The sequence below is a fragment of the Dendrobates tinctorius genome, unplaced genomic scaffold (assembly GCF_039654945.1).
Source record: "Dendrobates tinctorius isolate UK_male_01 unplaced genomic scaffold, ASM3965494v1 ptg000165l, whole genome shotgun sequence".
In the NCBI taxonomy this organism is placed as follows: domain Eukaryota; kingdom Metazoa; phylum Chordata; class Amphibia; order Anura; family Dendrobatidae; genus Dendrobates; species Dendrobates tinctorius.
The window spans coordinates 26,741,596-27,029,953 of NW_027361832.1; the positions used below are offsets into that span (position 1 = coordinate 26,741,596).

The 288,358-nt window shown below is 44.4% G+C and overlaps 1 protein-coding gene across 6 annotated transcripts; it reads left to right on the forward strand.

The window, feature by feature from the left end:
• Nucleotides 1-11,425: 11,425 nt before the first annotated feature.
• Nucleotides 11,426-235,675, forward strand: TPD52 (tumor protein D52). 6 transcript variants are annotated; one of them, XM_073550611.1, is made up of 7 exons: nucleotides 11,814-11,874; nucleotides 94,702-94,811; nucleotides 96,448-96,596; nucleotides 100,533-100,634; nucleotides 106,964-107,012; nucleotides 142,610-142,791; nucleotides 235,511-235,675. In XM_073550611.1, exons 1-7 carry the CDS (start codon nucleotides 11,829-11,831, stop codon nucleotides 235,635-235,637), a joined length of 765 nt encoding a protein of 254 aa, XP_073406712.1. In that variant the 5' UTR covers nucleotides 11,814-11,828; the 3' UTR covers nucleotides 235,638-235,675. The 6 variants fall into 6 exon arrangements, with proteins under 6 accessions (XP_073406709.1, XP_073406708.1, XP_073406712.1 ...); XM_073550610.1 differs by lacking the exons at nucleotides 11,814-11,874; nucleotides 142,610-142,791; nucleotides 235,511-235,675 and adding exons at nucleotides 87,627-87,927; nucleotides 104,693-104,734; nucleotides 108,267-108,799; XM_073550608.1 differs by lacking the exons at nucleotides 11,814-11,874; nucleotides 142,610-142,791; nucleotides 235,511-235,675 and adding exons at nucleotides 11,426-11,583; nucleotides 108,267-108,799.
• The last annotated feature ends 52,683 nt before the right edge of the window (nucleotides 235,676-288,358 follow it).

Here is a 288,358-nt window from a genome sequence, read left to right on the forward strand (position 1 = left end):
AGCCAAATTGGATATAATTCCACACCAAACATAACAAAGAGGGTGGACAAATGTATTGGCACTGTTCGAAAGATCATGTGATGCTTCTCTAATTTGTGTAATTAACAGCACCTATAACTTACCTGTGGCACCTAACAGGTGTTGGCAATAACTAAATCACACTTGCAGCCAGTTAACATGGATTAAAGTTGACTCAACCTCTGTCCTGTGTCCTTGTGTGTACCACATTGAGCATGGAGAAAAGAAAGAAGACCAAAGAACTGTCTGAAGACTTGAGAAACCAAATTGTGAGGAAGCATGAGCAATCTCAAGGCTACAAGTCCATCTCCAAAGACCTGAATGTTCCTGTGTCTACCGTGCGCAGTGTCATCAAGAAGTTTAAAGCCCATGGCACTGTGGCTAACCTCCCTAGATGTGGCCGGAAAAGAAAAATTGACAAGAGATTTCAACGCAAGATTGTGCGGATGTTGGATAAAGAACCTCCACTAACATCCAAACAAGTTCAAGCTGCCCTGCAGTCCGAGGGTACAACGGTGTCAACCCGTACTATCCGTCGGCATCTGAATGAAAGGGGACTGTATGGTAGGAGACCCAGGAAGACTCCACTTCTTACCCCGAGACATAAAAAAGCCAGGCTGGAGTTTGCCAAAACTTACCTGAAAAAGCCTAAAACATTTTGGAAGAATATTCTCTGGTCAGATGAGGCAAAAGTAGAGCTTTTAGGGCAAAAGCATCAACATAGAGTTTACAGGAGAAAAAAGAGGCATTCAAAGAAAAGTACACGGTCCCTACAGTCAAACATGGCGGAGGTTCCCTGATGTTTTGGGGTTGCTTTGCTGCCTCTGGCACTGGACTGCTTGACCGTGTGCATGGCATTATGAAGTCAGAAGACTACCAACAAATTTTGCAGCATAATTTAGAGCCCAGTGTGAGAAAGCTGGGTTTACCTCAGAGGTCATGGGCCTTCCAGCAGGACAATAACCCAAAACACACTTCAAAAAGCACTAGAAAATGGTTTGAGAGAAAGCACTGGAGACTTCTAAGGTGGCCAGCAATGAGTCCAGACCTGAATCCCATAGAACACCTGTGGAGAGATCTAAAAATGGCAGTTTGGAGAAGGCACCCTTCAAATATCAGGGACCTGGAGTAGTTTGCCAAAGAAGAATGGTCTAAAATTCCAGCAGAGCATTGTAAGAAACTCATTGATGGTTACCGAAAGCGGTTGGTCGCAGTTATTTTGGCTAAAGGTTGTGCAATCAAGTATTAGGCTGAGGGTGCCAATACTTTTGTCCGGCCCTTTTTTTGGAGTTTTGTGTGAAATGATCAATGTTTTGCTTTTTGCTTCATTCTCTTTTGTGTTTTTTTCATTTAAGACAAATTAAATGAAGATAATAATACCAAAGAATTTGTGTTTGCAATCATTTTCAGGAAGAAACTGAATATTATCTGACAGAATTGCAGGGGTGTCAATACTTTTGGCCATGACTGTACATACTACATACTACATATATACTACATACATACTACATACATACTACATACATGCTACATACATACTACATGCTACATACATACCACATGCTACATGCTACATACATACTACATGTATACTACATGCATGCTACATACATACTGCATGCATGCTACATACATACTACATACATACTACATACATACTACATACAATACATTCATACAATACATACATAGACATACAGTACATATAACAGAGTAACATACTTACCAATACTTGTCACATTGTTCCCCGAAGCCATTGTCTTTTACGGAATAAATATTAACATAACAAACCACAAAAATACTCACCCACGATCCGAAGCAGTCCACGAGTGTGTCCCACGATGCTGTTCTCTACCCAAGATCGTCATCAGCTGATGCTGCCGTTCTCTACGGGCTGCAGGAATCCAATGACGGAAGGTAGGTATCCTTCCGCACTGTATTCCTCCGCCACTTAAAAAAAAAAAAAAGTCCCTAGTCTCACTTTATGCCATTGCTGCGTGGGAAATTCCCACACAGCAATGGCATAAAGTGAGACTAGGGACTTTTTTTTTTTTAAGTGGCGGAGGAATACAGTGCGGAAGGATACCTACCTTCCGTCATTGGATTCCTGCAGCCCGTAGAGAACGGCAGCATCAGCTGATGCTGCAGTTCTCTACCCAAGATCGTCGTGGGACACACTCGTGGACTGCTTCGGATCGTGGGTGAGTATTTTTGTGGTTTGTTATGTTAATATTTATTCCGTAAAAGACAATGGCTTCGGGGAACAATGTGACAAGTATTGGTAAGTATGTTACTCTATGTTATATGTACTGTATGTCTATGTATGTATTGTATGAATGTATTGTATGTAGTATGTATGTAGTATATATGTGGTATGTATGTAGCATGTAGTATGTATGTAGTATGTATATAGCATGCATGTAGCATGCAGTATGTATGTAGCATGCATGTAGTATATATGTAGTATGTATGTAGCATGTAGTATGTATGTAGTATGTATGTGGTATGTATGTAGCATGTAGTATGTATGTAGCATGCATGTAGTATATATGTAGTATATATGTAGCATGTATGTAGCATGCATGTAGTATATATGTAGTATGTATGTAGCATGTAGTATGTATGTAGCATGCATGTAGTATGTATGTAGTATGTAGTATGTATGTGGTATGTATGTAGCATGTAGTATGTATGTAGCATGCATGTAGTATATATGTGTTATGTATGTAGCATGCATGTAGTATGTATGTAGTATGTATGTAGCATGCAGTATGTATGTAGCATGTATGTAGTATATATGTAGTATGTATGTAGCATGCATGTAGTATATATGTAGTATGTATGTAGCATGTAGTATGTATGTAGAATGCATGTAGTATATATGTAGTATGTATGTAGCATGTATGTAGCATGCATGTAGTATATATGTAGTATGTATGTAGCATGTAGTATGTATGTAGTATGTATGTAGTATATATGTAGTATGTATGTAGCATGTAGTATGTATGTAGCATGCATGTAGTATATATGTAGTATGTATGTAGCATGTAGTATGTATGTAGCATGCATGTAGTATGTATGTAGTATATATGTAGTATGTATGTAGCATGTAGTATGTATGTAGCATGCATGTAGTATGTATGTAGTATGTATGCAGTATATATGTAGTATGTATGTAGCATGTAGTATGTATGTAGCATGCATGTAGTATAGTGTTATGCATGTAGTATGTATGTAGTATGTATGTAGCATGCATGTAGTATGTATGTAGTATATATGTGGTATGTATGTAGTATGTATGTAGTATGTATGTAGCATGCATGTAGTATGTATGTAGTATATATGTGGTATGTATGTAGTATGTATGTAGCATGCAGTATGTATGTAGCATGCATGTAGTATATATGTAGTATGTATGTAGCATGCATGTAGTATATATGTAGTATGTATGTAGCATGTAGTATGTATGTAGCATGCATGTAGTATGTATGTAGTATGTAGTATGTATGTGGTATGTATGTAGCATGTAGTATGTATGTAGCATGCATGTAGTATATATGTGTTATGTATGTAGCATGCATGTAGTATGTATGTAGTATGTATGTAGCATGCAGTATGTATGTAGCATGTATGTAGTATATATGTAGTATGTATGTAGCATGTAGTATGTATGTAGCATGCATGTAGTATATATGTAGTATGTATGTAGCATGTAGTATGTATGTAGCATGCATGTAGTATATATGTAGTATGTATGTAGCATGTAGTATGTATGTAGCATGCATGTAGTACATATGTAGTATGTATGTAGCATGTAGTATGTATGTAGTATGTATGTAGTATATATGTAGTATGTATGTAGCATGTAGTATGTATGTAGCATGCATGTAGTATATATGTAGTATGTATGTAGCATGTAGTATGTATGTAGCATGCATGTAGTATGTATGTAGTATATATGTAGTATGTATGTAGCATGTATGTAGCATGCATGTAGTATGTATGTAGTATATATGTAGTATGTATGTAGCATGTAGTATGTATGTAGCATGTATGTAGTATATATGTGTTATGCATGTAGTATGTATGTAGTATGTATGTAGCATGCATGTAGTATATATGTGGTATGTATGTAGTATGTATGTAGTATGTATGTAGCATGCATGTAGTATGTATGTAGTATACTGTATATGTGGTATGTATGTAGTATGTATGTAGCATGCAGTATGTATGTAGCATGCATGTAGTATATATGTAGTATGTATGTAGCATGTAGTATGTATGTAGCATGCATGTAGTATATATGTAGTATGTATGTAGCATGTAGTATGTATGTAGCATGCATGTAGTATATATGTAGTATGTATGTAGCATGTAGTATGTATGTAGCATGCATGTAGTATGTATGTAGTATGTATGTAGTATTTTTTTTTTTTTTTTTTTTTTTAACATTTAACACATTAGCCGGATGATGGGACTACTACTGTCCCATCATTGGCTAATGTGTCAATCACTGTCATGGTAGCAGGCATCGCCAGATGGGACTTATAGTCCCATCGGACGATGCTTGCACAGACCCCCGGACATCAGCACAGCCCCCCGGCAGGCCGGCACAGCCCCCCGGCAGGCCGGTACAGACCCCCACAGGGTGCACAGACCACCGGCAGGCCAGCACAGACCCCCGGCAGGCCGGTACAGACCCCCACAGGGTGCACAGACCACCGGCAGGCCGGTACAGACCCCGGGCAGTCCACACAGCCCCCCGGCAGGCCGGCACAGCCCCCCGGCAGGCCGGCAGACACCCCCGGAAGGCCCGAAATGACGGCGCATCATGATGCGCACACACCGCGCATCATGATGACGTCATTTCGGCTGTCAATCAACTTTGAACTTCAACTTCCGATTCCGATGCTGACTTCCGATATTGAAAAAATATCGGAAGTCGGTATCGGAATTCCGATACAGCAAGTATCGGCCGATACCCGATACTTGCGGTATCGGAATGCTCAACACTACTGCTGAGTCACAAGTTTTGTGATGCAACAGCGCTCTCACCAGCGATATCGCTGTGTGTGACATCTATCAGCAACCGGCCCCCCTGCTGGGTATCGCTGATCGTGCTCGAAAGCCTTGGACTTTTTTTGGTCGTTGGTCTCCCGCTGGCCAGCACGCATCGCTGCGTGTGACAGCGAGAGAGCAACGATCAGCTAGCTCCCAGCTCATATCCAAGGTAAACAGAGGGTTTCTAAGCGCGGCGCGGCGCATAGAAACCCGCTGTGTACCGTGGATACCAGCGAGCTCGCGCTGGGAGCTGGTAACCAAGGTAAACAGCGGGTTTCTCAGCGCCGCGCGGCACTGAGAAACCTGCTGTTTACCTTGGTTACCAGCGCCAGCACGCTGGTAACTAAGGTACACTGCGGGTAATTAAGCGACGCGCACGCTTGTTACCCGCGTGTCGCTGGTCCTCATCGCTGGTGAGAGCTGCCTGCGATCCTGACAAGGTCATATCGTTGTCGGGATTGCTGGTGAGTCGCTATGTGTGACGGGACCCTAAAAAAATGGGCAAAACTGTCACTGAAAAAGACCTGGGTGTATGGGTAGACGACAAACTCATATTTAGCATCAGGCAGCTGGTGCAAAGGCAAATAAAATAATGGGATGCATTAAAAGAGGCATAGATGCTCATGAGGAGAACATAATTTTACCTCTATATAAGTCACTAGTGCGACCACACTTAGAATACTGTGTACAGTTCTGGTCTCCGGTGTATAAGAAAGACATAGCTGAACTGGAGCGGGTGCAGAGAAGAGCGACCAAGGTTATTAGGGAACTAGGGGGTCTGCAATACCCAGACAGGTTATTACACTTGGGGTTATTTAGTTTGGAGAATCGAAGGCTTAGGGGTGATCTTATTACAATGTATAAATATATGCGGGGACAATACAAAGACCTTTCTAATGATCTTTTTACTCTTAGGCCTCTTTCACACATCCGGTTTGTGCAGTCAGGCACAATCCGGCATGTGTGTAAAAAAAGGATCCGTTTTTTTTTTACCGCCGGATGCGTTTTTTTGTCATTGAGAAGCACATGCGCCGGATCGCACCGCATGTGCTTCCGTTTGTTCCGGTTTTTACCGGATCCGGCTGAATTCCTCTGTCCGGCGGCCGGACAGGACGGGTGCTGCAGCGTTTTTTTGTCCGGCGAAAAAAGCCGGACATGGCCGGATGCGGCCCTCCCGGCTCTGCGGGACAATGTTACGCTATGGCACATTCCGGCCGCCAGATCAGGCTTCTACCTGATCCGGCCACCGCATGCACGGTTTTACCCTGTGCGCATGCCCGGATATCTCTCTCTCTCTTTCATACCCCGTTCTCTCTCTCTCTCTTTCATACCCCGTTCTCTCTCTCTCTCTTTCATACCCCGTTCTCTCTCTCTCTCTTTCATACCCCGTTCTCTCTCTCTCTCTTTCATACCCCGTTCTCTCTCTCTTTCATACCCCGTTCTCTCTCTCTTTCATACCCTGTTCACTGGCTCGTGGATCCTTTTCTTCCCCGGCGACTCCGCAACATAGCTGTGTCAGGCGCCGTAAGATGCGCCGCATATACTTCCGGTCCCTCCATTCACGGCTGGATCCGGCACTCCATCTTTTTGCCGCACGGAGCCGGAATGCCACCGACGGACGTGTGAAAGTAGCCTTAGACCTGTGACGGGGACAAGGGGGCATCCTCTACCTATGGAGGAAAGAAGGTTTAAGCATACTCACAGACGCGGATTCTTTACTGTAAGAGCAGTGAGACTATGGAACTCTCTGCCATATGATGTTGTAATGAGTGATTCCCTACTAAAATTTAAGAGGGGACTGGATGCCTTTCTTGAAAAGTATAATATTACAGGGTATATACACTAGTTTCCTTAATATTGTGTTGATCCAGGGAGCTAGTCTGATTTCTGTATGTGGAGTCGGGAAGGAATTTTTTTCCCCAATGTGAAGCTTACTGTTTGCCACATGGGATTTTTTTTGCCTTCCTCTGGATCAACATGTTAGGGCAAATTAGGATAGGATATGGGTTGAACTAGATGGACTTAAAGTCTCCCTTCAACCTTAATAACTATGTTACTATGTTACTTCATCTTGCCCTATGTCTCGCCATCCTGCCCCATGTGACTCCATTCTGCCCCATGTCTCTCCATACTGTCCCCTAGTCTATCCGTTTTGACCCATGTCTCACTATACTGCCCTCATGTCTCTCCATTCTGCCCTATGTCTCTCCATACTGTCCCCATGTCTCACTATACTGCCCTCATGTCTCTCCATTCTGCCCCATGTCTCTCCATACTGTCCCCAAGTCTATCCGTTTTGACCCATGTCTCACTATACTGCCCTCATGTCTCTCCATTCTGCCCCATGTCTCTCCATACTGTCCCCATGTCTCACTATACTGCCCTCATGTCTCTCCATTCTGCCCCATGTGACTCAATCCTGCACCCATGTCTCTCCATACTTCCCGCGTGTCTCTCCATACTGCCCCCATGTTTCTCCATACTGTCCTCAAAATACGGCTTTACAAAACAAAAAAAAAGTTTATTTCTGCCTGGCCGCGGTCCGTTAACTATTGCCGCGCAGGAAATATAGATTTTAACTGATCGTCCATCATAGGATGAACGTTCAGTTAGGCCTATTTCACACATCAGTTTTTCTGTCAGTTGTAATCCGCCAAAATGGCGGAAAACGGATCCGCCTGCGAACGGACATCAATGTGTGCTACTGGACCGTTTTTTTGACGGATCTGGCTAAGGAGGAAATTTAAAGGAACCGCTGTCTGGGGAGGAGACAGAGAGAGAGGGAGAGGGAGAGAGAATTTTTCAGCCGCCAGAACAGAGTTTAGGGTTAAATTTGCGGCTGAGTCAAGTCCTCCGGGCATGTGCAATGTAAAATGCGGATCCGGCCGGCCAAAGAAACGTTGCATTGTCCGTCCAGGCATGTCGGCGGACGCGAAAATTTTGGCGGATCCGCAAAAAAACGGAACCAACGGATGGCCATCCGTCAAGATCCGCCGATAATGCAACTCAATGGGGAAAAAAAACGGATCCGCCAAGCAAAATGGCGGATCCGTTTTTTTTTGCAAAACGGCGGATTTTGACTGATGGTAACAGACGGATGTGTGAAACAGGCCTCACACTGCGCAACAAATTTCAGGGAAGCTTTTGTCCCCTGAGAAAATTTTATTGTATCTTATAGATTTTGATATGCTGAACATGACTATGTGCTCTAAAAGTCTATATCACATGAGGTTTTTAAGAAACAACAGTTTATAGTCTACATTATGACGTCCGAGACACTACATACATGTGCATCGATGTCAGTAGCAAAAGCAATTGTTCAAAAGTGTTTTGCAGATGACTTTTGTTTATAATCCATGTCAGATGCTTCTCGAATAAGATTCCAGCAATAGTCAGCCAGCAGTGATGTACTCCACTTTCACTGGTATCTTTTCTCCATCAGTGCAACGTCTTGGTGAAATCTTTCACTGAGTTCATCGGTAACGGCACCAAGATTGGCTGGAAAAAAATCCAATTGAGAATGTAGAAAATGCATTTTTAGAGACATATTGCATTTCATCAAATAATATGCTGTGGGCATGTTGTCCATGAGTTGTTCAAAGTTCGGTGCCCTGCTGTTGCCAAGGAAGTTGAAGGTCACATCTTTACAGGTTCTCCATGCCACTTGTTCAGCACCTTGCAAAAGACCATCAACGCTACTGTGTTGTGAGTTCATTTTCCCCTTCACCATTGAGGTCTGATGAACTCCCTCTTCTGGTGAAGGAAGGTAGTGAGGCTGATTACCAAGCACCTGGGCAGGATGATGACTGGGTGACGGGAATTGCTGACTGGATATAAGACAGCCGACGCCCTTCTGCCTTGCTGGTGATCTCTCTGAGGGATTCTAGGAGACCAGTCTGATTCCTGCTCCTCAAAAGCTAAGTTTTCTGCTCTTCTTTTTGCATTTGTGTTTTGGTTTTGTTCTGCCTTGTTTTTTCTGGAATTCTGCCATTCCCTGCTGGGGTGAGTTGAATTCCTTTTTGCTCTGTCTTCAGAAAATACCTGAGTACTGATATAGTCTTTTTGAAGCCTAGCGTCTTCAGGGCCTTTTTCCTATCAGCCTGTTGGCTCTTGTTTTGACAGGGCTTTGGTGGATCGCAGACAGCAGCTTTCCTATCCTGTCGTGTTTAGTTAGTTTGGGCCTCATCGTTTGCTCTACCTATCTTTCTATCTGTGTGAGTGTTTTTTCATCTTGCTTCACTGTCATTATATGTTGGGGGCTGCCTATTGCTTTGGGGTCTGCTCTGGGGCAGTTTAGTTTTCCCTGTCTGTCTTTAGGCTTATGTAGTTCTCCGGCTGTGATCAAGGGGTCTAGGGCACCGTAGGAACCCCCCACGGCTACTGCTAGTTGTTGTTGATAGGTTCAGGGGTCTGCAGTCCGATAGCTGCCAACTTCTCTGGTTTTCTGGACTTAGCTAGTATTTCTGTTTTTGCCTCCTACGGTGACTCATTCATAACACTACTGTCATTCATTATATCTCTGATCTGTGGGCCAATAAAAATACCTTCTTTAATCTTTGCATCACATTCTTGGAAATTTCTGTCGCAAGTAAGAAAAGGCTTCCGATTCTTTGTTCATTGCTTTGACAAAATTCTTCTTAAGCCCAAGTTTAATATGCAAAGGAAGGAGAAATATCTTTGCTGGATCAACAAGAGGATTATGTTTAACATTCTTCTGTGCAGCAACCAGGTTTTCGCGGAGTGGCCAGTCCTTTCTGAAATAGTGCATTTCTCACGCACGACTGTCCCACTCACAAATAAAAACAATTGGTATATCCAAGCTGCAGTCCAAGAAGAAGTGCAACAACTTTTAGATCACCACATATGTTACATATGTTCCAGTTATAATTTCTATAATTAATGTGGGTCAACAGTAACTCCATATTCTCATACGTTTCTTTCATGTGTACGGCATGTCCAATAGGTATAGAAGGATAGATATTTCCGTTGTGTAGTAAAACAGCCTTCAGACTTATAACTGACGAGTCAATGAACAGTCGCCATTCCTTCGGGTCATGTTCGCATCCAAGAGCACCAAACAACCCCAAGATGTCATTGCAAAAGGTTAAACTGTTGACATGGTTGAAAAATGGATTAAGGTCTTCTTGACGACTTTGAAAAACAGGAACTCTTGTTCCCGGTAGTAAGAGATTCTGTTCTTGTAGCCTTGATCCCAATAAATAATTCTGCCTGCCTCTTTGACAATTTAAAATCTCTGACTAAGTCATTCAGATTAGCTTGAGCTTGGCTGAACAGATGTGGATTAGATGTAGAAGGCTCAAAGTCTGGGTCTGCAGCAGTTTCATTTTCCACTGACATGGTTAGTTCATCTTTGTCGCCCACCATTGTCCATACTTTGGGCGGCTTTGGAACACGGAGACTTCCTTCGTGTGGCACTGGTCCTATGGCTGAAGGAAGATTAGGATATTCTATTGATTTCTTGTTCTTTGCTGAATATCCTATTACATTTGTAAGGCAGAAGTAGCAATCTGTTACATGATCTCTCTGCTCTCTCCATATCATTGGGACAGTGAACAGCATTGAAGGTTGTGCTCCATTCAGCTATGCTCTAAGTATGTCAGTATTGTCTTTTGATTCCTCCCCTGCCCAGGAGATGTGGTATGCTCCGTAAACGGTCAGCCGAATGATTCACTGCGCCTGCGCGGAATTCGCGTAATAAGTGCTTGTATATGTGAAGATCAGCGATTTATGTTATTTCAGTGGAAAATTCAGAATATACTGTTTCAGAAAAAGTTCATATATGAGTTTTTAGAATTATAACAGAATATTATAATGTTTTGTATCATTTCTCAAAAACCTTACGTGATAGGAAAAAACTGAAGTCATTTCTGAAATCAGCATGAAAAAATCAGGAACGCTCAAAACTGTCCGAGGGACAAAACCTTGGTAACACAGTGATATCGAAGCGGCAGAATCCTGACGCTGAGGTCCGGCGGGCAGAAGAGAGGAGCCCCCTCTGCTCACCGGGCCCCATATGCCAGTAAGGAGGGCGGCCCTGTTTATAATAATAATGATTTGTTATGGTCATCTAATGTGTCCGTAAAAACGTTATCTGTGATTTTCTGAGGAGCTGTCCAAAAAAAGGAAAGAAATCAAGTTGGCAGCTGCGGTTTCTTTATAATAGGAAACTAAAGTGTATTTAGTCTGGACACAGGATGAAACGCAGATTATTTTATATATATATATATGTTCGTGTGAACTGAGCCCACAGCGTGGGTCCGCGCTCCTACTCGGCGGGGAGTCTGGGACGCTGGTGCTGGCGGTTCAGCTGTTTAGTAAAGTTGACAAAAAAAAAAAAGTACATGGCAGTGAGCTCGGCTGTGAGAGGACGTGGGCGGGGAGGAAGGTGGGATGTCAGGCGGGGAGTGGACGGCAGAGCACTGACTGTGTGTGGAGTTACTGTCGGTGCCAGTCAGCGAGCAAACATGGAGAGCACGGACCGAGGTGAGCGCTGGTGGTCGGACAGTTCCCCTAATGAGCCGAGGGCTGAGCAGAGACTGCCTGCTGGGGGTAGGAGCACTGTGATGTGCAGATGGCGGCGGACCCTGCAGCTGTGCACTGCTTGCTCTTACATTGGGCTGTATAGTGACATATTGGTGCCTGCTTTACCTGCTTGTCCCACTACAGGGTCACGTGACCAGATTCCCACTCGCGGATTGTCTCTCTCACGTCGTGGAATATTTTGTATAATGTGGATGTGTCACTTGTGGTTCTGCGGCTTTTTATGTTCCAAAAGTGAGTTTATCCCTGACAAAGATGCCGGAGGCGGATGATTGCACGCATGCTCACTTTTTATGTTAACCCTTTACCTTCTGCACCTGTCTTCCATTCCCCCCAGCACGTTGCTGCCCGTGATGTGCTGACAGCTGTGGGTAGACTGGGCTGGGGCAGCCCCACAGTGTGTGGAGTGGGGGGCCGGCCGTGTTTCTGTGCAGGATTCTTGCAGTTCGGTTTATTTAGAAATCACATCTGGGATTTCTGGAATGAGATCGGGACGTCTTCACCGGGGGATTACATGAGGTCTGCGCGTTCTACCCAGTGTCGTGAATTATCGCTGGGGAACAGTGTGTAACGTTAGGGTATGTGCACACGTTGTGGATTCCGCTGTGGATTTGGCTAAATCCACAGGTAAAAAGACCTGCGTTTTACCTACGGATTAGCCTACGGATTTTCCCCTGCGTCTTCACACCTGCGGATTCCTATAATGGAGCAGGTGTCCAAACGCTGCGGATCCGCACAAAAAAACTGACATGCTGTGGATTTGAATCCACAGAAAATCCAGGTGGAAAAATCCACAGCATGTGCACAGCGTTTTTCAATTTTCATAGACTTTAATGGTACTGTACAACACAGCAGAATCCGCACGTGTGCACATAGCCTTAGGTGGTTTTATTAACTACAGCCCCAAAATATACAGCAAAGGTCCAGAATATGCCCCGCTCAACACTGAAGCCAACGCTCTCACATCAGTGTAACCAAAGGCCGCTACAATTGATAACAATCTGTCAATTTTAGGAGCAGAAACTATTATGAATCCATTCCTCCTGGTTTGGTGCTCGGGCAGGGCCGGCGTGTGCAGTGCGCGCAAGGGGGCAGGGCCGGCGTGTGCAGTGCGCGCAAGGGGGAAGGGCCGGCGTGTGCAGTGCGCGCAAGGGGGCAGGGCCGGCGTGTGCGCAGGAGAGACCACCCCTGAAAAATGTCCCCCCCCCGGTGGGTGGTGGCTCCTAGGGTTATTCTCACACACCCATTTTCGTCTTCACAGTCATCAAATACGGGATTGGTTTTCTCTCGCCTGTCACCCTGTCTTGCAGACATTTTTCTATCGTCACATTTTGAAAACTGATGGAGAAGACTTTTTTTTTTTTCTTTATCCATTGACTCCTAATGGATCAGTGAATAACAGATGGAATATTGCGGTACAGTTTGACTTCCGGTTTTAATGGATCTCTCTAAACTTTAATGACAGAGTCTGACCTGCAAAATGAGAATATTACAGGCTCCGAGTCTCCAGGATCGGACACATTTATCCAGTTTTAAAACTGTGTGTAAGAATCAATAAAACTATATAGAAACGAGTCTCTGACAGACGTATAACGGATGTGTGAATGCCGCCTTATCCTTCCTGACAGCCTTCTGGTGGTATATAGGTGAATGTTAGCACAGCCAGAGAAGGAGGTGCCAGTCAGTAGGTTCCCAAATATCAAATACTGGGCACACTCATGAGATTCTGATGTGAAAAAGTAATTTAATACATATAGTAGCCACTAGTTACATTGGGTGGTATATGCTGCCTGTTCTGGCTGCACTCAAAGTCCAGTTCCTCCATGGTGGCACATCCATACGTGACATCGCAAGGTTTACAGTTTCTTCCAGAACAGTGTCATGAGAAGGGCCAGACACCAGGACGTGGGCCATTATGAGGAACACCGGACAGAGCCGTAAAAGTGACTCGACCCAATATGTAGTAAGTGTGATAATACTAGAAAATACCTCCAATTAAGAATGTAGGATAGTTTTTCTGATTCGCTTTCTCTTTCCTCATGTGCAGGCATTGCAGGACCTCAGGTATCCATGGTAACAACCATTGGTCTAGTTCCTAGTGGTCTTAACCATGGAAACCTGAGGTCCTGCAATGCCTGCACATGAGGAAAGACATAGTGAGTCAGAAAAACTATACTACATTTCTAAGTGGAGGTATTTGCTATTATTATTTATTATTATTATTACTACACCTACTATATGATAGGATAGGATCTTGGCGATGGGAATACCTCTTTAAGAGGCGACGTGTGAGTTGAATGTTTGCTAATTATTTTTTTCCAGCAATGTACAATGGCTTTTTTGCCATCGGTCACCAGAATCTCTTGTGGAGTATAATTATTTGTGGACGCATAATAGGTGATCACTCGCTGATTGGGGTTCCAACCAGCTCTGATCTGCAAAATGGAACACTTTTATCTCCGTCCCAATAGAGCGCTAGGCTGTATCCTCCACTGCTGATCCATTCATTCTCTGTGAGTCTGCACTCGCCTCTTTCTTTCCTCCCCATAGAGAATGAATGGAGCGACAGTCGGCTCTGACCTTCTGCTCTATGTTGTAATGGGACTAACATTTCTCGGTTGGTTCTACTGATCTGTGAGGGTCCCAGCGGTCAGACACCCACCGATCAGCAAGTTAGAACCGATCATGGTTTTCGGCGTCCTGTCTTAAGTGTTTCTGCTGCTTCCAGCTGATGAACGCCTCACCTGTCCAATGCGATAATCACAGGTGGATAGCCCGTCATCGTTTGTCACTAAGCAGGTATAGACAAGTGTGCATACCACAGAGACCGCCCAGCCAGATGCTATGGGGCTCATGCTGTAGCCTTAGGCGCTTTCCGCCCTTTCCTGTGTGTGAACCTGCGCACTGCAGTAGTAGCAAACTATAGAGGGTGCGAATCTGAGATTACCGGGGGCGAAGAATTATACTTTGTGCCAAAGTTCTCGATGTATTTCAATAAAGGGACCCAGCATTGATAGCTCGGTGCCAGCCGGAGAGGTAATTTTTAGCATTTTTTCTTTTTAATTTTATTCTCCATGTAGGGTGATTCACAAGAGGTTTACTATCAGTAGCTCAGTTAGATGTGGATTGATATGTTTTTAAGTATCGTGGAAAAAGTTTTGTAGTATGGAAATTTGATAAGCGGAAGTGAACATATCTTAAAGGGAATCTGTCAGCAGAATTTCCCCCCACCCCAAAACTATGTATATGCACATGTAACAAGTCCACCAATACCGTTACAGGGCCAGTCTGTTCCTCCATTGCTGAGAAATCAGCATCTGGATTCATACGAGGCCTGTGTCACTCCAGCTCTATTCCCTGCCCAGCCCCGCCTCGTCGACTCACAGTTCCGTTGCCAGTAGTCTCAGACCATAGAGCCTCCTCAGTCCAGCAGGAGGAGGCCGCACTGGGTGGAGAATAGAGCTGGAGTGACATAGACATTAGATCTACTATAGCCCTTCAGTCTCATTTGTGTGTTAATTCAAACACTGATTTCTTAGTAACGGAGGACTGGCCGTGAAAAGGTATTTCCGAAAATGTTACAGGCGCAAATAAATTGTTAGGGGGCATGAAATCCTGCTGCCAGATTCAGCTGCACAGGGGCTAAGGAGGTCCACTGCTAGCAAAAAAGCAGACAGTAGCTTCTTAAAAAGATGACTATCAGGAAATTACGTTTTATTTAAATCAGGTTTTGTTACATGTAATTTTTTTTTTAACAATCTTAGCAATTTTTTTTTTTTTTCAGACTACAATTTTTTTAAATAAAAGTAATATTGCAATTTTCACAGGAGATTACTCGTACTACTTGTCCTTTCAGGAAGAGTCTTTATCAAGCTCAGTCAGGATCGCTGGTGCATTGCTAAGTGGTCGCTAGTGAGCTGCCACACAGGCAGATCTCACCAGCAACATAGCAGGGGTCGGGGATCGCTACTTACCTGTCAGACGAGGCGATCCTGACGTCCTCCCGCCCGCGTCCACGCGTCGCTCGTCGCCACAGCAGGAAACCCAGCAGGAAGCTGACGAGAAACGGCCCAGGACGTTCTCGCGCGATCAGCAATGAGCAGCGGGGGATCGGTCAGAGGTAAGTATCAGACATAGCGATATCGGTAGCAATATCGCTATAACGTCGCAATCGGTGACGTTATAGCGATATTGCTTAGTGTGACAGGCCCTTTAGAGGCAGGATTCCAATGACAGGCAACACCTCTGTACACAGCTGATGACACAGGATCCACCAATCACAATAGGTGATGTCACAGCTCACCTGCTCCTCCACCCTTCACAATGACCTTTGCACATGTTCATTAGATTCTTCAACACAAAAGATGGGGTCGGGGGTCTTGCCATTTTGGCTATGTACATGCATTCCCTGAAACAATAGGAAATGAGTCTAAAGTCCCCATGCACATTGGATCATTGTCAGCTGAACCTGCCTTATTGGCGGATTCAGTCGACTGTTTGTATATGGAGGCCCCAGATGGCTCCTTGTTGGCAAAGTAAGGGTATGTGCACACGCTGCGGATTCTGGTGCGTTGTACAGTACCTTTATTTCCTATGGAAATAAAAAAAACGCTGTGCACATGCGGGTTACAATCCGCAGCATGTCAATTCTTTGTGCGGATTCCGCTGCTGTTTCACACCTTATCCATTATGAGGTGTGAAACCGCAGGCTAATGCACAGATACCTGCGGATTTTTCAACAAAATCCACACAACCTAAAAACTACGTTTGCACTTACCCTAAAGGATCTGGCATGTCTTGTGGTGGCTCTCTAGTAGAGAACACATGTGCTCTCGTCTGAACAAGAATTCTGAGATGGTCACCAGCTGAGCTGTCGCCCGAAGTATCATTTAGCCATCTCTTGTGTATGGTGGTTATATTAATTGTTTTTAATACTGTAACACAAAAACCTGTTTTAGGCCGTGTGCCCACGTTGCATTTTTTAAGCGTTTTTGATGCGTTTGTGCCGGATCAGACGCTGCAGGAACACTTAAAAGAAGCTTCCCATTCAATTTAATGCATTTTTGGCTTTTTGTGCCAACGCATGCGTTTTTTTCCGCTCAGAAAACGCTTAGGCCTCTTTCACACTTCAGTTATTTGCATCAGTTAAAATCCGCCAAAAAGGCAGACAAGCGGATCTGTTCTCAACTGATGTGAATGGATGGCACAGGATCCGTTTTTAGACGGATCCTGAAAATGAGGAAATTTAAAGGAACCGCTGGCGAGAGAGAGAATTTTTTTTTGTCCGGCACCCAGACAGATTTTGGGGTTAATTCAGTGTCTGGAGGATCCGCCGGCCAAAAAAACGTTGCAAGCTCCGTTTGGAAATCTTTGAGGATGTTGTCGGATCCTCAAAAAACGGATGCAACGTACGGCAATCAGTAAGGATCCGCCAATAATGAAAGTCAATGGGAAAAAAAACGGATCCGCAAAGAAAAATGGCGGATCCGTTTTTTTTCAAAATTGGCGGATCTTGACTGAATGTGAAAAACGGAAGTGTGAAAGAGGCCTTAGCGGCTAAAACGCAGGATGCTCATTATTTTCCACATAGCTCCACGTTTTTAGCTATTTCCAATGTTCCCAGAAACCGCTCGGAAAAAAACGCGGAAATAAAACACGCGGTTTCTGGGAAGAAGTCCGGTTTTCTGAGCGTTTAAAAACGCTAACATGGGCACATAGCTTAAAACAATCAGTATTTTTCTGATTTCCCTTCAAAGGAATAGCCTAAAAGATTGGCCATCCATCTAATGTGTATAGAGGACTTCTGACTGCCGCTACCAGATGATGTCAGGAGACCTAGAGATCAGCCGGCAGATGATGTCAGGAGACCTAGAGATCAGCCGGCAGATGATGTCAGGAGGCCTAGAGATCAGCCGGCAGATGATGTCAGGAGGCCTAGAGATCAGCCGGCAGATGATGTCAGGAGGCCTAGAGATCAGCCGGCAGATGATGTCAGGAGGCCTAGAGATCAGCCGGCAGATGATGTCAGGAGGCCTAGAGATCAGCCGGCAGATGATGTCAGGAGGCCTAGAGATCAGCCGGCAGATGATGTCAGGAGGCCTAGAGATCAGCCGGCAGATGATGTCAGGAGGCCTAGAGATCAGCCGGCAGATGATGTCAGGAGGCCTAGAGATCAGCCACTATTAGATTGTATTTCAGCTGAGTGTGTCAAGCTATGTCTCCCTCTCCCTATCCTACTAATTACTGACATGAGCAAACCAATTGCAGACTAATTACAGACATGGTCCATAATCAGGCTGTACTCTAGCTGTTATCACAAAAATGCAAGAGTGCCCTCAATGTCTCTTTAGAGACTGTCTGAGCTCGCTCAACTACGGCACATGACAGCCAGACCACTTGCCTGGCCGTGGACGGCGCACTTGGCACTTGTGACCTAATTAGCATACGTATTACACATTTGTTTTCTTATTGGTTTGGGGGCTTGTAAAGACAAGTGTATAATCGGTCTGTGTTCTATGTACCGCACATGGAGAGCAAACAGACCCACTGCAGCTAATGTACCAGTGCACATGACATGTTCAATTTTCCTTACAAATCTATGGTCTGCATTGAAAAAGAGAAAATCACCACGTGCAACATAAAGGCTGCTCAAATACCTTTGGCATTGTGGATGAGTGCAAGGAACAAGTCAAGTCCTCAATTTTTGCCTTCTCTACTGGCCCAATTTCCAATATAGTCATCTGAACTTCGATTTATCAGGATCAGAAAAATCTGTGTGCAGACTCCCTTGGTGGGAGCTAAAGAATTTCACAGCGCATAGTTAGGCTGGGGATTCACAGCGATTTTGGTCCCGACGCAGGCTGCATGCCCCTTAATGGATTTACATTATGACCCACAAGGTACTGCAACTACTACAAGCAAGTTTAAAAAAAAATCCAACTGGTTACAACTTTTTGCGCCTTTTTTTGCTGTTGCAGAACCTCGTTGATTGCTGTGTGACTCATTGACCTGTGCTATGTTCGATAAAGAACAATTGTTGGCTGCAGGGCTAAACTTTCAGTGTAGTACCAGCCCAACCGTAGGATGGTGAGAGAGGCTTATCTGGGGGTCCTATGATGAGCTTTTGGGGTACAACAGGGCTCTCAACGCTGATGTAAGACTTGATATTTATAGTTCCAACCTATTCTGCAGCACGTCACAAATTGGATCATGTATTTATTTTTTCCCTTATCATTTACATCTATATTTTGTGGTTAATATCCCATCCATCTGATCTAATAGAAGCAGCAGAATTAGTCATGATACAGTTATCCTGATTTGATGGTCTACTCAATACTTGCAGCAGGAAATGGCAAAACTTAATTTACCATATGACTCAGCCGCCTGGAATTTCTTCCTTTATTGTTTAATCTTTCGTGAAGTCTGTGATATTATCTCTGGTATTGTCCGTCACTGTTTCCTCACCCAATCAATACCTGGACTTTAGGACATACAGCTCTGGCAAAAATTAGGAGACCACCACATCAAAACCCTGTCATGGGCAGCCCATTCTCCAGACCTGAACCCCATTGAAAACCTCTGGAATGTAATCAAGAGGATGATGGATAGTCACAAGCCATCAAACAAAGAAGAACTGCGCCAGAAGCAGTGTGATAGGTTGGTGGCAAGCATGCCAAGACGCATGAAAGCTGTGATTAAAAATCATGGTTATTCCACAAAATGTTGATTTCTGAACTCTTCCTGAGTTAAAACATTAGTATTGTTGTTTCTAAATGATTCTGAACTTGTCGTCTTTGCATTATTTGAGGTCTGAAAGCGCTATTTTTTTTTTTTTTTAAATTTTGACCATTTTTCTTTGTCAGGAAAAAAATACAATATTTATTGCTTGGAAATTCTGAGACATGTTAGAAGTTTATAGACTAAAAGAACAATTTACATTTTACTCAAAAATATACCTATAAAGAGAAAAATCAGACAAACTGAACATTTGAAAGTTGTCTCTTAATTTTTGAAAGAGCTGTAGTTTTGGCACTTGTTCTTCAGATGTATCCTCCATGAGTGGTATGATACCAGGGTATACAGTCCTAGTATATCACAGTCATATGATGTTGAAGTGAAAGATATAAGTAGCATCGGGATAAAATCCAAATATTTGATATCATTAAATGAGCTGTGCAATGCAATAGTAACATGGGCTCAGGCCTGAGCGTGGGGCAGCTACAGCTCGGGACCCCACCCAACTACGAGAGTGACAGTCGGGATGTTGAGATCATCGTAGTGTGGAATCGGAGGCATCCTATTTAAGATCTGTGTAATCTATATCCCAGATCAACTGCTTCCATGAGTCTTGAGGACTGGTACATGTTCTTTCAATTTCTTAATATCGTAGAAGGTGGTTGTCCCAGTTAGAGACGTTTTGACTTTTCTGAGATTGCCTAAAACTCCTTTGTCTTTGCCAAGGAGGTAACCTGTTCCTGTATCTTACACCAATACAAGAAGCCATTGTTTGATTTTATAATTAGGCCTGAAGGAAGGATAGTGGTATGTGGGGTATTTTACTGATAATGCTGAATTAACACTCCAAAAGTTGTTTTTTTTTTTTGTTTTTTTTTTGCAGTAAGAATTTTAAGACCCCAAAAATTTAGTGTACGCTGCTCAGTTATAGACTCCTTGGCCATGTGGCTTCTTATTTGTCCATTTCAGGTTTAGTAAATGTGCTGTTACATATCCTGTCTTTTTTTTAATGTATGATTTCGTAAAGCTAATCCACCAGCTTTGTAGTTTCCTTCAGATCAGCGGTGCTTAGTGGGTGGATCTAGAACCAAATATTTAACTTTCCTGCAGCTCCTTCGCAGGAGAAATGAAGCATTATGTGGCGCCTCTGAGGGTTCAGTTGCCACAGAGGTACTGCACCTCCTCCTGAGGTGTGGTACCCCACTATCCAGGTAAGGTGGAGACACCTGACCACACTCCAACACCTGCACCCCTCACCACAAAGTAGTGTAGCAATGCACCTTCGGCAGCTCCCTGCTTGGAGCGTAGCATAGCACCCCTTGGTGGCTCCCTGCTTGGAACACGAAACATGCTGGGAGGTGGGTGGAGTTTAGTTCACATAAAAGAGCGGGAAGAGTTGAGTCAGTCAGTCAGTCTTCATTCAGTCAGTGAGTGAGGATGTAGAAGGACAGAGTGTGAGACAGAGAAGATCCCCGGGAGAGGGATGGAAGAACGAAGTGCTGCAGCAGGCCACAGTGATCTGGGTCTGCTGGCACAGGAAAGAGACAAAGAAAGGAAGCTTGATTCTCCATTGGGAAGAAGGATTAGCACGGAACGTGAGGAGAATAGGAGGACAAGGACCAGGGTTAGAGGAGAACCCTTTTCAAGTTCTAAGCACAAGACCGGGGTCCGGTCCCCGGGGTTGTACGGATACTAATGGTCCTGCAGCAGACACCGGAGGAATAGAAGTAGTGACCACTTTATTCCCACACAAGACTTGGGGGCGCAACAGCAACATACTGTATTAGTGAGCTGGGACTTAATAGCAAGGAGTCCCCAAAGCAGGCTACAGCTGTCTGCCGTACAAGTAGAGTTCATAGGAACATCTGACAGGAGGAACTCCAGTGTAACTCAGTACTGTGAGTACTTCACTCAAAGGCGCTATAAGAGGAGACTTTCAGAAAAGGCACATATGTCGTCGGAATGTTGGAAAGGAGTACTTCATCTTGCCTGGAGGTTGGCTGAGCTCCTGACCCGGAGGACACGGCACGGATGCGGGCACCCGTACTTGCAAGAGACTGTGAGTAAAGCTTTGGAACTTCATGCCCTGGTGTCCTCCACTTATTCCTGCGCCAACCTGCCCAGCACGGCTGCATCCCTTGCGCCTGACTCTACACCATCTAAGTGTCACTTCACCTACACTGCCCTGGGACAACAGCCCTGCCTGTGGAGGGCTTTAACATCACTGCTGCACCACACCATCTGTCCCAGAGGATCTGTCTGCAGCGTCGGCTTACATCTCTATTGCCGAACACCACAGGTGGCGTCACGAATCACTCAAAATAAGCACACTGAACATTCCCCTTTTACAATGGGCGCCCAGGGCCACGGGCCGGGTCCCAGCTGCCGTGACATCTCCCATTGAAGCTCATCGGGCCCGGTACCGAGTACCCTCACAGCCCTGGGTGTGAGGGCGTCCCAATTACATGGAACAGTTAACAACCATTGTCTTATCCATGTATTGCATAGATGCACCAAGTCCTGTATAGCAAGAGGTGATCTTTGTAGTCACTGTTGATGATACGTAAGATGACAAAGACACGTGTTAACTGAAAAGTCCTTCACACGGTGTTTAAAATTAGTTTTCTAGATGGGACAACCCACATCTGTCTTCCTATGGATTCTTCTAACCCACTCTGCAGTCCATTTCTTTACTCATCTTGAAATTAGCAGAATATTAGTCAGACTTTTCCCGAATCAGTACATTCAAGAAAGTGATGCAGGTGGGCCGGTGTGTCGCATTCAGAGTGAAAGTGTCCTATTTACAGGGACTATCCCTTCACATGTCATTATCATTAAGGACTTCTCTCTTGTAAAATTATTTGCATAATATGAATTATAACATTTAAAGTAAAATAAAAAATGGGAGTATTTTTATATATAATTTTGCTGTTGGTCATGCTTTCTAATAGAAGAGCGTGCATCAGGGAAGCTAAATGTCCCCAGGATGCGTGGCTTTGTCATTGGTAAACTCCATCAGTGATGGTAAAGCTCTTATTTCAGTAGTGATTGCTTACTTGCATCTATAGATGCCCTGTGACAGCAGGTTGTATATATTGTATTTACTGTAACCTAATTGGGAAACCTCAGCCTCCAAATCCCAAACATACCCCAGTGACCAAGGATGATCGTTAATACTAAAGTCGGTATACGTGTGGCTCTCCAGGGGAAGGCGTGAAACGCGCTCCTGATGAAGGCTCGTACATGAATACCTCCACATGTCCCTTGAGTATAATTTTGCCTTCGATGCATTTTCAAATGTTGTCTTGGTAACTGGTTTGCGATTGTGTAACCAAGTTAGAAGAAATCTGTTCATATAAAGTCTTTCCTTTTTGCTGAATATCGAGAAATCTTTGTAGTCCTTGTACTCGCCACAGCTGCCAGACTTCATACAGATAATAAAGCATGAGCAGTGAGAACCCGCTCCCTCCCTGTACAGTAATGGCTGCAAGTTACGCTTCTCTTTAGGATTTGCTCTTCTGTGAATCCATTATGTCCATGGGTTTTTTTTTTTTGCTTGTGGATTTACATATAAAGTATACACAATATATGAAATGCATTCCAATATGTGGTGCTTGAACATTTCTACTTTCAACATGGATGAATATACAGCGTCTGCACATTCTACATTTAACTCGAGTATTTATTTCTGGGTCTAGTCCCCAAAGAACCAGCAAAACTCTCGTTTCTCGGGGAAAGTGAATTTTTAGGCTTGGCTAAAAATCGCCATCCTCGGCAGCATATCTTCCTGTATAAACCTAGGTTGTGCAAACATGAAAAGTGATGATCTAGCCTGGCCATCGTGTCTAAGCAGGCTATTAACTGACCACCAATCTCCTGCATAAATGCATAAGCTAAATTGCTTTACTCGGTTTTATAGTTTAGATCATTGGGATTTGATATTCCCGAAAATGAGGTTGTCCAGGACTTTTATATTGATGACCTATCCTTAGAATAGGTCATCAATATTTGGTGGGGTTGCGCTACACAGCACTCCCTGCTGATCTTGTTCAGATGTTCCTGATGATGCCGGCGGCCAGACGTGCTGAGCATACGTCATTGACTCTTTTTAAAGGAGTATTCCGATCTATTGCTACGATATGCAATCTAATTCAGGTGAGGGTTTACCATTAGCGTTGTGAGCTTCCCCCTCCCGCCCCCTTTAAATCTTTCTCTGCGCAGTCATTGAATGGGACAAAGAGCTAAACCCATTAGATGGCTGTTAGAAAAATTTTAAGAGATCTCCCGATGTAAGTCTATGGTATACAGTCCAGACTATACCTGGCATTAAAGTGGCTGAGGCTTCATTATACCCCAGGTACATTATGGCCTAGGCCAAATTTATTCTCCAGGCCATTTCATACCCCCTCATGACAGGGCCGAAGCATTCCCTTCAAAATGCGCATCGGGTGGGACTCTACCAAAGTCCTTGTAATGTCCTTTGCATTATATTGGGTAACTTATAGATATTGCTTTGCATAGTTCTGCTATGTCTTATTAATCATATTGCCTTTTGAATGTCTTGCTTTTTTGTATTTGTCTATCATTTTCTGTGTAGGAGGCTTACTTAGGCATAACATGTATTATATAACTTATATTTATTTAGTCTCCCATTTTGGTCATCCATATTTATTCCTTGAGACAAAAAAAACTTTTGGTAGTTGTCCCCCATTCATTACCTGTTATCATTTACAAGGGCTCCTAAAATAGAGGGGTATATTGTACACTGCTCAAAAAAATAAAGGGCACACTTAAACAGACTATAACTCAAGTAAATCAAACTGTCCACTTGCGAAGCAACACTGATTGACAATCAATTTCACGTGCTGTTGTGCAAATGGAATAGACAACAGATGGAAATTATTGGCAACTATCAAGACAGCCTGAGGCTATGTGCCCACGTAGCGTTTTAAAACGCACAGTGAAAACCGGACTCCTTCCCAGAAATCGCGCAGTTTTTTCCGTGCGATTTTACCGCGATTCTGTTTAAGATTTTTGCCGCGATTTTCTCAAGCACTTTCCAAGCGATTTGAAGCATCGCTTGGAAAGTGATTGACAGGTTGGTCACACTCGTCAAACATAGTGTTTGACAAGTGTGAGCAGCTTTTTACTATTGAGGCTGCCTATGCGGCTTCAATAGTAAAAGATAAAATGTTAAAAATGATAAAAAAAAATAAATAAACTGGGTATAGTTACTTTCCGACGTCCCGCGCTGCCATCCCGGGCCTCAGCGTTCCCAGCGATGCCTTGCGAGACCTGTGATGATGTTGGTCTCGCGTTACTATAGCAATCTCGCGAGACCACGTCATCACAGGACCTTGCCGCAAGGCATTACTGGGAACGCTGTGGCCCGGGAATGCAGCTCTGGACGTCGGAAGGTAAATATACCCCGATTTTTTTTTTTTTTTTCTTTTTTTTACAGGGGTATGGTACCCAGGGCCTGGAGGACAGTCTCCTCTCCTCCACACCGTGGGTACCAACCGCACATGAGACGCTTAACTTCCCGCATGGTGGACATAGCCACATGCGGGAAGTAAGCGATTCTCATGCATTCCTATGGGTGCGGAATCGTGGCAATTCTTTGCGATTCCGCACAAAAGAATGATCATGCTGCAATTTTTTTTTTTCCCGCGATGCGATTCCGCCGCGGAAAAAAGTGCAGCATTAGCACAGCATGTGCGGAATGCATGCGGGGCGTTCTGTACACGATTTTTAAACGTTTTCGCTCTGAAAATCGCGGCAAAAACGCTTAAAAATCGCATTCGTGGGCACACAGCCTCAATAAAGGAGTGGTTCTGCAGGTGGGGACCACAGACCACATCTCAGTACCAATGCTTTCTGGCTGATGTTTTGGTCACTTTTGAATGTTGGTTGTGCTTTCACACTCATGGTAGCATGAGAAGGACTCTACAACCCACACAAGTGGCTCAGGTAGTGCAGCTTACCTAGAATGGCACATCAATGCAAGCTGTGGCAAGACGTTTTGCTGCATCTGTCAGCGTAGTGTCTAGAGGCTGGAGGCGCTGCAAGGAGACAGGCCAGTACACCAGGAGACGTGGAGAGGGCCATAGGAGGGCAATAACCCAGCAGCAGGACCGCTACCTCCACCTTTGTGCAATGAGGAACAGGAGGAGTACTGCTGGAGCCCTGCAAAATGACCTCCAGCAAGCCACAAATGTGCATGTGTCTGCATAAACTGTTAGAAACTGACTCCATGAGGATGGTCTGAGGGCCCAACGTCCACAGATGGGGTTTGTGCTCACAGCCCAACACCGTGCAGGATGCTTAGCATTTGCCACAAAACACCAGGATTGGCAATTTCGCCACTGGCGCCCTGTGCCCTTCACAGATGAAAGCAGGTTCACACTGAGCACATGTGACAGTCTGGAGATGCCGTGGAGAGCAATCTGCTGCCTACAACATCCTTCAGTATGACTGGTTTGGCAGTGGGTCAGTAATGGTGTGGGGTGGCATTTCTTTGGAGGGCCGCACAACCCTCCATGGGCTCGCCAGAGGTAGCCTGACTGCCATTAGGTACCGAGATGAGATCCTCAGTCCCCTTGTGAGACCATATGCTGGTGCGGTTAGCCCTGGGTTCCTCCTAATGCAGGACAATGTGGCTGGAGTGTGTCAGCAGTTCCTGCAAGATGAAGGCATTGAAGCTATGGACTGGCCTGCCCGTTCCCCAGACCTATATCCGATTGAGCACATCTGGGACATCATGTCTCGCTTCATCCACCAACGTCACATTGCACGACAGACTGTCCAGGAGTTGGCGGATGCTTTAGTCCAGGTCTGGGAGGAGATCCCTCAGGAGACCATCCGCCGCCTCATCAGGAGCATGCCAAAGCATTGTACGGTAGGGAGGTCATACAGGCACGTGGAGGCCACACACAATACTGAGCATCTTTTCCTTGTCATGAGGCATTTCCACTGAAGTTGGATCAGCCTGTAATTTGATTTTCTACTTTGATTTTGTGTATCATTCCAAATCCAGACCTCTATGGGATCTTCACTTTTATTTAAATTTTATTTTTATTTTATTGATAATTATGCTTTATTGTTCTGAACACATTCCACTATGCAATGAATAAGATTTGCAACTGGAATATTTCATTTAGAGATATCTAGGATGTGGTATTTTAGTGTTCCCTTTATTTTTTTTTGAGCAGTGTAGTTTGGTTTAAGATATTTTACACCCCATGGTATAGTTTGACATAGAACAGTTTATCCCCAGGAGTATACCCAGGTTCAAAGTATACAGGGGTTAATTTGGCTTGTTACATCAGCTCCACCGTACACATGAGTTTGTCCAAGTTGTCTGGTGTTCTTCAACAGGGAGAGAAGAGCAAGCTGTTTCTAGACTCTTCTGGCAGCAATCATCCATTGGTATTCTAATGTTTTAGTGCTGTGGCCCTTTTTTTAAATTTTTTTTCTATTTTCACAGCTCATTGTTTATAAACTTCTGTGGAACACTTGGGGGTTCAAGGTGCTCACCATACATCTAAATAAGGTCCCTTAGAGGTCTAATTTCCAAAATGGTGTCACTTGTGGGCGATTTCCACTCTTTAGGCACATCAGGGGCTCTCCAAACACGACATGGCGTCGGCTAATTATTCCAGCAAATTTTGCATTCAAAAGTCAAATGGCGCTCCTTCCCTTCCGAGCCCTGTTGTGCTCCCAAACAGTAGTTTTCCCACACATATGGGATTTCTGCATGCTCAGGAGAAACTGAACAACAAACTTTGGGGTCCACTTTTTCCTGTTACCCTTGTGAAAAAAAAAAAAAAAAATTGGGTCTAATATAAAGTGTAATTTTTGGGGAAAAAAGTTCATTTAAAAAAACAAAAACAAAAAAGGTGAATTTTGTTGGAAAAAAATGAAATCACTGGACAACTTTTCACCCTTATAACTTCCTAACAAAAAAAATTGTGGTCATAAAACTTAAGTTTGAAAATTTAAACATTTTCACCAAATATCCTTTTTTCACAAATGAACAAAAGTCATATTGAATAAATTTTACCTCTGACATCAAGTACAATATGTCACGAAAAATCATTCTCCGAATCAGTGGGATCCGTTGAAGCGTTCCAGAGTTATTAACTCATAAAGTGACAGTGGTCAGATTTGTAAAATTTGGCTTGGTCAGGAAGTTGAAACAAGGCTTGAGGGTGACGGGGTTAATAATGTTTGCAGATTGTATTGAAAAATCTGGTGACACAGATCTGCTTTGGGACTAATTTTCAAGAAGACAATGAAAATATCTGTAAAGTTGCAGAGAGACCATATTTGGGAATTGTACTACTCTCTGTACAGTTCTCCTTAGCGGAGTGCTGTAAATCATACCTTGATGAGGCTGGCTTTCTATTGTTACAGCAGAATTAATAGCACACAACAGCAGAATTTATCACCCGTGTGATACAGACTCTCTTCAGTAGTCCACCACTCAGCTGCCTCTCATCTTGCTGCCAGGAGCGTGATGGGCTCCTGATTGACATTTTGTACCAGTGGCCCAAACTCTGTTCTCACCCATGCTACAAGCAGAGTCCTCTTTATCTCTGTAGCATCGGCGGAGCACCATGGCACTGTAGCTGGCCGAAATAAAGGATTGGACTAGCTTCAGAGCAGCGCTTTCAAGCTTTATATCAAAGAGCTTGAAAGCGTGCATTTATTGCCTGGGAAAACTGACCAAATCTGATAGACTTCAGCTATGGCCAGATACCTGGGCAATGAACATTACACTATCAAATTAAAAATCCCTTCGTTCTTGAGAATAGAGAGTATTTTTATTACGAGGTAAATTGCAAAATGTCGCTTTTTTACAAGTATTGTGCAGTTTTATCCATTGTGATGAGAACTTCTTTAAAGCGAACCTGTTATGACTGATCAAGCTTTTTACCTGCAGATTTAGGGTTAGTCTGCAGGTCAATAGTGTTATGAAGTTACAAAGCTTTTGTACTAAAAGTGCGGCTGTCAAGAGAAAGTGGACCTTATTGATCCCAGGAGCCACCAGCTTTCAGTCATACAGGCGTGCTTGGAGCAGCTATAGTCATTGATCACTATACTGTGAGCAGATAGTGTAGGACCGCCCCAGCTCTGACTGACAGCAGGCTCAGCAGTGCATCAGTGAAGAGCGGGCTGCCAGTCGGTGCCGGGAATGCCTGTATGACTGAAAGCTGGAAGGAATAAAGTTTCTTTTCTCCTGGGTGCTGCACTTTCAGTACGTTGGCTAAGTACTTTCATTTAGCTATTAACATGCAGATTAACCCTGTGTCTGCACGTTATTAGTGTTGTCAGATGTGACTGGTTCCCTGTAAGGGTATGTTCACAATTGGCGTAATTGAAGCGTTTTTGTGGTTTATTTTGTGCAGTGTATTTGGTGCTTAAAATACGCATTGTTTTACAGTTCCAGGAAAAAACAAATGAGATTTCTAAAATCTCAAGCACCCGCTTTTTTTTTTTTTTCTTTGCATGTTTTAGCCACCAATACAATTTTTCAAATCTGCAGCAGCATGTCTGTTCCATTTTTGCAGCATTTGTAATCCATCCAAATGAGTGTAAAAAAAAAAAAAAATATTGCATGTAAGCGGATTTATTGTACGCAGCGTTTGGGAACACTGTGACTTTTATGGCTCATCTGCAATTCTGCTCTTTTGTTGTAGTAAAAATAATTCCAGTGGTGACTTTTCAGCTTTATGGGAATGATTATTGTAATTTTGTTCTGACTTTTGTCACAATTACTTGTTATATTACAGCCAGTACTTAATTTGTGACTTTTCGAAATGTTGCAAAGTTCTTGTGTAGTTTGTACTGTAGTGGGTGCAAAATCTGCCTTTTTTTATGAACAATTCAAGACTAACATGCAACGGGAACATATCGTGTCAGATAATGCTATTGATCTGCGAGTTAATAGTGTTGGGAAGGCACCCGGCCACTGTACTGAAAGTCTGGCACCTTGGAGAAAATGAACTTTTTCTCCTGGGAGCCGCCAGTGCTCACATGCTGACTAGATGGGCATGGCCTCGCTCAAAGCAAGTGTACTGAGCGAGGCCAGAGACGTCTTGTCGTAATTTGGCGGGAAGAATGCAAAACGCGTACTTGTGGTCCTTTGACTGATTGCTCCTGGAGAATCCTCTTAGTGTGCGTGATGTGAGGATTCACAAGTCCGCTTGCACATAGGCTTCAAGTTTGCAGTTACTAAGGCTGAACAACCCCTTTAAAATGTACAAGACCACATTTCATTATACACGTAAAGGGGTTGTCCACTACTAGGACAGCCCCTTCTTAAACTGAATGTTCGGCCCAGATAAAATAATAGTCTATGCTCGCCTCCTGTGCCGACTCCGTTCCAGTGGTGTTGTCACTCACTCCCCCTGAGACACTGATGCCATGGAATGACACGTGATGCCCGGCGCCGTCTCCGCCTTTGGTCAAACTGAACATGAAGAGGAAGTCTGAGATCATTTGCAACCTGGATTGGGCGCCGGCGTTTTGTGTCACAATAGGGCATCACCGCTTCGGGGAAAGGGAGTGCCGACACTGAGGGAAAGGCACCGGCTTGGGAAGGGGAGGTGAGGATAGGCTTCATTATGTTATCGGGGCCAAACATTTAGTTTTAAGAAGGGGTTGTCCTAGTAGTGGGCAACCACTTTATATGCTCATGCAGCTCTCTGTGCAAATGAATTCGAGCACAGACTGGCCATGACTCTCCCAGGGAGAGCCCCGACCAGTCTGTCATTGTGGTCTGAGACAGGACTAGTTTGCGCACACGTCTGCTAGAGCCCTCACAGGCTCTTCATAACACAATGATTGAAGAGTACATTCCACTGCAGCTACAGAATAAGACTTCAATGACCACTACACCCTGCAGATACCTGGCAGGAAAACCTGGCAGGAAAGCTTAGGATATGAATGTGCAGATCCTTCTTCCTCTGACCATTGGGAGAATAACACACGGCGTTACTAAACATTCTGTGTCTGTGCCTGGGATGTTTGCTCTTGTGAGCCACCTCTCCTCAGGCAGTCATGTGAGAGCTGTGGGTTTAGTACACGTGTCTCTAGCTGGTAACATGGGTGGGTGGGGTTGGTATGAGCTTTTCTCTGTTGTATCCCGGCCTTTATTAGCCTCTCTTGCATGACTAGTCAAGTGTATCATTCTCATTAAAGTTCTCCCTTTTATAGTGAATGTTTCTTTGATCATCATTATTTCTTGTAGACACCACCATCCTTACAAAAAGTCTATTAGTTGCATAAAAATATTGAAAGGTTACTGTCCATTATTTATATTTGTGGGCCCCGTTATGCCGGGGCGCGGGCAGGGTGGGTCCTGCGATGCGGGGGTGCAGGCAGACTATAGTGACAAGGTGCATAACAAGTAAATATGTAGCACCAGCACAACTTTAAATTGTTGTCATAAAATACTATTTTTAAGCATCAGAAATTTTTCTCTAAAGGTATAATTGGGCAATAATGCACTCCCATTAAAAAAGTTATTGACTAAACCTTGTGTAAATATATTTTTGTGTAGGTGCATTAATCTCCATCTTCCCTGACTTCCAGTGATGGTCTGGCCCTTTTCTGGCTCGCATGATTGCTATTTGGACTAACTGGATCTTGCTGTACTCTGTATGAGCCAGAAGACGCCATTACAATGTGAGACTATGGAGCTGCAGAACGAAGCACCATAGGCGTACATTGTACGATCTGGAGAGGACCGGATTGACTCTGGAAACCAGGAAAGATGGTGATCGGTGAGGATATTCATACAGACACTATATTTACATTGACAGAAGTTTGGCCCATAGACATCTGTAATGGGACTGCTTCTTAGGCTGTGTGCACACTGTGCGTTTTTGATGTGTTTTTTCCACACGGAAATGGGCCAAAAATGCTATGGAGACTTTGTGCAAGTGAATTCCATGACTATCCTGAATTCTTGTGCACATGATCAGTAAATTTCCTTTGAGTATTTGGAGTGTTTTGTTGTTTTTTTTTTATTTCTACTGCATGTCAATTCTTTGTGCGTTTCTGCAGAGTCTACAAAAAGTAAAATAATTACATATTCAAATAAAATTAAAAAAATCATACTCGCCTAACACCAAATCCCCGATGCCTCGTCTCCTAGAAAAAATGTAAAATAATAAACCACAATATACTGACCTGTCTGTCATAGTCCACGTAATCCCGAGTGTACCACGGCAATCTCGCGTATAGATGTCTACCTGGCTGATGGCGATACACTGCAGGAGTGATTACCTCCTGTCAGTGTATCACTGAGCTGCCGTGAGAGAGTTTACCGGAGATCATCAGCTGATTAGCTCTGGGGCTTTCACGGCACCACTGCATGAGAACTTTCTCACGGCAGCTCAGTGATATATTGTGCGAGTGATTACCTCCTGTCAGTGTATCGCCGGCTGTCTGACTGCTCTCAAAGTCATCATGATTGTTGTGGGACGTTATGGATGATCTTTTCTGAAGGCAGGTGAGGAATATTGTGGGTTTTTTTTTATTTTTGTTGCAGGAGACGTTGGTGTCAAGGGATTAGGAGTGTGGTGAGTATGGTTTAAGATTCATTAAAGGAGTCTGTGTCATTCTTGCAAATAAAGGACTTTATTCTGGGTGTCTGTGTTTTTTATCTAATATCACTATGGGGTTACTAATGGATAGTTGTCTTATAGATGCTTCTACATTACCAACCTGTGGGCTTGATGTCATCTGACAATAGAAAGGTGACATCAACCCTACAAATATGAACCCCCACTTGGCACTGCTACAGGGCAAGTGGGAAGAGCAAGGCTAAGTGCCAGATTTGGCGCATCTTATAGATGCGCCTTTTCTGGAGTGGATGAGAGCTGATGTTTTTAGTCTGAAAGGGGGCCAATATCTATGGCCCCTTCCCAGGCTATTAATATCAGCCCGCAGCTGTCTGCCTAGCCTTTGCTGGTTAAATTTTTTTCTGGGGTCCCCCTGTAAACTAGCCAGTAAAAGCTAAGCAAAGAGATGTGAGTTGGTATTAATAGCCTGGGAACCTTTATGGCTATTGGCTACTTCCCAGAATGGTAACATCAGCCCTCAGCCGTTGGCTTTCCCTCTGCTGTTTATGAAAATTACACGGGAGCCCATTAAATGGAAAAAAAAATTGTTTTTTTCTTTAAAATTAACAGTTGCTGTTTGGTTACAGCCTAGTGTACATAAAAATCCCCTTAAAAAACACAATTTTATTAATGATCATAAAACACACCTTCCCAGTGACGTTGAAAAAATGTCAAAAATCAGACCTAGTATAAGGTGCTGCATAGCCCTACATTAAGGCCTGACTGATACCTTCCTATCCGTGGAGGTTGGCACCCTAATAGTACGATGTTGGCGCCCCCACTCAACGAGGACTATCCCTCGCTTCCCTAGTGATCCCTAATATCACAGAGGGGAAAACAATTTCCAGGATAGAGCAGTAATGAAGAAATCAGAATGCCCTAGGACTTATGCAGACCAAACAAATAATACAGCAATAAAAACATTTACCATATCATGATATCATGTGACCCACAAAGATAGAATGACCTCAAAAAAAGGCCAAATCAGCAGCTATTCTCACTTGGAGAGATAAACATCCTCAAATACAATAACCAAATGATAAAAAGGTCACTTATCATGTCTCATGGGGGACCCTCAACGCGTTTCCCCGCCGTAGCGGTTCATCAGGAGGAATAGTCCTATCAGAGATATTGTTGCTGCTTCATGCCTGATACCACAATAATGATGGCACCAGGAGTCTAGGAAACCGGATTTAAATAACCGGTATAATTGTATTGCATACCACCCACTATCCGGCAGTCCAATCGGTGTGAAGATGCAAATAACTGAAAGCCAGGTGTACAGCAAAAAAATGTCATATACCTGAAAGCCCGCCGCTGCATTCGATGTTCAGAACGGAAGGGGGTCCGATTGGACTGCCGGATAGTGGGTGGTATGCAATACAATTATACCGGTTATTTAAATCCGGTTTCCTAGACTCCTGGTGCCATCATTATTGTGGTATCAGGCATGAAGCAGCAACAATATCTCTGATAGGACTATTCCTCCTGATGAACCGCTACGGCGGGGAAACGCGTTGAGGGTCCCCCATGAGACATGATAAGTGACCTTTTTATCATTTGGTTATTGTATTTGAGGATGTTTATCTCTCCAAGTGAGAATAGCTGCTGATTTGGCCTTTTTTTGAGGTCATTCTATCTTTGTGGGTCACATGATATCATGATATGGTAAATGTTTTTATTGCTGTATTATTTGTTTGGTCTGCATAAGTCCTAGGGCATTCTGATTTCTTCATTACTGCTCTATCCTGGAAATTGTTTTCCCCTCTGTGATATTAGGGATCACTAGGGAAGCGAGGGATAGTCCTCGTTGAGTGGGGGTGCCAACATCGTACTATTAGGGTGCCAACCTCCACGGATAGGAAGGTATCAGTCAGGCCTTAATGTAGGGCTATGCAGCACCTTATACTAGGTCTGATTTTTGACATTTTTTCAACGTCACTGGGAAGGTGTGTTTTATGATCATTAATAAAATTGTGTTTTTTAAGGGGATTTTTATGTACACTAAGTTTTTTCCAATCTCCATGAATTAGTGATTTTTTCTGCTGTTTGGTTACAGCCTATGTACGTTCATTCTGTTAACGCTCCTACATAGGCTGGTGACTGTGTGTGTGTGTGTGTGTGTTTACTTTTCGGCTAAGTAATGTGGGTGTCGAGCTGACACCTTTTCATTACTAAGCCTAGGGCTAGGTGTCAATGACAGCTGCTGAAACCAAGTCCTTACCCCATTAGCCTGATGCTACTGCATCAGCATGGAAAAGATGGTGTTGAATCAAGAAATTACATCACAAAACTTTTTTAAATATCTTTATTTAGCTCAAAAAAAATCTTCATTGATATACAAAAACACTCAAAAATGTGCGTTTTTGCCGCAGCGGTTTTCCTGCCAAGAGATGCAGAAACCTTGCAGAAATTTCTGCAAGCATATACTCAACGTGCCTTAATTATCAATCCCAATATTAAAGTAACTTTAGTGTGTTAGGATTGAGCTACAATTCATTTGTAGAAAGTGCGGTATAATGAGCATTTTTCTCTGCAGACTGTGTCTTCTGTGCAGATATTTGTTTTGCTTTGTAGTCTTGATTGCTGTTTGCCCATTCTCTGGGGCGTCTTTTACTCCTTATTGCTTCATAGACAGGAAGTCTCGTAGCTGCAAGATATTAAACTTTGCTTCCTAGATCTGCGTTACTCGTGTTGGGTTTTTCCTTAGGAAATCACAAACCTGTTGATCAAGTTCACATAAAATGTAGCTGAAGATTCCTTTAACTGTGGAACATTGATTTCTTATCAAAACACCTTTCTAACTGTAAAAGGAGTGTATATGGGGGTAAAGCTAAAACTGGCCGTAGACGGTAGCTTTTTATGGCCTGGATCCCAAGAAAGTTCTGCGTCTGTCAGCCTTGTTTCTTCTAATGGTATTGTCACTGCATAAGCCTGAAACCCGTTTTGTACAGGGTTCGGATGCAAGACCCAACGGGACCACTGAACGTGGGCAAGAACGCAATGTGAAAGGGGCCTTTTGCACACTGGCAGGGTCTCCCTAAGGAGAAACCCCTCAAAAGTCCTTCAAACTACTTGCACAGCTTTGTGCTTGTAGGGCCCTATTCACACTTCTGTGCGCTTTTGAAGAAGTTTTCTTCTACAAAAAAACCCAAAACAATCTTGTAATTTTTTACTTACAATTTTCATCCATATGTTTTGTTTTTTGTTTTTTTTTTTCATATGTTTTGTTTTCACCATCAGTTTTGCATCCATTACTGAAATGTTCACAATTATAAAGTCAAACATTTTAAATCGGTAATAATAGAACAAAGGGAGTAAACTGGGTCCAAAAAAAAATATTTTTCATTCATGAAAAAAAATGGTCAGTGCTCGTATTATACATGAATGGTGTGTGTGTGTGTGTGTGTGTGTGTGTGTTTTATATATAATATATAATATATATATTATTATATTCTCATGAATTTTGTATATCACTACACTCTGGGTGGAAAACACTGTGAAATCACATGAAATGTACATAGGTTCATGCAGTAGCAAAATAACTTTTTTTTTAACTAATTTTTTTTTAAACATTTTCAACTATTTTAACAATAAAAAACAATGTAACATGTCATTTACACAAAATCCGGAATTAAAATAATTTAGTAGACCATGAATTCCTTCCTTGAATACCCACTAAAATGCTTTTGCTATTCCACATAAGTTTACAACTTCAATTTTAAAGGGAACATGTCACCACTTTTCTGTCCTACCAGCTACAAATATCGTTTTATTCAGTGTTAGCTATGCTTGCCACAATATTGTTGCGGAACAAAGTAATCTGAACATCGCCCGCTAGGAGATTCCACTGCTGTAGCTTGGTACCTAAGAGCTCAGCCTTAGGCCGGGATCACATCACACGCGGTTGTGTGATCCCGGCCTTACTCTTGGGCAGAGATCGTTCCGTTAACTTTGTGTTATAAGGTGTGGTTCAGTTGCTGACAGTCCGGGTCATGAGAGGAAGATGCTTCCTGACACCAAGTGCTTTCTTCTACACTTGACTCGACTGAAAATGTTTTGGACCCAGCAGTTTTTCTGTATGTGGTACTAGGCATATTGCAAATGGAAGGTTTGGCTACCGTAAAGTTCACTTCTTCCATGAAACTTTTTTCCTAATGGGGGGCGCGGTGCAAAAATAGCAATTTTTAGTGTGATTCTATGGCTCTTCTGATCATTGGGACTGGAAAGGCATAGATTGCCTCTTTCCATGCAACAGCTGCGTAAGGCTGGTTTCAAATTTGCGTTCAGGAGGGCTGCGGATGGCAGACTACTTCCTCCTTTCTTCCTCCGTGAAGCTCCGCCTACTGCCGCATGCATCCTGTGTTTCCCTGCGTACTTATATTTAACACTAGATGGTGGCCCGATTCTGACCAATCAGAAAAGTGTCGTTCAAATTCCGCGGCAACTCGCGGGCGGACTGCACCTGTCACTGATTGGTAGCGCCAGTTATCTCCCGGCTGCATCGCTGCTGACCTCAGTGCGGCAGGAGATGACCCACGGCTAGCGCCGCAGATCTCCCGATGGTAGGGGTGGCGTGCGTTGTTCGAATTCCGCGCCAATTCGCGGCCGGACTGAGCCTGTCGCTGATTTGTCGCGCATGTCCAGGCGCAACAAATCAGTGATGCGGGATTTCCGTTACAGAGAGACGGAATTAGACAATTATATAGTAGATATTTATGCAGACTTTAACATTTTTTATACAATTCTTGTTTTTGGCGACATTTTCTGGCTTATCTGTTTCCAGTGGCACCTGAGGGGTTGCTATGGATATGCTGGTTAGCTGTAATGATCTATTGCCTGTCCCTGTGTGAAACTATTTTCTGAGGTATTAAAACCTCTTTTTATTTACATTTCTCAGTTTTTATGTCATTTGTGAGAAACTCTCCTCTCACCTGAGGATATACCTGCATGGGATGTTGGTCGTCATGGTAACGCAGCTCCTACCTACAAATAGCGTTTTTTTTCATCTATGTAATTTTGCTTCAGGACGTCTACATACACCTTCTTTAAGGTTGCCCTGTGCCAACCGGGGGGGTGTTTTGCCCTTTTTTGTCTATGCTATCACTGGGCACATCACTGCTAAAGGTCCTGTCATTGAGCGCTGTGGGCGCCATCTTTTTTCCTATTGTTGACATCACCGCTACCCGGTGTTCAGGCGGTGTAGAAAATTGCTTTTGAAAGGCTTCTGGGATCGACTTTGGGATTGCCCCTTGCAGACCGGGGGGCTGGTCCCTCATCTGACCCTGTTTTCCCTAGGCACGCCGCTGGTGAAGGTTCCGTCTTTACCTGCTGTACGCGCCATCTTCCTCCTCTGTGGTGACGTCACCGCTACCCGGTGTTCGGGCGGTGTGAAGATTTCCTTCTGAACAGCATCTGCGTCCTGCTTTAGGCTTGCCCCTTGCCCCTGGCAGGGCACATTGTTGGTGAAGTTCCTGTGGAGGATTGCTGCGGCCGCCATCTTCCTCCACCTTCAGTGACGTCGGCGCTGCCAGCAGTATCCGGGTCGGTGCTCAAATTATCTTGGATCTTCCTCTGTCACCTTCCTTGGGGATGCCCCTCATGGCCTGAGGGGTCTGCAATCTATTTTGGACTTTTTTTCACCGGGCACACTGCCCTAGAAGGTCTTGCTGCAGACCGCTGTCTCCTCCTCCGGCCGGGCGCGATCAATCAGCGACATGGGATTTCCGTTACAAACAGAATTAGACGATTATATAGTAGATTGGGTATGCAGGGAGCGTAGGCGGTGCTTCACGGAGGAAGGAAGTAGGCTGCCATCCGCAGCCCTCCTGAACGCAAATCTGAAACTATCTATTTCAGTATATGTGTGGAGCCCAACTCTTGTCCTGATCTCCTCCTATTCTGCAGCGACAAGCCAGGTTGTAGGCTTTCCTTATCATGGTAGTCTAGTTTTGCATTTTGTGACTCAAAAGTGACTTCAGCGCATATGGAGCAAAAACTATCCGCTTTAATGCAAGAACAAGGCATATCTGAAGAAACCTATAGAAACATGTCAATGTGAAGAAATCCTAAAACTGTATAACTTAAACAAAGGACATTTATGAAAATAGGTGATTACGAATTACGATTACAGTGATTACGAAGAATTAGGATTACGTCACCGGAGCGGAGTTGATGTTTGATAATGACACCTTAAGATGATCACGAAACATGATCACGAAACAATCACTGACCTCAGGGAGACCAGTCAAAGAAAACACTGCGGCAGCCGGCAAAATCCTAGGTGGTTTCCAAAAGGAGCCACTCCTTGGCTGGGTCCTTCCCTGGAGGAAGATCTGGCTAGTCCCGTGTTTGAGACTCTTAAATGAGGCTCCGCAGACTTTATTTGCATATTCGCATTTCCCAGGGAGCAATGCATCTAGGATTTCATTGATTGAGCTCCTTTTCCGGCTGCCGCAGTGTTTTCTTTGACTGGTCTCCCTGAGGTCAGTGATTGTTTCGTGATGTTGGTCTGCTAGGCATTGCTCCCACCTAGCCAGAATCCTACTCCACACTGATGAGGGGCAACACCCCGAAACAGCTGTCTGTGGATGGATACATGGCCTTGGTATTTCCCTTGTCATATCTGTAAACTCGTAAAGAGCTGGATATTGACTTAAAGGGCCTCTTAATATGGTGGTTTCCGAAAGGAGCCACTCCTTGGCTGGGTCCTTTCCTGGAGGAAGATCTGGACAATCCCGTGTTTGAGACTCTTAAATGAGGCTCCATGGACTTTATTTACACCTTAAGATGATAGAATACTGAAGGCTCAATAGACAAAATAGATGACGTAATAGACCAGCTACTAACAGTGCAATAATGATGAAATAGACTCAATTTTTCTATTAGCCTACATGAAAGGTAATTGGTGCTAATCGGCAAATTTTAATCATATTTGTTTTCAGAACCGTAAAATTAGTTATTTTCATCTGTTTTAATCTCTGAACCAGTTTGGCTGTAGAACCTTTGGATTTCTGCTAGTGATAAGCGCGTATGCTAGTTACTCGAGATTTCCTGAGCATGCTTGGGTGATCTCCCGAGTATTTTGGATGTGCTCGGAGATTTACTTTGTGTCGCCTCAGCTGCATGATTTGCGGCTGCTAGACAGCCTGAATACATGCAGTGATTGCCTGTTTGTTAGGAAATCCCAACATGTATTAAGGCTGTCTAGCAGCTGCGGCGACCCAAACTAAATCTCCGAGCATGCCCAACCTACTTGGAGATGACCTGAGCATTCTCGGAAATCTCCAGTAACGAGCATACTTGATCATCACTAATTTCTACCACTAGAGCCTCTTATGGAACCAACTATTGCACTAAGCAAGTGTAGCACAGTTATTCCATGTACATATTGCACTGTTCTTTTTTTCCTAATTGCTTATTCATAGGATGCGGTTAGTTCAGGGCAGAAGACTAGTGATTGGGTAGGTAATTGTGGAAGTAACAGAGACCATAAAATACGGCCTCAATACTGTGTGAATAAGCCCAAGGCCACTATTTGTGGGGAACAGTCTGTCATAAGATTCACGTGTCCAGTTTTTTCACATGGCCTGATGATGGCCACTTCATTGTCTAATACAGTTACCTTGTAAAATAAATAATCTTTTGTCCTGGATGATGAGAAGTAATCCCCCACGTTTTTATATAACCCATGTCAGTCAGCACTAGATGTGAGACTTGTGTGCACAGCACCTGCCCAATCACCAGCTTCAGCTGTTATGCCTTTTGGACTCGGATCTATAAATCACATACTTCCATTTATAAGGCAGCACAAAATTCCTACTAAATTGTGGCCAAGCATGTTGCTGCGTGCTGATGCTATTTTTTTTTTTATCAGGATGGTTTATCAGACAGAATACTTTACATGTACTAGCTCGCTCAGGTATCTCGAAATCTAGGTGCCAAACTACAAAAAAGTTTCTAAATATTTAAGAGAACATCAACGTTCCAAATTGTAATACACAAGTCATATTCTTTAGCCAGGTTTGATCAAAAGCCCAATGGACTAGGATTCCCAAATTTATAACAAGGCATGCCCTGTGCACCCCAAGGATTTATGCCAGCTGATTGTGGACATACAGGTGCTTCTCACAAAATTAGAATATCTTCAAAAATGTAATTTATTTCAGTTCTTCAATACAAAAAGTGAAACTCATATATAGAGTCATTACATACAAAGTGATCTATTTCTATGCAGCACTTATCTGCTCGCCTCCCACTTACCCCTCTACCCTCTCCTTTCCAGACAAGTTGCAAAATCACTAGCTATGAGCATTGGCTTGTCCCATAGCAGGCCATATAGTAAATCCTCACTTCACCATACCGAGCTTTCTGCTTGTTCATATGCCGTAATATCTGTATGTCACTGTAGTGATGGCAGTATAGACAACAGAACAAACACTGACAGCTGAATGTGTTACAGCAGAACTTCTGCTGAGCTTTATAGTTCTACTAATACTACAGTATACGTCTTTCCAGACCTGTTATTCTTGGAGGAGTGCCTGCCCTATCAGGAATGAAGGAGAATGTATAGCCGTGAGCTTCTGAAGGGACAACTGAAAAATACCCTCTAAAAGTACACCTGAAAGTTGCAGTTGTCTTTTTCGGGTCTAACCATTCTCCAAGTCAAGGCTGTGGAGTTGGTATAAAATGGACAGACTCCGACTCCTAAAATATATAAGAACTTGGATACAGTAGTACAATGCAGCATGTGCTGTTAATTTTTCCATAAGAATTTGGAAAAGTGATGAAATGTCCTGTAAATGTCCGTTCTTGATCTAAGGGTCTCAGCGGTTAGTGAAGGTCAATCTGTGCTGCACTTTATGGACATGCTCAGTAGTGACCGGGGCTGTGGGGTCAGTCGAGGAGTCGGCGGTCTGGCTTACCGACTCCACAGCCCTGCTCCAAGTAAATGGTTTTTTTATTACTTTGTATGCAAAATGCACTAGCATCACGTTGTCTTTTAGATGAAAACTTTTCCAGATAAATACTCTTATAGAAAGTCAAACCCATTTGCGTATTTCAGTGACGTGATGACCAGGCAGTCATGCTCTCTCCTCTGGTATGTATAGGTGCTGGAAAATACAATCCGACTCACTGTGGATTATAAATACTGGACGTGTCTTCTCGACAGCGGAGTAGCTGTGATGTGTGTATACATTGTGACAGGCACATCTACTCTGTAGAAAGGGAGATGATGAAGTAACTGCTTTATGTACAGAAAACAGCAGCCTATTGTCTGATGTTTGCCTAACCTGCTCTATCGCGGTTCGTCTTGTGACAATATAGATCTTTTCTTTGGTGTTGTAGCAGAGACCCAGAGATCGGTGCCTGCTTGACTCTGTATATTGTCTGTCATACTGCTGTGTTCTTGCTGAGGAATGCTGCCTGCATACCAGGACACTCCTCTACATCTCCCACTTCTAGCTGCAGGGACAGATTTCATTGTGCGGCTAATTACAGCTCAGGCACTGTACACATCACATTTTTGCAGTACGAGTGATGAAAATGTTAAATGTACATGTTAGAAACCGTATAAATGTAATGTTTGTCTTATTTTTTTTAAGTATCCCTTTAAAGAGGTATTCTAAGGGTGTGTTCTCTCCCCCCCCCCCCCCCATAGAATCTGCATCAAGTCCACTGGACAAAGTATAGGAATCCGCAGGGAATACTGCATGCGTTTTACCCTACGGTTTCTGCCAAGTTATGCAGATTTTTCTGCAGAAAAAATCCGCAGCGTGTGCACACACCCTAAAACTTTCTCGTGAGCCACTAAGAGCCCGTGCAGTCTCCTTACTTCTTGATTTCTGGCATGGTGTACACACTCTTTCTTGAGTGACCGTTCTGCAGATCTGTAGCATTAGAACTATAAAGCTCAGCACAAGTTCTGCTGTAACACATTGCGCTATCAGTGGTTTGTGCTGGAGTGTACACCGCTACATGTACAGATGGAAAAGCATTTGAATAAGCCCACTGCTCAGCACAGTGAGGGCTGTGATTAGGAAACATGCTCTGGGAGTAGCTGATGCTGCACGCTGGTAATTTTTTGCAAGATTTAGGCTATGTGCCCACGTAAGCTTCAAAAACGCTTTTATCCCGGTCAAAACGCATACAAGAAGCATCCCATTCAATTTAAATGATTTCCGCACTTTTTGTGCATATTGATGCTTTTTTTTCCGTGAAAAAAACGCTTCACGGTAAACGCAGCATGCTCATTAATTTTGCGGAAAAGTCCGTGTTTTTAGCCATTTCCTATGAGTCAGAAGACGCGCGGAAAAAACGCATCAATAACGTGCATTTTTGAGCAAAGAACGCGCGGAAATAAAACACACGTTTTCTGGGAAGGAGTCCGGTTTTGAAGCATAAATTTTCTGCATACGTGGGCACATAGCCTTATAATAGCAGTTTGTCAGGAGTCTGAAAGGGAGGAAGTTAACCAGCTATCTGCTATGTAGAGGTCTACTTCCTGGAGAGAGGTTGCTAGTATGTTAGGAGTTAACCACTCTCCTGGAATGTAGCTACTGTGCACTCTCAGCCAGGGTCTGAGCAGGCAGTGGTGGCCAAGCTCCATGGAAACCAGCTGTTCACTATATATGAAAGCTAAAAGCTCTCATTGCGGGGGGGGGGGGGGAGCAATTCAATTGTAAATTTGCTTATTTTCATGCTGTCTAATTACGGTAAATCAATTCAACATCTTGTGAATACTCCTGTAATATATTGTACTATTCTTCGGGGGTTTGTTACTGTAGTATGCGTTTCTGTATGCCACCTCGATCTCCAAAAAGTTAATACTGTGTGAAATGTGATAGATATATAGATATATATATATATATATATATATATATATATATATATATATATATATATATATATATATATATATATATATATATATATATATATTATAATATAATATAATATATATATTAAAAAAAAAAAATCTTATATCCTTGTTTTATTCACAACAGAACATAGAACACCGATCAGGAATTGAACATTAAATATTTTTTCCATTTGGTTTAATTTAGAAATTGATGGAAGTATCTTAAAACTGGGATAGGGCCATGTTCACCGTTTAGCTGCCACTGCGCAGATGGCGTCATCTTGCTAGAGTAAAAAAAAAATTGCCTCCTCAAAGATGGCACCGATAGATGATTCTGTGCAGGTGCAGATGGCGCCTTAGTGGAGACAGTTGTTTTTTTTTTTTTTTTTTTTTCCCCTCAGTGCATGGGGTTGAGTTTGTCAGACAATTGACTTAGAGGTTGTCCACTACTTTTACATGGATGACCTATCCTTAGGATAGCTCATCAATGTCTGATCGTCCGAGGTCCGGCACACGACACTGCCGCAGATCAGCTGTTATCAGTGTCGCTGCCGGTCGGAAATGCTCTTGCCGAGCTGCTCCATCTTTTGGTAGTCGCTGCATGCTACTCCACATGTGCCTCTTATTGACTTGAATAAGGGATGGATGTGAAGTGTAAGGGTTAACTGCATTTTACTGCATTGCTGGAGATTTGTGATGTAATACAGTGCTGTGCAAATTAATTGGGACAAAGCATTTTTTTAAGTAAAATCGTAAGCTGGTTACCAGTCAGTGATTCAAACCAGTTTTAACTGCTTTGAACAGGTGTGGGGGCCTGTTCAAAGCAGTTAAAACTGGTTTGAATCACTGACTGGTAACCAGCTTACGATTTTACTTAAAAATATGATTTGTCCCAATTAATTTGCACAGCACTGTATGTGATATGGCCATTAGAGGCCAGTGGCGAGAGGCCGTAGTTGGAGCTTCAAGGGTTTTTGGCAGTGCAAAGAGAGTCCGGGTGGAAGTGAAGCTGCAGATCTTGGAGAAAGTCTGGATAGGGCAGTGTGACAGTGGATCTGTTGGTGACTCTGGGACACTTTGTTCGGCTGGACATGAGCCGACTCGGTGAGGACAACCTAGTACATAATGCCTTACATGGCCGAGCCCAAGATGCTATGGACTTGGGGAAGTCTTGTGTTGGAGAGATTGGCATTCCCTAAGAGCGTCAAGATGATTCTGGACTCCGCCCAGCAAGGACCCTTACATCTGAATATATATTTGCATATATAAATAGCCTTATAGAGGTCCAATTAGGAGAAAAGACGTTTTCTGTAAGAGACGCTTAAAAAACTGCTCTGATTAGGCAATTACTAAAGTACTGGCACAATACTGTCGTTTTATGCATAGGGTTAATTGCATTATATATATTTTGCTCGCATATAACTGATAATTCTGTTTAAGTGTACCTGTGTATACCCTTAGTCGGTGTTATTTAGAATAACTGCTGTCATCACATTTATTGCTTTATACATGGTTGACCTGCCATCCTTTCATTTGTTTTATAAACTGGTTAGTAAATATTTATATTTCATCTAATCTTTGTGCGTGTCTGCTGATTGCTGCTGTACCCTTCATCCTGTGGCTGTTCCTCATCCACGTTTTAGCAGTACCAATCCCCAGCCACTATCAGAAGACTAAGCAGCTCGGCGCGTGAGTACTTCCAGCCGGTGGTTTCCGTCACTGATAACAGCTGATCGTCAGGGGTGCCGGGTGTCGGATCCAGGCCAGTCACATTGATGACGTATCCTAACGATAGGTCATCAGTGTATAAGAGGTGGACAGCCTCTTTTAAGTGTTTGCTGTACAAAAACTAAAATGTGCCCAATTACCTGCTGACCATATATTTTTTTTCACTGGTTGTTTAGTAACATTTTTTTTATACATTCTGCAATTCCTGTAAGGCTATATTCATATGGTATATTTTGGTATTTCATGTCAATATTTGTTAGCCAAAACCAGGAGCGGAACAATCCAATCCGAGAAATTGTATAACCGAAATATGTGCACTACGTCTGTATTTTTTACCGACTCTTGGCTTAAAGGGAATCTGTCACCTAATTTTTCCCCTTTGAGATTGGGCTTATCTACAGCATTCTGTAATGCTGTAGATAAGCCCCCGATGTAACCCGAAAGATAACAAAAACTGCAGCGCCTCCCATCTTCTAGCAATGACGTCCTTCTTGCTTCTGTCGCGGTTTCTGCGCAGGCGTAATTCTCTGCCCTGTTGAGGGTAAAGTACTGCAGTGCGCAGGCGCCTGACCTCTCTGACCTTTCCCGGCGCATGTGCACTGCAGCAAGTAGGAGGACGTCATCGCTAGAAGATGGGAGGCGCTGGCCCGGACTGCGACACCCATCGGACCGCCCCCCCCCGGGTGTGTATAATATAACTTGTTTGTTTTCTTTCAGGTTACATCAGGGGGCTTATCTACAGCATTACAGAATGCTGTAGATAAGCCCCTGATGGCAGTGGCTGCATCTAATAGGGGAAAAATGAGGTGACAGATCCCCTTTAAAAATGCTTATGAAATGCTCACCAAAATACTGCTGTGTGACTGTAGCCTAACAGGAATCTGCTGTGTGAGCACGTGCTCCCTGCTGAGCCGGTGATGGACTTGTGTTTCTACACAGCAGCCAATCGGAGGAGGCGGAGCTGTAGTGAAGGGCAGAGGGCAGCAGCCTGAGCCATTTAAGTGCCGTATACATGAATAAACTGCAGCAGTGTATAGTAATATAAAAGTAGGTTCAACTGCTGCTGCACACCCACCTTGATGCCCACATCACAAGAGATTGAACAATATCTACCATGGCATATAATGACGCCCCCTGAGGAGGCTACCGTTGAGCGAAACATGTGTTGGGGTTGGCGCACAGGAATGCTAGCCTGCTTACAACTATGTTTAATGACCGCTACCTCTGAGACATATATGCATGTGTTTACCAACTCACTAGAGTGTCTATCATTGTCATTATATGCCATGGTAGATATTGTTCAATCTCTTGTGATGTGGGCATCAAGGTGAGTGTGCAGCAGCAGTTGAACCTACTTTTATATTACTATATACACTGCTGCAGTTTATTCATGAATACCGCACTTGAATTATATATTTACTATCAATATTGTCAGTCACTCGAATAATGTGAGAGATGGCTACTATATCCTAACTAGTGTGCATACATTACTCTATGGGCTCTCTATATAGATAGCACTGCCTATTTCACTTACCATATTTTGGTTCTGGTGTCACTGGTTTCACCTTCTGTTACTTTTTTGCTAAACCTATTATATGTATTTTTATGTGCTTATCTTGTGCTTTGATTTTAACGTTTTTTTTTTCTCTAATAAAATGTAATTAGTTTTATCGATATATTACGGACTCATTGTACTTCAGACCCCTGTAGGCACTGTAACTTTTATTACACATCACCGCTCTGTTCTAATGCAGCAGAGATAAAAAGTAGCCAAGGAGAAAGATCTGCGGAAAATATATAGCAGATGCGCATGACCCATAGGTACTGACTTGGGTATGGTTCTTGAGGTCATGACTGGGAGGTTACTTTAAAAATGTTAACAAAGTAAAGACAAAAAGGATAAGCTAAAAGGGACCTGGCTTTCATTTGTGTTGCCGTTTCCACATGTGCACCAACAATTCCAACCGATTTTCTGGGCAGTCTACTAAGAAGTAAGATCTTGTCCGAAACTAAACCTTCTTTACCGAGTTCACTTTTGTATGCAGGTGAAATGAAGACCAAGCAGGGTATGGTAGCAGCCAGGCATAGGTGCGGTTGGAGCGCCCCACAGGGCCGTGGGGTACTCGTACCGGGCCGGACGGTTCTTAAAGGGGATGTCACGACAGCAGAGAACCGGTCCGTGGCCCTGGTCGTCCAGTAACATTAATAAATGATGATGATGGGGTAGTTTATAGGGGATTTAGTCGTGACTCCACCTGTGGTATTCGGCAAGGGTAGCCAACGCTGCAATGCAGATCCTCTGGGATGGTGTTGGGGCAGCAACGATGGTTAAGCTCTCCACGGGTAGAGCTGTGTCCCAGGGCAGTTAGGATGTTGAAAGCGATGATAGTGGCTGTGGTGGTGAGAGCGGTGCAGGGCAGGTGAGACATGAATGACTCAGATGACACAGCAGTGTGCTGTTTCCAATGCTTTACTCACAGTTCACTTGTGCACAGATGCCCGCTTAGTGCCTCCAGGTGAGGGGTCCAGCAAACTCTCAGATAGATTGGGATACACCTTTCCAGGACTCCCTTCTGTGTGCTTCCCTCCTGGCTGTCTCACTGCGCTGGTTTCCACTCACCTGCCCAGCACCTTCACAAACAGTGTCCCTAAGCCGGCAGCCGCGGACCTTGTTGGGCGACGTCCTCTGAGTCCCCTTCTGTCCTCCCGGGAGCTTCCTTCAGGCTCCCCTCACAACTCTATCTCCAGCTCTTCCTACTGCACTCGTTCTCTCTGTCTCCTCAGTTCTTTCTAATTCTTCTCAGACTCTGTCAGCCCTCACTCCTCTTACTCCCCACTGACTGTTCTGGAAAGGGTCAGTCAGTCTTCTTACCACAGCACTAACTCCTCCCACCAACTGTCACTCCCTGAAGCTCCTCCCCTTTTTCCTACCTTCCCCACTCATTCCCCAACACCCTTTCCTAGCCAGCCTGGGATGAGGCCATCCTCCCTAAGGGTACACCAGATGCCCTGACTGAACTGGTGTGTGTTGGAGTCCTGGGTAGTGCTCCCTCCTTACCTGAGAGTGGGATACCACACCTCTGGATGAGGTGCAGTACCTCTGTGGCGACTGGACCCTCAGGAGTGCCACACACAGAGGTAGCAGTTGTACCTGGGCCTGGTGGTGCCTGAGTGGTCCTAAGGTCACCCTGTGTCATAAAAAGACCACTGTTATAAATGGCCACTTTTCTCTAGCAGCTATACTATGTGCCTCCAGTATATTTTCATATTTGCATTGCTGTGGGCTATACAGTAATTAGAGACAAGAATATGAACTAATTACACCACCTCCGCGCTGGATGTATAATCTCATTTACGTGTTCAGTCTGCTAACCCTCGGGTACCAGGGCTTTATTGCAGTTTGTGCTCCTGTAATAGAAAACGCCCACTATTATTGCTCTAATGAAATATTAATGACTTCTCTGCTAGTTAATGTAAAACTGAAAAGGGAACAAAAAAGTAATATATAATTTTGTTCCATAAGAAGATACAATGGCAGTACATGAAGGCTACAGGAGCTTGTACTAATGCTGATGTTGGGAATGTGAAGGAGAGGCGACCATGGAGTTTATATTGTCAGAGTTTTCATGCTAAGCAGTAATTTCACGGAGGTGAAATGTTGGTGAAAACTTTGTCCCTAATTCATTAAAACTTGCGTTTTGTTTACGGCAGAATTCTGGTGTAAACACTTTGTTGCCATTTTCTAGACCCGTATTTCTCTTTGTGCCGGATTGGCTAGTTTTTCCCAGTATCAAAGACTAAACCCGCTGATGCCCAACTGTATTTTGGGGTGACGGATACTACTTATGCGAACATCCGTATGTACCATCTAGAGAATGGATTGGGACCCTATCAGAGTATCCACCTTTAAAAAAAACCAAAGTGCTGTAATCCCCAAATAAACATGTGTATATATCCATAAGTTCTTATTTTCTGGCTGTATGACTAAAACCCCTCATTCTCCTGGTGTATTCCAGTAATGGATCTTATGGAAAGTAATCTAAAAAAAAGTGTTTGCTATCCTAATGTATTATTTGTTACCCATCTATAAATCACTTGTAAGAACATAGGATATTTGGAAATTAGTCAGTTTGAAGATAGGCAATTAAATTACCATATATACGCTTGTATAAGTCGACCCGACTATAAGCCGAGGTACCTAATTTTGCCAAGAAAAACTGGGAAAACGTATTGACTCGAGTATAAGCTGGGTATTCATTGTCCCCTCATCCCCCGTCCTGGTATGCGCTGTCCCCTCATTCCCTGTCCTGGTATGCGCGGCCCCCTCATCCCCATCCTGGTATGCACGACTCTCATGAGAAAAGCATTAAAAAAAAACTACTTGCCTTCCCTGTATATATAGATATTTAATTGTTTCTGGGTGCTTTCAATTGCAAGCAAATTGATGGGTTCTAAGACCCCCATCAATAGTTTAAATTTCCAACTCGCCCCCCCCCGAGAGGTGCATGTTAAAGTTGCAGCTCTGTGCTCCTGTCAATCTCCTAAGTGGTGCTCCTCGGGGGTGCAGATTGAGGGCTTGGAGCGCTGTGTGGAGGTCTCGGGAAATGGACACTCACTGATCTACTTGCAGATATACAAAAAAAAATTTATAAAAATTTGGTTACTCTTTTTAGGCTTTTTTTTTTTAAATGTAATGGTGATTTATTGTATTTGATCTGTGTCTTTATTCTCGGAGTCAGAGTGCCACAACCTAGTCTGTAATAATAGGGAACTTTCGAATGACCATTCTCTGTAACCTGTAATTTAGGAGTGGAGGAGGACACTGGTTCTCTCCCTACTGTCCCCCCAGGACACACACCATTGTAATAGGAGCATCCTATAGGAGTGTATTGTAAGAACAGAGTAAGTTGTAATACACATGGGGTCAAAATTGTTGGCACCCCTCGTTTAATGACAGAAAAACCCACAATAGTGAAAAGAATAACTTGAAGCTGACAAAAGTAATAATAAATCAACAATCTATGAAAATGAACAAATGAAAGTCAGACATTGCTTTTCAACCATGCTTCCATAGAATTAAAAAAAAAAATAATAAAAAAAATAAACTCATGAAATAGGCCTGGACAGAAATGATTGTACACCTAAAAATAATGTGACCAAAGGGACATGTTAAATCAAGGTATGTCCACTAATTAGCATCACAGGTGTCTACAATCTTGGAATCAGTGAGTGGCGTGTATAGAGGTCTACAGATACTCACTGTGCTGTTTGGTGCCATGGTGTGTATCACACTCAACATGGACCTGAGGAAGTGAAGGAAAGCGCTGTCTCAGGAGATTAGAAAGAAGATTATAGACAAACATGTTCAAGGTAAAAGTTATAAGACCCTCTCCAAGCAGCTTGATGTTCCTGTGACTATAGTAGCACATATTATTCAGAAATTTAAGATCCATGGGACTCTAGCCAACCTCCTTGGACGTGGCCGCAGAAGGAAAATTGATGACAAATCAAAGAGACGGATAATACAAATGGTAACAAAAGAGCCCAGAATAACTTCTAAACAGATTAAAGGTGAACTTCAAGCTCAAGGAACATCAGTGTCAGATGGCACATCTGTCGTTGTATGAGCCAAAGTGGACTTCATGGGAGATGACCAAGAAGGACACCATTGTTGGAAAAAAAAAAAATCATAAAAAAGCCAGACTGGAATTTGCCAAACTACATGTTGACAAGCTACAAAGCTTCTGGGAGAATGTCCTATGGACAGATGACGCAAAAATGGAATTTTTTGGCAAGGCACATCAGCTATATGTTCACTGAGGGAAAAATTAAGCATATCCAGAAAAGAACACTATCCCTACCGTGAAACATGGAGGAGGCTCTGTTATGTTCTGGGGCTGCTTTGCTGCATCTGGCACAGGGTGTCTAGAATCTGTGCAGGCTACAATGAAATCTATCAAGGGATTCTAGAGAGAAATGTGCTGCCCAGTGTCAGAAAGCTTGGTCTCAGTCGCAGGTCATGGGTCTTGCAACAGGATAATGACCCAAAACCCACAGCTAAAAACACCCAAGAATGGCTAAGAGGAAAACTTTGGACTATTCTTAAGTGGCCTTCTATGAGCCCTGACCTAAATCCTATTGAGCATCTTTGGAAAGAGCTGAAACATGCCATCTGGAAAAGGCAACCTTCAATCACGAGACAACTGGAGCAGTTTGCTCTTGAGGAGTGGGCCAAAATACCTGTCGAGAGGAGCAGAAATCTCATTGACAGTTACAGGAATCATTGATTGCCTCAAAAGGTTGTGCAACAAAATTAAATTAAGGGTACCATCATTTCTGTCCAGGCCTATTTCATGAGTTTTATTTTTTTTAATTTAATTCTGTGGAAGCATGGTTGAAAAGCAATGTCCGACTTTCATTTGTTCATTTTCATTGTTTTATTATTACTTTTGTCAGATTCAAGTTATTTCTGTGACCTTTGTGGGATTTTGTCATCAAACATGGCGTACCAACAATTTTGACCACGTGTATGTGAAATGTATGTGTGGCGCCCCTGAGGCTTCAGTCGCCACAGAGGTACTGCACCTTCTCCTAAGGTGTAGTGCCTCACCATCCAGGTAAGGTGGGAACTCCTGACCACGCTCCACACCTGCATTCCACACACAGGACAGTTCAGTGGGGCCACCTAACAGCTTCAGGCTGGGGGTTAGCAGAGCACCCCTCGTGGAACCCTGCTTCGTAACACGAGATGTGCTGGGAGGCGGGTGGAGTGTGATGATACAAAAGAGAGGGAAAGTGTAGGATTTCAGGTCTGTCTGGGGAGAGACCCAGAAGGGGTCAGTCTGACAAGGTCAGTCTGGGGAGAGACCCAGAGAGCAGGCTAACAGCAGGTCAGCCTGAGAGGAGCTCAAGGCGGAGGAAGGCAGTCATTCAGGAGAGGCTGAGGACTGGTCTTAGTGGAACGAGCGTCTCAGGGAAGGAAGAGAAGGAGAAAGAGACGTATACTGGAGACTACAGATTCCATAAGAGAGAGAGAGAACAGATCGGAACGAAGGAGAAGAGAAGGACGGTGGGAAGCTGGTTGAGAAAGAGAGAGAACCCTTCCAGTCCAGAGAGCGCAAAGGCCGGGGCCTGGTCCCTGAAGTTGATTGGATCTTTATATCCGGCAACAGACACCGGAGGAGTAGTGAGCCGCTAACGCCTTGCTCCCACCATAGACTTGGGACACAACAGCAAAACGGGTAGAGAGCCGGGACTCAGGAGAGGAGTCCCCGAAGTAGGCTACAGCTGTATGTCATACAAGTAGAGACTAGGAACACCTAGAGAGAGGCATTCCAGGGTAACTAAGTACTGGAGTGCTTCGCACCTAAAGGCGCATTTGAGGAGTCGTTCAGTGAAGGTACATATTGGCGGAGTGTGGAAGGGAAAATCCTATCCTGCCTGGAGTTTGGCTGGAGCCCTGACCTGGAGAACACAGTACGGAGGCAGACAGTTGTGTGAACTGCAAACAGTGAGTAAAGCTTTGGAACCGCATACTCTGGTGTCCTCCAGTTATTCCCGCACCGCTATACCTGGGTAACAACATCTACACCATCCTGCGCCTCTCCTCATCCATTGCACCTACACTGCCCTGGGACTACAGCTCCACCTGTGGGGAGCTACACCATCTCTGCTACACCACACCATCAGTCCCAGTGGATCTGTATGCAGCGTTGGCCTAACACCATACTTGCCAAATACCACGTGTGGCGTCACAAACTATTCTAATAAACTCTAAACACCATTAACATCACCGCCTTTGATATTGGGGCCCAGGGCCACGGACCGGGTCACCGCTGCTGTGACACATCATCCCCCTGACACCGGCCCGGTACCGAGTACCCCACTGCCCTGGGCGAGCCGCGGGGGCAACCCATATGTACCACATGGAAGCTTTTGTTTTCTAAAGGCACATTGTCTACGTGATTTGTGATGTGACAGACACTTGGGTGCCATCAGCAGTAGTAGTAATAATAATTATAATGAACCTTTTGTATTCCAAAAGCAATGGACAGAATAATGAAATCATAAATTATGAGTCCTCACTACAGTACTCTATATTCAGTGCCTGACACTCCGAAGAAAAGCGGAAAAAGCCAGAGCCATGAGATGAGGGCTGTGGTCAGCTGTTATAATGGTCGTAGCAGCCGGAAACGAGTGGAATTGAATTTAGTTGGTCAAAAGTAGGTCAGACAATATTCTGTGGCCCAGGGAGGCACGTTCTCGTACGTCTATCCTTTGTGCCTTATGCTGACTCTGTGCTATACAATAATTTACTGGGGACTTTCCAAGCAATTTACACTACATTGTCCTATGGGGGTATGCACTTGTACTATATATATATATACATATATATATATATATATATATATATATATATATATATATATATATATATTATATACAATATACACACATTTTATAGTGATATGGAGCTTTATTGACTGGGGACCATGTCTGATGACTTAGTCTCTTCATCTTGGTCATAGGTGCTATTGTTTTACCCTGGATGCTGTTCATCATTGGATACAGCTTGGAGCCCAACACAACCATTAATCCATAGTTTTAAAAACAAGACTATTTTATTTGTGTTTTTGGATCAGATTTTACCTGTATTTTCATGAGAGATTTTTCAGGTACTCCTCTTACTTATTGCCATGATACAAATGTCCTGCCATCCGTGTGTTCTGTGTTTTTTCACGGACCCATAGACTTGTTTGGGTGATTTTTGATCCACGAGTTTGATCAGAAATGGACATGTCTATTTTTTTTTTTTTTCTTGGTGATCACACGATCCACAAAGTTAATATAAATAAATATGTATAGCACCATAGACTAAAATGGGTACATTAGTGAAAATCCCCGCGAGAACAGGCGTGAAAAAAATGGTGTCTGAATGAGATCTTGGGCATATTGTGTGGTATAAATGAGGTGGTCTCGGCTTTAGAAAATCAGACTTAAAAAGGGTTGACCAGTCCAAATCAGTAAGTCTGCGGTCACTCTGTGTGACTGCAGACTTATGAATCCCCCCAGCGCACGTGTTGTGCACTGCAAGGATTTGCTGGTTTCTGGCCCAGTGTAACAGACCATAGTATACCCAGAGTCCAGGTTATACCCAGGGATGAAGCGGCCTAGGCTTAATTATATAACGGGTAAATTATGGCCTAGGCCATTTCATACCTCTCATGCCAGATTATAGCCTCCTTGATATCGGCAGCGTTGAGTGATATACACAAGAATTACTTAATTTTTCCGCATCTTATTGGGGGTTCCGGTATGGCAGGTAAGTTATGTGAGAAGATAACGGACTTGCATCTTAAAGTTCTAAACACACAGACTTTTATTTCTTGAACCAGAAAATATTAGACTTCCACAAAGATATGAGGTAAAGAATGCTGCCGCACTTCTCAGTAGTTAAAAGCTAAAATCCGCTGTTTCTGAGTATGGTTTGAAATGTGTGCAGATCTCTTTTTATCAATCAGAGATGGGATGAGAAAACCAGTGAAGTGATCAAGGTACAATTGCATTCTAAGGTAAAAGTACTTATCTTACTGGACAACAGTGTGATCCCAGGTAATGGCTGTTGTCTGTTACTGGTCACATTGTATTGTAAGATAAATCTTCATCGTGTGATTAACACAAATGCAGTACCTTCCTACTGCATGTAAAGGCCCTTTTACATTTAGCGATCCAACCAGCGATCCGACCCGGTCAGGATCGCTGGTGCATCGCTAAATGATCGCTAGTGAGCTTTCATACAGAAAGATCTCATAGCGATGCAGCAGCGATACAGCGCACAATACTCACCTTTCACACACAGCGATGAAGACGTCGTCACAGCAGGAAGCTGACGAGAAATGGAGCCGGACATTCTCGCGCGATCAGCAATAACCAGCGGGGGAGCCGGTCGGAGGCAAGTATCACACATAGCGATATCGCTATAATGTCACAAAATCGTTGATGTTATAGCGATATCGCTATGTGTAAAACCCCCTTTAGTCGATTTTATGTTCTAAGATTTTAGATGCCATTTTGTAGCTCATTTACGAGGGCTCCTAAAACAGAGGGGTGCATTGTAGCCTGGAGGGATATGGTTTGACCTAAGCTATTTTACACCCCCCCCACCCCTAGAAACTGGCGAATCCCTGGGGAAGATTCACAAGTCTGCTGTCACACAGAGTGACTGCAGACTTATTGATTTGGACTGGAAAACCCCTTTAATTAATTTGCTTTGCAATGTAATGCCTAGCCACTGCGTAATAAGAGACTGCACACCTATCCTGCGCCATGTATTCTATAACTGGAAGGAAAGACTGGAGCTCCCCCCTAAACTTCCCAACTAGGCTTCCTCTGCCTGACCTCTTCCTGTGCTGCTCTGCCTGGCCTCTACCTGTACTCCTCTGCCCGGCCTCTGCCTCTTCCTCTACTCCTCTGCCCGGCCTCTACCTGTACTCCTCTGCCCGGCCTCTACCTGTACTCCTCTGCCCGGCCTCTACCTGTACTCCTCTGCCCGGCCTCTACCTGTACTCCTCTGCCCGGCCTCTACCTGTACTCCTCTGCCCGGCCTCTACCTGTACTCCTCTGCCCGGCCTCTTCCTGTACTCCTCTGCCCGGCCTCTTCCTGTACTCCTCTGCCCGGCCTCTTCCTGTACTCCTCTGCCCGGCCTCTTCAGCAGTCATGGTCATGGATTTTTCAGCACCTTGATATCTTTCAACTTCAATTTTGGCATTTATGGATTATACATACATGTGATGTAAATCACCCTTTATAGGAATATTATTAGATAATAATAATTGCCCTAAGCAGCTTCCGGTTGTAACAACTTCCGTCCAGTTGTAACCGGTGACGTCACCGCACACCTCTTTCCATGTTGACCCTCAACACACACACTCCTCTCACCTTTCACCATCTCCACTCACTCTTTCATTCCACATACGACCCTTTCTCTCACTCCGTCTCTCATACTCACGCCGTCATCGCCGCTGATCCACGATCCCCGACATCTTCCGCCGGCGTCATCCTGGATCCAGACGTCCTCCACGCCAGCGACATGTTCTTGCAGCGATGCCATTTTGGATCGGCGAAATCCCGCGATAGTCAAGATGGCGTCGCCGCAAGAATATGTCGCCGGCGTGGAGGACGTTGGGATCCAAAATGGCGTCGGCGAAATCTCGCGAGATTTCGCCGACGCCATTTTGGATCCCGACGGCATCCACGCCAGCGACATGTTCCTGCGGCGACGCTATTTTGGATCGGCGAAATCTCGCGATATTCAAGATGGCGTCGCCGCAACAATATGTCGCCGGCGAGGACGACGTCGGGATCCAAAATGGCGTCGGCGAAAACTCGCGAGATTTCACCGACGCCATTTTGGATCCCGACGTCCTCCAAGCCGGCAACATGTTCTTGCGGCGACGCCATCTTGACTATCGCGGGATTTCACGATACTCAAGATGGCGTCGCCGCAAGAACATGTCGCCGGCGTGGACAACGTCTGGATCCAGGATGGCGCCGGCGGAAGAAAATGTCGGGGATCGTGGAGCAGCGGCGATGACGGCGTGAGTATGAGAGACGGAGTGAGAGAAGGGGTCGTATGTGGAGTGAAAGAGTGAGTGGAGATGGTGAAACGTGAGAGGAGTGTGTGTGTTGAGGGTTAACATGGCAAGAGGTGTGATGCTATCGCATCCTCCCGATGCGGTAGCATCGGGCCATAATCTAGTTATTAGATAATTGCCTCATCAGTTTCAAGACTCATTCAGACAACTGTATTTTCAGTCTGAGTGCTGCCCATGAAAAAAGTGGATGGCACGTGGACCAATGCTATTCAATGGGGAAGTGCAGGTGCCACAATATAACACACAGGTTTTACACATACATTGCAATTCTGTATTACGGGAAACTAAGTGGTCTTCTAAATGATTACTAGCTGCTGCTATTAAAAAAAAAAAAAAAAAAAAAAAGATTGTATACAGTCTCCACATTGAGCAGCGAGAAGAAAAATTGTCCCACTCCATGGATGAAAGTCTGCAATATTTTATTTCCTTTTTCTTTACGTCGTGTGAGCCTACCCTCCATTGGGGCTTGTGAAAAGGTTCTGGAGTCTCAGGTTGGGGAAGTATTATGGGGTCATGATTGAGAAAGCTTTACAATATAAAATTGTATTAGGAAATGGTTAGACTTTGTCTCATCCATTATTTATTTTCTAGAAGATATTCTTTACGATTATTCTGCTTCCCCTGTAGATCACCCGGCTTATATTCATGCATATCCCTCACCAGACCCGGTGACGACATAGAAAGCCTCATTTAGTGTTACGTGAAGTCCCAATAGTCCAGAATTGGTCACTTATCTTGTATTTTCAGGATAATAACCTTGCAGGGTATGTAGATGACTTGTGTAGGATTTCTGGCAAAGTTATGACCTCGACAGACTTATTGATTGAAGATCAAATGGCCTGAAGCTCCATTAGCCAGCGTGTCGCCAGTCCACTGCCATGTCAGATTTACAGGCTGCCACTGTATAATCCATCTTGTGCTATTGGAAAGAAGTCGTCTTTGGGCACTGGATCATTATTTATTGCGCATTGTCCTTATTCATCATCTCTTAGGACTATATAGTGTGTAACGTCTGGCAACGCGCATCACTGGCTCCTGGCACCATCTTCTCTTTAGCGGCTGAAGGTGACAGCTCCTTGACTGCTGTCTCTTAAAGGGCCTCTGTCCGCACAGGACGACTGTTGGAAGGGACCTCCTGGGCCATCTGGTCCAACCCCCTGCTCAAAGCAGGATTTGCTAAATCATCCCAGACAGATGTCTGTCCAGCCTCTGTTTGAAGACTTCTACTGAAGGAGAACTCACCACCTCTTGTGGCAGCCTGTTCCACTCATTGATCACTCTAACTGTCAAAAAGTTTTTTTCTAATATCTAATCTGTGTCTCCTCCCATTCAGTTTCATCCCATTGCTTCTAGTCTTTCCATGTGCAAATGAGAATAAAGATGATCCTTCTACAGTGTGACAGCCCTTCAGATATTTGTAGACCGCTATTAAGTCTCCTCTCAGTCTTCTCTTCTGCAAGCTAAACATTCCCAAATCCTGCAACCTTTCCTCATGAGACAGGGTTTGCAGACCGGTCACCATTCTGGTCGCTCTTCTCTGAACTTGCTCCAGTTTGTTGATGATTTCTTTAAAATGTGGCGCCCAAAACTGAACAGAGTATTCCAGATGAGGTCTGACCAAAGAGGAGTAGAGGGAAATAATGACTTCACGTGCTCTAGATTGTATGCTTCTGTTAATACATCCTAAAATTGCATTTGCCTTTTTTTCTGCTGAATTACACTGTTGACTCATATTCAGTCTGTGATCTATTAGTATACCCAAGTCTTGCCAAAGGGCGCCGGCGCATGCGCACTGCAGTGCTTTGCTCTGTCATCAGTAGTTCTATTTTACTTTTTTTTTTTAAAATTACCAGATTACTTTTTTAATAATAAAAAAAAATTGTATATATAAATTATATGCAATAAGGAACTTTAAAAGGTGGCAGTGATTAGATTCATTGTGCTCCAACCACCAGGAACATGAATCGGAATCTGGCGGAGTAATTGAAGCCTGGCATGTTTTACTCTTCAACTTTGCTGTATTTCAGATTAATACTGTTAAAAGCCGGCCAGAGACTATAGGGAGAGACCTGACTAGTCCAATGTGACCCCCTGGCCACCTACTCTTCTCCCAGCTACCAATTGATTTACAGGGGTCTTCCATATGTGTTACCTAGGGAGAGACCTGTCAATTACAGCAGGGCCGCGCTAGACTATTCTGGTCTCCCTCTATAACATCCAGGACCGCTTTTCCTTCCAGGGTTGGACTGGCCTTGTGCAAATTGCACAAATTATGCCAGAATTCTGATACATAGTTTACATAGTTTAATATTTGCCCCATTGTTCGTATGACTTATCTGACCAGTTTGCAAAAACTGACAATGGTCATTATCTGCTTTTTATAACTTGCTCATGTACATTTTTTGGTCACTGTGTTCTGTCTTTGTTCTGCCAGAAATAACTTAATTTTCTCAGTAATTGGTTATTTTCATTACATATAGAATATAAGCGCATTTCTTCGGCCTTATTAGGGTGTGTGCACACGCTGCGGATTCCGCTGCGGACCCGCAGCAGTTTTAGCTGCGGTGTACAGTACCATTCAAATGAATGGTAACCAAAAACCGCTGTGTAGACGGTGCGGATTAATCCGCACGGTTTTCCTGTGGTTTTGAAACCGCAGAAAGAATTGACATGTCAATTCTTTCTGCGGAATCCGCAGCGGGTTCCTATCTCCACCATTGTGGAGATGGTGAAACCGCAGGACCAAACCGCAGGCAAAACCGGAGATAATCCGCAGGTCTTTTGACCTGCGGTTTTATCTGCGGTTTTTGCTAAATCTGTGCGGATTAATCCGCAGCGGATTCCGCAGCGTCTGCACACACCCTTACAGATCCAAGTCTTGGAAGCACCAAGACTGAATTAAAAAAAGTGAGTTTGGATCCTTAGTTGTGGGACCGGTCTGAGACTTGCATCCATAATATAGGTTCAGAGTTTAGGGTTTCCAGGTGCTTTAAAGATAAAAAATGCATGTTTGAAGTGGCTGCAGTTTCAATAAAATCAGTGTTCTTTTAAGCAGGAGATTATCATCACTACAGGACTAGTGGTCTCGTGCCACGTAGTCCTCTTGCACTGTGTAATTCCTCCCACGCCAGTAACTGGCAGAAAGCTTCCAATCAGTGGTGGGGAGCGGGGTCATACAGAGCTCGGCATTAGAAAACTACGAGATCTGCAGCAGAGAAAACAGTGATTGTATTAAAATGACAGCAAACAGCACAGTAAGTGATACATCACTGGAATCGGGGTCTCTGCTCCTACATCATGCTGCTCTCAGATTGCATAATAAAAACCTAACGACGGTCCCTTTTTAAAATAACATCCCCCTTTTAAACACAGAATTGAAACTTACCCTTTATCAATACGATGTTTTGCTGCGGGTTTCTATGGCAGGATATTGCTCTAGAACTACGTTTTCTGTTCTCATTTTACGAGGATAATAGCTTGTAAATTAAGCAGTAACTCTCTGAGAACGAGCCAACTGGCCTTATATTGTTACGATGTCTCATGAAGTCAAGTGTTCAGAATGCACGATGTCGGACGCGCTGATTGACAGTTGTGGCCTTTGGTCAGGAAACCTGCGTCTTGCAATTTCCATGTGTTATTAATGAGGCCACACTAATAAAATCGCCTCTCCTGGCCACATCTCCTTCCTACAATGCATTGTACACGAAGACTCGGGTCCTCCATTTTTCATGAGCTGGGCTGAAGACAATATGGTTTATTTTGGGTGTTTAGTCCAGCTGTGACCGGCTTGGAGAATCTGAACGTGGAGCTGCACATATGAGGACGGCATTACTGATATGATCAAGGAAAAGCCTCATACTAAATTTATAACATTGCAAATGCAATTTAACAGGGGACCCCTAGGCCCTCGGGGGCCTCCTCCCACCCTTTTTGCCATCGCCTCCTTCCCGATAAAATCTCACAATGCAAAATTAAATATTAACATCTGTTTCCTGCCTCTGCAGTAGTGAGTGGTGGGGCATATGGCACGGAGAGATACCAGCCCTTGTGCTATATGGCGAGTGCCAAGGTCTCTGCTGCTAAGCTGCAGGGTAAGATGCGTTTAGGTTGGTTAAACAGAACAGTCCGTCTTAATTAGTCCTTATTGAGTAATCACAAGGAAAACACTGGATTTTCTAGTTTGTATGAAAGAAGCCCTCCTCTCAACACTATTATCCTTTTTATATATTGCAGTCATCCTATTGTATAGCACTCTGTACTTAGGGTCCCGTTACATTTGGCGATGCACCAGTGATCCCGACAACGATATGACCCGGTCAGGATCACTGGTGCATCGCTAAATGGTCGCTAGGGAGCTGCCAAACAGGCAGATCTCACCAGCGATGCAGCAGCGGTCGTTACTTACCTGTCAGACGCGGCGATGATAAAGTCCTCCGCCCGTGTCCACTCGTCGCTTGTCGGCACCAGCAGGAAGCCGCCGACGAGAAAAGGCCCAGGACGTTCTCACGCGATCAGCGATAGCCAGCAGGGGGAGCCGGTCGGAGGTAAGTGTCACATGTAGCGATATCGCTGCTGTGTCACAAAATCGGTGATGCTTTAGCGGTATTGCTATGTGTAAACGCCCCTTTACAATTGCTCTTTTTGCCTTTCTGCCCAGATAATTCATCTGTTTTTCCATAAGGTCTATGAAATCACATGATTAAAAACTGACTAGTTGAATCCCGCTAAACTCTTGTGTAGAAACAGGTGGTCAATTTTCCCTACATGAATCATGAGGCACTGCAAAAGTCCCTGGCAGGTGGTGGAGGGAGCAGCTTAGTCAGGAGTTGAAGAGGGGATGATAAAAGCAGGGACGAGAGACTTCCTCTTTTTACATAGAAAAGAGACGAATTGGCTAGGTAGAAAGACAAAATGAGCAATTGTAAGTGCACAGTGCTATATAATATGATGACTGCAATATAGTAAGAGGATACAAACTTTGATGGGAGGAGGAGTGTTCTTTAAAGGCATTGTTCAGGACTAAAATATTGATGACCCAGAATAAGTTATCAATATGAGATCAATGTCTGTCGGAAGTAAACGCTGCATGGAGCCAGAAGACTACAGCTCCCTACACTATCTAGTGGCCATTCTCTCTTAATGCAGTTCAGATTGCGTTCACTTCAATGGGAGCTGAGCTGCAGTACCCAAGAACAGCCACTACAGTGTGTGGCGCTGTGGTGTAACAACTCTGTAGCATCTTCTTGTAGAACTCTGCAGTGAATATTCCACATTTATGGCCCCCCATACTTGAGGTAAAAGTTGGCCAAACCTGCCAATTTTGGTGGGATGGGCCTAACCATCTGCGGATGAGGGTCTGTTAACGTCTCATTAAGGATGAGTGGACCCGTGGAAGTTTGGGTTCAACCGAATTTTAGTCCAAAGATCGGTCCAGGTAACAGAACTTGACCCAGGACCCAAACTCCATATAAATCAATGGGGATCCGAACTTTAGAGCTGGAAAATCTCTCTCTCTTCGAAGTTCAGCACCAGACTCCGAACTTTACAGTTTGGGTTCATTCCTGTCTACTCCTCATCAGTCAGGGAATGGTTGAATTTATATTGACGATACTTTAGTGCAAAAGATGATGATGATAATTTTACTGGTAAATGACTGAGTTGAACATGTCCGGAGTGGCGATAAGACTATTGCTCTTTGATGTGCCCGATTCTAATAGAGACATTTCATGAAGAGCCAGAACCGAGTGCTGCTGCTTGGTTGGAAGCCTGTCCATCCCTGTGCTACCTCGGCAGCCATCTTGTCCATTACCGCCATGTAATAACACATACTCTACTCTCTCAGAAATTCCTCCTTTCATTTATCTTTTTCTTTTTCCTCAATTTGTCTCATATTACATGTCCCCGTGATGACTATAGGACAAAATCTTCTGTCTGAGGCGCTCAGTCTTGTCCGTTGCCGTCCTCGCTGACAATGGAGTCCTTCCTCCCTGCACATTTGATAAATGTGATTTAAAAATGTCCTAAGTACATTTAATTAGTAAATCACAATGGTTTTGTCCAATCCTTATAGAACTAAAATGGCTGCTGCCTTGTTTCACTGAGAGAAACCTGTCCTAGAGTGTTAGGACAGATGCCGGAGAGCATCGTAATTTGTTGTGGCCCTGCCCTAAAACCACATATTTTTGTGAGTTATTTAATTTAAAATGGATTTGTGTTAAATGAGATTTGTATTCCTCCTTGTTCGATTTGGTTTAGATTGTAATAAACTACAACTCCCAGCATGCCCGATTTTTCATGACAGCTGGGGATGGCTAATGGCCTCTGCATTATGTAACTGTTCTCGTTCTGTAGTCAGTGCGTAATGGGTTGACATGAATTTTATTATCTGGAGAATTGTCATGGAAGCTGAATCAGGGTGTAAGGGCTGCAGAAAAACCGTACGAAGAAGGAACTTGTTAATTTTTCATGACAATTGTCTTGAATTCTTATATTGGAAATGTTTTGGATTCTAGATGCCAAATTACGGTAGTCTTCAGCGAGAGAGACGGGAAGATGAAATGCGGGAAGTGGGTCAAGATATTGAAACAATATAAATGGAGGAGAGACGCGTATGTCTTTGCTGTAACGCATTTAACCCCTTCATGACCCAGCCTATTTTTACCTTGATGACCTAGCCATTTTTTGCAATTCTGACCAATGTCCCTTTATGAAGTAATAACTCAAGAACGCTTCAACGCATCCTAGCGATTCCAAGAATGTTTTTTTAGTGACATATTGGGCTTCATGGTAGTGGTAAATTTAGGTCGATAATTTTTGCGTTTATATGGTCAAAAAAATGGAAATTTGGCAAAAATGTTGAAAATTTTTGCAATTTTCAAATTTTGAATTTTTATTCTGTTAAACCAGAGAGTTATGTGACACAAAATAGTTAATAAATAATATTTCCCACATGTCTACTTTACATCAGCACAGTTTTGGAAACAAAATTTTTTTTGTTAGGAAGTTATAAGGGTCAAAAGTTGACCAGCGATTTTTCATTTTGACAACAAAATTTACAAAACCATTTTTTTTAGGGACCACCTCACATTTGAAGTCACTTTGAGGGGTCTATATGGCACAAAATACCCAAAAGTGACACCATTCTAAAAAGTGCACCACTCAAGCTACTTAAAACTACATTCAAGAAGATTATTAACCCTTCAGGTGCTTCACAGGAACTAAAGCAACGTGGAAGGAAAAAAATGGACATTTTAATTTTTCCAACAAAAATTTTCTTTTAGCATTAGTTTTTTCATTTTCACATGGGTAACAAGATAAAATGGATCCTAAAATTTGTTGGGCAATTTCTCCTGAGTACATCGATACCTGATATGTGGTCATAAACCACTGTTTAGGCGCACGGCAGGGCCCAGAAGGGAAGGAGCGCCATTTGACTTTTTGATTGGAAAATTAGCTCCAATCGTTAGCGGACACCATGTCGCATTTGGTGAGACCCTGTGTGCCTAAACATTGGAGCTCACCCACAAGTGACCCCGTTTTGGAAGCAAGTTCCTTCGGGGGTCTAATCTAGATGTGTGGTGAGCACTTTGAACCCCCAAGTGCTTCACAGAAGTTTATAACGCAGAGCAGTGAAAATAAAAAAATCACTTTTTTTGCTCAAAAATGACTTTTTTAGCCCTCTATTTTTAATTTTCACAAGGCTAACAGGAGAAATTGAACCACAAAAGTTGTTGTGCAATTTGTCCTGAGTACACCGATACCCCATATGTGGGGGAACCACTATTTGGGAGCATGGGAGAGCTCATAAGGGAAGGAGCGCCATTTTGGAATGCAGACTTTGATGGAATATTCTGCGGGCGTCCTGTTGCGTTTGCAGAGCCCCTGATGTGCCTAAACAGTAGAAACCCCCACAAGTGACCCCATTTTGGAAACTAGAACCCCCAAGGAGCTTATCTAGATGTGTAGTAAGCACTATGAACCCCCAAGTGCTTCACAGTAGTTTATAAACGCAGAACCATGAAAATAAAAAATTATTTATTTTTCCTCAAAAAATAATTTTTTAGCCTACTATTTTTTATTTTTTCACAGTGGTAACAGGATAAATTGGACCCCAAAAGTTATTGTCCAGTTTGTCCTGAGTGCGCTGGTACCCCATATGTGGGGGGACCACTGTTTGGGCACACGTTGGGGCTCGGAAGGGAGGTAGTGACGCTTTGAAATGCCGACTTGATGGAATGGTCTGCGGGCGTGATGTTACGTTTGTAGAGCCCCTGATGTACCTAAACAGTGGAAACTCCTGACAAGTGACCCCATTTTGGAATCTAGACCACCCAAGGAACTAATCTAGATGTGAGGTGAGCACTTTGAACCCCCAAGTGCTTCATAGAAGTTTATAACGCAGAGCCGTGAAAATAAAAAATTTTTTTTCCTCAAAAAATGATTTTTAGCCCACTATTTTTTATTTTCACAAGGGTAACAGGATAAATTGGACCCCCAAACTTGTTGCACAAATCTTCCTGAGTACGCTGATATCCCATAAGTGGGGGCAAACCACTGTTTGGGCACACGTCGGGGCTCGAAATGGAGGGAGCAATGTTTGACTTTTTGAATGCAAAATTGGCTGGAATAAATGGTGGCGCCATGTCGCGTTTCGAGACCTTGTGATGTGCCTAAACAGTGGAAACCCCTCAATTCTATCTCCAACCCTAACCCCAACAAACTCCTAACCCTAATCATAACCCTAACCACAACCCTAATCCCAACTCTAACCGTAATCCCACCCCTAACCCTAATCCTAATTACAACCCTAACCCTAATTCCAACCCTAGCCCTAACCCTAATGGAAAAATAAAAAAAAATATTTTCTTTATTTTATTATTTGTCCCTTCCTATGGGGGTAATAAGGGGGGTGGTGACTTACTTTTTTTTATTTTGATCACTGTGAAAGTTTATCATAGTGATCAAAATAAATGAATGAATCTGCAGCGTTGCAGATTCGATTCAGCGCACTGCGCATGTGCCCGCCATCTTCCAAGATGGCGGCGCCCATGATGCGGGACGGCGGGACACCGGGACGACTAGCGGGACTTCGAAGGCACCATGGAGGGTGACAGGGGGTGGGCGGGGGGCAGATAATGACGGTGGCGGCAATCGATCAGTGCCATCAGTTGGTGTGGGGGGGTCGGGTCTCGGTCTCCAGCCATGTCCGATGCTATTTCAGCATCGGCCATGGCTGGATTGTAATATTTCACCAAATTTCATTGGTGAAATATTACAATCGCTCTGATTGGCTGTAAAAAGTGAAACTGCCAGTCAGAGCGATCGTAGACACGTGGGGACTAAGCCACGCCCCCTGGGGTGTTCTATGAAGGGTCCTTTGTGTGCGGGTTGGGTGACCTTTCAGTGACCCCGGTCACCCGACTCACAGGAGGGCAATCAATTCATGATGCCACATAGGAGTCATGGGTCGTATTGGCACGACTTTTCATGACGCCTACGTGGCGTCAAAGGTCGGGAAGGGGTTAACAAGCGTGCAAGACCAAAAGTCTTTATGAAACCTTTTGTGATCAGTGTTTTATGAGTAAAACTTGAATTTTTCTGGAAAATGTAGACAACCTGTACAGGACTATGGGCCGGACACTAAGGCCTGTTTCACACATCAGTTTTTTTTATCAGTCAAAATCCGCTAAAATGGCAGATAGCGGATCCGTTCCTGTACTGACGACAACGTTTATCACCGGACCATTATTTTAACGGATCTGTCAAAGGATGAATTTTAAAGGAACCGCTGCCGAGAGAGAGAGAGGGAGAGTTTTTCAGCCGCCAGAACAGAGTTTAGGGTTAAATTTCCGGCTCAGTGAAGTCTTTCGGGCATGCGCAGTGAGAAGTGCGGATCCTGCCGGCCAAAAAAAGTTGCATGGTCCGTTCGGGCATGTCGGCGGACGTCAAAATTTTGGCGGATCCGCAAAACAACGGATCCAACGGATGGCCATCCGTCAAGATCCACCGGTAATGCAACTCAATGGGAAAAAAAACTGATCCGCCAAGAAAAATGGCGGATCCGTTTTTTTTTTTTTTTTTTGCAAAACGGCGGATTTTGACTGATGGACACAAACGGATGTGTGAAACAGGCCTAATCTGCATGAGAATCGGCCTCCAGAGATTATTGCAAAGGAAAGGAGAGTTACCAATGTGAGACATGTAATGGCTTTCCTGATCTACATGTCTCACATTGGTAGCTCTTTCATTTAAAGATTAAAAAAAACCTGTATCTCTCTAAAATAAGACATGGGATTGTGGATATCAAGGTATCATTTTTATTCGGCTTCCTATGACCTACATTCCCATATAGGCGGCTTAGGAGGGCTGATCCTACTGACATATTTGCTGGAACGTTTACTGGAATCTGAGATGCTGATGGAAACCCTTCTTTTACAAATCTGTCACAGCAAAATACTATCTAGATATACTATGTATGTCACAACAATGCAACAAATGCTGCATCTCCTGATTTTACCACTTTGCAAAGCTCTTTTTCAATGCATCCTTGAAATCTGGTGCACTATTGATATGTTTAGCCAGGCCCTTAAACTAAAATGGGGGGTGGGAAAAGGCTTGCCAGACCAGGGGTGGACATTCCATTGGTGCAACTTATGCAGCTGCACAGAGGCCTAAGAGGTAAGAGGGGCCCACTACCACCTCCAAAGCTGGCGGTCTGTGCGTTATGATGAGCTGTTGGACTGCAAACTAGGCCTCATGTAATGTTTTTGCACAGGGGCCTCTTCTGTCCGTGTCCACTCCTGTGCCAGACACTACAAATATGGAGATCATGCTTGCAACGTTTTGAATCATTATGCATTTTTTTTATAGACCCACTACAGGTAACCTATAACCGTTACCGAAATTGTAACATCGGTGAGTGATGGCTATGTCAGTATTAACACTTACACAGTCAGATAGAACCTCCTCCTGGACCAAAAATACTGTGGAATCACATTGACAGAGCAGTGTCATGTCTTACGTGGACATCATGCTGATTTGTTGCTTTAACTGCAGGTTTGACGGAGCAGACCAGAAGAGAGGGTACTGCTCTGTTGACGTGGAGCAGCTGAATCGCTGGCAGGAGCGGTTGGTGACCACTCTGAGTCGTGCTAGGTAGGACGGGCAGTTTAGAATCTACTTGCCTGTTTAGTTTTTTGGCCCCTAGAGAAAATAAAATGAAAATAGTCCGAATAGTCCTGGGCAGCCCCCTTACGGACACTGTAGCTTGCTTGAATATTTGTAGTACCATCCCTCAGTGATGTACACGACCCCATGTGCATACAAGATGTATACTGCATCGTGCGAGATCACCTCTAGCTACCAGGATCTGTTTAGCCATACCTCGTATCCGGATACCACTCCTTCAGGCACCTTTAACCTCTGAAAGTGTTTGGATTCCTGTTTTTGCAAAGAGCCTATTCAAGGTTTGCCAACTTCAAGGTAGAAGGAATTTTCCATCCCCCTTCGGTGAAGAACCTAGAGTGCCCGGGGCTGGGTCCACACACAGGTGGAGGAGGCAGCGAGCTCGGGCGACTTAAGCACCTGGCCATATTTCACCACTGCCTTTTATACATGATGTTTTTTTGTGTTTTTTGTTTTTTTATTACACTTATTATTTTTTTTTAACCATGACTTTCATTTTATGATCTTAATGTTCCTTACCATTTTCTACTGTTTTCATGATTCCATGAAGACTAGATTCACACTTCCATCAGTTTTGTGGCTGCGACATCCCTCAAAATGTTAGCCATGTTATCACGTGTAAGGTTCACACTGAGGGTTTTTTTTATTTGAATTTATTCCAAAAGCCACATCAAGAACCTGTTCAAAAACTCTCAAGTACACTGCCTATTCGTGTCAATCCACTTGACTGTCCATATGGCATTTTTTATCTTTTTATTTTTTTTTTATTTTTTTTTTTTTTTAGAAATCCACTCCAAAAAAAAATCCACCGCTTCAATGAAAGGAAAAAAAGCCTAAAAAAACCCCTTGAAGTGGATTTTTCTTTAAAAACTCAATGAATTTTTCTTCCTTCAAAAAAGCTCTGTGTGAAGCAAGCCTAAGAAGTGAATACCCCTTTTATAAATTTGTTTGCAAATGGTAAATTTACCTTTTTTTTTTTTTTGTTTTGTTTTTTTAACCCCTACATTTAGGTAGCAGCCTAGCTTAGATCTGCAGAACAGCTGGCGTCTGACGGATCCGTGCGGCACAGGTGTAATGTGACTTCATGCTGCTGTGAGATAATGTAAGGACTGAGAACTAAAGCAAACACTGGCAACTATTAAGAGCAAAGGAGACGTTAATCAGCGCTCGGCCAACCCTTCTGCAGCTGCCCAGATCCTGCTGCGCTGCCAGACACATCCTGTAGATTTCCAGCCGTATTTACAGAACCTCATCCCGTCATTTGCAGGGAATTACATAATCGCATAATGGAAACGGATCAATGCTGTTTCTTTATTTTTTTTATTTTTTTTTTTTGTTTATGAGGGTAAGGCCAAACGGAGCAATTGTGTTGCAGTCAAAACCTCTGAAGCTGCTGCACTTCTTTAGTTGCTTGTAAAGCAATCCCTTGATTTTGCACGTTTATTGCCTTTTCATATGCTAAAACCATAATGCAATTAAAAGCAGGCCTTGTGGTTTTGCGGAGAAAGTGTCAGTTTCCAACAACATTAAAGTGATTTTTTTTTTTTTTTTTTTTTTTTTTTTTTATATAAGCGCTTACCAACTGCGGCTCATGACGTGGTGCTCCATTCAGCCTTGCCCTCAATGACGGCAATACTTTTTTCTCTAAGCATTGGCAGTGTTGCAATGCATTATTATTGTGGTCTACCTAGGTACATCTAAACGTCTTATGTTTTTAAAGTAAGAAAAAAAGCTGCATAAATCCATATGAAGTGGTGGCTATTAACCCTAAAATGATGTAATATAAAATATTGGCACTTAATTTGGATTAGATAATATTAAATAAGGACTCTTCTATTAGGACGCCTTTCACCAAACTTTTCATGTTGAGCTGGACACTATATAATAGCGGCTCCAGGGCAGAATTAAATTTTTTTGTTTCCTAGTAACTTAAAAGACTGAGATAAAAATACCTTATTGGGTGTCAAATACTGTAACTTTTTCTTAAAAAGGTTTTCTGGCCTTGTGGTACAAGTCTGCAGTCATTCTGACTGTCCTCTTTATGACTATAAGACAGCGTGAAGTGAGCGCTGTCGGGATTCTCCTGGGCCAGGTGCATAAATATGCGGTCAAGTGCCGACTAGACGTGCACAGCCTTGCTCAGTATGAGTAAATTGAGCAAGGCCGGACACATCTAGGCCAGCAGTATGCAAAGCTCTCACTTGAGGTCACGTGACCAGTGCCAGTGTCAGAGAATCCAGACAGCATATGATGTGGTCGGAATGAGGCACTTTCCTTTGCTCCAGTTTGTCATACCAGTTGTAAGCGCTCTCTACCTCAATGAGATCCATTGTTGGGAATTGGAAGCTTCAGATAAAGTAGAAGGCAGACGTCACTGTGTAAGGCTAGATTTACACATCCATTGCACAGAGTACAGACAATGATGCTCATGGTTTACAGTCTCCAAACTTGACAACCTCATACTTACCGTATATGTGTGAATCTGCCATTAAAGGGAACCTGTCACCGAGTTTGGCCGATACGAGTTACGGCCACTGCCTTTCAGGGCTGATATACAGCATTCTATAATGCTGTAGATAAGCCCCCGATGCGACCTGCAAGAGAAGAAAAGTATTAAGTTACGTACCGGTATTTTTCGGAAGCCCATGACAGCACCACGAGAGAGGGGATCTGCCCTTCGGGAACAGGAAACCTACAGATACAAAAGGGCGGCACCTCTCCCACGCATCAGTTGGATTACAGAGCTTGAGATGCTACCATGGTTAGTACACCGCATATATACAACCTATCTATCCTATTTACAATTCTTTAAACCATATCCCACATAAGGTGAACTTGCGAAAACAATCCTCTAAAGGGGTGCACCTTTATACGTGAACAAGGGAGGGAACTAAGGGTGCTGTCATGGGCTTCCGAAAAATACAGTTACCGGTACGTAACTTAATACTTTATTCGGACTCCCATGACAGCACCATGAGAGAATTACAGAGATGTAAACTAATTTAGGGAGGGACTACAGCCTGCAGCACCCTTAGCCCGAAGGTGAGATCTGAGGAGGCACCCATGTCTAACAGATAGTGGTTAAAAAAGGTGGAAGGAGATGACCAGGTGGCCGCCTTTCATATCTGGTCAATTGATACTCCCGATCTCTCTGCCCAGGATGATGCCATGGCACGAGTGGAATGCGCCCTCAGGTTCTGTGGAGCCGGACCGCCACCTGCAGTGTAGGCAAGAGAGAGCCTCCCTAATCCACCTCGCTAACGTGCGCTTTGACACTCTATACCCTTTCCTGGGACCTTGGAAGGATAAAAAATAATGCGTTCTCCTTCCTCCAAGGATCTCTGGCTGCTAAATATTTAAGTAGGCATCTCTTAACATCTAGAGCCGGAAGTTTTTGTTCTTTAGGATTGGTTGGATTAGGGAGGAAGGAAGGCAGAACTATTTCTTGTGTCCTATGAAAATGAGGTGCTACCTTGGGAAGGTATGTCGGGTCTGGCCTTAGGATTACTCTATCCTGTAAGAATTCTGTGTAAGGGGGCAATCTGGAAAGTGCCTGTATGTTGCCTATTCTACGTGCAGATGTTATTGCTACCAAAAAGGCTGTCTTAAGTGATATCATTTTTAGTGAAGTATCCAGAGGTTCAAACTGTTTCTCTGTCATGGCTGTCAGGACTAAATTTAAGTCCCAAGGTATACACCTATCTTTGAGTATGGGTCTCGATCTGGTAACTGCCTTAATGAATCTCGCCACCCAATGGTTACCGGCAATGTCGCATGCAAATAGGGCCCCTAAAGCTGAAACCTGTACTTTCAATGTACTAGTGGAAAGGCCCAACCCGAGACCCCTCTGGAGGAATTCTAGAATCTGTTTTACGGGTATTCCATCCCTGTTATTAAACTCACAGGTGGACAGGAATCGCCTCCAGGTTCTAGCATAGATACCTGTGGTGGTTTGTTTCCTACTTTTTAGGAGTGTATCGATTACACTTTTTGAGAAACCTCTATCCCTCAATAGTGTCCTCTCAAACACCATGCTGTCAAACGGAGTCCCGCTACTTGTGGGTGGTTGACTGTCCCCTGGTAGAGGAGATCTGGAAGGTTCGGCAGTACCCAGGGATCGCTTACTGACATGGTCCTCAACCATGCAAACCAGGTCCTTCTGGGCCAGAAGGGGGCAATCAATATGACTCTTGCCCCGTCTAACCTGATCTTCCTCACTACCAGAGGTAGAAGGTTCAAAGGCGGAAAAGCATAAGCCAGTGAGAAGTCCCATTTTATTAGGAGGGCGTCCACGGCCAGTGGATTTTCCCTGGGATTTAGGGAACAGAGTTTTTTTTTCCTTCCTGTTTTCTTTGGTGGCAAAGAGGTCCACCTCCGGTGGACCCCATTTGCGGACAATCTGGTTGTAGATGTCTGAGTTTAAAGCCCATTCTCCCTGCTTTAGGGCCCTGTGGCTTAGAAAGTCTGCCTTCATGTTGTCTTTTCCGCTGATGTGGAGCGCGGTTAAAGATAGAAAATTTTTCTCTGCTAACTGAAGGAGACGTTCCGTTATCCGCATCAGGGCGTTGGAGCGGGTTCCACCTTGGTGGTTGACATAGGCTACTGCTACCTGGTTGTCCGAGAGTATCCTCACATGATGGCCCTGTAGATACATAATGAGTTTTTTAATGGCCAATTCAATCGCCAGCAGCTCCCTCTGGTTAGATGAGGTCTCCGCATCGGAGTCCCACTGTCCCTGTACCACTATGTCCCCCATATGGGCCCCCCAACCCCAAGGACTAGCGTCTGTGGTTATTACGTGGGTTATCTGTATCACCCAGGGCACCCCCGAGGCTAAATTTCCGACATCGAGCCACCACCTAAGAGATGTAATAGTTGAGGGGCTTAGCAATACTTGACCCTGCAAGAAGCCCTCTAAGGTTCTGCTATTAACCAGGACGTCTTTCTGAAGGGCCCTAGTGTGGAATTGTGTCCACTTGACCGCTGGGATACATGAGGTTAGGGAGCCTAACAGGGACATGGCCTGCCTGAGGGTCATGGAGGGTCTATCGATTGCCCGAAGAACCTGCTGCTGTATCTGCTGTAATTTATCTACGGGTAACAGACACTGCTGAGCTTCTGAATTTAACAGCAAGCCTAGAAACTTCTGGACCTTTAAGGGCTGAAATCGGGACTTCTCGTAATTTATTATCCATCCGAAGTTCTCTAATCTGGACTTTTTTTTATCTGAGATAGACAATGGTCCACTGAATTTCCCACAATCAAAAAATCATCTAAGTATGGGATAATTAAGATGTCAACTTCCCATAAATGAGCCATAACTTCGGCCACTATTTTTGTAAATACCAGGGGCGCTGCTGAGAGACCAAAGGGAAGGGCTCTATATTGATAATGACGGATTATACCGTCTATTGATACCACCACTCTCAGGAACTGCTGGAAATCCGCGTGGATGGGCACATGAGAGTATGCGTCTTTCAAGTCCACGACCGCCATGAAACACCCTTCAAACCGCATCTTTATTGTAGAATTAATGGACTCCATTTTAAAGGTGTGTTTAACCAAAAATTCATTAAGGAAATGTAAATTAATAATCGTTCTGAATGTTTTATCCGGCTTTTGGATTAGGAATAAGGGAGAGTAGAACCCTCTTCCTCTCTCAGACTCTGGAACCTCTATCAGAACGTTTTTCAGACATAGGTTCAAGACCTCTGCTTCTAAAACCGCTTGCTCGAGGGGTGAAGACCTTAAGGGTGTTGGTTTAAAGGTATCCCGTGGGACTTGAGTGAACTCCAACCTGAGTCCGGTGGATATCACATTATCACATTCCGCACCCAGTTACTATTGGTGACCTGTAGCCATACTGGGAGGAAGGATGACAGTCTACCCCCCACAGGAATTGCTAGTCATTGGTTCTGTCTTTTTCGCTCTCTCGACGAGCGTCTGAACATGAAGCCCATACCTCTTCTCCTTCTATCCTCCCATCTGGGACGGTCTCTATTAGGTGAAGGGTTACGCCTTCTCCCTTGACCGAATCTCGGTAAGATGCGGATCAAAGATTTGGGAATTTTTTCTTATCATCCCCGGCCTTCTCCAGCAGTTCGTCCAGGACTGCTCCGAATAAATATTCCCCCTCACACGGGATAGTACAGAGTTTCGCCCTGGACTGAATATCTCCAAGCCAGCACTTTAGCCACAGGGCTCTCCGAGCCGCATTAGAGAGACCTGCTGCCCTGGCGGCCATTCTGACTGCATCAGCCGAGGCATCTGCTAGGAAGGCTGCGCCATCCTGGATTATTGGTAGGGCCCCAAGGATTGCCTGTCTAGATGTTCCTTGTTTTAACTGCGACTCTAACTGGTCCAACCAGACCATCATGGACCTGGCCGTGCAAGTTGATGCTACTGCTGGTCTTAAGGAACCGGCTGCCATCTCCCAGGTATTTTTAAGGGAGGTATCTGCCTTCCTGTCTAGAGGATCTTTAAGGGACCCCATGTCCTCAAAGGGTAGTGAGGATCTTTTCGATGCTTTCGCAATAGCTGCATCTAATTTGGGGGCCTTGTCCCAAGTATTCATTGCTGAATCGTCAAAGGGATATCTCCGCTTGAGGGCTGGTGGTAGCGACCCTCTTTTATCTGGCTTTTTCCACTCTCTGCGGATGAGATCCTGAATCTTTTCGTTTAGTGGGAAGACTCTACGCTTCCTCTGCTCCAGCCCCCCAAACATCACATCCTGCATGGATAATTGAGGCTTCGGCTCCTCCACCTCCATTGTCCCTCTGACTGCTTTAACCAATTTGTCTACTCGGTCGAGCGGCAGGCAAAACCGACCAGAGTCCTCTTCTTCTGAGGAGGACGAGGGAGATGAAATATGGGGGGTCCTTACTTCTCCTCCACTCTGTCGAGGAATCCGACTCCACCGGGTCCTCGCCCCTTAAACTCTCTGGTTGGGACAGGGATTTTAGGGTTTCCTTCATCTCTGCCCTTACTATATCCCTTAAACACGCTGCTACTGCGGGCGACTCCTCCGCCACTGTCTGCTGGATACAGGGGGGGGACACAATTTTTTGGGGCATGAGTCTGGTAATGGGCATGCACAGAGTGCGCATTCCCTGTGTTTGGTTTTACTCGTAGCTTTCTTCCCCTAGAATAAAACACAGAAGGAGGCCCCGTCACTGAGTGAACATTCACGAAGATCACTTACCAGTGCCACAATCAAGTAACGAAGAATGAGGAGGATTTTTCTCAGTCGATGCTCCTGTCCGCCTAGAGGAGCTTTTATGACTGGATTGGTCACTTCGTCCTGGACGCTCCTTACTGTCACTGGCCTCTTTCTTCTTCTGTTTGACCTGCCTAAGGTCATCCAGGGGCGGCAGTGAAGATTGTCGCTGTTGCCGCCGTTGCTGCTGCTGCTCCTGATCGCTCTCCATTACTGCTTGCAATAATGTGGCCAAGGCAAGGCACCCATCTAGGGTCCTGCCTATATACCCCTCCTCCGGACAGCAGATTTCCTCCTGCCACGCCTTCCCCCCCCCAATAGGGCCCCCCTCCCCAGCTGGCGCCGCTTTGGGCAGGGGAACCGGCGCTTACCGGCGTCCTCCCGATGGGCACCGCCATCTTGGGTCCCCGCGCCTGCGCAGTGGCGCCGCCGACCCGGAAGCACCCCCAGGCTCCGCCCCCTGACGTCACCGCGACTCCGACGTGACCGGAAGTCACGCGGGACGCCCAGGCGCTCCACCATGGAGCGCTCCCCGGCCCCAGCGCCCTGCAGCTGCGCCGGCCCCCCCCAACCTCCGCGATCGTGCCGCCGGAGCTGGGAGCCCCTGGGGGGCATACTTACCGGTGGCGGCCCACATATGGAGACGGACCTCCTACGGATGCCGCTCCCTGCTGTATCCACGACCGCCGTGCCACCCATCCTGGGCCACCGTGGCGTCCTCCAGGAGCTCCGCACCAGGCCGAGGTAGGAGACCCCCTCGCTACCTATACCGGCCGGCCTGGGATCCGGTCTGTAGGATCCCGTCCCCTCAGGAACAGGAAACCAACTGATGCGTGTAAGAGGTGCCGCCCTTTTGTATCTGTAGGTTTCCTGTTCCCGAAGGGCGGATCCCCTCTCTCGTGGTGCTGTCATGGGAGTCCGAATAAAATAACTTTTTATTATTCTCACCTGCGGGGCGGTCGAGTCCAATGGGTGTCGCAGGTCCGGGTCCGGCACCTCCCATCTTCTTGCGATGCCGCCCTCCTGCTTGCTTCATGGCCAACAGGTTCCCTTTTAAATTCTCTTACTTTACATATTTAAAGGTGTAAGCCCTATCCCCTAGGTCTTATGCTCATAGAGAAGCTATGCATAAAGAATTCTATTTCTATATTGGCATCATTGTTTTTATTGCTCCCTGTATGCAATAATCAAACATTAATGTGCAGATTAAAAAATTCAGTAATTTATTTGTTTTTTTTTAATCTAGAGCTCCTCTACAGATGTGAGTCCATGGTAACACAAAATTGTCCATGGTATAGACTATAATCGCTTACTGTCAATTTCCATCCATCTGTCTCCTAGTTCTTGATAGCCTTAATCTGTTTTGTAGTCTGAGTGTGGGGACCTATAGGGATATGTGCACACATCTTTTTCAGGCAGATTCCGCAACCAGGAAGCCACTCTCTAGCTATAGCTTAAATTATAGGGAAATAATGCCGCCAAAATTCAAAATTGCCAGTGAAGCCATTTCAGGAATAAGACTGGAGGCTTCTTCTGGGTATGTTCACACGGTCGGGAATGGCTCAGGATTTGAAGCAGGTGAAATCTGCACCAAATCTGCATCTGAGGTCACTGGCAGGTCACCTGCGTTTTTTTTATGCGTTTTTTCATTGCATATGTTTTTTTGTCACTTGAAATAAAGCTAATTGAAAGTTGGCGTCTGGGAAGGAAAAAAAATTGATTGCCTGCTTGCAGATACAGTGCCTTGCGTAAGTATTCGGCCCCCTGGAACTTTTCAACCTTTTCCCACATATCATGTTTCAAACATAGAGAGACCAAATGTAAATTTTTGGTGAAGAATCAGCAACAAGTGGGACACAATTGTGAAGTTGAACGAAATTTATTGGTTATTTTAAGTTTTTTTGGAAATTGAAAAACTGAAAAGTGGGCGTGCAATATTATTCGGCCCCTTTAACTTAATACTTTGTTGCGCCACCTTTTGCTGCGATTACAGCTGCAAGTCGCTTGGGGTATGTCTCTATCAGTTTTGTACAGCAAGAGACTGAAATTCTTGCCCATTCTTGTCCTTGGCAATCAGCTCGAGCTCAGTGAGGTTTGGTGGAGATCGTTTGTGAACAGCAGTTTTTAGCTCTTTTCACAGATTCTCGATTGGGTTCAGGTCTGGACTTTGACTTGGCCATTCTAACACCTGGATACGTTTATTTGTGAACCATTCCACGGTAGATTTTGCTTTATGGGATTATTGTCTTGTTGGAAGATAAATCTCCATCCCAGTCTCAGGTCTTTTGCAGACTCCAACAGGTTTTCTTCAATTTGCAGTGGTATGATACTCCTTTCATTTCAATATGATCGCTTGCACAGTGCTCCTTGGGATGTTTAAAGTTTTGGAAATCATTTTGTATCCAAATCCGGCTTTAAACTTCTCCACAACAGTATCACGGACCTGCATGTTGTGTTCCTTGGTCTTCATGATGCTCTCTGTGCTTCATACAGAACCCTGAGGCTATGTGCACACGCTGCGGATTGTCCTGCGGATTTTTCCGCACGGATTTGTCAAAAACAGCAGGTAAATCCGCAGGTCAAAAGACCTGCGGTTTATCTGCAGTTTTTCTGCGATTTAGCCTGCGGGTTTCCTCTGCGGTTTGACACCTGCCAAGGAGCAGGTGCCAAACCGCAGCGGAATCCGCACAAAGATTTGACATGCTGCGGTTTTGAAACCGCTGCAAATCCGCACGAAAAAATCCACATTGTCTGCACAGCGGTTTTCATTTTGCATTGATTTTAATCGTACTGCAGGACCAAAACCGCTGTGGATCCACAGCAGAATCCGCAGCGTGTGCACACACCCTGAGACTATAACAAAGCAGGTGCATTTATATGGAGACTTGATTACACACAGGTGGATTATATTTATCATCATTAGGCCTGTTTCACACATCCGTCTTTCAGATCAGTTGTTAACCGCCAAAATGGCAGAAAACTGATCCGTCGGCGGACTGACAGGAACGTGTGGCACCGGACCGTTGTTCAGACGGATCCGGCGAAGGATGAATTTTAAAGGAACCAGTGTTGAGAGAGAGAGAGAGAATTTTTTTTTTTTTCAGCCGCCAGAACTGGGTTTAGGGTTAAACTTCCGCCAAAGGCAATTCTTCCAGGCATGCACAGTGTACAAATGCGGATCCGGCCACCAAAAAAAAAGTTTCATTGTCCCTGTCAGCGGATGCCAAAATTTTGGCGGATCCGTAAAAAAACCATCCGTCAAGATCCGCCGATAATGCAAGTCAATGGGAAGAAAAAGGATCCGCCAAGAAAAATGGCGGATCCGTTTTTTTTTTTGCAAAACGGCGGATTTTGACTGATGGAGACAAACGGATGTGTGAAAGCGGCCTTAGTCATTTAGAGATCCACAGTGAACTTCTGGAGTGAGTTTGCTGCACTGAAAGTAAAGGGGCCGAATAATATTGCACGCCCCACTTTTCAGTTTTTTATTTTCCACAAAAATTTAAAATAACCAATAAATTTCGTTCAACTTCACAATGTGTTCCACGAAAATTTACATTTGGTATCTTTGTTTGATATGTGGTGTAAGGTAGCGCTGTCATTCGGGTAGGGGATACTTGCTTGGCAGCCAGTAAATCACATCCGGCACAGGTTTTCCATAAAACCATCACAGTCCAAGCGGTTTATTTAGGCATCATAAACCATGACCAGCAACCTAAAGTTCATATTAACTGCATAATGTCCATGACAGAGCTTCACTCTTGTTATCCCTGTGGTCACACAGGTTATGCCATACGCAGGCTATCTTAGCCTCACAGTTATATCCCGTTTCAGGGTTTACCTCATGGCCGCTTAACCATGCTGCAGACGTCCATTCCCTCCAGGGAACTATCAGGAACGTGCAGCCATTAAACACAGCGTTCACTTGCTGTCAGGAAGACAGCCCCATCTCTCTCAGACGGGCCCTTCCAAAATGGACCAACCAGGTCCCTGCATTCACTCCATGTGACCTACCCTGGCCACCTTATATGGTCCTTAGCCACGCCCACCGGGTCACATGGCTATGACCTCATCACAGGTCCTTCAACCACTCATACACACTTTACAATAGCGTTCTTAAACACACCCCCTTGGTGGGTTTGTAGGTAACCGGTTTTGCCCATCTCACCAGTTACCTGGAGATTTCCCAAACACATTGAAACAGCACCTCAGCAGTATCACTGCTCATCAACACACACACAAGTCTCCATCCCAAGGCCACCCACCTTGAGATACATAATGGTCATTCAGTATTTTGCCACTCATCCTCTCTCCTGGGACATCCACTCAGCGCCCCCTAGCGGACACAGTGGTCACTACACCACAGTGGGAAAAGGTTGAAAAGTTCCAGGGGGCCGAATACTTTCGCAAGGCACTGTATCTGCAAGCAGGCAGTCACTTTTTTTTCCTTCCCAGATGCCAACTTTCAATTGGCTTTATTTCAAGTGACAAAAAAAACGCATGCAATGAAAAAGCGCATAAAAAACGCAGGTGACCTCAAATGCAGATTTGGTGCACTGTATATTGGGGTATATTCCCACGGTCAGAAAATGCTGCAGGTAGGATGATGCATACATCCGCAGCATCAAACCCGCAGTGGCCAGATGTTATAGCATAGTGTATGGGATTTCAAGATATCCCATGCCCAACTGTGTGCACCAATGTCCGCGGCTCGCCTGCAGAGACGGACATGCAGCGCGTCTTTCCAGACCGCATCATGTCAATTTGTTATGTAATGTTATGTTACGTAAATTACCCATACACTTTCATTAGATGCGGTAAAACCACATTGTCTTTATAGTCACATGAGTATTAAGTGCAGGATCGCAGCTTACTATGCATGTGTACGAATTTAAATAATGGTGACTTGTGACACAGCCAGAAGTACACGACACAGGAAGTGGAGGAAAGCACAGAGAGAGGTCCCCTTCTTTTTAATAAATATAATTTTAAAAAAATAGCGTGGGGTCCCCCTATATTTGTTAACCAGCCAGAGTAAAGCAGACTACTGGGACTGGTATTTCAGGCTGGTGAGGATCCAATATTCATGAACCTTACCATCCTGATAATACCAGGCCGCAGCAGTCTTCTTACCTTGGATGGTTAACAAAAATAGTGGGATTCCCGCCAAAAATAGCCTGGGTTCCCCCTTATTTTTGTTAACCAGACAAGGGAAAAACAGACAGCTGTGGCCTGGTATTCTTAAGCTGGCGAGGCGTATGGATTTTGGCCTTCACCAGCCTAAAATTAGCAGCCTGCAGCCACCCCATAATTTGCGCATTCAAAGATGTGCCAATTGTGGCACTTTACCCGGCTCTTGCCACTTGCCCTGTAGCTGTGGCAAGTGGAGTAATATTTGTGGGGTTGATGTCACCTTTGTTTTGTCATGTGACATCAAGTCCACGAATTAGTAATGGAGAAGTGTCTATGACAACGATCCATTACTAATCCTATAGTTACATGGTAAATAAAGACACAGCCAGAATAAAGTCCTTTAATTGAAATAATGACAGACTCCTTTAAAAGTTCTAAATTAAACCATATTTACTGCATCGCCTAATTCCACCAAAGCACTCAATCTCCTGTAAGAGAATGAAAATAAAAAAGCAACAATATTTCATAACTCCGCCAAGAAGATATACATCCTGTCCCATGACGAGTCCAACTCTGCTACATCTGGATGTCAAGCTGAACGGTGGCATTATGCCACCACTCAGCCAGACATCCAGAACACAGCGGAGCTTGAAGCTGATCACTGGAGACAACTCGGTCTCCGGTCACTTGCACTGCAGTTCTCGTGATCAGCTGATTGTGAAAACTTGGCAAATGACCGGTGATAACCTCGTCCCCCAGTGGTCACGTGCACCGCAGTTCTCACGGTCAGCTCATCTCATTGCGAGAACAGCAGTGGACGCGAACTTCCGGCTCAAGGTACACCTTTATTTAAATTGGTACACATGCGTGGTAAGCTGCGTTCCCGCACTTAATACCCATGTGACTATAAAGATAATGCAGTTTCATTGCATCTAATTAAATCCTATGGGTAATTTACGCTGTGGAGACTGAGCTTCTCCGCAACATAAATAGACATGCTGCGGTATGGAAAGACGCGCCCCATGTCCGTTTACACAGGGAACCCGGAGGCATCTCAGGACGCATAATGGAGATGGGATTTCTTGAAATACAATCCACTATGCTGTAACATCAGGATGCTGCGGATGTACGCAGCGTCCAGCCCGCAGTGTTTACTAACCGTGGCAACATACCCTTATACATTTTTTTTATTTTTTTTTATTTTTTTTTGGAAGGGTGTCTGTTACTTTTGGAAAAAGAATGACTTTACAAAGCATGGATAAAATTGTAATGCAACGCTTATTACTGAGCCCTCCATTGTGCGTCATGGGCAGCATGGTGGCTCAGTGGTTAGCACTGTAGCTTTGCGCTGGGGTTTTGGGTTCAAATCCCACGGGGGACAACATCTGCAAGGAGTTTGTATGTTCTCCCTATGTTTGCGTGGGTTTCCTCTGGGGTACTCAAGTTTCTCCCATACTCCAAAGACATACTGATAGGGAATCTAGATTGTGAACCTCAATGGGGACAGTGGCGATAATGTCTGTAAAGCGCTGTGCAATCAAAGGCGCTATAAAACTGAGTAAAATAAATAAAATGCTTCTGTAGAAAGTACTTTGCAATTTCCATTGATTTCTTTAGTCTGACTATGCAATAGCAGCATCAGTCATGTAATAAAATCTTTCTGTGCTTCTTCCAAAGCTGTAAAATACACTAAAACCCTTTGTTCTCTGGGCACCTTGGCTCCTGAGTTCTCTTTATAATCTATAGCAGAGTCTTATTACGGTATTTTGGCAAATTCAGATTGTGAAACAATGCTTCCTCTTAACCCGGACCGGCATACTCCGTAACACTTACACAATATTTGGCCTTCATATCCTTGACGTTCAGTTAGCAGTGTGTACCTTAAAAGTTCCTTCCTGTTTGGTGACTTCGGAGGTTAGAAACCTTCTTGTATTCCTAGTGTTTTACAGGATCAGCTGAAAATTAGAGCAAATGATCACAGCGATTGTTTCCTAGAAGGAAATCAGCACGACAGATACAGGCAGCAACAAGCAAAACAAGGCACAGAACGTGATTGAAATTGGCGTATTCTCGAATACTAGAAAATGAATGCATCTCTTACTTTTATCCAGTCTTCCACCATGGCTTATTACTCCGTAAAAAAAAGACCATGAATGTTGCAGTGCAGTCTGCCATCGTTTTTACTTTTTGTTTTAATATTAAATTGTATCTGACTAAATCTGCCCACCAAAGTTGGCCACATATTAGAGAAGTCTTCTGAACCTGCTGATTTTAGGTGGCATCGGTGGGGGTGTTCCCTACCATCACCTGATGGCCGATGTCTGGTAAGAGGCGTCTGGCATGCCAATCCATACCCTTTGATTCCATGAGGAATGTTTCAGAAGAGTCTGGGAAAGACTGATCTGCTTCTCAAAGCTAAAATGAACACGAACATTTGACTAAGAAGAAGTCCAAGAGTTATTTTGGTCAATGGTATTACATGCACGAAGTTACAAATAAATGCAAAAATGGCACCATGTTTTCTGTTTTGGAAATTGAATTAGGTTTACTACCTTCAACTAGTCAAAGCTCCAATATTGCAGATTGCCAGGCTGCATTCCAGGTGGCCAAAAACTGTGGAAATTGTCAAAATTGCGCACCTAACCATCAATTATCATGTATTTGGTCATTTCACAACTTGGCTGTTGGACTAGAGTATTATTAGGTTATATAGTGAATACAGAGGTGTGATTCTGGCTGTGTTTCAGGCCTGAGTGCAGATTGTGATGAGTGGCCAAAGGTCTCCTGATTGAAACCCAACAGCTTTATAGTCCTATACGAGGCTGTGGAGTTCGGCTCGGGAGACACGTGCCCAGTCCATGCATCCTAGTTTGTGCTTGGTTTCATAAATCTGTGAATCTGGCCTTAATGTTAGCAGCTAATAGCACCACCGACTTAAAACAAAAAAAGGCAACTTCATCAAGTTTTTAAATCTGGATTTGTTCTGTTCATTGTGCTTGATTTCACTCATGTGATGGACGATTAATGCACTCGATGTCACAATGGCGAAGTGCATGCAAGTGACTTTTGGGTTATCCTAGATGGTGTCAATGTGAGTCTTCTCTTTGGGCCACAACAGGATAGATTTCTTTTTTGTATTCTGGTGTTTTAATAGATTTAAGTATAATTGAGTGACCAGATGAGAATTTACTATTTCAGCAGACACTACTCGGAGTAAGTTTATCCCTGATGAATCCTTAATCAAAGGTTGTGTATTATCCTTGATCTATAGAAAAATAACTGATATTTCCGAATCACCTTTTAAACTTTTAGCACTTATATTCTTAATCTCTTTTCGACTATTGTTTGTGTATTGTGTTTTTTTTTTTTTTTTATAATATAAGGGAATCTGTCACTCCCTAGTGTTTTGATCTACTATGGACATATAGGTAATAGGATGGTTAAACTAGTCTTACCTGTATGCCTCTTAGCTGCGATGTAGAGCTTCAGAAATTCATTTATAATGTTAGAAGCTAATGATTTCTTCCAGGCTCCAGGGCGTGCGGTTCCTGGAAGAAATCCCTGCCTCCTGATTTCATTATAATGGTACCCCCTTCCATCAGTGTCACACTGACCTGTTCTCATTATAATGGTTCCCCCTCTCATCAGCGTCTCACTGACCTGTTCTCATTATAATGGTACCCCCTCCCATCAGCGTCACACTGACCTGTTCTCATTATAATGGTTCCCCCTCCCATCAGTGTCACACTGACCTGTTCTCATTATAATGGTTCCCCCTCCCATCAGTGTCACACTGACCTGTTCTCATTATAATGGTTCCCCCTCCCATCAGCATCACACTGACCTGTTCTCATTATAATGGTTCCCCCTCCCATCAGTGTCACACTGACCTGTTCTCATTATAATGGTTCCCCCTCCCATCAGTGTCACACTGACCTGTTCTCATTATAATGGTCCCCCCCTCCCATCAGCGTCACACTGACCTGTTCTCATTATATTGGTTCCCCCCTCCCATCAGTATCACACTGACCTGTTCTCATTATATTGGTTCCCCCCTCCCATCAGTGTCACACTGACCTGTTCTCATTATAATGGTTCCCCCTCCCATCAGTGTCACACTGACCTGTTCTCATTATAATGGTCCCCCCCTCCCATCAGCGTCACACTGACCTGTTCTCATTATATTGGTTCCCCCCTCCCATCAGTATCACACTGACCTGTTCTCATTATAATGGTCCCCCCCTCCCATCAGCGTCTCACTGACCTGTTCTCATTATAATGGTACCCCCTCCCATCAGCGTCACACTGACCTGTTCTCATTATAATGGTTCCCCCTCCCATCAGTGTCACACTGACCTGTTCTCATTATAATGGTTCCCCCTCCCATCAGCATCACACTGACCTGTTCTCATTATAATGGTTCCCCTTCCCATCAGTGTCACACTGACCTGTTCTCATTATAATGGTTCCCCCTCCCATCAGTGTCACTCTGACCTGTTCTCATTATAATGGTCCCCCCCTCCCATCAGCGTCACACTGACCTGTTCTCATTATATTGGTTCCCCCCTCCCATCAGTATCACACTGACCTGTTCTCATTATATTGGTTCCCCCCTCCCATCAGTGTCACACTGACCTGTTCTCATTATAATGGTTCCCCCTCCCATCAGTGTCACACTGACCTGTTCTCATTATAATGGTCCCCCCCTCCCATCAGCGTCACACTGACCTGTTCTCATTATATTGGTTCCCCCCTCCCATCAGTATCACACTGACCTGTTCTCATTATATTGGTTCCCCCCTCCCATCAGTATCACACTGACCTGTTCTCATTATAATGGTCCCCCCCTCCCATCAGCGTCACACTGACCTGTTCTCATTATATTGGTTCCCCCCTCCCATCAGTATCACACTGACCTGTTCTCATTATAATGGTCCCCCCCTCCCATCAGTGTCACACTGACCTGTTCTCATTATAATGGTCCCCCCCTCCCATCAGTGTCACACTGACCTGTTCTCATTATATTGGTTCCCCCCTCCCATCAGTATCACACTGACCTGTTCTCATTATAATGGTCCCCCCCTCCCATCAGTATCACACTGACCTGTTCTCATTATAATGGTCCCCCCCTCCCATCAGTGTCACACTGACCTGTTGTCATTATATTGGTTCCCCCCTCCCATCAGTATCACACTGACCTGTTCTCATTATAATGGTTCCCCCTCCCATCAGTGTCACACTGACCTGTTCGGCGCTGTAATCCCTCGCCTGCTCATAAAATCAATGCAGACATTGCCCGTAGGAGGGCCCACAGGATTCATGTAACCGTGCGCATGTGTAGGGCCTCAAAAATACAAAGTTGTAGCAGGAACGTCAGACCAACAGTTGTGCCTAGATCAGACCGACAAGTCAGTTATGTTGTGGTCAATAAAAAGGCTAATAGTCCTGCATAGCAGCATCTGTGTATACTGGGAACCATGGTGGCTTCTTCTGTCTTATCTGTCACATTATTCATGTTAAAGTAGCGTAACGTCGTACAAGAAACTCCAGTGCTGTGTAAGTTCTCAACTATAACCAGAGTTGTGGTTACAGTGGGTGCAAAAGTGGGCCTGACATCTGGGCCCAATGGCCTCCCTGCCACATGAGAAGATAATACAAATGGCAGAAGAGGGACCAGGCGACAGATGCTGCATTGGAGTACAGGACTATCGCTTCTTCTTCCACCACCAGGACAAACTTGGTCTATGATCTAGCAGCCATGACGAAAAAGGCTGGCCACATTTCTTGGTTTATATACAGTAAATTGACCATGGTTATATTGGGCATTGAAATCTTGCTGAGGAAGCAGGGAAGAGCAGGCATAAGAAATAAAAAGTGAAGCTACCATGAGAATGCAACCTATTGTTTTTGTTTTTAATGTGTTTTACAAATATTTGGCAATTACTTATGTTTTCATATCTCTGTCTGAAAAAAATCACCTATATAGATTTTATTTCAGTGGTGGGAAAATTTCAGAAATTTAAAGAAAAACCTTTTTTTTTTTTTTCTTGAGTCCGCCATTTTCCAAAACTAATTTTTCAGTTGATGAAGCATTTTTTTTTTTTTCGTAGTGCCCTGATGTTTTTATTGATACTATTTTAGGGTGAAAATTATGTTTTGATCTATTATGCCTGGTTTCGTTTTTTGTCGCCTTTAAAAAAAAAAAAAAAAAAATTATCTTCACTTTCAGTGCCCTTAGGGGACTTGAACCTGTGCTCAATCTGATCACAGGTTCAATATACAGCAATACCACAGTATTGTGGAATATAGTAAAAATTACTGTCTCCTATGATTCACAACCACAGACTGGACGTCACAGAAGCAATCTTAGGAAAGGCACAGGGGTGTTCACTTGGCCATCGGCTGGCTTTATAGCCCACTGGCTCCCTGCAATTGCGTCACAGGTAAACCCATGGCCACCCGAACTAACGTCTGGGCTGGATCACGCATTTAAGAGGCTAACAGCAGTGATCAGTGGGCCTTCTGATCGTTGGTGAGGCAGATGTGAGCTATATAATATAGCTGGCATCTGCCATCTGTGGAGTGGGCCCAGAACGAAAGTCCCTGATATGATCCGTGTCGGTTATATCCATCAATGGGCATTAAGGGTTAAACACTAAAATTCAAAAGAGATGGTAGGGTTCTTGCTATTGGGACTCGGTACGTGTCTTGTTTCCTGAAACAATATACTGTTGTGACTTAGTACATGTATTGTTTCCTGAAACACTACAGTTGGTCTAAAATAAGGTCAGTGTGAACATTTTTATTTTTAATGCAGGTTTTTTTATTTTTAGATTTTTTTTTTTCTACATCTCCATGCCAAAAATATTTAAAGATGCTTTACATAAAATCCTAAGTAATTTTCTAATGATGATTTCCATTTTAATTTAACCTTTCCTGTTTTCTCGTGAGTGCTGAATTGTGATATTGGATGTAAAGCAGGCATATGTGAACATTATTTCTTCACCTGCTGGTTTTTCTTACTGGGTAAATGCACATGCCTAGAGGATTTATGGAGGGATAAAAAAAAAAAAACCTGTACTAATGTGATAATGATATTTATGAGCGTGCTGAAAGGTTATAGTGAAGAGTGAAGGTGCGGCGTATATATACACGTGTCCTTTCTTGTCTCCATATGTTGTACATGACTTCTGTTTACACTGATCATGGCCTGTACTGCAGCGCCTCCAAGTGGCCTGGAAAACCAGGTCACCAGCTAATGGCTGTCACCTAACCCCGCTGAGCATTATTATCTGCAGCGCTCCAGCAGAAGAGGCAGATCATTCCCAAGGCTCTGAGGTTTGGAGGCCAGGATGCATTAAGAAATGCATTGATTGAAGAGCACTTTGCTCCGGGGCCTCTGGTGTATGTCCGTGCTGGAGATGGCTTGCTATGAATATTCTAGTATTTGGAGGACAGTGCAGCCCACAGAGGGGTCCGCACATATCCTCAGCGAGCGCCTGTTACAGCACATATGGTGTGCGCCAAACAATATTGGCCAGTAATCTGTTTGTGCCCTAGAAGATTAACAAGGTCCCGGTTTTGCAGGAGCTGCTGATATTTTTACTAAATTAAATGTCTGCAGTGTTTTCTGCACCCGAGCCGTCGCTCCTCGTTGGTAGAAGATCCCATCTCACACTGCATCCCAAAAGTAAAAGAGAAACTTTTTTTTTTCCCTCTCCGCTGTATCAGGAATGCCAAAGCAATTGGGGCAGATTTTTACCTTCTGACAGTATAAGCCAAGCCCTGTGTAGGAAGTAACTGATTAAATTGCTGCAGTCATGTGAGCGGCCAGGGATCTTCGGGCACATCACAGAATGCATTGTGGCCTTGTTCAATAGACAAAAATCCATTTCTGCGTCATCGGATGAGAACGGACTCGCTGGAGGAGCTTTGAAGGAAAGGGTTGTATAGATTTTCTTTTTTGTACTTGGAACGCAATGATCCTCTAGGACAATCCACTCTAATGGATTCTAAGGACTTTGACCTCCAGGATGACTACAAGTCACCTTTCAATTTTGACTGCGGAGTCAATAGGAATTATCTCTTTCTTTCACCTCATCTGAGTAACACTCCTCCGGATTCACCAACGCGTTTTGGCACGGGTAACTTCTCATTCCTTCTCTTTGACTATAAAGGTGTCGGGAGCGATGTCTGGATGTGTGTGGTGTATTAGATCGCTTCAGGCGGTGACCTCTGCCATGTTCTTGGACCATATATGTAAAAATGGCCATAATTGAGCACTAAAGCTAGAGTTTCGTACCTGATTAGGATATCCTTTTCCATCCAGATGAACATTTTTCGACTTATTTGTAAGCAGCCATGCTTGACTTAATATGATCTAGAATGGGATTCCTGACAGGATATCCAGAAAAATGTCCCCACCTCCCATGATCACATTTAGATATCAATAGTTCTGGTTATGATATATGTACATGTTTCTGACTGTATGATTTGTTCTGAACTATAACAAATGCCTAAACTTTGGATTTCTAACTAGTATTTGGTATGGGTATTTGGTCTACCTTGAAACCCCAGGAACGGCTCATTACAGGCCTCCAGTAGAGATGCTGCATGGAACATCTACGGTACCTTCATATGTGTTTGATTTTCTACAAAGGTGTACGGAGTGGATTTTCTTTTAGCTGAGGAGCCATACTACCTCAGGCACGACCATACAGGCTCCATGTCACGGAACATAAATCCTTCTACTTTATATCAGATCATTTTGAACAATTGTGGCCTATGCACCAGGAAAGCTCTGGCACATATTTTACCCTTCATTCACCCAATAAAGGTAAAAAAGTGCCCTTTTGGCTTTCTCTACTGTGGTATGCAGTGACTCACTTTTTTTTTTTTTTTAATCGTGGCTAATAGGTGACAAACAAAGTGGCATATGCCAGCGTTGTTGGGGAATACTCTGTGTCAGCCCCTGACATATTGCCTTAGGCCGGGTTCACATGCCCAACTTTCATCTTTCAAGTATGGACTGTCATGTCTGGACTGGGCACTAGTCTACTGACCCATAGCCCAGTAGCCTCATATAGGCTTATGAGGCTGCTGAGTTCAGGTCAGGAGACCCCCGGCCAGGCGAGACATCATAGTCTGTTCTTAGACTGCGTAAATCAGATACATTAAACCAGACAGAGGTTGAAACTTAGAGGTTTTCCCACAAACAAAAGTTCACTTTAATCAATAGGTCTTGGAATAATAATAATATCCATAATTGGATGTGTTTTAAAAAAAATAAAATGTTCCTGTGCTGAGATAATCTTATAAATGTGTCCTTGCTGTGTACTGTGTAATGTCTGTGTCTGACCGTACAGGAACATGGTTTGAGCATACCCCAGCTCCAGGGCAGGGGGGGAAGCAAAAGAGAATATGTAGACATTACAGCATGGGATCACACCTGATACTTTTTATGAGGTAAAACATTTCCCTGCCTGTTTTTTACACAATGTTTTATGTCAAAGAATTATTTGTGATCCCGTGCTGTCCTATGTTTATACTGTCTTGTCCTCGACCCACCACCACCTGCCCAGGAGCTGTGGTATGATCAGACCATGTTCCTGTACGGCCAGACACAGCCATTACACAGTACACAGCAGGGACACATATATAAGATTATCTCAGCACAGGAACATTTTATTGAAACACATCCAATTGTGAAAATTATTATTATTCCAAGATCTATTGATTTAAAATAAACTTTTGTTTGTGGGAAAACCCCTTTAAGAAAGCAATTTAACAGCAGCCACAAATATTCATCTATTCAAACTTTAGGAGATTTACTTGATATGGTTTTATTCTTTCAATGTTTTGAAGTTTCTTGAATACACAATTTGATTTGTTTTAGGGTATGTGCATACGTTGCGGATTTGGCCCTGCATATCCGCAGCAGTTTTCCATGTGGTGTACAGTACCATGTAAACCTATGGAAAACCAAATCCTCTGTGCACATGCTGCAGAAAATTCCGTGCAGATTTGATGCGGTTCATTGCCGCAGCACGTCAATTCTTTGTGCGGAATCCGCAGCGTTTTTACACCTCTTCCATTATAGGAATCCGCAGGTGTAAAAACGCAGGCGAAATCCGCAGAAAATCTGTTCTAAATCCACAGGTAAAACGCAGGTCATTTTACCTGCGCAAATAATAATTCGGCCAAATCCGCACGGAAAATTTCTCCGCCAAATCCACAACGTGTGCACATACCTTTTTAGGCCTCATTCAGATCAGTGTTTTTTTTTTGTTGTTGTTTTTTTTTTTTTTTTTACATATCGTATTCAAAAAACAGACCAAGTTTCTTCTCTCAGTGAAAGTCATTAAAATCGCTGATGAATTTCTCCATCTGCTATCTCTGTGAAATACAGATAGCACATGGATGGCTACCGAATGATGTCAGATTTTTTTTTTCTCACCGACCAATTGACTTGCATTACCAATTTTAACCCCTTTCTGACATCGGGCGTACATTTACGCCAATGTCTGACCCCCTCCCTTTGATGTGAGCTCTGGCGGTGAGTTTTGAACAGCTGACATGTGCCCACAATAGCCGCAGGTGGAATCGCAATCCACCTAAGGCTATTAACCAGTTAAATGCCGCTGTCAAACACTGACTGCGGCATTTAACAAGCGCTTCCGGCAATCACCCCGGAAATGTGCACACCGGTGACCCCCGTCAAGTGATTGTGCTCCTGGAGACCTCTATGACTGTCAGTGCCAGCTTGCTGTGAGTAAATCTGCTATATAGAGGCGATCTGATCATCGCCTGTATGTAGCAGAGCCAATCGGGTAGTGGCAGCTTCTAGTCTCCTATGGAGACTATTGAAGCATGCGAACTGTAAAAAGAAAATGTTAAAAATATTAAAAAAAAAAATATATATATATATATATATAAAAGTTCAAATCGCCCTCCTTTTGCCCCATTCAAAATAAAGCAATAAAAATAAAATCAAGCATACACACATTTGGTATTTCCGCATTCAGAATTTCCTGATCTATGAATAAAAAAATGATTGACCTGATCGTTAAACGGCGTAACGAGAAAAAGTCAAAACGGCAGAATTACCTTTTTTTGGTTGCCATATCATTGCATTATAATGCAATAACAGGCGATCAAAAGATCGCATCTTCAGCAATATGGTATCATTAAAAACGTCAGCTTGGCATGCAAAAAATAAGCCCACACCCAACCCGAGATCACGAAAAATGGAGACGCTACGGGTTTTGGAAAATAGTGCAATTTTTTTTTTTTTTTTTCTTTAAACAAAGTTTTTTGAATTTTTTTTTCACCACTTAGAAAAAAAAAAGAGCCTAGACATGTTTGTTGTCTATGAACTTGTAATGACCTGGAGAATCATAATGGCAGGTCAGTTTTAGCATTTAGTGAACCTAGCAAAAAAGCCAAGCAAAAAAACAAGTGTGGGATTGCACTTTTTTTTTTTTTTATTTTTGCAATTTCACTGCGATTGGAATTTTTTCCCATTTTCTGTACAGGACATGGTAAAACCAATGGTGTCATTCAAAAGTACAAGTCGTCTTGCAAAAAAGAAGCCCTCACATGGCCATATTGATGGAAAAATAAAAAAAGTCATGGATCTGGGAAGAAGGGGGGCGAAAAATGAAACCGCAAAACCGAAAAACGCTTCAGACATGTGTCCGCAATATTGCAAGGACAATATTGCTCAGTCTGAGGAAAATATCTGACATGTGAGCAGTTCATTGACTATGATGGGTACGAGTGCTTGTCCATAAAAATGGATAGCACACATTTGTGAAAAGCTGACATGTGAATAAGGCCTTATGCTTATATTTTGTATTATTTGTTGATTTATTTTAAGTATATATTGCGAAGATCTAAATGTATTACTCAGGTACAAAGGATGGGTTAATCCTTGGTAATTCATCCTTATTTCTTCTTGCTATGGATTCTTGCTAAACGTTGCTACGTGATGAGATTATTCTGGGTCACTGCATTTGCATTTCTTAATTAAGTTGGCCTCAATTATAACATGGTTGGTCAATGAGTAACACAGAAAACCTGTTGGAGGAATAGATGTGCAATGAGGAGTCTGCCAACATAATGCAACATGGTGAATTCTGATCACTTACAGCTTTTGCTCCAGCCAAAGTATGAAAAGTGACCATTACTGTGTCTAAACGGTCCCTAGATTTCTGTATTCAATATTCTCACTCATCCTGGAAAATTTCAGAAACATTCACAGTAAGGGCCCCGTCACACACAGCGATCTCGCTAGCGAGATTGCTGCTGAGTCACAAGTTTTGTGACACAGCAGCGATCTCACCAGCGAGATCGCTGTGTGTGACAGCGATCAGCGACCGCCCCCCCTGCTGGTATCGCTGCAAGAAACCTCTGGACATTTTTTTTCGGCGCTGATCTCCCGCTGGCCCTCACGCATCACTGCGTGTGACAGGCGGGAGACCAGCGATCAGCTGGTAACTAACGTACACATCAGGTGTGTACGTTAGTTACCAGTGAGTTACAGGTGCCGCCGCCTCACGCTGGGGACCAGGAGCCCGCAGAGTGTGTACTTGCTGCCGCCGCCGCACGCTGGGGACCGGGAGGCAGCAGGACGCCGCCAGGAGAGGCCGGGGATGCAGGCGCGCCCTCTGCTGGTGGAGGACTGGAACAGCAGGCACACTTGTCTGCTGCTCCCGGGCTCACTCCTCACCTCGGCGTCGGCGTGCTGATCGCTGGTGAAGCTGTCTGTGTGACAGCTCACCAGCGATCACATAGCGACTTACCAGCGATCCTGACACGTTGATATCGTTGTCGGGATCGCTGGTAAGTCGCTATGTGTGACTCCAGCTTAAGGCCTCATTCAGACGTCAGTGATTCTTCTCTTATGCTAAAACCGGACTGATTTTTATTAGTTTTTTTTTTTTGATCAGACACCGTTTTTAACAGCAGGAAATTTTTTTTCACTTTTGCGCATTAGTTTTCTGTTATCAAACAAACCTAAAAATCTGACAGTTTTGAAATGGCATCAGTATTGCCCGACTTTTTTTTTTTTTTTTTCCCCAGACCCATAGACTTGCATAGGTGAATTTTTGACTTAGTGCACAAAAATACTCAGAAATTTCTAATTTTGCTTCAAGTGGTCTGCACCAAAATATGGACATGTGAATAGCCTCATAATTTATAATGGGTGCTAGTTCTATCCATGGAAAAACACAAAATTTGTACATTGAAAAACTAAGGTCTGAATGAGGCCTAAAGCCAGATTTACATATCTGTTTCGCAGTCAGAGTACGGACCATGATGCATGGAAAGGCTCCAGGTCTAACCCAAACTCAACAGCTCCAGGCTGCAGGTCTCCTAAAACAAACTCAACAGCTCCATATATAGTCTGAGACAGTTAGGGTCAGGAAACGTGGGGTCTAAGGGTAACTTTTTTCCCTTGTGGAGAGTGCCAAGCCTGACATGTCAGCACGAGGAGACTTATAGGCCATGCATGTGTAATAAGAAGGTGTGATATCTCTGAAGAACTCGTGCAGGATGTGCCATTAATGAGGAGAGATTGCCATCTGCTGGCCAGCCGAAATCAAGCGAAACAAAATTGTGCTGGACGAATTGCAGGGAGACGAACCTTGTGTTGGACGGGATCAGGTGACCCACAGGAAGGATGTCCCTATTATAAAAGCCCTTTGCACCAAACCACGAGGAGATTTCGCGCCTGGGAAGAGAATGGAGCAAATTTGCTCCAGAGACACTGTTGAGACCAGCGTGACGGGCCTCATTGGTAAGTCTGCACCACATGGCAAGGTCCAGATTCCCTGCAGGAGACCTCCAAATAACGCCTACGCTGGTCAAGCCTCCGAGGCCTGAGGTCTCCTGTCAAAAGCAGAGGCCTAGTTCTCTCCTCCCCGAGCATAAGAGAATTCTTCCGACTCTCAAGCCGAGAAGATCAGTGAGGAGAATGCAACAGGCGAGGCTCGCCTCCGGCAATTGCGGAGAAACAGAGCCAGTGAACAAGGCCGTCACTTCTAGCTATCATCTACGGTACCAGGGTCAGCCAGCTGGGATTTTGATTATAGGTTGGGAGGGGGCCGGCTGGTGCATGGGAGGCTCAACTGGCTTTGATAGACCTAGGGCCAGAGCTTCAGAGAGAACTTACATGGTGACTCCCGTGACTTTGTGAAAGGAACATTAATGTTAAATAGTGAAAGGCTTTATTGGTTAGTCTAAACTTAGTTATTCTTCCTACGGTTCATTTTCATAGTTACTAACACTAATTGTTTAACGTTACTTCTATATATAAATAGAATTTTATCAACCCCTGACTGTTCCCGCCTCGTGATCTCTGGTCGTTGCATTCACATGCTGGGAAATTAAGTATGCAAATTGTCTCTTCAGAAAGGAAGAGGACTACAACTAAAACACAAATGTGTGAATCCGACCCTCCTAGCACAATCTGCAGTTTGCTCGTGGCCTTCAGTTATTGCATAATTCCTGACTGTCTGCACAAGGCAGTGATGGTGTTTGTGTTCAGCTGCCACTTATTTATGGTAGGATAGGTGATGTCTGGTATTACTGAATGGTTACTACTTTGTTTTTTTATTCATCATGAGTGATAGCCTGGCCATAGATCTAGTTTAATCCCTTTGTGTCCGAATCTGGATAGGTTGCGAATTGAATAAGAATTAGTGGGATTCTCACACTATGGAAAGAATAGGTTTTATTTTATAAATGTTTGTATATACGGTACTTTTTATTTAGTTTTGTGTATATAAAACTTTGGGAAATGTTTTGTGGACCCTATTGAAAGCAAATCACTTCCATATGCGCCCCATTCCAGCATAATAAAGCTACATATTTGTAATACTATTATTAAAATAATAATTTTTCTATATTTATAGATCATTTAAAACCTGAACCCATCCCGGAGGGAGAAGATGCAGTAGCTACAGTAACAGACGCCTTCTTGTCTGAGGAGGAACAGGAACAACTCCGAAGAGAGCTTGAGAAGGTAAAATATGGGGGAATCTATCTATCCACCATCTAATACTGCCATTTATTAAGGGGGGAAAAGAGGGGACCAACCATGAAAATCACACATAATAATATTTCACCCTCTCCAGATGGTGGGTGCTAGAAAGTTTTTATTTTCATAATCACTTTTTACTTCTTAAAGAAGCCCTCCTCCTCCCATCAAGGTTTTAATCCTCTTAATATATTGCAATCATCATATTACACTGGACTGTGTACTTACAATTGCTCATCTTGACTTTCTACTCAGATAATTCTTCTTTTCTCTGCTCTATGTAGAAACCGGAAGTCTCTTTTTCCCTGCAAAAATCAATTCTCCTCCTATACAGGGAAAATTGACCTCCTGTTTCTACATACATCTTAGAAGGAATCAGCCAGTCTTTTTTTAATTCTATGATATCATAGACCTATTGGAAAAGAGAGGTAAAACGAGCAATTGTTATATAATATATGATGATTTGCAATATATTAAGAGGATAAAAATTGTAAAGGGAGTGCTTCTTTAAAGACCTAGTCCAGTGAAGCTACCCTGTTTATTCACCTAGAATGGATGCTCCACTTGGGATCACACAATGGATGATTGACACTGGCGTTTAAGTGGTTAAACAGCTAGCTGTATTGGGCTACTTGCACACTTACATTATGAAGCGCAGCGCTTGGCCGCCGCTAAGCTCCGCCCCCGGCTGCGCCCCCTCCGGTCAGCTCCTCCTATGGGCGCATGACGCTGCATGCGACCTGCTTCCTCTATATTTAGCATTGGGTCCGCAGGCCGTGCGCTGGTATGCTTTTGGCGGCGCATGCGCCCTTTTGACGGTGCGCCGAGCGCACCAAAATGCAACACGGTGCGTTTGGTGCACTTCAGCGCAGCGCCAAAAGGGTGCATGCGCCCGCAAAACATAACAGCGCACAGTCTGCTTACCCAACGCTAAATATAGGGGACACAGGTCGCATGCAGCGTCATGCGCCCATAGGAGGAGCTGACCAGAGGGGGCGTGGCCGGGGGCGGAGATTAGCTGCGGCCTAGCGCTGTGCCTGATAACGCAAGTGTGCAAGTAGCCTTACATTGCCAGCAAATGCTCTGTGTGAAGTGGGCTCCGCTCTTGACCTCAGCCCATCTCATGCAACCACTCCATGATTTCACATTTCTAAGTAAAAGAAAACACTATTTTTGCATTCGACTGAAATTTTAAAGGTTTCAGACAATCAGCTACTGTTGATTGGCTGCAGTGGTCACATGACTTTGTCAGGAGGCTGGTGGGAGACAGGGATGAGAGCAGAAGAGTGGCCCTGGTCTGAGAGGCAAGAGGGTTTTTTTTTTTTTTTTGTTTGTTTTTTTTAATTTTATGCAGCACCCTGAAGCCATTGGTCAGAGATTGTCAGTCATGTTTTAGGTCTGCTGGGATTTCAGGATCTGGATAGGAAATTAAAAAAAAAATGGAAAAAAAAAAAAAATTCAACAGAATAAAGTGGATTTTGACTCTTTCACGATTCCTCACATACGATTACGGAAGCAGTCTTACTTGCAAGGAGTTCTCCTGCCACCTACTCACCTGTGGTGGAGTCCATTTATCAGTATGTTTTGCTTATGTAATGGCTCTTATGTCACGTTGTTCCAGGTAGAGGACGAGATCCAGACGCTCAGCCAAGTGCTGGCTGCCAAGGAGCGGCATCTAGCAGACATCAAAAGGAAACTTGGAGTCACCCCATTGGCGGAGCTGAAACAAAATATTTCTAAAGGCTTGCAAGATGTGGCCTCCACCAGTGTGTAAGTACTTCCCAATGTGCCATTTCCCAAGTTCACCTACTGCGTCCTACAGAAAGTGATGTACAATCTATTGTAGACGCCATACCCACAAGATTCCTATTTTGTTTCTCTCACTGAGAGCACTTTATATATATTTTTTTCGTCTGCTTCTGTCACTGTTGGCTGTAAACTTATGTATAGGCTCCAGTTCTCGTAAAGCAATTATACCATGATTTATTGTACTACCGTACAGGAAAGAGTTTAAAAACCTATAAACATATCTGCTGTCTTTAACTACGAAGTGAATAACTAAAATATCTTGTATAAGCAAGAGTTTAGAATGCAACTGCTAGCACAGAGAACAGCCCAGGGTTCCCATCTGTGCAGAAACTGGTATTGTGTCGATATTGTCACACTCGCGCCTTGGCAGTTTGGCGTGAGCCAGGAGGTTGTGGCCCCACTGGGCCACAAACCAGACTACCCTGGAAGGGGCGTGACTAGGACAGCTACCTTGTTCTTCACTGGAGCCTCTGATGGTGAGGTCAGACTTGAGCGGCAGGTAGCTGCCAGATGCCACTCCAAGATGGTGTCTGGCTGTGGCTGCTGATCCCACTGGGGAACAGGACACTAGGACAGATGCGACTGACTGGCAGGCGGGCCCGGCTGAGACACTGGGACATTAGCAGGAAGGTGTCGTGTATGGGATAGGTAGAGACCTGTTCACACAGGAGGTGCAGGTACTGGTACTTGCAGGAAGGAGTGGAGTATGTAGGAACCGGTTTGGATCTGTTCACACAGAAGAACCGCAAGGCTGCGGAGAGGAGCTGCAGTTAGCAGGAGGTTCTGCAGCAGCAGGAGCAGAGCCGTAAAGGTGCGGAGCACAGGCGGTCTGAGAGGACACAAGGATAGACACTGCAGGGAAAGGAGCCACAGACAAGGAGACTGACAGAGGTAGAACGGAGTTCAGACAAGGTAATGGTACAAGACAAGGTACTGGAACAAAGACACAGAGCCAGATATACTGCCTCCTGGAAGGCAGAGCAGATAGGTGCGACACAAGGCAAGGAACAATAGCACAGACACCAGGATATTCTGCCTCCTGGAGGGTGGACGGACAGGTGCAAGGCAAGAAACAATAGCACAGGGACCAGGATATTCTGCTTCCTGGAGGGTGGCAAGACAGGCACAGACACAGAACTAGGAATCAAGCCTCCAGAGAAGGCGAAACACAGGACAGGACCTGGCAACTCAGCAGCAAGATACTAACTGAGTTAAGACATTGCACAGGCAGCTACCCACCGGGTGGAGCTGCCCTAAATACTAGACGCTTGGTAATTGGCCAGGGACACACTAGACAGGTGCACCCTGATTCCATAAGAACCAGAGCGTTCTGGCTCCGCCCCCGTATGCACACAGCCAGGAAGCATGCAGAGAGCAGGCAGGAAGTAAGCGGCACACAGCATGGAGCCGGCAGGAGACAGAAGTCACAGCATGGCCTGAAGCAATGAGTAAGTCGGTGTGTGAGTGATGGGAGGCCATGCAGTGATGCCGGCAGAGTTGTTACAGATATCCATATATTGAGCCTCCCACAATTTGTCCATTATAAATTTTAGCTGTCCGGTATTTGTGAAAAAGTTGTTCGAAAAGAAAAATCTTTGTTGCCGGCCCTGCTCTGGTGTTGATCTTCCATTGCTGCATTCTTAGCTGCCTGTCTATAGGAAAAAAAGGAACTGTTCCACAGCAGCTCGCTTTCTAGCAAATGGTTCTTGTGAGATAAACCAAGCACCAGATTTCATTGCATTGGGACCTGATATTGCTTGGATTTTTAGTCTATAGCCAGTGTTTTCCGATCTCATAAGGTGGCAACATGCCATCAGTTTGTAATCAGTGGAGGCTGTGCCAAACAAACAGTATATGGGACTTTGGAGTCCAGTAGCTCATCATAATGCACAATGTTCAGTTCTGGAGATGGTAATGGGTCCCCTTAACCCGTAGGCCCCTGCAACACGCGTTGCACCAATAATATGTAAGCCAGCACTGTCCTTTCACTGGTGGGTGTTTCAGAAGGTGGTCACCTACTAATTATAAAGTGCCGATAGTTTATACTAGCAATGCATTGTTATATTTTCACTTTAAGAGTGGAAAACCTCTTTAACCTTTGTCGCCTTAAGGTTTTGCCGGTGTTGTTGTGTTTTTTTAATTTTTAAATGCAATTTTTTTTTTTAACCAAAGCTAGAAGTGGATCAATCAGGAAGGACGAGTGAAAGTCCGTCCTTTATAAATCCAATTCCTTTCAAACCCACTTCTGCGTTTACATGAAAATCCCCTATAAAAACTGCAGCTATGTTGTTCTTCCCCAAAATGCTGCACTTGGTTTAATTTGATTTCTCTGTTTACATCAGATCGTTCTGTTACATTTTCAGTCTGCATCACATCGGCGCTGTGTGACGGTAGGAATTGGCTAATGAGCTTGTGTGCTTGCCGTCACATGAGCTGAAGTCATTCCTCTTATTACCTCCCCGCTCTGTGTCCCGTGCCCTGGAGATCTTCACATAGAGGCACATGGGATTATTGCCTAACAAAGAGCAGCTGAGCAAAAGTCCACAAAATGGCGAGAAAATATTTCTATATTTAAACTTCTAAAATGCATTCCAGTGTCCTCCAACGTTTCATAATTTCTCTTTCGGAGACCATGATGCAGGATTGTCAGGTCTCCGTCATCCTCACGGCCTAGGATGTATCGCTGTTGTGCAATGGGGACAAAAAAGATTTTACTGAGAAATAATATATATTTTTTCTTTTGCCGTGTTTCATCTGTAATTATTATATGGACATAAATAGCATAATTGGCTTCATTCAAGTTAAGGGTTCATTCGGACGTCAGTGATTTTTCTTGTACACACAGGTCTGATTTTCATCAGTCTGGATCATATTTTGACTTTTGTCATTTTTACCACCAGGGTTTTTTTTCTTCTTTATTTGCATACAAGAAGTTTTCTCAAGCTTTCCCCATCAAACAAACCTGAAAATTGGACCCCAGATCAGTGGCATCTGGTTCCTGTCTGATTTTTCTTTTTCACAAACCCATAGATTTGCATTGAGGAGTTTGATTTGTGACTCAGATCAGTATAGGACATGACTCAATGTGGATAACCCCGTCTGCAAAAATACACAGACCTGTGGGACATGTCCCCATAGACTATAATAAGTACGAGTGTGAAAAACATAGAACTCGTTCATGAAAAACTGACATCTGGATCTAGAGGTGAGGAGACATGTTATTTCATTATGCTCCTGTGCCGAAACCACAATAGAGCTGGAGCGCCCACATCTCAAGAATCAGACCCTTCTGCCCCATTATATTTGTGACTCTAAATTTGCAATGTATGGTCATTCTACCTATTGACCTCCCATCTGCAATATGTGCCCCGTTCTAGTCATGTCCAAAGTGGCCACTGCAGAGGCATGGAGAGCCTGTGATAATGGACTCCCCTCTCTTTTTTTTACCCTTGAATAGGAGCTGCACTGCCCTAATCAATAATGGTCCATCCCACACCAATGGAAGGTCAGCGCAGGGGCAGTTCAGGCCGTGGAGGTCTCCGTGCCTCTGCATCGGCCATTGGATATGAAGAGATCTGGACACCGATCTAACACTGAAGGAGCGGCAGCAGAACAGGAGCAGTTAGGTGTAGGGGGACTATACATTACAAATATATACGGTAGTCTTGTTTACTATGAGGGATAGAAGGAAATTGCCTAAAAGGTTTCTTCCGTATTTCCAAACCTGTCTCCATAAAACCCATGACTTCCAGCAGCAGCATTGTAGCTGCTATAGATGTGCTTTCCTGGCACAAGGAGCATCAAAGAAAGTCCCAAATTTATTAAGAGGCGCATGCCTTTCAATATAGATGGCGCTTTACACGTTATCACACTTTAATTTTATTCTTTGCTTTTTAGGTATAGGAAGACATCAGAAACCCTGTCCAGTGCCGGGCAGAAGGCTTCAGCTGCCATTTCCACCGTTGGATCAGTCATAACAAAAAAGTTGGAGGATGTAAAGTAAGTCATACAGAAACTCTACTGTTGGAATGATTATATATAGACAACTTTAGAAACGTAATCATGAATATAAATACTATCTGTCTATTAATGGTGATGGAAAAAACAATTGGCGACTAGTCAGGCCTCATTCAGATTGATAAGTCTTGGGTCATCTATGTGTCTAGTGTCACAAACACACAGTATTGTAGACCCCAATATTAATAGTTACCGCTGGGATGTGCAAAATTTGGACAGTGCACTCATGGGTAAGTGCATAAAGAGTGTTTTGAGGAGCCTTTTGGAGCAGATATGTTTCTTAGGCTATGGGCACACTGAGTGCTACGAGGAGTTTTTGGAGCAGAAACTTAGCGGAAATTCTTGAAATCTCAAAACTAATCCAAAAGCATTTTTAATTCTGTACGCTCAGTGTTAAGAGGGGTTTTTGAAGCAGAACCGTACTTCAAAACTACGCAAAAACTTTGTGTCTGCTCTGAAAACTCAGCAAAAAGACTGTGTGTGTACACAGCCTTGCGTGGCATCCAATAGGAAACTAGTTGGTTTTAACGGCCTCACAAAAACTCTGTGTAGTCAGCCAATATTTTATGCTTTCCGCCTTTTACTTTCAATTTCTATAGGGATCATCAGAAAAGACAACTGCTTGAAAAATGTTTTTCTTTTTTTTTTTTTTCTTTGTCACGATTTTGACTCCAGTCCATATGCCCATACATCATAGTTGGTTGGTAACCCCCTCTATTATCCAATATGCGGATCCAAAATATACTGTATATTGCATGGGATGGTATTAAACTGTATTCTCGTACCCATTCTGGCACTCGTTCCACATGCTTTGTTCCATGCTCTCTAATTAGATTTTTCCATTTTCAGGATCTCTACTAGAGTCCACATTACACTGATGTTAGGGATATCCTATTCTGCTTACAGAAACTACCGACCAATGCAGATGGACAAATTTATCAATGCATTTGTGCCATTTTACGTCATTTTTATAAAGCCTTTACTGCACATTTTTATAGATTTGTTCATGTATCGCCATCGCTAAGATTGGACATGACTCCTTGTGCTTATAATAAGAATCTGACTTGTGCTCCGTGCGGACAATGTGTCCGTGTCGAGACGTTTCCCTCATCGTGGTGGGCTACGGACAAACGCAGTAAGAAATTGTGTCACAAAGTATATTGGAACAGTGTACAGATTTTACATGGGCTAGTTACAAAAAAAGAGCTAGTCCCAAATAACTAGCCAGTCTCTAAAGAGGAGAGGTTACTTGCCATTAATGTGTACCTCCTTATGAGGATCATGCTGTTTGATGACCAGACTAGATTTACAAACACTCAAGAAGAGGTACTATCTCCAGAGGTACGGGAACAATGCCAAATTCTGGAGAGCAGCGATCTTTACACCAGGTACAACTAATTACTAGGGAATGTGCGATTCGCAGTTCTGGGTCCATCATCCACGTCTGTAATCTGTGGCTGTGAGACGGGAGCTCGGAGGACCCCGTTACCTGATGGCATCCTTGGCTCCTCTTTTGATTAGCCAGCCTGGTGTGATGACGTTGCGGAGTCGTGCACATGTGATGGCAGGACGGATAATAAAAAGAAAACCCGCAGATGTCAGGATGTAATAGGCGCTTCTCAGGGCTCTGATCCGACAGCCACAGATTACTGACATGGCCGATGGTCCCGAATATTCTATTTGCACCATCTCTACTAATGACGGGTCATCGTTAATATGCCCACTATGTTCAGACTGTAGGACGATGCGATGCTACTCAGAAGTGAGTCCTTCTCTTCTGTTAGTTGCTTAGCTCAGGTTGTGGTTTTATCTGCAGCTGCATGTGGGGGTCCGTGTAACGTTCTCACCCCCGAGCCAAGGCTTTTATTGTTTGGACGTCTTACACTGAACAGATGCTCTTGACGTACGACAGCTGAACCTCCTGCCAAGAATTCATCTGTGGGGGCAGTCTAATATTTTCACATAAATATTTTTGTTACATTGCCGGCCATCTTTTACAAGCATGCACTTTTGAGTTTGCAGAAATCTTAATATTTTTTTCCAAATTTGTTACCCAGGTACAGATAAAGGTAACTGGAAAGATGAATTATGAATTGCAATGTATCTGTATAATTGCGCCAAAATATACTTCATTATTAGAGATGGTGGAAGCAATTTGCCAGGTTTGAGATTTGCATTGTAGACTGAACAGTTCATTAAAAGGGCAGTCGCCGGCCGTAATCGGTGCAGTCTTTTACAATGGTCATTCCCATAGCTGATAAATTAAGGTGCACTTAGTAGTAGGAAATGACACATGCCTAAAATTAAGGAGGTGTAGCTTTCAAAAACTATAGGACGTCTTTATACGTTGCATTTTTGCTGTTTATGGAATGTGTTTTTTGCCACTAAAAAAAGCAGTGCTTTAGTGTCAGGAAAAGTGAATAAAATTTCTAAAGTCTCTTTGCACACGCTGCTTATTTTTTCCTTGCAGATATGAAACTTCAAAGTGTTTTTTTCAGATCTGCAGCATGTCGATCCTTTCAGCTTACTTGCAGCGTTTTTCACTCATTCAAATAATTAGTAACAAAAATAATGCATCAAAAACGCCCAAAAAGTGCGTACTATACACACGGTCTCTCCTGCCACAACTCTGCTGCAAATACTAAATGTACCCACGTATCCGTGCTGTGTGGGGGATGTCCAGTTTTATGTCGGGAAATTTTAATGTGGACTGAAGGTTTCTAGTGTTTCGGTTAATTCTCGCGTTCAAGATTTCTGCTTGCTGTTAAGGATTGGAAACCTGTAATCAGCATTTTGCTTCTCAAACCGCTCACTCCTCGCTCTATTAGTATAATGCCCTCTCTCCCTTTTCCAAACTCTGCAGCACACATTAGTAATGTGGTTTTCTTCCTTTTTTTTGCACCCTATATGCAAATTGGACTGCAGGGTTAATTTTACAAAATTGCACAGCCATCATTAATTCATAGCAAATTAACAATGAAGTTTGCGTTTTTTAAACTTGATTGTCAATGTCTGCATAGCTCCGGCAATAGCTGTCAAATTCAGTCTTTGACCTGGGTGACTGAAAACCCAGCCACTCCTCACCCCTGGAAATAGACGTATGTGTATAGACGCATTTACCATCGCTATAGGCCGTGGGGTTAAGAAGTAGAGTCCCGCCAATCTTAGGGTATGTTTCCACTGCGTACTGGCAGCGCTTTGGATGCAGCGGAAACCCCGCTCCGCCCAAAGCGCCGCCCCCTGTTTGTACACGCGGTGATTCCGGATGTGCTCATTGAACGCATAAGGCATCACTGCATCGTATCCATAGACTGGGTTATTTATCTTATTTAGCTTATTTATATTATGGAGATGGAGCGTCTCTGCAAAATAAATAGACATGCTGCGGTCTATAAAGCGCGCCGCAGGTCCGGTTACGCAGGGCCGCCAGATGCGGCCCTGCACGCATAGTGGAGATGGGATTTCATAAAATCCCCTCCACTATGCTGTAACATCTGGGTGCTGCGGCTGAAAGCAGCGTCCAATCCGCAGCAAATACTGAAGTGGAAACTCACCCTTACTATGGTGGCCTCTTCCTTTTTAGTTACAAATATTTAGTCCTGATCCAGTGCTTGTCCTTCTCATTACTTTGTTCTCATGCGTTCTGTGCTTTTTTTTTTCCTTCATTTTCCAATAAGAGTCCATTATCTAGGTGTGATTTGAAGGGTGCCAGAGTGCCTTGGTGTAACTCGAAGATTGCAAAATCTTCAACAGGGCCCATAACGATCATGAGTCTTTTTAGTTTTGGCCTCCACATTGGACCTTTTGAGCTCCTCCAGGGCTCAGGTGTGAATGCAGCCCCTCCACCAGCTATACTTATGCCCCTGTGTGGGATGGATTATATATATTACTTGGTTTAGTTTCCTTCTTTGCTCTTTTATCACCGTTTCTAATGCTCTTTTGCTTGTAACCTTTTTCTCTCCCTCCTGTAGTGTGTGATGTATGTAGCTATAGCGTCTTTGAATAACTTTTATTTTTTTTTCTTTAACGCTGCCTACTAGTATACGTTCTATACAGCATTCAATTAGTATGCCTGCTATGAGGTAAAGTATCGCGCCGTAAGGTTACATGTGCATGACATATCTGCCTGCATCACTGTTAAAGGGCATTTGCCTTCAGTCCATCCTTTCTTGGTAGCATATATTGCTGTAAGAAACCACTACCGCTCAATGTGCCCGTCGGGGAACTATTGGAATTGATGTATCGTGTGCTAATTGGGCAGATCGGTATCTCTGGGGGTATTTAATTGAGTGATTGCACCTGTTTTGCTTAATTGGCATATCACAAGGCAATTCAACACCCCCCCCCACCCCAATAAACAGATTTTATATCCAAGGGGTGACCAGCTCCACCCGATCCGTACTGAGAGGGGAGCTGGGCTGGTGTCTCATTTACAGGTATCTTCCGGATCACTCGTGCAAGAGGCAGATATTACATGCTTTGTCCAAATTTAAAGAATTTCCCTTTAAATTATGACTTCTGTGGCCACAATAAAGAACTGACTGGTAAAATAAACAATATTCTCTGTGATAACCACAAATGTTCACTAAAGGTGTAAAATCATTCTAATAATAGTTATTTATTGATATTGCCAGTTGGAGGTTTGTTACATAAATTCAGAAGTTAAGAAGGTTATTGATGTTTAGTAATTTGTCCTCCCATTTGGCTTGTCACAGCATCAGAGATGTCGCTGTCATGTAATAGTGACAGCAACCAGCAAAGCTTAAAGGGAATCTGTGCGCAGGTTTTTGCTTCCTCATCTCAGAGCAGCCCCATGTAGGTAAAGAGAAGCTGAATCTAAAAATGTATCAGATTACTGAGGGCAACAGTTCTGACACAGAGCATTTAGATTTAGCATGAAGCAGAGCTGAGAAAGCTAACCCCTCCCACACCAGGCTCTGTATGTACCATATCCATAGACTCTGAGCTGCTTATCACTGGAGGGGGCGGAGTCGGACCAGGAGGCAGGCGCTGCTGTGTCCAGCTACGATGAGCTCCTTCTGCTGAAACTATCATTGCAGAAAAGCAAAACCACGGGGCTTGATAAGAGAGGCATCGTGGAAATCTGTGTTTTAACCCCTACAGCATGCTGGCTTCAGCTAACATAGCAAAGACGTGCTGACCGATTCCTTTTAATAAACTGGCAGCTGCTGAAAGTGAAGGTGAAAATAATTCGCATCACCATTAGCGATAAAAAAAGCAACCACAGCACAGTAATAGTCAAAATGGAAGAGGGATCTTGCACTTTCGCCAGTAGCGTCCTTTCTGGGCAACATACTGTGGATCCTTATCAAATAAAAAAGCCAGCGCTGCCTATGGTCAGCACGCAATACATAAAGTGCATATGCACATATTGATTTCTAACTGTACTTTAAAATGAGACATTTAGCAAACAATTGATCAATTCTTTGAGCCGCCACGTCACGGCATACTCATATGGCACAATCCTACTCTCCTTTTTTTTTTAATATTCGCTGTGCCATTACGGCCTCCTATATGTATTAAAAGGAAGACTATATTAAATGCAGAGTGTACCTGAAGCATTTCTGAAACAATCCCATGGCACCAGAGGGCGAGCGCAGATAAAGGCCGACCAGGTACTGGACATGACATCTGGATATTTCAGATCTGACCTCCACACTGCCAAACTAGCAACCACATACAACAGCCCTACCCTTCCCCCAAAGGCTCTACTTAATTATGCACCTGTGTCTGGGCCTGTTTCACCCTTCATCCATGGTTGCTGGTTTGGCACTGTGGAGGTCAGATTTGAAATGTCCAGATGTCATGTCCGGACGTGGTCGGCCTTTATCTGTGCTCGCTCTTCGGGTGCCGTGAGACTGTTTCAGAAATGCTTCGGGAACGTTATCATTTAATGCGGTCTTGCTTTTAATACATTTAGGAGGCTGTAATGGCACAGCGAATATAAAAAACATAGAGTAGGACTGCCCTATATGAGATTGCCTTTGTGTGGCGTGGCGGCTCAAAGAATCGATCACTTGTTTGCTAAATGTCTCATTTTGAAGTACAGTTAGAAATCAGTATGTGCGTATGCGCTTTATATATTGCGTGCTGACCACAGGCAGCGCTGGCTTCTTGGCTTTTTATGTGGACCCTTACCAGTCTCTCAAGCATTGTGTTGTTGTTCTAGTGGTTGACTTAGTTGTAATTTCTACAAATACAAAGGTTCTTATAACATCTGCCTGAATTGCTGTTATACAACACAAACATGGAAAATCTGAAATGTAACTACTGCAATTTCATCTTTCTAGGAATTCACCCACTTTCAAGTCATTTGAGGAAAAAGTGGAAAACCTGAAGGTCTGTGATACTGCTTGTATGGGTATAAAATGTACTGTACGCAGGTGTGGTGTAAGTGATCAGGGAGACGGAGCTAAATGTATGTGCAATGTCTGCAGTTGGCATTTTTCTGCATTCAGTCATAGATACCAGGGTTTCTATGTAACACAATCCCGGCAGTCGTGTTCTTCTTTTGCTTCTTTCTTGGTGGGGATTTACTGCGTGTACACAGCCTCCTGTCATACATATGTTGATCAATATGTATGATAATATTTATATAAAAATATTCAGAATTGAGTCCTCAGTGGTTGATACCTTTTAATGGCTAACTGAACAGATGGTGACACATAGCAAGCTTTCGAGACTACTCAGGTCTCTTCATCAGACATTGACTAATACAAAATCTGAAGAGTCATTTATTTATATAGCACCAACATATTCCACAGCGTTGGTTGTAAATGCTTACAGCTCGTTGCCACTTGTGAGGTGGCCGGTCTCCTAGGCAGACTGTAGCTTGCCAGCGCAGCTCTGAAGCTGATTGGATCTACTCCATTTCAATGTCCCTGTGCTTCGTCCATGCCGTCTGGTAGAACAGACAGTTTGGCCCATCAGCTTGAAGGGGTATTCCCATCTCCAAGATCCTAGCCCAATATGTAGTAGGTGTAATAATGATAATAGTATTGGAAAATACCTTCAATTAGAAATGTTCTATAGTTCTTCTGATTTGCTATGTTGCTTACCTCATGTCCAGGGCATTGCAGTAGCTTAGACATCCATGGTTATTTCTGTGGTCGTAACCATGGATACCTAAGCAATTCCTTGGACAAGGGTAAATGACATAGCTTATCAGAAGAACTCTACTATATTTCTACTTGGAGGTGTTTGCTAATATTATTACACCTTCTACATGATAGTATAGGATCTTGGAGATGGGAATTCCCCTCTAACCATGCCAATGGTGCAAACTTTTCCAATTTTCTGGAGCACAGTGCCCTCTGGCAAGCAGGAAGCCAAGAGTCGGGGGGGGGGGGGGAGGCAGCAGGGACAGTGCGCTCCCGAAGATGGGAATGAGAGACAGGGCCTTCAATAAGATCTTGGTAAAGTGAAAGAACATCAGCAATGTGACTTTTCCCCTTGTTTTCACTGCGTGATTCCTGAGTGTCCCCAAAGCGGTTTTGTGTTCACAGGCAAAAAAAAAAAAACCCCTGCTGCAGTGAACATGAAACTTGTTCCCAATAATCTGTACATCACTTCATAAATGTTTCTTTGTTCCAGTCAAAAGTAAGTGGCACCAAACAACCAGCCGGAGATTTCGGAGAAGTGTTGACCTCCGCAGCCAACGCCAGTGCCACAGATGACATCACAGAAAAGGATCTTGAAACCCAGTGAGCTCACCATTGTAACCGGCCAAATCTGAAAGATGCTGCAGGATAATTGAAAGCACACCCAGAGCGCCCCCCTGTGTTCTCCGACAGGTTTTGTTTCCAGTGCCCCTTTTGCTTTTCCTTTTGTCTTTTGTGTATCCATCACTTGGTCGCCATTTAGTAGCTGAGCTTGGCAAATGCCAAACCAAGGACAGACGCCGCCACCGCTGCAGGCGACAGATACCGTCTTACATTACAGACCTGGGCATATATTTGTGATAGAAAAGAAAACTTATCCAGATGTTTGGTGGGCGGGAAAGACAAAGGGATTTTTATGCAACATGTTACGTTATTCCTTTACTACTGCCAAGATTTTGTTACACACTGAATTTTGCATTTACTGTGTAGACACTAATAAAACCTGAAATAAATGCATGAGAACTATGGCGAGTATTCTTTCACTTCAGTCTACAATTGTTGGTTTCTGCTGTATGTGTTATTTCTCACATAATCTTCTGACTTAGGCCGGGGTCACACTTGTGAGTACAATGCAAGAAACCAAGGCATCAATACCCTTCACTGCCGCCGGCACTCGGACCGGAGCGTGAGGCTGTATGTATTTCTATGCAGCCGAACACTCCGGTCCCGAGTGCCGGTGGCAATGCCGGGTATCGATGCGAGAGACTTGCGCGAGTTTCTTGCATTGTACTCGCAAGTGTGACCCCGGCCTAAGTCAGTATTTCTACAGAGTGGAAGGAAGATGAACAGGATTTGCATTAAACACTTTCCAGGTTACATAGGTTCTGGCCCTCTTTTAACTTATTATTTGATAATTTGTGTAATATAACTGGTGAAACCATTTCCAATTGTTTTGTCAGTGGACTACAACATCCTGTAACACACAAGATGGATACTAGAGATGAGTGAATCGATTGAATTTCAACAGGACCTACAAATTTCATAAAATTCGACTTGAAACAATTTGCGTTTAAATTTGCACAAATTGACAAGCAAAAAAGCCTGCTGCCTTCTTACACATTGCAGAAGATTGTGTCAACCACAGAAGACTGTTATGACCATGTGCACTTCAAAATAATGCTCTGCAGGTATCACTGTGTGTATAGGATTACCATAGCCTGTTTAAAAGCCAAGGAAGGGAATGCAGCAGCCATTATAGGTTGGTGAGAAGGTGTCAAAGCTAATAGAAAGCCGTAAAACATAGAATTAATATTCCAGACAGTAAGTGTTGCACAACTGTAGCAGTGAAGATGAGAGTAGTAGTCTGTGATTAAGGGTTTGCTCACAATACCATATATTCTCTTATGAGAGAGACTCGGGCTGATTATGCTAATGAAATTATTTTCTCCATCTTCTCTATTGTCTCTGTGCGTGTACATGACAGTCCGATGTTTCATGCATACTTTGTATTTTTTAAAAATAGACACTAGGTCCTGGTTAATTAAGTCTGGCGTTTTGTATGCCAGTCTTCAGGAATAAGTAGAGCTGAGCTCATTAAGAGGCACGCTTCACTCGATTAATTTGGTGCATCTCATCAGGTGTGTGTGTGTGTGTTTTGCCAGAAATGTTGCTCCAGTCATAGACTGCGGTAAAGTTTCTGAAGTAGGAACACTAGCAGCATTGCTGACTTTCCAAGGTGGCTGTAGCCATGGCATGTCCTGTCTCCTCCCCCAAGCTCCATTAATTTTGGTGAAGCCTCTTGTGTGAAACTGCCAAAAACCACAAAAGCTTTTGCACAACTCCACGTTGCTAAACATTTTTTGCGACTTTTCAAAGTGTTTGTTTTACGCTACTTTTTCTGACAAAGACACGTTGATAAAACACCCCCTATATGTGACTGTCTACTTCATGACTAGTAAAACAGATGGGCAAAAAGTATATACGGTAGCTTTTAATCCATACACACCAATACAGCGCCTTGTTGTATGTGCTCTCTTTTTGGACATGTACTTTCCTCGCATTTCTTATTATGCCATTTTTGAAAAGTGGGATGAATTTTGTTAAAGTAGAAAATGTAGACCCTTAACTGCTCATGTCTATTTTTGCACGCCTGTTTTTCTAGTTCAATTAGCTAACTGTATACCCTGCACCTATTCTTTGGCCTGCTGCCACAGCAGGATGATATGTCCTCTGACAGCGACACTGTCAGTTTGTTTGTCATTTGTGATCAGACTGTGTTTGCATAATGCTAAGAGGGATAATTTTTGGACCGTTTAATTACAAAAACCAAACTCTGTTAATGCCCTGTTATTCACTGGGCCTTTGGTTACTACTGGTTACCATTTGTTTCTGTGGTGATGTCACTTTAAACACACATACAGCCTTAGTAATGTGAAAAAGTTGGAAAAAGGTTGGATATAGCCCTAAAAGATGTACGGTAATAATGTTACGCATCTTTTCAGAGCAACTTTTTTGGAGACATTGTAAGTTGCAGCAAATTTAATTTTTTTTTTTTTTAACCTAGGGATTTCAGATTTCAAAAGATTCAATCATTACTAGTGGATACCTCTGTATCTAGTCAAGGCCAATTTTCCTTTTCCTAAAAATTCATTAATGTAGGTTGATAGGTTTTTATACATCCATTTTAATACAGTAGCACGTTATCAAAGACCAGATTTGTATTTTACTTATAAAAAAAAAAGGGAAATAAGTCCTAGACCCCCATTTTGATGCTAGCGCAAAGGGATGATGAACAACATTTAAATGGCCAGCATGCCATACATTTTTCATGCATTGACTACTGTATGGCCAGCTGGAGTGATGCTGAAGACTGGTCATGTAGAAAAAACAAATATTGATAAATTATATGGGGTTCACATTTAGAAAAAAAACAAAAAAAAAAACAGGAAAACCACTGCCCTCAATTTAACTTTTAATAGATAAATTTAAAAGCAAGTCGAAATATATTGACACCTTCTTATGACAAATAAGGTGATACAGGTGTCGGGAAAGATTCCTTGGCTGACCCTAATAAGTCCCTATCTGTCTGTAAGCCTACCTGACTGCAGAGGTTGGCACCCTAAACATTCGACATGGTGCCCCTGACTCTTCGGGAGTCCCCCAGATTCCCTGCACACCCCAAAACTAAAAACCGGAGTAAAAAGTATATAAAGTGCATATGTGCTAATCTGTCCTCTTTTGGGGCTCATGTTAGACAGCACCTGTCGGGGTTGAATCACACCTCATGCCCGCCCTTTTACCCACTAGCTCCTGTTTTGGTCTCCAGATGAGCCCTAAAAGTGGAGAGGGTAAAACACACATTGGTACGAAGGGACCCAGGGACGAAGGGACCCTTACAACTGACAGATAAATGACCCATTTGGGTCAATGGATTTATCACTAGGTCTACTGTTTAGGATAGGGCAAATTAGCAATTTTTATACTTTTTACTCCGGCTCATTCCAGGTATCTGAATGCTTATTAAACAATGCATATACAGGGCTGACACAGTGTGACTTTGGGCTTACAGACACTGAGCACTGATTCTCCTTGCTCTAACCATTGCATATGTATGGCCAAATATAGCTTGCTTGTGATTTCTGACTTTTTATGCAGTAGGGAAAATTATTCCATGGCACTTTACATGTGAAAAGGGGGAATATAGACAGGTACAATAAACATGTGTAAGACAAGGGACACACAAGTACAGAAGGAGAGAGGACCCTGCCCGCAAGGGCTCACCGTCTACAGGAAAATGATAAATGGAGCTGTGGAAATAATCCCAGTGCTATAAGTAAAGGGAACCTATGTCCCAAAACAATTAATCTGCAGATATAGGATTACTGAAGGCTATTGACACTACAATGCTGTCCGGCTGCATTACTAAAAGTGGGCCTACCTGGAGAAAATGAACTTTAGACCTCCCGGGAGCTGTAGGCTTTCAGTCGGATGCGTGCCGGAGAGGCTACAGTCATCGCTCAGTACACGGTCTGTGGCCGCTGTGAGCATGTCCCGGCACTTTGACAGCTCGCTCTGCAATGCATCTTTGTATAAAAAGCTATCAGAGGGCCGAGCGTACACAGTGTGCACCTCTGACTGAAAGCTGGCGGCTTAATGGCGGATGAAGGTCATCTTCACCTGGTAGCTTTGCTTTCAGTAAGGTGATTGGTCAGCATTGGAACATTATTAACCCCTTCATTATCGGAGCTTTTTTCATTTTTCGCTCCTCTTCTTTCCAGAGCCATAACTTTTTTTATTTTTCTGTCTATATGGCCATGTGAGGGCTTATTTTTTGCGGGACGAGTTGTACTTTTAAGTGACACCATTGGTTTTACCATGTTGTGCACTTGAAAACGGGAAAAAAATTCCAAGTGCGGTGAAATTGCCAAAAAAGTGCAATCCCACACTTGTTTTTTGCTTGGCTTTTTTGCTAGGTTCACTAGATGCTAAATCTGACCTGCCATTATGATTCTCCAGGTCATTACGAGTTGATAGACACTAAACATGTCTATGTCCTCTTTTATCTAAGTGGTGAAAAAAAATTCCAAAGTTTGCTAAAAAAAAAAAAAAATTTGGCGCAATATTCCGAGACCCGTAGCGTCTCCATTTTTCGTGATCTGGGGTCGGTTGACAGTGTATTTTTTTCCGTGCCGGGCTGATGTTTTTAATGATACCACTTTTGTGCAGATACATTCTTTTGATCACCCGTTATTGCATTTTAATGCAATGTCGTGGCGTCAAAAAAAACGTAATTCTGGGGTTTTGAATTTTTTTCTCGCTACGCCGTTTAGTGATCGGGTTAATGCTTTTTTTTAATTAATCGGGCGATTCTGAACGCGGCGATACCTAATAATATTTTTTTTTTTCGTATATGTACCTACTGTCAATGTAATGCCTTTATGCATCTGTATCTGTACTTGTTCCTGCCTTGCTGCTGTAATGCTCTGAATTTCCCCATGGTGGGACGATTAAAGGATTATCTTATCTTATGTGTATGTGGGATTTTTTTTTTACTGTTTTATTTTGGTTGGAGTGAAAAGGGGGTGATTTGAACTTTTAGGTTTTTGTATTCTTTATTTTTTTTTTTTTTCTTTTGGCATGCTTCAGAAGCCTTCATAGGAGGCTAGAAGCATGCGCAACCCGATCGGCTCTGCTACATATGGGCGATGAGCAGATCGCCCATATGTAGCAGATTTACTGCTGTGCTTTCAGCGCCGACCATCGGGTGGCGCTGAAAGCCATATGCCTGGAACAACCATAGAGGTCCAGGCAACATGACGCCGACCCCCGATCACATGACGGGGTCGGCGATGAGGTCATTTCCGGCCCGGCGGCCGGAAATGCTATTTAAATGCCCGCTGTCAGCTTTGACAGCAGGATTTAACTAGTTAATAGGCGCGGGCGGACGGCGATTCCGCTCGCTCCTATTGCGGGCACATGAGGTGGGCTCACCGCTGGAGCCCACCCCACAAAGCGGGGGGACCTTACCGATGACGTACTATTCCGTCATCGGTAAGGAAGGGGTTAACCTGCAGATTAACAGCATTCGGGGACATACCAGGTTCCCTTTAAGCTTAGTTCATATAAAACCAAATAGAATTCATCAGAGATAATTTGGAATTCTTATTTGACAGCAATTTCAGATAAGAAATCCATCTGTCTTTTAAGGAAGATGACAAAAGCCTTCTTAGTTTCATAAATTAACCATCTTGTCCTCCGGATCTGGTTGGGTGGGACAAGTCGTCTTTCTCCCAGCATGTGGCTTCTCCCCACTTATTATCTGGTGGTTGAAAGTCATTTAGCCAATATAGATATGAATCCTTGATACACCTACTAACATGCAGCTTTGATTCAAAGTCTGTTGGGATTGGAGAGGAATTTACAGGCAATGTTCTTCACCAGTCACCACCCTTTGTCTCAGCCGTGGTCAGGCTTTTGGGCCTGCACCCTTCAAGACCAAGACTGGATATGTCAGATATCCGTATGCCGTGGAAATTAACAGTGGGAAAACAACTCTTGATGAAATCTTTCCATCTAACACTTTTGATGGTAAAAACAGACCCATTGACCAAAATAGGATCTAGTTCACCAATGTAAGCTTTTCTCATTCTTAAAAATTCCTGATGTCTGAATAAGACTTTCTTTTACCTCCCATGCTCGCCAGTCTGAAATAATAAAATGAGCTTTAAGGCTATGTGCACAGGGTGCGGATTCTGCTGCATTTCCGCAGCGGTTTTGGCCATGCGGAAACACAGCAGTTCCGCAGACCAAGTACAGTACAATGAAAGCCTATGGGTTTTCAAAAACGCTGTGCTGACGGTGCGTTTTTTCCCGCAGTTTACAAACTGCAGCATGTCAATTGTTCGGGCGGTTTCCGCAGCGGTTTCACACCTTTAACATAGTAGAGGTGTAAAACCGCAGACCAAACCACAGGAAAACCGCAGGTCACTTTACCTGCGGTTCCACGTGGAAAAAAACGCAGGTGAATCTGCAGCGTGTGCATATAGCCTAAGGCCTCATTCAGATGTTCTTGTTGTAGCTGCGTTTTATTTTTTACCCCATAGATACAACACGTCCCCTTTATAATCTAAAGTGCTACACATGTCCACCCTTTTTTTTTTTTTTCTTACGGGCTGCCTGTGCAAAACACGCGGAGATGTATCTTTTTTTTTTTCCGTTATCACGAATGACAAGTGCCAATACAAGTCTGGGACCGTGAAAAAACATTCAGCTCACATGTGCTGTCTGTATTTAACATTGGAAAGGATAGATAAGGCTTTGTAATTCATTTATCAGTTCATGAAAAACACTAATGACTGATGGCAAAAACAGACACACGGACGTACACGGATCCGAAACACTGAAGACATTGGTACCATTTTATCATGTATGTGATTAAACATAGACGTGTGAATGACGCCTTAGGCTGCACAAATTTGTTTGCACCTTTTCCAAAATTGTGGGTTAAAAAACTTTGAACGAGCATCACATGCTTAAAACAAACTCGCCTGTGGCAAGTAACAGGTGTGGGCAATATGAAAATCACCCCTGAAACCGGACAAAAAGGGGGAGAAGTTGACTCAATCTTTGCATTGTGTGTCTCATACTAAGGCTGGGTTCATACTGCGTTTAGGCAGTCCGTTAGACAGACTGCGTCACACTACGGCATAACGCAAGGTAACACAGTCCATTAACGCTGCCATTGCCCTCTATTGTCGGACGCATCGCGACGCATGCCGTAAAACAGCACACGTTCATGATGTGCCGTCATTCAGTGACGGAGCCTCAGATGCGGGCTGCAGCGTCTGAGGCTCAGTCACAGCGCTGATGATAGCGGGTATAGCATAACGCGATCACGTTATGCAATACCGTTTAACCAGCCCGTCAACGCTATGCGTTGAACGGGCTGGTTAAATGCAGTGTGAACCTGGCCTTAAGAATGGAAAACACAAAGAGAAGAGAACTGACTGAGGATTTGTAAACTTGAGATTGTTGATCTTTTTCCACAATTTTGGTTCTCAAGTCCATCTCCAGAGATCTTGATGTTCCTTTGTCCATGGTGTGCAACATAATCAAGACATTTACAACCTATGGCACTGTAGCTAATCTCCCAGCAGAGAAAAGTTGATGAAAGGTTGCAATGCGAGGTAGTCGGGATGGTGGGTAAGCAGCCCCAATCAAGTTCCAAAAAAATTCAAGCTGTACTGCAGGCTGATCAGCATCAGCACAAACTCTCCATCAACATTTGAATGAAATGAAACATTATGGCAGGAGGACCCCACTGCTCACGCAAAGACATATGAAAGCTAGACTGTAGTTTGCCAAAATGTATACAAGAAAGCAAAAATTCTTCTGGGAAAGTGTCTTATGGATAGATGAGACCTAAACAGAGCTATTAGGTAAAACACATCATTCATTCTACTTTTTACCGAAAAACGGAATGAGGCCTACAAAGGAAAGAACACAGTACCTACAGCTAAATATGGTGGAGGTTTACAGATGTCTTGGGGTTGTTTTAGTGCCTTGACTGTGTGTAAGGCATAATGAAATCTGAAGATTACTAAAAGATTTTGGGTTGCAATGTCATGCCCAGTGTCAGGAAGCTGGGTTGCATCATGGCTATTGCAGCAGTACAATGACCCCAAACATACTTCGAGAAGCACCCAGAAATGAATGGAAACAAAACACCGGAGAATTCTGAAGTGGCCAGCTAGAAGTCTGGATATAAATCCCATTGAACTCCTGTAGAGAGATCTTAAAATTGCTGTTGGGAGAAGGCGCCTTCAAATATGAGAGACCTGGAGCAGTTTGGAAATGGAGAGTGATCCAAAATTCCGGTTGAGAGGTGTAAGAACCTTGTTGATTGTTATAGGAAGTAATTGATTGCAGTTATTTATTCCAGTGTGCGACCAAATATTAAGCTGAGGGTGCCAACAATTTTGTCCGACCCATTTGTGAGGTTTTGTGTGAGATTAATTCCAATATGCCTTTTTTCGGCTGTTCCAGTACACACAAAGGATGTAAACGTGTATAACAAAACGTGTAACTGCAGTAGTTTTCTGGGAGAAATACTTCATTTTCTGGAACAATTTCTAGGGTGCCAACACTGTAGACTGTGCGATGTTAAATATTATATCATGTGTTTATATGTAAGCTGTGAGAAATTCAGGCGTGCCACAGATGTGAGGCAATACATGTGTGACGGACGCCTCGAGGATGACATGCACAGATACAGCGCCAATGTGATGTCTGCAGTGCCGAGAGCAGAGAATGAAGAGTTAAAGGCAGGGGTGGGATTCAGCGGGTTCTCCCCAGTTCGGTGGAACCGGTTGTTAAAAAAGCAGCCGGTTGCCCGAACCGGCGAGATTCAGAGCCGCGATCCGGTTCTGAGGACTATACAAGGGCCGGAGCAGCAGCCAGCACAGTGCGGGGATCGCCGCGTCACATCCACAGGGAGCAAGAACCCGGAACTACAGCTACCGTATATCACCAAGGAGACGCGCCCCCATCCTGCAGCAAGTGCCCAGAGAGCGTGTGGTGCTGTGAGGACGCGGTCAGGCGCTCAGGTACACGGAACACGCTGAGTCTGGGGGGGACAGTGGAGTCTCGGGGACAGTGGAGTCTGAGGGAGATAGGAGTCTGGAGGGGACAGTGGAGGCTGGGGGGAGAGAGAGAGGAGTCCGGAGGGGACAGAAGGGACAGAGGAATAGAGGGGTCAGATGAGTCCAGAGGGGACTGAGGAGTCTGAGGGAGAGAAAGGAGTCCAGAGGGGACAGGGAGTCTGGGGTGGACAGAGGAGTACAGAGGGGACACAGAAGTCTGGGGTGGACAGAGGAGAACAGAGGAGTCTGGGGTAGACAGAGGACAGAGGAGTACAGATGGGACACAGGAGTCGGGTGTACAGAGGGGACACGAGTTTGGGGTGGACAGAGGAGTCTGGGGTGGAGAGAGGACCTGTGCCTGCCTATTGGGGACCTGTGCAGCACTGTGCTGCCTATTGGGGACCTGTGCCTGCCTTTTGGGGGCCTGTGCTGCCTATTAGGGACCTGTGCTGTGTATTGGGGACCTGTGCTGCCTATAGGGACCTGTGCTGTGTTTTGGGGACCTGTGCTGTGTTTTGGGGACCTGTGCTGTGTATTGGGGACCTGTGCTGCGTATTGGGGACCAATGCTGCCTATTAGGGAACAATGCTGCCTTTTGGGGACCTGTGCAGCACTGTGCTGCCTATTGGGGACCTGTGCTGCCTATTTAGGAACAATGCTGCTTATTAGGGACCTGTGCTGCCTACTAGGGACCTGTGCCTGCCTATTGGGGAACAATGCTGCCTATTGGGGACCTGTGCCTGCCTATTGGGGAACAATGCTGCCTATTGTGGACCTGTGCTGTCTATTGTGGACCTGTGCTGCCTATAGGGAACAGCTCTTTGACTGCGCCCCTACTTGTATAGGTTTGAGGAAAGGGTGCGTGTAAATGGGTGTGGCTTAAAATGGGTGTGGTTTTCCTACAAACAAACACAGAACCTGTTGTTAAAAATTTGAATCCCACCACTGCTTAACCCCTTCCTGACATCCGACGTACTATCCCGTCCACGGTACCTGGGCCCGTATGACCGTGGACGGGATAGTACGTCTACCGCGATCAGCGGCGCCCACGTGGTGAGCGCCGCTGATCGCGGTCGGGTGTCAGCTAATTATCACAGCTGACACCCGGCACAATGTGTCAGGGGCGGTCACGGACCACCCCCGACACGTTAACCCCTTGCACACCGCGATCAAACATGATCGCGGTGTACCGGGAGTTAAAGGGAAGCATCGGCAGGGAGGGGGGCCTCTTTCCCTACAGGCCCCCGGATCCAAGATGGCGACGGGGTCCTGCAGGAAGCTGGCTTCCTCAGTGCCTGCAAAGCGCAGGCATGAGGAAGCCTTCTGCACTGCCTGTGACAGATTGCTGATCTGTCACAGTGATCTGTGATGTGACAGATCAGCGATCTGTCACAGGACAGTGATGTCCCACCTGGGACTATGTAATAAAGTAAAAAAAAAATTTAAAAATTATTTTTACACTTTTTTTAAAATCGCCAAATTAGTAAAAAAAAAAAAATATATTCCCCAATAAATTCATTTTTTGAAAATAAAAAAAAAACAATAAAAGTACACATATTAGGTATCGCCGCGTCCGTAACGACCCGCCCTATAAAACTGTCCCATTAGTTAACCCCTGTAGCGAACCCCTTAAAAAATAAAAATAACTCATTTTTTGCTTTGTTTTTTATCATACCGCCAAACAAAAAGTGTAATAACGCGCGATCAAAAAGACACATATAAATATCCATGGTACCGCTGAAAACGTCATCTTGTCCCGCAAAAAACGAGCCGCCACACAGCATTATCAGCGAAAAAATAAAAAAGTTATAGCTCGCAGAATAAAGCGATGCAAAAATAATTATTTTTTATATAAAATAGTTTTCATTGCATAAAACCGACAAAACATAAAAAACGACCTAAATGAGGTATCGCTGTAACCGTACTGACCCGAAGAATAAAACCGCTTTATCAATTTTACCGCACGCGGAACGGTGTAAACGCACTCCCCCAAAAGAAATTCATGAAACGCTGGTTTTTGTTCATTCTGCGTCCCAAAAATCGGAATAAAAAGCGATCAAAAAATGTCACGTGCCCGAAAATGGTACCAATAAAAACGTCAACTCGTCCCGCAAAAAATAAGACCTCACATGACTCGGTGGGTCAAAATACGGAAAAATTATAGCTCTCAATATGTGGTGATGCAAAAAATATTTTTACAATTAAAAGCGTCATTTAGCGTGCGACAGCTGGCAAACATAAAAAAGCGCCATAAATAGTAAATCAAACCCCCCGTTATCACCCCCTTAGTTAGGGAAAAATAATAAAATAAAAAAAAATGTATTTATTTCCATTTTTCCATTAGGGCTTGGGTTAGGGCTAGGGTTAGGGCTTGGGTTAGGGCTGAGATAGGGTTAGGGGGGTGTGTTGGGGTTCGGGTTGGAGTTAGAATTGGGGGTTTCCATTGTTTGGGCACATCAGGGGCTCTCCAAATGCAACATTGCGTCTGATCTCAATTCCAGCCAATTCTGAGTTGAAAGAGTCATATGGTGCTCCTTCCCTTCCAAGCTCTGCCATGCGCCCAAACAGTGTTTTACCCCCACATGTAGGGTATCAGCCTACTCAGGACAAATTGCAAAACAATTTTTGGGGTCCAATTTCTCCTGTTACCCTTAGGAAAATAAATAATTGGGGGCAAAAATATTTTTGTGGAAAAAAATGATTTTTTTATTTTCACGTCCGAGCGTTGTAAACTTCTGTGAAGCACTTGGGGGTTCAAAGTGCTCACCACACATCTAGATAAGTTCCGTGGGGGGGTCTAGTGTCCAAAATGGGGTCACTGGTGGGGAGTTTCAATAGTTTAGGTACATCAGGGGCTCTCCAAACGCACATGACACCCGCAGACCATTCCATCAAAGTCTGCATTCCAAAACGTCACTGCTTCCCTTCCGAGCCCCGACGTGTGTCCATACAGTAGTTTTCTCCCACATATGGGGTGTCAGCGTACTCATGACAAATTGGACAACAACTTTTGGGGTCCAATTTCTCCTGTTACCCTTGGGAAAATGAAAAAATTGGGGACTAATTGATCATGTTTGTGGAAAAAATATGATTTTTTTTATTTTCATGCCCGGGCATTATAAACTTCTGTGAACCCCTTGGGGGTTCAAAGTGCTCACCACACATCTAGATAAGTTCCTTAGGGGTTCTCGTTTCCAAAATGGGGTCATTTGTGGGGGTTTCCACTGTTTAGGTACATTAGGGGCTCTCCAAAGGCAACATGACACCCGCAGACCATTCCATCAAAGTCTGCATTCCAAAACGTCACTACTTCCCTTCCGAGCCCTGAAGTGTGTCCATACAGTAGTTTTCTCCCACATATGGGGTATCAGCATACTCGGGACAAATTGGACAACAACTTTTGGGGTCCAATTTCTCCTGTTACCCTTGGGAAAATAAAAAAAATGGTGACTAAAAGATCATGTTTGTGGAAAAAATACGAATTTTTTATTTTCACGCCCGGGCGTTATAAACTTCTGTAAAGCCCTTGTGGGTTCAAAGTTCTCACCACATATCTAGATAAGTTCCTTAGGGGGTCTAGTTTCCAAAATGGGGTCACTTGTAGGGGGTTTCCACTGTTTAGGTACATCAGGCACTCTCCAAACGTGACATGGCGTCCGATCTGAATTCCAGCCAATTTTGCATTGAAAAAGTCAAACGGCGCTCCTTCCATTCTGAGCTCTGCCATGCGCCGAAACAGTCGTTCCCCCCCACAAATCAGGTATCAGCGTACTCAGGACAAATTGCACAATAACTTTTGCAGTCCAATTTCTCCTGTTACCCTTGGTAAAATAAAAAAAATTGAACCTGAAGTATTTTTTTTGTGAAAAAAAGTTAGATTTTCTTTTTTTTTTTAAATATTCAAAAAAATTCCTGTGATGCACCTAATGGGTTAATAAACTTCTTGAATGTGGTTTTGAGCACCTTAAGGGGTGCAGTTTTTAGAATGGTGTCACTTTTGGGTATTTTCTATCATATAGACCCCTCAAAGTGGCTTCAAATGTGATGTGGTCCTAAAAATAAAATGGTGTTGTAAAAATGAGAAATCGCTGGTCAACTTTTAACCCTTATAACTTCCTAACAAAAAAAAATTTTGGTTCCAAAATTGTGCTGATGTAAAGTAAACATGTGGGAAATGTTAGTTATCAAGTTTTTTGTGTGGTGTATCTCTGTGATTTAAGGGCATAAAAATTCAAAGTTGGAAAATTGCGAAATTTTCAAAATTTTTGCCAAATTTCCATTTTTTTCACAAATAAACGCAAGTTATTTACATGAAATTTTACCACTAACATGAAGTACAATATGTCACGAGAAAACAATGTCAGAATCACCGGGATCCATGGAAGCGTTCCAGAGTTATGACCTCATAAAGGTACAGTGGTCAGAATTGTAAAAATTGGCCCGGTCATGAACGTGCAAACCACCCTTGGGGGTGAAGGGGTTAAAGGGTCATTCTAAGTTGGTAAGTGATCACCTTTCAATAACATACAAATCTTTGGGGTCCAACCACTGTGACCTCCGCCGATGCTGAGAAAATTGCAAGGGTCCCACTAGACAACAGGCTGTCTGCCGAGTGCTAGGTGATGGGTCCCGTAACTCGCCCCCTTCTCCCGTACACCGGAGAGCGCCCTCTGCACTTCTGTGCTGTATGTGGAGCCGCTGTCCGTCTCCTCCGGCATTATCCGAACTCTGGGAGAACAAGAGGTTACGGAGTGTGAAATAAGACACGCCGGATCCTGATCTTCGCTAAGGTGGGGATCACACGTGCGAGGAATGCGGCCAAGTCTGGCATCTTAAGGCCGGGGTCACATTGGCGAGCGTGATGCAAGAAACTCGCGGGAGTCTCTCACCTGGATACTCGGGACCAGAGTGTGCGGCTGCATGTATTTCTATGCAGCCGCACACTTCGTTTCCCGGGTGCTGGCAGTGCCAGGTACTGAGGTGAGAGACTCGCTCCAGTTTCTCGCATCACACTCACAAGTGTGACCCCGGCCTAATACCCGGCACTGCCGCCGGCACTCAGGAGCGGAGCGTGCGGCTGTGCTGACTTTGATGTGATATTTCAGGGTGTTTGGTTTCTTTAGTGATATAGCGGGTCTGGGTGCTCTGGTCAGCACGCCCCCAACCAGTGGCGGATTATAATGAGGTCAATTTGGGCAGTTGCCCCGGGCCCAGTGGGGTTAAGGGGCCCACAGCCCAGGCCAGTAAATTGCCCCATTATAATCCGCCACCACGCAGGGCCGGATTATAGGCAGGGCAGGCGGGGCTTCGGCCCCGGGGCCCCCACCACAAGAGCTTCTAAGGGGGCCCCCACCACATTCCTGCTGGCTGCTGCAATGGCACTCCATCTTCTCCCCACCTAAAAGTGAGTGACCGTGGGGGCGGCATTATGTGCTCTGCTACCAGCAGCATCTACAAGTAGCGTGCAAAGGCTTGTGATGAGATCACAGGAGGTAAGGTGTCAGGGCCCCCGATCATGTGACCCCTGTCTCCTCCCCTCCTGTGACCTCATCACAGGTCCTGTGCGCACAGCACTGAGAGCAGCCATGTATGTGGAGTGCGGCTCTGCGGGTGGAGGTCAGTGCTGGAGGCTCCATTATTCTCTATGTGGAGTGCGGGTGGAGGTCGGTGCTGGAGGCTCCATTATTCTCTATGTGGAGTGCGGCTCTGCGGGTGGAGGTCGGTGCTGGAGGCTCCATTATTCTCTATGTGGAGTGCGGCTCTGCGGGTGGAGGTCGGTGCTGGAGGCTCCATTATTCTCTATGTGGAGTGTAGCTCTGCGGGTGGAGGTCGGTGCTGGAGGCTCCATTATTCTCTATGTGGAGTGCGGGTGGAGGTCGGTGCTGGAGGCTCCATTATTCTCTATGTGGAGTGCGGGTGGAGGTCGGTGCTGGAGGCTCCATTATTCTCTATGTGGAGTGCGGGTGGAGGTCGGTGCTGGAGGCTCCATTATTCTCTATGTGGAGTGTGACTCTGCGGGTGGAGGTCGGTGCTGGAGGCCCCATTATTCTCTATGTGGAGTGTGGTTCTGCGGGTGGAGGTCGGTGCTGGAGGCTCCATTATTCTCTATGTGGAGTGCGGCTCTGCGGGTGGAGGTCGGTGCTGGAGGCTCCATTATTCTCTATGTGGAGTGTGGCTCTGCGGGTGGAGGTCGGTGCTGGAGGCTCCATTATTCTCTATGTGGAGTGTGGTTCTGCGGGTGGAGGTCGGTGCTGGAGGCTCCATTATTCTCTATGTGGAGTGTGGCTCTGCGGGTGGAGGTAGGTGCTGGAGGCCCCATTATTCTCTATGTGGAGTGCGGCTCTGCGGGTGGAGGTTGGTGCTGGAGGCTCCATTATTCTCTATGTGGAGTGGGGTTCTGCGGGTGGAGGTCGGTGCCGGAGGCCAGATTATTCTCTATGTGGAGTGTGGCTCTGCGGGTGGAGGTCGGTGCTGGAGGCTCCATTATTCTCTATGTGGAGTGCGGCTCTGCGGGTGGAGGTCGGTGCTGGAGGCTACATTATTCTCTATGTGGAGTGCGGCTCTGCGGGTGGAGGTCGGTGCTGGAGGCTCCATTATTCTCTATGTGGAGTGCGGCTCTGCGGGTGGAGGTCGGTGCTGGAGGCTCCATTATTCTCTGTGGAGTGCGGCTCTGCGGGTGGAGGTCGGTGCTGGAGGCTCCATTATTCTCTATGTGGAGTGCGGGTGGAGGTCGGTGCTGGAGGCTCCATTATTCTCTGTGGAGTGTGGCTCTGCGGGTGGAGGTCGGTGCTGGAGGCTCCATTATTCTCTATGTGGAGTGTGGCTCTGCGGGTGGAGGTCGGTGCTGGAGGCTCCATTATTCTCTATGTGGAGTGTGGCTCTGCGGGTGGAGGTCGGTGCTGGAGGCTCCATTATTCTCTATGTGGAGTGTGGTTCTGCGGGTGGAGGTCGGTGCTGGAGGCTCCATTATTCTCTATGTGGAGTGTGGCTCTGCGGGTGGAGGTAGGTGCTGGAGGCCCCATTATTCTCTATGTGGAGTGCGGCTCTGCGGGTGGAGGTTGGTGCTGGAGGCTCCATTATTCTCTATGTGGAGTGGGGTTCTGCGGGTGGAGGTCGGTGCCGGAGGCCAGATTATTCTCTATGTGGAGTGTGGCTCTGCGGGTGGAGGTCGGTGCTGGAGGCTCCATTATTCTCTATGTGGAGTGCGGCTCTGCGGGTGGAGGTCGGTGCTGGAGGCTCCATTATTCTCTATGTGGAGTGCGGCTCTGCGGGTGGAGGTCGGTGCTGGAGGCTCCATTATTCTCTGTGGAGTGCGGCTCTGCGGGTGGAGGTCGGTGCTGGAGGCTCCATTATTCTCTATGTGGAGTGCGGGTGGAGGTCGGTGCTGGAGGCTCCATTATTCTCTGTGGAGTGGGGCTCTGCGGGTGGAGGTCGGTGCTGGAGGCTCCATTATTCTCTATGTGGAGTGCGGGTGGAGGTCGGTGCTGGAGGCTCCATTATTCTCTATGTGGAGTGCGGCTCTGCGGGTGGAGGTCGGTGCTGGAGGCCCCATTATTCTCTATGTGGAGTGCGGCTCTGCGGGTGGAGGTCGGTGCTGGAGGCCCCATTATTCTCTATGTGGAGTGCGGCTCTGCGGGTGGAGGTCGGTGCTGGAGGCCCCATTATTCTCTATGTGGAGTGCGGCTCTGCGGGTGGAGGTCGGTGCTGGAGGCCCCATTATTCTCTATGTGGAGTGCGGCTCTGCGGGTGGAGGTCGGTGCTGGAGGCTCCATTATTCTCTATGTGGATTGTGGCTCTGCGGGTGGAGGTCAGTGCTGGAGGCTCCATTATTCTCTATGTGGAGTGCGGCTCTGCGGGTGGAGGTAGGTGCTGGAGGCCCCATTATTCTCTATGTGGAGTGCGGCTCTGCGGGTGGAGGTCGGTGCTGGAGGCCCCATTATTCTCTATGTGGAGTGCGGCTCTGCGGGTGGAGGTCGGTGCTGGAGGCCCCATTATTCTCTATGTGGAGTGCGGCTCTGCGGGTGGAGGTCGGTGCTGGAGGCTCCATTATTCTCTATGTGGATTGTGGCTCTGCGGGTGGAGGTCAGTGCTGGAGGCTCCATTATTCTCTATGTGGAGTGCGGCTCTGCGGGTGGAGGTCGGTGCTGGAGGCCCCATTATTCTCTATGTGGAGTGCGGCTCTGCGGGTGGAGGTCGGTGCTGGAGGCCCCATTATTCTCTATGTGGAGTGCGGCTCTGCGGGTGGAGGTCGGTGCTGGAGGCCCCATTATTCTCTATGTGGAGTGCGGCTCTGCGGGTGGAGGTCGGTGCTGGAGGCTCCATTATTCTCTATGTGGATTGGGGCTCTGCGGGTGGAGGTCGGTGCTGGAGGCTCCATTATTCTCTATGTGGAGTGCGGCTCTGCGGGTGGAGGTCGGTGCTGGAGGCTCCATTATTCTCTATGTGGAGTGTGGCTCTGCGGGTGGAGGTCGGTGCTGGAGGCCCCATTATTCTCTATGTGGAGTGTGGCTCTGCGGGTGGAGGTCGGTGCTGGAGGCCCCATTATTCTCTATGTAGAGTGTGGCTCTGCGGGTGGAGGTCGGTGCTGGAGGCCCCATTATTCTCTATGTGGAGTGCGGCTCTGCGGGTGGAGGTCGGTGCTGGAGGCTCCATTATTCTCTATGTGGAGTGCGGCTCTGCGGGTGGAGGTCGGTGCTAGAGAATAATGGGGCCTCCAGCACCGACCTCCACCCGCAGAGCCGCACTCCACATAGAGAATAATGGAGCCTCCATGTGGAGTGCGGCTCTGCGGGTGGAGGTCGGTGCTGGAGGCCCCATTATTCTCTATGTGGAGTGCGGCTCTGTAGGTGGAGGTCGGTGCTGGAGGCTCCATTATTCTCTATGTGGAGTGCGGCTCTGCGGGTGGAGGTCGGTGCTGGAGGCTCCATTATTCTCTATGTAGAGTGTGGCTCTGTGGGTGGAGGTCAGTGCTGGAGGCCCCATTATTCTCTATGTGGAGTGCGGGTGGAGGTCGGTGCTGGAGGCTCCATTATTCTCTATGTGGATTGTGGCTCTGCGGGTGGAGGTCAGTGCTGGAGGCTCCATTATTCTCTATGTGGAGTGCGGCTCTGCAGGTGGAGGTCGGTGCTGGAGGCCCCATTATTCTCTATGTGGAGTGCGGCTCTGCGGGTGGAGGTCAGTGCTGGAGGCTCCATTATTCTCTATGTGGAGTGCGGCTCTGCGGGTGGAGGTCGGTGCTGGAGGCTCCATTATTCTCTATGTGGAGTGCGGGTGGAGGTAGAGAATAATGGAGCCTCCAGCACCGACCTCCACCCGCAGAGCCGCACTCCACATAGAGAATAATGGAGCCTCCAGCACCTATGTGGAGTGCGGCTCTACGGGTGGAGGTCGGTGCTGGAGGCTCCATTATTCTCTATGTGGAGTGTGGCTCTGCGGGTGGAGGTCGGTGCTGGAGGCTCCATTATTCTCTGTGGAGTGGGGCTCTGCGGGTGGAGGTAGGTCCTGGAGGCTCCATTATTCTCTATGTGGAGTGTGGCTCTGTGGGTGGAGGTCGGTGCCGGAGGCTCCATTATTCTCTATGTGGAGTGCGGCTCTGCGGGTGGAGGTCAGTGCTGGAGGCTCCATTATTCTCTATGTAGAGTGCGGCTCTGCGGGTGGAGGTCGGTGCTGGAGGCTCCATTATTCTCTATGTGGAGTGCGGCTCTGTGGGTGGAGGTAGGTGCTGGAGGCTCCATTATTCTCTATGTGGAGTGGGGCTCTGCGGGTGGAGGTCGGTGCTGGAGGCTCCATTATTCTCTATGTGGATTGTGGCTCTGCGGGTGGAGGTCGGTGCTGGAGGCTCCATTATTCTCTATGTGGAGTGTGGCTCTGCGGGTGGAGGTCGGTGCTGGAGGCTCCATTATTCTCTATGTGGATTGCGGCTCTGCGGGTGGAGGTCGGTGCTGGAGGCCCCATTATTCTCTATGTGGAGTGCGGCTCTGCGGGTGGAGGTCGGTGCTGGAGGCTCCATTATTCTCTATGTGGATTGTGGCTCTGCGGGTGGAGGTCAGTGCTGGAGGCTCCATTATTCTCTATGTGGAGTGCGGCTCTGCGGGTGGAGGTCGGTGCTGGAGGCCCCATTATTCTCTATGTGGAGTGCGGCTCTGCGGGTGGAGGTCGGTGCTGGAGGCCCCATTATTCTCTATGTGGAGTGCGGCTCTGCGGGTGGAGGTCGGTGCTGGAGGCCCCATTATTCTCTATGTGGAGTGCGGCTCTGCGGGTGGAGGTCGGTGCTGGAGGCCCCATTATTCTCTATGTGGAGTGCGGCTCTGCGGGTGGAGGTCGGTGCTGGAGGCTCCATTATTCTCTATGTGGATTGTGGCTCTGCGGGTGGAGGTCAGTGCTGGAGGCTCCATTATTCTCTATGTGGAGTGCGGCTCTGCGGGTGGAGGTAGGTGCTGGAGGCCCCATTATTCTCTATGTGGAGTGCGGCTCTTCGGGTGGAGGTCGGTGCTGGAGGCCCCATTATTCTCTATGTGGAGTGCGGCTCTGCGGGTGGAGGTCGGTGCTGGAGGCCCCATTATTCTCTATGTGGAGTGCGGCTCTGCGGGTGGAGGTCGGTGCTGGAGGCTCCATTATTCTCTATGTGGATTGTGGCTCTGCGGGTGGAGGTCAGTGCTGGAGGCTCCATTATTCTCTATGTGGAGTGCGGCTCTGCGGGTGGAGGTCGGTGCTGGAGGCCCCATTATTCTCTATGTGGAGTGCGGCTCTGCGGGTGGAGGTCGGTGCTGGAGGCCCCATTATTCTCTATGTGGAGTGCGGCTCTGCGGGTGGAGGTCGGTGCTGGAGGCCCCATTATTCTCTATGTGGAGTGCGGCTCTGCGGGTGGAGGTCGGTGCTGGAGGCTCCATTATTCTCTATGTGGATTGGGGCTCTGCGGGTGGAGGTCGGTGCTGGAGGCTCCATTATTCTCTATGTGGAGTGCGGCTCTGCGGGTGGAGGTCGGTGCTGGAGGCTCCATTATTCTCTATGTGGAGTGTGGCTCTGCGGGTGGAGGTCGGTGCTGGAGGCCCCATTATTCTCTATGTGGAGTGTGGCTCTGCGGGTGGAGGTCGGTGCTGGAGGCCCCATTATTCTCTATGTAGAGTGTGGCTCTGCGGGTGGAGGTCGGTGCTGGAGGCCCCATTATTCTCTATGTGGAGTGCGGCTCTGCGGGTGGAGGTCGGTGCTGGAGGCTCCATTATTCTCTATGTGGAGTGCGGCTCTGCGGGTGGAGGTCGGTGCTAGAGAATAATGGGGCCTCCAGCACCGACCTCCACCCGCAGAGCCGCACTCCACATAGAGAATAATGGAGCCTCCATGTGGAGTGCGGCTCTGCGGGTGGAGGTCGGTGCTGGAGGCCCCATTATTCTCTATGTGGAGTGCGGCTCTGTAGGTGGAGGTCGGTGCTGGAGGCTCCATTATTCTCTATGTGGAGTGCGGCTCTGCGGGTGGAGGTCGGTGCTGGAGGCTCCATTATTCTCTATGTAGAGTGTGGCTCTGTGGGTGGAGGTCAGTGCTGGAGGCCCCATTATTCTCTATGTGGAGTGCGGGTGGAGGTCGGTGCTGGAGGCTCCATTATTCTCTATGTGGATTGTGGCTCTGCGGGTGGAGGTCAGTGCTGGAGGCTCCATTATTCTCTATGTGGAGTGCGGCTCTGCAGGTGGAGGTCGGTGCTGGAGGCCCCATTATTCTCTATGTGGAGTGCGGCTCTGCGGGTGGAGGTCGGTGCTGGAGGCTCCATTATTCTCTATGTGGAGTGCGGCTCTGCGGGTGGAGGTCGGTGCTGGAGGCCCCATTATTCTCTATGTGGAGTGCGGCTCTGCGGGTGGAGGTCGGTGCTGGAGGCTCCATTATTCTCTATGTGGAGTGCGGCTCTGCGGGTGGAGGTCGGTGCTGGAGGCTCCATTATTCTCTATGTGGAGTGTGGCTCTGTGGGTGGAGGTCGGTGCTGGAGGCCCCATTATTCTCTATGTGGAGTGTGGCTCTGCGGGTGGAGGTCGGTGCTGGAGGCTCCATTATTCTCTATGTGGAGTGCGGCTCTGCGGGTGGAGGTCGGTGCTGGAGGCTCCATTATTCTCTATGTGGAGTGTGGCTCTGCGGGTGGAGGTCGGTGCTGGAGGCCCCATTATTCTCTATGTGGAGTGTGGCTCTGCGGGTGGAGGTCGGTGCTGGAGGCCCCATTATTCTCTATGTGGAGTGTGGCTCTGCAGGTGGAGGTCGGTGCTGGAGGCTCCATTATTCTCTATGTGGAGTGCGGCTCTGCGGGTGGAGGTCGGTGCTGGAGGCTCCATTATTCTCTATGTAGAGTGTGGCTCTACGATTCACGACCCCCGTCACGTGACGAGGGGGGCCCACAGAGTCTGAACTGCCCCGGGCCCTGGCTACCCTTAATCCACCCCTGCCCCCAACCTTTGCGCATGCTGTCTCCATACAAAAAAACGCATCCAAAATACGCGTATCCCAAGTCAGCTTGTGTCTACACTGCCCTCTGCCGGTGAAGCTGCTTGTGTTCTGTTTGTAGAGAACTTCTCCGAGCAGCAGAGGTCGCTGTTGCACCGCACGGTGCTGCCTGCGCTCTATGATTCTTGTGTCACCGGCTGTACGCCCGCTTCCTCCAACATGGCGGCGCCCTGCTGTATACGTGCCGGGAGGTGGCTGAGCGCTTTGCGGGCGCCTGTCAGGAAGGCAGTGCGGCCACTGAGTACAGCGGCATCCGGGGAATCACAGTCCGGGATTGGCGCTGCCGGGGATGAGCAGAGGCCAGCAGTGTTCCGGGTGACTGGTGCAGCAGGAGGAAAGGTGAGAGCCGAGGCAGGTGCAGTCCCGTCATAGTTGTATAGGGGGAGCTATAGACGCGGAAAATGAGAGGCGATTCCCATAGCAGCCAATCAGATTTCCTCTGTCATATTTTAAACTCCAATTTTAGAATGAAAGCTGCAGCCTGATTGGCTGATAAGGAAAATCCGTTTAATTTCAGGATGTGACTATATGGTGACTTCGGCTGTGACTCGGGTCTGATGGCAGAAGGTCAGGGGCGTCCGATGCTCTAGCACAGAGTTAATATGGTGATATTACTACCCCCAAGTTGTGAGAAATGAGACCCGCTGGGCTTCTTGTGACCCGTTCAGCCATGTGACGCCCACCGCAGCGAAGCCCCATTAATCCCTGTACCTGGCGACTCTTCCAGCGAAGGGGGGCGCTGCAGGCCGAGAGCAGCACTAGCGTCACAGGCTGTTCCTGACATCATGGGCTTATAGTAATGTACATGGATACTTATTTGTGCCAATATGACCCATCTGTAAATCTGCCCAGTTTTGCGCATTTCGCCCTCCAAAGAGGACTCTTCAGGCTCTATTAACCCCTTATAGCCAGACGTGCTGCAGTTCCTGGGGCTCTGGTCGATCCCGCACAATTCATTTTTTGCTGATGTAGGGGCGGAGACCCTGATTCACATCCCTGTAATCAGGGTCTCTACATTATTCTGCTCTCAGATTAGGGGGCAAAACCTGGTGAGAGAGTAGGGCCGTACTGCAGGAAGGGCTGTATATAGAGGGGTGAAGAATAAGAGAGAAACACTGCGCGATGGGGCTCTGTATACAGGTGCTGTACATTTATCTGTGTGGTGCCTGCTGCTTACAGATCAGTGATGTGAAATGAATTGCAAGTGCTGGCATACTGCTGCATTTACCAAGGACGATCTTTTGCTGTATGCATCAGCTGAGCAGTATTTGCTGTTTCAAATCACTAATCTCTCCGCAGCAGGCAATGTGGAATCGGTAGGACATAAGTATAGGGCTGTTCTTTGTTTTTGTTTTTTTGTTCAGTACATTGGGGTCTAAGAAAAAAAGAGCGGTTGGACAATCCCTTTAATAAATGGAGCTTTGTTTAAGGTTTCCTTTCCTGCACAACACGGGAAAAGCTATTAAACAGAATGTGTTGGCGGGTTTTTGTCATGTAATTTGAGAGCAGCATGGTGTACGGGAAGAAACCCTGATTCCAGCGATGTATCACTTATGAGGCTGTTCCAATAAAATCAGTGTCTTCTGCCTCTTTGTCAACTCTTTGTGTATAACCCTGCCACCCACCACTGATTAGCAGCTTTCTGCCTATGCACAGTGTACACAGAAAGCTGCCAGTGGTGTGGACAGGGTTATAGCATTCAGAGGACTGCTACCTCTGCAGCACAGAAAACACTGATTGTGAGCTGCTTGCTGTCATTTTGATACAAAGTGACACAACACTGGAATCAGAGTCTCTGCCCCTACATCATGCAGCTCTCAGATTACATAGCAAACCTTGCTTATAGTTTCCCTTAAAGAGGACTCTCATCCTCCAGAGGTGGGTCCCTACATATCAGAATGGAGTGGCATATTCTACTTTTAGACCAGAGCCTTCAGTATTGGGAACACCTTCTAATATCTTTCATCCTACTCTGAAATCTGCGTCTTTGTCTCCCACTGAAATATTAACATAAGTGACTGACAGCTGAAGCTGCGGAGAAGAGGTGCAGCCATCTAGAATGGCCACACGGGGGAGCCAGCACTCTTGGATTATGATGAGCGGGTGCTTGTGCTGGTCAGCAGCGCCTGTGATCAGTAGCGCTTATTATTTATTTTTATTTATTTTTTTGGAGGGGGGCACATCTTGTTGCTTAAACAATATTTAAGCAAAACTAACAAATGTATGCCAAATAGTGAGATTGTACGGTAACTCACCGGCCACGCCGCTGATCCCTCGCCTATGCTGGTCTGCCTAGATCCGTTTCCCTGATGGACAGACGACCTATACATTAGAAATAAGTGCACCGAGTTTCATGTAGAGATTTTATATAATTTTGGGGATGTACCCAGTGACCTCGGTCATTTCTGTGCCGGCTGTTTCCGGGCCCCTCTAAGCCGCTGTTCACATGTCCGTGTATCTATTCCGTTTAGAACAACCAGAACGGATATATGGGATTGGCATCCTGTGTGGTCCTTGTGCGTACGGCAGCAGAGGGGCCCCACTGACTTATATGGGGGTCCGTCCCAGTTTCTGTATGATCATTTTTATTTTTTTGACACCTATAAGTGGAGATCAGCCTCCATGGCGGTAGTGAAGTCCTCCGTGTAGGTTACACCGGGGCTTATGCTGCTAATGAGGCTTTAAGAGCGCATGGTGACGCGATCCGCCGGCTTGTACGCCCTCCGCTTCAGTCTCCATGGTGATGAGGTTTCCCATGGTCCTGCTATTAATCCATCGTTCTGAAGATGATGTGATGAGGAGACAGCAAACAAGCAGCACTTCTTCTACGGAGATGTTCTCACCTGACAAGTGTCAAGAAGGGTATGGCATTGATGATTTCCTCCGCTTTTAGCTGCATTTATAGGTCAGGAATGATTATGAATGCCAAAACTTTATTTTTGAAGGAAAGTGCTTCCTGCTTAGCTCCATAGATTCCACTCCTATGTGGCTGCATACTGATTAGTGTATAGAGGGTGAAAAATTTCTAAAGGTGCTTTTGACAAGAAATTCTCACCAGATGTCTGTAACAACCCACCCGATACACACAGACAAAGAAATCAAACCACAGATGTCCATAAATTATGTGTAACAATGAGAAATGACACAAGGAAAAAGTATTGAATACATGAAGAAAGAGAGGTGTGGAAAGTCATGACACCAGCCGAAATATATCTGTGATTAGAAAGCAATCCCATCAGTTAGTGAAAAATATCAGCTGGTCCAACTGATGGCCTATAACAAGGTGTCTCATTACCATGGTGCCACACACACAAAAAAATCTCATGACGTATAAAACCAGTGAGCTGTCTCAAGACCTTAGCAACCTTATTGCAAACCATACTGATGGCATTGTTTACAGAAGAATTTCTAAACTACTGAAGGTTCCAGTGCGCACTGTTTTGGCCATCATCTGGAAGTGGAAAGAACATCATTTCACCATAAACTGGCCACGATCTGGTGCTCCTGGCAATATTTCAGACAGAAGAGTGAAAAGAATTATCAGAAGGGTTGTCCAAGAGCCAAGGACCACCTGTGCAGAGCTACAGAAAGACCTGGAATCAGCAGGTACATTTGTTTAAAATAAAACTATGTGATGCACTCGACCTCTATGGCCTGTGTGTACGTTGACCTGGCAAGACTCCATTGCTAAACAAAAAGCATGCTCAAGTGTGTTCAAAGTTTGGTCAACAACATTTAGACAAGCCTGTGAAATACTGGGAGAATATAGTCTGGTCAGATGGGATCAAAATTGAACTCTTAAGTTTGTATGCCATAATATACGCTATGTTTGGAGGCCAAAAGGCCACTGCATATCACCCCAAAAACACCATACCAACAGTGAGGTTTGGAGCTGGGAACATCATGGTGTGGGGCTTTTTCAGCATACGGCACAGGCAAACGTCTTGTAATTGAAGGAAGGATGAATGGACAAATCTACCGAGACCTTCTTGATAAAAATTTTCTGCCATCTGCCAGGGTGATGATGAAATAAGGGGGTGGACAGTTCTGCAAGACAATGATCCCAAACGCACAGCTAAGGAAACTTTCAGTTGGTTTCAGTGAATTAAAATAAAGCTGCTAGAATGGACCGGCCAATCATCTGACCTGAATCGAGTAGAAGATGTATGGAAGGAACTAAAGCTCATAGAGGTCCACCGAACCTTCAGGATTTGAAGAATGTTTTGTGTTGAAGAATGAGCAAAAATCACACCTGAGCAATGCATGCGACTAGTTTCTCCATACAGGGGGCGTCTTGAAGCTGTCATCACCAACGAAGGCTTTTGTAAGAAGTATTAAATTTCAGTAAGCTTGTTCAATCACTTTTCCCTGTATCATTTCTTATTATTACACATCATTTATGGACATCTGTAGTTTGAATTCTTTGCTGTGTGGATTGGATGGGTTTTTACTGACGTCTGGGGAGAATTCCCTGCCAATAGCACCTTTAGAAATATATGTACTTAGAAAATTCTTGATGTGTCCAATACTTTTTTCACTTGCGGTTTATAGAAATGGATTTGTTTTACCATAAGGCTTTGTCCACACTGGACTGATCAGTAGCAGCATAGGGTGAAAACCGCAGCATAAAGCGGGCTGCCGATGTTAATCTGCTGCACATGTCGGCTTTCCTTCTCATTTTCTTCTTAAAATATCTTCCAGTTTGCTGATACTCTGAGGCTATGTGCCCACGTAGCGATTCTGATGCAGGATAAACCTGAGCAGAATCGCACACCCTGCTCCCGGGAAAACACATGCTGGTTTGCCCACATATTTGATGGTATGCGGAATCGCGGGCAATTCCCCAAATTTAATGATCATGCTGCGTTTTTTACCGCTTAGCGATTCCGCAGCGGTAAAAAAACGCACCATTGGCACAACATGTGCGTTTTCTATTAAAAATGCATGGAACGCTTTTTTAAGCATTTCCGCGGCAGAATTGCACGTTTAAAAACGCTGTGGAAACGCTTAAAAATCGCTTTGTGGGCACACAGCCTAAGGGTATGTGCACACGGTGTGGATTCTGCTGCGGATCCGCAGCAGATTTAGGTGCGTTGTACAGTACCATTGTTTTCAGTGGTAAACTGGAAAACGCTGTGAACATGCTGCAGATTTTTCCGCGGTTTACAATCCGCAGCATGTCAATTCTTTTGTGCAGAACCGCTGCGGTTTCACACCTCATCCATTATGTAACTGTAAAATCCCTTCTCTGTTGAGAATTGAGCAGATTTTTTTTTTTTTAATAAGGAGTAAGTTTCAAAGTTACTTGTTTTTACAAGCAGTTTACATGTGTATCCATTTAAGAAGTAAAGACAGCCACTTTAATGACCAGGCCTTTTTGGGCCTTAAATGGTAACTGTCGTTTTTAAATACTTTGCCTAAATCAATAGTACAAGGCAATATAAGAAAGTTTATAATATATCTTAGCTGATAAACCTGCTTCTTCCTCTGCCTCCTGATCTCACAATCCACTATAAAAAAAGAAAAAAAGTACCAAATCTCTATATATAAAACTGAATGTGTCTGTGTATTACCAACCAATCATGAAGCATCTTTCATTTCAACAGAGCTGTTCAAAAGAAGCTGAGCTATGATTGGTTGATATGAGCAACAGTTTTCCTTGCAACCAATCACTAAGCATCTCTCATTTCACCAGAGCTGGTTAAAAGAAGCTGAGCTGTGAGTGGTTGCCATGAGCAAGTTTTCCCACTGGACAACACCTCAGCAGACATTGACATGGTGGGAGAAATCTAGCATCCCCGGGAACATAAGTTCCCATCCATTGTCTGCCCCCCTGAAAGAAGCACAGAGCACATGACAGAAATGAATCCCCCCTCCGGTGACCATATCCCCATCACACATCCTCCATCCCATAGGCACATCTTCCCTCTTAAAGGGATCATTGGTAAGGAAGTCAGAGCAAATCCATCCAGTGCTTTGATTTTAACCCCAGGCCTCTCTTAAAGGGATCTCCGGTATGGAAGTTAGGACCGTTCCACTCTGCTCTGTGGTTCTGACCCCAGTTTCTCTTAAAGGGATCCCTGGTATGGAAGTCAGGGCAAATCCACTCAGCACTCTGGTTCTGATCCCAGGCTTTCTTAAAGGGATACCCGGTATGGAAGTTAGGGCAAATCCCTCAGCGCTCTGATTCTCACCCCAGGCTTCTATTAAAGGGATCATTGGTATGGAAGTTAGGACCGTTCCACTAAGCATTCTGGTTCTGATGTCAGGCCTCTCTTAAAGGGATTCCCGGTATGGAAGTTAGGGCAATTCCTCTCAGCGTTCTGATTCTGACCCCAGGCTCTCTTAAAGGGATATACTGTATGGAAGTTAGGGCAAATCCCTCAGCGCTCTGATTCTGACCCCAGGGTTAATAATAATAATAATAATAATAATAATAATAATAAATTTTATTTTTATAGCGCCGACATATTCCGCAGCACTTTACATTTCAGAGGAGATTTGTACAGAAAATAGACATTACAGCATAACAATCTCATACAGTAGATTATAACAAATACCAAGAGGAATGAGGGCTGTTGTGAGTTCATTTTCCCCTTCATTACTGAGGCCCGAGGAGCTCCCTCTTCTGGTGAAGAAAGGTGGTGAGCCTGATTGTCAAACACCTGAGGCTGATGATGATGACTGGCTGAGTGGAGTTACGGACTGGATATAAGGCTGCCGACGCCCTTCTGCCCTGTGGGTGATTTCTCTGTGGGATCCTTGGAGACCAGTCTGAATTCCTGCTCCTCCAAAGCTAAGTTTGCTGCTCGGCCTTTTGCTTTTGTGCTTTGACTTTGTTTTTGCTTTGTTTTTCTGGATTTCTGCCATTCCCTGCTGGGGTGTGCTGAATTCATTTAGCTCTGTCTTCTGAAAATACCTGCATGCTGATTCAGTTTTTGAAGCCTAGCTGCTTCAGGGCCTTTTTCATATCATCTGGTTGGCTTATGTCTTTGATAGGGTTTTGGCAGATGGCAGACAGCAGCCTTCCTGTCCTTTCCTATCTAGGTAGTTTTGGGGCCCCGTCTTTGCTCAGTCTATCTTTCTGTCTGTGTTAGTATTTTCATCTTGCTTCACCGTCATTATATGTTGGGGGCTGCCTATTGCTTTGGGGTCTGCTCTGGGGCAGTTTAGATTTCCCCTTTCTTTCTTTAGGCCTATGTATTTCTCCGGCTGTGATCGAGGGGTCTAGGGCATCGTAGGAACCCCCCACGGCTACTGCTAGTTGTGTTGATAGGTTCAGGGGTCTGCAATCTGATAGTTGCCAACTTCTCTGGTTTTCTGGACTTAGCTTGTATTTCTGCTTTTGCCTCCTACGGTGACTCATTCATAACAGAGGGCCCTGCTCGCAAGCTTACAGTCTATGAGGAAAGAGGTAGACACGAAAGGTGGGTGGTAACAGTTGCCCTGATTGTATGGACCAGCCATAATGTTAAGTGTGTAACAGTACAACCACAGAGGGCTAATGGATGCATAAAGCATGTGGGAACATGATGCGGGAAATCTGGTTATGGTAAAACTTTTGGCTGTGCCACACAGGGATAGATTAGGTTAATGTGTTGAGGCGATAGGCCACTCTGAATAAATGCGTTTTCAGGGCACGCTTAAAATTGTGGGGATTGGGGACTAATCGTATGGACCTGGGAAGTGCATTCCAAAGAATTGGCGCGGCACGTGTAAAGTCTTGGAGACGGGAGTGGGAGGTTCTGACTATTGAGGATGCTAACCTCAGGTCATCAGCAGAACGGAGGGCGCGGGTAGGGTGGTATACTGAAACAAGGGAGGAGATGTAGGGTGGTGCTGAGCCATGAAGAGCTTTGTAGGTGAGGGTAATAAGTTTGTACTGGATTCTGGAGTGGATGGGTAGCCAGTGTTATTGACTGGCACAAGGTAGAGGCATCGGTGTAACGATTGGCGAGGAATATGATCCTGGCAGCAGCATTCAAGACAGATTGGAGAGGGGAGAGTTTGGTAAGAGGGAGACCAATTAGAAGGGAGTTAGAATAGTCGAGACGAGAATGAATAAGAGAAACAGTAAGGCTGTGTGCACACGCTGCGGATTCCGCTGCGTTTCCGCAGCGGTTTTGGCCGCTGCGGACCCGCAGCAGCTTTAGCTGCGGTGTACAGTACCATTCAAATGAATGGTAAAAAAAAAAACGCTGTGCCGACGCTGCGGAAAAATCCGCGCGGATTTGCTGCGGTTTTGAATCCGCAGAAAGAATTGCATGTCAATTCTTTCTGCGGAAACCGCTGCGGGTTCCTATCTCCACCATTGTGGAGATAGTGAATCCGCAGGACCAAACCGCAGGCAAAACCGCAGATAATCCGCAGGTCTTTGGACCTGCGGATTATCTGCGGTTTTTGCAAAATCCCTGCGGATTAATCCGCAGCGGATTCCGCAGCGTGTGCACGTACCCTAAGAGTTTTTGCAGAGTCAAAAGTAAGAAAAGGTCGAATTCTAGAAATGTTTTTGAGGTGCAGATGACAAGAGCGAGCCAGTGATCGAATGTGGGGGGCAAAGGAAAGCTCGGAATCAAGTATGACCCCAAGACAGCGGGCCTGTTGCTGGGGAGTAATAGTGGAGCCACACACAGAAATGGCAATGTCGGGTATAGGTACATTTGTAGAGGGAGGAAACACAAGGAGTTCAGTCTTTGACAGGTTCAGTTTCAGATATAGTGAGGACATGATATTAGACACAGCGTTTAGACAATCGCCAGTGTTTTCTAGAAAGGCTGGCGTGATATCAGGAGAAGAAGCGTATAATTGGGTGTCATCAGCATAGAGATAGTACTGGAAACCAAATCTACTTATTGTTTGACCAATAGGGGCAGTGTACAAGGAGAAGAGGAGGGGGCCTAGAACCGATCCTTGAGGGACCCCAACAGTAAGGGGAAGGTGAGAGGTGGAGGAACCGGCAAAAGATACAGTAAAGGAGCGGTTGGAGAGATAAGAGGAGAACCATGAGAGAACGGTGTCCTTGAGGCCAATGGAACGGAGCATAGTGAGGAGGAGCTGATGATCCACAGTGTCGAATGCTGCAGAGAGATCCAAGAGAATTAGCATGGAGTAATGACCATTTGATTTAGCTGTTAGTAGATCATTAGAGACTTTAGTGAGGGCAGTTTCAGTGGAGTGTAAAGAGCGGAAACCAGATTGGAGAGGGTCGAGAACAGAGTTTTCTGAGAGATAGCGGATAAGACGGGAGTGGACCAGGCGTTCCAGGAGTTTAGAGATGAAGGGAAGATTAGAGACAGGTCTATAGTTAGCGGCACAGTTTTGGTCGAGGGATGGTTTTTTAAGTAGTGGATGTATGATGGCATGCTTAAATGGGGAGGGAAAAATACCAGAAGAGAGAGAGGTTAAATATTTTAGTTAGGTGAGGGGTCACAGCAGGGGAAAGGGACTGGAGGAGATGTGACGGAAATGGGTCACTGGTGCAAGTGGTTGGGCGAAAAGATGCAAGGAGCCTGCTTACTTCTTCTGTGACTGATTCAAAATCAGAGAGTGAGCTAGATGCAATGGGGGAGGGAGGACAGTGCATGGTATGAGGTGATTGGTTCTATTAAAGGGATCATTGGTATGCAAGTCAGGTCAGGGCAAATCCACTCAGCGCTCTGGTTCTGATCCCAGGCTCTCTTAAAGGGATCCCCGGTATGGAAGTTAGGGCAAATCCCTCAGCGCTCTGATTCTCACCCCAGGCTTCTATTAAAGGGTTCATTGGTATGGAAGTCAGGGCAAATCCACTCAGCGCTCTGGTTCTGATCCGAGGCTTTCTTAAAGGGATCCCCGGTATGGAAGTTAGGACCGTTCCACTAAGCACTCTGGTTCTGATGCCAGGCCTCTCTTAAAGGGATCCCCGGTATGGAAGTTAGGGCAATTCCACTCAGCGTTCTGATTCTGACCCCAGGCTCTCTTAAAGGGATATTCTGTATGGAAGTTAGGGCAATTCCACTCAGCGTTCTGATTCTGACCCCAGGCTCTCTTAAAGGGATATACTGTATGGAAGTTAGGGCAAATCCCTCAGCGCTCTGATTCTGACCCCAGGGTTCTATTAAAGGGATCATTGGTATGCAAGTCAGGTCAGGGCAAATCCACTCAGCGCTCTGGTTCTGATCCCAGGCTCTCTTAAAGGGATCCCCGGTATGGAAGTTAGGGCAAATCCTATCAGCGCTCTGGTTCTGACCCAAGGCCCCTCTTAAAGGGATCCCCGGTATGGAAGTGAGGGCAAATCTACTCTGTGCTTTGGTACTGACCCCAGGCCTCTCTTAAAGGGATCTCCGGTATGGAAGCTATGGTAAATCCCTCAGCCCTCTGATTCTCACCCCAGGGTTCTATTAAAGGGATCATTGGTATGGAAGTCACGGCAAATCCACTCAGCGTTCTGGTTCTGACACCAGGCCTCTCTTAAAGGGATACCCGGTATGGAAGTTAGGACCGTTCCACTTAGCACTCTGGTTCTGACCCCAGGCTGACGGGACGATGTGGGATATTAGGAGTAGTAGTCCGGTGGCACTGGCTGATGGGACGATGACATTACAGGTAGTAGTCCGGTGGCTCTGGCTGACGGGATGATGTGGGATATTAGGGGTAGTTGTCCGGTGGCTCTGGCTGACTGGACGATGTGGGATATTAGGGGTAGTAGTCCGGTGGCTCTGGCTGACTGGACGATGTGGGATATTAGGAGTAGTAGTCCGGTGGCTCTGGCTGATGGGACGATATGGGATATTAGGGGTTGTTGTCCTGTAGCTCTGGCTGACGGGATGATGTGGGATATTATAGTGAATGTGGCTATGCGGAGTGGGCGGGGCTCTACACTCAGCTTTATTTATATATATATATATATATATATATATATATATATATATATATATATATATATATATATATATATATATATATATACTCACTGGCCACTTTATTAGGTACACCTGTCCAACTGTGTGTTAAGACTTAATTTCTAATCAGCCAATCACATGGCGGCAACTCAGTGCATTTAGGCATGTAGACATGGTCAAGACAATCTCCTGCAGTTCAAACCGAGCATCAGTATGGGGAAGAAAGGTGATTTGAGTGCCTTTGAACGTGGCATGATTGTTGGTGCCAGAAGGGCTGGTCTGAGAATTTCAGAAACTGCTGATCTACTGGGATTTTCACGCACAACCATCTCTAGGGTTTACAGAGAATGGTCCGAAAAAGAAAAAAAATCCAGTGAGCGGCAGTTCTGTGGCCGGAAATGCCATGTTGATGCCAGAGGTCAGAGGAGAATGGGCAGACTGGTTCGAGCTGATAGAAAGGCAACAGTGACTCAAATTGCCACCCGTTACAACCAAGGTAGGCAGAAGAGCATCTCTGAACGCACAGTGCGTCGAACTTTGAGGCAGATGGGCTACAGCAGCAGAAGACCACACTGGGTACCACTCCTCTCAGCTAAGAACAGGAAACTGAGGCTACAATTTGCACAAGCTCATCGAAATTGGACAGTAGAAGATTGGAAAAACGTTGCCTGGTCTGATGAGTCTCGATTTCTGCTGCGACATTCGGATGGTAGGGTCAGAATTTGGCGTAAACAACATGAAAGCATGGATCCATCCTGCCTTGTATCAACGGTTCAGGCTGGTGGTGGTGGTGTCATGGTGTGGGGAATTTTTTCTGGGCACTCTTTGGGCCCCTTGGTACCAATTGAGCATCGTTGCAACGCCACAGCCTACCTGAGTATTGTTGCTGACCATGTCCATCCCTTTATGACCACAATGTACCCAACATCTGATGGCTACTTTCAGCAGGATAATGCGCCATGTCATAAAGCTCGAATCATCTCAGATTGGTTTCTTGAACATGACAATGAGTTTACTGTACTCAAATGGCCTCCTCAGTCACCAGATCTCAATCCAATAGAGCATCTTTGGGATGTGGTGGAACGGGAGATTCGCATCAGGGATGTGCAGCCGACAAATCTGCGCCAACTGTGTGATGCCATCATGTCAATATGGTCCAAAATCTCTGAGGAATGCTTCCAGCACCTTGTTGAATCTCTGCCACGAAGAATTGAGGCAGTTCTGAAGGCAAAAGGGGGTCCAACCCCTTACTAGCATGGTGTACCTAATAAAGTGGCCAGTGAGTGTATACTGTGTGTGTGTGTATGTGTGTATATGTATATATATATATATATATATATATATATATATATATATATATATATATATATATATACTGTGTATATATATAATAATTATAATTTGTTATAACTTACCGTAGTTAGTTACTATGCCCGGGCAGCGCCGGGCTCTTCAGCCAGTACACCATAAAATTGGCCATAAAAAGGACTGCCAGCACAGCGATGTGTCAGGTTGCAGAACTTTTTCTACTCTTTGGAGAGTAGTAGGGGTCTAAGGAACATTTAGCAAACTGAGAGTCAGATATAGGAAAACGCGGGCAGATGGCGCTTCAGGCAACTGTTTTTGCTCTCTCCAGTGTTTGACTCACAGCCACACAGCTTAGTACTTTTGTACAATGTAATCCATGCTGCTGATTCTGTCTGTGTGCTGCAGCAAAAGAAGAGCAGGAGTCCATCTCTGTGTGTGCTGTGTGGCTATTTGTTTCTTCTTTACATAATTGTACTTTGCTGTCTACCATTTTTTTGTAATCATTGTACCTTTACTGTATGTCTTTCCAGGGTGCTGCCAGTGACAAAGAAAGCTTTGCCAGTTTACTCCGACATTCCCCACTTATACAGCTGGGACCTGCTAAGGATAAGGTAGTGGCCGGAACAATCTTCCAAGTTGTGGACAATGACCTGTACATCGACTTTGGGGGCAAATTCCACTGTGTTTGCACAAAACCAGAACAAGATGGCGAGTAAGTACATTTACATATCAAAGGACATGAGTTTAATAATATATATAGTTTTAGACGGGTGTGGAAGAAGCAAAATAAGAATGTTTTCAATAATAGAAGTGTTGTAATAGTTGTATTTTGATAACTGATAAAAATAAATGAAAGAATTGAAATCATTATTTGATGTGACCATCATTTATCTTCAAAAGAACGTCCGTTCTTGTAGATATACTTACACAGTTTCTAAAGGAACTCCACAGGAAGGTTCCTCCTAACGTCTTGGAGAACTAAGCACGGATCACCTGTGGATGTAGGCTCGTGCAAATCCTTCTGCTTCTATATGTAATCCACCATGGTGTGCATGATGGTGAGATCAGGGCTCTTTGGCGGTTAATCACTTTCAGGACTCATTTCCTTTACATTGAGATATTTCTTAATGACATTGGCTATATGTTTGGGGTTGTTCTACTGCGGAATAAGTTTAAAAACATATGTGACATGCACAAAATGTGAACAAGTCGGTCAGACAGTGCTCACGCCACCCAATGGCTGAACCACAACAAGAAAACAAAGAATGAAAAATTTGCAAAAATACTCTGCAGTAAAAAATGACAGTAATCAGCAAGTGCTGGATAACAAATACAGGGTATTTAGTCGATACGTTTTTTGCAAAAAATATATGCCAAGCTGCTCCACCACATCACGGTAGCCCTTCATGGAGCAGTCCCTATCTAATGTATTTAAAACCTGAACATGTGAACAGTGTCTAAATGAACAGGATACAGACAGGCGCCTCCTAGTATATGGGCTTGTGGTGTAAGGCAGCTCATTTATGTGCATGTCACACAAGAGAGGGGTGGGGTCTCCCAAACCATGCTGAGCAAGGAAAAAACGGATTAAAAACATATGTGACATGCACAAAATGTGAACAAGTCGGTCAGACAGTGCTCACACCACCCAATGGCTCAACCACAACAAGAAAACAAAGAATGAAAAATTTGCAAAAATACTCTGCAGTAAAAAATATGACAGTAATCAGCAAGTGCTCAATAACAAATACAGGGTATTTAGTCGATATGTTTTTTGCAAAAAATATATGCCAAGCTGCTCCACCACATCACGGTAACCCTTCACGGAGCAGTCCCTATCTAATGTATTTAAAACCTGAACATGTGAACAGTGTCTAAATGAACAGGATACAGACAGGCGCCTCCTAGTATATGGGCTTGTGGTGTAAGGCAGCTCATTTATGTGCATGTCACACAAGAGAGGGGTGGGGTCTCCCACACCATGCTGAGCAAGGAAAAAACGGATTAAAAACATATGTGACATGCACAAAATGTGAACAAGTCGGTCAGACAGTGCTCACACCACCCAATGGCTCAACCACAACAAGAAAACAAAGAATGAAAAATTTGCAAAAATACTCTGCAGTAAAAAATATGACAGTAATCAGCAAGTGCTCAATAACAAATACAGGGTATTTAGTCGATATGTTTTTTGCAAAAAATATATGCCAAGCTGCTCCACCACATCACGGTAACCCTTCACGGAGCAGTCCCTATCTAATGTATTTAAAACCTGAACATGTGAACAGTGTCTAAATGAACAGGATACAGACAGGCGCCTCCTAGTATATGGGCTTGTGGTGTAAGGCAGCTCATTTATGTGCATGTCACACAAGAGAGGGGTGGGGTCTCCCACACCATGCTGAGCAAGGAAAAAACGGATTAAAAACATATGTGACATGCACAAAATGTGAACAAGTCGGTCAGACAGTGCTCACACCACCCAATGGCTCAACCACAACAAGAAAACAAAGAATGAAAAATTTGCAAAAATACTCTGCAGTAAAAAATATGACAGTAATCAGCAAGTGCTGGATAACAAATACAGGGTATTTAGTCGATACGTTTTTTGCAAAAAATATATGCCAAGCTGCTCCACCACATCACGGTAACCCTTCACGGAGCAGTCCCTATCTAATGTATTTAAAACCTGAACATGTGACAGTGTCTAAATGAACAGGATACAGACAGGCGCCTCCTAATATATGGGCTTGTGGTGTAAGGCAGCTCATTTATGAGCATGTCACACAAGAGATATTTCTTAATGACATTGGCTATATGTTTGGGGTTGTTCTACTGCGGAATAAGTTTGAAGCCAATCAGATGTCTCCCTGTTCTTATTACATGACGGATAGGTATCTGCCTGTATTTCTCAGCATTGAGGAGACCATTAATCTTGACAAAATCTCCAACTCCATTTGCTGAAATATACCCCCAAACTTGCAACTAACCTCCACCATGCTTCATTGGTGCCTGTAGACACTCATCATTGTACTGCTATCCTACCTCTTAGCAAAGATCGTTGTGTTCAGCCGAAAAATTTCAAACTGACTCATCAGTCCAGTACCCCTGATGCCATGTTTCTGCCTTTCCCGGTTCCTAGGTTTTCATGCAAAGTGGCCTTGTTTCCTTGTCAAAGGTATGGCTTTGTGGCAGCAATTCTTCCATGAAGACCACTTTTTTTTTTTTTTTAGCAGATTTCTCTGAACAGTAGATGGGTGTAGCTGGGTTACACTGGTTGTTGCTAATTCTGAGTTGATGACACTGCTGAATATCTTTCATTTTCGAAGGGAAGTGAGCATGATGTGTCTTTCATCTGCAGCACTAAGTTTCTGTAATGATGTGATTGTGGGATAATAGTTGTGTACCTATACTGACCCTAAGTCTATCTCTATCCTAGGGTTAAGCCCTAAATTTGGACATTCCTGAGCTTCACGCCTTCCTATGCTCCTCGGTAGCACTAATCTGTACAGTGTATGAGTAAATAGAAAACAATCCAGACAGGGAAAAACGGAAGCACAATCACACAACACTCTCTCAGGGAATTATACAGAGGAACATAAAGTGTACATCCCGAGAGGCACCAAAGTAATATAAAGTCATCTAGAGGAAAAGGAAATGGTTAACCAAACACTGTTCACAACAACTTTAGAAATAACACTTAATAACCAGGACGTGTCCAGCTCCAGACCAGGATAGAGAACTATTGCTGGCTTAACCTGAACAGTGGAGCCAGCTTAAACAGGGAAAGAGCAGACCTGGCTGGTTCTCCTGCAGCATGTGACCACAGGCAACCAACATGCTAAGTTCAGCAAAGATTGAAATCCTTGTAACCTGCCTAGGAGCTGCATCTCTAGGAGTCAATGCTCGAGTCACTCTGGGCTGACCATAACCATCTATGGAGTCACAATCCACAAACCCTGACCGCCGTCATGACAGTTTGAGATGTATGAAATAGTCTCCTTGTGACCTTTTCTTTGGCTGGCCACTGCCTCTAAGGTCCTCAATATTGCCCACTGCTTCTTCAAAAGCGTTGGAAGAGCGCATCTTGAAACCACAGTCTGCTTTGCAACGTTTTCCTGGCAGAGACCTTGATGATGCAGTATACCGACCTTGTATCTTGCTGCCGTGCTCAATCTTCCCATGGTTTGTGACCTTTGACATGAGACTGTCTTCCACAACCTCCCCTTTGTGACAGTTTGTCTGTTCCTCACCCAGTTTCAACAACTATATCAGTTAATGACTGGGTTTCAACCTACATATGAAAATAATGTTCAATATCTCCTATTTTAATGTAATTGGTTACTCGTACCCCTGACTATAATCCTAAGCAATCCCTGACTTTGTGCACGCGTATCAAGGAGAATTGCTACTGTTTTGAATGGAAAGGGCGATCACATCAAATATTGTTTTAATTTCTGTATCTCTATTGTTCATTCACTTTGCTTCGTTTTTATGTGATACTTTATTTTTTATTAACACAATCTATGGTGAAAGTTACGGCCCTGTTCCATCCAGAGCAAGGAATGTGAATACACAGGAAGAGCATGTGCAGATTTTGGGTTTACCTGCCCAGAGGGTTAAATCTTGTTTTGCTTACCATGATGAATGACCCAAGACTTCGATCAAAAATATATTGTGCATGCATCGTATATCTAGTAACGTGTCTGTCAATATTATTGTGAGGATGCTCCGACTCCCAATAACCATAAGAAAAGTTTAAGGTATAAACGCAGTATAAAACGTAGAGCCGAAAGCAAAAAGTTTACACAAGGTTATTCTTTTATAGTTTATAATAATGACATATACACTTTATGTACAATTATTAGGCAGATATTTTGCCACCTAATTTTTATGCTAATTTTCCAACTTCAAGCCATTTAAAGTCTCTCAATTCACTTGTTTTGAGTGAGGCCATGCACGTCTAGCCGACACGTGACCGCATGTATGCAAATCGTACACTTGTGGTCACACTCCCGGTGCTGGAGAATCCTGACAGCATGCACGCTGCTTGCTGTGAGGAGTCACCAGTCTGCAGTCTCATCAAGTCAACCCCTTTTAAATGGGAGATTTACGATAAAGGTAACCAGTCCACCCCTCTGAACAGTGTCTGGGGGCTGTGATTGGTGCTGCCAGGGGTGAACCTAGCCTCTCTGCTGCCTGAGGCGAACAGCAAAATGAGCCCCCCCCCCCCCCCCCACACACACACACACACAAAGTAGATTTTTACATCTATCCTGTAAAACTGAGTACAATAGTGGACATTTTGATTTAGATAAATAGAAAAAAAAGTGTCCAAACACAAGGATGTCAGCGCCATCACACGCACATACAAGAACAACACAGAAGTATCCAGAACAAGGGTCATTAATAGGTCTGGCACAGGCCCGGACTGCTGGACTGTCTGGGACAAAAATGCAGCCCTGCCACACAAACCCCACCAGCCCACAAACTATAACACTCATCACCCCGATCAGTGAATTTTTGCTATACTTTGTTGTCCCCTCATCACTCTCTTAAAGGAGTTATTTGAAGAGCCACATGTGAATGGCATCACAGTGCGTATGATCGACCACAGGTCCATTTACATGGTGCTCTTCAAAGCTACGTTTCCCAGGATCATGGGGATCCCAGCTGTCGGATCCACAACAAACAGAAAGTCATCTCCTATCCCCACATAATTCTCGATACAGTATTATAGGCCCCATATAATGCTCCATGCAGTATAATGGGCTCCATATATTACTTCATACAGTATATTAGGCCCAATATGTTCATACAGCGTAATGGGACTCATATATTACTTCATACAGCGTAATGGGCCTCATATATTACTTCATACAGCGTAATGGCCCCCATATAATTCTCCCCAAACCCCGCTGCTCTGGTCTCCTCAGTGTATTCTGATCCTCCGCACTGCTTGGCACAGGGACATCATTAACTTTACGTATATAATTGTCCACTTGGAGTGATAGTAATAGTTTTTTGTTTGTACCCTGTTGTCTGGGGCTGGCCCACGTTATGGGAGTGCTCAGGGCATATGATTATACACCAGTAAAAAGTATGAGAGGCTCAATGTGACCAGTGCTACCTAGTTTCCTACCCTTCTTTTTCTACTGGTACTGTGGGCACACTGACTGATACTGAGGAAAAGAAAGAGGGGAAAGAAAGAAGGAACAGAGAGAGAAAGAGGAATGAAAGGAGACTGACTGGTACTGAGGAAAAGAAAGGGAGAACAGAGAGAAAGAAAGAGAGCGGAAAGAAAGAAGAAAGGGAAAAAAGAACAGAGAAAGAGAGGAAAGAAAGGAGAGAGCGAAAGAATTAAAAAGAAAGATTAGAGAAAGAAAGATTCTATAAAGATACTATAGCAGCCCAGCTCCCATTGTAATGCCCACCTGAGCCTCCCGATGCAGGACATATCATGATCCGCTCACATGGCTAGCATCCCCGAGTCCAAGGTGATCCCGCTGTTCGCGCTGTTGAAGGAGGACATGGTGATGGATCTGAAGCATTCCCTGAAGTGCCTCCATGGGTCCGTCACAATCTCCTCCCGCAATTTCCTCATTTCCGGTCAGCTTCTAGCACGTCACTTCCGGTGGAACGTCACGTGCGAATTTTAAAGTGCTCCTTTGGGCTCCGCCGTGTACTCCTGTGTCTGTCGGAAAAGTAAGCTCCCAGCTGGGGCAGACTCTCTCTCAAAATCGGGACTGTCCCGCTGGGAGGTATGAATGCTTCCCACCATACACCTTGTACACATATGGCTCCGCACACCTCATTCCGCTTTTTATGCCTCGTACACACGGCTCCACTCTGTACACACATGGCTCCAATCCGTAAACCTTGTACACTTGCGGCTCTGCTCCATACACCTTTTACACACATGGCCACGCTCTGTACACCTGGTACACACACAGCTCCACTCCGTAAACCTTGTACACATGTGGCTTTGCTCGATACAACTCGTACACACACGGCTCTGCTCCACTCCGTACACACACAGCTCAGCTCCGTACACTTTGTACACACAGGGCTCCGTTTTGTACGCCCCATACACACGCGGCTCCGCTCCGTACACATCTCTGCTCAGTGCACCTCGCACACGCGCGGCTCCGCGCCGTGCACCTCGCACACGCGCGGCTCCGCGCCGTGCACCTCGCACACGCGCGGCTCCGCGCCGTGCACCTCGCACACGCGCGGGGAGGTTGAACGGAGTACGGCTCTGTCTGTAGTAGAAGACAGAGGTAGGAAAAGAAGGTGTCATGTGGCAGTCTATCCATTAGAGGTCACTGGAGAGCACCGACGACAGTGGTTATGTAACTGCCATGCCAGCGTTACATAACTGTCAGAGGTCAAGGTGACTCTGATTGGGCAAAGGTGACAGGTGACAGTGGGTGGGGCTACCTGGACTGACTGAATAAATACTGAGGTAAGCTTCTAGAAGCTTCAGTCAGCCAGGGGACAAGGAAGGAGGGTCTGTTATACAGAGGAGACCTCTCAGAGAGCTTGGACAGCAGATACGGTTACGGGGAGTGACCCTTGAGGACGTTGGTCACAGGCGGAGACGGTCTGTGAGGACCTGTAATTTGGTGGACTTTGCAGGGTGAAACGCCGTGGTGGATTGGTCTAGGGCAGCCACGGTGGAAGAGCCACAAAGTACGCTTCGATGGTGAAAGTCAATAAGCGAAGGTACTCGGTCCTTTCTGCAAGAGAGAACAGTGTAAAATTCCTGTCATGCATTATGCTGATCGTCGTGAGAGCGGCCAATAAAAGCAGACCCTGTTGATTACATCTCCTGTCTCTGTCTCGTGCCTGTCGACGCCAAGAATCGGGTCACCCCCCCCCCCCCATTCCTGTGAGTACAGCACACCTCCACCGCTTATCTGCACTAACATCAGCAGCACCACCAAATCATCGCCTCAGCTCAGCCCAGCCCCCGACCCTACACACACACGGCTCCGCTCCGTACACCTCACACACAAGCGGCTCTGCTCTGTACACCTTGTACACACATGGCTCTGCTCCGTACACCCTGTACATGTGTGGCTCTGCTCCATACACCTTGTACACATATGGCTCTGCTCCGCACACCTTACACACAAGCGGCTCTGCTTTGTACACCTTGTACACACATGGCTCTGCTCCTTCCACCTTGCACATGTGGCTCTGCTCCGTACACCTAGTACACACATGGCTCTGCTCCGTACACCTCGCACACATGGCTCTGCTACATCCACCCTGTAAAACCCACCCCTGACCCCACACACAAACTTACTGATCCAGCACCATGACAACCAGCACAGCAGAGTCCTGCACACACTGAGGGCTCTGCCACCGGACCTGTGATGAGGTCACAGGAGGGGAGGAGTCAGGGGTCACATGATCAGGGGGCCCTGACTCCTTCCCTCCTGTGACCTCATCAATTCCAAGGCTCTGCACGCTACCGCAGCACCAGCATGCGGAGGCTAAATTGTAAGTGCTGCGGGTAGCAGAGCACATAATGCCGTCCCCTGCTGTCTGCCGCTTCAGCAGCTGGCTCATATCGCCTCATTATAGGTGCTGCCCTAAGTACTGCCCAAAAAAGTTGATCGTCAGCAGATTAACAAACTGACAGATCCATGGATGGGGCTTATGACTGGTATGGAAAAGTATTCAGGTTTATTAACTGTTTGGTTTGGGTGAGAGCACTGTACTTGTTCAATAATAAAATTATTCATCAAAAATATTAATTGCCTAATAATTGTGCACATGTTGTATACATTTTTATTTTTGTACTGGTTTGGTGTATTCTTATAACTTCACACTTATTGGATCAAAACAGATTGTGTCATTTTCACAAGCTACAGTAACTTAAGCTAAATCTGCACCTTCTACTTTCAAGGAAATGTGTCATTAGAAAATGTTCTATTTTTTAAATTAAGTGTGATGTATATTTTTTATTTTTATTTTTCATATCATTGCCTAAAAAAACTTTCTTTTCCAGGACATCCCTCCTGACAGCACCAGGGACAGGAAGAGCACACAAGAGGTTAAAAACAGTCTCCACCCCCATTCCCTCAGTGTTTCTTCCTGTCCCTGCACGGAGGGACGCACAAGAGGAGTCGGCTTACCGGAGGGGTCCAGGGGGATCGGGCGTCCCTGCCAATCCTTCCTCCTGTGAAGCGGCCCTGGCACTGAAACCCTCCTGGGTGGGGTTCCCTCAGCCACAGAGACCAGGGGAGGACGAGCCCCCTGGGTAGAGTTGCTTCCTCCCGCAGCGGAGGCTCTCTGCTCCGACGCCGGCAGCAGCGCGGGGACCGGAAGTCACGTGCAGAGAGACCGTGACTCACTTCCGGTGACGTCAGAGCGCCGGAAATACAGGCCGCCGCCGGGCGCTCTGAAGGAGCAGAGCGCGGTATCGGCGAGACAGGCAGCACCCTCCTGTCCTGACCTCTCAGAGGCTCTTAACAGCGATGGAGAACCAGGGCAGAATCGACCCGGGTGGGGTAAGTGCGCATAGCGCAGACCAACCGACTGACACCCGGAAGGCCCAGATCAGAGCCTGACTGTCCCTCTCTTGCACTATGCAGGAAAAGGCACAACCGACAGCGCCCATTCCCACGACCAAACAGGTGGAGAAAGACCCAGGGAAGCCCATTAAGTGTCCCGTATGCAGAGTTAAGCTCCCCAGCAAACACAAGAAGTTGCTGTGTGACACTTGTACGGCCAAAGTAATGAAAGGCGAACAGCCGTCCCTCCTATCGGAGATGAGATCGCTGATTCGAGAGGAGGTCCAGGCTTCCGTGGCCACCTTGTCCCAGCCACAGCCAGCCAGTCCAGGCCCCAGTGCTAAGCGAACCAGACAGGAGATGGAGCTTAGTTCGGAGGAAGGTTCCTACCCCTCTGAGTCGGATCAGGAAGAAGGCGAGCTGGGCACTAGCGAACCGGAGTATAGGAAAAGATACCTCTTTTCCTCGGATGATACAGACAATCTGGTTCAGGCGGTCAGAGACAGGCAGGACATGATGTTCGGGGGCCTTAGGGCACAGAGGAAAGTAGTATTTCCAGTGAACGACCATGTGCGAGCTATGGTCCTGGAGGAATGGGAGGAGGCGGAAAAACGTCTCGTGATATCCCGGGACTTTAAGAGACGGCTCCCCTTCGACCCCGAGGACATTAAAGAATGGGAGGTAGTTCCTAAGATTGATGTCCCTGTGGCAAAAGTAGCCAAGAAAACAACGATCCCTTTTGAGGATGCGTCTAGTCTGAGGGACCCCATGGATGGGAAGGCAGATAACCTACTAAGGCGGGCCTGGGAAACATCATCAGCCTTAGTTAAAACAAACGTAGCCGCTACTTCGGTAGCAAGGTCTATGTGTTTATGGTTGAGCCAGTTAGAGGAACATTTAACTAATGAAACCTCAAGGGAGGAAATTATAGATTCTCTTCCAATCATGAAGTCAGCCACAGCCTTCCTAGCCGATGCATCAGCGGAATCTGTTAGAATTGCCGCCCGGAATGGCTTTGTCAAATTCGGCACGCAGAACCATCTGGTTAAAGACCTGGACAGGGGACGGAGCCTCTAAAAACAAGCTCTGTGCTCTTCCCTCCTCTGGGTTAAAAGTCTTTGGCCCAGCATTGGAAGATATATTAGAAAAAGCATCCGATGTAAAGAAAGGGTTCCCTGAGGAAAGGAAACCTAGGGACCAGCCCTTTCGGAGACCCGGGGGATATAGAAGGCAGCAGTACTATAGGTACCAGGGGAGCTCTCAGAGGGGTTCCTACGGTAGCACCCACTCTAGAGCTGGAAGATCTAGAGCCCCCCCTTCTTGATCACGTACTAGATCCAGGAGAACATGACTATACCAACATAGGGGGTCGACTCAGAGAATTCAGTTCCCAGTGGTCTCAGATCACAAAAAAATCAGTGGGTACTGAGGACAATAGCAGAGGGTTACCAAATAGAATTTTCATCCCCTCCCCACGAAAGGTCAATTTCTCCCCGCAGGATAAAAGACTACTCCCAGATGTGGGTCGACGTGACAGAACTGGCAAACTTAGGGGTGGTAATTCCGGTTCCCCGGGCAGAAATTGGGGCGGGCCACTATTCGTCCCTATTTGCCATTGCAAAGCCATCCGGAGAATCCCGTACCATTGTAAGTCTGAAACCCTTAAATGCCTGGGTCACGTACAAAAAATTCCGAATGGATTCAATCACATCCAGTCCATTTGATAGACAAGAATGTCCTGATGTGTACAATGGACCTGAAAAGTGCCTACTATCAGGTGCCAATTCACCCAGTGTCAGAGATTCCTGAGGTTTGCAGTAATACTTCAGAATCAGACCTGCCACATTCAATTTCAGTGTCTTCCTTTTGGTCTGGCCTCGAGTCTTCACGAAGCTAATCGCAGAAGTGGTGGCGTTCCTAAGAAATCGCGGAATAATCATCATTCCATACCTAGACGACTTCCTCCTGGTGGCAAGATCGGCAGAAGAACTACGGCGACACAAAGAGAAGACAATAGAGGTTCTAGAGTTTCTGGGCTGGATCATAAACAAAGAAAAATCGAACCTAGTGCCAGAAAGAAGAAAGATTTTTTTTGGGGGGTACTACTGGATTCCAGAAGGAGAACTTCCTTCTTACCACCAGAAAAACAGACAAGGATACGGGACAGCATGCAGGAACTTCAAAAAGGCCGCGTTTCCATCAGAATAGCCATGCGCGCTCTGGGCCTCTTGACATCCTGCATCCCTTGTGTCTGATGGGCACAGTTCCATCCGAGAACCCCTCAAAAAGAAGTACTGGCCTCCTGGGATCGTCACCAGACCTCCCTAGACAAGAAAATGGCCTTGTCTCCAGCAGTAAAAAGATCCCTGGTGTGGTGGATGCAGCGACAAAACCTAAGGAAAGGTGTCCCCTGGATCACCTCCCCATGCGTCATAATGACTACGGATGCCAGAAAATGGGGCTGGGGGGCTCATTTAGAAGGCAGAATTCTTCAGGGAGAGTGGCCGGCAAACATGCGGTCCACCTCCTCCAACTACAAGGAACTTTACGCCACATGGGAGGCCCTAAGAAGAAATCAGGACAAACTAGGAAATCAACATGTCAAGATTTTATTGGACAATGTGACGGCGGTTTCCTTCCTCCGGCATCAAGGAGGAACAAGGCATTGGGCACTCCAGGACCTGGCAAAAAAAGATCTTTTCCTGGGTAGAAAATACGGTTCTGTCAGTAACAGCCGTCCATCTCGAAGGGTCGCAAAACACAGTGGCAGATTATTTAAGCAGGCAGAAGATCTGTCCCACGAAGTGGGAGCTGAACACAGAGCTCTTTCAGAACTTATGCCAGCGCTGGGGAAGACCGCAGGTAGACCACTTCACAACCAGAAAGAATACGAAGACATACAGGTTTTTCTCTCTGAATCCGTTGAACAATCTAGAAGGGGTAGACACCCTAAGCCAAAAGTGGGGGCAGACTCTCTCTCATATGCATTTCCCCCGATAGCTCTCATTCCAGCCATCCTCAGGAAGATTCAGAAGGATCAGGCAAGAGTGCTACTGATAGCACCTTATTGGCCGAAAAGGAGCTGGTTTCCACTCCTGGGGATTATGGCAGAAGATCGACCACTCCTGCTTCCACAGAGGGAAGACATCATTCACCAAGGGCCAGTGCTTCACCAAGATCCAGGGAGACTTCACCTGTCAGCCTGGATCCTGAACGGCAGATCCTGAGGGCTCGAGCCCTGTCAGACCAGGTCATATCTACTATTCAGGCCAGCAGAAAACCCGTAACTTCTGCGATATACCACAAAATTTTGAAAAGATTCTGTCTGGATTGTGGCATGCCCGACTCAGCGGAAGGAAAGCCAGACATCCCAAAGATACTGGATTTTCTTCAGGCAGGCTTTAATAAAGAACTTAGGCCTAGCACGCTGAAGGTCCAGATCTCGACATTAAGCGCCTTTCTGGACTACCCCTTGGCCTCCCATCCCTGGGTAATAAGATTTATCAGGGCAACTCAGAGGTTACGTCCCACAGTCAGGAGGTCAGTCCCCCCATGGGATTTTAGTCTTGTCCTGCGGTCCCTTTGCTCAGATCCCTTTATCCAGAGTCAGGAGATGCCCATCTCACATCGAACCATGAAGGTAGCATTCTTAGTGGCGATCACCACTGCAAAACGGATAAGTGAGATACAGGCGCTATCTATCCGAGACCCATATCTCCGAATCTGGGAGGATCGAATAATCATGAGATTAGACCTCACCTTTTTGCCCAAAGTTGTGTCAGTCCAAAACTTAAACCAGGAAATAATTTTACCTTCCATTTGTGAGAACCCCTCAAATGACAAAGAAAAGGGCCCTGCACGAATTAGACGTACGCCAGGCAGTTATTGATTACATCAGGGCCACGCAGGGTTGGAGACAGGACCATAACCTATTTTTACTCTTTGGGGAGAAAAAAAAAAAGGGGGGAAAGCCTCAAAAGCTTCCATCGCAAGATGGATAACATCGCTAATCAGTTTAGCCTATGTCTCAGGGGGTTCCTCCCCCAGAAGGGTTAAAAGCTCACTCAACACAAGCTTTATCAGTTTCCTGGGCGGAAAGAGCAGGGGCTTCAGTAAACCAAATCTGTAGGGTTGCAACCTGGTCCAGGTTTGGTATTCTCCCTGGTGCTGTCAGGAGGAACGTCCTGGAAAACAGGCATTAGACCTACCGGTAATTATGTTTCCAGGAGTCCATCCTGACAGCACGGATAGTTACCTTCCCGAGTTAATGATGTCATATGTCGTAATATGATTCTGTAAATAAAGTGTTCTGTTGTATCATCCACGGTGTAGTACTTGGAAAAACACTGAGGGAATGGGGGTGGAGACTGTTTTTAACCTCTTGTGTGCTCTTCCTGTCCCTGCAAGGAGGCGAGGGACGTCCTCCCTGGTGCTGTCAGGATGGACTCCTGGAAACATAATTACCGGTAGGTCTAATGCCTATTTTACTGTTCTCCTTTTTGGGGGACACAGAACCATGTAATAGTCTGCTGCCACCTGGAGTCTTGCAATGCTATTGCAAATTAAATAAAATTGTCTCTTTCCCGGCGGACTATACCGCGCCTGGTAGCACCAGGTTCCTCATTTTTTTCATAGTGTCAGTTGGAGGCCAGGTTAGAGGCCAGGTTAGGCGTTACGTTTTCTCTCTCTTCCCCCCCCCCTTTTTCTGATGGATTGCTTTTATGGTAACAGGGTGTAATTTTGTACTCCGTTTCACCCAAGTAGTAGTGGACAGTACAGGCGGAAATTGCTCAGTCGATATCCTCTCACTCTTTTTCGGCTAGACCACGAACCCTGACGCAGTCTGCGATCAGGTACCGGGATGGACGGTGGTCTTTTAGCCTCATCATCTCCTGCCCACCATACCGTGTGTGTTTGCATGGAGCAGAAAATGGAGTCTGGGATGCCCAGCTTCTACCCACAAGTTCAAGAGTCACAAGACACATCAGTTGAGTAGACCCCCTTGCTGTATCCCTGAGTTGTGCCTACTTCCCATTGGTCGTTGTTCGTCGCAGTAGCATCTCCTTTTATGGCATTTTGAGTCCTAGCAGTTATTCTGTTCCCCCCCGTTTTATCCCTGTGCACCTCCTAGTGTTTTTTTTTTTTTTTTTTGTTTATCCCCTCCTCTGTCATCCTCCTCTCCCTCAGATCTTCAAGTGTTTTCCCTTGAGTCGGTGGATGTATGAGTGGGGAAGGGGCTCCTTCCTGTACCATTAAGGGTGCGTGTGGCTGGGGGGGTGGAGATACAACTCCTGTTTGGGTTTGTCACATTAGGTGTTCAATCTCATAACCTGTGTATGCTCAAAACATCTGCAATATAGGCAATGTCAGGCTTGGATGTAGCCCTATGCTATCCACACTCTATATTACTATTTACGATCAGTTTAAGTGTACTCACACCTCAAGCAAATCGATGTATACGGCGGCCCCTGCCCGCTGGTTAATCACTGTTGCTGGTGAGTGTTTGTCTGCCATCCAATCAAAACAACTAGTGTGCAGTCAGTGCAACTGCTGTGTCTCCCGCTGGCCAATCAGTGGATTCATAATGCTCCCGCACTCTGTCCAATCAAAGCAGGCAGTTGACCCACGTGCTGGCAGAGTCACGCCCCTTCCTCTTCCTGAGATGGAGGCAGTGCCATTTTTCTTGGGTATTCACCCAAGATGGTTTTCCTCCATCTCTCCTCAGCTTGCTCTATGTACCTGCATTGGCCGGCTTTGGCGGCCTTTGTCATAATCCTGTCGGGGCCTCACCATGTTCTCAAACCTTACCGACCCTTGGACTTGGCAGGCTGTTTGTTGTTGTCTCCCTTAGGGCGAGTTACGGTTACCATTCCAGATGATAGTTGGAACATGTCACTATTGTTGGATAGTTAGTTCCGCTTTGACCCTGTCAGATCACTCAGGGTACGCTAACCGATCTATCCCAGAGGATTCAGATTATGACTACTGAGAGTGACCTTTTAACCAGTGTCTAATCTCATTTTTAGGTCTTTTCCAACAATTGAGCTACATGGCATGCAAGCAGGCCAAGAGGTGGAGCGTATGTCTTACGATGCCTTGTTAAAATAGGTTGACTCAACTACAAAGTATGCAATCTTTTATATATGAAAAAGTGCTAGTGCTTAGATTGGAGATGTATGTTAGTCTGCATACAGTTCAAAATACATGGATGTTCTCACAAGTAAGCGTCTGTTAGTGGGACTTCATGCTAATAAAAGATGCAGAGAGCCAGCAATTCCCAGTGTACAAAGACATTTGGACTACAACCAACCTCTTCTTAATAAAGTGTCAAATGCAGGCTGAAGCCCATGCCATAAAACTTTGAATGCGGGGTTTGTGCTGCGTCCCTCCACCCCGACGCACGTTTCATCCACACTTCTTCAGGGAACCTATTTTAACAAGGCATCTAAGGACATATACTCTCCACCTCATTTATCTGTATTTAAGAATTGGGAATTAATTCCTCTGTAACCTACCATTTATACTTGCCTACAATCAATGTTTAATGGGATCCCTAGCCATTTAGCGTCCCTCACATTGGAGGCTATTGTTTTATATTTTGTTCATGTTACTTTTTTGTATTTTAATAAAATTCCAATTGATATTTTTGTATTTAATATTTCTCCTTGTGTGCTTTTTCTGGCCACTTTGTTTCTCTTCAATTAAGGGACATCTGTGACTCAGACTGGCTTTTTCTGTGGCTGATCATGCAGGTAATCCAGTTGGCATCCGATCCACTATCCAAGGCGTGTTGTCTAATGGAGATCGCTTGATAGGTCAGCTGGAAACATAAACAAGGGTGTACCTTGGCTTCAGGTGAGTCTGTCCATCTAATTCACACCCCTTGGTAGGCGGTACTTCGGGAGAACAGTAGGTTTCTGATCCAACCCTAGGTGACTCAGACCTATCGACAAGATGCAGTTGCAGGACTTCTGTGCACTACTTCAACTTCGAGCCAGTATTTTTGTGTTGGGAAAAGACCTCTCAGCGTAGTGTACCCCTTAGGCAGTGCAGGTAGCCTGGCTACAGCCTTTCTGCTGAAGGACGAGGACTTACGTTTAATTGAGGATTTCAATCTTAAGTAGGAACATTTTCTCTAATTCTAGAGGCAGGGGTTACTAACTTACCCAGCAGATCTTTTTCTTGGACAATGTGAGATGCAGGTGGTTTACACTCATCTAGGCTTCTTCAGCTGATGCCAGGATAGATGCTTCCTGAGTAGGGCGGTAGTTTTTAGATGTATTGAGTGGCTATTGCGTTCTTCCTTTGAGGTGGCTAGTTGAGTACTTGGCTTCATCTCTTCTGCTGTCTCGGTCTCTACCTTATCCTAGTCCTTTTCCCCTACAGTCTACCAGTGCTTCCATCCTTTCACCTCCTATGGGAGCGCTTGCCAAATTTTTTGCGTTAAGGCAGATCGTTGAAATGATAGACTTCTGATAAGATTCCTAGACCTGAAGGGCATATGGAAATCTTAGGTCTCTAAGGGTCTCCCAGGTGGCCTACCGCCTACAAAAGAGCTTCCCCCAGTAGGTGACGGGTCAGGACAGACATCTGGGCTCCACCAAATTCCAAAGGAATCTTGGTCTTTCCTTATTAGGACAGAATTCTCGTTTCCCAGCTTGGGCTGATTATTTTGAATGCTGGTTTATTTAGGATTCTCGAATTTGAGTCCAGAAATCCTGTTTATCGTGGTAGATGCCCCCAGACATCTCCCATACTATCCAGACAAACCTTTCCCAGGGTTGTCCTCTTCCAACCAATTTCTTTTTGGTCACTTAGTTTAGCTGCAGGACTTTTGGTCCACAGTTCGAAAGCAAGTTCTTGCTTTGGCTATCCTGTCCAACTTTATTTATCTTTATATGGCAGAGGTTAGAACTGCCTGCCCGGGCGGAGAAAACTCATGGCCACCTTATTGTTCCCAGGGAGATGCAAGACCTCTAGGGGTCCAACTGTTCTTCAGTCCTCCCCCTTTTATGCTGATCAGAGAGTTCTCTCCAGTTAGTTGAGAAACGGTAGAAAATGTTCTCTGGTAACTGTATATGATTTGTTTTTCTCACCCCTGGGACCGCTTTGGAACTTCCCGTGGTTACTGTGTCCTCCAATAAGATGAACAAGAAATAAGGATTTATTACCGTAAAATCCCTTTCTCGTAGTCTTTAATGGAGGACACAGCTACCACCCTTAGTTGCCTGGTCGGCGTGCATTATTTTTCTTTTCGTGCTTTAATTTCTTTGGCTTTCTCTCACTTCTTTTTGATTAAACGGAGGAGCCTGCTGACCAATTTTCAATTAGTTGCATTAATAGTGCCTACCTCCAGATGGCAGCAGACTGTCCCAGGTTACTGTGTCTCCAATGAAGACTACCAGAAATGGATTTTACTGTGAGTAAACAATCCTTGTATCGGCCTCATTAGGATCCTTCCTTATTGGTGGGCACATGGACATTAGCCTCAATAAAGTGACTCAAACCCTATTTGGCTGGAGTATTATCTGAGGTTCTAATCTCAGCATGTTATTGGAAAAGGTCCTTGTGCAGAGAGGGGGAGGAGGCGAGCTGTAACATAGCCTACTGTAAATGGTAACTCCTGTATATGCTGTATATAGATGCCTTAACAGTCATTGTAATCCTGATGTAATAATGAGACAGCTGAAAATCTTTTTCTGCACAGAACAGGAAGTACGAATCCTCTGGGCCAGTGGGGAAAATGCAAGATTTTGCTTTTATTTTTTTAATAAATATTGATATGAAAATTTTTTAAAACACATTAATGATAAATTCATTTTTAACCCCTTAATAACCCCAGCTTTTTTCGGTTTTGCATTTTCGTTTTTCACTCCCCTTCTTCCCAGAGCCATAACTTTTATTTCTCCCTCACCCATGACAGCACCACGGAGAGAGGGGGTCCGCCCATCAAGGACAGGAACCTACAGACAAAAGAGCGGCACCTCTCCTCCGCCCCCAGTTGGGTTCCTGTCCTTGACGGGTGAACCACGGCAGCAGGAGCGCAGCGCTTACCGGAAGGTGAAGATCCGGGACCGTCCCGTCCGCGGTCAGACAGCGGGAAGGCCCCTGTCGCGGCGGGGTCGGTTGCCGAAGCCGCCACAGCTGCAGCTGAGGGGCTGTCCAGGGTGAGCGGGCGGGGAGGACCGGGCCGCCGCTCCGGGAGGAGTAGGGGCCGGGGGACGCCGGTATAGGGGCAGCGCCGGGTACAGAGGTGTACCAAGATGGCGCTGCCCCGGAAGTAGAATGAGGAACTTCCGGGTCCCCGCGGTCGGCACATGCGCAGTGCGCACTCCCCGGGGGAAGCAGCGGTGCAGGCCGGGAAGACAGGTGACGCCAGGGCGGCTTATTTAAATTGGGAACGCTAAAGCAGCCTCAGGGCTGGAAGCGTTCAGGCGCGATGGATAGCGACCAGCATGAGGAGCTACAGCAGCCTAAGCAGCAGCAACAAAGGCAGCATCACCAGCGCCGCCAAAAGGATAAAGACGGACGGGGGAGCAGGTCCAGCAGCCACTCCACGCAGCAGTCTACTGCAAGGAGCAAGTCACCTGCCGTGGATCGCCCAGTGAGGGATTTGGATCCACTTCCAGAACTGGTACCTGCAACCGCGCATGAGGGGTAAGTGGATCTTCGTGAATGTTCCCCATTGTAATAGACTTCTTTCCTTTATCAGGGAAAGAAGAAAGAAAAGACCAAGAACAGGGAATGCCCCACCTGTGGGAAACCATTACCAACGCCCTGGGAGAAAAAATTGTGTGACTCCTGTATACAGGAGGTCCTCGGCGGTGAAACCCCGGATCATGCCGCAGACCTAAGGGCGGTAATCCGCGCAGAAATTCAGAGTGCCCTTTCATCCAGAAAACGGGAAAGGAAGGGAAGGAAGGGGGACGTGGTGATAGAGTCCCAATCAGACAGCTTATCGTCAGGGGAAGTCACCTCCCATACTGTAAATACCGACTCGTCATCCTCCGATGAGGAGACGGAAGGTCGTCATTGTTTCCCCTTGGACGAAGTGGATGCCTTAGTAAAGGCGGTAAGATCCACTATGGGGGTGGAAGACCCCCGGACTGATAGATCAGTCCAGGACATTATGTTCGGGGGACTGAGTCAAAAGAAACGGAGGGTATTTCCGTTAAATAAGAACGTCCAAGGCCTCATAGATAAAGAATGGGAAAAACCGGATAGGAAAAGCTCGACGGTTCCTTCCATCAAAAGGAAGTACCCATTTGAGGAGGAAGCATCCACATCATGGGATAAGGCCCCCAAACTAGACGTGGCGATAGCCAAAGCTTCAAGAAGGTTTGCACTCCCCTTTGAAGATATGGGTACCCTGAAAGACCCGTTAGATAAAAAAGCGGATACCCTACTTAAGGGCACCTGGGAATCAGCAGGGGGAAACATCAGGCCGGCGGTAGCGGCAACCTGTACCTCCAGAGCTCTTATGGTATGGATAGACCAATTGGAGAGACAGATAAGGGAAGGGGTTCCGAGAGATAAAATCCTGGAATCCATGCCAATGATAAGAGGGGCGGCAGCCTTCCTGGCCGACTCTTCGGCTGATTCGATAAGATTGTCATCTAAAACAGCAGCCTTGTCGAATGCAGCTAGACGAGCTTTATGGTTAAAATGTTGGCCTGGGGATCTCCAGACAAAAATAAAATTATGCGCCATTCCCTGTGAAGGAAAATTCCTCTTCGGGGAAACCTTGGATGACATCCTCGAAAAGGCAGGCGACAAAAAGAAAGGCTTCCCAAACCTAGGACCAGTGACCGCCACAGGCTTTAAACGGTCCTTTCGGAACAAAAAGTTCTTCCAGAGGAGACCCCCGAGAGACCAAAAATGGGAAGACAGAAGAAGGGACAGGGGGTTCATCTTCGGTAACTCGTCCCGGGATAAAAAACCCGCCAAGTGACTGTGGGCCCAGGGTGGGAGGGAGACTAAGTTTTTTCCTCCCAGCCTGGGAGAAAATATCCAACAATCCCTGACTGATAAATCTTGTAAGATCAGGATTAAGGATAAACTTTTATTCTCTCCCGCCGCAAAAATACATAATTACCCCGATAAGGTCGTCAAAAAACGAACAGGACGCCCTCGAAAAGGAGGTTCTGAGTATGTTGGACAAAAAAGTCCTACAGGAGGTTCCCCCACAGGAGAGAGGCAGGGGGTTCTACTCGCCTCTCTTCCTGGTAACCAAACCAGACGGCACCTTCCGCACCATCATAAATTTAAAAAGACTGAATTGCTATATCAAGAACGAAAAATTCAAGATGGAATCGATCAAATCGACCATCAAAATTCTCTTTCCGCAATGCTTTATGGTGGTCCTAGACCTCAGCGATGCCTACTACCATGTCCCCATTCACAAAGACTCCAGGCAATACCTCAGGCTAGCAGTCTCGATAGCAGGAGAAATAAGAGAATTCCAATACAAGGCCCTGCCATTTGGGATCTCAGTGGCTCCACGGGTCTTCACGAAATTGGTGGCAGAGATGATGGCTCACATAAGAGAACAGGATGTTCTGATAGTGCCTTATTTGGACGACTTTTTAATAGCGAGCAACTCAGGCCAGAAATGCACAGAACAGAGGGACAGAGTGATGAGCACTCTAAAAAACCTCGGGTGGCTTCTGAACCTGAAAAAGTCAAGGCTGGAACCAAAGAGAGTCCAGGAGTTCCTAGGCCTGACACTGGATTCAAACATCCAAGTGTGTTACTTGCCAGATCACAAAAGGGACAGAATTATTCATATGGTACAAAAAGCGAGGCAAAACCCCTCTATGACACTAAGACGAGCAATGTCCCTGTTAGGGTCCCTCTCTGCATGCTTGCCGGCGGTCCAGTGGGCACAAATACATATGAGGGATCTGCAGTGGGATATCCTAACCAACCAGCGGACCTTAGGAGACCACTTGGAACATCATATTACGCTAGGTTCAAAAACTATTCTTTCCCTAGCCTGGTGGGAGGACAAAAACAACTTGTCCAAAGGGATCCCCTGGGAGGCCAAAATCACACATGTAATTACCACCGACGCCAGTCCTGTGGGATGGGGAACACACATGGGCATCAGCATGGCTCAAGGGGGATGGAGAAGTCAAGAACTAAAAGCCTCCTCGAATCAAAAAGAACTGCTAGCAGTAAATTATGCCTTGAGTCACTTTTTGCCAGCATTAAAAGGCCATCATGTCCGGATATTCTCGGACAACCGAGTAACAGTGGCCTATATAAACCACCAGGGGGGAACCAGGTCCAGAACGCTAATGGAGGCATCCTTCGAGATATTCGGGTTAGCAGAGAAAAACTTACTGTCCCTATCGGCGCTACATATACGGGGAGTAGAGAACCAAACCGCAGACTTTCTGAGCCGTACCCAACTACATCAGGGGGAGTGGGCTCTAAATCAGTCCGTTTTTCAGAAGATTGTGGAAATGTGGGGAACCCCAGACATAGACTTATTTGCAGACCACAAAAACAAAAAAGTGGAAACATTCTGTTCTCTAAATCCCAAAGGGAATCCTCACACCCTGGACGCATTTATGCTCCCATGGACACGGGGTCTACTGTATGCCTTCCCACCGACCATTCTCCTTCCGGCGGTGATAAGGAAAGTCAGGGAAGAGGGGGCTCGGGTAATACTTATAGCCCCTTTCTGGCCAAAAAGAACATGGTTTTCATGGCTCAGAATAATGTCAGTAACCGACCCCTGGGTTCTACCAGATCTCCCCGACCTTCTATCGCAGGGCCCGGTGCTACACCCCCAAGCAGTGAACCTCCATTTAACAGCATGGAATTTGAAAGGTCACTGCTGAGGGGGAAAGGATTTTCAGAAAATCTAATTTCCACGTTACAAAAAAGTAGAAAACCAGTTACAATCAAAGCCTATGGTAGAACCTGGAGAAAATTCCTATCCAGTTCGGGGGCAAAGGTTCAGGATGGAATACAAATGGATAAAATCCTGGAATTCCTCCAAAGGGGGTTAGAACAGGGACTAGCGACTAACACACTGAGGGTACAGGTAGCGGCCCTGGGCGCCCTCTATAATCAGGAGGTGGCGAGCGACCCTTGGGTGTCACGGTTTATGAGGGCCGCAGCCAGGTCTAGACCAATAGCTACCCAGAAAGTACCATCATGGGATCTGAACTTAGTGTTGTCAGCCCTAACAGGACCCCCATTCGAGCCTATTCAGTCAGCTCCACTAAAGACCCTATCATTAAAAACGATACTGCTAGTGGCCCTAACATCGGCCCGCAGAGTAAGTGACATTCAAGCCTTATCGGCATTACCCCCATTCATTAAAATTATGGAGGATAGAATTATATTGAAACCTGACCCTGCATATTTGCCCAAGGTAGCAACACACTTCCATAGATCACAGGAGGTAGTCCTTCCTTCCTTCTGCCCAAACCCTACGAATAGAGGAGAGGAGAAATTTCACACATTAGATGTGAAGAGGTGCTTAGTGCACTACCTAGAGGCCACCAAGGGATGTAGGAAGGAAGGATCTCTCTTTGTGTGTTTCCAGGGACCTCGTAAGGGGCTCGGGGCGTCCAAAAGTACCCTGGCAAGATGGATAAGAGACGCGATTGCCCTGGCATACTCATGCAGCGGGAATACCATCCCGGAGGGTCTAAAAGCCCACTCTACAAGAGCAATGGCGACCTCATGGGCAGAAAGATCAGAGGTATCAATAGAACAGATCTGTAAGGCGGCCACCTGGTCAACACCTTCTACCTTTTTCAAACACTATCGCCTAGATCTAGCCTCTGCGTCTGACCTGACCTTCGGGAAAAGGGTCCTTCAGGCGGTGGTCCCTCCCTAAGCTACCAATCTCTGAAATTCTCTCCGTGGTGCTGTCATGGGTGAGGGAGAATAGCTTAGTTACTCACCGATAACGGTGTTTCTCGGAACCCATGACAGCACCCGCTTAATTCCCCCCCTTTTTCACGTGTGCGGTGAGCACGATTTAATGTGTGTAGAGTGTGTTCTTAGACACGAGGTTTCTCTATAAGTATACAAATTATAATGTTATGTATATACTTTTGTTGTTAACTAACCGGGAGACCCTCTGATGCTCTGTAACCAACTGGGGGCGGAGGAGAGGTGCCGCTCTTTTGTCTGTAGGTTCCTGTCCTTGATGGGCGGACCCCCTCTCTCCGTGGTGCTGTCATGGGTTCCGAGAAACACCGTTATCGGTGAGTAACTAAGCTATTCGTCATCAATATGGCCATGTGAGGGCCTATTTTTTGCAAGACGAGTTGTACTTTTGAACGACATCATTGGTTTTACCATTTTATGTACTTGAAAATGGGAAAAAAATTCCAAGTGCGGTAAAATTGCAAAAAAAAGTGCAATCCCACTCTTGTTTTTTGCTTGGCTTTTTTGCTAGGTTTACTAAGTGCTAAAACTCACCAGCCATTATGATTCTCCAGGTCATTACGAGTTCATAGACACCAAAGATGTTTAGGTTCTTTTTTAGCTAAGTGGTGAAAACAAAATTCCAAAGTTTGCTAAAAAAAATTGTGCCATTTTCCGATACCCGTAGTGTCTCCATTTTTCATGATCTGGGGTTGGGTGAGGGCTTAATTTTTTGGGTGCCGAGCTGACGTTTTTAATGATACCATTTATGTGCAAAATACGATCTTTTGATCGTCCGTTATTGCATTTTAATGCAATGTTGCGGTGACCAAAAAAACGTAATTCTGGTGTTTCAATTTTTTTCCCACTGTGCCGTTTAGCGATCGGGTTAATCCTTTTTTCTCTAACAACTTTCCACAACGGCATAGGAGGTTGTCTCCACGCCCTAATGGGGGACAGGAATCACGAGAGGTTAAAAGGTCCCTCCCACCTCCCTCACACCACCAGTGTCTTTCCTGTCCACCATGGGGCATGGAGAGGTTCGGTATGCTGTGTGGCCGGCTGCTGCAGCGTACCTGTAATCCTTAAGCCGGGCAGTGGTGGTCGGCGGCGCTGCCTCCCCTCCTCCGTACTGCTCCCGTCTTCTTAGAACACGGGACCCTCCTGGCCCACCCGCGCTCCCCTAGGGGGAGTAAAGCGGGCCAGTGATCCCGACCGGAGGCCTCTCGCAGCTCTCCGGTCTCTCCTCCTGCTGCGCACCGTGCGGTGACCCGGAAGTGACGTCACGCGCGGTCACTTCCGGGGTATGTGTGACGACTTTCTGTCATGCCTGCTCCGGGACCCGGAGTGTACCTGGGGTGGGTCCTAGTGGTGCGGTCCTGGGATAGAGGTCCTCAAAATACTTCTCCCCCTTTCTTATAGGGAGAAAAGTCTGCCCACAAAAGCACCAATACCACCAACAAGTCGGCCAAATGTGCCATATGCAGTGCAAAACTTCCCTCAAATTGGGTAAAAAAATTGTGTCAAGCTTGCACGGACAGGGTGGTCAGGGCTGAGCACCCGTCATTGATTGACGAAATTCGCAGCCTGGTCACTTCTCAGGTTCAGACCTCTTTAGCCGCCCTGTCCCCCCCTCCACCACCTCCGTCTCCTCCGATTGTGGGCTCACCATCCCCCAAAAAACGGAAAATTCTATTAGAGGACTCTGAGTCCGAATCAGAAAGGTCATACAATTCAGGCTCCAAAAATTGGGAACAACCGGGAACCTCTAAATCAGCCGAAACTTAGGAAATACCTCCTTTCCGCGGAATATGTGGAGGAGCTGGTCAGTGCAGTACGGGCCACCATGGGCCTAGAGGATGAAGCTGTTACTCAGTCAGCACAGGACTGCATGTTCGGGGGATTTGAGGGACCCAGACGAACAGGTTTCCCAGTACATAGGAGCATAGTAGATATGATCTCTCAGGAATGGGAGTACCCAGAGAAGCGCTACTCGGCCCCTTCGGAACTCAGGCATAGATTTCCCCTGGAGGGAGAGGAGTTTAAATGGGACATCCCAAAAGTTGATGTCCAGGTGGCAAGGGTGGTGAAGAAGACGGTCCTTCCATTTGATGATGCGTCCCAGCTTAGAGACCCGATGGACCGTAAAGCAGAGAGCCTCCTAAGGAAAGCCTGGGAAACCTTTGCCTTTTCCTTAAAGTCAGGAATTGCGTCCACATGCGTCTCTAGGTCTCTCTTCCAATGGATAGAGGAACTAGAGAGTCATATTTCTCGGGGAACCTCAGGAGGTGACCTCCTTAACTCCCTTCCTATACTACAGAGAGCTACAGGCTTCTTGGCGGATGCTAAAGGGAGAGGCAGGAACATCCTGGTCCCCCAGCAGCAGCAACAGCCACAAGAAAAACAATGACTCGACCCCGGTGGGGGGGAGGCTTATCGAGGTTCTTTCACTCTTGGCAGTTGATTTCCGACAGCCTCCGGGTCCTCAGCGTGATCAAGGAGGGCCTGCTGCTAGAATTCGAATGCTCCACCCCCCCCCCCCCCCCCCGCGGGGTATAAGAGTTACCTTCCTACCTCCTCGGGAGACTCCAGCACTAAAATCCGGCATCCAGCTCCTTCTACAATCAAACGCCATCTCTCAGGTCCCTGTGGAGGAACGGGGAATGGGGCATTATTCCAGACTATTCCTAGTGAAAAAGCCCACAGGAGAGGCAAGAATAATAATAAATCTGAAGGGCCTCAACCGACATATCGCAGATTCAAGATGGAGTCGTGTTGTGAGTTCATTTTCCCCTCCGTCACTGAGGCCTGGTGAACTCCCTATTCTAGTGAAGGAAGGTAGTGAGCCTGATTATCAGGCACCTGGGACTAATGAAGACGATTGGCTGAGTGGAGTCACTGACTGGATTTAAGGCAGCCTACGCCCTTTCTGCCCTGCGGGTGATTGCTCTGTGGACTCTGGGACACCAGTCTGATTCCTGCTCTCCTAAAGCTAAGTTTTCTGTTTTTCCTTTTTGCATCTAAGATTTGTTGGTTTTTTTTCTTGCTTTTTGGATTCTGCCACTCCCTGCTGGAGTGTGCAGTGTTCCTTGAGCTCTGTCTTCTGAAAGTACCTGAGTGCTGATTTAGTTTTGAAGCTTAGTTGCTTCAGGGCCATTTTTATATCAGCTTGTTGGCTTTTGTCTCTGATAGGGTTTTGGCAGATTGCAGACAGCAGCCTTCCTATCCGTTCCTATCTAGGTAGTTTTTGGGCCCCGTCTTTGCTCAGCCTGTCTTTCTGTCTGTGTAAGTGTTTTCATCTTGCTTCACCGTCATTATATGTGGGGGGCTGCCTTTTGCTTTGGGGCCTGCTCTGGGGCAGTTAGATTTCCCCTTTCCTTCTTTAGGCCTATGTATCTCTCCGGCTGTGATCGAGGGGTCTAGGTCATCGTAGGAACCCCCCACGGCTACTGCTAGTTGTGTTGATAGGTTCAGGGGTCTGCAATCTGATAGTTGCCAACTTCTCTGGTTTTCAGGACTTAGCTAGCATTTCTGTTTTTGCCTCCTACGGTTACTCAATCATAACAGTCGGTAAAGACAGCCATTCCTCTGGTAGGGCCGTCTTACTTCATGGCAACCATAGACCTGAAGGATGCCTATTTCCACATTCCCATACATCCTTCTCACAGGAAGTATCTAAGGTTTGCGATCCGTCAGGGTACAGTAATCAGGCACTATCAGTACAACGTGCTTCCCTTTGGGATATCCTCTGCCCCCCGAGTATTTTCCAAGATTATGACGGAAGCTGTATCCCACATCAGAAGCCAGGGCATATGCATTGTACCCTACCTGGACAACCTACTGATAATAGGAGCCTCCTACCAGACCCTGGAAAACCAGATGACTAAAACTCTGGGTATTCTCCAAACGCTGGGTGGATCCCGAATATAAAAAAGTCGCTGATCCAAACCCTTCCAGGAGGTAAAATTCTTAGGCATCCTCCTAGATTCAAAGAAACAAATGTCCTTCCTCCCGGAGGAGCATCAGAGGTCCATAATATCAAAGATCTCGAGTTTCAGGAAACAGAGGTCCCCGACCCTCAGGTCAGCCATGTTCATACTAGGGTCAATGACCTCCTGCATCCAGTCGGTACCTTGGGCACAGGCCCACTCCAGAATACTCCAGTCCCATATCTTAGGAAATTGGAACAGAGATCACACCTGCCTGAAAAAGAGTCCAGACCCCGGGAAAAGTGAAAGCTTCACTAGCATGGTGGATGGACCACAAAAATCTGTGCAAGGGAATCAACTGGTCACAGATCCCCTTGGTCACGGTAACATCAGACGCCAGCAAGAAAGGCTGGGGAGCCGTAGTGTCCCGACAACCATTCCAGGGGTTGTGGAGCCAGAAAGTGAGTACAAAATCCTCAAACTTCAGGGAGCTGAACGCCGTGGAGGAGGCTCTCCTGGAAGCAAGACACCTAGTCTAGCGCCATCATATCAGTCTACTAGGACAAAATAACAGTGGCCCATCTCAGACACCAAGGTGGCACAAGATCCAGCAGCCTAGAGGGCCTTTCAGGCCGAATATTTTGCTGGGCCGAAAGAAACCTCCGTTCTCTAACAGCAGTCCACCTAAAGGGTACCTCCAATCTTCAGGTAGATTTCCTGAGCAGAAAATGCATCCAGCCTGGTGAGTGGAGCCTAAACGAAAGAATCTTTCAGAGGCTGGTCAACAGGTGGGTCCTTGCAGAGGTGGATCTACTGGCCTCAAGAGAGAATGCTCGAGTTAGAAACTACTTCTCCCTGAACCCCAGGGACAGATCCCTGGGGGTAGATGCCTTCGCCCACAAGTGGAGGTTTCGTTCGGCGTATGCCTTCCCACCATTTCCAATCCTTGCCGCAACCCTGAGGAAAATCTGGGAGGATCGGACCCAAACCATCCTAGTAGCCCCGCTATGGCCAAAGAGGAGCTGGTATTCTCTAATTACAGAACTACAGGTAGACGGGCCATTCCTCCTACCCCTGGAGGACGACCTTCTCTTGCAAGGCCCTCTACATCACCGAAACCTCCGGGGAATGAAGTTAGCAGCCTGGTTACTGGGACCCAGATCTTGAGGGCCAGGGGGCTATCAGAGGCAGTAATAAAAACCCTCCAGAAATCTCGGAAACCGGTCACCATTGCTATATATAACAAAATATGGAAAAAGTTTTCCTCATGGTGTCTGCCAGATTTGCCTGACCCATAAAACCCTAACATTTCCCGTATTCTGGATTTCTTACAGAGGGGGCTTGAGCTAGGTCTAAAGCCTAGCACACTGAAAGTACAGGTATCAGCATTAAGCTCCATGTTCGACTGTGACTTGGCCAACCACAGGTGGATAAAAAGATTCATTACATCAGCCACTAGGCTACATCCAAAAAGGCTTGTTGCCATTCCACCATGGGACTTGAATGTAGTACTTACGGGACTCACTCAATCCCCCTTGGAGCCCCTGCCATCTTGTACTTCTCAGCTCCTCTCCTGTAAGGTGTCCTTCCTTATAGCAATAACCTCAGCAAGGCGAATAGGAGAGCTCCAAGCTCTCTATCAGGGAACCCTACCTAACAGTTATAGATGATTCCATAGTTGTTTCCCTTGATCCATCTTTCCTACCAAAGGTTGTGTCTGACTTCCATAGATCACAGAATATAATTCTAAACCTCATTTTGTCAAAACCCAGCAAGCCCTAAAGAAGAGGTGTTTCATACGCTGGACGTAAGGCGCATAATTCTCCACTACTTAGAGTGTACCAAACCCTATAGAATCGACCACAACCTATTCGTCCATACCTCTGGTCCAAACAAGGGAAAGAAGGTAGCAAAGAACACCATTGCCAATTGGATTAAGAAGGCCATCTCCGAAGCATACCTGGCGCAGAACATCACTCCCCCTACAGGGTTCAAAGCGCATTCAACACGATCTACCGCTACTTCATGGGCTGAGAGGGCAGGCGCATCTTCAGAGCAGATTTGTAAGGCAGCAACCTGGTCCTCATTACATACTTTTAACTAAACACTACAGGTTGGACCTTGTGTCCAACAGGGATTTAGTCTTTGGCCGAAAAGTTCTTCAGGTTGTTGTCCCTCCCTAGTGCAGTATAGGTTGTTATGCCTCCTATGCTGTCGTGGAAGGTTGCTAGAGAAAATAGAATTAGACTTACCGGTAATTCGGTTTCTAGAAACCTTCCATGACACCACTATTTCCCTCCCTGTATTCTTGGACGAAACTCTGAGAATCTTAAGGTAACCGGTGCTATGGTGATCAGTTATAAGTCACTGGTGTGAGGGAGGGACCTTTTAAGCTCTCGTGCTTCCTGTCCCCCATTAGGGCGTGGAGACAACCTATGCTGTCGTGGAAGGTTTCTAGAAACCGAATTACCGGTAAGTCTAATTCTATTTTTATTGATAGATCGGGTGATTCTGAACGCGGCAATACCTAATAAAATGTGTATGTGTGATTTTTTTTTTATTTTTTATGTTTTGTTTTGAATGGGGCGAAAGAGGGGCGATTTAAACTTTTATATTTTTATTTTTTTCATATTAAAACTTTTTTTAAATTTTGGCATGCTTCAATAGTCTCCAAGGGAGTCTAGAAGCTGCCACAACTTGATCGGCTTTGCTACATATAGGCAATGAGCAGATCGCCTATATGTAGCAGAATTAGGCTGTGTGCCCACGTAGCGTTTTTTAAGCGTTTCCGCGACGTTTTTAAACACGCAATTCTGCCGCGGAAACGCTTAAGAAAAGTATTCCATTCAATCATAATTGATTCCGCACATGTTGTTCCAATGGTGCGTTTTTTACCGCTGCAGAATCACTAAGCGGTAAAAAACGCAGCATGTTCATTAATTTTGCGGAATCGCGTGAGATTCCGCATACCATCAATTGTATGGGCAAAAACGCATGCTAAAACGCTTTAAAAAGCGCGTCAAAAACCGCATTAGTTTTCCCGGGAAGAGGGTGTGCATTTCCGCTCAGGAATATTCTGCTTAAGAAACGCTACGTGGGCACATAGCCTCACAGCATTGCTATGAGCGCCGACCACCGGGTGGTGCTCATAGCAATCCGGCATCAACAACCATAGAGGTCTCCAGGAGAACACTGGTTGTTATGCCAATGCATCGCTGACCACTGATTACGTGACGGGGGTCGACGATGTGCGTATTTCCGGCCCAGCGGCCGCAGGTGCAGGTTAAATGCCGCTGTTGGCATTTGACAGCGGTATTTAAGTAGTTAATAGGCACGGGTGGATCGCGATTCCACCCACGCCTATTGCGGGCACATGTCAGCTGTTCAGAACAGCTGACATGTCTCGGCTTTGATGTGGGCTCACTGCCGGAGCCCTCATCAAAGCGGGGGATCAGACATTGGACGTACTATTGCGTCCAAGGTCAGAAAGGGGTTAAAATAATAACATAAATTTTTGGTTTAAGCAATAGATCATTTTTTTATGACAAATCAAAGCATTAAGTACAGGCCATTTTACACAGGTGGCGATCTCCCTGAACTGGCCTTTGTATGACTCTGCTTTCCTGATCAATGCCAAGTGTAATCTCACCCAATGATAAATGAAAAATCTGTTGTTTAGAAAGTTATGGTAGGTTGGCAGCACATTGTCGTGCAAACAGCAAAGAGAAGGAACAATCCTATAACTGATCGCAGTGTGCACTTCCTTATGATCATGAACGGTAGCGAGCGGTATCGTCTTCCTCCATCATCGATCATGGCTCATTACTGGCCGATAATCTGCCTGTATGAAAGGACTGCCAGACCGAAAGATGGAGCTCTAGTAAATGTGGCTGTCTCATTGTCTCACACAGTTCTTTAGATTTCTGTAATGTCTTCTCCATCCACCGGCACCTGGCTCTACTACAAGAGCAGCACACATGCAGGCAGCCATGTAATCCACCGGGCATCCTGGTGATGAAAGAAGCCTGTACCTACTGAACCCTGATCTGTGCACATAGCGCCAGAGGATTAGACCTGTCAAGTGCTTGACACAGAAACAGTCATCCAGCCATGCAATCTGAGACATGGCTGTTTGTCTTTCATGTCTCCATGGTTCCTGAGCTTAGCTTTCTGTACGTACAGAGATACTGAGCAATCACATCCTTAGCTCACTGTAATGTGTGTGGATAGATATAGAGATAGATATGTAGATATATATATATACTGTAGATATAATGTATGTATATGTATGATTTAGTGAGTCCTGCTTTGAGCAGGGGGTTGGACCAGATGGCCCAGGAGGTCCCTTCCAACTCTACCATTCAATGATTCAAAATTCTACATCTACTTGAAGTATCCCTGTACATTCTCCAACCATAGTCTTCTGATGGTGCACGCTGAATATTTTGTTGTCCTCTGCAGATTTTTTTATGTGATTTGTCAGAACAGTAGAGCATAAAATGGACTAGTCGGGACCAGTGCTTGGCTTTCCTATAGAAAGTAGTTCCAGGAAAGCAACTACCATGCACTTTACCTTCTAGATAAAAATTACGTTCATCCTCTACTATTGGTATGTGAAAAATTGTATTATCTGCTTCTTAGTGATCTGTTACTTTCAGCTTTGTTTTTCAGATGTGAGAAATGGGTACACCACTCCCCTCATAGATGGTCACCAAGCATTTCTACACTTCTGAATAGCATGTTTTCCAGGTGTTCACATATTATGGGAGCAAAAGTTGTACCATTGCCGCACAACTTACCTTTCAGGAGTATAGGCGTTCTGGGTGATCACATCAATGGTGACGAGTGCCATAGTGGTGTCTTGCTTCTTTTTTTTTTTTTTTTTTTTTTTTTTTTTTTTTATGGAATTGCACTAATAGACGAAATTTTTACAAGTGACATCTAACAAATGCTCTTTCTATAAACATAGACTGATTAAAGTGATCATCCACTGCTGACCAGCCCCTTACTCATAGGTATAGGGCGGTGGGAAAAAAAACACAAAACGCAACTTGTTGCATTCCCGTGCGGTCGGCGGGCGCGTCAAAGCAACGCATCCGCATGTCCTGCGTACCCAATATTAAAGATAGGTACGCAGGACGCATGCAGAAGTATGAGGAAGTGTGAGGAGCTTAATGGAGGAAGTACGCAGCCCTCCGCAAAGCCCACGGACGCTAATGTGAAACCAGCCTAAGTGATCGGACCCAAAGAGTGGTCGTAAATGGCTGCACATCCAGTTGGAAGAATGTCTCAAGTGGGGTACCACAGGGCTCTGTCCTGGGCCCTGTATTGTTCAACATCTTGATCAATGATTTAGATGAGCGGATTCAAAAAGATATAAGTAAACTGGAGCAGTGGGCAGCAACTAACAGAATGGTTTTTAACAGGGAAAAATGCAAAGTCCTTCATCTGGGCAATAAAAATGAAAAGAGCATATACAGAATGGGAGGAATAGGGCTAAGCAACAGCACATGTGAAAAAGAAATGGGTATACTAATAAATCACAGACTGAACATGAGTCTGCAGTGTGATGTAGCAGCAAAGAAAGCAAATACAATTCTGGGATGTATTACCAGAAGCATACAGTCTAGATCACGTGAAGTCATTATTACCCTCTACTCCTCTTTGGTCAGACCTCATCTGGAATACTGTGCCCCGTTTTGGGCACCACATTTTAAAAAAGACATCAACAAACTGCAGCAAGTTCAGAGAAGAGCGACCAGAATGGTGACCGATCTGCAAACCATGTCCTATGAGGAACGGTTGCAGGATTTGGGAATGTTTAGCATGCAAAAGAGAAGATTGAGAGGAGACTTAAAGGGAACCTGTCACCCCCAGGCATTTTTAAGTAAAAGAGCCACCTTGTGCAGCACTAATGCTGCATTCTGTCAAGGTTGCTCTTTTATTTAGCCTCCTTTCCACCGCAGAAATAAGCGTTTTTAAAATTAGCCAGACATACCAGAAGTTTGACCGGGGGGCAGGTCTTTCCCCCTCTGACACCGACGTATCGTATCCATCATTCATTTCCTCCTTCAGTATTTGCTCCGCCTCCTCAGCGTTCATTTCAAATGCTGGCGCCTGCGCTGTAATATATTTTCTTGGGCATACGCAGTTAGCGCTGCCCTTCTCTGACATCACATGATGTCCTTCCTACTGCGCCCGCTCTTCGGCGGCTGCAGCGGCCCCCCATCCCCCCCCTGCTGGCTGTCTGTCATATGACTTTCGTATAAGCCGAGGGGGGCGTTTTCAGCACAAAAAATGTGCTTAAAATCTCGGCGTATATATGGTAGATATTAGAAAAACTTTTGACAGGGTGATCAATGTGCGGAACAGGCTGCCACGAGAGGTGGTGAGTTCTCCTTCCATGGAAGTCTTCAAACAGAGGCTGGACAGACATCTGTCTGGGATGATTTAGTGAATGCTGCTTTGAGCAGGGGGTCGGACCAGATGACCCAGGAGTTCCCTTCCAACTCTACCATTCTACGATTCTATGATCAGAGATATTCCTTTTTTAGTTTCGTGATTACATGATGCTGCAGGTAATAAGATGTCGCTTTTGGCCTAAATTTTTCTCATTACTTTTTTCCTTTTATCTGTAATTTTCTTGTGTTCTATGGTAAAAATGTATTAAATATAATGCTGAAAAAAAAAATAAATCAGGCGTGTCTTGTGCCAACGTGCTTTTTGTTAAGTGTGACTTCAAGAACACCGGTCTTAATAAATCTTCCCCACCGTTTCTTCTGCTTGTCCAAAATGTAAATGCTCCAATTAGTGCCCACCGATTGGCCTCAGCGCCCACCTGACACCCACATCGCATGTTGATGCCAGGAGACCATGGGGCGACTCGGTACTGAGCGGAGGTGATCCTGGGGTTTCTTTTTTTCCCCACACCTTCCAGAATTCATTAATAAAATATTGTCCTTTTCAAAACATCCATTTTCATATAACATTTTAAAGAATTCTTAGTTACCATGTCGGACTCTCTGTTCAGTATCCACATCGGTCTTCCAGGGTGGTGATGGGTTACACAGAGCATCTCTCACTCTGGAGGACCTGTAATGTAGAAGTTATCCTATGGTGGGGCTACAGCGAAATTGACTTCTTATTCCCAGGTTTTCGGCACAGATCACAGCTGATTGCCGCAGGCGCTAGCAGGGGGAAACTTCATGTTAAGCTTATTGTCAAGGGATCCTTCAAAGTGCAGAATCCCCTAATGTTGGCATGCTGTTCCATTCCCCTGATTCTTACAGATAGCGACGCTGCCGTTATACAGCAGTAGCCCTTGCATTATCTTCCCAGGCTGATCGGTGCGATCTTTCCCATTGAGGATAGACCCTGATTCAGGTCTGATTTTTCCATGCAGGCTCTATATTTCAGAGGTCATGAAGGGAACACAAACATGATTTCAGGCCAACATCTGTTGCCAACAACACCCTCAGGTGGGGTGAGCATGTGAGAGGCTTTCACACCGTGCAGCGTTCTCCTTTACGCGTTAAATGAGCTGCACACAAGATCTGTCAGCGGCGGGCGGGTCAGCGCAGCGGGGAACAGAAGACATATTGACAGCAAATAAGTGGAGCTCCGTGATTGAGTCAATCCACCATCATCACTACCTGTGTGAGCGAGCGTACACTGCAGCTGCTGCACGTTCCCAGCAAGTCTTGTGACAAATTGTCATCTCGCCCATTGTGTGCACTGCCAGAATAAATCCAAAGTAAAGAAGCACTTGCTGAGCAACAGGCAGCACCCTAATCCTCTGGAGACCTGTTTGTTGCCAGTCTTTTCACACTGATTCTTAAAGTAACTTCAGTCCAGGAGCTGCGGACAAGAGACTGAGGCTTCTTTCTTTCCCAAATTGGATTCATAGCAACACAGCAGAACTTCTGGTTGTTTTTGGCTGTGTATACGGGTTAAACTAGTGGGAGTACAGAGAACCAACAGTTGGGGATATATGCGGTGACATCCATCTGAATAAAACATTTGGGAGGAGCAAAAACAAACAAACAAGGGGTAAACCAGCATTTAGTCACTTAATCCTTTACCAGAACACCAAAAAATATTTGAGTGCACCCACATTTGGGCTGGGTTTACATGGAAATTCTGAACCGTAACATGGCTGAATTTTCTGCAATTTTTCTCAAAAATTCTGGACTTACTCTGCAAATTGCACACTGTTGGCAACTTGTGCCTTCATTGTGTGGGCCAGTGAGTGTTCACCGGCCAGTCCTAGTGAGAGAGCTCATTGTTGTATAAAGGGTAATAACACTTTTTAAAGGCGTTATCCACTTTTGGGGAATTATTTGTATTTAACGTTTGTATGTAAGTGGAGCTAAAAGAATGTTTGCAGTGGAGTTATCTATATTATCAGCTTTCCTTTTCTACCCTTTGTGTCGCACTTTCTACTACTGGCTGCAGAATGAGTTAATTGAGAAGAAGCCCATAAGCTCACTAGGAAGGTCTGACAGGGAGTCGGTAACTGTTTTATCTTTTCTGAGCTCCTCTCAGCTGATTTATGATTACGGACCACATCAAAGTTGAATGTGCAGAGAAGCAAAGGGCAGGAGAAAGCCGAGCCATTCCAAATTTTTAATGAAACTTACGGTAATTGCAAAAATGATTTTTTTTTTTTAGCCCCAGATGCATACATTTAAGAAAAATAATCAAGTCCCCAAATTTGGAGAACCATTACACCCAAGTGTATGATATGACACATTACTAGAATGGTTTTATTTTGGATCTGTTTTGGGAAGGAGGGTATAATAAGCATTTTTGGTTTTCTCTGTTCTTAGGCTCTAAATTGGGTTTTTTTTGCCGATTTTTCTGTCGGCCAAAATACAGCACATCTTACCGTAGGAATCATTTTTGCTTCAATCTTACTCCATTCATTGAGGATAGTACCACAATATCTATCAGAAGACCCTTAGGAAACTCGTTCAGTGTCAGTGGCCGATTTACCCCCCTACTTGATGCCTCTTACTGTTGACTGGTTAGTATGGTAAATGGTAGCACTGGCCATGGTATTCTGTCCAACACGTAATGAAATAGAACCACACAAAAAAGGAAAATGGAAAAAGACTGTCAACTGAGCCAAAAGTTGCCAATACACTGGTCATACACACTAGATATATACCGAGAGAACCCACTTATTTCAATGTTACATGCAACCATTTAATGTGTTTTATGGCGTCCTGACTCTCTCTGGTCAGGTAGTCTCATTCTTTTATTCTCAACCTGCGAGTGGCTTGGTGTCCAGCTCCTTCGGAGAACACTTGCACAATTACTGTCTCTTGGTGCTTATCTCCTGTTAGTAGAAAGGATCGAGCATGTTGAAATCTAGCATGCCCAATAACCTTTTGCCGAACATCTAGTGTTGTCTCTGGACTCTTCAGTACGCTTTAGATGATCCTCCACCTCTAACGTCTCTCAGACAGTCAGGTTCCTCATTTTATGATGGCGTTATTCTATTCCGTAACGTGTATGAGAGTAGGGTGCCGGTCGCTGATTGTTAGGCTTCAGCTCTCTTGAACTCCTCATGACTGTTCTGCAAGGATTAAATGCTTTGTGTGGATGTCATGTGGCTGCTGATGGGGTCACCCGAGGTATGCACTGGCACCTGTGATTTCATTCTTGATCTATGGAAATATCTTAATACCTGGCCTTGTGTTCTGTCAGGGTGAACACACCTGTGTGTGTGTTACGACGATATTCCAGTCATTCCTGCATGTAGACAATGGTATTACTGTACGACGCTCTCGAGGGTTTCCTGGTATGAAGATCCTTTGTGCTGTACCTCCTGCTGAGCTGCTCTCCCTCCTCTGCTCAACTTTACCAGGACATGAACCTCTGAGCAGTGAATGGCAGATACGTCCTTCATTTTCAACTCAGAGTTGGCTTTAAAAGAGTTTTCTGGGCATATAATATTGATAAACTGTCCTTTAAAGGGGCGTTTTTAAGTTTGAAAGTTCTCCCCTATACATGGCATAGAGGTTAGCTTTCTGATCCCTGTGGACTTCCATGGCCCCCAGCAATCCGGAGAACTTGGGCTCTGAAAAGCCGCTACTGAAAAAAGTGAAGGCTGATCACTCCCATGACACCTCTAGTGACTCTTCATGGGAGCGCCAGAGATTGCGGAGCTTTGCTGTCAGCTGATCTTCAGCGCTCCCTTTACAGTGAATGGAATGGCAGTGCGTATGATCGACATCCGCTCCGTGTAGCTGGAGCCCAAGTTCTCAGGATCTTTGGATAATTATAGTATTGATCTGTAATCCTCGACAGCAGCCGCTATACACTAAACAGAAGCCGTGCTGTTCACATCCTGCCGGGGATGATGGTAGCTGATCAGTGGGGGTGCAGTGGGCTCATTACCCGTCTATCTGATATTGATGACTTCTCCTAATGGCTGGTTCAGACAGGCATGTTATACATATGTGTGTTGTCTGTGTGTGTTATAGTCGTTACACTGGCCCATTACAGCCAGTGCACATGGATAATATTACAGACCATCAACGACACACCAACTGATTGGAGCTCAATCTAGGCCATTTTACAGATGCCAATGCACATTATATAGGGACTATATAGGGACTTATAGGACTATATAGGGACTTTACTATATAGTAAACGGAATTTCTCAGCAGGTTTTTGCTATGGAATGTGAGAGCAGCATCATGTAGGGAAGGAGACCCTGATTCCAGCGATGTGTCACTTTCTCTGCCTTAGACATCTTTCAAACGTCAGTGTCCCTGGTACGTGTGGTGACTGTTTTCACACGTACCAGAGGCAGTTGCTCACGTAGACCCATTCAAGTGAATGGGTCAGTACACATGTTTCCACAGGCCGCAAAACGTCCTGCACACGGATGACCTGCAGGGATGTCATCCGTGTGACAACTACTGGTGCCAGGAAAGCAGCGGTACAGTTAGCGCTGTTCCCCGGTGCCAGGTGCTGAAGACCACTCTCGTTATTCTCCCCTGATCTGCTGGCGGTCCACTGATAATAGCGAGAGCAGGCAGCAGCTGATGGGACTATTACTCCCATCAGCCTACGCCTGCTGCCACTAATAGCACTGAGAGCAGCAGCCACCTGCGCTATAAATAAATTAATGAAAAAATAAATAAAAATGACATGGGTTCCCCTGTATTTTTGATAACCAGCCAGGCAAAATAGACAGCTGTTAGCTTCAACAAGACTGGTTATCAAGAATAGAGGGGTCCCCACTCATTTATTTATTTAAATAATTTAAAAAAAAAAAAAAAAGGCTTGGGGGTCCCCCCCCCCATTTTTGACAGCCAACCTTGCTAAAGCAGAGTTCTAGATCTGTGTAGCGCTTGTGCAACCATGTGCCGCATCAGTACCAGAAATATTACACACACGGAAATGAATATCTCCGGTTCTGGTTTTTCCGGTACTGGAAATATCAGGACATGTTAAGTCTGCCTTAGATGTAGAAGTGGTCAGAACCCTGAGCTGTGTATAACTCCGCCCACGCCCCTGGTTGGCATGTTCCTCTGTGCATTGTACAGGACAGGAAACTGTCAATCAGTGATGGGGCGGGGTTACACAGAGCACTTGACTAGAAGGCACGAGACACCTAGTCGTGCAGTGATAATCTCCTGATAGCACTGATTCTATTGAAACTACAGCAAACTGCTGAGAAAGTGACACATTATTGGAATCAGTGTCTCTACCCCTACATCATACTGGTCTCAGATTAGAGCAAAAACCTGCTGACAGATTTCCTTTAATACAATCCTCCACTTATAGTTTGCAGATTTTCGGCAGTACATCTCCTGTTTGTTTTTTCGACAACCATGACTCTTTTGGCACACTTAAGCAATCCACTCACCCTAAAAACAAGAGTTCTGCAGTGGAACCTTGGGAATGATTGTGAATGCGTGTTTGGCCAATTATCGGCTCATGCAAAGGGTTCTTTATTTAGCTGTCTGTTCCCTGAATAGTTGTTTTGATACCATACACACTAGTGCAAACGTTTTTTGTACTACGTATACTATACTATGTATATACAGTGGAACCTCTCCTAAATATATGTATGAATCTTACCAGTGTCCTTCCCCTGACAGCCTCTAGAGGGAGCACTCTTCCTGATTTCTTTCCAATGCTATTTGGGTTTTTTGGCATAATGTGATTTATTCGCTCGCCCTTAATATTACTAAGTCCTAGACTTGGTGGAAGATACAGTAGTTGTCGCTGAACTGTTTGACAATGATTTGCTTCCAGATTAGTAAATGTTTTACACTTTCCGACTCTGTACTGTGCGCTGCTCCATGGTGTCTCTATAGGGGGCCGTGTTCTTTTGTTTGGGTATGTGTACATGGGGTGGACATGCCGTGGATGTTTTCACCCTGCACGTTTTGTTGTGGATTCTCCACTACAGAAATGGGCCTTTTTGCACAGACTCACAGTGCTGTTCTTTGTGAGAAAATCTTGGTGTTTGTGTTAAATTCAAGGTGCACTGAGGTACACTATTGGAGCTCAGATTTTTAAGGACAAAATATTCATATGTACAGTGGCTTGCATAAGTATTCACACCTTTGGCTTTTTTTTTACCTATTTTGTTACATTACAACCTGTGTAAGAATATTTTTGTAATCCGATTTGTGTGTGATGCATCAGCAATAAATAGTCTAAGCTGGTGAAGTGAGAAAAATCTGTGCCGCCTCCCGTGATCGACCTGGGAGGATCCCAAGGTTTGATTGTCTTGTAAGGTCTTATCTCTACTTCCCCCAGTTATAAGCCACTTAAAAGAGCCCTCCGAGCAAAACTGATGCTTGCAGAAGTGCGGGGCTGTGTTGGAGGATTGTATCTTTTAAATCCATGGTGGGTGCACCAGTATACTTTCTTAAAGGGGTGCTCCACTACTAGGACAACCCCTTCTCATTCTCTACTCTTTGCCCCAATAAAATAATAAAAAAAAGCCTATACTCCCCTCCCGTGCCGGCGCCGTTCCTACGGTGTCTACACTCACGGTCCCGAGGCTCTCATCACTGTCCCCACTTCCAGTGGAATTGAACAGGAAGAGGAAGTCCGCGATCGGCTGCAGCCCCTGCTTCCTCTTCCTGTTGAGTTGGTCTGAAGGTGGAGACTGAAGCCAGCATTGATTGCGCGCCAGTGTCACATTTCACAGCAACCTCACGAGATCTCCGGACCGCGAGTGCCGAAACCACAGGAACGGTGCAGGCACAGGAGGGGAGTATAGGCCTTTAAGCCTTTTTATTTTATCGGGGTCAAGCATGGGGAATGAGAAGGTCTTTTCCAAGTAGTGGATAACCCCTTTAATATCCGTGTCTGTTTTGCACACCATTCTCCCCGCTTTGATTTTAGAATGTGGTCCTTGGACCAGAATTGGTTATGCTCCCCTGTACACACACTAGAGATACCCTACGGCACATGTGCTAAGGACATTGTCTGTTTCTAGCTTTAACATTCAATGCTATTTGTATAACATTTTATTTACTTAAGGGGAATCTGCCTTTAGGATGAACCCCCATAAGTTGTCTATACAGGCATGTAGGTCATAGAGAGTATAATAAAATAATACCTTGATATCTGTGATCCGATGTCTTATTCCAGAGAAATCCAAATTTTCCTTACTATGTAAATGAGTTCTTAAGATCTATGGGATGGGCATAGATCTCCCTGAGAATCTGCCTCCAGAGCTTTACAAGTGATTGGGAAGACTCATTTTAAGATGATCTCACAGCTGAATATACTGTCTTACACAGGCTCGCTTACCTCATAGCAAAAACCATATCAGAAATACTGTTATTGGCTCATGGAAGGGATCAAACAATATACCGTACACCTGGTTTATAAGTCCGCTGTATTCATGAGGAGACTTCTCCCCACCCTGCTTTACATTGACAGGCTGCTGGGTGTGCACGTATACACAACTGGCTGTCGGGAGAGTAACAAGTGAGAGTACTGTCATCTGACTAATAAACTGTCTCTTTTATATTCCTTCATTTTTTTTCAGTGTATGTGATGTTTGTCTACCACGAAGGTGGGCCTGTAGCTTTGATATGCTGCCTCCACATAGGACAACATTTATCAGAAGACTGATTATTAATAATTAACATTTATTGGCATCTCCATTCAGAATTATCAGATCAGACAGGAGACTGTGCCTGGACAACCTCAATACAGCCGTAACGAAGCAAACTCACCTGGATACAAAACTTTTCACCTGCAGTTTTTTGGGGAGGCTGACCACACTTTACGCTTCCTATTTGGTTCAGCCATTGAGGTCAGGGATTTTACCAGACTCGTAGAACCGATCAAATATTTCATAATAAAGGTCCGATGTATTGGGTAGTCTACAATGACATCTATCCCCACTGATACTGATTTTATTAAAGAGCCATTTATTACATAGGGCTTTAAATGTGAGGAGGGGTATACATAACAAAAACAAGTACAATACTCGTGAACAATATAAGTTATGACTGGTACAGGAGGAGAGAGGACCCTGCCCGCGAGGGCTCACAATCTACAAGGGATGGGTGAGGATACAGTAGGTGAGGGTAGAGCTGGTCGGAAGAGGTAGGTCTTCAGGTTCCTTTTGAAGATTTCCATGGTAGGAGAAAGGATATGTTGGGGTAGAGAGTTCCTAGACTTAGCCTGCTTTTACACTTGCCGTGTTTTTGCTGCCCCAATAGATTTCTATGGGGCTGCAAAAACCGCCCGCAACAATACATCGGAGCGCCATGTCCCATATGGCTGTGAGGGCCGTGTAAAAATATTGAGCTTGTTCGATATTTTTCACGACTCACGGACACGGCCTCCATTTAAATTAATGGTACTGCAAAAACAACGTTAAGTTGTTTTTGCGGTACACCGTATTTGCGGATCGCCGTTTTTTTTTTCCCTGCTATTTGTTATAACAGGGAAAAACTGGGATCCCTGTTATAAAAACAGGCAGCAAAAAACCCGGCAAATGTAAAGGTAGCCTTAGGCAATGCATGGGAAAATGTGAGAAAGTTCAGACAAAAACAGTCAAAACCTTCGACGAAGAGTCAGATTTACATTTTTTGGTGATCTATCGAGATGTTGTAAATGTAAGAATCATCACGGGTGTAAGCAGCCAGCTTCGTTTGGAGCCCATGTTACTCGCTTACCATTCTAGTATGTCATGGTACTGGATGTTGTCTTCGTTTTTTCCTTTCATTATTTTAACCTGGGAAATCCTGAAGGAATTTCCAGCGGATGAAGGATTTGTATTGTGCCCTTGTGTAAGTGATGCCCCCTATTTTCTTGATCTCCTTTCCCTGTGATTTATTTATTTAGACGACCGGCAATAAACTTTTAACATTGACTTTAAGCTTTGGGCTGAGCTGTTCTTTTGAGCCGGTGGGTATGACACGGAGCACAGGAGTGAAGAGGGGAGTCATTCTTCCGCCCTCACTTCCAGGGCTCTCTTGCCCTCATTGAGCTAGAAACACTGGCCGAGGACAAAAGCTGTATACACTGTACAAACAGGGCAGCAAAGCGGCAGTACACTGACTCATTCTTCGCTGTGTGTGAGAACTGAGGGGGACTCTATTCACTTCCTTTGTAGTGGTGTCTGTCAACAGCACTGTTTGAGGCGAGGCCTATTGTGCCGGCCAGTGTTCCTTATTGACCTAAGTCTGTGCCTGCAATCTTCCCAGGGTCGAAATTGGGAGCAAGGGAATGTGTGCAGGGGGAGAGGGGATATAAGAGGCGAAGGGAATACTTTATATATTGTAGTCTTATTAAATCTAAACCAAGTTACAACCCTGAATAAGTGGCCGCCGTATGTATCGGAATGTGTGGTAAGAAGGCCGATTGTCCGACACACAAGCCCCGGATTCATCATTGGCTGTTTATTGTGGGAGGTCACTTTTTTTTCCCCCCTTTTTTATTGTATTGTGGTAATCACTGGTGTTTTTATGGGCACCAAATTCTTCTAAATGGTGGATCCAGTTCATTAATTTAGCGTGAAAGCACCAAAAAGAATTTAAATCCTTTAAAAAGTTATCTAAAAAATGCACCAACGCCATCATAAACATTACTCCAGGTATGAACTGGAATGAGGTAAGCTGAAAAAATGCGAAATTTGGTAAGTGGGTTTTCATGCATGATTCTGTCCAAAACATATTTTGAAAAAGAAAAGTTAAGGAAGAGTAAAAAAGAAAGACCTTAAAAAGTGGCACAAAGCAAATAGAGAACCAAATGCAAAGACTAAAGCAAATAAAACAGAGAAAATGTGTTCCAGAAAGAGACACAGCAATAATGAATCGAGACAATGTTTTTTCAGTACGATGGTGCTGGATCCACACTGTTGTCCTACTAGTGAGCTTTTCATACTGATAATTACACAGCAAACAAGTGAAACCTTAAAGTGAATCTGTCCGTAGGATCGTCCCTCTTAAGCCATTTATCCTGACATGCAGGTCATGGAAAGTTTAGTAAAATGATACCTTGATATCTGCAATCCGATGTTTAACTCCCCCCAAAAATCCACGTTTTTCTTATGTAAATGAGCTTTTTAGATTTATGGGCCAGACATTAGATTTCTCTGACAATCTGCTTCCAGAGTTAATTTTAATAAAAGGGGTCGTTACCAGTGTGAGACATGTAATGACTGACAGTTTGCTCTCCTGATCTAAATGTCTCACACTGGTAACTCTCCTTTCATTTAAAATAAGCTCAGGAGGCAGGTTCTCACGGAGCTCTATGTCCGGCCCAGAAATCTTAACAGCTTATTTACATGTTAAGAAGAATATGGTTTTCTCTCGAGTAAGACATTGAATTGCAGATATCAATATGTAGACGGCTTAGGAGGGTTGAGTCTACTGACAGGTTCCCTTTAAGAAATGAAAACGTTTTTAAAGCTTACCTATCACTTGGACAAATGTGGTGGTGTTGTTGCTCTTAATTTACTGCTCCCCTGATTATTCAATTTTTTTCTTTTTAAGTCTGTCATATAATATGCTTATTTCTATGGTTTTTACTAAAGGTCGTTACTCGCATGTTTCTCTTGGTTGGGTGGGGGGATTTGTCTTAAATCTGTTATGCAGGATTACCCCGTGAGCACCGGCCCCCTTGGAGAGACCAAAAAGAAATTAGAATGTCAGGCTCACTAAATAAAAAGGTCTGTGTCTGTGCAGGAACATGGTCTGATCATACCACGGCTCCTGGGCAGGGGAGGAAGCAAAAGAGAGGATACAGGCAGGACAGTGTGCGATCATAGCGGATTGTGCCTGTGAGTAAAACATTTCACTGCCTGCTTTGACACAATATTTTACCTCAAAGAATCTGCTATGATTCCATACTATCCCATCTGTAGTCTTTTGCTTCCTCCTCTGCCCAGGAGCTGTGTTATGATCAGACCATGTTCCTGCATGGTCAGACACAGACATTACACAATACACAGCAGGGGCACATTTATAAGATTATCTCAGCACAGGAACATTTTATTTAAACACATTAAATTGTGGAACTTCTTATTATTCCAAGATATATTGATTGAAATATACTTTTGTTCATGGCGCAACCCCTTTCTGACATCTAACGTAATAGTCCATCCATGTGCCCTGGGCCTATTTGATTATTACGTCATCACGATCGCCCGCACACACGGGCTGTGCGAGGGCGATTGCCGTGCGGCCGTCAGCTGATTATGACACCCGGCACTAAGTGCCAGGAGTGGTCCCACGCTGCTCCCGGCACTTTAAACCCCAAAATGCTGCGATCGAATGTAATCACAGCATGCCGAGAGCCAGCAGAGGGATGACAGCCCCTCTGCCTTTGGATCAGAGACACCACAGGGTGACGCGGGGTCCTGATCGTTGCCATGGTGACCTGATGTCGTCATGACGACATCCGGGTCATCAGAGCTAGGAAAGTTGCTTGATCATGCTCAGTGCATGATCAGCAAGTCTCTGTCAGTGTAGCGCTGTTGGCTTGCAAACCATAGGGATGTTGCTTCATCTCCATGCTATACAACCGATCAGCTTGCAAAAAATGATAGTCCATAGTGGGACAAAGTTAAAAAAAAGTAGAAAAAATGTTTTAAATAATTGTAAAAATATGTTTTTAATAAAAAAAAATATTGTATCTATTTAGAAATATTTGTATGAAAAAAATTAACAATGAAAGTACACATTTGGTATTGCCGCATCCGCAACAACCTGACCCATAAAACTGTGTCACTAAAACCCCTTTAGTAGACACCATAAAAAATAAATAAAAAAACAAGGCAAAAGAAATGCTTTATCATCATACCACCGAACAAAAAGTGAAACAAAACGAGATCAAAAAGACGAATATAAATAAACATGGTACCACTGAAAACGTCATCTTGTCCCGCAAAAAAACAAGCCACCATGCAGCTCCATAACCGGAAAAAAATAAGTTATAGTTCTCAGAATAGAGCTATGCAAAAATAATTAATTTTACTATAAAATGTTATAATCCAGAATTTTTTTTCTTCATTTTGCCTCCCAAAAATCGTAATAGAAAGCGATCAAAACATTAATTCGTCCTGCAGAAATAAGCCCTCACATGGCTCTGTGGACCAAAATATGGGAAAATTATAGCTCTCAAAATGTAGTGATGCAAAAACTATTTTTTGCCATAAAAATCGTCTTTTAGTGTATGACAGCAGCCAAACATAAGAACCCGATATAAATCTGGTATCGCTGTAATCACACTGACCAGAACAATAAAGTCGCCTAATCACTTACACCACACGAGGAACAGAGTAAAAAAATAAGTAAAACCAATTCTTCACCTTCTGTTGATTTTTTTCATTCTGCCTCCCAAAGATCACAGTAAGGTGCACATATATCTTGCTCCCTGCGTTGAGCGCTTGCATCGGGGTTTCTGTGTAAATCTCTGAAATACATGATTCAGATGGAACCTCTGGTGGGAGATTCCCTATAATGAGGCAGATGGAGGCACTGTGGACATCGTCTGACCTGTGATCCAGCGGTGTCCCGTCTTTTTAGGAATGCATAAAAGTGCCGTTGGCCACAGTTTTGTGCACTTCTGAAAAGGACACCACTGAACAGAGGCCAGGCGGAGTCCAGAGTAACTTTGCTCCCTCATTATAGTGAATGATCTCTCAGGGGTTTCATCTTAATTACGTCACTCAGAGATTTAGATGGAAACCCCAAAGTAAGTGCTCAACATAGTGTGTCGGATAAATGTGATTCAAATATTATGTAAAATGTTCCCTACAAAAGCTTCAACTCAATCCTCAAAAAAAGCATGCCCTCACTTAGGTCTTTCATCTGTTAACGGAAATATAGGGGCTTCCATGTTACTGGTAGTACAAAGGCTCTGGAATTGCGAAATGGCACCTCACCCTCCAAAAGAAATTCCACAAAATCTCAGCTCCCAAATCCATATGCCCCCCTCCCTTCTGAGCTCCACAGTGTATGTAAACCACAAATTGTGTCCATGTTTGGCATTTCTGTAGTGATAAGAGCCCACCTAACTTAGGCTAGTTTCACATTAGCGTTTTTTTGCGCAGCGCATCGTGCGAAAAAAACGCAAAGAAAAACGCAAAACAAACGCGCGTTTTTTTAACGTCATGCGCATGCTGATGCGTCAAAAAACGCAGCGTTGCTTGCGTTTTGCATGCGTTTTTGCATGCGTCTGCGTTTTTTTATGCACATGCGTTTTTAGGTGTGACATTTTTTCCATTGTCTAGAGAACATTCTAGACTTGTTTCACTCAAAAACGCATGCGTAAAAAAACGCAACCGTGCGCAAGACCATGCGCACGCATGCGTTACCATAGACTTCAATGTGTTGTTTTTGCGCATTCCGTGCGCAAGCGTGCGCATGCGTTTTTTTGCCGAGACAGGGCGCACCAAAAAATCCAACATGTTGCGTCTGGCGCACCTGGCGCAAAAGACAAAAAAACGCATGCGCACGAAAACGCAAGTGTGCGCAAAAACATGCGCACGTCATGTTAAACATAGGTGCGCAGTGCGCATGCGCACGATGCGCTGCGCACAAAAGCGCAAATGTGAAACCAGCCATAGGCTAGTTTCACATTAGCGTTTTTTTGCGCAGCGCATCGTGCGAAAAAAAAACGCAAAGAAAAACGCAAAACAAACGCGCGTTTTTTTAACGTCATGCGCATGCTGATGTGTCAAAAAAACGCAGCGTTGCTTGCGTTTTGCATGCGTTTTTGCATGCGTCTGCGTTTTTTTATGCACATGCGTTTTTAGGTGTGACATTTTTTCCATTGTCTAGAGAACATTCTAGACTTGTTTCACTCAAAAACGCATGCGTAAAAAAACGCAACCGTGCGCAAGACCATGCGCACGCATGCGTTACCATAGACTTCAATGTGTTGTTTTTGCGCATTCCGTGCGCAAGCGTGCGCATGCGTTTTTTTGCCGAGACAGGGCGCACCAAAAAATCCAACATGTTGCGTCTGGCGCAAAAGACAAAAAAACGCATGCGCACGAAAACGCAAGTGTGCGCAAAAACATGCGCACGTCATGTTAAACATAGGTGCGCAGTGCGCATGCGCTCGGGTGCGCACGATGCGCTGCGCACAAAAGCGCAAATGTGAAACCAGCCTTAGGCTGGTTTCACATTTGCGCTTTTGTGCGCTGCGCATCGTGCGCACCCGTGCGCATGCGCACTGCGCACCTATGTTTAACATGACGTGCGCATCGTCTTGCGCACACTTGCGTTTTCATGCGCATGCGTTTTTTTGTCTTTTGCGCCAGGTGCGCCAGACGCAACATGTTGGATTTTTTGGTGCGCCCTGTCTCGGCAAAAACGCATGTGCTACCTAAAAACGTCACACCTAAAAACGCATGTGCATAAAAAAACGCAAACGCATGCAAAAACGCATGTAAAACGCAAGCAACGCTGCGTTTTTTTGACGCATCAGCGTGCGCATGATGTTAAAAAAACGCGCGTTTGTTTTGCGTTTTTCTTTGCGTTTTTTATGAGCACGATGCGCAGTGCAAAAAAACGCTAATGTGAAACTAGCCTTATGGGTGTGTGTTTTCAGAAGCATGAGCTGGGCATAATGTACTGGTCACTACAACAGCAGTTTGCAATTTTCACTCGGCAATATTCATTGCTGCTTGTTTTTGGAAAATACCCATGGAGTCAAAATGGTCACTACACCTGTAGATAAATTCCCCAAGGAGTATAGTTTCCAAAATGGGGTCACTTGAGGGGGGGATTCTGCTCTTCTAACAATTAGGGGTTCTGTGTATGTAGTCCGCAAACTGTTCTAGGAACATCAGTGCTCCAGGTAGCAAATAGCGCTCCATCCCTACCGAGACTCTCCGTATGGCTAAATAGTACTGTACAGCAACCTATGAAGTATTGCCAGGTTCAGTAGAAATTGTGGGACAAATTTTGGTGCCATTTCACCCACTTCTTGTGTGAAAATGTAAAATTCTGAGGATAAAACAAAATTTTGGCCACAAGGGTACACTCAGATTCAGGCCATTTTTGCCCTCATTATTTGGCGTCAGTGTTTGTAATCCATAACCAGAGGAATGATGTGATGGAAAGATCAGCCCATGTTGTGTTATGGCTGAAATGAAATAATGATCAAAATACTGTGATGGGCACAGCTGGAGACATTTATCCAAATTAGTGCAGTAATAGTCCTAAGTAGCAAGTCAGAAGTTTCCACTAAAGGCCATTTAGGCATTGACCTCTGAACTAAAGGGTTTCTTGGCATCTCTGGTGTGGTTTCCATCCATCTTTGATACTGACCGACTGGGGTCTGTAAAGGTATAGTGTAAAAAACAAAATAAGAGATTTGGTGAAACATGCCAGTGCCTGAATTGATTACCATGGTAGCTTTTATTATTGATGGTGAATTATCCTTAGTCTCGTCTATGGGAGCAAGAACAGGCACAATTCTATTAGTGGAGTGGCCGAGTGGTCTCCGATGTCTTGGTCGTCTTCTTGCCTTATGTTACCAGGTGGCATGGACTGTTCACTGGTTCATTTATCATCACGGTTATAGCGTGTATGCCTTGCAGGACGGTAATATATCACCGCTTTATTCCACAGTGTGTATATTATACACCAGGTAAATGTGTAGTCAGTGTGTAAACCTGAACATGAGAGCTCTACATGGGTGATATATTACAGACTGGAACAGTAAGCACTGACATGTCTACACCCTGCTCTGTGTTTACCCACAGTCCACACAACAAATGATTTATAAGGTGGCTTGCACCTTGCTGGGTATATATGTCCACCACCTTTATACACCATTTCACAGTTTATGTATATCGGTCACACGCCTCTCACACAGCCAAATCAGATCTCACACTTTGCACTGACGAGTGGCATTACCCCGAAACACAGTGTCTGCAAATTGAGATTCTGGTTTTGGCTTTTATCCTAAGTCATGTAACAAGGCTTGTTAAAGGGTCGATAGTGACTTTTAGGATTGCTACTTCCAGTAGGTGGCACTAGAGTTCTAGTCCTCTTCCTCTCTGAAGAGACAATTTGCACAGTTTATGTATAGAATGAATCTGCATAAATTATGTTCTGTAATATAATATTCCCAAATTATGTCCTATATCGTTATCCAGAGCTGTATTCCTAGTTCTGCAGACCGCAGGGCTGAATTCTTCCATCATTGCTTGCATATATAGATTGTCTTACACGTAATAAAGTACATTAATATATGAATAGCATGGAAACTGGTTCAGTGACTTTTTCCAGTATTGATTCGCACATTAAGTGGGCATATACAGTATATATATTTTTTTATAGGAAACCTGACGGCTCATGCCTTTTGCCCGAATCGCCGATAACATGGTTGAGTGTCCTGCTCAGTCGTTTCAGGCATGTATGTTTTATTCTATAACGCCTACGTTGAAAAGCTGACTGGTGACGAGGTCAATCCCTGACACCTTCTCCCTGCCCAGCCCCCCTAAACTGGCCGGTTTCTTTCTATACAAACACACACTGGGAGAGAGCTGTCCATCAAGGGGATCGGATGGGGAGAAGCTGCCGGGGATCGGCCACTTGGACTAGTAACTCAAGTTCCCCGACTGCCTTGGTAAAACTATTTTTGGTGTGCAATGCCACAACCTTTCGGAGTAAAGCGTATCTGGTTGAAATGACCGAGCCACTGTCTGATTCATGCTGCCTGCGGTTTGGACAGCATTAATCTACTGTCCCATTCCCTTCAATATGTGCATGCCCCCATGGGAAGGCCTCATTGTATGATTGCACTCTTCCATCTGGGCAGATGTTGCTTTGAGATGTGACAGTGATGGGAATCTTGGATCCTTGTTTGTCAAAAGCTGAACAAACGAGACCACTTGTCGCTGTAGCCAGGTAGTTTATCAATGAAAAAACTGCATCCTACCCCACTCCAGATATTTCTGTGGAAAGTGTTAATAGCACACGGATTGCGCCTTCCATCTATCCACACTCCTGAGATAATCTGCAGTGTACAGGAGCTGCAGATAACTGTCAAAGGAGGGGTTAATTAGCTGTCAATCTCGGCATCTTAATTAACTTTGGCATATTACCAAGGTCAATGAATGGATAGATTTCTGTTTTCTCTATTGAGTCCTCTTACTTGTATCTACCTGTTGTAGGAAACTGTCTAGACCTGACACAAAGCTGTCTCAACGTCTCCAAGCGAGACCCACTTGGATTGGGGGGCTTACGTGCCGGTTATTTCATGCTTGGTTTAGGATGATGTCTTCTCCCAGACCATGTCATGTTGGTAGCACCCTTTCTCGTTTGCAGTGTGCTGCAAACTTCTAGATTTTTGCTTTTAAGTGCAATATTACAAAATGATATGACCATGAGTGGTGCCACCTGTAATATTCGAGGTTTCCACATACTGCCCGATGTCCAGCGTGATACCTTCTGGACTTTATGGTGTAGGATTGCTATGGGTAAACACCTGAGGAGTCTTGGCTCACCAGACATGAGATCGTAATGTCATAATTCAGAGAGAGTATCACGGTTTTAACATGTCAGTGTTCATTAGGCTGGACAACAAGTCTGGAGACCCTCTGTAAAGATGGCTGCCCCTGTGGCTGGAATGCAGGTTTTTGCTGCCCATCTATAACTTATATCACCGGACGAAACAAACCACTAAACAAAATGACAGGTTCTGGTGCAGAAACAGATGTTTGGAGAAGGCAATTGGAAATTAGTAGGACGTCCCTCTTAATTACCCTTTCAAAGGATACATCTTGCATCTTGTAATTATGTATAACGAGGGAGGGAAACGTGTCGGAGCCTCATTGTTCGCAGCAATCCACTGTAAGCGTATTTTTGGCAGACCTGGCGACTTCAGTGGAGTTTATCTGGCTGGCACTTGTGAAGGATTTTACCAGTCTAAATGGAGCGGCTTCTGGTTTAAAGAACTATATATATATATATATATAATTTGTGGCTTTTTTGTGATCAGTTTCATCTTTTTTTTTACCATTTTAAGGACTTAATGGAGATTTTTTTCTTCTTTGATTTCAGATAGTAGTTGGATGCAGATGCAGGAATAGTTTCTCGGATGGATTTTCATTTAGTTTTTCTTTCAGTCTCCTCATATAAAATCTTCCATCGTTACCTCATTGCTGCCTTATTCGTTGTTACTTACACAGATGTACCCTTTATGTATTAAAGCTGCCTAATGGCAGACACACTGGTTGTCAGACAGATTTTTGTGTCCTTTTCTGTTATTTTTTATTTTATTTTTTTTTTTACAATAAGCAACCCAAAAAAAAGGAATTTTTTACAGGTGTTTTATATTATTTTGCATGTTTTGCAGCATTTTTTTCTCGAGGTTCATTGATCACGTGATTGCTAAATTTGTCATATAAATTACCGTACTTGTCATTGTAAAAATTAAACAAAAGCACAAGTCCTATGCTTGGATAGATGAGCGAAAACTCCAAAGAAGGTCTATTTCTTGTGTAATTTTTGTTGTCATAGGTGGTAAACCATCTGTGTTTGTTTGTTTTTTCATTGTTTTGCACCCATGTTTGGTCCTTATGTCAGTTTTTACGATATCTGATGCATCCGTTTTCCTCACATGATGTTTTTGTGCCGATTTCTGTAATGTCTTTGTGTTTCCCAGCAGTTTGACAGTAAGACACTAAAGGTAAAGGCACACAGACGACATTTGCGTGAGATCTGATTTTTGTTTTTTACGGGGACATTGACAAGTTTGTTCCACAACACATCAAATTAGGATATGTCTAAGTGTTAAGGACAATCGATCCGCACAAAAAATTAAAAGGAGGTACGGTACTAAAAGTAGAGATGGGAGGATCGGTACGCCAGACTCTGGTTCTTTGGGCAGGTCAGTGGTCGCTGGCTGATGGATGGGAGGCTCATGAGTCTTTTGCCTGCCAGGATCCCTGACGGGTATTTTGATTAGCTGGGGCTGATGCGATGTCATCTGTCCATCAGGCTGCCATGATGACATTGCGTTAGCCTGACTAATTATAAGCCGCACCAGGGATCCCAAAAGCTAAGATATGGCAAGCCTCCCACCTAGCAGCCAGAGACTATTGACCTAGACGATGGGCCGGTGTCCTGCGAATCAATCCACCCATCTCTAGTGAAAAGGCGTGATGTGTCTGTAAAAGTAACTGGCACAACCAAAAAAAAACTGACACATGTAAAGGCCCAAAACTAAAAAAAAAAAAAAAAAAAAAAGTCATACCTCAAACTGTAATTTAAAAAATGAGTTTTTTTTAAATAAGGCCACCTAAAAAAAGGTGTAGCTTGTGAAAAACTTTTAATAGTCGCAGCAAACTTGTGGTGGTGACTCTCTCCTAAGATTGATGTGTATAAATTAAATATGTTTTCATTATTTGGTGAGGTCCAGTAAAATGTAAGTTTTAGCACTAGAAGTAAACACTATACATATGTATATTATAGTACTTGATTTTTTTTTTCTCTTTTGTTCATTACACCCCTCCCAGCACTAGAGGGCAGTCCATCATAAACTAGCGTCTGTAGCTGCTTTTCGTAGTATTTTGTGAAATATACTGCCCCAAATATGTATAAAAGTTTCTTGTGGTTCGTGGACGGCTCCTGAATTTTCAGAGATTTTCTTTGCTGGAAAATTGTCGCCTCCTTTTATTTTCATCTTTGGACACAGCAAGTAAAGGTTCATTAATCTCTATAAGAATCGATCACTACAGCGTAGGTTATACCTTTTTTATGTTACTGTTTTTTTTTCAGTTTTTGTTAGCACCACCACGGACCCAGTTCTAATGTTTATCAGCGGACAACCACTTTTACCAGCTTCCACTACTCTTTGGTTTTGCTGACCTTATTTTTGAAGCTTCGAAACAAAGTTACGGCATCTGTCAGTTTTTATAAAAGTTTATTCAAAAGTTTTATTTTTTTGACTGTTTTCGATAGTTGAAGCAAAACTGCGGCGTTTTTGTAGCCATTTGAGAAAATTGTAGGAAAGCAGGACATGTGAATAAAAGCCTTTAACCCTTTAGAATCAGTTGGATTTGTGAAAGGGAAACAGTCATATGAAAAATCGTTATTAACCCACAAGTTAATAGCGTTCTGAAGCCATGTGGCCGCTGGAATGGGAGTCCGGCGTCCGGAGGAAATAAACGTTATTCTTCCCAGCAACTTCCAGGCTTTGGGTAGGTGGACTTGATCGTTTTCTCTCCATCTGAGAAAAGCGATCTTATTATTCTGATCACAGCAACATCAGTGTTTTCTCAGGCGATGGAGAAAGAAAACCCCAAAAGTTTCTCCTCCCTCTCAATTCTGTGACTATCGGATGGCACTCCGATGTCCTCCGAGCGCAGCCTAAAGTTTTCCACAGACCCATAAACTTGATATTCATTTGACTCTCGGGATCAAAGTCGGACATATCTCCAATTTTTTTCCTTGGACCACTCAGTCTGAGGAAAAAATTGGACATCTGCAGGTTAATCATGTTTTTTCACATGACAGGTTATTTTTAAAGAAGATTGGCAATATATATTACATTTTTTTTTTTTTTTTAAAGAGCTGTCCACCAAAAGTGTCTTACTAGGCTACGATCACATGCAGGTACTAATAGGGAATGCTTAAAGGGAACATGTCAGCACATTTGTACATGTGGATTGAGGGTAATGGCTGGTCTTCCAATAAAAATGATATATTTCTTTGTGGAGATCAGATGTGTCAGTGATGAGAAATGTAGGACAGGAGCCAAAAGCAATTCAGACTGGAAGTGCACTGTGGGCGTGACTATGAACTTGATAAAGCAGCCCAAGTGCATTGACACGCCCCCCAGTGCATTGACACGCCCCCCAGTGCATTGACACGCCCCCCAGTGCATTGACATGCCCCCCAGTGCATTGACACGCCCCCCAGTGCACTCCCAGCCTATTTTGCCTCTGGCTTCTGTGCTATATTTCTCAAGACTGACACATTGGATCTCACCAAAATCGTATCATTTTTATTGTCAGGGAACTGCCTGCACAGCCGCTGATCCACTTGTTAGAAACGTGCTGACAGGTTTCCTTAAAATCTGCTTACTGCATCATTATTATTGCCCTATGGAGAGGTTTGCGTCTGTGCGATAGACAGAATAGCAGCAGTACAACAGAATGACGCGGTGATATGGAGGTGTTAATGAGGTTATGCACTACTGGACCATCACTTATTAATGGCCCCCTGATGCTGCAAGAAATAAGAAAATGTTATCCTTGCCCCCCAGACCGGCGACATTCCTCTTATGGGAACTGTGTAATGTCTTGTGACCGCTGCAGCCATTCGGTGGCCGCTGACTGACTGCAGCATCACAATTTTGTCTTTGTGACACCATAATACGGCCTACACATACATCTCTGATTTGGTCTCCACAAGTAATCTCTGGCCCTTTCAAGGCCATCCCACCGTGACCCTTCTTCCTCTCCACATCTAACCTCTCCTATGGTCTCCTCTGCCCTCATGGGCAGGATTCGCCTTCTCTATCTTTAGAGCATGTGAATCCTCTTTGCACTTTTTTTCTATGTACCAGGCCCTGGAATTAGGGGTACTATAAAATGAGCAATAATATGTAATGCCACATTGGCGCGTGCCAACAACACACACAGGCATCCAATGTGCAGAATAATGACCTCTTCCCACACTCGAGGCTTGCGTAACCCTTGGTCTGATCCATTTATTTGCTTTTGACTGCTATGTCCAGCCGGGCTTAAGTTGTCCTAATAGCGACATAAAAATGATGTATGGAATTTAAACTGGGACTTCCTTGTCCTGGCGGAGTTATTAAAAAATGTCCGTTTAGTTATAAATAGCTTGCGAAGGCCTCTAAATGTTTGTCTTTGGAGCTGCCTGCTGGGAAAAAGTATTAGGGTCTGTGAGATTACAGCTGCTGGACGTACTCTGCTTATTGCGGGGTCTCAAATCAGCCCATGTCAGCAATATAGTGACAAATAAATGATCTTCCTGGGAATGACCGGTTTTGCTGCCTTCTGTGATTAACACCCCACCGAGCGACCATGGTATCTTCTCCATCACTGCTCCCTACCCAGCCGAGTGTGCAGGGCCTGGTATTTGTGGAGTTATATGCATGGCGTAAGACATATTCCCGCACTGCCCATCTGTCGTCTAGTGGGAGAAGAGCCGAGTACACTGCCCATCTCCATCCACCTTGGTCTGCAGCTGAACCTGGAAGGTTGCCGTCTATTATAGGTGTATGACTCGCGTTAAGCCACCATTGTGATGATGAGCAGAGCCGCCCACAAGAGTCTTATATGTATTTTCACAAAGTGGCTTTACTTGGATGCTTGAAGTCATCTGTTGGGCATGCACCCATCTTAGCATGCGATGATCTTACTTTATTGCCAGGAGGGGCCAAGGAATAAATGATCCCCTGGTAGCAAAATAAAGCCCTCCTGTTCCTTGTAATAAGACTTTCCATATAGTCACCATAAATGATCAGGCCCAGGAAAATGGTGTCTTTGCAGCTCTGTATTGAACCTCTGTCTGGTATATGTTACGTGGTGGACTTGGTCTGTCTCACCCATACTAAGGTGCAGAGTTCAGCATGGAATTGGTGACTGCATGCTGCAAGCAATCAGGTAGAAAAAAAATATATATATTTTTTTTTTAAAAGGGGAAAATAAACTTGTATACTCCCTGCAGCCACTGTCACTGGGTCGGTGCAGGGAGCAGTGACATTCATTGCTAACTATACAGCGGCTGTAGTTACTCTTCGCCACTTTGGCAGCTTGCTTCGTACATACACGCTGTGGAGCAGACTGTCATTCAATGTGCACAGCTGCGCTCACTGTATGCTGAGCATTGAATGTAGCCAATCCTTGCATGCCCCTATGACTGATAGTGAGCAGCCACAGGGAGAATAGAAGTTCAGACATGATTTTTAAGGGTTTGTCCCATTTTCTATTGTCTCTGTGACTGCAGACAATAGAAATCTTTACTGTGCGCCCAGTGCACAGTGTCAGGATTTTCCGACTTTGCGTGCGAGAGCGCACGGTCAAGTATGTGATTTTTCCATTTTTTCCAGCCACATTATAACTAAATGTGCTCGGCCTTGCTCATTCCCAGTTGTTTTTCACGTCTAGTCTGCACAGGACTGCATTTATGGGGAATCCCGACAGCGTGCAATGTGTGTGCTGAAAAGATTCAGAAGTCTGCAGTTACATGGAGAAGACTGGACAATGTCTTTAGTGCTGTTTACCTATAGGTGAACCCTATATCTGCAAGTAAATAGCATTTCTGGACATGTCCGTTTCCCTTTAAGCCTTCATAGTCGAATGTTGAATTTAAATATGTCTTTTTCCTAATGACGGATGCATTGGATTCCTGATATAAGCACTTATAGCGGTTAGGACATGTCCACAAAACATGAATCTGCAGCATTATCTGCATGTGTAACTTGGAAATTTTGCCGTTGACGACACAGATTTCACTACGTATTCTCCTCCCCCTGAGTAGGGTGAAATCCTGTGTGAGAATTGACATTTTGCATATTTTAAACTCTGCTCCGCAAGTCGGTGTCTGTGAAGATAAATTGTGCAGTGTGTGAATGAATCGGATCCATAAACCTGAAAAAGTAATTATTTGCAAATTATGTAAATCCACGCGGATTATCTGTAGCCTTTTCATCCATGTGCCACCACAAGCATCCCCTTACATCATGCTTATAGCAGGGGATACAAGGAGCATGGAGGGACACAGACCACATGGCATAACTTGTTGCTTACACAGGCCGATGCCTATATAATTGTTAAGATACGTGACCACAGATATGGCCAAGCAATCATTTTTGAAGCTATGATCATTGGACCGTCTTGGCTGCAGCTCATCATGGAGGAAAATCGTATACAAAGACAATCCAATAGGGCTGATCACGACATAAGGATGAACTCTGAACCCAATTTACTACCAAAAGTCTGTAGATCCTGTGAGATATGATTAAGTCCTATAGCAAAAAAAAAAAATAGAGATCGGTCAATGGACATAGTGACGCAACACAAGCACAGAACCTTGTAATGTGAGCGGTCATCTTATACGGGGCAGGAATCTGCTGGATCCACATGTCCTCATACTTTACTTTTACATTGTACTTGTAAATCCGCCTTTTACAGCACCACAAGCCAGGTGTGATAATGAACGCTGTATGTGTAAAGAAATGCTAGTAAATGGAGCCAGGATGGTTCCCTGCGCCTCGCCATCTACTTATAGCTGGATCCTAATTGACGTTGACATTTCTGCCGCTTTTCTCGCCATGCACATAATAGGACAGATGTCACATACATCCGAAAATAGAATTTTACCTTTTTATTTTCTATAAAAACCATTTTACTTCTCTACTAAAGGAAGACATTTGGTTTTACATTTCAAGTATAGGCAAATGCAGGTCTTCTACCGTGTGTAACTGGGTAAACACAAGCACCGGCGCACAATGGCATACCTGCGCTAATCCTACTTGATGGCATTATGTTTCCCGCTAGTCCCATAACTTCAAGCAGCCGTCATTCTGTGGTCTGAAGCTGAGACCGTGGAATGCAGCTGCCTGTTAAAGCTTTTCTAACACTCTCCAGGATTTTGCGAGTTAACCCCTAAAATATGGCATTAGGGAACTGGTAGATTTTACTAGCAGACATGTGCCAAGTAGTATGTGTATTGGCTTACCAGGGCCTGGATCATGAGCATAGGTATAGTGGAAAATGGAATGGTGGCTAAGAGTCCTTACTTTTCCTTGGCTGAGCCTGCATGTTTTTTGTATGGGTCGAGGAGAGAATCGGTAAATTGCTGCCAAACATGAGGCGCTTAAAGAGGCTGGCTAGGAATTTTATATGGATTGTCTATTGTTAGGATAGGTCATGAATATCTCATCAGTGGAGGTGCCACACCTGGCACTCCGGCTGATCAGCTATTCGCGGCGCCGGATGTGGTTAGTTGCGGAGTTGCACTGCACAGCTCTTTCAACAGAATAGTGGCTGCGGCCGGGGACTACACGTCCACCTCCTATTAAAATCATTAAAGGAAAAATGTGCAGTGCCTGGCCGCGGCTACTATGCATTTCACACCTGTGCTGCTCAGCACATCCAGCAAGCACCGTGAACAGCTAATCAGCGGGGGTGCTTGATGTCGTGCCCCACCAATCGGACATTAATGACCTATCTTATGGATAGGCCATCAATATAAAAATCCCAGACAATACCTTTTAAATTAAAAATGGCAAATCCATCTTTTTAATTTTTATACCATCTGTTAGGAGAGAATTGGGAAGTTCCCATGCACATCACTCGCCTGGTCCTTCTGAAATTGCCAGTTTTCCAATTTTAATCTAAGGGTATGTGCACACGGTGCGGATTTTGCTGCGGATCCGCAGCGGGTTTGCCTTTGTGGATCTCCTGCAGATCCGCAGGCATTGTACAGTACAATGCAAAACACTGTGCACATGCTGCAGATTTTTCCACGCGGATTTGTTGCCGTTTTAAATCCGCAGCATGTCAATTCTTTCCTCAGTGGTTTGACACCTGTTCCATTGTTCAGGTGTCAAACCGCAGGGGAAAACCACTGGCAAGTCAGCAGGTAAACCGCAGGTCACTTTACCTGTGGTTTTAACTGCAAATCCGCAGCTCAATCCGCACTGTGTGCACTCACCCTAAAATGTATGGGAATCTTCACAAGTACTATCATCAACTTCATGAAAAGTCCATTTTTGGAGTTGTCATTTTTTATCAACTACATCACTTGCTAAATAATGAGTTTGTGGATCTAACCTAGGGAGCTCCTGCGACTGGATCTGTCGTTTAAAAGAGATATTAAAGGGGTATTCCCGTTGAAAGAAGTTATCATTTATCCACCTAAAATGGAGTAGAGTGTTGTCTCTTATCAATGAGAGTGGAGTCATGGTTAGACATTCCCACTGCTACTCCATTCAGATGGACAACACAAGCGGCCAATAAGGGCCATCGGTGGAAGTTTCAGCAGTTGACCCCAGCCTATCTAGAAGTTATAACATTTCCTTGCTATGGTGCCATAGTGCACCTCTATGTGCAACTATATGGAAGCACGCTGCCACATGAAATCAACAAGAAAGATGAAGAGTATTATTAAGTCCTTTCCATAAAATAGCGTGCTATACTGTTGTCTCCGCCAGCTAGACCATACAACTGATAAAGACCAGGACTGCAGGTCCTATCCAGTTCCAACACCCCCCAAAAAAAAAAATTATAAAAGGTCTTTAATTCAGTGTATGTACCTTATGATCATGCCATTAAATAATACAACTCGCAACACAGAAATCAAGCTCCCATGAGGCTAGGCCGATGGAAAAATGATTGGTTGTGAAGGCAAGGGGTTAAATACATGTCCTATTATGGAGATATTGGCTTCTGGGCCAAAATATGGAAATATCGTGTCCTAAATTGTCCGACCAACACGTTAATTCTTAAATGTACTTAAACCACTTAATTCCCTCATGTAACAGGTGACTTGCCGTGGATAAATGGCTGCTTAATTGACATGGTGGTGCTGTCCTATTTCCCAGTCAGAGATCTCCCAGCCAACTCTGTGTGAGCAATGGGTAAGGCACGCAAGATGAATGTTCTCCGCCAGTCTGGACGTGTCCCCTCTGATAACATTGCTGCGAGGCTCTGCGGCTGCAGAGTAGCGCAGCTGTCAGGATGGCTAGTGGGCTCACTGTCCTAATCCTCTGCTGACCTTAGAGCTGAGCCTGAGAACTTGTCAGGAAGGTGCTCTCACACTTGTAGACAGCATGCAGCAGCTGTTCGGGCTTAGCACGCCGTGGCCCATGATGTTTAAAGGCTTCTCATTTATTGTGATTACACTGATGCCAACTGCGTGCTACATGCAGACTGTCAGACGGTAAAAGGGTAGGCCACAAGGGTAACACTCCTTGCCCCTGACCTCCATTACTCTCATGTGACATGCTGCAATCTCCGTAATGGACAGGCTCCTGTACGTGCGGCTCTCTCCATCATCTGACTTTTAAAATAGATTGTAAGCTCTATTGGTCAGCAGCTACCATGCTTCCATTTATGCACTGATCACCTTCAGATAAGTGTCAGAATGTTATCGAAAATGTTCTCCGTGGTTAAATATCTGTGTCAAACTTTGGTAAACTAGACTATTTTTCGGTTTATAAAACCACAACTAGCTTCTTATTCTGGGACAGAAAGCTGTGCCAAATAATTATTTTTTTTTTTTTTTTAGAATGCATAGTGGAACAATAAATGATAGGTTAGGGGACAAATATAGCACTATCATTGAGTAGGCAGAAGATGACATCACGTATAAGAGAGCCTTGGGACCTCCAATGGTTACTAGACCCAAGGACGACTTCTGAAAAACTGAATATTTCTGTACTTAAATCTGGAAGCATGGTTTGCAAGTTCAGGGACACTAGCTACTCTACCTGGATTGGCAGAAATAGGAAGCGATCACCAGCTACCACCATTCTTGAGGGGGCAGGAGGTCAAAAACCTTTTGAGAGACTGCAAAATGCCCATCAAAAGATGTGGTAGCAAGCACTGAGATTTCAGTTACCACAGTGAGGCTGCATTCACACGTTGCGTTTTTTGCATTTTCACGGCGGTTTTTAACGCGCGATTTTGTAGCGAAAACGAAAAAAGCATCCCATGCAGTCCTATGGGATTCCGCAATGCTGTGCTAATACTGCGGATTTTCCCGCTGCGGAATCGCATTGCAGAAAAATACGCAGCATGCTCATTAATTTTGCGGAATCACGGCGATTCCGCCCACATAGGAATGCATTGTTCTGCTTACTTTCCGCATGTGGTTGTGCCCACCATGCGAAAAGTAAGCAGAACATTTGCGGATGGTACCCAGGGGGTTGAGGAGAGGAGACTGTCCTCCAGGCTGTGGGTAACCATATCCCTGTAAAAAATAGAATTAAAATAAAAAATCAGGTTATATTCACCTTCCGGCGTCCCGCGCAGCCTTACCGATGCTCCCGCCAACTCCCGTTCCCAGTAATGCCTTGCGGCAAGGACCTGTGATGCGCGGGACGTCGGAAGGTGAGAAAAACACGATTTTTTATTTATTTTTTTAACAGATCTTTTTAATACTGATGTTGCATAGGCAGCCTCAGTAGTAAAAAGTTGATCACACTAGTCAAACACTGTGTTTGACGAGTGTGATCAACCTGTCAATCAGTTCTCCAAGCGATGCTGCAGAACGCTTGGAAAGCGCTAGCATTCTGCAAGCTAATTATGCTTGCAAATCGCTAGTTTTTCCGCCGGAAAATCACGGGAATTTAAAATACTGGTTTCCCGCGGAATGGAATTCCGGAATTCCAGCTGTAACTTCTGCGGGAGTTCTGCAACGTGTGCACATAGCCTGAAGGTCTCCACCCCCAAATGTCAAGATGTACATCTCTACTGACCCAAAAGCACAAGAAAAGTTGGCCCCATTATGCCAAAAACTATAAAAATAAGCAAGTAGTTTAGTGAATTTGTTCTGTATAGCAATATAAGAAAACTAGTACTTTTACAGGGCTAAGGAGCAGCAGTAGTATACATGGAGGAAAAAGAATGGTGCATATGCTGAAAAGAACATCTTGCCTGCAATGAAGCATGGTGGTGGCTCAGCCATGTCCTGTAGCTGCTTTGCTTCCTCTGGCACTTGAAACCTGCAGCGTGTGGACTTAATCAAGTATCAGGAAAAAGTCTTTCTTTTTGTGAAGAAGCCAAAGCTTGTGTGTCACTGGACCTTCCAACAGGACAATCATCTGAGGCACATCTTAATTGCCATGGCTTGGTTTCAGAAGACGTCCTTGAAGATTCTAGAGTCGCTGTCCCAGTTGCCTTGCATGAATCCCATAGAAAATCTTTGGGATGTGAAGGAGGTAGTTGCAGCTCAAAAACCCCAGAATTGATGTCCTATTCATGCTAATTTTCATCTATCATTGTTTTTTTGGACAGTTTCATGCTCGTTTAAAATTACCCTTAAAGGGAACTTGTCACCTGTTTTTTCCGATCTACTGCCACCACCTTTCAGCCCCATGTGACAGCAGTCTATAATGCTGCACGTATGACTCCAATTCGCCCTGCAAAACAGAAATAAGACCTTTTTATTATACTCGCCTACTGGGTGATCCGGTCCGATGGGTGTTGCTGGTTTTGGTCCGCTGCCTGCTCTCCCTGACGGCAGAGCAAAGTAAAGTATTGCAGTGCACATGTGCCGACACTCTTTTGACCTTTTCCCACGCATTCGCACTGCAGTACTTTGCTCTGCCCTCACCAGGACCGACAGAATCGTGTCATCGACATGACACATAGAAGGAGGATGTATTGCAAGAAGAGAGGAGGCATCGGACCAAGACCAGACTGCCCTATAGGTGAGTATAATTAAAGGCCTGTTTTTTGCCTTGCAGTGAAATTTTGAGTCATATGTGGAGCAATATAGAATGCTGTTACATAGGGTTGAAAGGTGGTGGCAGTAGGTTATATCGGAAAAACTGGTGACTGGTTCATTTTTAACCCCTTTCCAGCTTTAGATGTATAGGTATGTCTAAAATTGTCTCTCCCTGTTTGCTGCAGGCTCCGGCTATGATTCCGCAACTTTTACAGTATATGTCAGCTGATTTCATTAGCGGATATGTGCCCCTAACAGCCGCTGGTGGAATCGTGATCCATCTGCGGCTCTTCACATGTTAAGTTCCGCTGTCAATCTACAACAGCGGCATTTAACATGGTTGCGCCGGAAGTGCATCACTAATCCTGCCGATCAGCACCTGTGCCACATTACCGCAGGTTGCCGATGGGTTGGCATGACAACCCGGGGTTTCCAGGAGACCGCTGTGGTTGTCATTGCTAGATAGGTATGAGCTCCGCCCAGCGGCCGAAGCTCATGGCAAGTGAGCATTTCAGCTACACACAGCAGGGCTGTGTGTAGCACAAGCAATCAGATGATCGCAGCATCTAGTCTCCTATAGAGACTATTGAAGAAAGTGTAAAGTTAGAAAAAAAAATTATAAAAGTTTAAATCGCCCTCCATTCAAAATAAAATAAAAATACACATTTATACTCATATCTATCCATATACAAAAAGAATTAATCCGATCTGTAAATGGTGTAACGAGAAAAAAAATCAAAACGCCAGAATTACATTTTTTTGGTTGTTGCAACATTGCATTAAAATGCAATAACTGGTAGTCAAAAGATTGTATCTACACCAAAATGAAATTAAAACGTCAGCTTAGCGCTCAAAAAATAAGCTCTCACCTAGCCCCAGATCACGAAAAATGGAGACTCTTCGGGTCTCAGAAAATGGCAACTTTTTGCGAAACTTTTTTTCACCACTTAAATAAAAAAACCTATACATGTTTGATGTCTATCTCGTAATGACCTGGAGAATCATAAGGGCAGGTTAGTTTTAGCATTCAGTGAGCATAGTAAAAAAAAAAACCGTGGAATTGCATTTTTTGGTAATTTCACCACACTGTGATTTTTTTTTTCTCGTTTTCCAGTACACGATTTGCCAAAACCAATGGCGTCGTTCAAAAGTACAACTCATCCCATAAAAAAAAAAACCCTTACATGGCAATATTGACGGAAAAATAAATAAGTTATGGCTCTGGGAAGAAGGGGAGCAAAAAAACAAACTCAAATGGAAAAACCCAAGATGGTGAAGGGGTTAAAGTGGTTGTCCCACAAACAAAATCCATTGCAATTAATATATTTTGAAATAATAGTAAGTTCCACAATCAGATGTGTTTAAAAAATGTTCCTGTGCGGAGATTATTTTATAAATGTGCTCTTGCTATGTATTGATATTTGCAGTGTCTGACCATGAAAGCTGCTGCAGTTCATAGTCAGTACATACCACAGCTCCTAGCCAGTGAAGGAAGCATAAGTCACTTATGATAAGCGAGTATACAGACAAAATAGCAGGGGCTTGCAGCTGCTCCTTTTTAATGAAACACTTTTTCCTGTTGCCTGTTTTATCACAGGAGCAAGTGTTTCTGATGTTACATCAGTGTTGTGAGCTCATACTAAATCAAGTCAGTGATATCAGAGCTCAGCGGCCACCGGAGGACCTAAGTCTGTGACCTGACTTATGAAGAGCTCAGAGGACTTGAGAGGCGGGAAACACTATTCTCCTGTGATTTAAAAAAAAAAAAAAAAAAGCAGGAAATTGTGTTACCTTGGAAAGCACCAACTGCATTTGCGCTCTGTCGTTTGTACACTTTTTTATCATAAGTGAGTAACGGTTCTTTCCTTGGCCAGGAGCTGTGGTATGTTTCGACCTTGAACTATAGCAGCCCTGTATGGTCGGACCCCGCCCTTATCAGTACATAGGAGGGGCACATTTATAAGGTTATCTCTGCACAGGTATATTTCTTTTTAACTCATCCAATTGTGGAACTTAATATTTATTCCAAGACCTGTTAATTGTTTGTGAGACAACCCCTTTAAGGAAGCATGACGTAAAAAAACAATATTTGCCTGCAGACATAGTAATAAGCTGCAGATATATTCTGATTTAAATATATGTGGCTGTCTAACTGGAAGTTCGGCTTCAGGGAGACTATTAAAGAACCACTCCAGCGTTTTTTTTTTTACATTTTACCACTCGAGTGTTGCTTTAAATCTAAGCCCTCGTCTTATACTCGCCCTCTAGCATCTAAGTCGTTATCACCGCCGCTCCTGTTTCTCGGCCAGTTTGTGATCTGCCAGCAGCTCCTGTGTGGAAGGCGTCAGCAGTCACAACTGTATACAAGTGTCAGACTTATGTTGAGAGCTTGTGACATAGCTTCTGATTTCCAGCCACTCAGAAGCTGTGGTCACTAGATGGCGCCGCATGACCGGAGCGCCAACGAAAAAAGTTGAAGACGAAGGAGGGTGAGTGTATGACTGGGGGGCGGAGATATATATATTAAAATTAGCAGTGTATATTTCTGCATATTATCATTATGTCTGGCAAATGCCAGTTTTTATATTACCGACTTCGTTATAGCCACCACTCCAGCGTTTTGTTTTTTTATTTAAGTGCTGGAGTGGTGACACTAATGCATCTGTCCTTAGTAATATACTCACCAGCCGCCATCTTCATCTGTTCTCTGTGCTGCTTCGGTCATCTTCTGCAGGTTGTGACCTGCCGGATCGCTCCAGTGTTTTCTGGGTGAGTCGGGAGTCACTACTCATTGTAAGTCTGGGAACAGGACCATGACGAGGCTCATAGACTGACAGTGAGATCTTATGACTGTTGCCTCTGATTTCCGAACAGTCAGTAGTTGTGGTCACAAGATGGTGGGGCTGAGTCCAGAGCGGCTCTGGAAAGAGCTGAAGACAGCGACTGGTGAGTATAATACTAGGGGCAGGGAACTTGAATAATAAAAAATTAATTAAAAAAATGCTAGAGTGGTGCTTTATGGGTCATTTTAGCTGGACACTAAACTGCCCGAAAGAAACAATGATAGATGATAATTGGCACCAATAGGACGGACACCAGTCGTTTACGTGCAGATTAGCTTCATGGCTGCTGATAAATACTACTTTTAGATAACCCTTGAATTAAGTAGGAATAATGGTTATTGGACAAACTCTTTCCCAAAGTATCTCTGTGTATCATCCTTACCCTTCCTGACAATCTTTAAGAAAAACACCTGCCAGCTATATCTGTCATCTATCTCCACCTATGACAATCTGAAAATGTCAGGTTATCGGGATTGTACATTTCAGTACCATGCAGTCAGCAATCCAGAAAATAGTCTTCTGTAGTATTATCGCTGCAATGGCCAACTTCATCTCCTGAAAGGGATGTATCGCATAGTAAGCTCCAATTGGTTATTGATCTGACACCTCTCCTCTGGATATAACAACTGTGGCCAGGGCCAGTGTCGGGGAATGCAACATTACAGGCCATCCATTCATCTGAGCAGCAGTCTACGCCTGGCATAGATACACTGGTTCTCCATTCTTGCACATATAGAGGGTCCCAACCCCCCTCTATGGGAACCGTATGCACTAATATGGCATATGGATAGTGCTTCCATGAGTAATGTGATTTTGAAACTGTAGCGTCAGAAATTATTGCAGATGTCCATAGACGTTCAGTCGACATGTTTATGGCCCCACTTTTAGGAAGTTTGGAAGCCCTTAATCTGCCCTCGGCGGCCATCCTGATTCCTGCTCACCGGTTAACCCAGCTGTTGATGGGAGTTGACGAGTGATGCCGGGCCATTTCTCTGCTCTTCCTTACATTGGCCAGTGCGGTGAAAATGCTCTTTTTGTCATTCTGTCGTAGCAACCACCTGTCATCTGATATTTATTGGGTTCCATATTTAGTAAATTGGTGTCCTCGCTCTCTGGGAATCCTATACTGACACGTTCTCTAGGTTTCCTATGGGCTGCACCTGTACAGTAAAGGCTGAAGGAACAGCAAACCCATTGTGTATGGTAATGTGAGAGGCTCCGGAGGAAACACACTGTACTGTGTGAGTAATTGATAGCCCGCCTCACTGATTTCCATTGTTGTCCTAAGAAAAAGGAAAAATGCAGTAGTTTACAGCTTACGTTGTATATCAGACACATGCACGGCTTGGATTTAACCTTTTATGATTAGTGCATGCTCGCCCAGGTCTTTCCACCACAGAAGTACATTTATATACCGTGTAGATTGATAATCTGACAACTGGCTGATGTCCTATATAGGGCATGAGGGAGGGGGCTTCAGACGAGATGTTTAAATTGAATTTTTCGAGTTGGCATGTTTGTTAATTTTATTAAATACTGCAATTTTCTCACGTTTCGTATATTTTCGTTTTTTTTACCATTTATGTTGTTAACATTTCATAGTAATGAATAATAAAGAAAAAACGCACTCACATTAGTATTGGAAATTGATGCCTGCTTTTTGGAAACCAGGTAATCACCCAAGAATGCTTACCTTGATTTACTGTAAACCCTTTTCTCTTAATTTTCGGAAAACTTCTACGAAAGAAACTAAAACCAAATGGAAAAATGTTAAAATTTTCAAAAAAACCCCCTGAAGTCTAAAAGGTTGTTTGCTATTGGATAAACTCTTATTTATGGGTCCAGGGACATATAAGGGAACAAAAATGGTGCCTACCAGATTGATATTGCTCCTCAAGTGCTGCATTATTTTCAGGTGACAGTGGTCACTAAACAATGTGACTGGTGGTGATCTTCGTCTCTTCTGGCCCGATGCTGCACTCAGCTGGTCAATGCCGGCTGTCAGAACCATACCGATCTATGAGCATGTGTATACCGTGTCTTTTTTTGTGCAGTTTTGTCACAACCTGAAGGATTTTTTAGTATCCGCAAGGTACAGTAAATCACATTCCTTCCAGCAGCCTCAGACCTGCCAGCTGCTCCTCACTAATCTGACATTGAAAGCCTATCATAAGGATATGCCATCACTATCCGAATCCCGGACAACTCCAACAATGCATATATTGGCCTCCTCATTAACTCCAGGAGACAGAACGCATTCAGGAGGAGACTTGGTGGCCACAGCCGAAGGCACAGATATAAGATTTGTGGTTGTCACTCGGTGCACTCTTGGATTGCTGAGTGCTATGTGATAATCCAGGTAGATTCGGATTCATATTTTATTACTCAGTAACCCACAAGACACTAGCATTGGATATCATGGTCATAAGTGAAAACTTGTATAGAAATTCTATGGTTATCACTAGATATTTTTATTTTTTTTAAAGGGAACCTGACCACTGGATTTACCCCCACAATGTGTTAGGCCTGTTTCACACTTCCGTTTTTGTGTCCGCCAAACGGATCCGTTTCCGTTTTTTTGACGGAAACTGATGCAAACGGATCTGTTTTTTTAAAAACGGATCCGTTTTTTTGACGGATCCGCGGTAACCGTAATGGAAGTCTATGGGACAAAAAAAACGGATCCTGCAAAAAATGGCGGATCCGTTTTTTTACGGAAAACAACGGATTTTGACGGATTTGAAAAAACGGAAGTGTGAAACAGGCCTTAGGAGTACTGTCGCCCTCCTAATAACGTTGGTAGGAGGTGGAGAAGAGGGCTAGATTCTCCTCCTCCCTGCTCCCCTTGTTTGTCAATCATGACCCTAAGGGCGTGATTCTGGTGAAATACTTTGAGGGACCTCCCGGACTAGGTCAGGTACCAGTTATGGGGCCAAGTCTTGCTGTAGCAACATAAACATTTATCTACTGCATAATTAAGACATGGAACACACTAATTTGGAGGCTGATGCTGCACACCTTACACATTGCTGGGGTAAATCCTGCCGTCAGGTTCCCTTTAGGAGGGGTCCATCATATTCTTATGTGACAATTTGCCCACTGTGAAGTAAAAACAAAACATTTGGGGAAGATGGGTTTGGTTTTGGAGGTTTTTCCTATGAAGTGTGCTTTCCGACCAATCTTTGCTACTATGGGACCTCTTTTTTTCCGCTGACATGCGGCCTTGTTCCTGCCGTACGTGGTGAGCCGTGAACACAATGTGGTAACTTTTGTCTGATTTCCTGGTAACTTTAAGATGTTATCACATCAGCCAACAACACTGAGCACCGGTCCCCTTGAGACAGAAGCAGATTTTCCCACCACTAGAATAAAGTGTTCACAAGCATTGTGACAGTTCCCGTTACTTAGCCTGTGATGAATGCTTAATATCTTGTGCTCTTCCTTTTTTTTTTTTTACAAAAAAAAAAGGTTTTCAAGGAGCTGTAGTGTGTACTAAGGATTTCTCATCCCAAGTTGGCACAGCCAGCACAACTTTTTTTTTTAATGGTCCTTATGAGGCAGTGTCATGTCAATAAGTGGTGTCCTGGAATTCCCTCCTTTTCCTTAAAATAGAGGTTTGGCATCAGCCGCCTATAAATCACTTGAATTACCGTACTGTATAAATGTACTGAACACGCTCAAGGAACTGGTTAGGGAACTTCTTGGCTGCCGCGTTGTGGTGTTTGTTCTCTGGTTTCATGAGTAGATAGTATTTTAATATGCAAGAAAAGTGCACATTGCATCTCTTGCTTTGAATATGACATTTTTGTAATATACATATTATATGCCTTACTATCATACATTCCTCAAGTAGGAAAATGTGTGCAATTATGGTAATCACAGGTTCAATAGGTTTGTTAATCATATGCATATTATAAAATATGGAAACCAAATTTTCAAGACTTCTCAATGTGAAGAGGTCTTCACAAGGGAATGTCACACTGGTCAGATTGTGTGGAGAGGCATGATGTACAGTAGCCGAACCCCTGCAGTCTTCATTCCAGGCACAAACAGCTCGGTAATCGCTATTCAGCAACTGCAAAGGTAGCTGCCAGCAGCAGATCTTGATGATTAGCATGCTCATGTACATTCAGTGTAACATAACATTCCTCTGACTATCTTTAACAATCTCATTGATAGCAGCCAAAGAATGTAAGTGTGGAGATTTCTGAGTACTGTCATACTCTATACTGAATAAATCTAGATGTTTGAAAGCTTTGTATCCATTTCTTCATCATTTGCATATCATTAAAGGGAATCTGTCACCTCATTTTCAGCTAATCAGATAAAAATATCATTGTATTGAGTGTTTTCTACACATTTCCCACCTAGTTTTGAATTCCCTTAACTCCCCATGTATCACCCAAAAATACCTTTTTTCTTTCACCCGCGCTGTATGTAAATTAGTTGGGTCCAGTCCGATAGGCGGTGTTTTTGCTCCTTCCCTCCACCCCTCCTTGGCCACTGTACGCAATATTTCAGGTAATTTCCGTAGCTCTCGTCCATATTTTGCGCGTGCGCATTGCAGTTTCCAAAAAGCATTAGTGCTCATGCGCCATTGAACTATGTCCCGGAACACAGAAATGGCAGCGAAATACTTTCAGGACATAGTTCACCATTGCATGCGCACTAATGCTTTTGGGCTTTGCCCGCAGTTTGGCAAAGCACACTGCGCACGCGCTAGTGGAGATTGCAATGCGCACGCGCTAAATATGGACAATACGGCATTTACCTCAAATATTGCGTACAGCGGCCAAGGAGGGGTGGAGGGAAGGAGCCAAAACACCGCCCATTGGACCAGACCAAACTCATTTACATACAGTGTCAAATTGAGGTGACAGATTCCCTTTAATAATCTCATTGATAGCAGCCAAAGAATGTAAGTGTGGGGATTTCTGAGTACTGTCATACTCTATACTGAATAAATCTGGATGTTTGAAAACTTTGTATCCATTTCTCCATCATTTGCATATCATTAACATGTCTATTGATCCTTTGATTTCTATAATTCCCCAACTTTTCCTTTTTGGTGCTCCATATTTAATGTTGAATGTACATTTTTTTCATGACTTGGTGTGTATTATACCTTAGAGCTGCATTCAGAATTCTGCAGTTTTCTGGGTTGTAAACCATTGTCTAGATATGAAACTTTAATGCACACATATCTTGAAACTATTGGAGAGCTAATTCTGTTAGTTTTCTGCAACAGTGATACTGATAAATTTCCTATGAATATCAGATATCTGACTATTTGGCTTTTTCAGCGGCCAACAGTTTTACTGCCTGTAGGTACCATCAAACCACTGTTTCTGGGCTGAGGAGGAATGCAAATAACTGTGTTTTGTTTTTATAGTCAGCCATTACTGCTTATACTTATAAGCCTCCTTAAATTGGCTTGCCAAGCTAGGAATGTCATTCTTCACAGGGAGAAATGATACCCCATTAGATCCCACTAAAAAGCCTCTCTTACAACCAGATCTGATCTCCTATTTTGTACTGAAGAGGGGCAATACCCTGAGACACGTGTCTGCAAATTGAGATTTTTGGCTTGGCTTTTATGCTAAGTCAAATAGCAAGGCTCTTCAAAAGGTCAGTAGTGACTTTTAGGATTGCTACTTACAATAGGTGGCACTAAAATCCTCTTCCTCTCTCAAGTGGCAATTTGCAAATTCAAATAACCTAGTAATGTAGAAGAGGTATGATCATTCTATATCTGTGCTTACAAAACCCCAGTCCTTATAGCCACCCACATGTCATGTTTTTATGATTTTTTTAGTATTGCACAGGTGATGGGAAGTATCTTCAAGACGTCAGGAATTCTATAACCTGTGCAACGCTATGGAAATCCTGGAAACATCATCTGTTGGGGGCCGTGAGGACTAGAGATTGGGAAATACTGATCTAAGTTTAGAGAAATAAATATCCTCATTAAAATGTCCAGGATCAAAAATCTTGTAGGACCTGACTGCTCACCTGACATGTCTGTTTTAGTGAAAAATTGTGTTCTCAATAATAATTTTGGATCATCTTCAGAGATGGGAAAACCTGAACAGTAAGGTTCGGGGTCCGTACAGAACACCTACTGTTCGGGAATGGACCCAGAACACGGACTTCACTAGGAAGTCCGTGTTACTGTTTGTGACTGTACTGTGCATGACAGCTTGAGAAACAGCGCTGCCTCTGATCATTACCGCTGTTTCGAGAGCTGCGGCCTCGACGCTTTCAGATGACTGTGGCTGTCACCGGAGGTGAAAAGTTTACCTTGGGTCACAGGTGATGGCTGATAAGACTACTACTCCCATCAGCCTACACCTGCTGACGCTGTTAGCAGCAAGAGCAGGCTTCGCTGGTGAGTGTATTCATCAGCCTGCGCTATAAATAAATTAAAAAAATGGCGTGGGTTCCTCTGTATTTTTGATAACCAGCCAGGCAAAATGGACGGCTGTGGACTGCAATCCTCAGCTGTCAGCTTTAGCAAGGCTGGTTAGCAAGAATAGAGGGGTTCCACACTGTTTTTTAAAATTATTTAAATAATTTAAAAAAACGGTGTGGGGTCCCCTGCATTTTTGACAAGCAGTCTCCAGCTGCGTTAGGTGAGTAGAACTGTGTATTAGTTTTAAATTTAAAAAAAGTAAACCAGTTTTTTTTTTTTCTAATAAAGGACTTTATTCTGGCTGTGTGGTTATTTACAATATGACTGTAGGATTAGTAATAGAGAGCCATCTTATAGACACCTCTCCATTACTGAGCCATGGGATTGATGACACCTGTGTTACTCACTATGTTCTCTGCACTACGTATCCTCATGTCTGGCGGTGTTAATCACGGCAGGGACCTACCTACTCATATTATTGTAGGTTATCAGCTCAGCAGAGGAATCACATTAAGTTAGGTTTTCAGAAAGAGGATCGCCTCATCGTTGGCTGTTGGGCATGCATGAATTGACAAATTTATGTACTAAGCATCTTTCCCCTCTTTTCTAGAGCAGTAATGCAATTCCAATGCACCTGTTCACACCTGGTCTCTGTTTGGAAGTGACGGTCAGTCTTTGATATTTGAGTCTATGCAGTACTTCCAACTCTGCCACATATCCCTGATGTCACCACATGTAGGGGGTTACTGCCAGATATGGCAGGAATTTAACCCTGTTGTATACTGCAGTGTTTGGCGTCCCCAGCCACTCACCAACCAGCGGGTGCTAAATCAAGCAGCTCCTTCTACCAAACATTTGCATGACCTTAAGTTCCAGTTTGCTGTCATCATCTACTGTAGTTCCCAGTCAAGATGTTTTGCTTATCCCTCCCATTACTGACCCAACTTGTCTTCTTGTCTTATCTGTTCTCTCTCTGCTCTTGATCATGACTACATATCCTAAACTGCCTGCCCTGACCCTGGACAGAACATCTACACTATACTTCGCATACCTGCTCTGACCTGTGGGTCACCTGCTGCACGTCTGGACTCTGCCCCAGGGCAGCACCTGGTGGCTATCCTGTGACCCAAGCCTATTCTCGCCATCACAGGTGCTAGTGAAGACCAGGTAGCCACTTAGTCACTCCCCTCTAGGGTTAGTCTGGCCAGTGGTGCAGTGGGTCCACACCCACCAGCGTTACAGGTTCATTGGCAAGAGTACAGAAGATTCTGGTAAATTTCATCTTCAAATAATGATGGCTGGAAAGCAGGGCTGTGGAGTCGGAGTCTGAGCCCATTTTGGTGGAGTCGGTGTCATGGAAATTGAGGAGTCGGAGGTGAGGTTTAGCTTACCGACTTCACAGCCCTGCTGGAAAGGGAACAACGATTAAGAAACTGTTTGCTACCACTGAGTTTCATTTTAGCTCTGTGCTTCTGCGGTATGGACGGTTCTATCTGAAGATGGCCTTAAATTGGTGATTATATGTGATGAAATATGGTGATTCATATCGTATATGTGATCATTTATAGTACAGTGCAGTATTTCAATAGCAAAGCTTTTTTGGGGCATGCATAGTTTTTCCAAATTTGGTAAATTTCATCCCAGATGGTTACGTTTTACGTTTCTACCCAGCAGACTTCTCTCATGCTTGATTCCGCCACATGGTAATGTTGGCATTATTGACAGCACTTGACAGAACAAAACGCTGTGACAAACCATCCATTCGGACACTGGATCCATTGGTGATCGTTTCCCTATATTCTTTGCATGAATAACTCAGCCCATACCGCACTTATCTGTTGTTGCCACTTGGCTTTTTCCTAAGTGACCCGCTGCTGTTGTTTGGATTTCAAAAGCGGGAATTCCATGCATCTCCTGGTCAATAGCGATGATGTGCCGGCAATCAGGATGACTCCTGTGTATACTTAACAACATCTTGTGTACAGCTGCTGTCTCTTGTGCAAGTACAAGATAATCTGCTGAAATGAGATCTAAAGGGGTGAAGCTGGCACATTCTGGCCTCTCCACATTGCCTGGACAGCTTGCTTGTCTGTGGTGAACATAGTTTTCATCTGCTTTTTGTTGCTGATTTGTTTATGGCAGAAAATCCTGGTTATATCACACCATCGTGGGAGATGTTCAGCTCACACTGGTCTAATAAAAGCATTATTATTATGTGGATGCACTTCGTTATGAGATGCTGAAGGATTTCTGTGACTAACACCTACCTTTAGCCTCTGAGACCTGTGCCGCGTACTGACATTCTTTTTTTGTTATTCTGTTTTGTGCTCATTAGCGTCATCACTCTGTTTTTTTTTAATGAGTCTCCATCCTGGTAGGAGCTTTGTAACCGCAATGAAAAGTAAAATGTGGTCCTGATGCGGTTACTGACAATGTGGTTGGACGACGTCGTCTTTACTGTGGCGACTCGTTATATTGGGTCGACGTAGGTTTGTATCACCTTAGTGCTGACATTGTAAACTCTGTTCTAGTTTAGGAGATTTACTCTTGTCTAAATAGGCAAAAAATAGGTTACATGAAGTAGATAGGATCAAAGGCAACTGAAGAAAGCATTTTACTTCTTGATCCCACTTATGACCCAACTATCCCAAGCCTGTGTGGCACACAATAAACTTCTTTTCTTGGCATTGCTTGTAATACATTGATGTGGACAAGGATGCTTGAATCAGAATGCGGAGAATTGACCATGCATAATGCCTTGTGTCCAATATTTTTTTTTTAATTCCTCTATTTATATGTCTAATTTGGTGACTATTAGTATCCTCTCTGGATCTCTGCAGCATTCAACACTTTGGTCCACCAGCTCCTCCTCACTACTCTGCTCCATCAGGCTCAAGGATGCTGCTCTCCTGGTTCTCTGCCTACCTTACTGACCCGCTCCTTCACTATGTTTTACTGGCTCCTCTGCCCCTTTACTGTTGGGCTTCCTGAGGATTCAGTCCTAGGCCGTCTCCTCTTCTCCCTATATCCTGCCCCTATTGAACAAACCATCAGTAGATTTGGTTTTCTGTACCATTTCTATGCTGATGACACCCAAATATACACACAGATTTCTGACATCACCCCTGCATTACTACAAAATCCCATTCATTGTCCAATATCTCTAACATCATGTCCTCCCTCTATCTGAACCTTAATCTGGCAAAGACTGAACGCCTTGTGTTTCCTCCTTCTACTAATTTACCTATGCCCGACATTGCCAATTCTTTGTGGTTCGACTATAACTCTCAAGCAGCAGACCCAGTGTCTGGGGGTTATACTTGAGTCAGATCCTTCCTTCACTCCCTACGTCTGATCACTCGCTTGCTCATGTCATGACATCTGTAGAATTTAACCTTATCTTAACTTTGACTCTGCAAAAGCTCTTAAGGCCCCGTCACACTAAGCGAGATCGCTAGCGATATCGCTTAAGTGTCACTGATTTTGTGACGCAGCAGCGATATTGCTAGCGATATCGCTTAATGTGACACTTACCTCCGACCGGCTCCCCCGCTGTCTATCGCTGATCGCGCGAGAACGTCCTGGGCCATTTCTCGTCGGCGTCTTCCTGCTGGCGCCGACGAGCGACGTGTGGACGCGGGCGGGAGGACGTCATCATCGCCGCGTCTGACAGGTAAGTAACGACCGCTGCTACGTCGCTGGTGAGATCTGCCTGTGTGACAGCTCACTAGCGACCATTTAGCGATGCACCAGCGAAACTGACCGGGTCGTATTATTGTAGGGATCGCTGGTGAATCGCTAAATGTGACAGTACCCTTACTGTTCTGATTCATTCTTGTCTGGACTACTGCAACTCTCTACTAATCGGTCTTCATCTTACTAAACGCTCCCTTCTCCATTCCATCCTGTAAGCATCAGCCAGGTTTACACAAGGTGAAATAAGTACTGAACACGTCACCATCTTTGTATGCCATAATATGCACCATGTTTGGAGGCTAAAAGGCACTGAATATCACCCCCAAAACACCATATCAATAGTGAAGTTTGAAGGTGGGACCATCATGGTGTGGAGCATTTTTTCAGTATATGGCACTGGTAAACTTCATATAATTGAAGGTAGAATTAATGGACAAATTTACTGAGACATTGTTGATAAAAATCTGCTGCCAGAGGGTGAATATTTCAGCAAGACAGTGATCCCAAACACACAGCAAAGGAAACTCTCAATTTTTTTCAGAGAAAGAAAATAAGGCTGCTAGAATCATCCAGCCAATCAGCTGACTGGAATCTAAAACAATATGTATAGAAGGAACTAAAGCTCAGAGTTTAGAGAAGAAGCCCACCGAACCTGTTTGTAAGAATGGGCCAAAATCACACTTGTGCAATGCATGCATCTAGTTTCTCCATACATGAGGCATATTGAAGCTGTCATCATCACCAACAAAGGCTTTTATACAAGTATTACATTTCAGTAAGCTTGTTCAAATTTTTTTCATGTGTCATTTCTCATTATTACACATAGCTTAATTTATTGGCGGCTACGGCTGTATTTCTTTGCCTGTGTGGATAGGATGGTTTGTTACCAACATCTGGTGAGAATTTCATGTCATTAGTATCTTTAGAAATATATTTACTTAGAAAATTGGTGACGTGTTCAAGACTTTCACCCACTGTATTTCTGTCCAACTGCACCACCATACATACTCTCCGTCTAACAACCTACCCAGGCCCTCCGTTGGCTAATGACATAAGACTAACATCCTCGGTAATCTGAACCTGCCACTCCCATCACCAAGACTTGCACCAATTCTTTGTAATGCACCACTTCGGACAATTAGATTTATTCCCAATACCCACAGTTGTAAGCATGCCCTAAAAACATATTTCTTTAGACTGGCTTATCACCTCACTTCACTTACCTAACTATTCCAGTTCTGCTCTACCAAAATTTGTCCTCCAAATCTGGTCCCTTGTAGCATGTTTTTACACACCCTACATGTACTTAATAGCACTTTGTATCTGTACAGATACTGGCTAGTGACCGGTTCGTGCAACATTACCCTATTTATTATATTGATGGCTGAACCATACATTACAAGCACTTTTCACCATTTACTTTTTGTGTCTCTATTTCCTCATAGATTTGTAAGCTTGCATCAGGGCCTTCACTCCTTTTGGTATCTGTTGAATTATGTGTTACTCTGTAATGGGTTCTTTGTCAGTACTTGTCACCTCTGAATTCTAAAGTTCTGAAAAAGGTGTTGGCGCTATAGAAATAAAATTACCATATTTACTCAAGTCGAGGCACCTAATTTTACCACAAAAAAATGCATGGCTCCTCATACCTATCCTGGTATGCTTGGCCTCCTCATCCCTATCCTGGTATGCGTGGTCTCCTCATCCCTATCCTGGTATGCGTGGTCTCCTCATCCCTATCCTGGTATGCGTGGTCTCCTCATCCCTATCCTGGTATGCGTGGTCTCCTCATCCCTATCCTGGTATGCGTGGTCTCCTCATCCCTATCCTGGTATGCGTGGTCTCCTCATCCCTATCCTGGTATGCGTGGTCTCCTCATCCCTATCCTGGTATGCGTGGTCTCCTCATACCTATCCTGGTATGCGTGGTCTCCTCATACCTATCCTGGTATGCGTGGCCCCCTCATCCATATCCTGGTATGCTTGACCTCCTCATACCTATCCTGGTATGCATGGCCCCCTCATCCATATCCTGGTATGCATGGCCTCCCCATACATATCCTGGTATGCATGGCCTCCCCATACCTATCCTGGTATGCATGGCCCCCTCATCCATATCCTGGTATGCATGGCCTCCCCAGACCTATCCTAGTATGCATGGCCTCCCCATACCTATCCTGGTATGCATGGCCTCCCCATACCTATCCTGGTATGCATGGCCCCCTCATCCATATCCTGGTATGCATGGCCTCCCCAGACCTATCCTAGTATGCATGGCCACCTCATCCATATCCTGGTATGCATGGCCTCCCCATACCTATCCTGGTATGCATGACCCCCTCATCCCTATCCTGGTATGCATGGTCTCCCCATCCCTATCCTGGTATGCATGGCCTTCTCATCCATATCCTGGTATGCATGGCCTCCCCATACCTATCCTGGTATGCATGGCCCCCTCATCCATATCCTGGTATGCTTGGCCTCCTCATCCCTATCCTGGTATGCATGGCTCTTTATCCCCATACTCGTATGCATTGCTCCTCATTCCTATCCTGCTATGCATGGCCCCCTCATCCATATCCTGGTAAGCATGGTGTCCCCATACCTATCCTGGTATGCATGACCCCATCATCCCTATCCTGGTATGCATGGCCCCCCCATACCTATCCTGGTATGCATGGCCCCCTCATCCATATCCTGGTATGCTTGGCCTCCTCATTCCTATCCTGGTATGCATGGCTCTTTAACCCCATACTCGTATGCATGGCTCCTCATTCCTATCCTGCTATGCATGGCCCCCAGCAGAAAAAAGTAGAAACAAAAAGCAATCCTACTTACCGTCCCTGCGCTCCCTCGCATCGTCTTGTTCCGATGCCAGCAGCTGCATCAGCGGGGTGACTCACAGCACTCTCTTTTAAACTCGGTTTTTACTTGAGTAGCGTATATCCGGTTATAATATGTAAAACTTAAAAAACATGCAACACAAATATCAAGGGCTGATCTACTCGACTTATTCATAAAGGCTTATCTATTCAAAACGAGGCTATGTTCTGAAAATGTTGCCCTACAATATTACAGGGTTGTGGAAAGCAATGAGCAAAAAGATTTGCAGCACTTAGTTCTAACTTCTTGACCAAACCTTTATTGCAGCCAGACATCAATTTTGTGGCCAGTGTCTTCTTCCCGACATCTCCTGGGTCCCTTTGAAGTCTAGTAGGCAGAGCAACATCATGTGAGGACTAATCACTAGGCTTTGCGAGACGTCATAACGTGCGTCACAAAGTCATGATTTCTTGGGTCAAGTGAGCTACGCTTCGACCCAGGAGATGATATGCCGAGCATGCCAGCCTCAGAAGAAAAGTCAGGCAGCAGCAAAGAATTGGACAAGCTGTCAAAACTGGGTTCCTGAAATTTTTATGGTAATTATGGTACAATTAGTAATACTTCTGGACTTGCAGTGATTCAGCAGCGCAGAACAATAACCACGCTTTCTCCCATCTTTGATACCATGAGTGGTCTGGTCAGACAAGTGCAGATGGTGCTGCTTGGGTTTAGGCCATATGGGACTCCATATTCTGTACATTATCTTCTCACAGTAGGACATGTTTTTTTTTTTTTGTTTTTTTTTTCCTTTTGAGTACCTATGAAAGTCCAGCTTTGTTCTCGAACTGTAGTCTGTTGTTGTTGTCAGGTGTCCATCTGTTTTGATAGTATGTATGTCGCCAAGCTAAGTTTCCTATGCGCCACTTTCCCTCCGTTTTAGTTTTCTGTGAGAAAACTTCACTAACAATCCTTTGCACCCTCGAGAGGACCATGGATTGCTTGCACTGTCAATATATCTCAAGAATCCTTTGTGGCATACAATAAGCCTCCCTGTTCTTTTCTCAGGAGAGGCGGTAGAATTTCAGCCACTATTTCAGATGTAGATAATACCTTGTTTGGAGAAGCTCTGTAAAAAAAGGATAGAGAAGAAAAAAGTGGTTTAAGCTAGAGTGAATTATCACCTAGGCTGGCTGTGTGCGTGTGTTTGTGCCAGGAACACGATACTGTGGGAAAGTCTGGAGCCACCTTGGGAGATGGTGAGAAAGGGAGTCATGCTCAGACATACAATGGGTTATGCTCTTTGGATTGCTTTTTAATGGGTTACCTTGGCTATTTTAGCCCAGTAGATCATCAGCATTGTAGGTGCTGTAAGATGGCTGTTCTGGCAACAGCTCTGTCCCCTGAGTAGCAATGTCTCAAGTGTTGCATTCAGTCTAAACAATGGCAAATAAGAAAATGGGCCAGTGTTTGGGCTGGACGTAGTAGGGAGATATGAACAATGGGAATATTGGATAAAAGTTTTAAATAAAAAAAAAAAAAAAACTTTTATAACTGGACTTTGAATATTTCCTAACCGTTAGAGTTTAAGGGGTTATTACCAAGAAAACAGGTTATTCCCTTTCTGTAAGGGGCAGAAATTGATCAGTGGGGCCTTTTGATCTGGTTTTTATAGTTCATTTTAAAATGTTCTGCTTTTACGTCATTTTCTTGTAATATTTTTTAATTGGCTGAGCCATAGATGCCTATTTAAAGGGTGTCTGACACCCCACAAAGCTCAAATCAAACCATTTATACTTTTAGTATGGATTTTACTTATTCTGGTTTATATATCCAATAAAATGTTTGTGTGTGTGTGTATATGTGTATATATAATATATATATATATATATATATATATATATATAATATACACACACACATAAGAGGCTCAATGCACGCATGTTCCTTCTCTTTACTGTATTTGCAAACCTCCTCACCTCCCCTTAAAGCGAACCTGTCATCAGGATTTTGGTAAGCAGACTACAAACATTGTCAGGTTGGCGCCGTTATACTGATTAAAATGACACCTGGGGTGAATAAATCTGTCTTGTGGTTCTTGTGTAATCAGTGTTAGAAGTTTTCAGTTCATGAGATGCTTGTGCACTGAGGCGGGAGAAACCAAGTAAAGACCTGCCAACAGGCCGCCCCGAAGCACAAACATGTTCCTCATCATAGAGACAGACTGCTTGTGCTGCAGGGTGGTCTGTGGACAGGTCTTTACTTAGTTTCTCTGGCTAAAGGCCCCTTTACATTTAGCGATGCACCAGCGATCCCGACAACGATACGACCCGGTCAGGATCACTGGTGCATCGCTAAATGGTCGCTAGTGAGCTGTCACACAGGCAGATCTCACAGAGATGTAGCGATGCAGCAGCGGTCGTTACTTACCTTTCAGACGAGGCGATCCTGACGTCCTCCCGCCCGCGTCCATGCGTCGCTCGTCGGCGCCAGCAGGAAGCCCAGCAGGAAGCGCCTGATGAGAAATGGAACTGGATGACCTTGCGCGATCAGCGGGGGAGACGGTCGGAGGTAAGTATCACACATAGCGATATCACTAGTGATATCGCTGCTGCGTCACAAAATCAGTGACGCTTTAGCGATATCGCTATGTGTAAAGGCCCCTTTAGAGCAGGAAGATAAGACTCTGCCTACAGTCCCGCCCCGGAGCTCGGGCATATCATTAACAATGCTAACATGACAATGCCTGTATTTTATTTTGCAAAATCCTGCTGACAGGTTCGCTTTAAGTTGATTGCCAGTGGTCGATTTATAGTGCTGCCTGAATTGATTCCTTAGTCCTGTACACACTGACACTGCAGGAGTCTAGAGCAGACCGTGTCAGGACTGGCGCTCTCTGATCCCTTTCTCCTGTCCACAGTGGCCTCTCGCTGCACACTGGATTACACAGTAGCAGATGTCAGATGCTGACAGGAGAGAGATGAAATGATGCGCTGACACTATGTGCGTGTACCCACTATGCTCCAGCAGTGTCAGACCGTGCATGTTCTCATTCCCCTCTCCTGACGGCATCGGCCACCCTTTGTTTCATTCTGTGTGCATCAAACAGCTGCTGCAGACAGGAGAGGAGGAGGAGAGTGCATCGGGAGGCACAAACAAAATGTGTTCTCAGCTTCTGCAGTGTCAGTAAGTTCAAGGCTAAGGAGTTGATTCAGGCAAGTGGGATATCCCATGAATCTATATTTTGCAAAAGTCCTAAAAGGCTAGTAATAGCTAATTTAAAGTAATTTATAGTGCATCTTTCATGTGTCCAGCTTGGGGCGTCTCTTAAGATGTGGTAATGAAAGCTGATTCTAGATTTAGAATCAGTCTCCTTCCCCTTCTGGCAGCTGACAATATATTCCTTTCCTGCCTTCTATAGGTGGTGACATACAATATAAGTATTATACTCTTCTATTTAGAGGTTGTAACACTTGTATCCAGAGATTTACAGGTTATTTAAGAATCTATATTTTCCCTCTTCCTATTGGTTGAGTTCTCCCTGAAATGTCTGAGCTTCCTAGGAGTGGGATGAATCAATGGAGCTGGACTTCAAGTTTATTGGTTGTTGGGACTGTTAACAAAAACCACCTCCGACTTTGAAGCATCCACCTCTAAAAGCCGGAGCGGCGGAGCAGTGTTATGGATTAGAGCCTTGGTGCCAGGGTGTAATAATAGGTTTATGTATGATTACCATGCCTACAGCAACCTATCATTTGTGCTTCCTTCTGAACCATTGCAGTGGGAGTCTGTGTAAGCGGCATCTACATTTCCGCTTCCCGCTACCTTTCTCCATTGATCTCCTGTCCGCAAATGTTTTAGCTGCAGGGAACATCTGTCACACCGGGCAGTGTTTATGCTCAGCATTACCTGACAGACATGTCAGATGCCTTTCAAGCTGACGGGTTTTGGGATATCTTTCTATGCAGGTGCGACAGGGCTGTTTAAGAATGTCTTTAATAAATTGGATTAGACGTGATTAAAGTATCTGGGAGATTGTGTTCAAATTACAAGGAGCAGCAGTTAGAGCTTGTGACACTGGTATCGCCACGTAATTGCCTGTTCCTTTCATTGAAAATAAGCTCCCCTGCAGGCACAGCGAGGCGGCACGGCGAGGCGGCCCAACAACTTTCACCGCCATTGTTCATAACTTAGCTGCTATTACCACAGCTACAGAAGAAAAAAGGGGGATGGGCGCAAAATCCGGATTGCTCTGTTTTTAGGAAACTGTTGGATGAAGATGAATGTTTTGCATTAGTGAAGATATTTCCAGCATACATTGTGTGTATTTAGTTGTTTGAGGTTTTTATGCTTTTTGTGTCCTTTTTTTATTCTGTCTCCAATATAAAGCCACAAATATGGTTTAAAGAGGACTCATCACAGAGTCAAAAGTGGACAGTTTTTCCTCTTATTCCCTCTGCTTCCCTGAGTATTCCATGTTTTTTTTTTGTTTGTTTTTTTTAAATCCACCATATTGTTCCAGAGGAAAGAGCCTTTTTTTGGTGCTAATTACCGTATATGGTCTTTATGCTGCCTTCGAAAACAACAATTAGCACTAAGTAAAACAGACCATATCTCTGGAACTGTATGGTGTTTTTATTTAAAAATAATGGATTGTTCGAAAATAAAACAAAGGGAAAAAATGTCCGCTTTTGATCTGTCACCGGATCTGAAAGTTTTTTTTTTGTTTGTTTACTATATAGAAACAAGACCAATAACTATTTGATTTTAGGACCCCCACTGATCTTTAGAATTGAAACGTACCCTGCAAATTTGTGACCCGACTGCTAAAGGAGCAGCCGCCAGCCCCATTGGCATGTATGTGGCCATGCTGCCGTTCCCTGCACCGACAATTGGTTGAGGAACTACTGTTCTGGGAAAAAACCTTAGGTTTTAGGATCTTAGAATTTCAGAACTTGGACCCTCACCAAAGAAATGGCATATCCTAGCAATGTGGCATCTTTTTTTTTTTTTAAGATATGGGCCTTTTTTTCCAACATTTTGCATTGAATTTGAGAGGAGTCAAACAAGTGTATCCAAAAAAAGGGCTGCTATGAACAAAAGTTTTATCGAATTTTGATATTGACTATATGTGGAAATATTTCTCTAGTATAAGCTGTTGTCTTTGAGTTCTTAAAGGAGTTGGTATTGAAAGAAGGGACTGCTTCAGCCCCTTTCATAAACCTGTTATTGACTGCTGCAGTTAGGAGATTGGAACAGAAAGCCATCCAAAGCATACCCACGAGGTCTTATTCCAGTTCCCTGACAGCTGCATCCAATCACAGGCTGCTGCTGGGGTCTGTAGCCTTCACTTCTGCACTATCAGGTAGTAGGGACCAATGGAGGGGCCTGTGCTGATGTGACTGTGCTCACAGATGGTGAGTATAGCATTTTTTTCTATCAATCATATTCAGTTGTGGATTATAATGAGGTCAATCTGGGCGCTAGCCCAGGGCCCAGTGGTGTGGGGGGGCCCATCAGCCCAAGGAAAATTGCCCCATTATAATCCGCCACCATAGCGCCACGCCCCCCATGTACCGACCCCTTCCTCCCCCTCCCTGACCCACCGGCCACCGCAGCGCCAGCCCCTCACTAATAAATCCCTGCTCTGTGCGCACAGGACCTGTGATGAGGTCACAGGAGGGGATGAGTCAGCGGTTACATGATCAGGGGCTTCAGTCGGAGGCACCTGATCATGTGATACCTGACTCCTCCCCTTCTGTGAACTCATCACAGGTCCTGTGCACACAGATCTCAATGTATTGTATGTGGGACTGCTGTGCTGGTTGTCATGGTGCTGGATGACGGAATTGTGTGGGGTCAGGAGGGGTTTACAGGGTGGATGTAGCTGCGTGTGTGTGTGAGGTGTACAGAGCAGAGACGCGTGTGTGCGAGGTGTACGGAGCAGAGCCGCGAATGGCGAGGTGTACGGAGTGGAGCCGCGTGTGTGCGAGGTGTACAGAGCAGAGCCGCGAATGTGTGAGGTGTACGAAGCGGAGCCTCACGTGTGCGAGGTGTACGGAGCAGAGCCGTGTGTGTGCGAGTTGTACGGAGCAGAGCCGCGTGTATGTATGAGGTGTACGAAGCGAAGCTGCGTGTGTGTACGAGGTGTAAGGAGCGAAGCCGCGTGTGTGTACGAGGAGTACGGAGCGAAGCCGCATGTGTGTACGAGGTGTACGGTCGAAGCCGCGTGTGTACGAGGTGTACGGAACGGAGCCCTGTGTGTACAGAGCGGAGCCGCGCGTGTGCGAGGTGTAGGGAGCGGAGCCGCGCGAGATGCACGGAACGGATCCCTGTGTGTACAAAGTGTACAGAGCCACGTGTGTACAAGGTGTACGGAGCGGAGCCACGTGTGTACGGAGCGGAGCCACGTGTATGAGGTGTGCGGAGCCATGCGTGTACAAGGTGTATGATGGGGAGCATTCATACCTCCCAATCGTCCCAGATTTTGAGTCTGCCCCACTGCCACGACCGGGAGCTTACTTTTCCCACGGACACAGGAGTATACGACGGAGCCCCGAGGAGCACTTGAAAACTCGCCCGTGACATTCCATCGGAAGTGACGTGGTGGAAGCTGACCGTAGGAGATTATGACGGAACCATGGAGGCACTTCAGAGAATGCTTCAAATCATCACCATGTCCTATGTCCTCCAACAGCGCGGACAGCGGGATCGCCTTGGACTCGGGGATGTCGGTCATGTGAGTGGATCAATGATATGTCCTGCACCAGGAGACTCAGGTGGCCACTACAATGTGAGCCGGGCTGGTATAGTATCTTTATAGAATCTTTCTTTCTTTCCCCTCTTTCCTTGTCTTTCTTTCTTTCTCTCTCTGTTCTTTCTTTCTCTCTCTGTTCTTTCTTTCTTTCACTCTCTGTTCTTTCTTTCCCCTCTTTCTCTCTCTCTCCCTCTCGCTCTGTTCTTTCTTTCCCCTTTCTTTCTTTTTCTCTTTGTTCCTTCTTTCCCCTGTTTCTTTCTCTCTCCCTCTCTGTTCTTTCTTTCCCCTTTCTTTTTTTCTCTCTGTTCTTTCTTTCCCCTCTTTCTCTCTGTTCTTTCTTTCTCTCTCCCTCTCTGTTCTTTCTTTCTCTCTGTTTCTCTTTCTTTCTCTCTTTTTTCTATCTCTCTGTTCCTCAGTACCAGTCAGTGTGCCTACAGCACCAGCCACTGTGCCCTCAGTACCAGTCAGTGTGATCAGCAGTGCTAAATGGGTGTGGTTGGGGCGTGGACATCGGTGTGTCTAGTTGTGAAATGGGTGTGCTTGGGCAGGCGGTAATCAATCATCATAGTGGAAGTCATCTGTTTCCATCAACTGTTATATGTAGGCAGTGGGCACCTCTAGTAAGGTGGGCACAAGATGGCGGGTCTTGTCACCTCTGCCTCACACATAAGTTACTATGAGGTGTACTTTATTCCTGCCACATTTCTTTGTTGGCCTACTGAGAGAAATGTTTTGACCAGTTGAAAGTTATACAACCTTCAGGATTGTGCATGTGTGCGCTGCCCGCATATATATATTTACTCAAACCCCTATATGAACCCTGCCCCTGCGACTGCCGTCCACTTTCCCATGCTCCTGTTCCAATCCTGGGGTCTTTTTTTGGTCCCCTTTTGGTCCTCCACATGCTGAACATCTGGAACATGACTAACATTGCGCAATGTGCGCTTGTTCGTCGCCAGATGCAGTGTCGTCTCCAGTGTGTGAGGAGACGGCGACTTGTCTGTGAGGAGACGGCGACTTGTCTGTGACGTTAACCCTTCTGCTGACATGTTTGGCACAGCCTGTGACAAGGAGCGTCTCTTCCTGTGTATCCGGCCACAGGCTGCACATCGGAGACTGCTTCTTCTATCTGGGGAAGTTCTTCAAGCAGAAGCCTCTGTGTGACTCATGTGAAGTAACTTGTCTGACAGGTCATGTTCCAGGTCAACAGGTGATTGCAGACTATTAGCTTGTTTCGATGTTAGGTCAGGTGAGTCAGGACTAGATGTTGGGTGGAAGCCTTCCAGTATTTGTAAGGCCTCGTGCACACGCTGAGTATTTGAGTTTTTACCTCAGTTTTTATAAAACCTCGTGCACACGCTGAGTATTTGGTGAGTTTTTCACTCAGTATTTGTAAGGCCTCATGGACACGCTGAGCATTTGGTGTTTTTACCTCAGTATTTGTGAGGCCTCGTGCACACGTTGCATATTTGCAGTTTTTTTTACCTCAGTATTTAACCCCTTCCCGCCCCTTGATGCACCGTATGCGCCATGAAAACTAGTGACTTCCTGACCCCGTCACATGACCGGAGGGCCCACAGAGTCTGAACAGCCCGGGGCCCTGGCTACCCTTAATCCACCCCTGATCACATTCTTTGCTTTTTCAAAACATTTTTCTGAAGTCTTTTCACAGTTTAGACCTGAGAATATACATTTTTTGAGGTTCAGTGACTTCATTGACAAAGATCCAACCTCAAAGCTGCTCGTCCAACCCAGGATGGTGTTCAAGGTGTCATAATCTGGTTATTCTAACATACTTCCATCCACCGGTAAATGAATATGGTTTTTGCCTGTAAGGCTTAGTATTCTGTTTCTATTTAGTGGAGATGGGAATAGGAAACGAGCATTAGTAGTTGAGGGGAAGGGCCCGCCATTATGACCATGGGTTCCGCCAGTCAGACCAGTGTTTATTACAGTGTTTTACGGCTCAGCTGTAGGAACTGTATAATTTAGGATTTTGTACCAGATTTTAAGGTTTGGCTTGTGAAACCTGTTTACACAAAGCTCCAAACACCTGCAAATCCTTCTACAGGGTCTTTTTCACGCCTCCATACAGTAGAGCGTAAAGGTTCATTATTTACGCACACAGATTAAATACATGAAAACTTTGGTAACTGGATATCCCTATCGCTAGAGTGTCTTCTCATACAGATACTCATTTTGATGATATCTTCTGGCAGTGTTGTCTAAACACATCATCCACCATGGATTATTCTCGAGGGCTTTCAAGCCAAGAATACTTTGGGTTGCGTGCCTGTATAATACCTCCATAGAACAAGCTGTGCACAATGTTCTGCAGCCATAACAGGGAATAACAACTACGGTGTAGCCCTCAGCTACTTGTGCAGACATAGGTGAGCTATTTGGCTGCCCATCACTGAGAAATATTGACAATTGCCATATTATCGTACATTTCTTTGCGATAACCCCTCTAAATGTTATTTGGTTATCTGGGGTGTAAATTTTACTTACAATATGCTTAGATTGGTTTTTAAAAGAAAAAACAATACTCACCTGACCAGTCTCTATTGTTCCTGCCCCATCAGACCTCTTGTCATAGAGACATGTGGCTCCTGCCGCCAATCAGTAGCCAAGGTGGTGAGCCCCTACAGTCGGGGGGTTGGTCAACAGAGGTCACATGTCCCTGTTTGCTTCTAAAGGCCCCGTCACACTAAGCGACTTACCAGCGATCCCAACACCGATATCAAGGTGTCAGGATCGCTAGTAAGTCGCTATGTGATCGCTGGTGAGCTGTCACACAGACAGCTTCACCAGCGATCAGCACAGCGATGCCGAGCGCCCGGCATCGCTGGCCATCCATGTAAAAAATAGAATCAAAATAAAAAAAATAGTTATTCTCACCTTCCGATGTCCCGCACAGTCTTCCAGCCTCTCTCCACGCTCCGGTCCCAGTGATCCTTTGCGAGAAGGACCGCGAGATGTCACGGTCTCGAGGGATAACAAAGTCTCGCGGTCATTCCTGCAAAGGATCACTGGGACCGGAGCGTGGAGAGAGGCCGGAAGACTGCGCGGGACATCGGAAGGTGAGAATAACTATATTTTTTATTTTTTTTATTATTTTTTACACCTGATCGCTGGTCTCCCGCCTGTCACACACAGCGATGCGTGCTGGCCAGCGGGAGACCAGCGGCCAAAGAAATGTCCAGAGATTTCTTCCAGCGATCAGCGAATACCGGCAGGGGGGCTGATCGCTGTCACACACAGCGATCTCGCTGGTGAGATCGCTGTTGTGTCACAAAAGTTGTGACTCAGCAGCGATCTCGCTACCGAGATCGCTTAGTGAGACGGGGCCTTAATAAAAACCCTTTAATTTATGAGTATTGACTCCCAGGAATCCATCAATCAGCCCTAGAGGCAGATTCTCTGGAAGATCAACAGTGGGGCAAAAAAGTATTTAGTCAGTCAGCAATAGTGCAAGTTCCACCACTTAATAAGATGAGAGGCGTCTGTAATTTACATCATAGGTAGACCTCAACTATGGGAGACAAACTGAGAAAAAAAAATCCAGAAAATCACATTGTCTGTTTTTTTTTCATTTTATTTGCATATTATGGTGGAAAATAAGTATTTGGTCAGAAACAAAATTTCATCTCAATACTTTGTGATATATCCTTTGTTGGCAATGACAGAGGTCAAACGTTTTCTGTAAGTCTTCACAAGGTTGCCACACACTGTTGTTGGTATGTTGGCCCATTCCTCCATGCAGATCTCCTCTAGAGCAGTGATGTTTTTGGCTTTTCGCTTGGCAACACGGACTTTCAACTCCCTCCAAAGGTTTTCTATAGGGTTGAGATCTGGAGACTGGCTAGGCCACTCCAGGATCTTGAAATGCTTCTTACGAAGCCACTCCTTCGTTGCCCTGGGGGTGTGCTTTGGATCATTGTCATGGTGAAAGACCCAGCCACGTTTCATCTGCAAAGCCCTTGCTGATGGAAGGAGGTTTGCACTCAAAATCTCACGATACATGGCCCCAGTCATTCTTTCATGTACCCGGATCAGTCGTCCTGGCCCCTTTGCAGAGAAACAGCCCCAAAGCATGATGTTTCCACCACCATGCTTTACAGTAGGTATGGTGTTTGATGGATGCAACTCAGTATTCTTTTTCCTCCAAACACGACAAGTTGTGTTTCTACCGAACAGTTCCAGTTTGGTTTCATCAGACCATAGGACATTCTCCCAAAACTCCTCTGGATCATCCAAATGCTCTCTAGCAAACTTCAGACGGGCCCGGACATGTACAGGCTTAAGCAGTGGGACACGTCTGGCACTGCAGGATCTGAGTCCATGGTGGCGTAGTGTGTTACTTATGGTAGGCCTTGTTACATTGGTCCCAGCTCTCTGCAGTTCATTCACTAGGTCCCCCTGCGTGGTTCTGGGATTTTTGCTCACCGTTCTTGTGATCATTCTGACCCCACGGGGTGGGATTTTGCGTGGAGCACCAGATCGAGGGAGATTATCAGTGGTCTTGTATGTCTTCCATTTTCTAATTATTGCTCCCACAGTTGATTTCTTCACGCCAAGCTGGTTGGCTATTGCAGATTCAGTCTTCCCAGCCTGGTGCAGGGCTACAATTTTGTTTCTGGTGTCCTTTGACAGCTCTTTGGTCTTCACCATAGTGGAGTTTGGAGTCAGACTGTTTGAGGGTGTGCACAGGTGTCTTTTTATACTGATAAGTTTAAACAGGTGCCATTACTACAGGTAATGAGTGGAGGAAAGAGGAGACTCTTAAAGAAGAAGTTACAGGTCTGTGAGAGCCAGAAATCTTGTTTGCTTGTTTCTGACCAAATACTTATTTTCCACCATAATATGCAAATAAAATGAAAAAAAAACAGACAATGTGATTTTCTGGATTTTTTTTTCTCAGTTTGTCTCCCATAGTTGAGGTCTACCTATGATGTAAATTACAGACGCCTCTCATCTTTTTAAGTGGTGGAACTTGCACTATTGCTGACTGACTAAATACTTTTTTGCCCCACTGTATATCCAGCCCATAGATCTTAACAGTTAATTTACATATTAAGAAAATGTGTATCGTTGAAATAACACATCGGATCACAGATATCAAGGTATCATTTATTCAATTTTCTATGACCTGCATGCCAGTATAGATGGCTTAGGAGGGTTGATCTTACTAAATTCCTTTAAAAGTTACTCTGTAGTTGTGGATAAGACTTTTGCAGCTTACTAGCATAAATTCATTTCCAAATGAAACTGCAGATTATTTGTCAACATTTTCTGACACTTTTGAGTTTGTAAAACTATCAGAAAGCAATGTTTTGTCCAGCGTGGCATTGCCGATGTCCGTGTGATCTTTCTTGCCAACACACAAAAAAAAGGCACCTAGAGAGCTGCAAATTCCTGTTAACTTGCATATATATCTCATATACCTGTGTGACAAGGGGCAAGATGAAAAGTTCATTTTATTTATGTTTTCAAAGCAAAATGCGCACTTTCTGTAAGATTAACTTATAAGTGCTGTATAACTCGGGGGTGTTGAATAATCCCTTAATGTACACTCTATTGCATGTTATTCCTTGTTTGTGGATCAAAAGGGAGCGCACTAAGCAGCACTTTGATCAGATCCTGGTAAAATGTACGTTCTGATGGGAGATGTGAACATAATTGACGGTCGTGTTCCTGAATTGTGCTCTGCAGAAAAAAATGCCGGTTTGATCAGTGAATTTATAAGGAAAACATTTTAGAGTTGAGTAAAGAGATGAAAGACTGAAGTGTGTCAGAAGACCTGTCCTCTCTGAAAGTATCTGCATAAAACCTTCCAGTCTCTCCATTGGTCTCCTAGAGAAGTTTTGTGGCTTTTTAAACTCTCAACATGTGATTGTTACTTGTACTGGTCACATTGTCGATATACAGTTTTTCCTCTGAACAGAAGTATAGAAGAAATTGAGGTGATGATCATTCATCCACATAAGACATGAATTAGGAAAAGGGCAACATCAATCCCGGGAGTCCAAAGAACAATCTAATATCTCTGGCTACATCTGTCGTTTCCTTGTTGTCTGAAACACCAAAATTCCCAATAGCAGGGCTGTTACAAAGAGTGTCTTACTTTGGAGGACCTGACACTAATAGCAAAGCCACAAAAGAAGGCTAAAAACCTCCAAAAATTCAGATTAAACAGCAGGAAAAATAGCAGCACTGTTTTTTAATCTGATTTTTTGGAGGTTTTTAGTCTTCTTTTGTGGCTTTGCTATTAGTTTAGTGTTAGGTACTCGTACGCGTGGGGACCCTTGATGAGGGTTATGAGCGTACGTATTTTGGCCAAAATATCGACCAATACCCCGCTATTTATGTATTTTTTGCACTATTTTTTCGAGATGCAGCCAAGCCCAAACACGTCTGGTCTCACATTAGGGGTGTTCACATTGGGATGCATTGGGAGTGTGCTGGCCAGCCCACCTAATCGAAAGTAGGGGCGTGATTAGTAGGCTGTGAACCAGACACTATGCAGTACCCTTATGTGAACAGTGCCCTATACGGGCCTTCATTGCGCAATTGTATACTGGGCAGTCGCCCCCTCCAGGTGGAGAGTGGCTGTTAATCTGGTATTTTGCACCTGTGTTGCTAACATTTTGCTATATGGGCTGGCTGCACCCTGTAGTGCATTGGTTCTAAGATCTGGGAAGGTAAGAGGTGCTGCCTTTTTTTCTGCTGTTCACTTTGGAGGACCTGCCCTATCCCGCGTTGCTCAGACAGCTCATTGATTTCAGTAGGACCTGTGTAATTCTCACTTTCCCCTGCTGTGGTGCTGCAGGGAAGTTAGACATTTTTTCCGGGCTTCCCTACAAATTACAACTGGTTGCTAAGATTTGGGGAGAGCTTTAGGAAGGAATTTATCAAGATTGGCACTTTGTGCCAGCTTTGAATGAATAAAATGCAAATTGTACTGATACTTCTTTGCACATCACATTTAGAAGATCTTCTTGTTGGTCGTGATTATTTCCACTTAAGTGTTGTCAATGAAGAAGCCAAATTTATCTTCTCAATTCGCATAGTAATAAATGAATAACTAGCAAACGAACCCTACAGAGATGTAATGCAAAAAAAAAAAAAGACTTGTAAGTCCGTGGTGGAAAGTCCTCTACATCTTTACAGTAGAGATGGTGCAAGTAGAATTAGATTGACTTAAAGCCTCTGAATTGTGCAGAGGAACAAGAAGCTTGTTACAACAGAGCCCAAATATAAGTACAAATATCCGTAATGAACATTGCCCGAGGCGAAGTTTATCGCATAATAAATAACTATTCTTCACCTTAACAGCTATGGCCGCTCCATGCACGAGAGCTAAGAACAGTCAACACAACCTTCACAGCAACTTAAGGCTCCACAATGACATCTTTGTGTTGAGTAACACTTCACGGCGGCTTCCAGGGAAAGTGCTAGATAACAGGTCTTTACAATCTAGGTCGAATTCGACATAAAATACTTGTAGGACCTTGATTATATTGAGTGACATAAAACAATGTGATATTTTTGTTCTGCTTCCAACATTTTTTCTTGTTTTTAATTATTTTATTTTAACTGGAGTATAAGTATTCCCAGGGGATGTAACTTTTTAATTATCTTTCCTTTCTTTCCTTTTCTAGGAAATACCAGAAAGGGACTAGAGTGCGTCTGAGACTGAACGATCTGGAGATGACATCACGATTCTTAGGTGCTTACACAGATACCACCCTGCTGGAGGCCGATGCTGTACTGCTCGGAGTGCTGTAATGTAGTTATTCTCATTCAATAAATATATATTCTATGTAGTGTGGACATTTTTTGATTTTCTATTCTATTCCCTTATATTGTGTGTAATGGGAATATTTGCGACCAGAATGTGTTTTTCTTTTTATTATACTATGAAAGATACCAGTCGTTAGGTCATTTTTTATTCCTTCGTTGCATAGTTTCATGCTTAGTACATGTTCCCACCCCGATCCATTTGACTGGCAAGTTTTTCCCAAAGTAGACACGTTGGGAGAAACCTGCCAGTGATCCCGAGCAAGGTTGGGGAGAAGCTGACCAGGGACTTGCCTCGGACTACTAAGCCAAGAGACATAGGAACTGATTCGTTAAGGCTGGCGTACATGCCAACCTTAATAAAGGGCCATGTTGGAGTAAGATGCGCCATATTAATTTAGAGACTTGCTCCACTTAAAAATGTAGGCACAACTTAACAATGGCATCTGCCATTAAAAAAATTGACACTTGGGCTTTGCTGCGCTTCGTCAATTTTCTGCCCACTTTGGTGGATCTGGCGAGGATTGGTGTGACCACAAAAGTCACAACATTTCTGTTAAACTTTGAGCTACTCAAGTTTGGCAACTTTTCAAAGTGTTTTACACCAGGTATCTGAGCCAAACTCCCTGTTCGCCTTTTCAGTATATGTTTACTCTGCAGCCAGGTATGTTATACTGGCTCTGATTTCTGTTGCCCATTGTCCAGGTAGCAAGAATCTTGTGACAGGTTGGCTTTAATGGCAGAGATCTTGAATAATTGCAGGTAGTTGGCTTCATAATTGCTATGTAACTTTTTACCAACCACGCCATCAACCAGGGGTCCACATGAAGATCTTTACTTTGCACCACCACATGGACTATCCTGTAAAGAATAGACTACCTTGAACAACATTTTCTTTTACTGCTTCACTCACCATTGATAAAATGTATTCATTTAAAGAAAATGGCAGCAGATGTTTCATTTTCATGCAGTGCCTCCACGGGAAAAAAAAATATTTCACAGTTCATAATAAAATAAATGGTCTCCCCATATAATGCATATACACTATTCACAAAAAGATAAGGATATTTGGCTTTCAGACAAAATTTATGGAAAATGTAGAAAGTTCACGCTACAGTGATATTTTATTATGAAAGTAGAGAATTTAAGTTCACTGCTCAAACAAAGGGAATAGTAAAATACCACATCCTAGATATGAAATATTCCAGTTGCAGATCTTTATTCATGACATAGTAGAATACCTGAGAACAATAAAACATAAAAATTATCAATTTAAATCAAAATATCCCATGGAGGACTGGATTTGGAATGACACTCAAAATCAAAGTGGAAAATCAAATTACAGGCTAATCCAACTTCAGTGTTAATGCCTGAAAGACAAGGAAACGATGCTCAGTAGTGTGTGTGGCCTCCACGTGCCCTTATGATCTTCGTACAATGCCTGGGCATTCTCCTGATTAGGCGGCGGATGTTCTCCTGAGGGATTTTTATCATGTTCTTAGTAGTGTTTGTGTCTCTAGTTACTTTTTTGTACTCAGTATGCTGGTGGAGGAGCCAGAGTCTGGATAATGCCATATGAGGATGTCGTTATTTTTGGAGGGAGAGATAAGGCCATGAAAAATTATAATTAAAATTTTGTTTACTAATCATATTTTATTTACCAGTTTTAAAATAAACTTGTAAAAGTTATATAAGTGTGTTTTTCCATATGATTTGCATGGGGGCCTAAAAGGCCCCCAATACGTTAATATGAAGATTTCTGATGTCACGCATTCTAGGGTTAATCATGCAGCAACTGCAGCCACATGAGGCCTAGCATTGTCATGCATCATAAGGAACCCAGTGCACACTGCTCCTGCATATGGTCTCACAATAGGTTTGAAGATCTTATCCTGGTGCCTAATGGCAGTCAGGGTACCCCTGGTTAGCACATGAAGGGCTGTGCGACCCTCAAAAGAAATGCCTCCCCACACTATTACTGACCCACTGCCAAATTGGTTATGCTGGAGGGTGTTGCTGACAGCAGAACGTTCTACATGGCGTCTCTGGACTCTTTCACATGTGCTCAGTGTGACCCTGTTCTCATCTGTGAAGAGCACAGGGCACCAATGTTGAATCTGTCAATCTTGATATTCTCTGACCACTGCCAATTGCGCTACACGGTGTTGGGCTGTAAGCACAACATCCACTTGTGGTCATCGGTCCCTAATACCACCTTTTATGGAGTCTGTTTCTGACAATTTGAGAATACACATGGATATTAGTGGCCTGCTGGAGTTCATTTTTCAGGGCTATGGCACTTCTCCTGTACCACCTCACACAAAGGAGGAGGTAGCGGTCCTGCTGCCGGGTTGTTGTTCTCCTACGGTCACCTCCACCTCTACTGACCTGTCTCCTGATATCTGCTCCGTGCTTTTTAATACAGTGCTGACAGACACAGCTACCCTTCTTGCCACAGCTAGCATTGATGTGCCATCCTGGATGAGCTGCACTACCTGAGCAACTTCAGTGGTTTGTAGACACCGCCTCATGCTACTGTACCTCTCGGGGTGAGAGCAATGATGCAAAAGTGACCAAAACGGCCCAAAAGGTTGAGAACAGAGAAATGGGCTGTGGTCATCATCTGCAGAACCACTCCTTTTATAAGGGTTATCTTGCTAATTGCCTATTATTTCTACCTGTTGTCTGTTCCATTTGCACAACAGCAGGAGTTTACATTGTGTTTAAGTGTTATCTTTATTTTTGCACAGTGTAGAAGCAGCAATGGTGATTTCCTCATCTCGAACAATATATTGAAACAAAAGCCAACAACCGTGGTGGATAGACCCGAACAAAAATGTCAATCTCTCCATAAATTGTCATGTGGCCTTGAGCATTAATTAAAGCTGACAACGATGTCTCCTGCTGTTAACAAGCCGAGTTATCGTATGCTGAGGCATGGCATCAAACTCTTCTTGAAAGGTGGTCCTCAGGTCATTGTAGTTTTGGGGTACAGAATTACGAGCCTCTACACAGCGACTCATGTGACCAGTTCCCTTTAAGTTCACCTGATATGGTTGGCTTGCTTTTTAGGTTCATCATAAAATTTTGCCCGAAAGCAAAATATGCCTAACATTTTTGCGAGTAGTGTTATGTCTTAGGTCCCCCGGAGGGAGAAACGCTGTTGTAGCTAATAGATGAGGGTCCTGCACTTTCACATAGGTCATTTTTTTTGAAGACTTTAATGAAATTTAATTTTTCTCTTTTACTTAACGCCAGTATTATCTATTACAGAAGAGAAATATGCTCATTATCCTCACGTTCTTATTGATAGAGATATAAAGAATCTGCTGAGCTGATCAATAAATGTAAATGTGTGGAAATTCCTGATGTTAATATTTCCTTAATGCATTTTTCATAGTAGCAGGACCATTTTGACAACTTGGATTTCTTCTAAGCTTAACCCCTTAACGACCGCCAATACGCATTTAAATGGAGGTCGTTAAGGGGCCTTATTCCTGATTTGTGGTTTTAAATTGGTGGTCAGAGATAAGTGAATAGCACCGCCTCACGGAGGAAATTCTGGCGATTGACAGCTGTACGTGACAGCTGACACCCTGCTGTATTGGCCGTGGACAGTTTTGGAACCAATCGGGGCCAGTTAACCCCTTAAATACCACTATCAGTTGCAACAATGGTATCTAAATTGTGAAAAGGGGTTAACAGACCCACTATGGCAAGAGCGACCCCCTATAATCATGAGTGTCGATCTTTGTCATGGTGCCCTGAAGTCGTCTAATGACATGAGGGTGCAGTGGCCTGTAAGTGCCTGCTATAAGCCAGGTATTACCAGCTTAGGCTAAGTTCCTTATGTGTATGAGGTGTACGGAGTGGATCTGCGTGTGTATGGGGTGTACAGAGCAGAGATATGCGTCTACGGAGTGGAGCCACGTGTGTATGGGGTGTGTGGAGCGGAGCCATGTGTATACGGAGGGGAGCAGAGCCATGTGTGTACGAGGTTTATGGAGTGGAGCCATGTGTGTACTGAATGGAGCTGTGTGTCTGCGAGGTGTACGGAGCAGAGCCGTGTGTGTACAAGGTTTACAGAGTGGAGCTATGTGTGTACTGAGTGGAGCCGTGTGTGTACGAGGCATACAAAGTGGAACCATGTGTGTATGAGGTGTATGGAGCCGTGCGTGTACAAGGAGTATGGTGGGGAGCATTCATACCTCCCAACCGTCCCAGATCCAGCGGGACAGTCCTGATTTTGAGAGTCTGCCCCACTGTCCCGGCCGGGAGCTTACTTTTCCCGCGGACACAGGAGTACACGGCGGAGCCCCGAGGAGCACTTTAAAACTCGCACATGACGGTCCACCGGAAGTGATGTGCTGGAAGCTGAACGGAAATGAGGGAATTTCGGGAGGAGATTGTGACGAAACCATGGAGGCACTTCAGGTAATGCTTCAGATCCATCACCGTGTCCTCCAACAGCACGGACAGTGGGATTGCCTTGGAATCGGGGATGCCAGCCATGTGAGCGGATCATGATATGTCCTGCATCGGGAGGCTCAGATGGGCATTACAATGGGAGCCGGGCTGCTGTAGCATCTTTATAGAATCTTTCTCTGTTCTTTCTCTCTGTTTCTTTCTCTCTGTTCTTTCTTTCCCTCTAATCTTTTTTTCTTTCTCCCTGTTCTTTCTCTATTCTTTCTTTTTCTCTCTGTTCTTTCTTTCCCCTCCTTTCTTTCTTTCTCTCTCTGTTCTCTTTCTTTCCCCTCTTTCTTTCTTGCCTAAAATTTGCCACGCTGCAGCCTTTATCCCTTCATCGAAAGTTGGGAGGTATGCTCATTATAGTGTGTGGTTCCATTGGGGGTTTCGTCTGAATTGCATTTTTGTGAGTTTTACACAAAAATTCCCATTTTAATGTTCAGCATAGAACACAAGAACGTGATCCAGCCTTATACTGACAGCGATCAAAAAATGTTATGTACCCCAAAATGTTACCAATAAAACCTCTAATTTATCCCACACAAAACCAGCCTCCACTCAGGTTCATCATCTATCAATGAAAATATGGGAGGTTCCCATGTTAATGTTAGAAAAAAGACTCTTAAAAAGCAATGGCTCCCACTCCCTTAAGTGAAATCTGTGCTTCCAAATACCCCCCCCCCCCCACTTATGAACCTAGCGGTACCTAAAACACAGTAAATTGCCATATGTTTGGCATTATTGTAGCGTGGAGAGCCCAATTAACAATTTACGGGGGTGCATGTCTCCAAAAGCACAAGCTGAGCCCAATGTGTCGGGTGCTACAATATATTGGGGATGTACACTGTATGGGTGCACACTATATGGGCACTAAATTGGCATATTTGCAATTCTCCAGAAAAAAAGCCTGGCATGGATGTTATAAAATAGTCCCTGCAGCCATAGACGAATTCATTGAGATGTGCAATTTCTACAATGGTCACTTTTAGGATTTTTTGGCATCTTAAGGGTTGGGCAAATATTGCCCGCAAATTATTCTAGTGGTCCGAAAGCTAATTAGCGCTCCTTCCATCTCAGCCCTGACACGTTTCTGATGACATTTAGGGCATCACCATATTTGGGAGCAATTGTGCAATAAATTGTTGGGTCTAGTTTCACCTATTAACCCTTGTGTAACTGACAATTTTTCAGCAAATACAAAAATTACATTTTTACACTAAAATGTTATATTTCCACATCCCAATGTAATAAAATTATGGGAGGCACATCTGGGTTCAAAATAGTCACTATACCCCTAAATGAAATTCTTAAGCTGTGAAGTTTCCTGTATTGGGTCACTGGGGGGGGGTATCTGCCATTCTGACACCTCAGGGGCTCAATCCATTCAAATGGAATCTGCGTTCTAAAAGCCTAGTAGCGCTCCTTTCCATCCGATCCCCGCCATATGGGGTACAGCTACGTTCAGTAAAAATTGCATAACAATGGAGTCCATTTTCTCCTATTATACCTCGTGGACATTTTAAAATTTGATGCTAAAACAGTATTTAGTGAGAAAAAATGTAATTTTTTGTTTTCAATCTATATGTTACAAAGTTTTGTGACTCACCAATAGATGAATTCCTTGAGGGGCCTAGTTTCTAAAATGAGGGTCACTTGTGAGGGTTTTGCTGTTCCAGAGTTCTGCAAGTGCGACATGACATTCACAATCTATTCCAGACAAGTTTACGCTCCAAAACTCAAATGGCTTTCTTTCCTTTCCTGCCAGTGTCCAAACACAGCTTTTTGACTACATGTGGGCTACGGCCATGCACAGAAGAAAGTGGGTAGCACTTTTTTTTCCATGTTGCCTCTTGCAAAAGTGAAAAACTTGTGGCTAAGCAACATTTTCGTGAAAAAATTTTTTTCAATATGACGACCTAATGTGATCAAATCTTACTCAGTACCTGTGAATTCGAAATGTTCACTATACCCCTGGATAAATTCCTTGATGGGTGTGGTTTCCAAAATGGAGTAACTTGGGGGATTCCTCCTGTTTGGGTGCCTTAAGGGCTATGCAAATGCGACATGGTGCCCGCCATTTCTTTCAGCCAAATTAATGTTCCAAAATTCAAATGGTGTTCCTTCCTTTCCGCTGTTTGTCGAGACAGAGAGTTCTTGGCACATGTGGGGTATCAGCACTCAGAAGAAACTAGGTCAGAAATTGTGTGGTCCACTTTGTTTTTGCTATTCTTTGGAAAAATGGAGCAAAAGCAACATTTTAGAGTAAAAATTAATTACATTCTTTATTCATTCGAGTTTGCATTAATTCCTGTGTAGCTCCTGAAGGGTTAAAACATCTCCTGACAACAGTTTTGAAGTATTATTATTTGAGGGGTGCAGTGTTTAAAATGGTACCATGTTTGTGGAGTTTCCAATATATAGGGCCCTCAAAGTTCATTTAAATGTAAATAAGTCCCTAAAGAAACAGGTTTTGTAATTTTCTTGAATAAAAAAAAATAGGAAATTGCTACTAAACTTTTAACCCTTCAAACATCCTAACAAAAAGTGAAGTGTTTGAATAATGATGCAGATGTAATGTAGACATATGGGAAATGTTATTTATTAATTATTTTGTACAGCATGACTAACTGGTTTAAGGATGGAAAAATTTAAAGTTTGAAAATTGTGAATTTTTCGAAATTTTCCTCAAAATTCCGATGTTTTCACAAATAAATGCAAGACATATCGACCGAAATTTACCAATAGCATAAAATACAATGTGTCACGGAAAAACAGACTCAGAATCACTGGGATACGTTCAAGCGTTCCAGAGTTATTACAGCATAAAGTGACAGTGGTCAGAATTAAAAAAAATTTGGCCTGTCATAAAGGTTTAAATTGGCTCGGTCACTAAGAGGTTATCCATCCATAACATTTTTTTTAAACCACAATTTTATTGAAGTATAACAATAAAAATAAAAAATTGAACATACAGATTATGGGCAGTATCAATCATTTTCACTTTCATCCAGTCGGTTATCTTTAATAATAAGCAATTGTCTATTTTCTGGCTTCCAGTTTCAAAAATTAACAATCATTATGCAACATTGAAACCCCAATGGTTGAACCTCTACCAAGACACCAGACAGACCCGAGCTCCAGCATTCCCCTTGTCCTAATCTTGCCTGGAATCAGAGTACTCCAGCCACTTTCCCCATGTAACTTCAAACTTGTACCCTCTATTGTTGCTGATTGCTATCATCTTTTCCATACTGCAATTATATCGCATCTTGGCCCTTATTTCTTGAGCAGTCGCAACCTGCGAAGTTTTCCATTTGCTCGCAATGCACACTCTTACCACTGTCAAAAATTGTATGGTTATTATTACATCATTATGGTCCATGTCTTCCAGACCTATGGACAACAAGGCAGTTTCAGGCCCCCAACTCCACACCATAGCCCAGTATCGAGCTTAAGCACTGTTGTGTCTCCACCCAGACAGGTTGAATCAGCCCACACTCCCACCAGATGTGAAGCAACGAGCCCGGCTGTTTGTTACACCTCCAACACGTGTCTGATAATTGAGGATATATTTTCTGTAAACGTGCTGGCGTATAATACCATCTGTACAGAATTTTCCTTGATGTTTCCAAGTGATTAATACAATGGGACATTTTTTTGTGTATTTGAAAAGAGTAATCCAATTGTTCTTCCCGGAAATGTGTTTTCAAATCAATTTCCCATTTCCCCACAAAAGGTAGGGAGTGCGGGCCGCCCATGTCATTCAAGACCTCATACGCCCTTGATATTCCCCCCTTTGTGTCTTTGTTAACCTCAAAAAAGTTTTCATATGGTGAGACCAATTCCTGTTGTTCTGTTTTAACACTTGATAATAAGTGTCTAATTTGGAGGTATTTGTAAAAATCCCTCTTATGTACCCCAAACATTCTAACGAGATCACCAAACGGTCTGAGATCCGAATTATTCATAACATCTTCAACTTTAAGTAGTCCTTTCAAGATCCAGTCTCCCAGATCCAAATTCTGGATCAAGTTACCCACTACATTCATTGGAAGCTTATGTATTCTTGTTGGGAGTAATTTCTGTCCTATCGTCTGCATTAACCAAATGTTCGCGCCTGCTCGTATTGTGGGGTGTCTTGGCAATTGCTCTTTTTTGGCCAAACGGAGATGCCACATATATGAGACCATAGAGGGATGCCCCACTATTTGCGCTTCTAGTTTTACCCAGGCCTTTGAAGAGTTCCCATCCCACCAGTATCTTAGCTGATCTAACAACGTAGCTCGGTAGTATGCGCGTACACATGAGCATCCTAGCCCCCCCAAATTTTATTGGCAAAAACAAGAATTTCGCTGATACTCTCGCTCTTTGTTGGTTCCATATGTAATTCATTAAAGCTGATTGGAGCCTATGGAGGGTAGGAAGTGGGACTTGGATAGGCAAATTGCGAAAATAATATAAAATTTGGGGTAATACCATCATTTTTACCACTGATATCCGGCCTAACCAGGATATCATTACCTTGGGAAATGACTGCAATTCCTTATGGATATTCTGCAGTAAATGTGCATAATTTATTTTCCCCAGATTTTTGATTGGGTAAGTTAATTGAATCCCTAAGTATGGAATTGAGTCAGCCTTCCAAGTCAGAGGATATTGTTCCATTAGTTTCTGTTTTGTAGCCTGTGGAATACCCATATCAAGAATTAAACATTTACGTAAATTAATTTTGTAATAGCTAGCTTGCCCGAATTGAGTAATTAGTCTGAATATATGGGGCAGGGAGACCTCAGGATTCGTGACGCATAATATGACGTCATCAGCAAATAGACCTATCTTATTTTCCACAGTGCCCACTCTGATCCCAGAAATTTCTTTCTCCATTCTTATAGTCTGGGCAAACGGTTCCATCAATAAGACGAATATCAATGGGGAGAGAGGGCACCCCTGCCTCGTTCCGTTTGTGATATTAAACCCCGGAGACAGATACCCATTTGCATATACCTGGGCCGAAGGCCCAGAGTATAGTGCCATAATGGAAGACAGAATGGGTCCCCCGAATCCAAAACATCTAAGCGTCCTTTCCATAAATCCCCAGTGGATTCTGTCAAATGCCTTCTCCGCATCCAATGACAGGTGCAGAGAAGGCGTACGACCCCCCTTCACCTCAGCAATTAAATCGATAAGGCGTCTGGTTCCGTCACTGGTTTGCCTATTTTTGACAAATCCAACTTGATCCCAGTGGACCAACTCGGGAAGGATGTGTAGGAGTCTTAGAGATAGTACTTTAGCGAATATTTTGACGTCCGTGTTCAAAAGCGAAATTGGCCGAAAGTTTGCCAGGGTATTTGGATCCTTTCCTGGCTTGGGCAGGGTGATATGAGCGTTCAGCATTTCTGCTGGAAAGGCACCATTCTTGGTAGCTTCGTTGAACACTCTCACCAAGTAAGGGGAGATCAAATTTTTATACTTTATATAGTAGTTGTTTGGAATGCCATCTGGTCCTGGGGCCTTATGTAGCTTCAAGGTATCAATAGCTCTATGGATTTCCAATATTGTGAGTTCCTGAGATAATGTTTCTTTCTGTGTGGGTGATAATGTGGGTAAGCTTATTGAGTTTAAGAATATCCCTATTTCTGCATCACTTGGCTGGTGGGTTTGATTATCTCCTTTTAAATTGTATAAAGTTTCATAATAGTTGGCAAATTCGTTTGCAATTCTCTGAGGGTCTATTATTTTTCCCTTATTGGGGCCGTTTAAATATGGGATACGGGATTTTGCTGCACGTATTTTCACCTGTTTGGCCAATAATTCCCTAGATTTATTTCCATGCCAATAACATTTCATTTTGAGTTTTTTGAGGGCTTTCTCGTATGTGTGTAAATTAAGCTCATGTAGCTGTTTGTGAAGATCTGAAATCTCAGCCGCTCTTGTGGGAGAGTATGATTGTTTGTGCAATCGTGTAATCTTCCCAATTTGGTTTGGATATCATTTACTGCAGTTTGCATAGATTTTTTATAGTGAGAAGCCTGCTTTATAAAATGTTCCCTCATGACCGCCTTATGTGCACACCATAGGGTTGCGTCCGATACTTCTCCGTTATCATTTTGTATAAAATAGTCTTGAATGGGTTGTTGCGTTTGTGAAGCATAAGTGGGGTGGTTCAGGATATAAGTATTGAGCCTCCAAATTGGGGATCTATCTGTTTCATGCTTCTCTTCTATTTCTAATGTGATAGGAGCATGGTCGCTCCAAGTTATAGTACCTATCTTGGCAGTTAACACTCGAGGGATTACTGTTTTATCAACTAGAAAAAAATCAATTCTCATGTAGGTATTATGCGGGTGAGAAAGAAACGTATAATCTCGTGTAGATGGGTTTTTAAGTCTCCAAATGTCGTACAGTTCTTACATGTGAAACAGTTTGGTAAGTGGGCTAGGGTTGAGTTTATTTGATCTAGCTGTGGAATCCATGTTGGGCCACAACGCTACATTAAAATCCCCTACTACTATTAGAGAGCCTTTCTTGACTTTAATAGCTTTTGCTATTATCTTCTTAATGTGAGTGTATTGTCCTTTGTTGGGGGCATATATGGTTACTAATGTGTATGGGATATTGTTGATTGAACACTGCAGTATAATGTATCTTCCATGAGAATCTATAATTTGATTAGTTAGAGAAAAGGCCACCGAGTCCCTTATTGCAATCGACACCCCACCTTTTTTTCTATCCGCCGGTGCCAGAATCACATGAGGGAATCTTTTATGTTTTAATCTACTCATGTCTTCACTGTTTAAATGAGTCTCCTGTATACACAATATGTCTGCATTGGTCCTCAGTGCTTCTTTCCATAATATTTGACCTCTTGTATGGGGAATTTAGGCCTTTGGCATTTACAGATAAAAATTTAATCACCATCTGTGAATGTGATCAAGATTGCTGAGTGCCTCTGCTGTGTATATTGTATCCCCTCTATCTTGTGTATACTGGTGGGATAGACCAACCTGGTGTCATACTCAATCACCGCATAGCTTCTTCTATGATATTTTTTTGGAACCTGCTTTGCGTGATTTATCCCTCTTCCCTTGTGTAGGTTTACCAAACATGCTATGAAACATACAATCTCATACTCATCCTGGGCACTGGTGCCGACGGTCATTACTTGTTCAAATTGCTTCTCGCCCCTTTTTCCCACCCCTCAAGATCCGACTGAGAAATGCTGCCACTGTGGATGAAAAGAAAAATAAACACAAATAACATTCAAACTAATAACTATGCCCTCCAAGGCACAAATACAGGGAGCCCATACAGGCTGCCTGTCATGGGCATCGGGAGCCCAGCAAAAGCTTAATAGACCAAATACGGCCTGGGGTCTGACACAAGTCCCAAAAATGGACCAATACCAGAAAAAGTACCAAGTTCGGAGAAAAACAGCAAAAGAAACCATAGAAATTAAGAAGCAATGAAAAATCAAAAGGGTTGCATGGAAACTCTCAGTATGTAGTAAAAAAACAAAACAAAACCAAAAACAGGAATTCAGAAGATCCTGGTGAATGATCAATGTCCAAGTCCCGATAGCCGTAATTGATGGGGTCCTGCCATAAATGACCCCCGACTTCTCAGACCCGGACAGTCCTACCCCAGAGGATTTTACTGCTTTCAACTTGTATAACCGAAAATAACGAAGCCATAAGAGCTCCCCTGAAAAATATCAACCAACAGAGGACCACTCCAGACCTCCATATTCTGTTCCAGGAGACTAAGCCAGTTCTTTGTTGCATGCTGCTTACGCTTGGGACCATTCCTCCAAAATTGGCTGTGGTAGTGGGTTTTTTCCTTGAACTTCCCTAGTTTTGAGAGGAAGATTCCATTCTTTGCAAAGGCGTAAAGCTTGCTCCGGGTTGTTCGCCACATGCTTGCGCCCATCTTTTGTTATTACCAACTTCACTGGGAACCCCCACTTGTACGGGATATTGTGTTCTCTTAAGATCCCCGTGCATGATGAGAATGTTCTCCTGCGCGCTAGAGTGAAAGCTGACAAATCCGCAAATATAACTATGTCTTTAAAGTGGTCGGGCAGAGACGGCGGATTTCGAGCAGCCTCCATCACCTTCTCTTTTATGTGAAAGAAATGGATTCTAACTATAACATCTCTCGGTATCGCGGTCGGGAGACTGTTTGGCTTGGGCAACCTATGGGCCCTGTCCATAATCAAGTCGAGCTGTGTGGTGTCCGGCAACAGACATGAGAAATAATCAGTAAGAAATTCTTTGAGGTCTTCAGTCTTCACCGTTTCTGCAATGCCCCTCAAACGGATGTTGTTGCGGCGAGATCTGTCTTCCATATCTGCTACTTTCAGTTTTAATGCATCTACATCTTCATCCATGGACACCACTGTGTCCACCACCTCATTGTGCGCAGCAGTTAACTCCGCCATCTTATCTTCTATGTGGGACGTGCGTTCTTCCAGAACATTAATGTCCTTTTGCATACATCTAAGCATGTTTTGCATAACTTTTTTAAAAGTAGACATTATTTCAGACATAAGTTGTCTCATAGTGTGCTCATTTAATGGTTCTCCAGCAGAAGTTAATACATTGCTCTGTCTGTATTCTTTGGGGCTGCTTGAGGCCCTCAGGCCTCTTCCATGAGGGGATGCCTGGGGTTGGATTTCTGGGTCCTCCCCCCCTGCTCCTTTCCTCCTGCGCCATGGGGGTCCCAGAGTCAACCCCTACATGATCCTCCTTGCTATAATCGGGTAGGCTGCTCCCCTTGTGTTTCCCCCTCAGCAAGCCTCCGTGGAGATTCTCCTACCTCTCCCCTTGAGCGTGGGGCGGTTGAGCGCTGTACCTCCATGCCGCGTCTGTGCTTCCCAGCGCCATTTTGCTCACTCTCCGCCACCGGATAAAACTGGGTGAGTTTAAGGGGGCTTTTCCTCCCCCTTGCTCTACTGCTGCGTAAATCTTTCATGGCCCCACACTCCCGCTGCTTTCCGCCGTCCGTCGGGTGTGGAGCCGCTGCTGTAAGTAGCTGTGTGCCGCTTTATGGGGTCAGTATGCACCGGAGAAGTTCTACTATATTTCTTTCTCCATGTGCAGCAGGCCACGCCCCCCCATCCATAACATTTTTTTAATCAATGGGGCTAAGTACTTATCGGTCGCGTGCCAATTTTTCTCATTGAGAGCCAATGCAGACCTCTCCTAGCCGCAGTTATCGCACTTCCTTTGACATCATGCCAACTTGACTGAGCAATTCCTTCTCTTCCACTCTGTTCTGTCGGTGGGGCGTCACTACTGACATCATATTGATTGACAGCTGGCGTCCTGGTGCGTTAGCCTGAGCATCACAACAGTCTAGACAAAGCAGAGAGGGAGAAAAGCAACTGCTCTGTTGACGTGATGTAATCGGAAGTAGATGGATCTCCACCATGAGAGGTGTGTGACCACTCTGAGCCAGGAGAGATTATCACAGGGCAGTACAGGCAACTAGCAACTACCTCCAATAAGCGCTGAGCACCATAGAAAAAAAAAGTCTCGTATGACATCATTAAGCGAAAGTGATTCTAGAGGTTAATGTTTTAGATTTATTGTCTCAAATTTTTTAAATGGATGGTTCACCTTTGACCAGATCCTTGTGGTACAGCTACATGGCTCCTAATTGTGGCACACATGACAGAAGGCTATCTGTTGCACTTTGCCTTGTTACTGATGGGGAACCTTGGACTGTTGTAAATCTTCACCCATATGGGTCACATTGGTCAAAGCAAACGTGAACCAAACTTGAAATTATCTGTTGTATCCTCCCTTCAGTAAATAGTTTAAATCGTCTATAATTTCTTGGTTTTTAATTAAGCCGGTCCTGGTTCACACTCTTCTATGGAACAGCTGCATTTGGAGTAGTAAAACCTCTGCTGTACTTTTATACAGTTATACAGGTAGGAATTAGTGGGGAAGTGCAATAACATCAGGAACTTCCAGGTGGACACCAGCATTAATTGCTGATACATTTTAGACACCTTCAAGTGTGAAGCGCCCCTGGGCCTTGGTGTGGAAATGTCTCATTATGCTGTAGAGTTAATGACTGAGGAGATGCATTTAAACGTAACTGGGTAAATGATTACACAGCATTTGCCATTGCTGCCTTTACCCTGTACAACATTTTCTTCCAGATTTACTGCTGCAGCACAGAGATATCTGGTCCTTTACCTTCTCCTCATCTTCAGGCAGGTGTGAAGTAAAGTGCTTCATCTGTTCAAAATCTCACTGATTGCTAGAAGTGTTCTTGATGGGTATTCTCATTTTCATAAATTGGTCAAGTTGCAAAGTGCTTGTGGGGAAAAAAGCTATTTTGCAATATACTACTTTATTGAAAGATTTTGAATTCCATTATTTACATCTTTTTTTAATAGATCACTGGTTAAGTCTGCAGTGGCCAGTTTCCTAGACAAAGAATCAAGTTGTTTGCTATTCAGCTACAAGCACTGTTTTTAAAACTGACCAGATCACTGGATGTGGCCGGCTTCAGAGCCTTATTAACTAATTTATCATTGACTAGGATCCCCAAGTCCTCCATGTCAGATTTACCCAGTGGTTTCCCGTTCAGTGTGTAATGGTGATATTGATTCCTTCTTCCCAAGTGTATAGCCTTACATTTATCATTGTTAAACTGCATCTGCCAGCTTTCGGCCCAAGTTCCCAACTTATCCAGATCCATCTGTAGCAGAATACTATCTTCTCTTGTATTGACTGCTTTACATAGTTTTGTATCATCTGCAAATGTCGATATTTTACAGTGTAAACCTTCTACCAGATCGTTAATAAATATGTTGAAGAGAATAGGTCACAACACCGACCCCTGCGGTACCCCACTGGTCACAGCGACGCAGTTAGAGAATATACCATTTATATCCACCCTCTGCTTTCTATCACTAAGCCAGTTACTTACCCATTTACACACATATTCCCCCAGACCCAGCATTCTCATTTTGTGTACCAACCTCTTGTGTGGCACGGTATCAAACGCTTCGGATAAATCAAGATATACCAAGTCCAATGACTCCCCTTGGTCCAGTCTATAGCTTACCTCTTCATAAAAGCTGATTAGATTGGTTTGACAGGAGCAAGTCCTCATAAACCCATGCTGATATGGAGTTAAACAGTTATTCTCATTGAGATAATCCAGAATAACATCCCTCAGAAAACCTTCAAATATTTTACCAACAATAGGGGTTAGACTTGCTGGCCTATAATTTCCAGGTTCACTTTTAGAGCCCTTTTTGAATATTGGTACCACATTTGCTAGGCGCCAGTCCTGTGGAACAGACCCCGTTGCTATAGAGTCCCTAAATATAAGAAATAATGGCTTGTCTGTTACATTACTTAGTTCTCTTAGTACTCGTGGGTGTATGCCATCCGGACCCGGAGATTTATCTATTTTAATCTTATTTAGCCAGTTTCACACCTCTTCTTGGGTAAGATTGGTGACCCTTATTATAGGGTTTTCTTTTCTCATGGCATTTCACCTAGCATTTCATTTTCCACCGTGAATACCGTGGAGAAGAAAGTGTTTAATGTATTAGCTTTTTCCTCATCATCTACAACCATTCTTTACTCACAATTTTTTAAAGGGCCTACGCTTTCACTTATGATTCTTTTACTATTGCTATAGTTGAACCTATGCTATTGCTTTATTCAGCACATTCGCACAGCGAATCACCACCCCAGTTAAGGGATCCAGCTACTGGTATACAAAAGCGGGCTGGCGCTATGGAGATGGACAGCCCCATTTTAGGTAATGGGCATCCAATTCCTGAGCTAAATATTAGATATATAGAAATACAAATTAGATCTGCTCTAAGGGAGAACTGGAAGAGATTACACAGAATAACAAGGGGTGTGCTCACTGCCGACTTGCAGCCAAGCACAAGGAATGATGGGAAATGTAGTCAGAACACAGCAAAGGATTTCAAAAAGGAAGTGATGTTTTGTGCAGCAGAGATGGTTCCAGGACACAGGAAATGAAGCAGAAAGACATGAAATATGGCAGAAAAGGTATATGGGGGTCTTTAGGGGCATTATGCTTAAAGGGAATCTGTCAGGTCATTTTTTCGTGTCCTACTAAGAGTATCCAGAAGTAGGGCTTGGGCAGCACTTTCAGGATACGTAACTTTTATTGATGTACGTTGCCCTGTTGGGTTGCTGTAAGCCCCTGAAAATGTATTGTCTCATGCTGCTTAGTCAAACACGTTTATGCCAAATTAATATTCTTCCCTTGCACATAATCTCATATAGCTGTCATGATCCAGGTTGGATGATGAAAGATTTTGCACAAGTAACATTTTTTTTTTCCTTTAAGCTGTTTGCTTAAAGTTAGTTTTGCCCCCGGTGGCCATTAGGGTCATTACACTGTGGTTGTTTTAGTTCGTTTTGCCCCGGTGGCCGTTAGGGTCATTACACTCTGGTTACTTTAGTTGCCCCCGGTGGCCGCTAGTGTTATTGCACGTGATTTATGAAGCAGGTGTAATACCCTGGCTCCTATCTATAAATGAGTAGCAGGTGGTCTCACTCACTGTTGGTGATATTGCGCATTTCCAACCAAGTCTGGTGAAGGAAGGAACGACAGAGAGGAGTTCCTTGCAGCTCAGGGGAGCTCTGGTGTACTTGCTTCAGGCGGAAGCTGAATTCAGGTGTCGAGCTTCAGGGGTGGAGCTGAACTTTGGTGTTGTACTCTGTTCTGTTGTTGGGAGCAATAGCAACAGAGCAAAGCTAAGTGGTGTTTTTCCCTGTTTGTGACTTTCCTTCTGTGTGTATTAGTGCAGTGGTGGGATTAGTTTCTGCACCGTCCAATTCACTAGAAAGGGAGAGGTGCAGGGCGAGCTAGGGATTTGAGGTATCCAGCTCGTCGCCAGGTGCGAAACCTGCCTAGGGATCGAGTGTAGGGACACTGACTCAGGGGAGTGCAGGAGGTCTCCACGTCCCCGTTAGCTATTGCAGGGCCCTCCATTGTAACGGTTTCCCCGGTGTTTCCCTTAACTCTGTTTAAATTCGCCCTGCTGGAGGCGGTGTATCCAGGTTCACGGGTGTTATAGAAATTCGCCCTGCTGGAGGCGGTGTATCCAGTCACACGTGACATTACAATAGCTCTCTGCAGCGGCATCACTGATTGGGTGTAGTCAGAAGCCATATTACTTGCCATGCGATAGGAGAATAAACCAGCTAATTGTGGCAGTGTCTGATCTCTATTGATGATCTGTCCCAAGGCCAGATTATTATTATACATTTTTATAGCGCCATTTATTCCATGGCACTTTACATGTGAAAAGGGTCAAATATAGAAAAATACAATAAACATGAGCAAATCAAGTACTGAAGGAGAGAGGACCCTGTCCACGAGGGCTCACAGTCTACAGGGGATGGGTGAGGATACACTAGGAGAGGGTAGATAACCTCTTTATCCTTCAGTTAGTCATGCCAAAATACACAGTTAGTTGTGTTTTCATATAAAAAAGCAACATATATTTGTTTTTACTTTAATTTTTATTTTATTTAGGAACAATAATATAACATTTTTTAGTAATCATGAAAATTTATGACTACATACTATGAAAAAAAAAGTAATTATTTGGTACAAGAATCACATATCTTTTATATAGCTAGCTAGGAGGCTAGCGAAACGGATGTTTACCTATGTTGCATACTGAAACGGAAATATGATGAAAACAAGGTTGTTTGGGGTATGCCACACAGCAAATTAAAGGTTAAGCAAGGTATCCCTTTACTCAACAAATTATCTGAAAACCTACTGAGTCCCTGAATATACGCTATTGTGTCTTATACAGTCATGGCCAAAAGTGTGGACACTCTTGAAGATGTCCCAGAATATGAAGTATTTTTTTCCTAGAAATTTATTGCAATTACACGTTTTGTTATGCACACATTTTTCCTTTTGTGCTTATTGGAACAACATAAAAATACAGAAATAAGGCAAATTGAACGTAGTTTCAGACAAAACACTAAAAATGGGCTGGGCAAAATTGTTGGCACCCTCACCTTAATACTTGGTCGCCCTTTGGAATAGCTGCAGTTAATTGCTTCCTATAACCATCAACAAGCTTCTTACACCTCTCAACTGGAATTTTCGACCATTATTCTTTTGAAAACTGCTCCAGGTCTCTCATATTTGAAGGGTACCTTCTCCCAACAGCAAGTTTAAGATGACTTCACAGGTGTTCAATTGGATTTAGTTCTGGATTCTCCAGTTCCTTGTTTCTATCCATTTCTGGGTGCTTCTTGAAGTTTGGTTGGAGTCATTGTCCTGCTGGAAGACTCATCACCTAGGGCGCAAACACATTTTTCTGACACTGGGCAGTATATTGTGACCCAAAATCATTTGGTAGTTTTCAGATATCTTGATGCGTTGCACACAGTCAAGGCACCCAGTTCCAGAGGTAGCAAAGTAACCCCAAGACATCTTTGAACCTCCAGCATATTTTACTTTAGGTACTGTGTTCTTTTCTTTGTAGGCCTCATTCTGGTTTCGGTAAAAACAGTAGAATGATGTTTTTAACCACAAAGCTCTGTCTTGGTCTTATCTGTCCACAAGGTGCGTTCTCAGAAAAATTTTGGCTTTTGTACATTTTGGAAAACTACAGTGTACATTTTCTATATCTCTGTGCCAGCAGTAGGGTCCTCCTGGGTCTCCTGCCATAACATAGCATTTCATTCAAATCTTGACTGATAGTTCGCCCTGACACTGATGCATCATGAGCTGCATAGCAGCTTGAATTTCTTTGGAACTTGATTGGGGCTGCTTATCCACCATCCAGACTATCCTGTGTAGCAACCTTTCATCAATTTTTCTCCCCCGTCCATGTCTAGGGAGATTAGCTACAGTGCCAAGGGTTGTAAAGTTCTTGATTATGTTGTGCACCGTGGACAATAGAACATCAAGATCTTTGGAGATAAACTTGTAACCTTGAGATTATGGACCATTTTCAGCAATTTTGGTTCTCAAGTCCTCAAACAGTTCTCTTCTCTTTCTGTCCCCCATGCTTAGTGGGACACACAGACACACAATGCAAAGATTGAGTTAACTTCTCCCCTTTTTATCTGCTTTCAGGTGTGTTTTTCATATTGTCCACACCTGGTACTTGCCACTGGTTTTGTGTGAATCATGTCCAATTTGCCTTTCTTTCTCTGTTTTTTTTGAGTTGTTCCAATACGCACAGGAAATAAAATTGTGTATAAAAAAGTGTAATTGCAATATTTTTTTGGGAAAGATACTTTATTTTCTGGAACGACTTCAAGGATGCCAACACTTTTGGCCATGACTATATAAGCAGAACACAAAAACCTCTAGAGATAAGGCATGTCCCCTCTTGTGGGACATGTACAGTTAGATTTGGGTGGCAAGTGTATGCACTATGGGGCTCTTATTTAAATGGGTGCTGAGAACCGGTGGACAGGAACCACATGGGTCATAGAAGTCATAGAATGTTAGAGTTGGAATGGACCTCCAGGGTCTTCGTATCCAACCTCCTGCTCAATGCAGGAGTCAATAAACCATCTCAGACAGATGTCTATCCAGCATCTGTATGAAGACTTGCATTGAAGGAGAACTCGCCACCTCTCGTGGCAGTTTGTTCCACTCATTGATCACCCTCACTGTCAAAAAGTATTTTTTTTAAATATCTAACCTGCATCGTCTCCCTTTCAGTTTCATTCTATTGCTTCTCATGTTTCCTTGGATGATCCCAATGTGTGATATGGGGTGATCACAATCACCCAATATTTATTTATTTATTTTACTCATTTATATAGCGCCATTAATTCCTCAGCACTTTACAGACATTATTGGCACTGTCCCCGACGTCATAGAATGATACATGGGCAGGCTTCTATACTTTTCCTAGGAAGATGTAGACAAGCCCCATTATTATATTAGGGAGGTTGAGTAGTAAAATTGTACGCTCATGCGCAAATCCCAGTCTGATTGCAATTCTTCCACCTGAATTACCAGTTCCATAAATCGTACAATGGTGTTAGTTTGGGTTATAAAACCCGTGGTCAACTGGGACTTGCGTCTGTAATAGAAATGGTAAAATGTGCCTACATTACAGCTCTCTTTTATAAGGTGCCAGTCACATGGTTATGTGTATTGTACCATGCTGGTTAGCAGCCAATTGGTGGTGCCCAAACTATTAGATTGGGCCGAATGCCCAGCATCTTCTTGAGTTCACCACACAAAATACTGAAAACCCATTTTTAGCTTTGCTATGCGGCCCTTTCCCCTACGTGGGCCTCCAACTACTATAATAAGTACCTAATATAATATGTAATATTTGTGGTGGGATTGTTTGTAGATAAGGGGTCCTCCTGATGCGCGGTGTAGGATGGACACAATCTTACCCTTCAGTTGATATATGAAGTTCAATATAATTCGGATAGATGGGGACGGCCTGTGTTTTGGGTTTGAGAAGTGTAAATAGCAGCTTCTCTTCAACCACTCGCCCCCCTCCGGCACTACAGGGGTTAGAGAGCAGTCTGTGATATCCCTACTGTTACACTCAGTCAGGAGAGGAGAAGTTTCATTTACCGACTGGCTGGCTTTGGTAAATAGAGGGTGGGGGGATGTCCCCTTCCCCAATTAGTGTTGCAACTTGTACAGATCAATGTCAGGTTAAAGTAAGATGCCTACTCAAGTGGTGGGCGTTGCAAGTATTAGAGAGGTACTGGGAGCAGAGAGGGGGGCTCCTTCTCTTTCAACAGGCCGGATTCTTTCAGCTGAACTGCAGTGTGCAGGAATTCTTGTGTGAAAAACAACTGGCACAATGCTTCAGTCCTAACCTCCTCACCCCTGACGGCATGGGAAAGTGCACTGCTCAGCTGTAACTTATAGAAAGGCCGCGCTAGTCATGAGAAATGTGGATAAATGCGAAGGAAAGATTTCCCTGCTAGGCACATGTCATATTGCTTGTCAAGCGGCTTAATTGGGGAAATTAGGCTTGCCTTTAGCGATGAAAGTCACTACGCCGCTGGGGTGTCAGAAGCCACTGGTAGTCTAATGAATAAGAAAATTAGAATTTAAATATATTCCCAATTACTGAGAAAATCACGCTGAAGAGTTTCTTTTTAATATAAAAAAAAGTGTATTCTTACTTTTTTTTTTAAAGAGGTATTCTCAAATTTGTTAGTTAGCCTCTGTCCACAGGATATGGGACAACATCATGATTGCCTAGCGGAGGCCGACTGTTGGGATCTCCATCATTTCCGAGATTCAGGACGCTAAAGAGCCTCGTGCGAATGGAAAGGTGGTTGATCATGTGTGTGTCACCCACTATTAGATGGAGAAATATTGGGAGATAAACCAGAAAAGGTTTGTACAATGTTTAGAAGTTTATATAGTGGGTAAGAATTTCATGATCACTGGGTGTTAGATCGTTGAGACTTCCACTAATTCCGAGAATGGGGCTCTGAAGAGCAGTCTCATAGAGAATGTATAAAACAGTGGTGCTCTGTCTGCTGTCCAATCCCTGTACTTCCTCAAAGCTATTTTCTCTGATGAAGCCCTCTTCAGACTGTTTGGGACATCTGAAAGAATGATTGGAAAAGAGAAGGTGAGGTGACCATTCATGTATAGCAGTGTTCCCCAACTCCGATCCTCAAGAGCCCCCAACAGGTCATGTTTTCAGGATTTCCTTAGTATTGCACAGGTGATAATTGCATCACCTGGACAGACAAGAATTCAAACACCTCAGCAATACTAAGGAAATCCTGAAAACATGACCTGTTGGTGGCTCTTGAGGACCGGAGTTGGAGAACACTGATGAATAGGGTTGCTTTTCATCTATGGAGAGGTCTCACTCACAATTTTTCGTAAGAACACTGCCATGAATAAGGAATGGTATCTAACAATCCTCCAAGTGCAAGGTCTCCCAATGATGCAAGAGCAATTTATGTATTAACAATGCTTTTCCCAGCATTATGGAGACCATGCGCAAGGAAAAAATGATAACTAATTGGCTTGGAGAACAAGACATTGAAATTTTGAGTCCATTGCCTGGAAACTTCCCATATCTCAATCCCATTGAGAACTTGTGGTCAATCTTAAAAAGTTAAGCCCCCGTCACACGTAGTGATCTCGCTAGCGAGATCGCTGCTGAGTCACAAGTTTTGTGACGCAACAGCGATCTCACCAGCGAGATCGCTGTGTGTGACACTTACCAGCGACCGGGCCCCCTGCCGGTTATCGCTGATCGTCCTGGAATGGCCAGGACATTTTTTTGATCGCTGGTCTCCCGCTGGCCAGCACGCATCGCTTGCGTGTGACAGGCAGGAGACTAGAGAGCAGGAGCTGGTAATTAAGGTAAACGTCGGGACTCTAAGCGGCGCGCAGCGCTTAGAAATCCAATGTGTACCTTGGTTACCAGCGTGCTGGTGCAGGGAGCTGGTAATCAAGGTACACATCGGGTTCCTAAGTGCCGCGCGCTGCTTAGAAACCCGATGTGTACCTTGGTTACCAGCTCCCTCACCAGCGTGCTGGTAACTAAGGTACACAGTTGGTAACTAAGTGATGTGTGTCGCTTGTTACCCTCCTGTCGCTGGTGCTGATCGCTGGTGAAGCTGCCTGTTTGACAGCTCATCAGCGATCATGTAGCGACACACCAGCGATCCTGACAAGGTCATATCGTTATCGGGATCGCTGGTGCGTCGCTATGTGTGACGGGGTCCTAAGTGGAAAAACAAAAACAGAAATTGTGATAACCTCAGAGCACTGATTAGACAAGAATGTGTTGTCAACAGTCAGGATTTGGCCCAGAAGCCAAAGCTGCCAGGGCAAGTTGTAGAAGTCTTGAAAAATAAGGGACAACACTGTAATTATTGAGTCTTTGCATAAACCGGATGAATTTAATAATAAAAGTTTAGAAACTTCTGAAATGCTGATCAGTGTACTTCAGTGACCTGTGAAAATCAAAATTTGTGTCAGTCTCAAAACTTTTGGCCACAACTTTATACACACACTTCTTGTTGCAGAGGATTAACACTCTTGAAAATAAAATTATTTTAAAGAGGTCCTTTCAAAAGGTGAAAAGAGGCCACTTTTTGCTCTTATTTTGCTTTCATATTAGTATTCAGTTTTTGTGTATATTTTTTCTATTCCACGATTGCTATACAGTTCCAGAGATATGGGCCTTTTGATTTAGTGTTCATTTTTAAGGTCTTTTCCAAGGGGGCGTTGCTTACAGGAGTCTCTATGGGTGTGTCCCTATAACTCTGGAGTTGTAAAACGTATTTAAAAAAAAAAAGGAAAACAAAATAATTGGGGGAACAGAGGAAAAAAAGCGATGTGACAGGTTTTCTTTAACCCCTTTCCAACCTTAGACGTACAGTTACGTCTAAGGTTGCCTCCCTGTTTGCTGCGGGCTCTGGTGATGAGCCCGCAACATTTCCGGCACATTTCAGCTGATTTCATCACCTGACATGTGCCCCTAACAGCTACGGGTGGAATCGCGATCCACCCATGGCTGTTAACCTTTTGAATGCCACTGTCAATGTCTGGAGGCAGCCTACCAAAAAAGTAGGCAGAAAACTGGTTTATTAGCCCATAATGGCTGGCAATGTTTCGGTTCTGAAGTGTGCTTGAGAAAGGTTCACACTTCAGATCCAAAGTGTTGCCTGTCACTGGTTCGCCATCTTTTTAGTATGATGCCTCCATTTGTTGCTTCATATATACTGTATATCTGATTTCCATCTATATCTGATATATTTATATCTGATTTATCTCTGTCTATACTCTGAGAACTTCCAAGGACCTGACTTTTGTAATCACACGTCACTATATGAGCATGGCCTGTTAATGCTCCATAGAAACCTTCCACATCACTTTCATATCCCCTCTAATAAGACACATTAAAATATTTCTCTTGTTCGTCAGATTTCTGTCAGTCGTTCAGTACAGGAACAACAGGAATGAAGATCTTTCCTGAGCTTTTATGTCCTGTATTCGTCAGGCAGCTCTGACAAGGGTACTTTGAGCTTTCAGACCTCTTTTCTGAGAAATCATAAAAATCTCTAAAATTCAAGTATCGTCTGCATGAAATCTAATCACTGAGCCAAGTTCCTAGCCCCTGACGCCACAGCACGCTCCCCGCAGACTGCTCTTCTTTATGGAGTAATTAGAGATGTCTGCATTGCTGGCCATGGACTCTACGGAGTCTTCTGACAGCAGCCCCTGGGTATAGGTAAAGATAAATATCTCTTCTCTACATAAACTTGTCCGGGGTAATTGGAAAAGTGCAATATTTTATACATATGATCACTTGTCTTAATATAACTCTGACTATTTCTGAAAACATAGTCTTATCAGAATTGTTTCCCGTAACGGGTTTGACGCTGAAGGAACATTGCTCATCAGATGATGCAAGATACGCACTGATGGATTCACATTCTGGGGCAATTTTTTCTTTCATACCATTTAGGACAATTTTTAAGTTGCATTGTGATATCGGTCATGGTACAGCAATAAAAATAATACCTGTTATCTAATAACCCTATGTGCCAGGGCTTAGATATCAGGTTTTGAAGCCGCATGAACATTAGCCTGGAAGTGCGTTGGTGGCAGTGACATAGTGCGAGTGGCCCAGGACAAGGTACCGTAAGTATTTTGCTCCCCTTAACTCTCATGCTGTTAGTGCTCCCAGAACCCCTTATTCCTCCAACACGTTTTGCAATTTGAGGAAAATACTGATGTAATTATAGCTTGCACTTTCACCTAATTTTTCAGAGCTTTTTGATAAAATTTTAAAAATAAAATGTTACATGTTCATTTTTTTTTTTTTTTGCAGTAAAAATTGTATTACTCTAGCCCAAGCCTAACCAACCAGACAAAGGGAAAAATATAAACTCGATTCCATACCGTCTTTGTGCATTATGTGCTAATCTTCGGTAATTTCTGTTATGCAGAGCACAGCAGTGGAGATGAGCTTCTCATTAGACTGAGCCTTGTAATTTATGTTATTTAGGTCGCTGCCTATGCAGAGCGCAGCAGCCAATGAAAAACTCATATATTTTTTGATCTGCTTGAGGGGAATCTGGCCCCACATTTCACCTATCTAAACTATTAATATGAGCATAGAGATAATAAACTGCTGAGGAGAGCGATACCTGAGTGCCTCATATCAGATGCCTTGTTGTGGATATATCCTCTTTTATCACTTTATGTAAGTGACCTCTTCCAGGCTCCGTAGCTGACGGTGTCTGGAGATGACTCTGCCTACAGAGATTATGTTACATGAAGGAGGAGTTACCAGTGTAATGTTTATTGATTACCAGTGTGATATGTGATGGATGCTCTCAGCTCTCCTCAACTCACTGCAGAGCTGTGTGTGATTATACATACATACTGTCTACCTGTGAGCTGAGCTGGAAGCTGAGAAGAAGCTGCAGATGTGTCAGATATATTCACAGAGACCAGGAGAGCAGAGAGCGGCCATCACACTGGTAACCCCTCCTTTAATGTAAAATAATCCCTGGAGGCAGAGTTATCTTACGGGCAGCGTCCTCCTCAGAAAATGGAACAGCTCATTTACATATAAGAAAAACATGGATTTCTCAGGAATAAGACATCAGACCTACAATCCCATATAGACGGCTTAGGAGGGCCAATACTACTGACAGATTCCTTTAAGTAGCTCCAGGTGGACACTCATGGTGTGCTTGCAGGTGTCGATCACTTCACACTGTGAGTGGCGTGGGTACATTTTTGTGCACCTATGCAATTTGGCACCCCGTCTAAGCAACTCTTTGGTCCTGATATACCAAGCCACTGATTAGAGGGGGGGTGTCAAAACATTAAAAGAGCATCAGCACCCGCCCGATCCATTTCCAGGATAATTTGCACATGGCATCAAAGTTTGATTTCGAAGGTGAGACAGATCAGGATATAAGACAGGTATCGTTTTTAATGTTATACGGTCACCTATACAGTTTGATTAATAAAATCTGGCCTTATAAAGAGCAATTTTAAGAAGGGGTGTAAGTATAGAAAGTGCAGAGGTTGCAGTCATGCCCGAGCTCTGGAGCTTTTATATGTTGCTATACATTATATAGATACAAGTGATGATGATGTCTATAAAGCGCTGTGGAAACGATTGGCGCTACATACTGTAAGCGGAAAAGTAAAATTAATATTGGACATCTGTCTTAATAATAGAATATAGGTTTTTCCTTCATTCCCATTGCCACAGGTGTATAATGGAGCCACTGTCTTTACTAACATTTGGGCCCTCATGGCTTGCTCTAAAGTTCTCATTGACAGCCGCGAGGTCCTGTAATAGAAGTCACCGCTGTAACAAGTAAGCTCTGGAAATATCTTCACTTCTAAATATTCTACCATCAAATATGAGGGATATTATTGGAAATGTAAATCTTTTAGGAACTACATCAGCTCAACCACAAAGTTAAGACCACGTGAAGTTATAGGGCAGAGTCTTTGAGTGGTGAGGCATGTATGTATACAAGTCTGTAATGATCTCCCTACTCAATAAATGTAGAGCTTGAACCATCTCTGGTATTAACATCATCACAAAAACTGTGTGCCAAGAGCTTCTTGACATGGGTTTCTATAGCTGAGCAGCTGTATGCAGCCTTACATCACCAATCACAATGCCAAGCATCGGTAGGAGTGGTGTAAAGCACACTGATCCTGGACTATGGACAAGTGGAAACCTGTCCTATGAAGTGTCGGATCACACTTCTATATTTGGCGTCCTATGGATGAGTCTGGGTTTTGTGATGGCAGAAGAACGTTCTTTTCCTGACTGCATTGTGCCAGCTGTAAAGTTTGGTGGAGGAGGGATAATACTATGTGGCTGTTTCATGGGTTGCCCCAGGGCCCTTAGTTCTAGTGAAGGAAATGCTTCAGCATACCAAGACATTTTGGAGAATTGTAGATTCCAAAGTGGTGAGAAAAGTTTGGGGAAATCTCTTTTCTTTTTTTTTCCAACATAAGGTCGATAAAGGCGGCATGGTTGGGGTAGTTGGGTGTTGAAGAACTTGACTGCACAGAGCCCTGACCTCAACCCTGTATAACACCCATCATTGAAATGAACTAGAAAGGAGATGGAATCAACTGAGAGATTCCAATGTGTCCTATTTAATGTGCCACTGTCTATTGACTCTGATACTTTGAGGTTCAGACTCATTTATTATAAGATGTACTAATGTACTTTCTACAAATAATAATTACTAGCTGTATTATTCCGAGACGCAACTATTGACAAAATGTGTTAGGGGGCGCTTACACGGATCGACCTGGCCTGTGTACAGCATCTGACCCTGCTTCAGATGTGGGTCGCCGCCCCAGGGCTGTGGGCTACTCGGTACCGGGCCGGTATCAGTGGGATGGGTCACAGCAGCGGTGACCCGGACTGTGGCCCTGGGCACCCAAGTAATAGGAAGATGTGAATGGTGGAATGTAGTTAGATGAATAGTTCGAGACGCCACCAGTGGTGCACGGCAAGGGAGGTGTTAAGCCGACGCTGCATGCAGATCCGCTGGGACTGATGGTATGGTGCAGCAAAGATGTAAAAGCTTCCCACAGGTGAAGCTGTAGTCCCAGGGCAGTGTAGATGTGGTTGGCATGGGGATGTAGCGGTGCCGGAAAGGTAGGAAGCAGACAAAGACACAGCGGGGTGCAATTTCTGTACCTTTACTTGATAACCGCAGTCCAGGGTCCTGATTACAGATGGTAATCCAGGCTAGCCTGGAAGCAACTCAGGGATTCTCTCTCAGCAGATGGGCTGTGCAGTCTCCTTCCTAGCGCTTACTTGAGGGATCTCCAGTACTGAGTTACACTGAAGTTCCTCCTGTCAGATGTTCCCAAGAACTCTGCTTGTACGGCAGACAACTGTAGCCTGTTCCAGGGACTCCTCGCTCCTAAGTCCCGGCTCACTATCCGTGTTGCTGTTGTGCCCTCAAGTCTTAGATGGGAGTATTGCATTTACAGCCTTCTACTCCTCTGGTGTCTGCTGTAGGACCATCAGTGTCCATACAGCCGTGGAGACCAGGCTCCAGTTCATGCGGTCTTACGGGAGATGAGCTCTTCCTCTCTGCTCTATCTCAGCGCTCCTTCCACACGTCTGCACACTTCACCCTCCGCAGACTAACTGACCACTCCTTCCTGGCCCTCAGAGAGCACTCCTCCCTTCAAATCTGGTTCAGAGTCCCCCCTGCTGGCCTGGAGTGGAACTGTGTTGCATGTGTAGGTTAACTGCGAGAGAGACCCTTCACTGCTTCCAAGCCTGGCATTACCCTCCCTGGAGGAAGGCAAAGCCACTGTGGCAGCCATACTCCTGGGGTGCCACAGATGCGCATTGAATAATCTGTAATAGACTGTTCAGTGCTTACAGGCGACCATTATTCTCGTTGACGTGAGCCCTGATTACACAGGATGATGCACTCATGAGAACGATGATCTTTTGTGCAGCACGGTAGATCATTTCACCCAATGAGCAAGCATTTTGCTTGTTGGTTGGGGCAGCCTGTTTATGCTATAAGATTATTGTGAAACAAGCGATCATAGGATAATTGGAGGAATATGGGCCGGGCCGGTGGTACCTCTCTTGCACCGATTCCGGAGCTGTCGGGGCTGTCACCATTGTTGCTGAGGGGAAAGCTTTCTGACTCGACAGTAGGGGGCATGTCAGGGTTAAAAGGGACAGTGCGCGGGAAAATGGGAGACTTGGCGGGAAGACAGTGCGCAGCAGGAGAAGGTTGGTTCACTATCCTTGGAGTGACACGATAGCTCAGGCTCGTGCTGTTGTTCGCCGGCTTATGCACACACTGACTGTGAGCAACATGTAGCTGTGTGCCTGCTCACCCCTGACACCGAGAAGCCACCTCGCACCGTTCCACTGATTGCCGCGGACGCGCGGCCTTAGACTTCGTACAGAGCTAGGTAGGTTCACCCCCACCTCCACCGCTGAACTGAGTCACTCTTCGGTGGTTCCACAGACTGTGCCACACCACGTACGCCGACCCGGTAATGCAGGACCTCGCTTAGGAGAGCCAAGGTATGCCGCGTTCATCGGGAGCCAGTTCCTCTACGTCCTTCAGGATCATGCCAGAGACTTCACGCTCCGCTGTGGAATTTCATGCCTTCTCAGCCAGGAAACCAGCAGACTGATAAGTTTACCCATTTCATGAAACTTTGTTCTTACACCGATATATTATTCAATTTTACTCCCTAGTAAGGCTTCTTTTACACATGCCGGGTTTTTTGAGGCCCGTTTTTACCTTCTCTGATCGCCGTTTTTTCCTGTTGTAAACTGCAGGAAAAAAAAGGTGATCCGGAAATATGGTGTACCGCAAAAACAAGCTACCGTTGTTTTTGCGGTACCATTGATGTAAATGAAGGCCGTGTCCGTGAGCCGTGAAAAGTATCGAGCAAGCTCGATATTTTTTCACAGCCATATATACGGCACATGGCGCTCCAATGTATTTTTGCGGGCCGTTTTTGTGGCCTCATAGAAATCTATTGGGGCTGCAAAAATGGCCCACAAAAACATGGCAAGTGTAAAAGAACCCTAAGCCATTATCTCCTTGCGTGGAGTATTCCCTGTAATAAACCCGTTAACTCTTGTTCTGCCTACTGCTCGTCACTGCATCCCACGTACCTGCTATCTCAAATAATCTTGCAGTGTAAATGGACCTTTGGTTTTTACCTTAATGCAGTTTTCCTATCAAAAACATGTCATTTATTTACAGGAATAAATGAAATGTATGAGAACTGTATTTCTGATTGGGCGCCTACAATGGGATTTCCGTCATTTACAAGAACAGCGTTCCTAAGGTAAGCACGGTGACTTAGTAGTTGGCACTGTATGATGGCTCAGTGGTTAGCACTGTACGGTGGCTCAGTGGTTAGCACTGAAGCCTTGCAGCGCTTGGGACGTGGTTTCAAATCCCAACAAGGACAATATCTGCAAGGAGTTTGTATGTTCTCACCATGTTTACGTGGGTTTCCTCTGGGGTCTCTGGTTTCCTTCCACACTACAAAGACATACTGACAGAGAATTTAAATTGTGAGCCTCAATAGTGACAGCGCCAACAATATCTGTAAAGTGCTGTGGTATTAATGACGCTATATAAATGAGTAATATAAATAAATAAGTGATTTGTTTTTCCTCACCCTCATGACTAAGAAAGCATTATACACAAAATAAATTTGTCAGAGTGATACTCACTCTCACTTATCCTCTGCAGCAACTGTGAGCCTGCTCCCAGTTGGTATTTACTTCCTGCTCCCATCTCGACAGGCCAGACATGGCTGCCCAGCCAATCACAGTCTGAGACAAATCAGCTCTGAGGCCAGTGATTGGCTGATCTGGCATCGCCTGCAATTTCCGGTGTGTTGAAAATGGGAAATGAAGTAGAGACTAGTGTGCATCAGGTAAGCCTCAGAACAGGAGCAGTAGAGGATCCGTGAAACAGAGTATCCTTTTTATTTTTTAACCGTCAGGAGCTGAGTGTTAAACTGAAGTAATGAGAAAAAACTTTGTCCAGCTCCACGATGTAGTGAAAAATATTCTTTATTCACTCAATAGAAATGAGGTTTAAAAGCCAGCATGAGTTACAAGGCATGCGATCGATCTACGCGTTTCGAGTGGCTAGGCACTCTTAATCATGATGATGAATGCCTAGCCACTCGAAACGCGTAGATCGATCGCATGCCTTGTAACTCATGCTGGCTTTTAAACCTCATTTCTATTGAGTGAATAAAGAATATTTTTCACTACATCGTGGAGCTGGACAAAGTTTTTTCTCATTGCCTTGGATTGTGCGCTTTGACACAGCGGTCTCGTGCTCCGATGTTGGAATGCCGTATCTGGTGAGCTGGATTTGTATCCTGTTAAACTGAAGCACCATGGGATCATAATGGTGAGGGTTTTTTTTTAACCTGTCTTAGCGCTATAAAAACAATTACTAGACAACCTCTCTAGGAACGTGCAAAACTGACCCAATTTTCTTCCTAGGGGGCCACTGCATAGCACAAGGATTCTCAGCAGCACATAGCTTTTTATTACATACAGTAGAACAGTATGATGCAGAGAGTTACTGGTAATTGGCCGGTGTAAATGCAAACCTATTAACGTCAATCCAATCATTTCTGTAAAACTTATCCAGAAAACTCCATGATTAATCCTGCAAGCAACACGTTTTTGTTTTTTTTAAATTTATTATTTTTTTTTATGTTTTGTTTCCTTTAAGAATCTGATTGTGTTTCCTTCTTCCATGACTTCTTTACCTGTTTACATTGAGGAAAGTTAATGGCGACCTCTTGGAGCTCCCTCTTTGCACCTTTTCATGGATGTCTACAGGAAATAAGCCATTATCTTCAGAACAATAAACAAATGCTGCTGGCTGTCTCAGTTTTCCTAGAAGCTTTGGGTGCGGTGGAGACATCCTATACATTCACAGCTCGTGCTTTCTCTGTGATGCTTCATGCAGTAGGAAAGAACACCAGCATTATAATGTTGATAGATGTCTCGTTCAGACCAGCGTATTACATGTCTGTGTGCGCTCCATCTGCCACATGGGCTGGGGAATATGATGGCGCCATATAAGTGAGTAAAATAGCATGCAGACTGACCAATGTATGTCTATGGCCTGATTCATTAAGAAAAAAATTCTGCATCCCTGAATTTGATCTGATATTGAGATCGCAGTCAGCCATGCAAGTCAATGAGTGCATAGGAAAACATCGAACTGCACTCGGATGACATCTGAGTGTGGTCTGATATCTGCGATCTCACAGAATGGAGAAAGTTTTTTTCTCCATCCTCTTCTCATCTGGTCAGAGTGTGATTTGCGTAATCAACCGCTTATTTTGGATAACAAAAAAAAATACTCTCGTCTGCACCTTTCCTATCAAAGAGTTAATATCCCCAGGATGTATTATTATTATTGTTATTATGTATAATGATTTTTTATTTTCACGGTCTGCGTTATTAACTTCTGTGTAGCACTTGGGGGTTCAAAGTGCTCACCACACATCTAGATAAGTTCCTTGGGCAGTCTAGTTTCCAAAATGGGGTCACTTGTGGGGGACCTCCAATATTTAGGCACACAGGGGCTCTCCAAACGTGACATGGTGTTGTCAATTGGAGCTAATTTTATCCTGCTGCCCATGTGAAAATGAAAAAACTGAGGCTAAAAGAAAATTTTTGTGAAAAAAAGACTTTTTTTTACGGATCAATTTGTGAAGCACCTGGGGGTTCAAAGTGCTCACTATGCATCTAGATAAGTTCCTTGGAGGGTCTAGTTTCCAAAATGGGGTCACTTGTGGGGGAGATCCAATGTTTAGGCACACAGGGGCTCTTCCAAATGCGACATGGCATCCGCTAAATATTCCAGCATATTTTCCATTCAAAAAGTCAAATGGCGCTCCTTCCCTTCTGAGCCCTGCCGTGCGCCCAAACAGTGATTTATGACCACATATCAGGTATCGGTGTACTCAGGAGAAATTGTCCAACAAATTTTAGGATCCATTTTATCCTGTTACTCATATAAAAATGAAAAAATTGATGCTAAAAGAAAATTTTTGTTGGAAAAATTAAAATGTCCATTTTTTCCTTCCACGTTGCTGTAGTTCCTGTGAAGCACCTGAAGGGTTAATAATCTTCTTGAATGTAGTTTTGGGTAGCTTGAGGGGTGCACTTTTTAGAATGATGTCACTTTTGGGTATTTTCAGCAATATAGACTGCTCAAAGTGACTTCAAATGTGAGGTGGTCCCTAAAAAAATGGTTTTGTAAATTTTGTTGTAAAAATGAGAAATTGCTGGTCAACTTTTAACCCTTATAACTTCCTAACAAAAAAAATTGTGCTGATGTAACGTAGACATGTGTGAAATGTTATTTATTAGCTATTTTGAGTTTTATAACACTCTGGTTTAACAGAATCACAATTCAAAATGTGAAAATTGCGAAATTTTCGCCAAGTTTCCGTTTTTTTTTTCACAAATAAACGCAAAAATTATCAACCTAAATTTACCACTAACATGAAGCCCAATATGTCACGAAAAAATAATCTCATAATCGCTAGGATCCATTGAAGCATTCCTGAGTTATTACCTCAAAAAGGGACACTGGTCAGAATTGCAAAAAATGGCCTGGTCATTAAGGTCAAAATAGTCTCGGTCATGAAGGGGTTAAAGGATTGGAGGGATTTAGACCTATAGTCAATTATACCCATAAAAATATGCAGGCCTTCTTGAGACCATGGTTTAGACAAAATTGATTTAAGGGAACTGTTTATGAAACATACATTAAGTCAATTTCAAATGCAAACAGGTTAGTTTAAATCTTTGCAAACAAATTTTCTAAATGTCCCTAGAATTATAGGACATGGATGAGGGTGGAACATATGCATCATTCGAAAGTAAGAAAGTAAAAATATTTAAATATATTTTATAAAGTGAAAAAAGTTTTTGGTCCACTTACAAATTTTACAAAGATTTTGACTTTTGACGGTCTTTTACGCCAGAAAAAAAGGAATAACCACCATCGCAAATTGATGCACTAAGCCCCTATTCATTAGGCTGCTAAAGAAAATGTCCCTAATTCATTGAGAGGTGCACGTCACTTAATGAATTATACGTATCTTACAAACGCCATGTACCACCAGTGTAAATGTTGCTCTTCGATTAAAGCACATTTCTCACGTAAGCTTGGGTCTGATTTGGTCACAGTTAACAGAGGGGTACCACATGGGTCAGTATTGGGCTTTCTTCTTTTTAACCATCCACCACTGCCCGAGCTGCCGCCTAATCACCACCAGAGCTGCTGAACCCCCGACCTTCTGTCTCTTCCCCACTATCCCGTAGAATGTAAGTCCGCAAGGACAGGGTCCTCTCCCCTCTGTACCAGTCTGTCATTGTAAATTTGTTTACTGTTAATGATATCTATAATTTTGTATGTAACCCCCCATTCTCATGTACAGCACCATGGAATTAATGGTGCTATATAAATAAATAATAATAATAATAATAAAAAAAAAACATTTTTTTAATGACCTATTCTTGGTCAGAGTATACTTTCAAGATTTGCAGACGATTTTTAAAATCTGGAAGTAATTGACACTGTGAGTTAAATCTCTTTTTTGGCCCATTTTACCTGAGGAAAAGAAGCTGCCTAATAACTCTGCATACTTTGGTATAGGGTGTTGATATCCTTAGATCACACCCAGGTACGGACTGGGACAGAAATTCAGCTCTGGCATTTGAAATCACACAGGCCCATGCTGTCACTGTCCCCAAGCAGCAGATGGGGATATATTACTAATATTACCCTGGATGAAGGAAAGCAAGATTTTCTACAAGATAGATATTTCTAATGATACCCATGGCCTGCTGCGGTAAGTGACGGAGTCAGCTACTGTGCTACATCACAGCTCTTAACAGTATGGGGGTCTTTAGACATGGATTCTGTTAACAATGTAGCAGACAAAGCAGCCCACAACCAGAAAGGCCCTTCTGGAATTTGCCAGAATTGCCAGATGGCCAGTCCGGCCCTGATCGCACCCTCCTTCATCACACAAATAATCAGCTTCATACAATAAGCATTCAAATTTATATTGCATGGAGGTGGCGAATCTACATAAAAATGATGATGTGCTCAATATACTCACTTGCCTAATAATTCTGCACACAGAGTAGAAGATTTTGTTCAGGAACAGGTTGGTGGTTATACTCAGACATTATCTGGTGATAATATATGGCTATTGTGCGGTGGCATTTTTCCCCTTTATTGGTTTATTAGTTTTCGTAGAGTGGACTTGTTCAGTAACAATACAGTGATGATTGTTGTTTGGTATCTTATGATTACTATTTAGAAGTATTGGTTAGAAAATAATCTTATTGCCATGTTATCTATGAGATTTATATATTTTGTCTTGTTCTTATTTCTAATGTAGAGGAGAGGGTATACACGTTTGTCTTTATAGGCCCGTACATCTGACCAACATGCTGATCGTGGTCCAGGTCCAAATTTCCACTGGGGTCCATGGGACTCTAGATATTCCACTACATATACACCTTAATGAATCGGCCACATAGAGTTTAACCCATTATGGACAGAGACACTCTGATTTCCATTAATCACTGTGCAATGTTTTTCAATTCTGACAGGCGTCAATTTTTGTGGTAATGACTCTGAAAGGTTTCAACGTATCCCAGTGATCCTAAGAATCTTTTTGTCATGATCCCAGTGCAGGTTTTTGAGCTGCACATCAGGGGTTAATGTCTGGAGCTCAATGCAGGTTTTGACCTGCACACCTGGGGTTAATGATTGTGGCCTCTTTTTGGTTCTGGGAGAGCTTCTTAAACCCCTGGGAAGCTCCAATCCCTGTCAGTTATACTTTTGCCTTTGGCCGAGTGTGCTGACCTCTGTGTGCCTATGCCTGTTCGTTGTTATAGCTTGTTTATATGGTTCTGACCCGGTTCTGTTCCCTGTTGTGAGTTTGCCTGTTGATTCTGTACTTCGCTTCCCTCCCTGTGTATGACTCATTGCCTGTGATCTGACTACTCTCTGCTCGCCCCTCTTGAACCTTGCAGCTATCTCTGTGTATGACTCATTGGCTACGTCCTGACTATCCTCCCTGTCTATGCCCCTTAGTAACTTTGCCTCGCAGTTACCCTGCTAGGAGTTCTCTTGTAGCTCCTAGCTCTGTGGAGTTTAGGCCACGCCCCCAGCAGTCACATGCTTCAGGTCCTGCTGTTCTGAAGTACGCACCGACTCGGCTGCTGCCCGCTCCACTGGTATCTTTGAGCACAGTTTGCTTTACTCAGGACACGCGCACTGGCTCAGTGAGCAAGTGCAGTGCGGTGTTCCTGACACTTTTTTGGTGAAACATTGTACTTCATGATAGTAGTAAATTTAGGTCGATATGATTTGTGCATATGTATGAGAAAAATCTAAAACTGTACAAATATTTTGAAAATGTGGATTTTTCGAACTTTTAATTTTTATGCTCTTAACGCCATGGTCACATGTTCAGTATTTAGTCATACCACCTAAAATAGTTAATACAGGTGCTTCTCACAAAATTAGAATATCATCAAAAATTTAATTTATTTCAGTTCTTCAATACAAAAAGTGAAATTTGTATATTATATGGAGTCATTACACACAGATTGATCTATTTTACGTGTTTATTTCTGTTAATGTTGATGATTATGGCTTACAGCCAATGAAAACCCAAAAGTCATTATCTCAGTATATTAGAATACTTTATAACATCAGCTTCAAAAATTATTTTAAAATCCGAAATGTTGGCCTACTGAAATGTATGATCAGTAACTGCACTCAATACATAGTCGGGGCATCTTGTGCATCATTTACTGCATCAATGCGGCGCGGCATGGAGGCGATCAGCCTGTGGCTCTGCTGAGGTGTTATGGAAGCCCAGGTTCCTCTGATAGCAGCCTTCAGTTCGTCTGCATTGTTGGGTCTGGTGTCTCTCATCTTCCTCTTGACAATACTCCATAGATCATATATGGGGATAGGGTCAGGCGAGTTTGCTGCCAATAAAGCACAGTGATACTGTTGTTTTACACCAGGTATTGGTACTTTTGTCAGTGTGGACAGGTGCCAAGTTCTGCTGGAGAATGTCATTTCCATCTCCAAAAATCTTGACGGCAGAGGGAAGCATGAAGGTCTATTTACACTAGAAAAGAGAAGACTTTGGGGAGACTTAATATATGTACAAGTATATCAGAGGGCAATACAGAGATCTCTCCAATGAACTGTTTGTACCAAGGACTGTGACAAGAACAAGGGGGCATTCTCTTCATTTGGAGGAAAGACAATTTCTGCACCAGCATAGAAGAGGGTTCTTCACGGTAAGAGCAGTGAGGCTCTGGAATTCTCTACCTGAGGAAGTGGTGATGGCCAACTCACTGAATGAATTTAAGAAAGGAATGGATGCTTTTCTTGTGAGTAACAGTATAGAAGGTTACGAATAACAGAATATTATAGGTAGATGGTTGACCTAGCTTAGGGGAAGGAATTTTTTTCCCTATGGAGAAAATTGGCTTCTACTCTGTGGGTGTTTTGCCTTCCCCAGGATCAACAATGCAAAACAGCTGCACTAAAAATAGGCTGAACTAGATGGACATATGGTCTTCCTTCAGCCTTCAAAACTATGTTACTATGATTCTAATTTTCCTGGTAGATGTCTGCGCTAACTTTGGTCTTGATAAAACCAGTGGACCTACACCAGCAGATGACATGGCTCCCCAAACCATCACTGATTGTGGAAACTTCACACTAGACCTCCAGCAGCTTGGATTGTGTGCCTCTCTACTCTTCCTCCAGACTCTGGGACCTTGATTTCCAAATAAAATGCAAAATTTACTTTCATCTGAAAACAACACCCTGGACCATTGAGCAACAGTCCAGTTCTTTTTCTCCTTAGCCCAGGTAAGACGCTTCTGGCGTTGTCTTTTGGTCATGAGTGGCTTGACACAAGGAATGCGACACTTGTAGCCCATGTCTTGGATACGTCTGTGTGTGGCGGCTCTTGAAGCAATGACTCCAGCAGCAGTCCACTCCTAGTGAGTCTCCCCCAAATTTTTGAATGGCCTTTTCTTAACAATCCTTCCAAGGTTGCGGTTATCCCTCTTGCTTGTGCACCTTTTTCTACCACACTTTTTCCTTCCACTCAACTTTACATTAATATGCTTGGATACAGCACTCTGTGAACAGCTAGCTTCTTTAGCAATGACCTTTTGTAGCTTACCCTCCTTGTGGAGTGTGTCAGTGACTGCCTTCTGGATATCTGTCAAGTCAGCAGTCTTCCCCATGATTGTGGAGCTGCTGAAACAGATTAAGGGACCGTTTTAAATGCTTAGGATGCCTGTGCAGGTGTGTTTTGTTAATTATTCTCATTTACTGAGAAAATGACTTGGGTTTTCATTGGCTGTAAGCCATAATCTCCAACATTACCAGAAATAAATGTGAAATAGATCACTCTGTTTGTAGTCACTCTATATAATATATGAGTTTCACTTTTTGTATTGAAGAGCTAAAATAATTTAACTTTTTGATGATATTCTAATTTTGTGAGAAGCTCCTGTAAGTTTACCTCGTCTACTTTACATCAGCATCATTCTTGAAATGACTTTTTTTTTTTTGTTAAATTGTTTGAAAGGGTAAAAGTTTATCAGCAATTTTTCATTGTTTCAATGCAATTTAACAAACCTATATTTTTAGGGACCACTTCACTTTTGAAGCGACTTTGATGGCTCTAGATGTGAGAAAACTGGCAAAGAATACACATTTTAAAATCTGAGCCCCTCTAAATATTCAATAGTGCATTATGATGGAACATTAGGAGCCTCGAAGAATATAAAAAAGTGGGCATAATTCCCAGAGATCTTCGCATACAGATTTTTCCCTCTTGGGAAGCAGCTTCTGACTTCCAGTCTGTTTGGGAAACAGGGTTGGCTAAATGCTCGATTATTTTAATTGACATTTTGATTGAGCATGACCAGGCTCTGCTGAATAAAATAAAGGAGGATATTAAGAAATGTGAGAACAAGCTGACTAACTTCGATAGGGACACTATTGTTGTTCCTTTTCAACAAAAATTAAAAACCACAATAGATCACTTTGAGAAAGAGATAATCACTAGAAAAAGAAATAAATTCCAACGTGATAAACTAGATTACAGCAAAGGAAAAGCATATAAATGGGTACATCATGGTAATAGACGCCCCATTTTTTTTGTCCTCAGACCCCAGCGACGCAGAGGGCGCCGCAGGAGGGGTAGAAGGAAGAAGGGATATCTTCAAGAAGAACGGCAAACCACAAAGGAATTGGTCCCCCACATTCAGGAGAGTGACAAGATACAACAAGAGACATTGACTACCTCAAGTGAAATCGTGGGATCACAAGGTAACCTGCAGGTGATCAACCTCTCTTCTTACGTACTATCAGATTTGGAGACGCAGGTCTTGGGTAAAGGGTTATCTTTCTCCCCTATGAATGTTCTTGAAAAATTCATTTTTATTAAGGACCTGTATTTGTTTTGTCACAGCTCATCTTTAAAATGTTATACCATCAGCCAACCATTGCTGATTCTTTCCCAGCTGACGAGAGACAGGTGTTTCTGGATCTCTTCGACCTATTACAGGAAAATGAAGTAGCAGAAACAAAAGGAAGATTTTTCCAGACGACTCCCCTTCCAGGCCACTCCATCTCTTGCTTTGTTTCTTACAGTTCAAATCTTCTTTGAAAAGGTATGTAGGGATGTCCAGAGACTAAAACTAGACCCCAACAAACATAATAGCTTTAGCAAGGAGAAAAGGAAGGCCCTACAAAAATTAAAAACTAACAAATTTGTAGTCTGGGAGGCAGATAAAGGGGGAAATATCGTTTTGTGGCCCCATGAACAATATCAAGGAAGTTATGCGCCAGTTACGTGATGAAAACTGCTATGTTCTTTTACCTTCTGATCCAACAACAGTATTCAAGGATAAAATTGACTGTCTTATCAACAGGGCACTACGGGAAGGAACAGTGATGAAAAAATGAAAAAAGAAGCAGAGTTTTTAACCACTCCGTTTCCTGTTATTCCAACATTTTATGCCTTACCAAAGGTGCATAAGTCCGTTAAAGAGCCACCAGGTAGGCCCATTGTCTCCGGGGTGGGCAGTCTTTTTGAGCGCTCTTGTATCTTTATAGACCATTTTCTCCAACCGTTGGTCTTGTCCCTTAAATCTTACACTAGGGACTCTACCCATTTGATGCAGCTCTTGGAAAATCTGGATTTACCTGATGAGAAGTACCTTGTGAGCATGGATGTGGAAGCCTTATATACCAGGATGTGACTCTCACAGCCTCCAATTGTGAATATGTCACCTCAATTATGACTATGGTGAAAATCTGTTCTATGCTCCATGCTGTTCTTTGCTTGCTGCTCTATGCTCCAGGCTGTTCTATGCTCCATGCTGCTTCATGCTGCTCTATGCTCCTCTGTTTTCTATGCTGCTGTATGTGCCATGATCTATGCTGCTCTATGCTGGTCTGTGCTCCATTCTGCTCTATGCTTTATGCTCCATGCTAGTCTATGCTCCATGCTGCTCTATGCTTCATTCTTCATGCTGGTCGATGCTCCATCCTTGTCTTGGCACATCGCATGTGACCCCCACAGCCTCTGATTGTGAATACTGTATGTCACCTCAGTCATGACTATGGTGAAAATCCGCACTCAAACCACAATAAATCTGCAAAAGAAATTGACATGCTATGGAATGAAAATTCAGCAAAACAGATCATTTTTTTGTCCAGAAAATATAAAATACTTGTGAATGACCTTACAAAAATCTCGTAAACGGCTGTTGCTGTATTTCACTGCAGACTCTGAATCTGAATGTTTGGATGGAAAATCTGCAGTATTTCCGTAACATATGAATCGGAAGTGCTTGCTCAGATCTGTCAAAATAGTTTAGTTTGACCGACACACATTTGTGTAAATGTTGATTCTGAGACTCAGACCTTACAACACAATGGGCAACTGGATGGTGTGCTCTGGATGCCACGAGAGGAGCCACTAAGCCTTTCTTGGCTTGGTTAGTGTATTCAGATGCAAGACTTGTGTAGTAACCTCAACTTTGACGCTGGTGACGCAAAACCTAGCTACAAGTCTTCTACTACGCATTGGTTGCCCCATGAAGACCTGAATCCGCTTCCATCTGCTGCTTACATTGTGTGCTTGTCTACATAGTTGTATGTTTAACCCCTTGTATGCAATGTTACAATCTTACATCGGTAGAATAGATTTTGCTTTAGTGGTGTCGTCTAAGTGACCCAGAACGGAGAAGGTTAAGTGCTACTTTTTTGGAATGTCTCAAGTCTTTCCTCTCTGCACTTTTATCCTCTTCTAATCTATTGTTCATGATATTCTGTAGAAAAACTCGGGCACCTTAATGGAAATGTACAAATAAACATGTGTTGGATTATTTCCTCTGGATGACAGCTATCACTTTAGGATCCTTAGACCACCCAGAGAGACTTTCTTTATCAAGTTCTTTGATCCACTTTCTCCATGTGCTAATGAATGCGGCCAAAGTTGCACTGGTTTGGCTGGACATTTGATGCACATTTTATACTTTAGCAGAAGAGTTTACAGCTTATTTAAAAGGAGCCTGTTAACACTGTTTTACGTATGGAAGTAGTATGGATGTATACTCGCTTGATTCCCTATAAAAATGATACCTTTTTTTCTAGAGATCCTTTGTGCCGGTCGTGAGAAATCGAGTGTGAAAGCAATAAGCAAATCAGACTGTAAGTGGACTGGACTGCTTCTTCCAAGGGCATTGACATGCCCATTGCACCTACTGTCTGATTTGCTGATGGTTCCAACACTAACTTTCTCATGACAGCTTTTGTTTCCTAAAACGACAGCTGTGCTGTAAATGGATTGCTTTGGACAACAACGATCATTTTTCCTTTAGAATTTGTTTTTATATATAGATTTGCTTCTTGTGTGCACTCTCTACTTCCCAGAGTATAACCATATCCATTAACACTAGGACTACTGAACTCGTGACCCCGACTAGAACTACTGAATGTAGTCATTCTGACTACTGACTTGTTTTCGTTTATTTTTAGAGTTTCATTTGTGGTTATTTATTAATAACTAGATTAAGGCCCGATGCTATCGCATCGGGAGGATAGTGACACACCTCTTGCCATGTTAACCCTCAACACACACCTCCTCAACACACACTCCTCTCACCTTTCACATCTCCACTCACTCTTTCACTCCACATACGACCCTTTCTCTCACTCCATCTCTCATACGCCGTCATCGCCGCTGCTTCACGATCCCCGACATCTTCTTCCGCCGGCGCCATCCTGGATCCAGACGTCGTCCACGCCGGTGACATGTTCTTGCAGCGACGCCATCTTGAGTATCGTGAAATCCCGCGATACTCAAGATGGCATCGCCGCAAGAACATGTCACCGGCGTGGACGACGTCGGGATCCAAAATGGCGTCGGCGAAATCTCGCGATCGTGGAGCAGCGGCGATGACGACGTATGAGAGACGGAGTGAGAGAAAGGGTCGTATGTGTAGTGAAAGAGTGAGTGGAGATGGTGAAAGGTGAGAGGAGTGTGTGTTGAGGAGGAGTGGTGTGTTGAGGAGGAGTGGTGTGTTGAGGGTTAACATGGCAAGAGGTGTGCTGTGACGTCACCAGTTACAACTGGACGGAAGTTGTTACAACCCGAAAGCTGCTTAGCGCATTTATTATTATAGATTATATATTTTTTAATGTATTACTATTGTGAGATCCAACAGTAATGCTTTGGAATGTTTTCTTTCTGATTTTTCATATTTTTCTACAGGAAATAACAAAAGTAAACTAAGTAAAACAATAATAATAGACGTTTTACAATCATTTATCATTAAAGTGCACACATGTAAACAACAACTCAAGAATAACAAGCAGAGAAAATGACTACTAGGTCAGTCAGTGCTCCTTCTCCTCAGTACCTGAAGAAGGCCATTGGGTCGATACCGGTTGTACTTCATAATAACGTTTTATTGAGATTCAGCTCCAATTCTACATTTTCCATCTCCTAAAAAGTACGGCATAATTGACCTTTTAAACATTTGTTGATTCGCATTTCACAATGAAATGATTCGCAATGAAATGAAAACTAAAAGAAATAATAACTGTTCTGCCACCTTCAAACGTAGGTGGGCTGAATCAGTTGACAGACAGCTAAACTCTTTCCTAACAATTCATTGAGGTAGATGCAGGGGGTCCTTTACAACTTTTATTGCTAGGATCATTGTAAAACTACAACAGAAAATAGCAGTCCTGGACATATATACAGTATATATTCATATAACACAGCATACAATGAGAATCACCAGTAACATATCCCTGCTGTTCTGTTCGCTACCACTATACAAATATAATGTTCGTTCATTTTTGACTGGACCTATAAAAGTCTTGATGTTTTAGCTAATTTATACATTTTTCGCAGAATTATACTGCATGTGAACATGGTTGATCATAAACAAAAGAAAAATGAAAAAAAAACACGTAATTTTTATCGTTTTCGCGTCATAAACCATTACATTGCATTATTGCTATATTCATGCATATTGCCCATTTGCAGATAAACAAATATTCTTTCTAGGTGTAAACTATAGCTAATAACATCAAGCTTTATGCAAACATAGTTTTCCCCCCAAAAAAATTGCTGCTTCACACTATACAGTACAAAATAATCGAATAATATGACAATAAAATGTTGTATCTGCTATATACTTGTATGAGTTTTTTGAGCTCTTATGTCTGCATGTGTCCTCTTTGTCTCTTCAGCTGAACTGAAAGTAAACTAAGGGTACCGTTACACCTAGCGATGCACCAGCGATCCCGACCAGCGATATGACGCGGTCAGGATCGCTGGTGCATCGCTAGGTGGTCTCTAGTGAGCTGCCACTCAGGCAGATCTCACCAGCGACATCGCAGGGGTCAGGGGTCGCTACTTACCTGTCAGACGCGGCGATCCTGCGTCCTCCCGCCCGCGTCCACGCGTCGCTCGTCGGCGCCACAGGAAGCGCCGCAGGAAGTGGCCGACGAGGAATGGTCCAGGAGCTTCTCGCGCGATCAGCAATAACCAGCGGGGGAGCCGGTCGGAGGTAAGTATCACATGCAGCGATATCGCTAGCAATATCGCTGCTACGTCACAAAATCGGTGACTTTACAGCGATATTGCTAGCGATATCGCAGTGTGTAACGGGGGCTTTACTATCCAGACTACTGTCTACTGCTAGGACCAGAGAAAAACAACACCCTTCTTTAGCATAAGATAAGAGCCTACAGTATTACAAACAAGCTCTTTTCAGTTCAGCATTACACAGTAATAGAACCAGGTAACACAAGGAAAATGTGAAAAGTTGACATCTGAATTGAACTACATCTATATGAACATCAGGGTAAATAAGATACAGTGAAAAAATTATGCACAAAACTTTACAGCAACATTTAGTGACAAAAGGACAGCAAAATATAGTAGGTAGTCAAAATGACTACCTTTAGTAGTTAAAGGTAAAGTGTTAAAGGTAAATTTTGAAAAAAAAAGCGCAATTTTTTCACCAAAATTATTTATTGTCACAAAATCTTTTTTCACATCCTATTTGAGGAAAAGTCACCGAGTCTCAAGCCGGAATTCCAAAAAATGTAGTCACAGAAGAGAAATAAAAAGTGCAAGTAGTCAAAATGACTGTACCAGTAGTCCTGTAATTTGGTCCACGTTTCTAATTTTATAGAATTTCTCTATATCTTATGTGGTGCAGTAACCTCTGTTAAAGTAAGGGGGTGCTGTATATGCTACTCAGAATATGCATGTGGGTGTGTGTCTGAACCCCAGGATAATTTTGTCAAGTATAGCGTGGCACTACCACAAGGAGCACAAGTAGGTTACCCAGACCCAAGTGAATAATAAAGTAACTTGGCACTCAACTGAATGAACCTTTATAAATGAGGTTTTTATTAATGTACAGTCCTTTTCTAGGACTGCACATTAATTAAAACCTCATTTATAAAGGATCATTCAGTTGAGTGCCAAGTTACTTTATTATGTACCCCAGGATAAAGCCTGTATGTGTCTGGCTGTGTGGAATAGGACCTGTAGTGAGGTCATGACCATGTGATCCATACCTCACTTGTGGGTGTGGTCACGTACCATATAGTGTGACTGAGGTCGGGTCACATGGGGTTGTGTGTTTTGATCCTGAGTGATCAGAGTGCAAGGTCCCGGAAGGCCTGTGTGTGTTGGAAGTGTCTGGGATTGAACTTACTGAAGAGCACGTGGAAAGGCCCGAACCTGGTAGAGTCTGTGACGGCTCTACGTAGGGGAGCTACTGCCCAATTGTGGGTCTGCAACTGTAGACAGCCTCGTGAGCATGGCACTGTCTGGAACGGTGATCTCAGTGCAGCCGCTTCCCTGATAACTTGTGAGGGATATATATTCTGCAGGGAATACACCAAATAGGAACATACCCTTGAAGATAATTTACAAAAACGCACTAGTGTGCAGCAAAATCTCACATCAGTATTGTTTTTTTTCAGAACAAATCAATCTCTTTGGTTTTATCGTATTAGTGCAAAAGTCACAAAGATCTCCTGGAAAGAATGGGGATAAAAAAGTATTACACTGCTGCCAGTATAGCTTTGAGACCCCCTAGTCTGCAGACCCTGGGGGCAATCGCAACCCCTGAAGCCAAGCTGAGATCTTGTACATTTGCGGACTGATCTTGTTCACTGAGACGAGCGGACCCAATACTGCGATTACACGCGGACCCAATACTGCGATTACGCGTGGACCCAACACTGCGGGTATGCGTGGACCCAATACTGCAGATACGAGCGGACCCAATACTGCGGGTACGCGCGGACCCAACACTGCGGTTACGCGCGGACCCAACACTGCGGTTACGCGCGGACCCAACACTGCGGTTACGCGCGGACCCAACACTGCGGTTACGCGCGGACCCAACACTGCGGTTACGCGCGGACCCAACACTGCGGTTACGCGCGGACCCAACACTGCGGTTACGCGCGGACCCAACACTACGGTTACGCGCGGACCCAACACTGTAGGTACTCGCGGACCCAACACTGCGGTTACGCACGGACCCAATACTGCAGGCACATTCACCTCTCCTCCACGACACGTGTTTCAGCCTTGTATCCCGCGGCTCTGGCATTTACATTTCCAGAGTAAAGTTGCCTGTACTTTATTCAGTACAATTGATAAAAGAACCTGCTATTACATGTCACCAGAAGCATGATGTCATTACGTCCCTTTCTGATTTTCACATGCGGCTTAATAATCACTTTGAAATAACCCCTAATCCATCTAATGTATTCCTCATTGTGAAGCCATTAGCTATTAGTCCGGCACTGTTGCTGCACAGATGTGAATAGGCTGGTAGGACGGCAATGCCCGGCGTGCACAGATCAAATTAGACATGTGGTCGGCCCTTAACCACCTTATTACCAGCTCCCGTCTGAACATCTGACAACCTTTAATAATTTATTGAATGCAAATGCTGCAGCCCACAGTCTCCTTAGGAACCCGCATCCAGTTGCCACAGTGCATTAATGCTAATTATTGGTTTGCGTTGACAGTGCTGATACAGACGACCAGACTAGCTCCAATTATGTCACTGTATGAGCTTTTCTTAATATCAATTCCCCACCCTTATTTCTCCGAGTCTCAGATCTCCGTCTCCTCCCTCCCGTGGTGCAGATGAATGGGAATGTAATCAAGGCTCCATATGCTGTATGATGAAGTGGAGCACTCTCTAATTCAGAGAGAATCTGGTCTATAGGTGAAGGAGTCAGCCCCGGCCACCATACTATGTGAATGGCCTTAGCCATTGGAAGCCTGAACAGCTGCAGACCAGGCATCCGCTCCCTGACCAGGACAATAGGTCAATACATAATGAAGAAGAAAACCTAGACCTAAAGCATACAAGTAATATAACGTGGAAGAAAGATGCTTGAGGAGATAAGCGGCTCAGACAGCCGCATCTTATTATCACAATTGCCCTAATTCTCCCTGGGAAATGATCAATTTCAGACTTTACACAATTATAGGCAGGAACTGTAGTCAGCGCTCCTCATGGCTTGAACATGTTGAGGAATTATCTGGCGGTGTCAGCACTCAGGCCTTTCAAGTCCTAGGAGTCTATTCATCAAAGAGAAATTTTACTTGTCAGCGCTCCTGTCTGTGTTTTCATTTATTCCAGTCACAGTGGTCTTAATAATAGGGGGCAACGTGCACAAATATGCCATAATGACACACGTGACGTTATTCTAGTGGTTGCCACAAAATTAAAACAATCTGGGATTATATATATACGGTGTATATATATATATTATATACAGTAATGTGCAAACAGGCAGGTGTGGAAAAAATGCTGCAAAGTAAGAATGTATTCGACAATGGAAGCTTTCATAATCTAACTTTATCAGTCAACAGAATAACAAATGAAAGAGCAAAAGAGAAATCTAAGTCAATCAACATTTGCTGTGATCAGGGCCGGACTGGGACTAAAATTCAGCCCTGGCATTTGAAGTTACACAGGCCCACTAGTCACATGGTGACTATATAATATCTTTGTACACTTGCAGGTTACAAGAAGTGAGAGAAGATTAACACAACTATATAACATGCAGTCAGAGCTGTGCCCAGTATTTCAGCTCAGTCCTGTTTATTGCTTTTAGGCACAGTACTCCTCCCAAAGCTCTGTCCCCTTTTGTACGCACGGTGACAGAATTCCTGGCAGAACTGCTATCCATTGGGCAACCAAACCCCTTGGTCATAGCTGCCCCTATCATACCTCCCAACTTTTGAAGAAGGGAAAGAGGGACAAAGACTGCGGCGCGCGCAACGCGCCACTGCAAATTTTAGGCCACTCCTGGTCACACCCATTTTGCAACTAGTCACACCCATGTCCACGCCTAACCGCACCCATTTAGCACTGCTGATCACACTGACTGGTCCTGAGGGCACAGTGGCTGGCATTATGGGCACACTGACTGGCACTAAGGGAGAGAGAAAACAGAGAGAGAAAGAAAGGAGAGCGAGAGAGAAAGAAGAAAGAACAGAGAGAAAGAAAGAGGGGAAAGAAAGAAAGAACAGAGAGAGACAGAGAAAGAACAGAGAGAGAAAGAAAGAAGTAAAGAAAAGAAAGAACAGAGAGAAAGAGAGGAAAGAAAAAGAAATAAAGAGGGGAAAGAAAGAACAGAGAGAGAGAGAAAGAAAAAGAAAGAACAGAGAGAGAGAAAATGAGGGAAAGACAGAACAGAGAATGAGAAAGAAAGAACAGAGAAAGAAAGAGAGAGAAAGAAATAAAGATTCTATAAAGATACTATAGCAGCCCTGCTCCCATTGTAGTGCCCACCTGAGCCTCCCGGTGCATGACATATCATGATCCGCTCACATGGCCGGTAACCCCGATTCCAAGGCGATCCTGCTGTCTGCACTGTCGGAGGAGGACACGGTGATGGAGCTGAAGCATTCCTGGTTCCGTCACAATCTCCTCAAAAAATTATGTAATTTCCGGTCAGCTTCCAGCACATCACTTCAGGTGGAACGTCATGTGTGTGTTTTAAAATGCTCCTCGGGGCTCCGCCATGTACTCCTGTGTCCGTGGGAAAAGCCCACTTTGTATGCTTCGTACACAATTGCCTCTGCTCCGTACATCCCATACACCTATGACTTCACTCCGTACACACGCGGCTCCGCTCCGTACACCGAGTACACACACGGCTCCGCTCCATATACCTCGTACACGCGCGGCTCCGCTCCGTACACCTCATACACACACAGCTATGCTATATCTACCTTGTAAACCCCTACTGACCCCACACATACTTACCTCATCCAGCACCATGACAACAGCACAGCAGAGTCTTGCAGACACCAAGAGGCAAGGCTGAGCGCACAGGACCTGTGATGAGGTCACAGGATGGGCGGAGTCAGGGGTCTGGACAAAGGCTCCTGATCATGTGATCCCTGACTCCTCCCCTCCTGTGACCTCATCACAGGTCCTGTGAACAGAGAAGAGAGCAGGCAAGCGATGCTGTGAGTGGCTGCGGGGGGAGGTCTCATGCTATGGCGAGGATGGGATGCATGGGGGGGCGTGGCGGCTTATCTCCCTGCAGTGCAGGAGGGTTGGAAACTATAACCGACGTGCCCGCAGAGGGCCGGTGGCAGGAGCAACAGCCAGGCCAGTGGCCGCATCAGCTGGCAAGCGGTCAGATGATTGGGTGCTGCTGCCTGCGTCCCACATGACAGCGGCCCAGCGGGAAAATGCCCGGTTGGTTATATTACCAATCCGGGCCTGGCTGTGATCAACCTTTGCCTTCAAAGCGGCATTAATTCTTCTCGGTACATTTGCACACAGCTTTTGAATTAACTTGACAGGGAGGATCTTCCAAACATTTAGGAGAACTAACCACAGATCTTCTGTGGATGTCGCTTCAGCCAATCCTTCTGTTTCTTCATGTAATCCAAGACAGATCTTGATAATGTTGAGATCAGGGCTCTACAGAGACCATATATATATTTTCCAAGACTTATTTTTCTTCTTTAAAGTATTGTTCTCAAGGACATGTGCTGTATGTTTGGGGTTGTTGTCCTGCAGAATAAATTGGCAGCCAACCAGACATCTCTGTGATCGGGCATGATTGTATCTGCCTGTATTTCTCAGTAATGAAGGTACCATTACTTCTGTACAAATGCCCGACATTATTTGCTGATATATAGCCCCAAACCTGCCAGGTCCCTCCACCATGCTTCACAGTTGCCTGAAGACACTCATTATTGTACCACTGTCCAGCCCTTTGGCCAACAAACTGCCTTCTGTTACAGCTACATAAAACAATTTTTCTCCATCAGTCCAGTACAATTTTTTCTCCACACCAGTTCCTTTGTTTTTCTGCATTGTTCGGTCACTTGGCCTTGTTTCCATTTCAAAGTTATGGCTGTATGACTGAAATTTTTCCATGAAGACCACTTCTGGTCAGACTTTTCCAAGCATTAGATGGGGGTAGCTGGGTCCCACTGATTTTTGATAGCTCTGAGCTGATGGACATGTTCCCATTTTTGAATGGAAAAAGGCAAAATGCGTCTTTCATCTGCTGTACTAAGTTTCCTCAACCAAACACTTATGGTCCTCAATGTTGCCCATTTCTTGGTGCTTCTTAAAAAGAAAAATCTTGAACAGAACATCTTGAAGCCCCAGTCTGCTTTGAAATCTTTGCTAAGGAGAGACCTTGCTGATGCAGTATAACTACCTTGTGTCTTGTTGTTGTGCTCAGTCTTGCCATGGATGTTTTTATACAAGGAATTGGGTAGTGCAGTTTTCTTTACCATTTTCAATTATTGATTTGATTTAGATCTTTTGTTCTTTCACTTTGAGTTTTGTGAATTGATAAAAATAAACAATTAACACTTCTATTTTTTAAAACATTCGTATTGCATTATTTTTTCCACGACTGTATTCAACTTTTGCACAGGTCTGTATATGACCATATTCCTGTTATTTGACTTTTCTATAGTATATGAAAATAGAGCTTACGTCTATATTTATAACTCCCTAAAATAAGTCAGATATAGTAAGTAATTACAATGACAAGAGGAGGGATATGCAGACATTAGAGGGGTTTTTGTTTAAAAGATGCAGAATCAGATTCGTTTAAAATAAAATAAGTAAAAGAATCCATAATCAATACCAATGCCCCACGTTCCTGTTCTGGAGCAGCCTGGTCCACTTTTAGTCTCTACTTCCCCATCATAGTGACACGCCCACCAGGACCGTGGGGTACCCGGAACCGGGTCGGACAGATCTTTGGGGAAGTCATGTGGCCCTAGCTGTGCCGTAAAATGGGGAATATGTATATGGGATTTAACGTGATGCCACCTGTGGTGTTTGGAAATGGATGGCCGACGCTGCTAAAAGAGATCGCTGGGACTGATGGTGACGCAGCTGGGATGGTTCTGCTCCACCCAGGGGGGAGCGGGGCCCCGGAGCTACCGGTTCGATTTATGTCAGGCTTCGTGTACCTTGTGGTGCAGGACTCAGGGCGCAAGAGATCACTGGAGGACACAGGGCTGTAGGTTTCTTTTCCTTTACTTGATGGTTGGTAGTACAGACCGGGGCACCAGCAACAGATTGTAATGGAGAACTGGGCTGCCTGGAAGCAATTTTGGATACACCTGGCCAGGTAGGTACGGAGGCCTTCCTTCTGCGCTGTCCTCCGTTTTTCCTTGCTGCCTAACAGCTCATCCTCCTGCTTCTAACTGTCTCTCTCTGTTGTTAAAAACAAACCTTTGCCCGCATGACAGGCAGCTTGAGCCTATCACAGGTGCCGCTTCTTTGTGTCAGCTCCAAGCTCTGGTCCCCTGCCCTGCAGATTTAGCTGCCGGGACTTCCGTACTCGTGCGACCACGGACTCCGGTATCCGGTTCCTAGCGCTCAGCTCTGGGGCGAGTTTAATCACAGCTCCACTCCCCAGGTTCTGCTCGACTTCTCTCCTACTGACACCTGGTAAGGGGACCCCTCCTTGCTTCCAGGCATGGCATTACTCTCTGTGAGGGAAACAATTCCACTCTGGCAACCGGACTCCTGCGGTGCCACAATAGGAACATGTGCAGTTGCAGTCAAACACTAGAGGAAACAGTGATCCACTTTTCACATATCTGTAATGGGACATCATTGGCAGAGCAGGAGATGAGGGAAATCAGTAAATTTTTGCTTCTTTAAATCTTCTAAATCAATATAAGCATTGTTTTTAATACATTATGCCCAAAACAACCTTTTTAAAAATAAGTCAACTGTGAAGTTGTAGAGCGTTGCATCTTCTGAGTTACATCAACTGTCATTATTAAAAGGGGTCACCAGTGACCGCTGTGACCTGTGCACCTAGACTATCACTCCTCATCCTCCACTTGACTAGATGCAGCCTCACGGTCTAATTTATTATGTTAGTTTTTTTTCTACACCCTCCAGCTAGATATTACTTTAAAGAGAACCTATCACCAGTCTGGAGCTGCCCTTTCTATCTAATAATATCAATGGGCATCCCCAGACTGGGGATTTTCCTAAATATAAGTTATTGCCAAAAGTGCGTAGAACACTCACTAATGTCCTTCGAAAGGGACTGACTTTCTAGCAAAAGTTGGGCCCAAACTTCCGGATTGTGGGATCCCGGCATGCGTATCCCTTTGTGGTTCCTCTAGCAGCAACAGTGCAAGATCTCACACCTTATTGTGCGATCTCTTTCTTGGCACTAATCCAGCGCTGCCACGTCCTTTACTAAGCAGGAACTACACAATCACCGCTCTAAGGATGCTACCATTCAGTCACTGCTTAGTGACCAATGTCCAAGAATACAAAAAAATGCCATCAAAAACTCACAAATTTATGTCTTAAATCTTTTGTTTTTCATTTACAAGTGTTTAAAATGCCAAAAAAAAAAAGTGTGTGTGAATAATATCTAGGGTCTAAGCGTTGGCTTCATTACCCCCGTCAGATTAATCGTTTGTATTACCTATCTGCACAATGCTCTACCCAGTACAGCTCTGTGGGAGAAAATTATAGAGTTAATTCCTAAGAGTTATTCTTGAAATGTCTATATATGTTTCATTTT

What these genes read in the sequence shown, in the direction of transcription:
- TPD52 (XM_073550611.1), top strand. Translation starts at nt 11,829, where the DNA reads ATGTGGATGTGTCACTTGTGGTTCTGCGGCTTTTTATGTTCCAAAA. An exon ending in TCCGAAGAGAGCTTGAGAAG is followed by an intron (nt 94,812 to 96,447) that starts GTAAAATATGGG and finishes ACGTTGTTCCAG; the next exon opens with GTAGAGGACGAGATCCAGAC. An exon ending in GATGTGGCCTCCACCAGTGT is followed by an intron (nt 96,597 to 100,532) that starts GTAAGTACTTCC and finishes TTTGCTTTTTAG; the next exon opens with GTATAGGAAGACATCAGAAA.